The sequence below is a fragment of the Apostichopus japonicus genome, chromosome 9 (assembly GCF_037975245.1).
Source record: "Apostichopus japonicus isolate 1M-3 chromosome 9, ASM3797524v1, whole genome shotgun sequence".
Taxonomy (NCBI): domain Eukaryota; kingdom Metazoa; phylum Echinodermata; class Holothuroidea; order Aspidochirotida; family Stichopodidae; genus Apostichopus; species Apostichopus japonicus.
The window spans coordinates 22013552-22270828 of record NC_092569.1 but is presented as its reverse complement, the minus strand read 5'-3'; the positions used below and the strand labels follow the sequence as shown (position 1 = coordinate 22270828).

The 257277-nt window shown below is 36.5% G+C and overlaps 10 protein-coding genes and 4 long non-coding RNA genes across 23 annotated transcripts in view; 9 read left to right on the top strand and 5 right to left on the bottom strand.

Annotated features, from left to right (window-relative positions):
- Positions 1–14894: 14894 nt before the first annotated feature.
- LOC139974333 (proton-coupled zinc antiporter SLC30A1-like) lies at positions 14895–51858 on the top strand. 5 transcript variants are annotated; one of them, XM_071981381.1, is made up of 11 exons: positions 14895–15071; positions 16962–17226; positions 27553–27781; positions 28713–28940; positions 32107–32289; positions 33483–33562; positions 34117–34299; positions 35117–35281; positions 36859–36920; positions 37859–37904; positions 48564–51858. In XM_071981381.1, exons 2-9 carry the CDS (start codon positions 17044–17046, stop codon positions 36916–36918), a joined length of 1311 nt encoding a protein of 436 aa, XP_071837482.1. In that variant the 5' UTR covers positions 14895–15071; positions 16962–17043; the 3' UTR covers positions 36919–36920; positions 37859–37904; positions 48564–51858. The 5 variants fall into 5 exon arrangements, with proteins under 5 accessions (XP_071837482.1, XP_071837480.1, XP_071837483.1 ...); XM_071981379.1 differs by lacking the exons at positions 36859–36920; positions 37859–37904 and adding an exon at positions 41970–42047; XM_071981382.1 differs by lacking the exon at positions 36859–36920.
- On the bottom strand, positions 49349–69230 carry LOC139974334 (adenosine 3'-phospho 5'-phosphosulfate transporter 2-like). 3 transcript variants are annotated; one of them, XM_071981385.1, is made up of 11 exons: positions 68719–69227; positions 67043–67351; positions 66333–66475; positions 65649–65767; positions 62138–62292; positions 60531–60638; positions 58655–58752; positions 57672–57764; positions 56779–56890; positions 55429–55498; positions 49349–53943 (listed from the first exon to the last, which is right to left on the bottom strand). In XM_071981385.1, exons 2-11 carry the CDS (start codon positions 67158–67160, stop codon positions 53784–53786), a joined length of 1176 nt encoding a protein of 391 aa, XP_071837486.1. In that variant the 5' UTR covers positions 67161–67351; positions 68719–69227; the 3' UTR covers positions 49349–53783. The 3 variants fall into 3 exon arrangements, with proteins under 3 accessions (XP_071837486.1, XP_071837485.1, XP_071837487.1); XM_071981384.1 differs by having other exon boundaries at positions 68838–69227; XM_071981386.1 differs by lacking the exon at positions 57672–57764 and having other exon boundaries at positions 68838–69230.
- Positions 60645–61308, top strand: LOC139974336 (uncharacterized). Its single transcript, XR_011795452.1, has 2 exons — positions 60645–61029; positions 61074–61308. It is a non-coding gene; the product is annotated as an uncharacterized lncRNA (long non-coding RNA).
- Positions 69231–80025: 10795 nt separating the features above from the next.
- LOC139974332 (cytochrome P450 2J4-like) lies at positions 80026–90647 on the top strand. The gene is made up of 3 exons (XM_071981378.1): positions 80026–80833; positions 83841–84788; positions 87864–90647. The coding sequence occupies exons 1-3, from the start codon at positions 80482–80484 to the stop codon at positions 88052–88054; spliced, it is 1491 nt and encodes a 496-aa protein (XP_071837479.1). The 5' UTR covers positions 80026–80481; the 3' UTR covers positions 88055–90647.
- An 18365-nt stretch (positions 90648–109012) lies between these two features.
- LOC139973627 (uncharacterized) lies at positions 109013–114394 on the top strand. The gene is made up of 6 exons (XM_071980444.1): positions 109013–109405; positions 109818–109892; positions 110922–111169; positions 111910–112215; positions 112749–113010; positions 114152–114394. The coding sequence occupies exons 1-6, from the start codon at positions 109360–109362 to the stop codon at positions 114379–114381; spliced, it is 1167 nt and encodes a 388-aa protein (XP_071836545.1). The 5' UTR covers positions 109013–109359; the 3' UTR covers positions 114382–114394.
- Positions 114395–118112: 3718 nt separating this feature from the next.
- Positions 118113–131823, bottom strand: LOC139973633 (uncharacterized). Its single transcript, XR_011795276.1, has 3 exons — positions 130175–131823; positions 123312–123482; positions 118113–118248 (listed from the first exon to the last, which is right to left on the bottom strand). It is a non-coding gene; the product is annotated as an uncharacterized lncRNA (long non-coding RNA).
- LOC139973621 (scavenger receptor cysteine-rich domain-containing protein DMBT1-like) lies at positions 128199–198567 on the top strand. 2 transcript variants are annotated; one of them, XM_071980431.1, is made up of 13 exons: positions 128199–128939; positions 129992–130028; positions 131832–132137; positions 133486–133791; positions 134190–134495; positions 135005–135310; positions 135723–136028; positions 136536–136841; positions 137246–137551; positions 195549–195854; positions 196470–196775; positions 197164–197469; positions 198124–198567. In XM_071980431.1, the coding sequence occupies exons 1-13, from the start codon at positions 128790–128792 to the stop codon at positions 198423–198425; spliced, it is 3549 nt and encodes a 1182-aa protein (XP_071836532.1). In that variant the 5' UTR covers positions 128199–128789; the 3' UTR covers positions 198426–198567. The 2 variants fall into 2 exon arrangements, with proteins under 2 accessions (XP_071836532.1, XP_071836533.1); XM_071980432.1 differs by lacking the exons at positions 195549–195854; positions 196470–196775; positions 197164–197469; positions 198124–198567 and adding exons at positions 138062–138370; positions 138984–140073 and having other exon boundaries at positions 128721–128939.
- Positions 141776–144247, bottom strand: LOC139973631 (uncharacterized). Its single transcript, XR_011795274.1, has 2 exons — positions 144038–144247; positions 141776–142114 (listed from the first exon to the last, which is right to left on the bottom strand). It is a non-coding gene; the product is annotated as an uncharacterized lncRNA (long non-coding RNA).
- LOC139973629 (serine/threonine-protein kinase Nek2-like) lies at positions 154524–173922 on the top strand. 2 transcript variants are annotated; one of them, XM_071980447.1, is made up of 8 exons: positions 154524–157961; positions 164637–164790; positions 164941–165155; positions 165719–165832; positions 169444–169924; positions 170479–170636; positions 172394–172471; positions 173537–173922. In XM_071980447.1, the coding sequence occupies exons 4-7, from the start codon at positions 165791–165793 to the stop codon at positions 172415–172417; spliced, it is 705 nt and encodes a 234-aa protein (XP_071836548.1). In that variant the 5' UTR covers positions 154524–157961; positions 164637–164790; positions 164941–165155; positions 165719–165790; the 3' UTR covers positions 172418–172471; positions 173537–173922. The 2 variants fall into 2 exon arrangements, with proteins under 2 accessions (XP_071836548.1, XP_071836547.1); XM_071980446.1 differs by lacking the exons at positions 172394–172471; positions 173537–173922 and having other exon boundaries at positions 154525–156615; positions 157852–157961; positions 170479–172296.
- Positions 174149–177770, top strand: LOC139973628 (uncharacterized). Its single transcript, XM_071980445.1, has 4 exons — positions 174149–174651; positions 175496–175583; positions 175982–176056; positions 177162–177770. Exons 1-4 carry the CDS (start codon positions 174169–174171, stop codon positions 177326–177328), a joined length of 813 nt encoding a protein of 270 aa, XP_071836546.1. The 5' UTR covers positions 174149–174168; the 3' UTR covers positions 177329–177770.
- Positions 177904–184370, bottom strand: LOC139973635 (uncharacterized). Its single transcript, XR_011795279.1, has 2 exons — positions 179597–184370; positions 177904–179120 (listed from the first exon to the last, which is right to left on the bottom strand). It is a non-coding gene; the product is annotated as an uncharacterized lncRNA (long non-coding RNA).
- A 5464-nt stretch (positions 198568–204031) lies between the features above and the next one.
- Positions 204032–209062, bottom strand: LOC139973630 (uncharacterized). Of its 2 annotated transcripts, XM_071980449.1 has the most exons (4): positions 208619–209031; positions 207436–207580; positions 206382–206518; positions 204032–205903 (listed from the first exon to the last, which is right to left on the bottom strand). In XM_071980449.1, the coding sequence occupies exons 2-4, from the start codon at positions 207461–207463 to the stop codon at positions 205562–205564; spliced, it is 507 nt and encodes a 168-aa protein (XP_071836550.1). In that variant the 5' UTR covers positions 207464–207580; positions 208619–209031; the 3' UTR covers positions 204032–205561. The 2 variants fall into 2 exon arrangements, with proteins under 2 accessions (XP_071836550.1, XP_071836549.1); XM_071980448.1 differs by lacking the exon at positions 207436–207580 and having other exon boundaries at positions 208619–209062.
- Positions 209063–212115: 3053 nt separating this feature from the next.
- On the top strand, positions 212116–229658 carry LOC139973942 (scavenger receptor cysteine-rich domain-containing protein DMBT1-like). The gene is made up of 13 exons (XM_071980833.1): positions 212116–212212; positions 213878–214053; positions 214317–214581; positions 215137–215442; positions 216868–217173; positions 217803–218108; positions 218527–218832; positions 219846–220151; positions 221103–221408; positions 222524–222829; positions 223924–224229; positions 224859–225164; positions 225654–229658. Exons 1-13 carry the CDS (start codon positions 212116–212118, stop codon positions 225953–225955), a joined length of 3594 nt encoding a protein of 1197 aa, XP_071836934.1. The 3' UTR covers positions 225956–229658.
- A 4989-nt stretch (positions 229659–234647) lies between these two features.
- Positions 234648–257277, top strand: part of LOC139973940 (uncharacterized) — a 120935-nt gene continuing 98305 nt past the window's right edge. Inside the window, exons 1-20 of the mRNA XM_071980832.1 lie at positions 234648–234668; positions 235650–235686; positions 236420–236595; positions 236911–237175; positions 237726–238031; positions 239282–239587; positions 240062–240367; positions 240772–241077; positions 241467–241772; positions 242255–242560; positions 243075–243380; positions 243803–244108; positions 244524–244829; positions 245323–245628; positions 246024–246329; positions 246856–247161; positions 247578–247883; positions 248296–248601; positions 249419–249724; positions 251849–252145. Coding sequence (XP_071836933.1) covers positions 234651–234668; positions 235650–235686; positions 236420–236595; positions 236911–237175; positions 237726–238031; positions 239282–239587; positions 240062–240367; positions 240772–241077; positions 241467–241772; positions 242255–242560; positions 243075–243380; positions 243803–244108; positions 244524–244829; positions 245323–245628; positions 246024–246329; positions 246856–247161; positions 247578–247883; positions 248296–248601; positions 249419–249724; positions 251849–252145 — 5383 coding nt within the window. The 5' untranslated portion in view covers positions 234648–234650. The remainder of the gene's footprint in view (positions 234669–235649; positions 235687–236419; positions 236596–236910; positions 237176–237725; positions 238032–239281; positions 239588–240061; positions 240368–240771; positions 241078–241466; positions 241773–242254; positions 242561–243074; positions 243381–243802; positions 244109–244523; positions 244830–245322; positions 245629–246023; positions 246330–246855; positions 247162–247577; positions 247884–248295; positions 248602–249418; positions 249725–251848; positions 252146–257277) is intronic.

Sequence of the window (257277 nt, the reverse complement as noted above, 5' to 3'; positions counted from 1 at the left end):
CACGCCTGTCCCGGTTAAACGACGCACCAATCTTATAAACAAACAGTCCACCGGTTCCTCCGTCCGTCCCCTCGATTAATCTTTTATCTCAGATGAATTTCTTTATACAATAGATCGGAAAACTCTGAACTAAACTCCTCATCACCGAAAATATCTCTTCTTATATAGCCGGGTTTAATCTCCCGAAAATTCTCTTCCAGGAATCCTGACGGAAAAACATCGAGAATCATCCATGTCTCGAAGATACGACTGATAGTGCATCGTTCATTGGTCGACGATATCCGGTCACCTGCTAAAAATTACTTCCCGTATGTTCTGGAAATTTGCACTCGCTAATACCGAATAGCGCCATCATTTCTCGTAGCTTCCAGAAAAAAAAACGCACAAGTTGTCAGTCACGACGAGTGACCTACTTATCACCCTGACCAGCATATACTGAATACACGTACAATGAATAAAGTCGTTCGTGACACTCATACAAGAATAAATATGTGGCAGGCGTTGCAGACTAATTGGTAAAAAGATATCAATTTACGAACAAGGCGCGATTACGTTATCTCAAGAAACTTTTCCATGGTAGCGACCCTATTAGAAAGAAAGTTATGCCGAATATTAATCCTACTATGTGACTTTTGGAGTTTTAGACAATGACCTCTGGTACAACTCCTGTTAGCAAACATGAAAAAGTCGGCAAAGGATAAATTGTCGAAACCATACATGCAATCTTGAAAACCTGGATCAAGTCCCCACGTAACCTCCTAAGCTCCAGTGTGGTGAGATTCAACAGTTGTAACCGCCTATCATAAGGAACACTCTTCAAGGAACTAATCATCCTAGTAGCCCTCCTCTGGACCTTTTCAAGTACTTCCTTATCCTTAGCAAAATAAGGGTTCCAAGCCTGCACAGCATACTCCAAATGAGGCCTAACCAACTGCTTATAAAGCCTAACTATACGATGCCCTCTTTCAGAAAACTGAAGTTCCTCTTGATCATACCTAAAACCCTATTACCTCTTTTAGCAGCTTCAAGACAATGTTTAGAGGGTTGCAGAGATGAGTCAATGTAGATACCTAGGTCTCTTTCAAAAGAGACCTCCTGTAACTCAACACCATTAAGATTGTAAGTAAACTATATGTTACTACTACCAATGTGCATTACCTTGCATTTATCAATATTGTTACGAGAAAACAACCTAATTTTCTCGTGTGTACGTATTTTCTATTTTCCGTTATAAAATGTTTCTTACGTAATGTTTCAGCTAGGAGGTCTCTAGTTTGTGTAACTTGAGTATCAGTTTATTGCTGGCTGCGGAAGTTGGTTCTTGCTGCCGGGGCTTTATGTAAACAGTCCGGTGGACAAGGCCTCCTTTGTTCTTAGTATACGGTTAATTATTAGGGGTGCATAGACAGTGGGGCGGGGTTAGTTCATATTCGTATAGTATTGTAGAGACCGTTGACCGGCTGTCATTGGGCTATGGCGCTTGTCAATCTCACTGGCTTTTTCATAATTGGTTAATTAAATCGTGTGTAGGGTTCTACACAGTTACGGGGGTATTTATAATGTCGTGCAAGGAGCGTTTTTAGACAATAAGTTGCGATATATTTAGTGAAATTTGCTAGGCAGAATCTATGCCGAATTTGTATGCTGTTTTAGGGACTTAGATTATTTTTGGCTTGTGCAGAGGGTCAAGTTATGCACCCAGCAGTTGCGCTGCGTAACTGCTTGTGCCTGCATGCATTCTGCAGCTGCGCTGCGTAACTGCTTGTGCCTGCGCAAGGTCGTCGCAGCGTAGGGTTCGCGGGCTGACGAATATCATCGTTAGCTGCGCTGCGTTGTCCTTACGCTGCGTCGCCCTTGACGCAGTACCTATAGTTTAGCCTGCGTTGTGCCTGCGTTGTCTTTGACGCAGCGCCTATAGTTAGCTGCGCTGCTAGGCAGCTTACATATTAGGGCTAGTTCCTGTATGACGCCCTGGTTATTGTGTTTAGGTTTTATTGTTCTACTTTCTGTATATATTATTTGTTTATTATGCTTTACGAAAGATGTACGGCAGGTACATTGTTTGTCTAATTATACTTTTTAAACTCTTAATGCACTGTTTGTGTACTTCTTTTCAACGGTGTCCTCGAGTCTCTTTCTACAACCCCCTTCCTCAATTGCCAACTGGGTACTTCACCATACCACCGAAGCGGAAAGCGTTACATTGGTGGCAGCGATGGGATGACTTGGTGCCTTTCCGGTCGTATGGTGAGTAGACAACGATGTCTGGTACCAACCCTTTTGATGGCAGTTCAGTCTGCAGTGATCAGGTGGCGTGGACTCTCCCTGAGAGATCATCTGGTGTCGGGGATCTAATCCAGCTACTGGACGAGGGACAACGGAGATTCTCGGAGGGCGGTCACAGACAGGAGGGGCGCAGACTGGATGCTGCTGGGGGTACTGATGGCAGACCGGACCTTGCAGATCGAGGGGCGTCAGAGACGAGGACAAGTGAGGGATATGGTGTTTCCTCTAACTTGGAGGCGAGGAACACCTTTACTATGCAGACTGGGGATCCCCCGAGGGCTGAACAGGAACTGAGGCTGGAGCCATCTGGACGTGGAGACTGGGACGAGAGACGGGAAGGTGATCTCGGGTTCGGTGCTCCTGGGTACAGGCAGATGGATGACACTTACAACCGGCGGGTTTCTGGGAATCCATTTAAGGGTCCTGAGAGGGTCAGGGACACTGTTGGCTTTAATCCAGGTGTGGGCTTACAAACCCCAGTATGGGACTGGGCAGATGTACATGAAAGGAATGAAATGATGAACCGACCTTCGGGATGGCCGGAGGAGGGCGTGAAGGGGAGATCTCACAGGCAGGAGGGTCACTGGTGTAGTACCAGGGGTAACAATAGTCCTAGCGGGACAGGGGGAGGGATGTTACGTAACGGGCTGGAGAGATGGGGGTTGTCATGCCACCCTGGTGAGGGAGTGCCTGGTAGACCTGGATACGTTGGGTATCCACCTGGTAGTACGACGGGTAACAAGGTTCCTCTAGAGACTAAATTTGCAGAGAAGCCCCCAGATAAAGTGGTGACCTATGCGCCACCATTTCCCGAATATAGGCCTCAAGTGAACAGAGTAACGGCCCCCACATACGACGGTTCTACCCCGTGGGAAGACTACGTGGTACAGTTTGAACTGATATCAGAACTGAATGGTTGGGCTGAGCAAACGAAGGCGCTACAATTAGCGGCAAGCCTACGAGGGCCGGCTCAGGCGGTGTTATGTGACCTCGAGAGCGCAAAACGTCGTGTATTTCATTGTGTTGTTGGGGCCCTTGAACAGAGATTTGGTCAGGCGAACCAGACAGAGCTGTTCCGGACACTCCTAAGGAATAGGAGTAGGCAACCCGGTGAGACGGTATCTGAGCTTGCGCACGACACTCAGCGCCTCCTATCTAGAGCGTACCCTCACGCATCAGTTGAGATGAAGGAAACTCTTGCAAGAGAATTCTTCATTGACGCTGTAGGCGATAGTGACTTCAGGTGGAAAATTTACCAGGCGCGCCCGAAAACCTTTAACGAGGCGGTTAGCATCGCTGTTGAGCTCGAGGCTTTTGCGTTGTCGGAACAGAAGAGAGGGAACATGAAGAGAGTGAGGGCGGTAGGCGAAAGAACGGGAAGTGTGAAAGAGGACGAAAGTCTCAAGGGGATGAGTGAAGTCCTAAGCAATGCTGTGTCGAAGGGTTTCGCCGAGTTGACGGAAAACCTCACGAAATTACTGCGGAAAGACACAAGGAATAACTTATATGAGGGAAAAAGGAAGAATAAGACCATAACGTGTTGGAACTGTGGGGAAGTGGGCCACGTTAGCAGAGATTGCACGAACTCTAGAAAAGAAGAAGCATCGAAGGGAACTGAACTTCAGAAGGAAAACTGCTAGGAGTTGACCTTGCGGGGCGAAGGTCAACTTGTTTCCAAAATGAGCCCATAGAGTTAGCACTTTCGCGGAAGCGATTGTGGTCAGTTGGATCCAACAGTTTGTATGTAACTGGGAAGCTGGAAGGTGTTAGGGTGAATTTCCTGGTAGACACTGGTGCTGAAGTTACTGTAATACAGACGGGAGTGTTTAGGAGGCTGACCACGGGGAAAGCTTTGCGACTGGATGAAGTTCCTTTAGATTTGGCTGCTGCTGACGGTAGGCCGCTGACATTTCTTGGAAGAGGAAATCTCCTTCTGAAAGTGGGTGAACTTGAAGTGGAGCACGAAGTTTTGGTGGCCGATATCGATGCTGATGCGCTTCTGGGCTATGACTTTTTGAAGTTGTATAACTGCACAATTGACGCTGGAGCAGGAAAGTTAACAATAGGGAAGAGGCAACTGGAGCAACTGGGTACAGATGTGGATAAATCTGTTGGAACTCGGGTTGTTGTTGCTAACACTGTAGTTGTTCCTGCTAGCAGCGAGAAAGTTGTCATGGCGAGAACGTCTGCGCAGATGGAGATGTCGGCATGTGCAATTGTGGAGTGCAGCGAAAGCTTCTTGAGACGTCGACAGTTGATGGTGGCTAGGGCACTCGTGGACCCGTCTAAGGGAGTGATTCCTTTAAGACTGATGAATGTGACAGACCGACCAGTTACCCTTTATGAAGGAACTTCTGTCGGGCAATGCCAGCCCGTCGAACTAGTCGACAGTATCGCTTCTGAGCGGGCGAAATGCCGGACGGTGACTAAAGGGGAGAGGTCAGGTGCTAAAGGGATAATTGCGTTGGGGGAACACCTCGAAATTCTGGCCGAAAAGAGTTGCGTCGACCTTTCGAAGGAAGAGGCGGATAGGGTAAGGCAGCTTCTTGCGGATAACGCAAATGTTTTCGCTCGATCGAAAGAAGACCTTGGTCGTACAGACTTGGTTAAACACGAGATCGATACTGGTACTGCGAAACCCATCCGCCAGGCGCCTAGACGGCTAACTATTCATAAGAAGGCGGAAGCCGACAAAGAACTCGACAAAATGCTAAGACAGGGAGTCATCGAACCCTCAAATAGTGCATGGTCCTCCCCGGTGGTGCTTGTGAAGAAGAAAGACGGTTCGCTTCGATATTGTATAGATTACAGGAAACTGAACAATGTGACGGAGAAGGACTCTTACCCCCTCCCCCGGATCGATGATTCCCTCGACACGCTGGCGGGTTCGAAGTGGTTCTCTACTCTGGACCTAGCAAGCGGGTATTGGCAGGTCGAAGTAGCCGAACAGGATCGTCCTAAGACGGCGTTTGTAACTAACAGGGGTTTGTTTCAATTCAAGGTTCTTCCTTTCGGTCTGTGCAATGCCCCCGCAACTTTCGAACGGTTAATGGAGAGGGTTCTAAGAGGACTTCAGTGGCAGACCTGTTTACTCTATCTTGACGATGTGATCGTCTACGGAACGTCGTTTGATCAGGCTTTGAGCAGACTTACTGAAGTTTTCCAACGGCTTCGGGAAGCTAAGTTGAAGCTGAACCCATCGAAGTGTTGCTTGTTTCAGCGAGAAGTCAGTTACCTAGGGCACATTGTCTCCAGTAAAGGTATTGCGCCGAATCCTGAGAAAATTACAGCTGTTGTCGACTGGCCGACACCTTGTTCTGTGACGGAAGTTCGTAGCTTTGTCGGACTTTGCTCGTACTACCGACGGTTCATTCAGGGATTTTCCAGAGTGTGTGCGCCTTTGTTCCGATTGACAGAGAAGGAAACAAAGTTTGTCTGGTGCGATGAATGCGATCTAGCTTTTAAGAAGCTAAAACATGCTTTGACCACCAGTCCCATACTAGCCTACCCAGAAGAAAAAGGGACTTTCATTTTGGACACCGACGCCAGCAACCTAGCCTACGGATCAGTCCTCTCCCAGCGCAAGGAAGGAAACACACAAGATTGTGTAATAGCTTATTTTAGTAAGGCAATGTCGAAAGCAGAAAGGAATTACTGCGTCACAAGAAAGGAACTTTTGGCGATAGTGGCGTCGGTGAAACATTTTCACCATTATCTATATGGTGCGAAGTTTCTTATCCGTACTGATCATGGGGCTCTTCGTTGGCTGACAAACTTTAAAAACCCAGAAGGTCAACTTGCGAGATGGCTGGAAACCCTTTCCATATATCATTATGAAATTCAGCACCGCCCGGGTAGACTACATGGTAACGCCGACGCAATGTCCAGGAGGCCTTGTACTGATTGTCGGTTTTGCACCAACTCCGAGGGAAAGGAAGAAGTAGCAAAAACAGAGACGGGAAATATCTTTGCAATCACTAATGCGCCCGCAACACTCTCAGACTCAGATGCTACTGGTTCACAGTCGGAGGTGGTCAATCAGAACGAAGTGTCGCCCTGGTACCACAAACACACTCAAGCTGAATTAAGAGAGATGCAATTGAACGACAATGACATCGGACCGATCCTACTATGGAAGGACGTACAGGACTCGAGGCCTAACTGGGCGCAGGTATCACCTGGCAGTCCTGCACTTAAAAACTATTGGGGCCAATGGGACAGACTGAAACGTAAAGAGGGCGTGCTTTATCGGGAGCTTGAATCCGACTCTGGTAACTCTGTACTGCTGCAGCTGATTGTACCGAAGAAATTGCAGCAGGAAATATTGACGCAGGCGCACAACCACAGGCTTTCGGGTCACCTGATGGCGAAGAAAACGCTGGGCCGAATAAGAGATAAGTTCTACTGGAGTGGTTACCGGCGAAGTGTAGAGAACTGGTGTAGGGGTTGTGATCAGTGTGCATCGAGGAAGGGACCGAGCAAGAAATTTAACGCAGAACTTAAACAGTACGGATCAGGTCACACAATGCAACGATGTGCTATGGACATCATGGGACCGCTGCCGAAGTCGACTCGTGGAAACCGCTACGTTCTCGTGATTGCCGACTATTTTACTAAATGGACAGAGGCGTATCCGATGGCTGATATGGAGGCCGAAACGGTTGCCCGACTGTTAGTAGAACAGTTTATCTGTAGGTACGGAGTGCCTGATGAATTACACACCGACCAGGGCAGGCAATTCGAGTCGGAGCTATTTCAACACATGTGTCGGTTGCTCGACATCAACAAAACAAGAACGACACCATTCCATCCTCAATCTGATGGGATGGTTGAAAGGTTTAATCGAACGTTAGCAGAGATGTTATCGGCTGTTGTCGCCAAAGACCAACTTGATTGGGATTCTTGGATTCCCTACGTGCTAATGGCCTACCGTTCGGCAGAACATGAAAGCACTGGGTTCTCCCCGGCTGAACTGATGCTTGGGCGCAAACTGGGACTCCCACTCAGCACCACAGTCCCCCCACCACCGGACGACGTCGGAACCACTTCTACAGCCATTCCGAAATTTGTAACAGAACTAGAGGGAACTCTGTACGAAGTGCATGAACTTGCGAGAAAACGGTTGAAACTCTCTAGTGAGAAGCAGAAAAAGTTCCATGACAAGGCCGTACATACCCATACATACAAAGCAGGAGACATAATTTGGCTCCTGAACACCAAGAGGAAAAAAGGTGTGTCTCCCAAGTTACAGAAACGATGGGACGGTCCGGGACGGGTGATCAAGAAACTAACGGATGTTGTATATCGAGTACAGATGGGACCTAAGAAGAAACCAACCGTTGTACACCATAACCGCCTAAAACCGTATGTAGGAGACGATCCGCCATTGTGGTTACTCAAACCACTGAAAAGTCAGTCTTTAACGCCCCTGGTTGTACCCACTATAGAGGAACTGCGAAAGCACTAAAACAGAGACGAAACTATCACCTCTACCACCTCTTGTCCAAAAGTTATCCCCCGGGAAAACATAAACAAAAGAGGGAAGTCCTAACCACCGGACGATATCCCGCTGGGGAAGATACCCACGTAGCGCCCAACCATCGAAGGCCGTTGTTTATAAATTTCACTCATATCAACACCTCCGGAGCTATCAACACTGCAAGACCATTTGCTGACACTGTGTTTAATTGTTTTTTTTACGATGTCTTCCCTGTACGACGCTGAATACAAGTATGGTGTGTAAGAGGCGCTACCCCTCTCTTACCGAACTGAAGAGACACTATAGTGAGAAGCACGGGGATGTGAAGAAAATGTTTAAGTGTGACGTATGCGACTACTCGTCGGAGAGGAAAGCGGACGTAACTCGCCATGCGAGTAACCGCCATTCAACTACAAATGCATTGGCAGGGCCTTCCACTAGTGCCGGTGAAGCGACTTCTACCGTTCCCCACCTCAAATCCCCACCGAGGCCCCAGCGGAGAACTGACGGACCAGGGTGGCCGAAGTTGTCCGAACTACTTGGGACACCGCATTCGGAACATGGACTGCCACGAACGGACGACCCACAACAGAGGGATGTTTCCCCCACCCCACAGGTGTCACCTGCGAAGCGGCCTTCGACAGTCGATGGTGAGGAAACCGCACTGCGTGTTATTAAACGAGCTAAAGAAGCAGCCGACCTAAACATCGCCGAAGAAAACCTCAGCCTGCGAAATAATAACTTGAGCGAGCGAATCTCCACTGTAGTCTTGCCGAACGGACAAATTTACGTAACGGTCGACAAATTTGAACACAAAGCTTAAAATGTAACTCACACTTTGAGAGGTGAAGCGGATAAAGCAACAAGACTACGCAAACACTTTCTCTGCCTGAAAATCGCGGTTTTATCTTACATTACTTTCGAAATTTCAGCGATACCAATACCACACAAACCACTTCTGCTCGTTTCTGTTTTAATTAGTAACCACCTAGTTTGATTGTCTGTGGACCGCGGTAACTTATATTTTACGTGTTTTACTGTGGACGCTCTGCTACGGCATTTCCTTTTCACGAAGTTGAATGTTTCCTAGTTGTTCATGGACAGTTGGACACTCAAAGATTTATTGTTTTTATACTTTAACATGGACGATTTTATTACTTGTTTATGAATATTTTCCATTCATGTGTTCTGTTTGGATCGTATGCAGGTCAGTACTGTATTCATATTGCTAATTAGCTTTTGTAGATTGTAACTTGAATTTTGATTTTTGCTTTGTTTTGCCGTTAAATGCGAGGACGCATTTGGTTCTTTGGCGGGAAGGGGTATTTAAATCAAAATAATGTTTTATCTTTCATCTTGCTGTATTTAAGCGTTGCATGGGTGACACTCAAATTGTTGTGTTGCTGTTATTCTATATCGTTGTTTTGTTGTCTGTCAGGTGTGGCGGAGTGGGTTAGCAGAAGTTTCTGCACAAGATTGCGTCATAGTCAGACACTATTGCGAAATGTATATTACCGTGCGACATTTAAGTTTTTATCATTGATTTTTCTTCTATTGAGTTTGTTTCCAACAATCAAGTTTTACTATTTTACAAATTCTTTGTTTATGTTTACTTTTATACCTTTCATTTTTATTCATGTACATGCTATTTTACTTTGTTTATGTTTGTTTACCTCGTTAAGTAACATTTGAATGTTAAGTTTGTTCTTGAATACGTGAACGTTTACTTTGCGGGTTATGCACTTGATAGGTATTCCGTTGTTTCGATTTACGAGGTATTCCATTTTGATTTAGGTTACACATTTAGTTCATGTTTTAGATGGTAAGAAATGCGGGGACGCATTTGTATCTTGGGTGGGAAGAGTGTTACGAGAAAACAACCTAATTTTCTCGTGTGTACGTATTTTCTATTTTCCGTTATAAAATGTTTCTTACGTAATGTTTCAGCTAGGAGGTCTCTAGTTTGTGTAACTTGAGTATCAGTTTATTGCTGGCTGCGGAAGTTGGTTCTTGCTGCCGGGGCTTTATGTAAACAGTCCGGTGGACAAGGCCTCCTTTGTTCTTAGTATACGGTTAATTATTAGGGGTGCATAGACAGTGGGGCGGGGTTAGTTCATATTCGTATAGTATTGTAGAGACCGTTGACCGGCTGTCATTGGGCTATGGCGCTTGTCAATCTCACTGGCTTTTTCATAATTGGTTAATTAAATCGTGTATAGGGTTCTACACAGTTACGGGGGTATTTATAATGTCGTGCAAGGAGCGTTTTTAGACATTAAGTTGCGATATATTTAGTGAAATTTGCTAGGCAGAATCTATGCCGAATTTGTATGCTGTTTTAGGGACTTAGATTATTTTTGGCTTGTGCAGAGGGTCAAGTTATGCACCCAGCAGTTGCGCTGCGTAACTGCTTGTGCCTGCATGCATTCTGCAGCTGCGCTGCGTAACTGCTTGTGCCTGCGCAAGGTCGTCGCAGCGTAGGGTTCGCGGGCTGACGAATATCATCGTTAGCTGCGCTGCGTTGTCCTTACGCTGCGTCGCCCTTGACGCAGTACCTATAGTTTAGCCTGCGTTGTGCCTGCGTTGTCTTTGACGCAGCGCCTATAGTTAGCTGCGCTGCTAGGCAGCTTACATATTAGGGCTAGTTCCTGTATGACGCCCTGGTTATTGTGTTTAGGTTTTATTGTTCTACTTTCTGTATATATTATTTGTTTATTATGCTTTACGAAAGATGTACGGCAGGTACATTGTTTGTCTAATTATACTTTTTAAACTCTTAATGCACTGTTTGTGTACTTCTTTTCAACGGTGTCCTCGAGTCTCTTTCTACAACCCCCTTCCTCAATTGCCAACTGGGTACTTCACCATACCACCGAAGCGGAAAGCGTTACAATATTAAAAAGCATTTGCCACCCCTGAGACCAGGAAAAAATCTTATCCTAATCCGCTTGAAACTTCTCAGAATCGCTTTTGGAAGAGACCTCAGAATACAATTTGGTGTCATCAGCAAACTTCTTAGCTGTACACAAATTATCACCGTCGATGTCATTTATATAGGCAACAAACAACAAGTGACCCAATACAGACCCTTGTGGAACCCCGGACTAGTAACGTTCTGCCAAGAAGAAGCACAGCCTTTAATTACCACCCTCTGTTCCCTATTACCAAGCCAATTCCCGATCCAAGACAGTAAATTCCCATTGACACCCATGCTCTCCAGCCTAAGTAAAAGACGCTGGTGGGGAACTTTATCAAAGGCCTTCTGGAAATCCAGAAACACAACATCTACAGACTTCTGCCTATTTAGTGAGCGTGTTACATCTTCCATAAACTCAAGGTTATTAGTGAGACAAGACCTTTTTTGACAAAAGCCATGTTGAGACTCTCTGATCAAAGACTGACTGTTGAAGTGACAGGCCATAGACTTTTTAACAATAGACTCCATGACCTTACAAACAACACTAGTGAGACTAACCGGCCTATAATTACAGGGCTTAGACTTATCACCCTTCTTGAAAATTGGGGTAATATTAGCACATCTCCAGTCCTTGTGAACATAACCTAGCTTCAACCATAAATTTACTAAAAAACAATGAGAGTGGAATGCAGAAATGGTGTGCAAAAGTTTTCAACAAATACGGATGGATTGCATCTGGTCCAGAAGCTTTAGAAACATTTAGACGAAGCAGCTCCTTTAAGACAACCTCATCCGAAAATAAGACCGTATTCAGTTTAGGCCTATCACTACCCCCCTGAAGATCTGGCAGGCGCGTAGCCAAGGGGAGGGGGGCGAAGGGAGCAGCCGCCCCCCTCGAGCAAATTTAATGTTTTTATGATATCGCTAGTATTTTCAAAAGAGAAAATGCTAAAATGCAACTTACAAGGCCTGGGAAGTGCCATTTCCAGCGATCTGGGAGGCATTTTCAGCCAATGGTGGCGCGCTACGCTTAGAAAGTTTGCAATGCCGAATCTACAGTTTCGCCCCTCCCTTGGCAAATTCCTGGCTACGCGCCTGAGATCTGAAATACTACTCATATCTTCCCTTGTGAAAACCGACACAAAATAGTTGTTCTACAGATCTGCAAGATCCTGACTATCAGTAACTATATTATCAGCCTGTGGTGCCCTAAGAGAAACAATTGCATCTTTAACTTTCTGCTTTGACCTGACATAAGAAACGAAGGCCTTGGGGTTATCCTTATTTAGGGCATATGCTATTTTCAAAATTCAATTTTGCATCAGAGACTTAAGCATTCTACCTTCAGCTGATGAATTTTAAACTTGGCCAAAAGAGTTTCAGATTTAGTCCTTCTAAACAACTTCCACATTCTACGTTTTTGCCTAATTGCACATCTAACTTTCTTATTCATCCAGTGAGGCATACTGCTTTTACGACGACGATTCTTCCACGGAACATGATTTTCCATAATGACCTTTATTTTATCAGCAAAACAAATCCAAGACTGAGAAGCACTCATATCTCTAAACAACTTAATCCAATCTGTACCCTTTAGTAAAGTTTCAATTGCCTCTGTATCCGATCTCGAAAACTCAGGGACTTTTTCCTTGCTAACAGAATTTACAACTTTGCAAACAACATCAAAAGCTATAGTATATCATGATCACTAGTTCCAAGTTTTCCTAGATCCGTCAAATCAACAACATTAATTGCTTGGATTAGAACTCAAAACAAGATCAAGGATGTTACCCCCCCCCTAGTAGGGAAAGTAACATGTTGATGTAAAAAGCAATCTTGCACAACATCTAGAAAATTAGTACCCTTCCTACTACTGGAACCATCTATCCAATTAATGTCAGGAAAATTAAAGTCCCCCATTATAACAACATCACCTTTAGCAGCCTTCCTAATTGAATCAAACAGCACGACATCATTATCATCGCCGCTGTTAGGGGAACGGTAAACAACACCCACATTGATAACATCACTGGACCTCTTGGAGTTGTTTGTGGACAACTCGCACCAGACATAATTAACAAAAGCCCCTTGCAACTGAGATTTCTCAACACTTACAATGTCATCCCTAACAAACAGTAAAAATCCCCACCAACCCCATTATGAGTATTTTTTCTGTCCTGACGATACACAACATACCGGGGCAGGCGCGGCGGAACGGAAAAATTATTGGGGGGGGGGGGGGCTAATGTGTGGAGACTATCTAAGCGGAGCGCCACCATCGGTTGGCGCGGAGCGTACAATAAAATTTTAAGTTATTTCAAACCCCCAGATGGCCGGAAACGGCACTTCCCGTGTGTTTTATGCTGCGAATACCTAGCCCTAAAATATGGGTCTCAAGTCTGCAATTTCTCAGATTGCACGTAAAAGTCTGAAAAAACATTGTAATTTGTATATTCGATGGTGTTTTAAGAGAGTAGCTATTACACTCGTAGTGTACTCGCAAAGACGTTTTTGAGTGTAGTAAGGGCAGTGGCGGAGCTAGGGGTATTGGTCGGGGGGGGGGCAAGAATGGTCTGTAGGGGCGCTTTCGACACTATCTCAGCGGAGCGCCACCACATGTAGGCGCGTAGCGTACAGAAAAATTTTGAGTAAAGATACTCCCTAGATTGCAGGAAAAGACCCTTTCCGGGCCTTGCTAATTTGCAGATAAACGGAGAATAAATAGGTGTCGTCGCCATTTTGAGAGCGCAATAAAATAGTCAATAATAGCGAATAAGTAAAAAGTATAGTGAAAAGCTGAAAAGGGCTCCAGCAGTCCATTTGAGTCTTTCAGGGGGGGGGGCATCCGCCCCCTGACTGTATGTATGGACGCTCCGCCACTAAGTAAGGGGATGTTGGAGAACTGGCTGAAATGAGGCAAGTCATTGGCCTAAGACGAAGTTGTGTTACGCTTACTGGTACTCACACTCACTGCTTCCACTTTTCACGGGGCGTGAAGACGCGGTTGGGGTGACAATGTGGTCTATAGCCAGGGGACGGGCCGAGGGTCCCCCAGCAATTACTAAAATTATTACACCTATATAGTATACATGTGCATCGGACAGATCGACAAGTATGCATTGAAAAATGGGCAGATGCACGTTTCGGAGCCTTGGTAAATATTGGGGGGGGGGGGCTTATCATGCATTTGCCCCCTCAACTTTTTCATTGGGGGGCTGAGCCCCCCCAAGCCCCCCCCCCCGGTTCCGCCGCCACTGACCCCGGGTGAGAAACCTCAGCACTATCAATGTCCTCCCTTAACCAAGATTCGGTGATACCAAACACATCCGGTTTCAGATCCTCAAGAAGCACAGTAAATTCAGCAAAATTTTTACGAATACTTCTAGCATTGGTAAAGACAATCTTCAGCTTATCCCTGAAACTATGTACCTTAGCATGCCTCCTAAAGTTAGAACTATGACTATCATTATTCTTGCTTTCAAAACGCCTATAATCGCCTCCACTAGGAACATAATCCTTATCCAAAATCATTCCTGACCTCATCGCCCCCAATTTAGTTTAAACATAGCTGTTCAATGAAAAAGACAAACAGAAATCGGAGTGCCAATCGTCCACATCTTGTCTCGGGCTCAATACTAATGGACAAAAGGGTTTCGTCATACATACGTTATTTTTTTCGCCTCCAAATTACAACAATCCTCATCAACCCAGCGAATGATTTGCATACAAACAGTCTAGTACAGAACAACCTTCGAAGGTAGACCTATCACAACTGTGCACTCATTTTGGGTGCTGTCGAAATATCCCTCGAAACCAGCTGGGTGCAATATTTGGTTTGATGTTAGGACAACTCGAACTCTAAATATTTCCGCGCGGATGTACTAATACAAACCCGTTATATGACAAACGTTTGCAGTAACTCGAAGTTACGGCACAAAAGCAAATCACAAGCGCACTACCCACCATTCTTTAAATGGTGTCGCTTCATTGAGGGTGCCACTGGGGGAAAAATTACCACAGCTTTGGCCTTTGGGAAAGTGGTTACTGGCATTTCTTCGCCTCAATTTGGCCTGCTCTGTAACGCCGAGTTAGTCTAGAAGTAATTTACTCTCTACAACATACTTCATGGACGAGATGTCCAATATTTTGAGTTGCAACCAGCGTTTGTTTGCGCACGTAACGCTTCCCGTATCGAAGGCAAAGCTCAAAAATTACGAAATCACTCCAGTGACCTCGACCGGCGTCCATGAATCGAAAGTCCGTATCATTGTGTTGCAAGAAGTCACCCGTTTCCACGCAATGGCTACTGATCGGTAAGACCTTTCTTCAAAATTGGACTAGACAGGGATGACTGGACCCGGTCTGCAGATGTATGTTTAAATTTGATTGGTAAGTTATATAAAACAAAGGTAGATGTTGTGTACCAAAAGCAGAGTTAACATGTGTCTGTTCGTGCACTCCAACTTTTAGGCCTAATTATATTCGTACCGTCTGTATGGGCTGTGTGCATAGAATGAGCAATCCACACGACACAATCCTGCCGTAGGCCTAAACCAAAGTTCCGCGTTCTGCTTATAATACACTTATATTCTCCGGAAATGTTACTTAGATTATCGGAATTACAGACTAAATGTGTTGATCTGTGAGCAGAATACGACAACATAAGGAATTTCCCTGGTTTCTGGCAACTGACTGAAACGTGTCACAAAAGATCTCAACACTTACTACTTACTGTAGGCCGTAATATAGGCCTTGCCTGAAATTTGTAAGTGTTACACCATTTTTGCTGCCCATAGCCTAACCTTAAATCGCACTACGAGCTGGTCAAAGGCCTAGTCTGGCTTGGCATTTTGTGGTTGCTGCATGATGGGGTGTAATATGGAACAGTTCAGATTTGGAACAGACATGTTTAATCAATGTCCAATGAATACCTTTTTTTTTAGGCCGTGGCTATTCTTACAGCTAGTCGTAACAATTATTTATAAAGTATTCTTACAACAAAGGCGAATTCAAGCGCAGTAAAGTAAATAAAGCAACTGCGCATGTAGTAGGGGTAACCCTAACCCTAAACATAACCCTAAACCTCAATCCTAACCCTAACTCTAACCCTAACCGGAAATTATTGTTACTCCTCGTTGTAAAAATAGTACGCCTGGTCATAAAAATAGCAACTGCGCATGCGTAGTCGGAAATTATTCTTGCGACTAATCGTAAGAATAGCCACTTTGTTTTTTTTTACATATTTCGATACAAAATTGATGAAACTAAGGGCAATTTCTATAGAAGCATTTCTGCCAATATTTTAATTCTGAAATGGTGTTCTTTTGTTATGTACTACTATTGCTCATTCTCTGCATCTGAAGTGCATGTTTTCATTTATTTCGTTTTTCTTTACAAACTGATAACACTTGAACTAATGAATAAATCTTTATTGATGGCAGGTACTCTTCATAATTAAGTCAATTTGGCATTATGCATTCCTTTATAAATACAACTTGCCTGATAGACGTTTTATCTTGACAGTCGAGGGAACCAAAATTGGAAATGATCTCCATGATTACTAACGGCCGGGTCTCAAATAAAAATATTGATTTAACTTACAAATGTGCGGTGGAGGCCAAAGGTAGCAAGGAAGCAGACAAGTTAACTTTTAAAATAATTAATTTGGTTACATGTCGGATCTTGTTTTACGGTCTTACATGTTGTAACATTCCCTATTTCTCTGTTGAAGATGAAGATCTCTTCCTTTCCTACAGACAGGTAACAGTTAAGTCGATCAGAGAGGAAATGTGTAAACTTTTGTAATATATGTGCATATACAGTATGACGTCCATCTGCCCAGTGTGTTAAATTGACAATTTACAATCGATGAATTTTGTAATGATTCTAGCCCGTGCCAAACAAATATTTTATATAATAAATACCGTATCTTAAAGTGCTGTTATCATGAAATTAAACATGCTCAAGAGCACTGTACAAAAGATCCAATACCTGGAATATAAATTTACCAAACTTAAGAAAACCTAAAAGTAATAACAACAGCAATAAAAGTTAAAAAAAAAAACAAAAAAAAACAACGATTGTACGGCTCACATGACAAAGCAGTAACGGACCGTTAATTTATAGGAGTGATGTTAATAATATATTATAAATGAAGTACAGGTACAGTATATGTACAGTGATCTCTCCACATCATGTTCCATCGTCAAAGGAATTCTGATACAGTATGACTTGGATATAGATGTACAGTATTAATACTTTGTCTTTGTTTCCTTACAGACCTGAATTGGGCATTTGTAGCCTCTGAAGCTACTGACATACATATTCCTTTCTCAAATTCATTACTCCATTACCAAAGAAGATGAAGAACGGATGGTGGAAGTCAAAGAGCTGTCGCCTCATCTCTATGATGGTGCTGACGTCATCTTTCTTCTTGGTTGAACTTATCGTTGGGAACATAACTAACTCTATAGCTCTGGTAGCAGATTCATTCCACATGCTGTCTGACATAATTGCCCTTATGGTTGGCCTCGCAGCAGTATTAGTAAGTATCATTAATTAATTCATATTTCATCATATGTGGTAGAACTACAAGAAGATAGTTTCACATTAATTAATAGAAAAAAAGAAGATAGTTTCACATTACTTAATAGAAAATACTGTGTTAAATTCACATGTACAGACTTAGTGATGGGACCGGTTTAAAATTTGCTGCCCGGTACCCGCTTGCTAATTTTGGTCGGTCCCCTGCGAACCTGTTTATTATGCATGCAACCTAAAACCCAACTTAGCCTATACTTAAGGGTCATACAGTACATAAGCCTAGATAATGTAACTACGTATAGAGGCTAATGCTATACAGGCCTTCAGTCACAATATGGTAAGACTGTAAACAACCCTCGAACTGATTTATACAGCCAGGCTGCATAAAATTTACTAGTGTTCAACCGATTAACCTAATCGGAATCGGTACGAATATTGCATAATCGGAACATAATCGGAATCGGTAAAAATTACGTGGAATACCAGTTATGTGATACCGATTATTCAAAAACATATGGAAGGTGAAAATATCATTATTCAAAAGCATATGGGAGTTGAAAATATCAACTGATGTATTAGGTTTGTTCTTTTACTACGAAATATTAAAATAAGACATCCATACGTCTTTCACAGTGTATACTTTCATCAAATTAGGCTGCCAGGGTCGCCGATTTTGCTTCCCTCGTGGTTAGTGACTTCATATTTCTTGGCACAGTAAACATAGCAGCAATACCAATTTCGCGAATTAAAGAATGTGCTGGACAGGGTCGGAAATAAGCGGGGGCGATGGGCGATTCGCCCTCGCAAGTGCTAAAAAGACCTCCTAAAGCACAAATTTTACGAGTGCGAAAAAGAAAAAAGAAATATAAGAAAATCGCCCTCGTTATATCAGGTGTCTGTGTAAAATTAATTGTGACATGCGTTTGCTTTAGCTAGGAATTGTAGTTGAAGCGCAAATCGCGCAAACAGTTTTCACATCCCGCATCAAATTTGAAGCAGTGCGAGAGGGTCGCGCACAATCACCGGCAATTTCCCGTGGCAAATTACGGCCTGCACGAAGCAATTTCAGTACCAGCGAAAATAACCTAAAATCCTCACAAATCTCCGACCACATGGTAGCCTTACTTCACACTAAGTCAACTGCATGGAAATCTAACCTTGCCATCTGTTTATTCGCTCCAGTTGTGTCGCAAATAAAAAATAAAAATATCCAAGGAAACTGCAATCTTCGACCACATGTTAGCCTAACAACCACACTAAGTCAATGGGAAATGTAGCCTAACCATCGGTTTGCAAAAAAAAAAAAAAAAATGCGTAGCTTAGTTTACAACTTTCAATTTGCTGGAAATCGGCATTTGTTTGGAAGGTACTGGGCCAAAGCCAAAATTACCGTAATTGTGGTGGGACGGAATTTGATAGACCTTTTGAATAATACCACTTTATATGTAGCATATATGAAGGAATCAGGATATCCACACAAACAGGTCAGTCACAGACTGCAACCAGACACAAAAAAAACAGACACAAATTTGAAGATGTTGCCATGGTAACACAAATATATTGACGTGGTGGGACGGAATGATAAATCTCATGAAATCATGTACATGTAACCTTTATGTAATTATTATCAAAAGTAGTACAATATAATAGTAATTATTAACACTGAAATGGAGGTGAACTATTCTTCTACCATTAGGGAAACAATGGCAGAAATTATACTTCACGCATAAGAATTGTGTTAATTTTACCGAAAGTGTGTCAATGTGGTGGGACGGAATGTGGTGGGACGGAATTTTTTTCCAATGTAAAGGCTGTTGATTAGGTACGAAAACAATAAACAATTATGTTTTCTCTAACAAGAAATTCATAAGCAACAATGAAATTTATGCTGTCCAGAGTGAAATATTAAATATGCTCGATGAAATCTTGTACTTATTCAGTCGGAAAGTTATTTCGAACATATGTAATGGATGGTTTGTACGCTGCTCGATTATTTGCTTTCTGGTTGGCCCTTTGCCTTTTCTTCTATACTCCACTCCCATTCTTGAAATACGTCAGTCAGCACCCCATTCTCTCCTTCTTTTTCTTCCTATAACGTATGTATCTGCTAGCAGACACATTTTGAGGCTCAGGATTTTCCATATTGATCTGTTTTTTGCAAAGAGAGATAAAAGGACATTCTTACCAGCGGGATGCATGAAAAGGGGACTGGGGGTGGGGGGTATAGCCACACACATTTCTGGCTTAATTATTAAGAAGTTGGGGGGGACCAGGAAGCAATAGTGGTCTTCCCCCATATACCAACATGTGAATAGAAAAAAAGAATAAGTTGGCTTCACTATCATGTGAATTGTGTATTACATATGCAATTTGACATGAGAGTTGGCCTCATAATGTGCAGTTATGAACAGGCTGAATAATTGCTAGGCATAGACAGTATACACTTCCTGCACAATACATTTCAACTAGCCTACATTGTGTTTTGGTTCACTTTTTTTGCATCATAGGCTACAAGTTTCAAAATCCAACTTAGTATGGTAGATAGCAACAGCTTAGGCAGCATACCATATTCTGTTAGGCAACAGCTTAGGCTAAAACATTAATTTGCTAGGCTAGACAACTCAAAATATGTAATATTTCATCTAACAGGTTTGCTTCCTAGCATAAGTACTGTAGGCTACACATTTCTACCTCTCATTATATTATAAGTTTTGTTTTAACCTTTCCAATATGTATAACATAGTCTGTTAGGCAACAGCTTAGGCTAAATCATAATTATCACTATCAAATTGTCTGAATTGCCTATAACCATGAACTGGAGGTTAATTAATATATTACTACTGAGAAGCAATGAATTCTTACCTTTATTCTTGCAATCTAGCTCTTCTATCTTGTATGCTTCAGTATGTGAGTACCATAACAACTTGACTTTAAAGTCAATTTCTTGTGCACGTGGATCATTGTTCATCAGCAGATGATATCAATTCAAAAGCACATGTTCTACAATGGATAGTTTAGGAAAGCCAAAAGGGCCAAGAAAGAAACCTAGGGTGAACAACTAGGACTATTTCAATAGTGATTGGATTTATTTATGCATGATAAAAAACCCATTCTCAATTACCCCAAAATGTGTTGTTTCGACACATGAGGTTCAAAACTGATGTGATGTGTACAGTATGTATGGAATCTCCAGATACATAAAATTTTGAAGTATCATCATCAATTAATCACATTGTTTTAAGGTTGGGTGTTCAAGGAGTCTGAATAAGTTTGTAATCTTAAGTGACAGAGGTAAATTTTGGACCAGACATGCTGTTTGAAGCTGGCTTCCATTTAAAATTCCGTCCCACCACACCTTGTTTCCGTCCCACCACGAAAATGTTGGACTATCCCCCTGTCTATCCAGGATAAAATATTTATTATTTCTCCACTCAGAGGTGTCAGTTACATACATAGTTGATAGTTTGGAGAGTTTAAAAAAAATTATCATTTTTTTCCCCCTTGGAAATTAAAAAAATATGTTCAAAAATGTGGTGGGACGGAATTGAACACTTTCGTTTTATTTTTTTCTTCATTCAAGAACTACTATTGATACATTTTATAGTGCATAAAGTATCCTCATTAAAGGCCATTTATACTGCCAAAAACGGAAAAATTCAACTTTGTTCCCATATGTAATTACCTCATTTTTCTGAAATTCCGTCCCACCACATCAGGAGTGTGCTACCTGCATTTTGGAATGACCGCATTCCATTGTTATGCGAGTTATCGTAATTTTTTTTTACGATTACAGAACTTTGGTTAGTTGTTCTCATAACCATTGGTGAAATGAGCCTAAGTGGCAATGTTCAAATTCCAGGTAAAGTGATGACCATTAATGGCTTTGGCCCTACTGTAAGTTATATGTCTTAAAGAGGGAATGTTATATTTTATATTGGAGTAGTTTCTAGTTGTTATTATTTCTTTACATCAATCTGGTATTACATTTTAGAGTAATTTTAAACAAGATACGATGATAAAATTTGCTTCTCAGTTTGATTGGCCTAAGCTTACATTTTCTAATTGAACCTGAATGGAGTTAAATAGGTAACGAATAGGTTTGTTTAACTTCAAATTCGTAAAATTTCTATACAACGGTATAATACTGAAAATAAGTACAAAATAATGTCGGAATGAAGGCAATATGTCATTAAAATTTACACTTTGGTAAAGATTGAAGATGGATGGTTTGTCTGAGATACTTTTTGAGATGGATATTTTGAGTAACTATTCTTAACCCATTTGAAGCCATTAACAGGTGACATTCCCGTCGAGGTAGTTAGGCCATTCCCTTAGCACAGTGCTGACTAGGTAGGATGTCATATTTCCGTATTTTGGAAATTTAAAAAATAAATAAACTTTTTTTTTTCTTTCTGAGAAACTCCAGAGGTAATTTGGTTCATACAAAATGATACCTTAGAGCATTGTATAACAACGAAGCAAAAGGAAACAGGGGAAAATCAAAACAATAATTGTTTCTGTCAAACTTTATTGCTGATTTCGTATAGACGGGATATTTTCTCATTTTCAAATAGTCGGAATCGGAATCGGTACGATTATGAAAAAAATAATCGGTAATCGGTATTTTCTGTTATGCATAATCGGTTGAACACTAAAATTTACCATACAGTATATACTTAAATTAATTTTTGTACTCAACATTATGTTTTGCTTCAATTATGTTTTTAGTGATCTCTAAAAAAGTTCTGTAACTTGTAAGTGTTTGACCTTACAGCCTTTCAAGCCTAACAGTACAATTCCCATTGAAGAATTACTTGTGAAAATGTGGTTTGTATGGAATGAGCATCATATGATACTGTTTAAAGGTAAATTTATGGTTTAACAGGTCAGTAGATGCACTTAAGCTGAAGAACTTTACTTACTGTTTATGAGGTAACCAGCCAAGATATAAGTGATTTTGTATAGAATGACCCAAAGTTTAATTTATTTCCCATGGTTTGTTGTAAAAATAGACTACCCTAGGATGATAACAGATATATCAAGATTCTGTACGACTGCAATACACCTTCTGTACATACTGTACAATAGTGATGGGAATGGGTTCCCGGGAACCCTGGGGTGGTGGGGGGTACCCCAAAACTCACTACTCATTCCAAGCCTTTACTACCCTGGTACTGTCAAGTAGGGTATATTTGTGCACCCTTTTTACTGTATTTGCCATTCTGTACCTCAGCCTTTTTTTTGACTAAATATACATATTGAGTCATATCCAGTAGCCAGACTGTGTGTAGTTATGCACTATGGTTTACTTTACAACCCTGGTATTCAAATTTGTTTGCTTGGTGACCCCAGTGTTCACCTTCCAAAGGTCATCACCTTTAAGACCCTACAGTTGCCAATGTTGTAGCCTGAGGAAGGGGTATACAGGTAGGAGACCAGTGGCGGAGCTAGGGGTATTGGTCAGGCGGGGCGAGAATGGTCTGTAGGGACGCTTTCAACACTATCTAAGTGGAGTGCCACCACAGGTTGGTGCGTAGCGGACAGAAATTTGTTTGAGTAAAGATACTCCCTAGATCGCCGGAAATGACCCTTTCCGGGCCAGGCTAATTTGCAGATAAACGAAGAATAAATAGGTGTCATCGCCAAATTACACCAACAAAATGTGACAAATGTCAATATGTACAGTAGATGAGAGCGCAATAAAAAAGTCAATAATCGCGAATAAGTAAAAAGTGGTAAAGAGCTGAAGAGGGCGCCAGCAGTCCATTTGAGTCCGTCAGGGGGGGCATTCGCCCCCCCTGACTGTATGGATGCTCCGCCACTGTAGGAGACCTGATGCCCCTCCCCTTTGACAACATTTTGTAAGATTGCCGGTGCTCTTTTGCAATTAATTTATTTGCAACAATTGTTGTACACTTATTTTTTAAATAATTTCCCCATTTTGCTCAACAAATATTGGCAACTTCTTGTCTTTGGATTACTGTAGTTTGTAGCGACCCTGAAAAGTTTTATGGGTGACCCCTTCAATACTTTTTTTGGGCAAACTTAAAAGATTGTCATGACCTCAATATTGAATCCCATGGGCTAGCTCAACTTTCCATAGCATTGACTTGTAATAGAATGGTGCTTAGGATGCATGCATAAAGATAGCATATATACTGTAAGACTCAAAACTATATATATGTATACTGTGCACATTATGCACTACAGGTATACTGTACAGAGAGTTAATAACACTATAATATAGCACTATAATAACATATCATTTGTCAAAGGTACAGTATGAAGAGCACTGTTCAATTTGAACTTTTATAATATGGGTTATGAATTGTGTTGCTACCAAATTAACCTACATTAAGTTGGGGTCAAATTGTCAGTTGTTGTCTGTGTACACAAAGCAGGCCCAGTATTTAGTTACACAATCAAAGGTACAGTCCAGCATAGGTTCATTTGTAAAAGTCAACAGGACGATATCACACTGTTCAAAGGTCTCCCACATGTAGAATAAGTTATATACAGTAATACTGATCTTTTAGTTATATATGTAAAGATCTGTCTGTGTACAGTATGTGATTTAGTTATTTCACAGCTGTTGTAAATTTATTATTTAGTATAAATTCTGTATCTTTTGGTATTGTTCTGGTGTTTAGTGTTCAAGTAAATTTTATAACATCGACAGAGATGTGTCAGGCTCTGTATATCAGCTGTGAAGTCTGACAAGATATTGGGAAGTTACAGTTACATTGTGCCCAGAAATTGTACAGTGCGTTAAAGTAAGAGGGCCTGATGTTTCGATCCTTGCAGGATCTTCCTCAGAGGCTGAATGACAAGTTACAGTAAATTAACAGAAGGGACAAATATATTGTATATACTGTAGATTGTAATGGGTTGTACCATAGGTTGTATTGAGTGTAGAGTGTAATGGGTTACATTACCAGTACTTTTACTTATGTCGAGATCCATAGTCTTGACATAAGTAAAAGTACTGGTCTCGATGGTATCCCAGGGCGTTTTATTAAAGATGCTGCTGAGGTTATTACAGGCCCCATCACACATATTATTAATGCTTCTTTAAGATGTGGTGTTGTTCCTAATGACATGGAAATCGCAAAAGTCATTCCTCTTCATAAAAAGAAGAGTAAGCTTGAAGCTGGAAACTACATATACCAGTGAGCATCCTCTCTGTTGTGTCAAAATTCTTAGAGAAAGCTGTTTTCCATCAACTGAACGATTATCTGGTTAACAATAATCTCACTTACCAATTCCAATCTGGTTTTAGAGGATCATATTCAACCGACACTTGCCTTATTCATCTGCAAGATCATATCAGGAAACAAACTGCCACTGGTAATTATACCGGCATGATCTAATTGGATATCCAGAAGGCGTTCGACAGTGTAGACCATCAAATTTTGTGTAATAAGCTGTCCGCAATGGGTGTCCACAGTACATCAACTGACTGGTTCCAATCTTATCTTTCTGGTAGACGGCAAGTTGTTAGCATAAATAGAGTTGAATCTGATCCTCTGACCATCACTTGCGGGGTGCCTCAAGGCAGTATATTGGGCCCCATTTTATTTCTTTGCTATGTAAATGATATGCCAAACTCCATCAATTGCTTGCTTTTACAATATGCCGATGACAGTGCTTTAATTTACTCTGACAAAGATCCTAACAATATTGGCAAAAATCTTTCATCTGACCTGGAGAGTGGCAATAAATGGCTCATTGAAAACGAACTGTCGTTACACATGGGTAAGACCGAGTTGATTTTGTTTGGGACGAAATGAAAACTTGGTCAGTATACTGACTTCTCAATTGTTTGTGATGGTCAACTGATTAAGGCCAAACATTCTGTTGTTTACCTCGGTCTGGAGTTAAACCAATACCTTGATGGCGAACAAATTGTTCTTGGCATTATTAGTAAAACAAATTCTCGACTCAAATTCCTCTACAGGCAAGCTAATTATTTTAATCAAAATGTGAAAAAGACCATCTGTACAGCCCTTGTTCTTTGTCTGTTCGATTATTCCATCTCATCTTGGTATGGAGGTATATCTAAGAACCACGCTCTTAGATTACAATTCGCCCAGAACAAAGTTATCAGATTCATTCTGGGTAAAGATTTTTATTATCACATTAACCATGCTGACTTTAAAACTCTTGGTATTTTGAACATCAACACAAGGGCTGAACAGCTTCGTCTTAATCATGTTTTTAATGTTTTCCATGGTACCTCTTCAGTTTATATGAGGGAGAGTTTTATTAGAGTAAATAGTGTTCATAGCCATAACATAAGAGGTAGTAGTTTTAATTTTCAACTTCCCAAAATTAAAACGCACAGTGCTGGGTCTTTTTATTACAATGCAATTAAAAACTGGAACAGGCTACCTGAAAACATAAAATCCATCTTGCTGAAATACAATTTTAAAAAAGATGCCAAAGCCTACCTTTTAAATCATATGAATGTCTAGCTTGTAAATATCTTTCTTTCTTACAGTGTTTGTATGCATGTTTTAGATGTTTTAATAGTTTATTTCTTATCTTTTGTATTTTTATGGTTATAAGGACCCCTTTGGAAATAAGCTTTTAGCTTAAAGGGTTATCCTTGGCATGTTATTTTCTTTTTGATGCATTTAAGTATATTCCCATCTTGTATATATTTTAAATGTTTATCTTTATGTGCAATTTTTGTTTGTATGTAGATGAAGAATGATATCTTGCCGAATAAAATCAAATCAAATCAAATACTGTGGGTTGTACAATGGGTTGTACAGTGGGTTGCAGTGGGTTGTACTGTGGGTAGTACAGTTTGTTGTACTCTACTGTAGGTTGTACTGTAGGTAGTATGTTAAAGCTGAACTGTTTGCCTTGCATAAAGTTTTGCTCAAACTGTTATTCATGCTTGATAAAGAACTGTTCTATAATTCTAACTCTTCACCTTCAAAAAGACATTTGGGCCATTCTCGGTCACGTGTGTGACGGAAAAATGGGGAGATTTGCACTTTACCAGTAAGTAACTACTTTTAGGTAAAGAAAGTTAGGTTGATTGTAGTACTTAAGTATGCACTAGGGGACTCTTTCACAAAACCATATAGCTTAGCCAAATTCAGAACATTCATGTGCTGGCAGAGGTCATATAAAGGTCGGTCACGGGTGTGACGTGAAATGAAACTGGCTTTTTTGCACAAAAAAACATTGGCAAATTCCTCAGTTTCTAACAGGGCTGGATAACCCTAATTTCTCATGTTTCTACCTTAATGTGTTTCCATTCTTACAAGACATTTCACCTAAATATTTCACTTCTTAAAATTAGCATAATACTACATAAGCTAAAAAAATCCGGTCACGTGTGTGACATTGTTGGGTCACGTGTGTGACATTCTGAATTTTCAGTCCATACTATGCAATTTTTGCAGTGCCAATGTGACTCTAATGACCAAAGAACAGCACTGATGTTGATATTCCATAGGAATTACTTTAAAACAGTTTTACTGCCATTATTTAGAGGGTCACGTGTGTGACATTTTTTGGTCACGTGTGTGACATTCTGCATTTCAGTGGATAAATGTCACACACGTGACCATCAGTCACGTGTGTGACGACTAATAAGAGGCTATTAATTAATCGTAGGAATAATTATTTGACTGGATATTTTGCAGAACTAACAGTCTGTACCAAGAACGGTTGCATATCAAGTGTGGACATCATAAGGCACGTCAGTTACTTTTTACGAAAACTTTTTTGTTATTTTGGTCACGTGTGTGACATCAAAATTATGCTAATTAGCACCCATTATTAACGAAGAATTTAAGATCAGGAACCTCTGCTTTAGGAATGAAATAAATGAACCCATGTATAACTGCCTCCATGTGATAGTTGATAACTGAAATATTATTTCTAGATACTCATGTAGAAAAAGCAAATATACAGTTATAAACTACAAATTTTGGCTAAAACTTACAATAATGCAAATTTATGCAAATTAGTATGTTATGGTTGTAATTTTAATGAAAAAAATATGAAACAGAAAACTTGAGGAATCCCTCTAAAACAAAAAGTATAGCATTTGGTCCTGCTGAACACTTTAATTTTTTCATGCCAGTTTCATTTTCCAGAGAATGGCCCATTCGTTAAATTGCTTAATACTGAAGGTGACCTGCACACCTCAATATAATTCATGCTTTATGAATTTATGTCTAAAAAATAATGTTCTCACACAAAATATTTAAATGTGGTAGCCTATGAAATGAATTGCATTTTGCATTTCTCCAAGTTGCATTCTCTATAATTTAATTTTATTAAATATTAATTTTTATCTGTACAGATTGCGGAAAAGAATACTCCAAAGAACACATTTGGATGGCAGAGAGCAGAAGTCTTGGGGGCTCTGGTGAATTCTGTATTCTTGATTTCTCTTTGCTTCACCATTGTAGTAGATTCATTGAAGAGATTCCTGCAGACAGAACCAGTCTCAAATCCATCTATAGTCCTCATTGTTGGAAGTATAGGATTTCTAATAAATGTCGTCGGTTTGGGTTTACTAAGTACTCATGGTAAGCTTTTCACCTTCCCCTTTTATGTCGAGACAGAACTACTGCATTTTGTTGGAGACACGATATGTTTTTCAGAATTCATATCTACAGTTCGGTGACTTCACTGTTAAGGTGGAAAAATGGAATATTAATTGGAATGTATGATGTTGCATTGCTTCATGATTTTTAGCTGGTTGGAAATTCCAGTTTGCACTCACGTAAGTTTTTAGAGAATCTTTCAGTCTGTGAAAAGACAGATGACAACAAATGACTGACAACAAATTAGACAGACATTCCATAATTGAGGTCTCTGAGTTGACTTACTTTGAGCTACAGTACAGATGCCTGGGATGGGGGATGAAGTTAGACCTAAACAATCAAAAGCAGTTTCAAGGGATAAGAACCATCCTGTACATGCGGCTGACAGTAGTTCTCCAAACTTGCGTGGCTGCAGTAATCAATTCTCTGATAAAACCATATATGTTTTAAGTAGTTAAATCCTGTGCTCTATGCACAAACAATATTTTATTACTGACTGTGGGCTGATTGTCAAATTGATTGATTCGATATATTACAATCTCTCAGCAAAGGTCTCTAGGAGTCTTTTTATCACCCACACAGATGTTTCTTTCAATGATTAGAAGATAACCTGGGTGTCAAAGGAGGCTTTGAAAGGTCTTAATCTCTCTAGAATAGCAATATGATCAATAGTTAATCTCCCTAGAAAAGCAACTACTGTATGATAGTTAATCTCCCTAGAATAGCAAATTTGATAGTTAAACTTCCTTAGAATAGCAAATTTTGTATCATGAAAGTCAATGCTACCAATGGTTCTTTTCTGACCTGTACATCTTAAGAGATAGATGTATTTGTCTGTCGAAGCAGTCTAAATGTTGTGCTGATTGTTCAGTTCAAGTAATATTACCCTAAAACTGTTTACTTCCTCCTTCAGGAGTGGGACATGGTCACAGTCACGGGGGCCACGGCCATAAACCAAAGACAAGGAGTGTCTCCAGGTCTCCAATTATAAATTCTTCCAGTGAAGATAACACTCCATCTGACAGCAGCATTCCACCACCTGTAACTGCCAATGGAACTGCAGCTGCAACTTCACCGGAAGATGTTGGTGTCAGTATGATCACAGAGGGTGTGGATGAGGAGGATGTGTTTGTTGCTAATGGTAAAGAACCTTTTCACACTCACCAGAGAGAGGGCATTGATAACTGGGCAGTTGGTGTGGTGTGTGTGGGTTTACTATGTACAGTGTAGGGATGGTGGTGTGGTGTGTGTTGGTACAGTGTAGGGATGGTGGTGTGGTGTGTGTTGGTTTACCATGTACAGTGTAGTTATTGTGGGCACTAAATGGATCCTGCAGGAGAGAGGGCAGTGATAACTGGGCAGGTGGTGTGGTGTGTGTGGGTTTACTATGTACAGTGTAGGGATGGTGGTGTGGTGTGTGTTGGTTTACCATGTACAGTGTAGGGATTGTGGGCACTAAATGGATCCTGCAGGAGAGAGGGCATTGATAACTGGGCAGGTGGTGTGGTGTGTGTGGGTTTACTATGTACAGTGTAGGGATGGTGGTGTGGTGTGTGTTGGTTTACCATGTACAGTGTAGGGATTGTGGGCACTAAATGGATCCTGCAGGAGAGAGGGCAGTGATAACTGGGCAGGTGGTGTGGTGTGTGTGGGTTTACTATGTACAGTGTAGGGATGGTGGTGTGGTGTGTGTTGGTTTACCATGTACAGTGTAGGGATCGTGGGCACTAAATGGATCCTGCAGGAGAGAGGGCAGTGATAACTGGGCAGGTGGTGTGGTGTGTGTGGGTTTACTATGTACAGTGTAGGGATGGTGGTGTGGTGTGTGTTGGTTTACCATGTCCAGTGTAGGGATCGTGGGCACTAAATGGATTCTGCAGGAGGGTGGGCAGTGATAACTGGGCAGGTGGTGTGGTGTGTGGGTTTACTATGTACAGTGTAGGGATGGTGGTGTGGTGTATGTTGGTTTACTATGTACAGTGTAGGGATGGTGGTGTGTGTGGGTTTACTATGTACAGTGTAGGGATGGTGGTGTGGTGTGTGTGGGTTTACCATGTACAGTGTAGGGATGGTGGTGTGGTGTGTGTTGTTTTACCATGTACAGTGTAGGGATAGTGGGCACTAAATTTATCCTGCAGGAGAGGGCATTGATAACTGGGCAGGTGGTGTGGTGTGTGTGGGTTTACTATGTACAGTGCAGGGATTTGTGGGCACTAAATGGATCCTGCAGGACCACAGTGAATATTTATGGGCCACAATCCTCAGAACTGTACCTCTGTGATGTTGAAACAACCTACTATCACAAGTAGGTCCTAGGCTTTTATCTTGAAGTCCTCAGGAGTATACAATCTTTAAATTACTTTCTTTGTCAACATTTTCTGCAGGCTTCATGAAAACACTTTTGCAAAAACTTCTCGCTAAAAACAGACAATTTGCCCATCCGTGGTGCACTGCATATAGGGAGAACCTGTTAGGGTTTCTTGACTGTTATGTTTCCATAATTAGTATTTCAACTTTCTTTGCATGAACAGCAAAACATAAAAAAAACAAAATCTTGAGTGCGTCAAGTTTGTTGACACAATGCAAGTCAAGAGTGATATTAAGCAGCGTTGTTTACTATTTGGGTTATATACTGACATATTTATTGTGGATAGTTCGGGGAAATTTTACACAAATGCACAGTTAATGGCTCTATGTTTAAATCTTTATGGGGGCACCTTTGTTTCCCTCAATATGGTACAGGTAAGAGATGTCAATCTTGAACTGAATTTCATTCACATTCAATGATTCTATCTTGTTTTCTTCTCCTCTTTACTGACCCTTGTCACTTCTAAATAGTTCCATGTCTAGACAGATAACTGTGTGTATTGATCATGTGCAACAGTTTGCAGCCAACTGAGCCATGACTTTAGTTTAAGAATCTGAAGGAAAGAAGATATTCTACCCTGGTAGAGATTAAAACTACTTTGATGAGTTAAGCCATTGTGAAGCTCTGTGTGTTTGTACAAATGGTTTCTCTAGCCACAAAAATACACGAGCAAGCATTGTACTACTCCTTACTCATTGCATTGACAGCTGCACTCTGTGTAGGTCTTAACTTTGTGTCAATTCACCTTGCCATGTTGGGTAACACTAAACCACAATTGTTTGCCAGGATTCATCTGGCTTATTTCGATACTCCTAGTTATCAAGCCATATCTAAGCCAATGTGAAACATTTTACATCACACAGATAAACTGTACAGGTGTTGTTCCATTAAAAAAAAACCTTGTCTGAAACATTTCATCATTCCTGATCGGAGTCTGTAGGACCACAGTCTTAAACAGATACTGTACACATGTGTGCATTTATTAGTAATATCATACCATAAAACTGTGGAACTATGGAAATGCAACAAAACATGCATCCTGATTGTAATCAAATGTCAGTTCACTACAAACATCAGGGAATATGAATCAAGTATTTAGCTGTGGGCCTTTGCCTACAAGCGTAGTGTTCAAGTGCTGTTTGTACATAGTACTGTAGATAAGTACTCTATATACTTACTATAGTGTCAATAGTGTACCTTGGTATGAACCTCACAATCACCTAACTCTAAAATTCCAAGAGTTTTATCGTTTTTTATTGCAAGGGGTAAGCATAATTATATATATTTATATGGCACTTTACATAAAAGAATATCTCAAAGCACTTTTACATTGGACTATATTATATAGTAAAATCTTAAGAAATACAAATATAAGATACATACAGAGAAATAAATGGAAGAGAATAGTCAAGCTAAATCAGCAAATAAGTAAATAAATGGATGAATGGTTAGACAATTAAATCAATCAAGAAAATTAATGACACTTATGTAAACAAGGTTAAGGCAAATGAAAACAAGATGAGTCATTAAAGTACCTGATTTAAGATAAGTTGGATGTTGGCACTTGAAACAATCAACAGTGGGCAAAATGACAAAGTACATGATATATAGATGAGTTTGATGTTGGCACTTGAAACAATCAACAGTGGGCAAAATGACGAAGTACGTGATATATAGATGAGTTTTATTTTGGCAGTTGAAACAATCAACAGTGGGCAAAATAACAAAGCATATCCATTGTTTTTTTATTAACAGATAGACTAAAAAAAATACAAATGGAAATTGTTAAACTGTCCTTGGGGGAAATGTTTATCCCAGGATTTTTTATGTCTGTTGTGTACTACTGTATATATGAAGTAATCGTACCTCATAATTAACAGTTAAATGTCACACGCTAAGGGCATTCTGTTTTCATATCTATGTTGTAATTGTCTTGCAGGAAGTGCTCATCTGAACATGCGAGGCGTATTTCTTCATGTTCTTGGAGATGCGCTTGGTTCAGTCGTTGTGATGATAAGCGCCACCATCATCTGGAAGGTCGATGCAAATTGGACGATCTACGTAGACCCCGCCCTCAGTTTGTTCATAGTCATTATCATCAGCAGTTCAACAATTCCTTTATGTAAGTAGAAAAATATTTTATGCGAAATTCCGGTGCCCCAAGGTTTGATATGTTTTAGGGGGAAAAAAAAGCTGGTGAATTTCTACATCTGTAAAGGTCAAAACCATATGCTACAGTATCGGTTTTTGAGACACAGCTAAAGATAAGGAATTGATGTCATCATGGCAATTAAGCTGAACATTGTTTTGTTTTTTCTATGTAATATTTAACTGGATTATTATTCACAGAGGAAAATAATATTTTCTACAGAAAATATTGCAGTAATATTGATGTAATTCTAAATACAGAGAAAAGTTGTCCGGTTAGGAAACATTCCAATCTATCAGGTTTGAGGAAGAAATGGACAGGAAGGCTTTATTAGGAAAGTGAAGCTTGCAAAAACATGTACCATTATGACATCATAGAGCACCTAAGAAATGTGATGATCCACTTACTGTTATATAAGATGTATCCAACCAGTCAAAATGGCTTACATTCAAATCAATCTTATCTTGACTTCTGAAAATTTATGTCCAAGTAGTACAGTTTGTAATACTGAGTGTACACCAAGAGTGTTCTTAACAAATTTGATCGGTCAGTTGCAGAATAATGCAGAATTATTTGTCTACCGCTGGTTAGACTCTGTACGGTTATAGAAGTTAGATTCATTTATGTGTGGATCAACCAGAATTTCTCTGGTTTGTGGTGAGCCAGTTTTAGGCTGATGTATCTAGTAGCTGCAGTACACTTACATATATCCCTCGGCCACTGTTAAGATCTCCTTTCACATCACTGCTAGAATGGCGGAGTTATACCGACAATTTGCAAAGACTATCAATCGTTGGAGGTTAAAGAAGCCTAGATAATGAATTTACTAAGGGTGACTTATAGATCTCCTATTTCCTACAGAATAAACAATTTTTATATCATTCACATTTTCAAATGCCAGAGATTGAAAGTGATGTTTCGGTAATTCCATGTAGAATGAGAAGGGCATTTGACCGGTGGGGTCTGGCCTGAGAGGGCGCACAGTATTAAAAGGTAGTCAGTTCATTCTAGACACGGTTGAAAGCGAGTGCTAAGGTTTTGGGGAGACAGGTAAGCTCGTCACTTGCAAATGTCCAAACCGGAAAGTTTTTGAATAGTCCTTTATGACCATTTCATGCATTCTTTCTCACACCTTTGTTCTTCTTGCTCTTCTCTCTCATGAACAGTGTGGCAGTCCAGTCAAATCTTATTATTATCCATTCCTCAAGATTTAAATATGAACCAAATAAGGGTAGAGATTTTGGCAGTGAGTACACCCACCAATCTTTCTCTTCATTTTGGTCATTACTAATAGTTCATTGCTACAATTTTTTCCCTCAGTGATACCAGATGTATAAATCTTAACACCTATGGTTTGGTTTCTATGACATTTAACATCTTTATACCATTCATTGCATTAGGCCTTACCATAAGAGAAAGAAAGTACACGAGCAAAAACATTTAAGAATATTTATTACACATATATCCTTGTGAGATGATTTATAATTGTGCTCCCTTCGGATTTCTTCACAAGACCATAAAATAAGTACTTGGTAGTGACAGATTTCCAGATCGGGCTGTTTGATAACGACCCTACAGAAATTTGATATAATGGTGACTTATTATGTATATGTGTATAAAGATGTATAAGATTTTTATAAAGAATTTTATGTATATGTGTACAAAGATTTTAATGTATATGTGTATACATGGAAGTGCATTTTACTTTTATCATTAACGGCTGTCAAGGTAATCGATCGCTGACGCTCTTCAGGTTTTTAATTTCTTTTTACAAATATTTGACATTGAATTGATTTACAGCTTCCATATGTCAAAACAATCCACGATCTCCACCTGTGGCAATTATCAGGGGACAAGAATATTTTTACGGCCCATGTGTGTTTCAACTCTCAAGATGACTATACGCAAGGGGAGAGGAGCATCAAGGACATCCTTCACAAGCAAGGAATACACTCCTCAACGATCCAGCCGGAATTTGAAACTGTGAGTAATATCTGCTTGTTATGGAACTGTGATAATACAGACACGAAGACAGCTCAATCTTTGACTTGATGGCCTTCTTTTTGCAGAGTTCTATGTAAAAGACATTTTGAAATATATTGGGGTGGGGGAGTGGGGAGGAGAGAGAGGGAGTGGGTAACCGGTGTGAATGTTAGCTCCTCATTGAGTGATAGCAACAAGTGATATGCAGTTAAACATGTAGCCCAATGAGGATAACACCTAATCCTTCAAAAATACTTGTTTCAAGAAAGAAATGTTTCATGCACAAGGGGAGGGGGAGGGGGAGGAGATAATGAAATAACGAAGCAAGACAAGTTTAAATTCAAGTTATTTGAATGAGCAGTTTTGTCCTCCTTTCTATAGGTAATTTAAATTTGTTGTAGCAGTATTTCCAATTGTTTAGTATCAAGGGAACATTAAAATAACCTATTTGAGACTTTTTTTTGCTGAATATTATGGCCGATTGTTTCAATTCACACTTAAAGAGTGCTTGACAAATTCTTTGAAGTTAACTGTATCCTGTCACAAAACTGGGTCAGGGAGAAAGTGAGGGGAATAGGCGAATGAGCTTTTACCTTGAATTTGCGGAATATCTGTGATTTCTTTTCAAGCTTGGGGACAAAAACTATTATCCTAAAACACTGTAGCATACACAAACTGGAGCCTATACCGCAATTTTTGCAAAGTTCCGTGATTATATTTTTTTACCCCAGGCTCATCCCTGGGGGAAAGAGTTGGTTGGTATATTACTTTTTCTTTAACATTCTTACATTTGTATTCTGTCTGCCTTATTGTACAGTCTGAGAGGCATTCCAGTGTAGGCTCAATGGATGAAGAGAGCTGCCTCCTTATGTGTAATTCTCAAAAGTGTGAAGCCCAAACCTGTTGCGCCAGTCGTAAGCCGTCCATAAAACAACTACCTCCATCGCCACCTGAAGAGGACTCCCCAACGAGGAGTCATGGGGTACGAACATAGTTTATATTTTTCATTCATGCTCTCCAAGTAGTCGAAAGCTTGTGCCAGCGGTTTGTAGAACATCCCACCCCTCCCCTTTCCCCCTCCCAGAGGGAAAGTATGATCCATAGGATTAATTCTCTATCATATTTTAAGAAACTGGGGGATGATTCTAAGGCTGTATTTTCCAGTGAGTTGGTCACATTACGATGATCTCTCGCAGGTCCGAAAGGTTGTCACAGAGTTTCTAAAATGCTGACTTGAGATGTGTGATCAAGAGTGACTCATCTCCCTTCATTTAATTATAGATAAGGATCATCAAAATGGATGCACCAATTTGAATTTCAGGTAAAATTGATCCAAAATCGATGTGACAGATTGTCGCATGGTTTCTAGAACACTTCTCAGGAGAAGTGTGATCAAGTGTAGAAATCCATTCTATCCAATACAATAAGAGGTGGCAATCATGGTTTGGATTGTACGATGATAATTTCACCTGAACAAGACCTCAGACTGAACCACAATACCTGTAACTGGGTTCTAGTGTTGTTCCAGGAAGTGTGACAAACATCGGTCCATTCTATCGTAACAAAGGAATGTGTAAGAATCGTCCCTTACATGACCCATGGGGCTATTACTCAAATGTTGATCTTAGAATGCATGAATTCCAACCGTACATAGGCCTTGCACATGGAATAGGGCAATCTTGTTGGTATTCTATAATGTGCAAAATTACACTGAGTCAGTGAAGCTACATATATGGAATAAGTCAGGCACTCCATTGTAAAAATTGATTTTAGGAAAAGTCCATTGTTACTCAGACTTGTCTTATTGTAGGGACCTGCTCTCTGGAACCTGTAATTTCAAAGTTTGTTAACAGATAATTGGCTTATTGTTTAGGTGCTCTTAGCTTCACTGTAACATGCTGATATGCAAGACTTAATTCCATTGTTTTCTTAATTTTAGAAGTAGCTGCTTGCAAGGGAAGCCTGGGTTAATTAAGAATCAGTGAAAACGGCTGCATGTGAGAATGAATTGACTATTGGTTGGAAGTGTGCTGGGAATTGTGGAGTTAAGTTCATGTGATGCTTTTTCTGCACATCAAGGTAACCTTATGAGATAAAAACTTGGCTACAGGACAAGTAGGTTGTATGTATATGACACGTGTGAACTCTGGATTGTGGTATTAAATAACTTGAGGAAGTAGTAAAAACAAGAGTTGATGCTTTTCCAAGAAAAGGTCTCCTTCCATTAATCTTATACCCCCTGTCAATCTCCAAAGAAAGGAAAAAAGACAAAGGAAAGCGAAACAAAAATAAAAGAACAAAAGAGAAAACAATAAGAAAAGAACAAAAAGAAAAGAATCAAGAGAAAACAAAAACAAAAATGAGAAGAAAAAAAAAAGGAAAATGGGAAATTAAACTAAGAGAATAATGTATGATAATTCTTTCCGGTGTACCGTTTGTTAACTTTTTGGGAAAGCTTTCCCAAAGTAATCATGGCTCCACAGCCACCATTGATAGCCTGAATATACTTAGTTGAGATCGATGTCAGCCCTTTATTTCTGCATGTGCTCTCTTTTCCAGTTTTTAAGAAGTTTCATATCAGATAAACTGAGAAAAGCCATGATCTACAAGCCAGTCTGACAGTGAGTGAAATGTTTTTTTTAGAAGATCATTTCACACCAATTTCTATCCGTCGTTGTCACAAAAATGTCCTCACCACGTGTCCTCATCAAATTATAGGGAATCTGTTTGTCTTGTGAGAGAGTATAATATAGATAGTTGTTGGTGGCTCGTTAAAGAAAGAATCAACTGGTTTGAAATTTATATTTTAGTCGTCACTTTCCTGCAAATACTTGTAGTAAAGACTGGGAGTAAATGCTGGTAGTAAAATAAAGGCAGGATAGATGAAACCCACTGGAGGAATTTTTGGATGGATACTTGTGGAGAGAGACATCATTTGCAGTGCTATCAGTCTTGCTCTGAAAAGAATGTAACTTTCATCCACTTAATACCCAAAGTTTGCCTTCTTTGAAATTCTGAAAATCTGGAATTTTAATTGTGGCGGTGTACATGTTTTGGTGTTTGTGGGTTTATGTAGTGACCTGTCTCATCAAGGGTTTAAATTCAGTGGGAAGAATTGTACATTACAGCAGAAGAGATATACAAGTTGTGGTCACATGGTCCCTACATATATTATCCCTAAAATGAAGAGACAACTGACTCCAATAGGTTGAGATCTAATGAGTTAATTGCAAAGGATATCATAATGAACCAATTAATGTCTGAGATATTAATACAAGTTTAGAAACAAACATGTCATTGTTATTTAAGCTCAGAGGATGCCCTTTTCCCCTCAAATAAAGACAAGATAGATGAAACCCACTTGAGTTATTATGGGATGGATACTTGTGGAGAGAGACATATTTTGCATTTGCTATCAGTCTTGCTGTAAAAGAATGAAACTTTCATCCACTTAATATGACATACTGTACAGTGTGCCTTAACACATTACATTTCAAAATTGATTTATTTTTGCTTATTGAAATGTTGACTGACATATTTTCCTCCAAACATTGTTCAGCTCTTTAAGTGGTCGATGTTCAAATTCAGTCGTTTCAAAGACAGTGGTGAGTAATACAAGCAAGGAAGATTCCGATATATGTTGTTTGCATACAGTACAAATCAGCACAGAGACAGGAGAACTTGTAGATCAAAATGAGGTCATTGTCCATGATATCAAGTTGAGAATTGGCTTGTTAATCCCTCCCTATATATTTGGATCAGTCAGTTTTGCCTTTGTTAATATCGAGTGAAAAATCACTGAAAATCATGTTTAAGATTGTAACCAGTAGTACAGTTAGTAAATAACACTGTTTATGTTTAAATGGCTTGTTGAAAATTCTGCCAAGCAAAAAGTCTTAACGTAATATCCAATTGACATTCAATTCAGGTATTAAAATTTGTGCGCTTTGCTTAGTTGAGACATTGAACTTGTAACAGCAATGACTTCGGAAATTCATCTTGAGGTAATAATTGATTAGTCTAAAATGAACGAAATCACCGTTTTGAATGAGAATAACTGTTCAAGAGACCTGAGAGATGATGATGATGATTATGATTGTTTCTTTAATCATTTTCTCTGTACTGTATGCAAACAACGTTTTCATTCCAACTGGGATCCTCTCTGTGACGAACACAACTTTTGCAGTTCATTCATCTTCTTTTCCATTCTCAAAGTCAAAATTGAAAAAGAAAACACGATTTTCATCTATCTCAGTTACGATCAAATAGTTGTTTAGTTCATCTCACAGACATAACACTTACACAAGCCTGCCTGGTGAGACTCTGGCAGTGTCTTTCCAAACTCTGTCATTCTCATTTCAAAATATGTCAACTTTTGAGCTTTGATGTGAATCTGGTAAGATATGCGCTACCTTTATTGGTCTTGTTAATTCACAAATTGGAACCCATCATTCAGCTTGCTAGCAATTGCTAAAGGTTAGGACCTTAGTATCCATTACCTGTAGCATACATACCATTGGCGCATCGATTACATATAAGACAGATTGAAGGTGACTTCGAGACATGATTATATATATTATCTAGCGGGTCTTCTCACATACATGGCTAAAGGTTAGGACCTTAGTATCCATTACCTGTAGCATACAACATACCATTGGCGCATCGATTACATATAAGACAGATTGAAGGTGACTTCGAGACATGATTATATATATATTATCTAGCGGGTCTTCTCACATACATGGCTAAAGGTTAGGACCTTAGTATCCATTACCTGTAGCATACATACCATTGGCGCATCGATTACATATAAGACAGATTGAAGGTGACTTCGAGACATGATTATATATATTATCTAGCGGGTCTTCTCACATACATGGCTAAAGGTTAGGACCTTAGTATCCATTACCTGTAGCATACATACCATTGGCGCATCGATTACATATAAGACAGATTGAAGGTGACATAGAGACATGATTATATATATTATCTAGCGGGTCTTCTCACATACATGAAGAACAGTATCATACAATACCCAGGCTTAGAATGTCACAATTCTAGCCATTTGCTAGAAGATGTCAGTGCCTGAAGGCTCTACTGGCTAACAAATATGTCCTACTGGCATTTTCCCGAATTTACTGTACATCACACATATATCAGGCAACTATGCCTATTGGAGAAACTCAATGTTATTGTCTAATACTAAGTATCAAACCAGGGCTTATGCTACAGTACAGTAGGCACAGTATACATCCATTTACGTTGTGCAAGTGAATGTTACTTAAAAATCATTTGTTTATGTATGACATATAACTACTGGCAGGAGAATGCAAGTGCCCTTTTTTTATGCCTACTGGCAAACCATTGTATTGGCATTAAGCCATTAGACAACCTGAACCTGATGAGGTGTGAATACCGCAAGACATGCAACAGAGTAATTAAAAGTTGAAACGAGCAGGAAAATTATCTCTGTACCTCACACAGATTAGACCCTTGATTACCAATTGTATTCCCATACAGGCTTATAGTTAGGAAACAGACATGTATAGCAAATTATCTACTGTTTGCAGAATCTGAAACTCTATTTTCCTTGTTTGCTTTCAAACTTGTTTATCTCTTAAAGCAGTTATTGAAGAGAACGTTCATATTTTGTCACGCCCTTCACAAACAAGGACATTTGTTATGTATATTTGTGAGCGAAGGTGTTGATTTATCTGTGTGCATTGTAGAGTAATCATTTCATGCTTGCAATATTAGAAAATTACATAAAAATTCATCACAGCTGGTGGCTTTTAGTCACAGGGATGGTTCAATTCAGCTCTCAATTATGCTCACTGTGGGCTTTTGTAGAAATCATCCCAACAACTTAGCTGTGATTTTTATACAACAGTATCTACAGTAGGCTAAATTTATTTTCATGCAACTAAAACTCCTTTGAAATGTTAGGAACTCCTAGAGAAGAAGATAATATTAATAATAAGTAATATTTATATAGCTCATAATCAGCAAAGCCGCTCAAAGCGCTTTACAAATGTAAAACCTAAAAAAAAAAATTAGTAACAAAAACCTAAATATTAAATAAATAGAACCAATAAGGCATAAAATGTAAAAGCCTAAAGCAACAATTTAAAAAAAACATTCATAGCAAACGATAATAAAAAATATTAAAATATGAAAAAAGAAGAAAATAATTGTCTGAGTGATTGTGTCTTTATCCGTAGCTTTCATAGTAGAAGGACTTTCCTATAATTGCGATAGATACAGTACAGTATGAATTTGGATACTAGCAATGCAATAAATGAAATGACACACTAACCCCAACATCTCCTGGAATATTCTGTACTACCATTTTGGATGGATTTGAAGTAGTGTATATCTTTCTCTCGTCTATACTAATGTACTGAGAGTGCATATTAATATTTAATTTTGATGATCATATTACTGATGACACTTTGACCACCGCCATTGTCACCAGATCAGATGCTGCTGCCGTAACTAGTAACGGCACTGAACCAAAATCATGAAGGCAAAAGAAAAGCAAAATATAGTCGCCTCTCGTGTCATTTACAGGTTGGTAACATACTCTTGTAAGCAAATGACGTCCTTGGAGCACGTTGAGAGTTACAAAACTACAGTATTGTTTTACAGCTTTAGATTGCAAAGCATTGCTTGTGTTATCTGAAGAAGACAATGTCATCCATTGAGTTATAAACAAATATCACTTTTCGAAGGAAACTTCGGGTGCAAATAAAGCTGACTTTCTATTTAACAGTCAATCTTAAGTGAAGTTATAGTTACTAAATTTCTGTGTGTTTGACGTTACATGTTGTGGTGTTGTGCATCTCAGTAGCACATAAGTGCTCCCTCCATCCTCCCCATATTTCCTACTCCCCTGCAATTACTCACCAAGGGAGACATGTCAGTTGTTATAATAGCATCTGGCTATATTTGTCCCATTTGCTGGCAATCTGACATATATCCTATTTAAGTGCTATTCATGAAGTTTATAATTTAACAACAACTACTGGATGATATACAGATAATTCAATTCATTTGCAGACCTAAAAGTATATAAAAAGTCAAGTTTCTTAATTCCTGGAGCAATTCCAGAAAACTATTTAAAAGTATAGAGTTTGTTGTTTACTTATTTAATTTTATTTATCAGTCATAGTGTATTTTTATATGGTTTCAGGAGTATAGCAACTTCCACACAAAGTTCTCCTTTTCAGCAGAATGTTAAGGTTGTAATGACTATGGCCTGCACATGTTCTAACACTGTAGACTTCAGATGCTCTGCCAGTCGGCTGGTAGAGATATATTTTATGCCTTTCTTACAAAACCAATCTTTTTTTCGAAGAGAAGAGAGAGCATTTTGATGTGATACCCATCTTCCTTTCAGTGAATCTCTTTGAACTGTGGAGTACGGCTCGGCTAGCAACATCCAAGTACTGGTACCTCTGTTACTAAATATAACCTCCAGTATACACAGGGATCTTGTGTTGAAATGACATACTGTACCTGATGTACTGTAATACAAGCAATTAAAATGATACAGGTTGGAGCTTCAAAGGAATAACATATTCCCTCTGTGTTATTTTACTGTGCTTTTGTCTGTCTTTTCCCAGTAACCATGGTAACAATTCTTGTTATTATTCTCATCCCTATTTTAGGCCAGTTGGAATAATTATCTTTCAGGAGTCATGTATAGCTCTTTGGAAGAATCTCATCCATTGAGCTGGTACCAAACTGTTAAGTATTTTATTTTTTAAACTTTTTTTTTATTCTATGTTTCTACAGTGCATGTCAATTTAATCCTTCTTGTTTCTAAAAATAATACCTGTTCTGCTTTTTGCCCTGCTTTTTTTTTTAAAATACCTTGTATACAAAACAACCCCCTTTTTCCCCTCCCTAAATCCTTTGAATTAGGTTTTTATCTCATTGTTTGTAAATGCTGAAGTAGCATATTCCAACTTGGTTAAAAGTAAATAATGTATAAAGAGACAATATTAATGAATATTGAACCTGTTGTGAAATTAATATCATATTGGTAACGATATGATAAAAAAAAAAAAAAAAATTGCAAGGTTATGTTTACTTGACAAATGTGTAATAAACTTCAGCTACTAGTGATATCATTTCAAAATCAATTAGAAATCTTTGAATAAAATTATCCATGTTACACTTTAAAATTGTTAAATCATAAAACTAAAATTAATCTTCTACTTGATCGATTTTGTTTGCATATTGTACATGTGTAGTATATGAAAATGAAATTGGTGTTCCCCTCTGCTCCCTTCTCTCTGTGTGTTGCGATATATATATTTGAGAATACAAAAAAATGTAATTTGTTATTTGTGCTGTTAGCATGAAGGAACTATAAAATTTGAAGGAGAACTACATGCATCACTTAATTCATGATACTGCAGTTTGATTAAATGACTCTTTTAGCAAAATTTGAAGACACCAAGGATAGTCACAGTATAAACACAAAACTTGTCATAAACATCATCAGTTACTTACAGCATGCAAATAGATATTTTCTGTCAAACATATACGTCTGTTTTAAGTTTTTGTGGCAATTTTGATCCTCTTTAGCAATTTTTATGGTCACTAGATATGCAATGTAGGGGGACTTATAAAAGCATGCATGTGAAAAGAACCGTTCATGTGTTGCCATGATATTAGCAAATGCAACATGTATCCCAGATATTGTGAAATCAATTTTTAAAAGACAATTTTAAAACAAAAAATAAACTTGTTGAATTTCGTGAAACTATTTTGAATCCACCTATTTACTTTTTTGTTAAGCTTCTTTCTTTTTCTTTTTTTTGGGGCTCTATGCATTTGGTGTTTGGGATTAACATGTAACATAATGCTAATATAAATATACTCTCCAGCTAATTGACTAGGCATAACTTGTAAAGAATGAAAACAAAAGAGAAAAACAATAGGGTAACCATTGTTTGTTGGACAATACCAGGAAGAACAAACAAACAAATGGAAGGGTGTAATGCAATGGAGTATCTGTAAACATGAAATGTAAATAAAACATGGATTTAGATTGAGGAATGCAGAATTTTATTTTTGGTCTAATATCTGCAAACCGGATTGATTGACCAAAGTACAAAGAAAACAACCATCGCAGTGTTTTAACTTTGTGTTTGCAATGCTTTGTATCAATGCTGTAGTTAAAGAACTATGTAGTTGTACATTTAAACACATACCTGATTAACACAAATTAGCAATATGTGGCCGGGATATTTTGAAATCAATTTTTAAAAAACAATTTTACAACAAAAAATAAACTTGTTGAATTTTGTGAAACTATTTTTAATCGACCTATTTACTTTTTGTATCTAGCTTTTTTAATTTTGTTGTAATCTTTTGGGGCTCTATGCAATTGGTGTTTGGGTTTAACATGTTATATAATCCAAGATGGCCTCACTTACAACAACCAAGACATCAAACGTGTTTTGATATGGTATTTTGAAGATATATTAACCATAATAATGTTTGACATTTACATTTACACACATACCTGATTAACACAAATGCAACATGTAGCCCGGATTTTTGGTAATTTATTTTCAACAAACAATTTAAAAACAAAATAGAAACTTTGCTTAGCTTTCTGATCTTTGTTTTATTCTTTTGGGCTCTATGCTTTTGGGTTTAACATGAAATATAATCCAAGATGGCCTCACCAACAACAACCAAGACATCAAACGTGTTTTGATATGGTATTTTGAAGATATATATTAACCATAATACTGTCTAACATTGAAGCTTTTTGTATTATACCTTGCAAAGAATAATCTTAGTGAAGGGTTTGTAATGTCATTTGCTTATTATGTCGATTGTTTTTTTTTGTTTTTTTTTTTTTCCTTCTGAAATGTTTTATGTTTGTATACCTTTATTACACGAAATGTAAATTATTTCAAGGAAAAGTTTACAGTACTTCTGGCAAATAAAAAAAAAAACAACACAAAAAAACAACAATTGTCGAATGAAATATACACTCCAGCACATTGACTGTGCATAACTTGTTAAGAATGGAAAAAAAAGCAGAAAAACAATTGTTTAACCATTGTTTGTTGGACAATACCAGGAAGAACAAACAAATAAATGGAAGGGTGTCAAGCCATGGGAGTATCTGTTAACATGAAATGTAAATAAAAAAAGGATTTTGATTGAGGAATGCAGAATTTTATTTTTGTTCGTCAACATACATTTACTATGTAGACACTTAAGCTCCACTGTAGAGGCCTTGTTACAGTGTATAACTTCTCTACTGCTATATGTACCTCAGACACTTTCCTTTCAAAGATTTAAATTGCATGAACTAAATTAATCAAGTAAGCATGGGAATGCTTTTCTTTGCATTTTATGTTCTCAGCTCAAGGGTTTTGCAGTCGACAGTTGTAAGCAAGAAAAAAACAAATACTTAAGATTATGAAGTATTTGTTTCTCTTTAAAGGCATTGAAGACTCGCCCCAAACCACGTGCTGCGCTCTGAAAAAAGTTAACTTTCCTTTGCTTGCAAGTGAAATCTTCTTCTTTTCGCTACAAAATGCAGACAGTAAATTAAACGTGATACCTTGTTTTCTTTTATCTAGACCTGAGATGTCCATCGCTGCTATGTATGTCTGTTTTGTAGGTATTGACCGTAGCTGTATGTATTGACTGTACACTAGTGTATAATTACTGATGGTAACAAGCTCTGTGTGTATTTTCTGGGATCGATGATGGTGTCTAACACTTCTGTTACACCTCATTCGAAACTAGGTCAGATTACCAGCATGAGACATTTCTTTGTGTTCGAGTCTTCACACCCTTTAAATTTGTGAAGCTGACCCAGGTAACTACTGTACTGTACTTTATATGGTCTGAACAGTGCCTGTTGCCAGGGACATAACAAGGTTTACACACAGTAACAATTGAATGGGAAAAGTTTGTAATACTGTATGGTTTGCTTCACAATAGGCTACTGTATGTTTGTAACATACTTTTTACTATACTACATATTTGGCTGAAATGTATCTTGATTGGGGTATAAATGTAACAAACTTGATTACATCACCTATCTTCAACATGACCTACATTTCTTCCCCCTCTCCCTCCACCTCCCTCCCTCCCACCCTCCACTCCTTTTCATCTTAACTGTAATTGGTTAGAATTTTGTCATGAACTATTGAAACTCGCATACTAATGAATCATAAAGGCTCCATTGTTGTAAATCATAAATTGGCGAGCAGGTTTATTCCTATCATTAAATCACTATTACAATCTCTTGCCTACTGTATATACCCCACACCCAAGCTTTGATCATCTGTTTCCAACCTCAAGTATCCTTTGCTATATTATTGACAGCTCCAAGTAAAAACTGTGTGTGTGTGTGTGTCTTGCAATGCCCCAGCATCAGGCATACCATATTAATGGAAATATGACACGGTACGAAATAACCCACTTCAGTATCACATACAGTAAACCTGTCAATTCAGTTATACTGATGAAAATTGGTTTTTCATTTAAAACCTTTGTTTTCGAACTGACATTTTCATCCTTTGGTGATATTTGATCAGCTTAATAATAATAATATTCCACTTTTATGTAGCGCTTTATGCCAGCAATAGGTCTCAAAGCGCTTTACAGACGATATGTTACTGTACCCCTGGTCAGTGATAACCTGTCCCAGAGACAATCCCTCCAAGCGGCTGCAGTTACATACTGCGCCCAATGACAAGTTACCTCACAGGTACCCATTTAACCCCTGGGTTGAGAGAGGCAATTGAGATAAAGCATCTTGCCCAAGGAAACAACGTAGTGAACTAGGCAGGAATCGAACCAGCAATCCTTGGATCACGAGTCCGACGCCTTAGTCAATCGTCCACCACGCTCGCTATGATTAAATAGTCTTGTTCCTTACTTTCAAGTTGTATTGGATGGATGCAGATTGTAATTTAGTCTTTAGAATATCAGTGTTTTATTTAATATATATATATATATTATATGGACAGCATCTTGATGAGGGTGGGGAAAACACAGGGAATCCGCTGCCTGATGCCCTGAAGTACACAGACACTTAAGGGGAAAGAAGTTGTGTGGTTCTGTTCAGCAATTGAAAAAGCAGAGATTGCTTTTATATCTAGTTTTAGTAGTTTGTGCGCTTTAACACTTCATTATATATGTAGAACATTTTCAGTTTGCATAGTCAGTGAAAAACTAACAAATTATGATTTTCTTTATAAAACTACTTATCTTTTAATTTAAAGAGGTTGCTACCGTCACAGGATTAATATACCTGGAGGTCACCAATATTAAGAAAGTACATAGTTACATAAACAGTATTCAACATAAGTACAGTATACGAACTGTAAATGTTATTGCTCAACACTTCAGTTTTGCTATAGATAAGAATTGAGGTCTCATTTACAAGTATTGTTATGAAGTTTCTTTTCCAGACAGTGTTGTCTTAAGGAGTTGAGATTGAAGTCACCCCTCCTATAAACTGAGTATTTACTGAGGAATAAGGTTTTCATGTGCTTTTGTATGGGGAACCTCCCGTTAGTGTCAGCACCACTGCACATTGAAGGTTGTAGTTTCTTGTAACCTCTCTCTAGCCTAGCAGTCTATGTTGTATTGCTTTACCCTGTGCTTTTATTTTTGAAAAACAAAAATTTTTTTTTTTTATACAGCAGAGGCTTGGCAAGCATAGTGTTTGGAATGCTTAACATACTGTAGATAATGAACCATGGGTTGATACACCTCAGAAACAACGCAAACATCAGTAGAAAATCACTAAAATATTAATATGGCCTTGCAAATATGTCCAGTACAATGGGTATTGGATGTCACCCATGAGTACCCAGTTGTTTGTTTGAAAGCAAAAGATGGGTTATAATTTGAATTTTTATGTGAAATTTTAGACCTGGACACAAATCAACATCACTTTGGCAATAAAGGAGCATGGCAGACATTTTAGCATAATTTTAAGGGCGGATATTTGGAAAAGAGGAATAACTAGATTGAAACACTCCATTCTGTTCAAACATTCCATTCTCTAATGCTATAGTTACGACATATTCTCGCTGATATGTTTGCAGTTGAGAAGAGACAATGAAGTGATGCACATGCTATTTACTGTAACACTACTGTCCCAAGGATCTTGTCCGCCGAGTGAAGATAAATGTGTTTAAAAATGATATGTGCTGTAGTATATATCCATAATGTCCTTTATCTCCAAGCACCTGCTGCATTCCTATTATAGTGTGTATTGAAACAAGAACGGGAAGGCAGATGGAACTTATTTGCATATTCATGCATATTCATGATTGATGATCACATGATTATTTTTATTTTCTCATCTCTCTGTTTTGGTTTATGCTGCTTCTTCTTCATCTTCGTCATGCTCCATTTCATCTTTGCTCACCCGAGATCTTCCTGTTTCTTAAATTGTATCTCTATCAGTTAATATCCAGTAACATTCTGAACTTTGGTGATTTTCTATAATTTCTGCTCATTAATGGGAAACCAGACATTTCTTACACTGTCTGACCAAATTTGGTTTTGAAAAGTACAGTAGCTTCAGTGCTATGTTAAGTTGGTAATGATAAGGTAATGACATGTACCTGAATTGACCAGATCTGTCGTGACCAACGCATGGACGAGATACAGAAATACTCTGAAGAACGAGGTTTACTATGTTGTATGTACAGTAGATTAGTATACAGTAGTTGCTGTATATTACTGTTGTATTGCCTTCCAACATATATGAATGTAATGTGCTTTTAGAAATGTGAAATTCACAGTGTTGGAATAATCTCTACAGTCCCTCAGTTGATGTCAATTTTTTCTGCGTTTATCATAAGTACTACAGCTGGATCAAATAACCTATATGTAGATTTGTATTCCATATCTTGTCAGTGTTATTTATTGAGAGGAGTTTAGAAACACCTACGGTCGTACCTAGCACAAGTTTTCAAAATATTGTATGAAAATGCCAGCTTGAAAACTGCATGTGTTGTTACGAACTCTATCAGTAGTTGTAAAATGATTGAAATTTAGGCACTTGTGATCATAAAGTAAAGTAAATGTCAAAGGAATTTTAAGGTGACATTTTGAAACCTGTCTTTGGGTAATGATATCCTTGAAGTTGTCTGTAACATTAATTTGGTCCATGAAGGCTAATTGTATTTACTACTGTATAAACTTCAAAATTTCCTCTTTTCTGTGAATTGAATAATTTTGTTGTTTTTCTCTGACAGACCAATGAGGTGAGGTGAAGATTTGAGAGGCCAAACCAAAGACACTGCAACAACTGAGATACCTCAAGAGCCAGCTGACATGTACGTTTCACCTCCAGAGAGGAACTCAACCCAACCCGTTCATCTTCGTGGTGTGAAACTTCTGTAAACTGTTTTAATTTCTGTGTAACACATGTGAAGGTATCTTGTTTGTGAGTTTTTTTGATTGCAAAATAGTACAGTAAATGTATCTTGAATTGATCCATTTTGACACCAAAGAAGCCTCATTAACTAGTTATGTAGAAACACGTTTTAGTATACCTCACTGTAACAAGTGCTCACCACGTATTGTTTTGATGGGTTTCGTCATTCGGCTCAGGAGAAGATCTTTGGCTTGCTGTTATCATCTTTTCCAAATTCATGTACTGTACTTCACACGATCTACTCAACTGTTCACAAAGTATGCTAGAATAATGAACAACAAAATGAATGTTATAAATGGGAAGATAAGTTTCTTGTTACAAGTCCAAAGTTGATCTTAGTCTCTTTTATTGTTTATTCCTGAGCACTAGATGTGTTCATTGACACCTATAGTGCACTGGACGTCTTCTGCAGCTTTAATGTGTTTTTATGCCATTGGGATACTAATGTAAGTTCCAATAGCAAAATGTGATAGATTAGTAAAAGTTTCTGATCAAACTATGGAAGGATATGTCCAAAAGTTTTTAAAAATTTCCCAATTTTGTGATTAATAGGAAGTTCAGTTCCAAATCCAAATTTATCTTAGTATTTGTACATCAGATTGGATTCCTGAGCACTAGATGTGTTCATTGACACCTATAGTGCACTGGACGTCTTCTGCAGCTTTAATGTGTTTTTATGCCATTGGGATACTAATGTAAGTTCCAATAGCAAAATGTGATAGATTAGTAAAAGTTTCTGATCAAACTATGGAAGGATATGTCCAAAAGTTTTTAAAAATTTCCCAATTTTGTGATTAATAGGAAGTTCAGTTCCAAATCCAAATTTATCTTAGTATTTGTACATCAGATTGGATTCCTGAGCACTAGATGTGTTCATTGACACCTATAGTGCACTGGATGTCTTCTGCAGCTTTTATGGTTTTATGTCATTGGAATACTCCCAATAGGAAATTGTGTCTTTAGATTGATTAGTCAAAGTTTCTTATCAAATTAGGGAAGAATGTGTCCAAAAATGTTTTTAAAAATTCCCAATTTTGTTATTAAAATGTTTGAAAGTACTTAAGTGCTATAAAGTGCTATAAAAGCATCCAGGTATTAAGTTTACCATTGAGAATTGTCAATTAATATAATGCTTGCCTGTGATAGTTTCTCCCTGCTTTCTTCAAAACTACTGGGCATCACACACATTTGATAACATTTTAACTTGCCATGTAGACTGTTTCATTTAATTCAGTATGTCCATGCTTATGGGATATTAGATTAAGTGTATTGCTTCCATTTATGTACAAAAACACAAACAAAGGTGCCCCTTTTGCTTCCAAATTTAGATCTATAGACATTGTTTACCTCCCTGCGATGAAAAACTGAATTGACCGTTAGTTTGTATTCTACAGAAACAAAACATGTGAAGATTTATAATGTTCTGGAAAGCTTTCATAATGTGGTTATTCTGAAGTGATAGAATTTGAAGGCTTTGTCTGGTATTAAACAAGTAACATTTACTGTCAACCCTTAATATTTGCATTGTTATATTGTCACTTGTATAAACACAACAGCAAAAAGCACTCTGTGAGATATGAATTGCTTTCAAGGTCCCAAAGTCTTATGAATTTTATCATCACAGTTGTCTATGTTATACTGTACCTAGTATTCAGGTTATCTTAGTTTCACTGTATATAAAGTTTCAATTGATACAAAGCTTGTAATTGTGTGTGAGATATTAAGTTTTAATACATATATAGCATGAGTGATAGTGATTAATACAGGCCTGTATTAACTAGAGTAGGGAGTGGCGTTGGATGGAGGTTAGTAGTAACCAAGAGCTTTAACATATCTATCAATTATAAAAGTGGATGAAAGTTTTGTATTAATCAGAGTCACCTTGGGACGCTTTTAGCAAATATGATTTGGAGATGATTTCAACGTCCAGTTGCAAAAAAAAAAAAAAAAAAAAAAAAAAAAAAAACGATATTAGAACGAAAGGTTTGTATTCAGGTGACTCAACAATTACGTGTGTTGGATATTTACTGATCTTGTGAATGAAGGACCAAACCTGCCTTGTGGGACCATCAGTTATTTAGAATGGTAATGAATTTGAATATTGTTGAATCATGGATGATCAAAAAATTAGTGCAAATATTTGATTGAAAGACGTTGTGTATATTGTATCGTATATGAGGATTCCTGTTTTGAACATTCTTGGTATTATTAAAGGATGACTATAGGCACATTTATTATTGATATTTTGTAGACTGTTAAAAACCACTGCTATTTAGACTAGGCTATATTGCTATGCGTTTTTAACTTTTTGAACAAGGACCCAAAGTTAAACAGCTGGGTTACATCTGTGAAATGAAAATATATGATTGAAAGACGTTGTGTATGTTGTCCCATCAATTAAAGTGACTGGACTAGAAAGTCTAACATAGATGATTCAGTCAGTTCCTCAGATGCAAAACAAAAACTGTTTTTGACAGCTTCAAATGGCATGATTATAATGAGCTACAAAGTTTGATCAAAGGACAAATGGTGTTCAATGTCACCCAAGGATATACTGCTGTCTAATATGAACTTCAAGTTTATAAAAGATAGTGTTTTGGTTACGTTATTAAAATTGATAAAACAATGGATTGATGACAACCAGGAGGCCTGGACTGCAGAGCCGAGCTGACATGAAAGATCATGCTTTATTTTCATGATATTTCAAAAGATTTAACAGCTGTAGAAACATTTAATTTTTTTCCCCTCAAAACGTCAAAGTCTAAAACATATCAAGTCTAACATTCTGCATAAAGTCACCCTTAAGTATACACTTTGATTGTATTGATGAACATTAATCTTCTATGTAAGTTTATATGCTGGCTGCGTTACTGTTTTTGAATTGTAATTACTCCTTTTATGCAATGAAAAGTTTCATTTGTATTAATATACACAAACTATCAAATGGTTCAACTGCTCTTTTTCATTTTCTTTTAATTTTTTTGGGCTGTGACGTCGTATATTATTTATGTTTAATATTTATGACTTGGCGATGACAAATGACATGGAATTATTTGAAAGGTAAGCACATTTTCTACGGCATTAATAAAAATTAGCACAAAAATGCACAAGAATTAGAGTTTGTATTTCTTGCTTTACATGTTTTTCGAACATAATTTGGCTGGTTTCAGGTAACCAAGATCATATTGACAGTTTTGTGTTTATAATCCTTCACATAAAGAAGATTTAGAAGAATTTTTGAAGAGTTATATAATTCCCAAGTTGCAGTTCCCTGATATAACATTCTGCAAGATATATATATAGAATATATACCAAAATGAATAAAACAATTTGAAAGCTTGTTCCTAAAGATGATTTAGAAGAAATTTTGAAGAGTTAATTCCCAAGATGAAGTTCCCTGATATAACATTCTGCAAGATATATATATAGAATATATACCAAAATGAATAAAAAAATTGAAAGCTTGTTCCTAAAGATGATTTAGGAGAATTTTTGAAGAGTTATATAATTCCCAAGTTGCAGTTCCCTGATATAACATTCTGCAAGATATATATAGAAAAGATACCAAAATGAATAAAACAATTTGAAAGCTTGTTCCTAAAAGTTATTTAGAAGAAATTTTAATTTAATTGTTAATTCCCAAGATGCAGTTCCCTTATATAACATTCTGCAAGATATATATATAGAATATATACCAAAATAAATAATACTATATGAAAGCTTGTTTTGCATATACTGTCAAGGCAAGTAACCACTGGGAGTGTTTTCCACTCTGGTTTTATTCTTTCCATTACTCAAAATATCAAACAGCATGACATGTAGCATAAGATTTGTGGAGGGGACTCAAATTTCCCATTCCGCCTACTCAAGTTGTAACCAATGTGGCTACCATGATGTGTCACTGCTTGAATATCAAATTAAGGAGAAAATTATCCTTACCATTCCCATTCTTAACAAATAACTTGATGGTTTTGTGAAGAACATATTTCATGCTCCACAGATTTTAGACTGGGCAAAAAGCAACATGACTCTATTCAGGTAAGAAAGAAAGAAACAACACTCTTAAAATATAGTTCAGAGCATTTGAATATATTAAAACATGAACAGGTCAAAATTAAATTAGAAAATACTTTGATAGGAATCCACATGTCACTTAATAACCTTATTAAATTATGGCATTATCTGAATTGCCAGCAAATATTAAATGAGAATACCTAAAAGTCTACAAGGACTTTTCCTGAGCTACAAGTTTCTCTGAATTATTCGATGAGAGATGCATTGATTTTATTTCTCTCCTCCATGAAAGAAGTGACGTTAACAGCTATACCAGAAGTGACCCGTATAGGTCACAGCCAGTGACATGCCTATCATAGAGGTAAAAAAAATTGAATGCTTAAGTTTATTAACTTTGAATACTGTTACAGTTATCAGAGTTGTATGATCTAGAGCAGACGTCATAACATACTGTAGGAAGTACATTCCCACCTTAATAAGTATTACTGTAACACCAATCAAAATGACACTAAGGTTCCACCCTTTCTGAGTTTTGTTGATATACGTATTGCTTGAGTTTAATAACATCTCCAACAACAGGCCAAACCATGTTTACTCAACACTGAAATTCTGCTTTAGGATGTATGTGTATGACATAAATAAAACAGCCGAATTTGTGAATATATCTTTGGTATTCAGTGAACACTATTTGTAGGTGTGACAACAAATTAGTTCCAATAGGAAGCCAATTGGTTGCCAGTACACAGCCAATGGTATAATATGATATATGGCCACGTTTTGTATACGGTACCAGTCACTCAGAACCAGCTCACTTAAATAATATTAGATATTAATAATAAATATTTTAACATGGTACAAGAGAAAAAGAAGAAGCAGTCTATGGGCTGGTATATAAATGTAAACGGTAAAATGTAAAAAGTATAACAAAATTCAACAAAACATGCACTGAACAACCTATAAATCATTAATTTCGTGCCTGTGGTAAGGTTTCCCTTGTAAGAATTGAAACATGTTGATTTCTGCTTTAAACTTCTGATGGGATACTTGAATATCTAGGTCTTCCCTGCAATCTAATAACGATTCGCCTGGCGCATTCAGCAAACTGTTCGTTCATCTTAGTTCGGTTCTTGCTGTAGAGGTTTAAATATATACCGAGTAGAACGATCATGCCGGACCACGCATACCTGCAAACGGGAAAAGAAAAACATAAAAAATTAACGAATTTAACCATATTCCTGAGACATACATCAGGGTTGTACAGGTAGTATATACATAATAAATTTTAGTAGAAGTAAAATCAATACCCAGGGACCAAGTATGAGTAAGAAGACTTAAAGTGCGGGTACTCAATCTTGTAAATGAAAAATCTATACTATTTTTCCAAAAATGATTAAACCTAAATAAGAGTAAAACTCAATCAATGGAAGTAAGTACAGTATACAAGCAACTATTCTAAAACAGACCTACCACACCCCCCTTCCCCTGCCCTCCCCCTCCATCCCTATCCTCCACCCTCGAGCAGGTTGTGTAAACGGGGACATGTCCAAAGAAACCCTTGGAATTTGCTGCCCTAGACCTGGAAATTTAATAGCGGTCATCGTTTTAACAGTCCAACAACTAGTTTGTTCGTTATTTACATTCACTGGAAGCTTTCTGTGAGTTATTATACCAAAAGTCTACATTGCATGTTACAAGCCTGCTTTTTTTACTTTTGTTTGACAGGTGTAAGATTTCGCAGGTGAGATTTGGAGATTGAGCCGAGAGATGATACATTTAAAGGGTGTGAAGACTCGCGCACAAAGAAACGTCTCATGCCGGTAATCTGACCTAGTTTCGATGAGGTGTAACAGAAGTGTTAGACACCACCATCGATCCCAGAAAATACACACACAGCTTGCTACCGTCGGTTATTAGACACTAGTGTACAGTCAATACATACAGCTACGGTCAATACCCACAACACAGTGTAAATAGCAGCAATGGACATCTCAGGTCTAGATAAAAGATAAGAAGGTATCACGTTTCATTACTGTCTGCATTTTGTAGCGACAAGAAGAAAACTTGACTTGCAAGCAACGGAAAGTTAACTTTTTCAGAGCACGGCACGAGGTTTGGGGCGAGTCTTCAATGCCTTTAATAATCATGAGTCTCATGGTAACACTGTGAAAGTTGACAGGTATGATACTGTAGAAAATAAGTACAGATCAAAATACTACAAGTCTGTTATCATCATATGGATATCAAAAGCAAAACGTGCCACAGCGAAAGATGCATTAAACTGGAAACAAACGATGTTATATCTTCGGATATCGGATGTCACTGAACACAACTCATACAATCTTCAAATTTGATGAAGTTAAGGAAGAATATTGTAATAATATATAAAGAATATACTGTAGCAGCTATGTATTGGATTGTATTACAAGTGTACATTGTGAATGATAATGGACTCACATATAGGAAAAAATGTTTGTCCGATTTTAAGTAGTTTGAGTAGCTGTATTACCTGTAGTCAGTCTACATTGTGTTTTCTTGATATATTAATTCAGTGGCTATACATTCAGGAATTCCAGATTCTCTAAACATGGTACTACCAAAAGTTAATAGATCGATTGATTGTTAAACTTAAATTTAGGTGAAACTACTGCAAAAGCTTGATATTAACTTACTGAGGTGTAAATGGTTTTTCAAAGGACAGAAACGATACAAAGATGCTGACAGCCTTTCTACCTGTGGTAACTGAAAAGAAAATCAACAGATCTTAAGTTACAAAATACCAGTATTTGTAAAACAAATTTTAAGTTGCAAAACCCAGTTCTGCAGAAATGCTCTTTTTCTGTCATAATTGCATTAAACAAATAAGAAAAACATGAAATATCATGGAAGGAATCCAAATGAAAGGTTACAGACACATAAGCCATGGCCAAGGTCAAATGATTAAAGTCTGTCACATACTTATTCCATTACTAATATTGATCTATGATTCATTCTTACCAATAGAAATGGACACGTCAGCAGTTGCAGTCAGATCAGGTCAATTTCTTAATGCTAATACCACTCTATACTCTCCTCTCATATCATGCTTCAAAGCACTCATACTGGCAGCATGAACAGTTCCCACCCCTTTATATGATTCTAATACCAATCTATACTATCTTCTCATATCATGCTGCAAAGCACATGTACTGACAGTATATAATTATTATATATAATGGTGGCTAAATGTGTTCCATGTGTCCTTGGCTATTAAGTGAACGAGAATATCAAAAGTGACAATATGGATCATCTAATATCTGACAATCATTTAACAACTAACTTTGTCAACAGGCCCTTACTCTTACTGGAAGCAAATAATATCAAATAATGGAGCTATCTATCAAGTACTTGGGGCCATCTGTATCACATCTAGATTTATACCAGTTCTGTCTATTTCTGCGAGTTCTCCTTGGTTATTTCTGTGTTGTACCATGATACTAACAGCATGCTACTATGAGTCAAGAAGCTTGGAATTACTTTCCCAAGCTGGTTAAGTTCTCTCTGTTCAAAAATAATTCCCTGACTTTAAGTAGGTCAGTTTTTTTTTCAAGGATTCATCTCAGTGAGGCGATGAAAAGGAAAATGCATTGAATGTAATAATAATATTTGATTTTTATATAGCGCTTTATACCAGCAATAGGTATCAAAGCACTTTACAGGCGTCATATTACCCCTGCAATGATATCCTGTCCCAGAGACAATTCCTCCAGTCGGCAGCAGTTATATACTGCGCCCAATGACAAGTTACCTCGCAGGTACCCATTTAACCCCTGGGTGGAGAGAGGCAATCGAGATAAGGCATCTTACCCAAGGACACAACGTAATGAACTAGGCAGAAATCGAACCAGCAATCCTTGGATCACGAGTTCGACACCTTAGCCAATTGGCCACCACGCTCTGAATGTGGTAGTGAAAGATGTGTACAAGTTTACTTGCAGCAGCCGATTGTGTTCCTTCAAACAAACCTCCAATGAATGACTCACCTGTCACTGTAACTAATGCACCAAACAATCTTATCAGCTGAAGAACAAATGATATACCGATATAGCCGGTCAAGGAGAATATAATCGCGTAACCGTAGGTCTCTTTAGGATACTGCAGGGAAGAAGAATGTTAACCACTGGAATTGTTGCACATAGTCAAAAAACATGGGTCTGCATGGATTTCTTAAAAGAATGATGGTAGTCAAAAAACATGGTAAAACTCTGAGAAATTTAAAAAAAAAATTGTTAAAACATGATACGCTTCAAATTATGTTAATGTTTTTAAGCAGGCTCCTGGGTTTCAAGTTTGTCTGAAAGATGCTGGGACACACATTTCTATAGTGGTCCTGGAGGGACAGACAAATTGTAGACTTATTGTCTTAGTATACATTGTCAATCGACCGACATGCAATGCACCAAGCTCAACTAGTTAATTTGAAAATTTTAGCCAAGATGTTACATAAGCATATTTGCTTTGCCAACTGTGGACGAATTAATATATTTGGAAGTGTCGTCAAGTTAAATGCGACAAGGCCATTATCAAGATCTAATGTTAGCGTAAACTTTGATCATGATATAATCAATTCAAACACTTATGCTGTGTTTTAGAGTAATCTTTAATTAGTGGTTATGTGAAGCAGAGGCTAACACAAAATCAGCAAAACATTAAAACTATATTTAGTCTTTATCAAGGCAGTTTAAATTAATTAATTTGAAGCATCAAATTGTTGGCTCAGATCAGTCCGTGTGATAATGATGATTGTTAAGACGTTTGGTTGTCACCATTCCAACGGCAAAATTGTCGTGACGGTCTCGACGGAACGTGGGATATATAACGCAACACACCCTGGCCTGAACTTTCAACAAATGTCATGTTACAAGATCATACTTACATCCTGACAGAAAAGAAATGCTGGCATAAGCTGCCCTGATAATATAAGTCCTGTTAAAATATACCAAAACCCAATTCCATATGAATATAAAACCTGCCAAAATCAGAAGGATAAAGAAAAAGAGAAGTGAGCAACAACTTAAAAAGCAAGCAAAATTTATATATATTAGTTAGATTGCTGCAATCATGTTACAATATGTTATATCTATCAAATTTATTATATTTATTAATAAGGGGTTAATCAACGGTCTAGCGTGCGTTACTCACAGGATTAATGCACGATCGGGGGATATAGCAAGCGATGCACGAGGGCGGAGCCCGAGTGCATCCAGCGATAGCATTAACACCCGGAGTGCATTAATCATGTGAGTAACGCACGCTAGACCGTTTCATACACTACAATTTGTGTGGGGGAAAATTCATAAAACAAAACATTTGGTTACATATAACCAAAGAATTATTAAAGTGATGCCCCATAATTTTACCGTGCGTTACTCACAGGATTAACCACGGTCAACTGACCTGAATGGACCAATAGGATTTAGGAATCTTTACTAGGTATGAATGAACTGTTGATCATGGTAACTAAATAAAGCTTGCTAGTGTTAAACACAAATATCACACATCCTGTAGCCAACTTCTGGCCTCAGCTGCAAAATTTGCAACTTGCACTGCTCTGGTGAAAACATGCATTTGTAGGAAATATTGCACTCAAAACAGGAGTGTACTATTTAGTATAAAAGTGAAAATCAAAATAAAATAAAACTGTTAGCAAGATGCTTATCCACTGGAGAGCCTGTGTAATAGAATGTGTAAAAGTAAGTTGGCCTGACGTTCGATCCTAGCAAGATCTTCTTCAATGGCTAGACGACAAGTAACAGTAACAGAAGGGACAAAAACACGAACAAAAAAGTATAAAAGTGAGATATTTCAATGCCATGTAGGTTTTAGTCTATAACTGTAACTAACTGGTTTATTACTTACTACTTCTGTGTTTGATGCTTGATGTGCTTTGATGGCTTTTTCCTGGACGTTCCCAATGACAGCATCAGCACAGAGTGCTAAGGAGATCATTAATACTCCTGTGATATAGAAGTATCAAAAGTTCAAATATCCTCAGGTAGGTCAAAAACTTTCAAAAGTGTTTGTCAAGTAAATAGAAATTTACATGGAGTTAATGTAACACTGTTGCATATCTTGCACTCTTTCTGTTAGACTGGTAAAAAGAAAACTGGAAAAGCCAGGATGGGCTCAAAGAAAATTATGTCACAATGGCAACCTTTTTAAAGTCTGCACTTTTTCTTCATGCCTATATCATGAAACTGAGAATAATTCAATCTCATATTTTCATGGGCCATATAATTGACCCCAGTACCCCTCAGGTGTATCCCCTGACCCTTCTCACCTAACCCCTCCTATCCTTCTCACCAGGTGTCTGCAGGTAAGAAATTATATACTGATAACCTAATTTGTTATGGAATAAAGGAATTTTGTGGGGATTGATAACTTTCCATTTATTAATGTGTCTGCCAATGCCACAGTGAAGGACAGCATTTCGGCAGACGAGATGCAAAAGGAAAAACAAAAAAGGTTCTCTCCAAATGGTATGTATATCTTATCCAGCACCTTGATCCTCCCATCGCAACACAAATAAAATATTCATATATTAAAGTCTGGAACTTTGTAGTAAATACTACAGAAATATTCCAAATGAATATCAGTAACAGACAATGCAAGGTATGAGAAATATACCCATTTTTTCAATAAACTTGCATAAGAACAGCAAAATCTTCAGTCTCTGTACACCTTCCCCATCCCTGCCCCTTGCCTCCCCTCCCTTCTTTTATTGTCAGTGTTAACCTCTTCGTGCAGCTGGCATTTCAACAGTTTCTGAAGACTAAACATAAGTCAGTGACCTATTTACAATAAATGCTATCCGATTTCTCTTCCGATTTTTATCGTTTTTCGATGTGACGTCACTTTCAGAATGTAGTCCGTTCCAGAACCCCTCAGATTTGGAGTACAGTAGGTATTCGAATATTCCACTGCATTCATTACATTCACTACTACAAACCTCACTCTTCGGCCTAAAACCGGATAAATCGGACCGTATTCCGATAAAATATCGCTGTAGTGTGACCGTGCCTTAAAGCAGCATTTTGCGTCCTTTTCTATGATTTTTCTCAACCTCACTGACTCCACTATGCCATAACGATAAACATAACTAGCTTATCTATTTAAATCTTATTTCAAATGGTGGCATAAAAGTCGAAAAATTTGCAACTTTCAACTTTGTTTTTCTCCAAGATATTTTCCGTTGGGATCCCAATAAACCTCGCCCATAAAATGAATATTTAAACACCACGAACGTCATTGACCAGTACGTAATACAACACCATCCTTGAAATGTGTACAGTCTATATGGAAGTTGTACCAGGGAGTTCCATAACAACTCCCTGGTTGTACCATGGAGCTATCTGTTTATAGCTCCATGGTTGTACCAACGCAAAGTCTTGAATCTATTTTAAGCAACGGCTCATAACTAAACCTGCACCTCTGATTGGTTGAATTCAAACTAGTGGGTTTGGGGGAAGTGTATGCGATTAATTTTATATGTGGAATTTGTCGTGGACACTTTTCTCATTATCTGCAAATACCATTAATTACTCGCCAATTAACGTTGATGGCAGGGAAAAACTTGGCTAATATCTTAGTTTCCTGTTTTGTGATTGATATATGTAAAAAACTCGATGGACATGTCAAAAAAGTAGAAAACGGCGACCAAACGCAAAATGCTGCTTTAAGACTATATGACAAAGAAATTTAGACAACTTCAAAATTTACTCTTTTTTTTTTTTACCTGTTCTTTCAAACTTGGGAGACAAAGTGCTGTCAGCTAATGTGAAGAAGATTAGACCAAGGCTCATACACAGGGCAGCAAGAACATCTATAGGACCGTATCTTTTGCCTGTAGAATATAGAAAAAATTGAAAAGAGAGTTGCAGTGGATGGTTGCCTGAATTTCAGTCACTTTTGTCCTTGAATAACTTAACTCACTCACTGCATGGCAATCAACTTGAGGAGGCTAGGGGAGTTTCTTCTTGTTTAAATCTTTCAGTCCCCTTGGAAGTTAGTCCATTAGTAGAGGAAATAGGAATTGCCTGTCGTGAGAAATTAATCTTTTGCTCTGAAGGAAGGGATGTGTGGAACTTGTGGAAAGGGATGAGGGAGCAGGTTGGGCAATGGGTAGGGGAAGGTGGTGAGGGATGAGGTTGTGCAATGGGTAGCAGAAGGTTGTGAGGGATGCAGGAGCAGGTAAGGCCTTGGGTAGTGGAAGGTGGTGAGGGATGAGGGAGGAGGTTGGGAAATGGGTAGTGGAAGGTGGTGAGGGATGAGGGAGGAGGTTGGCAAATGGGTAGCGGAAGGATGTGGCTGTGAGGGTAGAGGAGTTTAATACAGTCTTTGTTTTAATTCCTTTTAAATCATATAATATATTTCTAGCTTTGTGGATATTGCTTTTGAAACTTGATTTCAATTTTTTCTACAGTAAAAGTTTTTGCTACAGTAGATGCACAAAGTTTTATAGAATAGGAGAGATATTTTGAAGATATGTGTCATCATTAGATCTCGCATGTAAACTACAGGCATAACATAATATAACAATAATGTCATACTGGGCCTGATTTCAGTAAAGTAAGTTTATCCACTACAGTATATTCCCCTGTTAACAAAACTGCTCGTTGAGTTGAGTTTGCTACAACCTGTTGTTTCATAAACTCAACAGTAACAGGATACATTACAGATTCCTAATAACACATCATATATTGGCGCTGTTCAGTGGCTACTACTGTCCCACAGTTTTCTTTGTTTTTCTTGTCTCCATTTCTATTTTGAGTTTCATAACGAGTAGGTTCCGTAATTCATTCTCTATTCTGAGTTTTATAACGAGTAGGTTTCGTAATTCATTCTCTATTCTGAGTTTAAGAACGAGTAGGGTTCCACAATTCATTCCTACCTGAGGCAATGTTCAACTTGCTTGCCAAGAGTTCTGGTCACAGTGCATGATTTGTCTGCTATTACAATCTTGCCTTTACTTTTAGTCTACTAAGTAGTTGTGTACTGTTATATTTGTTTTAATTTTGCTGTTGTTTTGTTCTCTGTACTGTCAGTGGGATATAATTTTCCGTTTCATCAAATGGACAATACAGTGAATATGTATCTATCGTCTAACACAACCTGCTACAGTAGTTAAGTCTACCAATTTCAAATTAGGAATGATGAAATTACACATAATGAAACTGTCTAAGGAAACATTATATTTCTGATACAAATTTTTTCTTCTGAATTCAAGTAAGCAGTGAATTTTCCACAGCCTCACTCATTTTCTTTTTTTATTGACTTTCTCAGTTTTCCCAGCATGCATAGGGAAAGCTCCATGGACTGTCATCTGACTTTCAATAAGTTTACCTTGAATTAGTATGCCTCCGATCATAACTGGAATCAGCTTGCAGCATTTAAAGACAACTTGAGTAGGATAATTTAAATAGCCAACGGAAGAATTTGAAAGTCCCATGGTTGCCACGGTGAGGAACGCTAGGAGTCCATAGGTTGACAAAGGTATTCTTTGAAAAAAAAAAAAAAAAACAACAAATTTGTGATGAGACAGAACACATAAATAATTACTACACTGCATTTTACTAGAGTAGATTGTTTTAGAATCAGACGGTAGTAACCAGACTTGTATTATAAGTACAACAGCAAAATTACAAGTAGCTTCCTTCTTATTGTCCCCATTCTAAGTCTGCTTAAAATTAAATTAACCTGCAGCTTGAATCTGGCTTGTTTACATCCCTTCACCCCCCCCCCCCCTCCTACCCTTCCTTTCCTTAGCAGTACAGTACCATTACAATGAGTAAGAACATAATAAAGTGGACTTAACATGAGTACAAGACTGTACTATTTTCTACACTAGATTTCTAGCATGCCTTGAGCGTGGGTATACAAACCCGATACGTTCAGCATGACTGCAGACAGTTGTACTAGAATACTGTAAGAATACAGACTAGCTAGAATTATGGTAGATACAAAGAGCAGGTCACCTGTGATGTAAATTGTTTCAGGAACTTTGGAAAAGAAAGACACATCACCTTGATGTACATAATATTACAGATCAAAAACCAACGTTCAGCATGACTACACACAGCTGTACTAGAATACTGTAAGAATACAGACTAGCTAGAATTATGGTAGATACAAAGAGCAGGTCACCTGTGATGTCAATTGTTTCAGGAACTTTGGAAAAGAAAGACACATCACCTTGATGTACATAATATTACAGATCAAAAACCAACGTTCAGCATGACTACACACAGCTGTACTAGAATACTGTAAGAATACAGACTAGCTAGAATTATGGTAGATACAAAGAGCAGGTCACCTGTGATGTCAATAGTTTCAGGAACTTTGGAAAAGAAAGACACACATCACCTTGATGTACATAATAATACAGATCAAAAACCAACGTTCAGCATGACTGCACACAGCTGTACTAGAATACTGTAAGAATACAGACTAGCTAGAATTATGGTAGATACAAAGAGCAGGTCACCTGTGATGTCAATAGTTTCAGGAACTTTGGGAAAGAAAGACACATCACCTTGATGTACATAATAATACAGATCAAAAACCAACGTTCACCATGACTGCACACAGCTGTACTAGAATACTGTAAGAATACAGACTAGCTAGAATTATGGTAGATACAAAGAGCAGGTCACCTGTGATGTCAATAGTTTCAGGAACTTCGGAAAAGAAAGACACACATCATCTTGATGTACATAATAATACAGATCAAAAACCAACGTACAGCATGACTGCAAACAGCTGTACTAGAATACTGTAAGAATACAGACTAGCTAGAATTATGGTAGATACAAAGAGCAGGTCACCTGTGATGTCAATAGTTTCAGGAACTTTGGGAAAGAAAGACACATCACCTTGATGTACATAATAATACAGATCAAAAACCAACGTTCAGCATGACTGCAAACAGCTGTACTAGAATACTGTAAGAATACAGACTAGCTAGAATTATGGTAGATACAAAGAGCAGGTCACCTGTGATGTCAATAGTTTCAGGAACTTCGGAAAAGAAAGACACACATCATCTTGATGTACATAATAATACAGATCAAAAACCAACGTACAGCATGACTGCAAACAGCTGTACTAGAATACTGTAAGAATACAGACTAGCTAGAATTATGGTAGATACAAAGAACAGGTCACCTGTGATGTCAATAGTTTCAGGAACTTTGGGAAAGAAAGACACATCACCTTGATGTACATAATAATACAGATCAAAAACCAACGTTCACCATGACTGCACACAGCTGTACTAGAATACTGTGAGAATACAGACTAGCTAGAATTATGGTAGATACAAAGAGCAGGTCACCTGTGATGTCAATAGTTTTAGGAACTTCGGAAAAGAAAGACACACATCATCTTGATGTACATAATAATACAGATCAAAAACCAACGTACAGCATGACTGCAAACAGCTGTACTAGAATACTGTAAGAATACAGACTAGCTAGAATTATGGTAGATACAAAGAGCAGGTCACCTGTGATGTCAATAGTTTTAGGAACTTCGGAAAAGAAAGACACACATCATCTTGATGTACATAATAATACAGATCAAAAACCAACGTACAGCATGACTGCAAACAGCTGTACTAGAATACTGTAAGAATACAGACTAGCTAGAATTATGGTAGATACAAAGAACAGGTCACCTGTGATGTAAATTATTTCAGGAACTTTGGAAAAGAAAAAACATCATCTTGATGTTCATAATAATACAGATCAAAAACCAACGTACAGCATGACTGCAAACAGCTGTACTAGAATACTGTAAGAATACAGACTAGCTAGAATTATGGTAGATACAAAGAGTAGGTCACCTGTGATGTAAATTATTTCAGGAACTTTGGAAAAGAAAAAACATCATCTTGATGTTCATAATAATACAGATCAAAAAACCACAGAATGAAGCATTTGACAACTTAACAAACAGAAAGGGACTTGATAGTTTATTTGTCAGGCTTGACATCAATCCCACCCTTAGTGCTTATTTGTAGATTCTAGGTTAAGAAAAGGGTACAACAATAGTTAGTTCCATTGTTTGTTTGTTTTCTTTTTCCATTCCAGCATTCTGTAATGTACGGTATCACAGATATGCCCATGCACCCTTGTCATATTCTAAGAGGGTAAACATTATGCATAAGGTGTAGACACTTTAATGGCATTGAAGACTCGCCCCAAACCGCGTGCGGCCATCTGGAAAAGTTAACTTTCCGTTGCTTGCAAGTGACGTTTTGTTTGTGTCGCTACAAAATGCAGACAGTACAGTAATGAAACGTGATACGTTGTTATCTTTAGCTGGACCTGAGATGTCCATCGCTGTATTGTTGGTACACTGTGCTGTGGGTATTGACAGCAGCTGTATGTACTGACTGTACACTAGTGTCTAATTACCGATGGTAGCAAGCTGTGTGTGTATTTTCTGGGATCCATGGTGGTGTCTAACACTTATGTTACACCTCATTTTGCGCGACTCTTCACACCCTTTAAGGGTCCCACCACTGTTCTGAAATCTGATAATTATGGTGTATATATAATTATTTGCCTAGAATTTCACAATTTTATCCACTTGCTAAAACTGCCAGGGCATAAAAAGTCTACTGGCAAAAATCAAAATCCCACTTTTCTTGAATCATATACTACTGTATATGCAACCAAAATTTGCACTGGCGAAGAAAGTATTGATGCCTTTTGTTTTTTACTACCGGCAAATGGCAAAATCCACTGACCTTTAAGCCATTAAATAGCCTGAATTGTGAGGCCTGCATATACATGTATGCTCTGTGAATACATGTATGTCACACATTTTCTGAATTAATCTCTTAACTCACTTTCTGGTGTCCTTCCTGAACCATGACTCCAATAAACCAAATACTGTATAACAGGCAAACTGTATTAGAGTGAGATACCAACCAAACGTTCTAAAACCGTCCAAACGGAAGATGAGTTCCTGTCAAAATAGAAAAGTAAAGGTATTTGAAATTCAAAGGCAAAACAACTGCTCAGTAGACTCAAATTAGATGTTTCGACAACATAAACTTTTACTGTAAGAGTCCTTGAGTATTTAGATAACAGCCATAACTATCTTGAGGTGAGCAGCTTCAAAGAGAAATCAATAACTTGTTTGACATCTGAATGTCAATGAACGTAAATTTCATAGTCTGCTTCAGTGAAACATTAAATTATCCCTGTATATTAAACAAATCTCTGAAATTAAACTTGAAATTGCTGTGTTTTACCACTGGTTTTTGTTTGTCTGATATTTTGGCCATCTTTGAATGTATTGTCTGCAGATTTCCAGATGCTAATTATGGCATCTACAACATGAGTTGACCCAATTTGGGAAGCACATTCCACCAACTGTAAACTACATACACAGTACTGTAAACCCAATCAGATAGAACATTAAAAATCCTTCACTGGTCAAGAAAATGTCAAAAGCTACTGCAGTATATTAATTAATTTAAATAATGTATGAAATTTCACAGAATTAAAATAAAGATAATTCACTGTACCTGCATGTATCCATATATTAAATAAAAAAAGAAAATTCCTCCAACACAAAAGAAGAACTGAACAGAGGGGCTCCATCTTTGGACTGCGAATCCAAACAACTTTGGTTCATTGGATTTCACAGCTGGCATCTGCACTGCATGATCTGGGGAGATAAAAGTTTATTTATTTATTTTTTTAGTATTTTTTAAACACTTTATATTTTGTATGATAAATACTACTAGCACTCAGTTGGTGGTGATTCCTATATATCAATTATTTGTGTAGGGTGGGGTGGAGTGGGGGGGACAGCTTTGTATACTGTCTAACCAGGTTTCAATCAGGTCCCAGTTTCATTAGTTGCAAACCAAAAATCTGCATGGATGAGATTTCAAAAGAAATCTTAGGCATTTTAAATTATACGCCTTGAGCATTATTATCGGTGGATACTGTATGTCTGCTCTTTATATGTCCTCAATATTGCTATTTTTAAGCATAAGCATAATGAGCAACATTGGAAAACTGAGTGAAATAGCTGCTTTATTAAAAAAATACATGCAACTTTGGATAAGTAGAGTACGGTAAACTTGGAATACGTCTCAAACACAGTGCTCACAAGAGCCCTAGATGTTTGAAAACTCAAGTTTAAAATGTTAAATGTTGGTCCTCCACATAATATGCACAGTACTAGTCTACTGATCTTTACTATAGATGTAAATTGACGCCAACTCACCACTATTTTTGACATTTCTTCCGAGAAATTTATCAGTCTGAGAAGAGTTCATGAGGTAAGCTGCAGCGTCCATGTACTTTGGATCCACTGTAGGCTCCATCTTCTGATACTGTGCCATCTTGTACACAGGTCTTACCGTCTATAGTACTAAGGGAATTATATGTGTGTGTCCTGGCAGTACAACTGGTGCTTTGAAACGTGACTATGTGCACACCAATGTATGCATGCTGGTTTATTAACCTACTGCACTGTACATACAGTATACTGTATATTCATAAGACCAGAAAAACTCTCCAAATGCCAATTAATCTGCAAAGAAAGATATCACCGATAAAAAAATATGTCATGAAAAAGTTGCACTGAGCTCCCCTCCCCACTCCTCCCACACCCTACCACATATTTTTCACAGTTTCATAAGCAATATGTACATTAAATGGACAAGCTGGGATGTAGCCAGGATGAGTTGATTGTGGTTGCTATGTTTGTAATGATCTGGCTAATTTATTTATTAATATTTGTCTAAAATTCTAACTGGCATTCAAATATGACTACAGAAGTTGTGGAATTTGCAAGTGCTCATTGGAAGACCTTTACTACTGTACTTTGATTGAAGCTGGTTGGTATTAATAGTGAGAACATCTTTGTGTCAACTGTCCACACTGCTTTGATTTGATTTATTTGTTTTATCACATGAATATATACCAGTGAAGCTACTTCCCTGCAATTTGTTTCTTTAATGCAAGCAATTTCCATAGGGGTACCTTTGCTAATTGGCCCCACTTGGAGAACTTTTACAGTTATGGTGCAGTGTACTTGAAACTGACTTGCACGACTTTAAGTGACTTAAAAATGCTACTGTACCCTTTGTTTTAACTTGAATATAAATAGTACAACAAGAGCTCTGTCTGTACAAATAATCTACTGTATGGCTATACTTGTCTTGTTCTGTTCAGTGAGCACAAACATGTCACAGTTGAGATGACAGAGGAAGGTTAACATAGAATGTTTCTCAAATGTTGATGAGTTAGACCTAGCCCTATTGTATATCATTGTTTGACTTCTGTGTAAAACATACAGTATTGACAGCCATGTCTCTGTACGATACCTTGAGCTGGATTACTTCTGTTTTAATGGTAAAAATCATGAAATTTCCAAAATGAGTCAGTAAAATAGGTACCGAACCATCATACGTCACTTGACGCATGTAATGTGAAAGTTTGCTGAAATTACTGCACTTCACTACCAGTGAATTGCATCATGTCCTTATCATCCATGTATAGAAGTCCACTAGTAACGGTGATAGGATGTAATCTGGGACTCACTAAGGATGGATCACAGGAGCATAGCAGAAGGGGTGGAAGGAACGTTTACATTTCCGCATGACAATATCTTTGACCATCCATACTCGGCAATTGTTAATCTGTATCACCGCCTGGATTGGTCATCACTTTTAATAACAAGATTTCATTTCCCAACAACTGTGAGAGATTTCCTAACAAACGACATAATATTCACAACTGCAAGGTTTTCCCTAATAACGTTTACTCTGACTCAACATCATGCCCTCCCCAATCCCCCCCCCCCCCATCCTTAAATGTGTAGTCGGGTGAATAGACGCCACGAACACAGTCTGGCCTAGGTTAGCCTTACATGCTACAGTACATTCGTATACGTACATGTTCAATATCGTAAAATCGTATTTACTATTGACGATAGGACTAGTTTCGCGAATGTTAGGAAATTAACTAAAATCAAGTAGGCTAATAGAAGTCGTGTAAAATATCGTGTATCGTACCAAAAACTAATGAAAGTTTTCTTTTTCTTGAGCACGTTCTAAATGACAAATCCACAGAAACGTCGAAATCGCGGAAAAGACGAACATATTTTGAGGGTGGAGAACTGAGATTTAGTCTTTTGATTTGCGTTGGCGTACACAATTCGGGTGGCATACTCCTATTAGAGTCTATATCCACCCGCCCGATTGTTCTCTTTCAGGATAAGTGCCAATAAGCAGCAGGAGAACATCTTTATTGACCTGTTATCAATCATAATCTACTTTTTTTGTGGCTTGCATGTTGAATAACATGAATCGAAGTACATGTGGTGCCACAATCGTGTCAATTGAGGCAATTTTAGACCCCTTTAGGCCTCCCAGGAGCAGCGTTCGAAAATAGACACAATCGGCGACCGGCGTCACGTGACCTATAGTGGGTATACAATGTAAACAAACCAAGTGCGGTGTATGGCAACAACATGTATTCCCTCATGAAAAATCCTCCTCATGGGTATTACGATCAGGTCCAAGGACAATTAGCAATCTCAGGGTTATCATGGTGTGACTTTGAAGTATATTTAAGTGATTCACATGAGATGGCAGTAATAAGGATACTGTTTGATGAAGAATATTGGAATAGTTTGTTAAGTAAATAGAACAATTTTTATGTTAAGTCTCTTCCATTTATCAGATCTATGTCAACATAAAGAAAGTGGAAAACAATCTGATTTCTGTGTTTAATCCATTCCATTATCAGATCTATGTGAAAATGTGCTTAAAAAAAAAGAAAGCTGTATATATGTCTACTAAAGTTGTATTTATTTGACAAAATAAATAAATGAAAACCAGGTTGACACCGAACAAACAGTATTATTGTAAGTTTAATTCATGTATTCAACACAATAACTATCATGTACTGAATAGAGTATACATCTACAGTATGTCATCTACAAAAACAAATTCTTTTCAACACTACCTTGAGTTGATAGATTAATGAATGATGCCTGGCAAGAGGAAAATTATTGCAGTTACATGAAAACATCCTATAATTTGACTAAATAATACATGTAAAAATGTTGGCCTAGCCGGCTGAATTTCTTCATGTGTATTCTGGGGGGGGGGGGGGGGGAGGGGGCTGCTCTGACAAAGACAAATAAAAAAGATGACAATATGCAGGAGTTATTATCTGTGATGGTAAACTTTATGAGTGTACGCATGACCACCCCCCCCCCCAAAAAAAATCCTTGATCTGCCCCTGGTAATAAATACAACATGGAAAAATAATCATTTAACTTTTAAGGCAATGAATGGCAGTAAATTAACATTAACAACAATCTTTATAATATATTGGTTTGAGGTAACACCATGATCTCTCAATGAGTTGGGGTGGTTTTAGCAACTCAATTAACGTTTCGATTAGTAAGCTCTGATCGTCTTCAATACCATTGTTTGTTCAGAACCACCCCAACTCATTGGGAGATCATTATGGTTTCACCGCAAAAATTACTGGATAGTATTTCCACCATGCAAAGTTCAAAATCCTACTTTACAATCCTACTCCTAGTCCACAATACTTTGGTTCATATAGCACCTGCATTTCACTACTGATATTAAAAAAAAAACAACAAAAAAACTGCATTTTAAGGTACAGCCAATAATAACTACACTTGAGAAAGCAAGATTTGAGCCGGACAGATCATCAACATAAACAAAATGTAAAATCACTCGTCTCCTCCATCAGAAATAACAGGGTTCTGGAAGTTTAAAATCAAACAAGCTACTGTCCAAATTTGGTTTATAGTTCCAAACATGGATACAGGGATCAATGACTGGAAAATTCTGAACCTTTTGACTTTTCCTATGGCTCTTTCTACATGGATTCGATGTTGTGCCACAGTCTGAGCTCGTATGATGTCTTTTTCACTGAAGTAACCATTTTCCCTCAGGAAGGGGGGAATATTTAGTTTTAAGGCAAATTCTTGAAGGTCTTCTCCAATATTAAAACCCCGATCTGCCATGATACCGTCCCCCAGTGGCGTAGGAAGGTACTTTTGAGTGGGGGGCTGAAGACTGATGGCCAGCCTGGGGGAGGGGTCTAAGGGGAGGGGGTGTCCCCCTCCCCTTTGGATTTTTTTGCATTTCCAGGTGGCCTCAGATGCAATTTGGTGCAATATAGCACACTTCAACACCCACTCCATTTTGTAAACTTAATTTTGTATTTTCACCTGGCCTTAGATGCAATTTGGTGCTCCAAATGAGATTTTTTTTCTCATTTGGAAATGAAAAAGGGGTTTTCTGACTTGCGAACCGGGGGGGGGGGCGGAATGATACTTCCGCCCCTCCACATTTTTCACTGGGGGGGCTGGCGCCCCCAGCCCCCCGGTTCCTACGCCCTTGCCGTCCCTGGCAGGATTTCTCCACATTCAAGTTTCATTTTTAAAACAGTGAGAAACCCACTTCGCTTTACTATTTCTTTATCGCTTATTGACCCTTCGAAAAGTTGCGAAACAAACATCACGCCACCCATTGGGTCTACCCAATCAATGACTTTAGCGTAGTGTGGTGCTTATAGCTGCTGTAGCACTCACTCTGTTTCTGCAGTGAACTTGGCACTTGGACAGTTAGTTCAGTGGCATCTATGATTATGACCGTGTCTTTATATTTTTCTTGAAATTCCTTAGGTGACTTTTGGATGATTATTACTCTGGTGTGGCCAAATGTTCAGTGTTCCCAGTGCTACGTACAGTAGATTTATCCATGTTATTATTTTGTTTGACACTGTACTGTTAGAAATGTTGAAGCGTTCTGCAAGGCGAGTGCGGCTCTTATTTCAAGGCCCAGTTTCGGCCCAATAAGTGCATTGGCAAACAGATTTGTGTTGTTGAATTCACTTGATAAACATGCAATCAGGGTTGCTTGCAAGCGTTTATTTTAGCAAATTCAGCTGGAGAAAAACAAAGAATTGAAATCAGCAGCAGGAAAAAAGAAAAGAAAAAAAGGATTAGTCACTGACGGAACCAGCCTAGTTTTTGGGAACGATCGAATGTAATGAACCATATAACATAACGCGGTGTTGTTCCATATAACACCATTGAACAATGTTCTTATAGTCAAATGCCTTCTCTCATAGATAAACAAGTTCAAAACTGCAGATAACAATCGTAGTCAGGGTTAATGAAGCAACAGTGACTTTGTTCTAACCTCCGATTGTTGTTGTTTGTTGTAAGAAAATAAACAAATTGAGCATTTCTACAAACAATGCTTTGATTTTTGACTTCCTGGGTGGTGATGTGGACTTATTAATGTCAAGCGCTATAATAGGCCTACGTACAAGTAAATACGTACACAAACAGAAATGTTATTGTTTTCACTGGAAAAAGAAGAAAATAAACTCGACTATAGCCTACCTGCACAAATGTAGGCTACTATAGGCTATAGGGGCATATGCATTATCATGAAGAGTAGGGCAATGAAAAACAACTGTGCAAAAAATAAATAAATGAATGATAAGTATAACGTGTATCAGTCCTCGCCCTGCTGGCATACTGATAAAGCATTAAAATTCAATTGGTCCCTATGGCACTGCAGAAGTTTTCACTTGGTAAACCCGACTCCTCACTGGATAGCTGTCATGCAACTTTCAAGTTTCCGTATCACGACCATCAGCAGCTTACCTAGAATAGTTGTCACACTTGCAGAGGAAGCCGTCCTATCTAGGGGAGGGGTCTAAGGGGAGGGGTACAACGAGAGGGAGTGTTTGTTTATGTAGGTCAGCTTAGATGCAAATTGGTGCTATCTTTAGCAAAGCTTTGAACTGATGATGTGATCAATGTGTGGTATGGCATGCCCCTGCGCCCTGACTGGTAGCCGGGACGGACTGTCCGCTTAGTACGCCACTGGGGACCATGTGGATTAATTTATAGATATGAGGGTCAGGAGAAAACAATGTCCATGGTACGCTTCGCTTGGAAGGCCCAAAGTGATCTAAAACTGCCTCAATTGACCCAATTTTTGCACCGCATGTGCTTCCATTTGTAAACTCTGACTTCCAAGCACTAACCAAGAAATAGAAAACGATAACATGTTTGATTTACATCGAAAAGGTTTTTCCCGTTGCTTTTCGTAGCTTTTCTTGAGAACACTATTCCCGATGGGATTGATATCGACTCTAACTGGAGTAAACCACTCTAGGCTATCTGACGTCATGAGGTACATATCCAGTGCGCGTTCCCGTGACGATGAATGGTAACTAAGGAGTATGATATACTCGACGTATAACGGATTATGGTTTGGCGATTGAAAGTGTTCTCACTTAGTCTATATGCATGACAACCCACTCGGGGACACATTACACATAGAAAAGTTGGGACAAACTAAAACGAATGACAGCAAATGACCGAATGACAATTGACTTTGTACAGGGTTAATTATCATTTGCGAATGACAGCGAATGACAGCAAATGACAACGAATGACAACGAAGGACGGTGTTGAGTGGAGATAGAATGATTAACGGAGTGGAGTAAATGCGGTTATTGGTTTTCTGCGCAAAATGATTTGAGGAAAATAGCATGTTACGTGGTTGCAGGGTTTTGGTGTAATTTACGGATAGAAACCACAGGGAAAGTTTTTGTGTGAGAATGCGCTTGAGTGCTGTGCTTTTTACCTCTGTAGATTTATATAGAAAGATAACTGAAGCCGTTTCAAGATTATAGTATTGTTAGTTTCTAACAATTAATATCGGAAAAATGACGTTAAATTTACTTTTTAAAATCAAACTTACAATTTCGCTTACTATAAAGTGCGTTTTTATCTTGTCCGTACTAGATACCCACGAAGTCTGAACTGTGATATCCGGTTGAAGCAAATGTCTGTGCTGTCATTCACTGTCATTCGCTTTAGTCAACGCAATTTTTCAGTGTGTACAACATATTGTCATTCGTTATGTGTAACGCAATTGTCATTCGTTTTAGTAACGCCCGAAAAGTAGTCCTATACCCCCTCCCATCGAACAAAATCATCAAATTAAATAGCCTAACGAGCGTTGCGACAATTTCTGGAGGGATACCTAATTATGTTATAATGTGCTTGTAGCAGGGATTGGAAGGAGGCATTGATATCCCCATCGTTACTGCGTCATATAATGAAAAAGGTTTTATGGGAACAGTATTTACTCTCGTTTCGTCTCTTACTGGGCACCGTGTGCGCCAAAGAATTGCATTCGTTAACTAATTGAGCAAGAAAGAAGGGGGAAAGGTAAGCTGAAGAATATGTTTCCAGCTATTCAATTAGTGAAGACTATGTCCAGCCGAAGTTATTACACAAGTTATTATACACATTGGATTATAAATATATTTTGACAATGGCCAGCTCTTCTGGCTAAACATCTCTGCAATAACCCGGAATTTAAGAATAATAACACTTTTTATTACTTTCAAACAAGAACTTACATCATCAATAAGGAGAGAATGTGCGGTGTATCGGTTAGAAAACCCGCCGCACAACCTTTAGAGTAGATTCATGGCTCAAAACTCTCTCTTAACCAGCTAAAACGTACTGTTATTCCCACTGGACTATCCTTTCAACTTGGTAATCCGAAGATAATATACAGTTCCTTCGTTCGTTAGGAAATAGCGCTGGATTCCAGTCTCAAAGCCATAGTTGCCCTTCTTTCGGGTAAAAGGTCAATAGTAATCCCTGACAGCAACTGCCAACATACGTTAAATGTACTTGAACTGTCTATGAACTCAGAGAAAAAAGTTACCGAATGTATTATTCACTAACTTGGTAACGGTTTCCAAATGTATACAATCATTGCCAAGAGGATTCGTAGAATCAACAATACAGTCACAAATATATATATATATATATATATATATATATATATATATATATATATATATATATATATATATAAAGCACATCTATGGTTCAAAAGTTAAATCCGGTTTCATTGTCAAGTCGGGACCGAGATGTCTCGCAACTTCTTTCTAAGCAATTGGTCACGAAATCGGTAACGCGACTTAACTAATAGAAATCGTGGTGGGAAAGTAACTTGCGACTTTAAAGAAATCGTGGTGGGAAAGTAACTTAGTCAAGAAATACAGGTAACAGCATTCTGTGAAGGCATGCTTACGCTTAATCACAAGTCATTTCTACGTAGCAGGCTATGAGTAATATGTATTGACCCTAAAACGTGAAATATTCTGTAAATTTTGAGCAAAATGAACAACGAAGAGAAGCCTGACGGTATACTTCACGGAAACAGTTGCGTATTAGTTATTTGAATATAACGATTGGCGGAGTGCCGGCGGGCATAGGGCCCCTTCCCCAGTACCCTGTACTGTTTTGTATGTAGACTACTACAGTGGCCCAGCAAGGGCATTTTGAATAATATTTTTGTAAATTATATTGATAGACTTTTTTTTTTTAATCTGAAAAGTTTCGTTTATTATGATATTTCAAATTCTAATCGACCTTAATATGGTATCTCCCAATGAGATATAGGCCCAAATGCTCAACATTCTAGCATGCCATGGTCACATCAATTAAGTAAGCTTTCTAATTAGCAAACAATTTCTCGTGACGGGTCCAAGATAATGCGCACATTCTCACGTCGAGAAGAGTCGTTCTCAACCCACCACTACTCGTAGTTCACAACCTCTTATGAATTAATTGTAGGAACATGAATGGGATTACGCCAGCCATGACTAAATATCTTAATTTATGTGAGTGTAAGCTCGACATAATGAGAACATTGCGTCATGATTAAACCCATTCGAAAATTAATTTCATTTTCCAATTGAAATGTTCTTTTTTTGCTGTATCCTCGAAGAACTGTTTCCTTTTTTTGTAATCTATAGCTATTGGCATAGTATTAATGCTATTCAGCCAGGATATGAGTTGTCATTATTTAGGTACCAATCCATGCAAGGTTATAAATCTTGCAAGTTACAAACGTTTAGACTCAGGAACCTTTACTTGTTGTTATTTTGTTGGTCTGTTTGCTGCAACTGGCCTTGAATCTTGAACGAATGAGATTGCGTTTGTTTACAAGTGTCTTGATTGACTTATTTGCCATTGTTTGTTCCTTCTCAGACCTACAAGGTTAATTAAGATATGCTTTAATCTTTATCAAGGTCCATCCGTAATGGCTGATTAATCTAGAGTATACATCGAACCGTGCAAATACAATAATTGACAGGTGCGAGTGACGGGAGGTTTGCCGGACGTGGGGGTGGGGAGGGGGTTCGACTAATGCCCGAGACTCGTGGTTATGTAAAAGGTTTAGGACACATGATTAATATTGGATAAAAGATGAATTTATTCTTATTTCATATTTTAGTTCAGGAAAACTAAAGACTTCAGTAAGAGAGAGAGAGAGAGGGGGGGGGGGGGGTGGCGGTGACATAAAATCTTGTGGGTGCCTGACCTGATTCTAGATGAGGTTGGGCTCCTAACGGGGATCAACTGTCCGATATTTCGTTCAGATCTTCATATGCATTGCTAAAATGTGTAATCTACAAAATATGATACGAACACCTCCACACACCCATCATGTGGAGTCGCGCCTGTGAATTACGGTCTTATCAAATTGAAATTTTGGCATTTGTTTCGTCACTGTTTGCGTTTAATTCAGACCGATAATAAATCAATCAGTCAATAGAAGGATGTATATGATCAAAGTAGAAGTCACCCCTTTCTTTAGTTTCGACTCTATAACTTTTGTCTCCCAGACACTATATTTTGTAATATGATTAAGTACATGCAAAACGCATCAAAGAAATTCACAGTTTGGAGCCTCTTCTTTATTACGTGGCATGAAACACGAGCAGTCAAGCTAATGAAATTACTTGTGATGACATTTTAGTATCGACAATTTATGAGAATAGTAAAAAACACGAAAAAACCTAAAATAACGCTTTTAAACTGGACGGAAATTTCACTACAGGTGAGATAGGCCTATCTTCACAATGTGTCATTCCATCTCCCAGCCCGTCCCTCCCCAGTCTTTATACCCCGGACAATCCTCGACTCGCATATTATCGGTAAGAATCGGGAAATCAGCGAAATTCCTAGTAAATAACATATTTGACCTGATGCAAGTTCATTCGGTAATCACCGTTACCATAGGTCACACTAAGTACCCTGCGTTGTTAGTGGTCTGCGGTGATTACAATAAAAGCGGCCCATGAATCGATTTCTGTCTAGTAGTAAAAATAGGAGAATTTGGAGCCAATTTTCACCAAATCCGACGTCTCTTGATCACCAGCTTATCCAGGAAATGTTGATCAGAGAAAAATAAGGAAGGATTTAAAGAAACCAAGCAAAGAAAAGGATTAGTTTGTTCTTTTCTGCAGTGTGAACTTTGTACACAGATAAGAACTGTTCTTTTCTGCAGTGTGAACTTTGTACACAGATAAGAACTGGGGCTCAAGTCCATTGTACTAGACTGTAGGAGGTTCGAGGTCAGTAAACCACCAAGGTTAGAAGGACGACAAACAACGATCTACGGTAACCGTGAATACAACTAAAACCATAAATGTCTAAATGAATACAACAACTGATTGCATAACAAGTGACCAATTTTGAAAACATTTAAGCTGTTGTAAATATATATATATATTTTCCGTTTTTTTTTTGTCTGAAATGGACAATAAAGTTATCTATCTATCTATAAACCTTCCAGCAGTTGTTAATAATGGGAGAAGTGATTGAGTTCATTGTTTTGGCTCTAAGGAATGTAATAAAAACTGGCAATGCACTAACAATTACTTTCCTCTTTTTTTCATTACCGGTTTCCTTTATCAACTCTGATAAATCCATATCGGGCCACTTATACCATTGTATTGAATTGGGTTTACAGCAATGCACAGTGGCGGAGAAACAGGGGGGGTTGGGGGGTTTTAACCCCCCCACTTTTTGAAGAGGGGGGTTGGCCCACACAATCAACCCCCCCTAGTTTTTGCCAGTAATGTTCTGTTATAGCCTATGTTATGTGCTCCAAATGGCATAATAAATCAAATTATTAAATTTGAAATTGTTAAAGTCATTTTTACCTTTTACCTGGTAGGCTACATCAACAATTAACGACCGAAAACTGAGTTAGAATTGACCCACACATTATTTCTATCCCCTTTCCCCCACCTTGCGCCTTGGAACTTGTAGCTCATAGCGCTAACTTCACCTCACAACAGACATACACAAAATAACGTTTTGTTGATGTTGAATAGCTTTGGAACTGTATACACTTGCCAACTTCAACTAGGTGAAGGAAGGAAAAGAAAAAGAAGAAAGAGAGAAAAGGAGAAAAGGATGGAGTAGAAAATACGGCAAGAAAACGGGAAGAGAAAGAGGAGTGCCAAATCATTCGAATTTGTAAAGCAAACAGCAGGTATCACATCATATCAGTGAGCATGAAAATGGCGTTCCACGATAAACAGCCTCCAAACCATGGGCGCAGATCCTGGTGAGGACAGCGGGACCGTCCCCACCAACTTTTTCTGTAGTGGGGACATGATATACCGTGTCCCCACCAATTTGTCTTGACCAATAGCTGCATTTCAAGTTCCCCTGTATTGAACTTTGACGCAGTTTTATCCAGCATTGTGCAAATGACATGCAGCAGTTCTCATTTTATTGTATTTTATCCACAATTGTTAAATATAGGACGGAAATCGCATTTGCGGCAGTCTATATTTGTTTTCTGGGAGAGGACCCCAGACCCATCGTATATACAAAAGTCTACTTGGATTATTTGTCCCCTGATTTTCTTTCTGCAGACGCCCATGTATTTCTCCAAACTAAATTTCTAAGCCGTGAGATCTAAAACTTAAGGAGGTTTAGAAGCATTATTAGGTCTAGGAAGTGTTATTTCCGGCGATCTGGGAGGTATATTTGCCCCAAAAAATCGTACGCTACGCGCGAACCCATGGTCGCGCTCCGCTTAGATAGTGTCATACAACAGACACGCGTCCCCACCATTATCCAAGACTGATCTGCGCCCATGCTCAAAACTGTCGATGTGTGTAGTGTTCGGTTTCGGAAATATCTGGTATATTTTTATTTCCTTCACGAATTTTTTGGGTAGCCGTCTGAATTTTCGAAAATTCCTTAACCAACATTCTCCATCATAATTCATCATACTCGTGCAATTTTGACCCGTCTGTTATGGTTTGAAGGAGGTTTCCATATCGGTTGTCCATAGATGATATTTTGTGCAACATTATGGGTATGTTTTGAAGTGAATTTATTCACGAGAATTGTGAATTTTCAAATTCTGAACAGTGGGGCTGACGGATATTGTGGGCCGCGATGGAGAATCACCTACAAAAGCAATGATCCACAGGATATGTGATGAAGTCGAACATGATGTGTGACTGGTGACAATCTTCAAAAAGGTTATAGATGAGAAAAAAGTATTTGGAAAAAACTTGGTTCTCAGGCAAAAGTGTACATATGGTTGTTCAGTTTCAAGCCCGAGAAGTGCCATTTCCGGTGATCTGGGGGTACCAAAACCAGAAATTTGCTTGTACGCTGCGCGCCAACCAATGGTGGCGCTCCGCTTAGATAGTAATACGCGCCCCCGGGTTAGAAAATCCTGCATACGCCCTTGGTTAAATGCAGCTTTTCAAGGCCTGGGCAGTGCCGTTTACTGCAATCTGGGAGGCAATATTTGCCAAAAAATTCTTGTGCACTTCGCGCCAACTTATGGTGGCGCTCCACTTCGATAGTGAGCCAGCAGTTATGACTTTTTATTTCATCAATGGCCTGCAACCCCCCCACTTCTGGCAAGAAATCTCCGCCACTGGCAATGCATGTTACTCCATACGTTCATTTTTTTTGGGATGTTTTCGTCTTCCATCTCAATCAAAATATGGAAAGTGAATTTAAACTATTCCCAAAGCCGGCTGGATGGAAGAGTGGGGTAAGATGAGGGGTGAGGTGGGAAATGTCCCACTGGTTATGGAACTATCATGACAATGTTCAATCTATATGTACTTTGATACACAGAGTAGGCTATATATGCCTTCTGTATAACATTTTCAGGGAAAGTGAAGGGCCATTGAACCATTACGTGGAGTTTCATGGCCATTGCCAGTGGTTGAAATCGGAATAGGCTTATCGATGTCCCTTAAAATGTTCCCAACATAACGTAGGAAGTTTTCATATTGTATATTAAAAACAAAAAATGCAATAACAAAATCGTTTATCAAAACTTGACACCGTGAATGGCTTTTCTCCACTTCCGTAGCTGACCTTCTTCGTTAAACGTGAACTATTATTGACCTCTAAATTCACTTGGAATACTGAGAGCTCATGAATATTGAACTGCAAATGTAATGAGCCGACAAATACCTTTCCAGTTCATTACTTACCAATCAATTTAATCCTTCTAAACAAGCAAAGTTGAAGGATTGCTTTTCTTACTTGAACAAACTATCGTTGGCTTACATTTTCAGTATAAAAATGTCGATCGCCCAAATAAGTCTTCAGTATATCAAACCCGCTTGAAAATCTCAATCATTAATTAGATCAATTTTACCGACGGAACCTGAAACGACTTTGTTCATATTTTTCGTTAAATTTTGAGTCTTCTCTTTTCATCGAGAAATAGTTTACAGTTACAAGTGACTCAACTATATTGTTTTTTGTTTTTTATCATTATGGCATCTGTTGATATAATCTGTATGCTTGGTTTATTTTTCATCTCCTATCTTTGCATCCATATTTTCTGCCGTTCTAAGAAGGGCCATGATTTGTCGAAACCAGTTCCGGGTCCATTCAGTCTACCAATCATAGGAAACCTTCTGGAGATATTCCAAGCAGGTTATAGAACCGAAGAACTAATGTTGAAGTGGGCTAAAGCGTATGGAAGGATATTCCAATTTAAAATGGGGCCGAAGACTGTTTACGTTTTGAATGATTACGAATTGATTAACGAGGCCTGGCACCATCCCGAAATGCAGGGCAGACCGACGTCAAATCTGACAGTCAAAATATTGGGAGCAGGAAGTGGTAAGTTTTTTTTAACTATTATATTTTCATTTTCCGGTAGCTTACTTAATTGTCACTACTCTACCGTGCGTTATCGCAAATTCATATCATACCTACTTTTTTTTTGATAAAGAAGAGAATCGATGTCACTTGTTATTTTGTCCTTTTTAAGCTTTGTAAATCATTTGGAAACAATGGCCAATCTAACTAGTCTATTCAGTGGCGTAGCTAGGATTTTTTGAGTGGGGGGGCCATGGGGGGGCTGTTCTTTCTAGTGGGGGGGCCGGAGGTTACTATCTAAGCGGAGCGCCACCATGTTGGCGCGGAGCGTACAGAGAAAATTTGAGATTTTCAGCACCCCCAGATCGCAGGAGATGGCACCTGTGAGGCAAAATAGCAACCAAAAAAGATGTGCAACTTTGGTGACAGAAATGCAAAAAAAGTTTTTTCTCTTTCATGCTGACTGGCCTTGCCAACTCAACCAGACTTTTAACTTGAGGGAAGTTGGCATCATTTGCAGGAATTTCAGAATTCCCAATATTTTATATCTCTACCAGTAGTGGAAAATCCTGTTTCGACAGTTTCGTGGCCATAAAAAAGTTGTTTTGTGGAATATTCAATGACATATATTCATTTGACTCGAGGCAATATATGAATACCTGCATGGGCGGCGATCTGTTTCAAATATTAAGGGGGGGGGGACATCTGCTTGGATGCAGGCGAATTACTGTCAAAGCGGAGCGCCACCATTGGTTGGCGCGCAGCGTACAACAAAATTTCTGGTTTTGATAGCCCCCCAGATGACCGGAAATGGCACTTCTCGGGCTTGAAAATGACCAACCAGATGTACACTTTTGCCTGAGAACCAAGTTTTTCCTATTAGTTTTTTTTTTTTCATTCATAACCTTTTGTCAAGATTGTCACCAGTCACACATCATGTTCGACCTCATTGCATTTGTAGGTAATTCTACGTAACGCCCCACAATACCCGTCAGCCCCACTTTTCAAGGTTTTAAGCCCATTATTTGTTCAGAATTTGAATAATAAATTCACTTCAAAACATACCCATAATGTTGCACTAAATTTCATCTATGGAAAACCAATATAGAAAACCCCCCTCAACCACTAACAGACCGGTCAAAATTGTACGAGTATAGAGGGAAGTATACTATGATGAAGAATGTTGGTCAAGGAATTTTCGAAATTTCAGACACAGTTAAATTATTGGTGTACAAATATTAAAACCTCTTATAACGGCTACTATAAAACTTCGATATCATAGAAAATACCAAAAAAATATGCTCGAGGGGGAGGGCGGTCTCCACCCCTTCACCCCCCCCCTCTCTTGGCTACGCACCTGCGGTTAGAAATCTTGTAGGAAACAGGCCAAATGGAAACCCAGTGAACCCATATCGATGTGGATCCTATGTATGATTGTACGTACTTACACTCATACACAAGATGCAAACCAAATTTCATTACGGATGCGGTCCGTCTAGCTATTCATTTCGAGAAAAAAAAGTAAAAACCACTTTCGGTCATATATAGATACAAATTGTGACACGGTTAGACAGGCGCTTTGCGAGGAATTTGCCAAGGGAGGGGCAAAGCTTGTACCCAGACTTTCTAAGCGTAGCGCCACCATGTGTTGGCGCGAAGCGCAAAAGAAAATTTTGGCCGAAAATGCCTCCCAGATCGCTGGAAATGGCACTTCCCAGGCCTTGTAAGTTGTATCTAAGCATTTTCTATTTTGAAATTACTAGCGATATCATAAAAAAATACAAAACATATGCTTAAAAAAAACTATGCCACCAAATATTGGGGGGGATATTAGATACTATATCCCCCACCTGAAATATTGGGGGGACATGTCCCCCCGTCCCCCCCCCCCCAATGATCGCCACCCATGAATACCTGATACCTCGGCTCAGAACAAACGGAGCCAATCTTTTGATAGATTGTTGCGCTAGGTGGAAGCACTGAACATATTTTCAGCAGATATCGCTATCACGCAGCACAACAAGGTTCGTGGTGTATGGTCGCAATCGTCGCATCGACCATTGCCATGCCATGCTGTGTGACCATTCTCATGATTACTACAGATATTGTATTATTCTTATTCTGCCAGATGCAGACGAGAAAATTGTGTAACTCTATTTCCCAAATTATTGAACAAAAAATATAAGCGAATCGCACTGATGAGTGTTTTTTTTTTACCCCATTCCCAGTGGGGGGGCCAGTGGGGGGGGGGGCCAGTGGGGGGGCCAGCCGATTTCATGGGGGGGCCTCGGCCCCCCCAGGCCCCCCCGTAGCTACGCCACTGAGTCTATTTGGCAAGTAAAAAAGATGGAAATCGACCTCAACTTAAGTCACATTGACGATATGGTTTTATACGTGTACCCTTTCCGTAACAGTTAACATGTTAACGAGGGTTAACATATTAAAAAACGTTTATAATTGATATTATATAGATTACAGTGTGTGTTCTAACTGAAACAGGGAATAAGATAGTATCTTGAGAGTATGCTTATTATGCTAAACATATTTAGTATAATTAAAACCAAATATCTGACTGGAACGATGAAAATAAATAATTAAAACGAAATATAAACATATAACAAATAAATTGAAGGAGCAATTTTTAAATAACATTAAATAGTTTACTTTATCTTTCGAATCGCAGTAATTATTCTTTTGGCTATGATTTTATGTTATACTTGTGAACATGATACACCGGTGCGGTACACAGCATGGTCAGATTAATGTACGTCCTATTTACTCTTTAAGTAGAAATAATTATACAACATTGGAATTAAATCAATCGTGAAACACTATGTTATTTGATGTTCGTAAGGTTAATTTCATATACTTGAATTTACGAGTGATATCACTTTTGGTCCAAATCGCATCCGCATGTGTGAAAACCTGTGGCTCAGTCTGCTGTCATGAACAACAGAAATGATAAGTTTTCATTAAATAGAATAAACTCCAGCCCAGCACTTAATATTACTTTCTCTCTACCCATCAGGTGTCGTTAATGCAAGTGGCGAAACATGGAAGGAACACAGAAGATTCGTATTAAACAGCTTTCGTAAATTTGGTCTCGGAAAATCTACATTTGAAGACCGCATTTGCGAGGAAGCCAATAGACTTACAGAATCCATAGCAAAACATAACGGTAAACCAATGGACGTTTCATATACGTTTTCCTTGGGGAGTTGCAATATTATCTCATCCCTGGTCTTTGGTAGACAATTGGACCACGATCATCCAACGCTGGTGAATGAAGTTTCGGCCGTGTTGGACAGTTTCGCAACGGCTGGTCCAGCTGGCTTGAATACCACTATACCTCAACTGGCGTATATTAAAACAGGACAGATGTTCATTCAGGCGAACAAGAAGTTGGAACAAAGTTGGAGTTCTTCTCTACAACAACATTTCGATAGTAGGAACTGTAACATCGAAACGCAAGACCTTGTTCAGGGTTACCTTGAACGATTGCAGGAGGGTCTTGGTGCAGACACTACATTTTCAAGACAGAATCTCAATTGGTTCGTGAGGGACCTTTTTCTAGCTGGTACAGAAACAGTTGCATCGACTCTTCGCTGGGCAACACTTTTACTGATGACCCACCCAGAGGTACAAGAAAGATGTCGCCAAGAGTTGGATGAAGTAGTCGGACGCGAAAGGTATCCAACAACATCTGATAAATGTAACTTGCCTTACCTTAACGCAACTCTGTTAGAAGTATTTCGAGTAGGAAATATTGCACCTCTTGGCGTGACGCACAAGACAACGGGAGACGCCTACGTGGATGGACATCATATCCCCGCAGGTACCATGGTCATATCCAACGTTCATGCTGTCATGAACGATCCTTCTCTTTGGACCCAACCAGGGAAGTTTATGCCGAAGAGATTCCTCAATGACGATGGTAAATTTATCAAACCTAAAGAGATGATTCCGTTTGGAATAGGTAAGTTACTAATTCTAACCTATACGTTTATATACTAAACACGAATACAACATTAAAGTACATGTTTATAATCTGTTCAATAATACTAAGTTGTGATTATGAACTATCTATATATATATATATATATATATAAATATATATATATATATATATATATATATATATATATATGTATATATATATATATATATATATATATATATATATATATATATATATATATATTTATATATATATATATATATATATATATATATATATATATATATATATAATTGAAATTGTGGTGGGTTGGAAATCCAGAGCAGTGAAAAACTGAAAAGTGAAAAAAAAATCTTTCAGCATTAAACAGATGTTATTAATGAAACCTTATTGTAATGTTGGATTCATAATTGTTAATCAAACTTCACTTTGTGCTGGTAGATCAATGGTTTTTAATAACAAGATGGCAGTGTTGGGAATTTCTTTCATTCAAGTGTCATAGAAAGAGATGATACAGCCAAACCAACAACAACAAAGGGGGATTTTATTTGGCATCGTGAATGTTTGCTAACAGATGCCCGTTTATTTCATAACAAATAATGTTTCTTAACAATAAACAGTTAATTATCCTTCAATGTTCCATCTTTGTCTTTTACTTTAAATTAGCTTCATCATTTGTATGCGGGAGATTTTTTGCCCAGATCGACTTAAACGGGAAAATCTCTTATTGCTTTTTTTTATAATTATTTAATTACTGAAATATTTTAACATTGGTTTTATTATATTTTGTCTTTTGGTGCTTGTCTTGTCTGCACAGTAACTTTAACGTTTCGTATAGTCCCCGACCAGCCAAACACTCATACACATTACCAAATTTGTAAAAAAAAACGAATGTTTCTTCTAAAATCAATTATTTCATCTCTAATTTGTCGTCTGCTTTCATTCAATTAAATAATCATAATTTTTATATTTTTCTTCTAAAATTTGATTTTTCATATTGTTTTGTTATAATTGATTAGCCTATGCATCACATATATAAATATGTATATATATATATATATATATATATATATATATATATATATATGTGTGTGTATATATATATATATATATACATATTTATATATATATATATATATATAAATATATATATATTATATATATATATATAAATATATAATATATATTATATATATATATATTATATATATATAAATATATATATATATATATATATATATATATCTATATATATATATATATATATATATTTATATAGATATATATGAAATACATATGACGAGGGTTACACACATACCGTAGCAGTCTTGAAGTGTTCGAGACATAACGTTATCTGCACCTATTCCAACAAGTTTTGGACTTTGACGCTAACATTTTTTTTTCTAATTTTTTGCTTCTTTCTGCCCTGAACCGTATTTTATTATTTAAACATTTCATATTTGCGTTCTGTGATAAAAATGCAGCTATTTTGAAAGTTATTGTATCGCTGTAAGATTTATCGTGTCTTAATTTGACATAACTCTTTGACATCTGTGAAATCAATTAAGATCTTTGAACTATTGAATCTTATTTTTTGTTTAAGAAACAATTTTAAATGATGAATTTGGAGAATTTAACTCGCTAATTAACAAAACGAGTTGAAGCAATCATCCTTTGGAGTAATACAAAAAAGGGAGGAGAAGTAGGGGAAATCCAATCAGTAAAATAATGGGTTTGAAAAGACTTAAAAAATCCAGTTCGACTTACAGAATTATTCGTGATAATGATTCTTCGCTTTTACTAATTACAAACTAATGTTACGAATTCAGTTCCCCATGACCCAAACATGTAAACATATGTCTTACTTTTCGGAAAACTGTATCCCACTGTAACGTCTTATTGTACTCTTTTTTTTCCACATACCTCAGATATCAGTTGGGCATATGACTTTGATCTAAGGTGCACGGCAAACCACATTATTCACCTCCAAGCTTTTCGAGACAAAATAAATGTCCGCTGCATCAGTTGTCTTAAAAATTCTTTACAACTCCTTTAATTACACAAGATAAGAATAACATGCACTTTTTTCACTAACAGAAAAGTTTCTCTTCTACTTTGTGAAATGGGACGCTTTTGAGGTTTTAGACTGGGAGGGGGCGGCACGGACCCCCTGTATTCCCCTACCCCACCCATCGTCTTCTACTACCTATACCACGGTGCATATTGTGACATTTCTATATCTACGTACTATTCGTGACCTGATAAAATTAATCCAATAATTGGACGATAGTTAATATCAACATCAACTTAGTAATTGTCACAAGTCTTCGTGCTTCATACATTCAAGCGCTCAACAGATTGTCAAATGTAGCCATTTGTGCCCTGTCATCAGTTCGTAATAAAGATATCTAAATGTTGTCAGACTCCAGTGTGAATAACAATGTTTTGTTCTGGACGTGCTGGTAACATCATACAAAACATATCACAAAGATGAAATGAATAGCTCATTATGGCAGTAGATAACGTACAACTGAAAAGGGACTACGATTCAATAGAACGGTACCGTTGCAATCAGAAAAGGGAAAATAAATTATGAAACCTTGAATTCTATTCACTAAACGGTCTTTAGAAAAATGGGCAGCTAAATTTTTATCGTAAATCAATATTCGGATATAAAAAATTAACAAAATATTGCGAATGTGATCAAGAATGACATTTTGGTTTAAAATTGGAAAACTAGTATTGAAACATGATCCATTTTGAATTAAAGAGTCCCTGTAAAGACTGCCTGTATTCATAAAGGCCTAGAGGCATAGAGGCATAGATTGATAAATAGATATATATCCATTGATTTGTAAAATTATTATAGCTAACGCCACACAATGTCCCAAAGCGCAAGGCTACACAAAGCAGGGTTAAACCACATTTCAAAACAATGCAATATTATCAAGCATAATTTTACGTTTAAATCGGTTTTCCGTTTTCTGACTAGACTTGTCTAGACTTTCCATAAACACAACCTATTTTACCTACCAAGAAGTCTCATTTGAGTAAATTCTGGTATTTTATCGCCACAATTTGTTCTTTCTACAGGAAAGAGAGTTTGTCTAGGTGAACAACTCGCCAAAGTTGAACTTTTCATCTGGTTGTCCCGACTGCTTCATCAATTTCGGTTTGAGTTACCAGAAGACGGATCTCCAATTCCAAGCATCAATGAGGCACGGACTGGTTTAGCGAGAATACCACTGCCTTACCGTGTCAGATTTATTGCGCGAGAAGACTGAACACAGCATTTGTATTAACCCTTACTTAACGACGGCTTCTGTTTCATTGCCCCAAACAAACGTACTGACACCATGTGCACCTTTGATTTAGTTAACACTCGATATGTAAGTTATATATAGCCCTTTACATAGGACGGAATAATAACAGATGATTTCCTGAAACAGGTGTGGGGTTCTGAGTACGTCACTAGAGGTACGAACGTGAAAGTCTACCGGAGATGAGGGTAGTCTTTCAGAACTTAAATCGTGTACCCATCTAAAAACGTAGACCTGGAGTCATTACAATACTCTGATCTTAGTTTGGAGGCTTTTAGACCCTATAAGTAATGACTGAAAATCGGCATTTTAGTTAAACCGAGACTGGATTTAGTCAAGAAACGTTAACTTCATCAACTTATTAATCTAGTACTTGGCTACTCATTGACAATGTCAAAGGCTATTTATACATCCATTAATCTTGAAGACAAATGAATATGAGATACTTAAATCATAAACATTACTTACCATCATCATCTTATGATTATCATTTGAAACTTACCAAATATCCTGCCACAAGGTGATGGGATCAAACTTTAGAAATACCTTTTTCCTTTGTATTGTTTTGTCTTTGGAGAGGGGGTGGGGGGAGGTGGTTGTGGTTGGATGTGGGAGGAGGTGGACCTTCAGTGTTCATTAAACCAGCGGTTAACGGCGACAGAGTTTACCTAAGGACTCAGCCACAACCCTCCAGAAACATACTCATCAGAGTAAAATACTTGTATAGAGAACATATCCTGGACTTTGGACTCTAAGCCACTCTAAACTGAGGCAAATTATGGATTAAGAGCAAAACGTTTCTATCTGGGTGTTTGGACTTTACGCATATCCCCATACATATAACTCAGATATGGACTGTATCATATGCCTATCTAGATATATCTTACTTAAAGATAGTTATATGACAGTTATTGTTTATCTGTGATGATGATATATAACAAATACTGCTAATAAAGTACAGATTGAAACTTACACTCAATGAAAGTGGGAATATGTCTACTATTTTTTTTTTTTTAGCCTTATGAGATTTTGTATATAGTGCACAGGTACTGGTTTATTGTCTTCCATACTAAATAATCTTTGAAGACTTTTTCCTTGTTCGCATGATGGTAAAAATATGTCTTGGTGTTTTAATGTATAAATATTTGTCTGCCTTTCACAACCCTAGACAATGATACCTATTCATCATTATATTAATTTGTATATTTTCTTAGATATGTTCAGAAAAATAAATGAAAGGCAAATCATATCAGCTGTAATATTAGTATTTACTTGTAGAGTATACCACTTCGTGCAAACGTAGACGTTAAATGTTAAATAGATCACATGTTACATAGCAGCCCTTGCAATAGTATGTGTGGAGAAGATATATATTCCTTCAAACTTTGGTGATATTTTGACATCTGTAAATTGAATGACGTTATCACGGCAATTCAGCTAAAAAAAACCTTTTCTTTGTCTAATATCTAACTCATTTATTACACTGAGCAAAACATATAATATCTACAAAAATATTGCATGTTTGATATAATATTTTAAGTCAAAAGAACTTTGGAAGCTAGGCACACATTCTCAATGTATCAGGTTTGTATGACAAATCACCAAGACCAGGGGCGGATGGGTCATAAAACCGGCCCGGGCATTTTCCACCTAGACCGGCCCATTATTCATTGATATGCTACTTACATAGTGATCGCCGTCCTGGAGGAGGGGTCTAAGGGTATGGGGTGTCCCTTCCCCATTGAGATTATTTGAGTTAAGAAAATGGTGCTATATTTCTCAATTTTGTAGGTTGCAATAAACCTTTAAAAATGACCCCAAAGTAATTTTCCAGAAGCAACACTTGATTGAACTGAGGAAAGTTAAAAACGTAATCAAAAATAGACAAAAATATATGTTTTAGAATGGACTTTATTTAGTTTTTCAAGCATTGTGTGACAACATGCTTGAAAAGAGAAGAAAAAAACACCTAAATAAAATCCATTAGCACTGACGGTTGCCAATAGCAACAATAGCGTTCTTTTGTTACGAACTAACAGACTAACTAACATGGTGATTTTATGAGCTGATTCCCACAGTTAAAAATATATTTCTACACAGCGCGTCTGTATTCTATTAACTACTGTGAAAATGGGCTGTAATTTTACCAGGCTCCCCAGCCCACCGGCCCACCGGGTATTGCCCAAATGCCCATGTGACCAGTCCACCACTGACCAAGACCTAAAGATGCATACATTTACCAGTTATTTTTTATAAGCAACCACCTTCAGTCATGGGAATATTTCTTTAATGCTATCGGGTCGAAAGAGGTCATCTTACCGTATTCAATTCATTATCCGTATATTGCATGTTATTTCCTTTACAATTAATTCTAGTAGTAATTATGATCGAATTTATAATTCATAACTAACAATGACTGTCTATATCACAAATATGAATTTCAAAGGCACAATTGAAAAAAAATGCATTTGCGGACCCACTACATGTATTACGAATAAATAATACAAAGAAAATAATAAAATATTAAAATTGTGTACTCTGCAAAGATTCAAATGCATTATATTGCGTCTAAAATGTCAGTTCTTTTTGTTTGGGGGAGGGTAGGAGGGAAGAAGACCCCAGGACTTCAACTCCTCTTTCATAAAATCCAGCATCCTATTCTGTTTCTTTCCTATCAAATCAAACCTTATAAGTATCCTGCTAACATCTACATTTGAGTAATTGCTGACTAATTGATTAATAAAGCCATTCTAAAAGGTAAACCAAACCCAGCCATCTTTAGCTTACTATATGACAAAGAGCTTTGTGGGAAACATTACTCAAAACAGCGATTACATATCTTATTCCGTTTTGGAGATATCCTTAGTTTAGAAATATAGTGTCTGGAGCTGTCAGTTTTGTAAACCTATGTTTACAAAATGATCAAAAGATGATGAAACCTGTCAATTTTCCCCCCTCCTTCCTTTACAATATTTCAAGGTTACAATTTTTGATTCTTGATTAACTTGCTGTCCCGGATGTGCAACTTAACCCTGGTCATTGGTAACTTGTCACACCTACAGTACAGTACATACCAAAGTGTGCACAATTCAAACAATCTCTCCTGGGGAACCACAGTGCACCACAGCCACGTGTCCCCATTGGGACTTCCCATAGGGTGCAGCCACAAACCGGCGCACGCAACTATATTTACAAGTCACCTCGCAAGTCCCCATTTATACACCTGGGTGAAGAGAGGCAATGGAGATAAAGTGCCTTGCCCAAGGACACAACGCATTGATCTGGCCAGGGCTCGAACCTGTAATCCTTAGATAACAAGTCCACAAGTCCACCAAAATGGGAAGGGTCGGAACCAAAACCAATGCCATCACTAGGTCATATATAATAAGATGTTAAATATTGTAGATTCAGCATTTTCAAAACCCCCATCTCCATTACAGAAAATAAACATTGTAATAACCAGAGATAAACATAAAGAATTGAAACACGTGTGGCTAGATAATGTCATATTTAGACCTAATGAAGTCTTTAGCATTATGTGTGAGGAAACATTAACTCTATGATATCTCCCAAATGGAATTAAAGATTTCTTTTAAAACTGTTCAGGGAAGTTGTTTATGGCAGTTATCTCAATCTCACAGATCATTGCTGATATTTGGGTTTGTGTCTCCATTTGATAGCGACGAATATAGCGAGACATTTATCGACAAAAATTAACTGATGGAAAGCAAAATTATGGTCATTCTCAGCCAATGTACACAGAGATTACAGTAACTACTGTGCATCTTAAAGTTGTGCACCACAGTAAATACTGGATCTTGCTTACAAATCTGATAAATCGGTAGCATGTGCTATTAAGTTTAGAGTAAGAGCTGAAGATATTTGTAATTCCAGCAAATCCCAAACAACTGGATTTGTTGGAATAAGACATATCCTCAGTTCTTACTGTAATCCTAATAGCATATGCTACCGAATTATAGCACGATCCAGTTTTTACTGTGGTACAAAACTGTAAGATTTACCGAAGTAACTGTGTTCTCTATGTGTATCGGGTGAATAAAATGCAAATTTATGGTCATTCTGTCATAAAATGAATATGTGTCATAAACATAAACTGAAGAGAACAAGCCACTTAATAAGCCACTTAATAACGCGCCACTTAATAACGCGCTTAATAACGCCACTTAATAACGAACAAGCCACTTAATAACGCGCTAGGAAAAATGAAAAGCTCTCACATTGAGTGAGTTTAACACAAAAAATATTCCTTTTTTTTTTAATATTAAGCAGAATGGACTAGATTTTCATTATTAACCTTTATATGGTGTTATATGTGAACGCACTGTCATGTCGAGGTAATCAAGACGATTCGTTCATATTTTATGGTGTTTACAAATCATTTTCATTATTGGGGGTCATTGTCAGGAGATGTACTGATTATCACATAAACATATGTGTTCTCGTTTAGGTTGTAAGCTTAAATTGGCCGTTGTGTAAAAAGTTTTGGTATCTGGATACGTCGTTGCTATTTCTTTTGCAGTTTTATATGTTATTAATTCTTTTAATGCTATAACGAAATTACACATTTTTTCATATATAGAAAGTCATTAAAACTCAGAGAGGAGTCAAGAAACCTGGGAAAATTTAGTCACCGGGTACCTTTTGATTAGCTTTAGTCTTCCTTGGTAATATTATGAAAGGGGTATGGCATACGTTATCCAATACTTTACCGGGCAGCGTACTTGACTCCTGGGAAAGAGGTAAAGGGGGGGGGGGGGGGTTGTAGCCCTGGCCACTTCTTCCTTTATCATGCCTTTATCATGCCATGCGCTGACATATGCGACACTGCGAAACGTTACAAAGTGCCATATGGATTATTGAGTGAGCACCATTTCATTTTCCTTTCATGTTCGATCGCGCCAACAAATTGGTGATAATTATTTTCATTGTTATAGTTCTGTTCAGATATGTTTCCCAAACTGAAAGGGAATTATCCATTATTCGAAGTATGACTATATAATTTTGAATCGATTGCTCTATTGTACAATTTCTGTGTTTTTAGTTTATTGTTTTGCTTGCATGCATGTGTAACTTTTGTGTGGTAAAATCTGGTAGCTATCTTGGTTGTCGATAATGTGACAGATAACGATGAATATGTTGTCCGTTTGATTAAGTTTCAGGCTTAACCTTACAATTGTACAGTTGCTATAGTCCATGTCAATGGAGACATTATAGTTTCTCTAAAAGGACTGCCCTGTTTTTCTTGCAGTTTTTTGTTCAGTTTAACTCAGATGATGCTTAATTGTTTTGCAGCTGATGAATAGTTACACTCTAAAAACCAAAGTGCTGAAAACAGCACATAGAGTGCTATTTTACAGCACTTTCCAAGAGCCCTGAGAGGGACAGCACCCTAAGTGCTATAAATAACACTCTCAATGGTGCTAACTATACCAGCACCTGAAAAGTGCTGCAACAGTCCCGCACTTTAAGTGCTACCACCAGCACTGGAAAGAGCAAAGTAGGCACCTGTAAGTGCAAGTCCTTAGGTCAGTATTAGGGTGTACAGAGCACCACTAACTGTAGACTCAGAATCTGTATCACTTGCAAAATATGGAATGTAAAGGGTAGGTCAAAACACAGCATCTCCTGCTGAAACAAAAGGGAACACATTTCTTTTCTTTCTTTCTTTTATTGCTTCCTGTACTTGAGAAATAAAAAATCATGAGTTAGCCTTAAACCATATTGTGTAGACAGATTAACTTAAGTATGTCAGCTAAGCCCTTTGTTTACTATAAAAATTTAAGGCTGTTGACCAGAAGTGCTAGAGTATATCCATGCATAGTGTTCTAGCCTAACTTTATGTTTACATTTAGCCATGGATGTTACTAAGTTAAAACATGATATTAATTTACTGTATTAGTACTGAGTGATATTGACAGTAGATGGGACTATGCACCCCTAAAATCCAGTAAAATCCAGATTCCAACTGGATAAGATCTCAGATTGGACAAAAATTAAATAAATAAACAAACCATTTTTTACTACCCAATGAGGTTGAGTTTCCATGGTCTCATATTTGAACAACATCTTCAAACTTATTCACTCCACTCTTTTCATGAAGTCAAATGAAAATAACACCAACTTGATCCCCAAATGGGTCAAAAATAAACTGAAACACTGAATATCCTCTAACAGTCTGAATGAATGTTTTAAAACAAGATAAAAGTAACAGTGACAACACCCAATCAAGACTAAGTTAGATAAACCTACGCTCCCAAGGGCGAGCAAGTGCCTGACATATTGTGAGTCATTAATTATTAATGAGTAATTCATATGAGTGGCTGTGGCTGAGATCTGGTGCAAGCAGTATCCCTCCCATGTTTATAAGCAACTTAAATTATCAACTGTACAACCTGAATAACTGGTCAAAACTTGATTTATCCATCACAACCAGGTTCATCTGGAGATGATTTTAGAGATATATGTGGGTCTAAGTTGTGTAGTGGTCAGTTTTGTATTTGTTTACCCTGTGTTGTAGGCCTTATAATTCTGTTAATGTCAAAAATCCAACTACACTTTATATAATAGCTACATACTAAGCTCTAAAGGATTACAAGAATTGAAACACTGATCCCAAAGATAAAACATACGGCATGTTTTTCTACTACAAAATGGCCATTGCAACTTACTTAAGAAACGTTATGAGAAATCATGAAAGAGATTAATGCTTGTAATTAAAACGAATAAATTTTCAGACATGCTTTCAAAAAACTTTCCTTTATGCTTTTTTTTATAATTATTTAATTACTGAAATATTTTAACATTGGTTTTATTATATTTTGTCTTTTGGTGCTTGTCTTGTCTGCACAGTAACTTTAACGTTTCGTATAGTCCCCGACCAGCCAAACACTCATACACATTACCAAATTTGTAAAAAAAAACGAATGTTTCTTCTAAAATCAATTATTTCATCTCTAATTTGTCGTCTGCTTTCATTCAATTAAATAATCATAATTTTTATATTTTTCTTCTAAAATTTGATTTTTCATATTGTTTTGTTATAATTGATTAGCCTATGCATCACATATATAAATATGTATATATATATATATATATATATATATATATATATATATATATGTGTGTGTATATATATATATATATATACATATTTATATATATATATATATATATAAATATATATATATTATATATATATATATAAATATATAATATATATTATATATATATATATTATATATATATAAATATATATATATATATATATATATATATATCTATATATATATATATATATATATATTTATATAGATATATATGAAATACATATGACGAGGGTTACACACATACCGTAGCAGTCTTGAAGTGTTCGAGACATAACGTTATCTGCACCTATTCCAACAAGTTTTGGACTTTGACGCTAACATTTTTTTTTCTAATTTTTTGCTTCTTTCTGCCCTGAACCGTATTTTATTATTTAAACATTTCATATTTGCGTTCTGTGATAAAAATGCAGCTATTTTGAAAGTTATTGTATCGCTGTAAGATTTATCGTGTCTTAATTTGACATAACTCTTTGACATCTGTGAAATCAATTAAGATCTTTGAACTATTGAATCTTATTTTTTGTTTAAGAAACAATTTTAAATGATGAATTTGGAGAATTTAACTCGCTAATTAACAAAACGAGTTGAAGCAATCATCCTTTGGAGTAATACAAAAAAGGGAGGAGAAGTAGGGGAAATCCAATCAGTAAAATAATGGGTTTGAAAAGACTTAAAAAATCCAGTTCGACTTACAGAATTATTCGTGATAATGATTCTTCGCTTTTACTAATTACAAACTAATGTTACGAATTCAGTTCCCCATGACCCAAACATGTAAACATATGTCTTACTTTTCGGAAAACTGTATCCCACTGTAACGTCTTATTGTACTCTTTTTTTTCCACATACCTCAGATATCAGTTGGGCATATGACTTTGATCTAAGGTGCACGGCAAACCACATTATTCACCTCCAAGCTTTTCGAGACAAAATAAATGTCCGCTGCATCAGTTGTCTTAAAAATTCTTTACAACTCCTTTAATTACACAAGATAAGAATAACATGCACTTTTTTCACTAACAGAAAAGTTTCTCTTCTACTTTGTGAAATGGGACGCTTTTGAGGTTTTAGACTGGGAGGGGGCGGCACGGACCCCCTGTATTCCCCTACCCCACCCATCGTCTTCTACTACCTATACCACGGTGCATATTGTGACATTTCTATATCTACGTACTATTCGTGACCTGATAAAATTAATCCAATAATTGGACGATAGTTAATATCAACATCAACTTAGTAATTGTCACAAGTCTTCGTGCTTCATACATTCAAGCGCTCAACAGATTGTCAAATGTAGCCATTTGTGCCCTGTCATCAGTTCGTAATAAAGATATCTAAATGTTGTCAGACTCCAGTGTGAATAACAATGTTTTGTTCTGGACGTGCTGGTAACATCATACAAAACATATCACAAAGATGAAATGAATAGCTCATTATGGCAGTAGATAACGTACAACTGAAAAGGGACTACGATTCAATAGAACGGTACCGTTGCAATCAGAAAAGGGAAAATAAATTATGAAACCTTGAATTCTATTCACTAAACGGTCTTTAGAAAAATGGGCAGCTAAATTTTTATCGTAAATCAATATTCGGATATAAAAAATTAACAAAATATTGCGAATGTGATCAAGAATGACATTTTGGTTTAAAATTGGAAAACTAGTATTGAAACATGATCCATTTTGAATTAAAGAGTCCCTGTAAAGACTGCCTGTATTCATAAAGGCCTAGAGGCATAGAGGCATAGATTGATAAATAGATATATATCCATTGATTTGTAAAATTATTATAGCTAACGCCACACAATGTCCCAAAGCGCAAGGCTACACAAAGCAGGGTTAAACCACATTTCAAAACAATGCAATATTATCAAGCATAATTTTACGTTTAAATCGGTTTTCCGTTTTCTGACTAGACTTGTCTAGACTTTCCATAAACACAACCTATTTTACCTACCAAGAAGTCTCATTTGAGTAAATTCTGGTATTTTATCGCCACAATTTGTTCTTTCTACAGGAAAGAGAGTTTGTCTAGGTGAACAACTCGCCAAAGTTGAACTTTTCATCTGGTTGTCCCGACTGCTTCATCAATTTCGGTTTGAGTTACCAGAAGACGGATCTCCAATTCCAAGCATCAATGAGGCACGGACTGGTTTAGCGAGAATACCACTGCCTTACCGTGTCAGATTTATTGCGCGAGAAGACTGAACACAGCATTTGTATTAACCCTTACTTAACGACGGCTTCTGTTTCATTGCCCCAAACAAACGTACTGACACCATGTGCACCTTTGATTTAGTTAACACTCGATATGTAAGTTATATATAGCCCTTTACATAGGACGGAATAATAACAGATGATTTCCTGAAACAGGTGTGGGGTTCTGAGTACGTCACTAGAGGTACGAACGTGAAAGTCTACCGGAGATGAGGGTAGTCTTTCAGAACTTAAATCGTGTACCCATCTAAAAACGTAGACCTGGAGTCATTACAATACTCTGATCTTAGTTTGGAGGCTTTTAGACCCTATAAGTAATGACTGAAAATCGGCATTTTAGTTAAACCGAGACTGGATTTAGTCAAGAAACGTTAACTTCATCAACTTATTAATCTAGTACTTGGCTACTCATTGACAATGTCAAAGGCTATTTATACATCCATTAATCTTGAAGACAAATGAATATGAGATACTTAAATCATAAACATTACTTACCATCATCATCTTATGATTATCATTTGAAACTTACCAAATATCCTGCCACAAGGTGATGGGATCAAACTTTAGAAATACCTTTTTCCTTTGTATTGTTTTGTCTTTGGAGAGGGGGTGGGGGGAGGTGGTTGTGGTTGGATGTGGGAGGAGGTGGACCTTCAGTGTTCATTAAACCAGCGGTTAACGGCGACAGAGTTTACCTAAGGACTCAGCCACAACCCTCCAGAAACATACTCATCAGAGTAAAATACTTGTATAGAGAACATATCCTGGACTTTGGACTCTAAGCCACTCTAAACTGAGGCAAATTATGGATTAAGAGCAAAACGTTTCTATCTGGGTGTTTGGACTTTACGCATATCCCCATACATATAACTCAGATATGGACTGTATCATATGCCTATCTAGATATATCTTACTTAAAGATAGTTATATGACAGTTATTGTTTATCTGTGATGATGATATATAACAAATACTGCTAATAAAGTACAGATTGAAACTTACACTCAATGAAAGTGGGAATATGTCTACTATTTTTTTTTTTTTAGCCTTATGAGATTTTGTATATAGTGCACAGGTACTGGTTTATTGTCTTCCATACTAAATAATCTTTGAAGACTTTTTCCTTGTTCGCATGATGGTAAAAATATGTCTTGGTGTTTTAATGTATAAATATTTGTCTGCCTTTCACAACCCTAGACAATGATACCTATTCATCATTATATTAATTTGTATATTTTCTTAGATATGTTCAGAAAAATAAATGAAAGGCAAATCATATCAGCTGTAATATTAGTATTTACTTGTAGAGTATACCACTTCGTGCAAACGTAGACGTTAAATGTTAAATAGATCACATGTTACATAGCAGCCCTTGCAATAGTATGTGTGGAGAAGATATATATTCCTTCAAACTTTGGTGATATTTTGACATCTGTAAATTGAATGACGTTATCACGGCAATTCAGCTAAAAAAAACCTTTTCTTTGTCTAATATCTAACTCATTTATTACACTGAGCAAAACATATAATATCTACAAAAATATTGCATGTTTGATATAATATTTTAAGTCAAAAGAACTTTGGAAGCTAGGCACACATTCTCAATGTATCAGGTTTGTATGACAAATCACCAAGACCAGGGGCGGATGGGTCATAAAACCGGCCCGGGCATTTTCCACCTAGACCGGCCCATTATTCATTGATATGCTACTTACATAGTGATCGCCGTCCTGGAGGAGGGGTCTAAGGGTATGGGGTGTCCCTTCCCCATTGAGATTATTTGAGTTAAGAAAATGGTGCTATATTTCTCAATTTTGTAGGTTGCAATAAACCTTTAAAAATGACCCCAAAGTAATTTTCCAGAAGCAACACTTGATTGAACTGAGGAAAGTTAAAAACGTAATCAAAAATAGACAAAAATATATGTTTTAGAATGGACTTTATTTAGTTTTTCAAGCATTGTGTGACAACATGCTTGAAAAGAGAAGAAAAAAACACCTAAATAAAATCCATTAGCACTGACGGTTGCCAATAGCAACAATAGCGTTCTTTTGTTACGAACTAACAGACTAACTAACATGGTGATTTTATGAGCTGATTCCCACAGTTAAAAATATATTTCTACACAGCGCGTCTGTATTCTATTAACTACTGTGAAAATGGGCTGTAATTTTACCAGGCTCCCCAGCCCACCGGCCCACCGGGTATTGCCCAAATGCCCATGTGACCAGTCCACCACTGACCAAGACCTAAAGATGCATACATTTACCAGTTATTTTTTATAAGCAACCACCTTCAGTCATGGGAATATTTCTTTAATGCTATCGGGTCGAAAGAGGTCATCTTACCGTATTCAATTCATTATCCGTATATTGCATGTTATTTCCTTTACAATTAATTCTAGTAGTAATTATGATCGAATTTATAATTCATAACTAACAATGACTGTCTATATCACAAATATGAATTTCAAAGGCACAATTGAAAAAAAATGCATTTGCGGACCCACTACATGTATTACGAATAAATAATACAAAGAAAATAATAAAATATTAAAATTGTGTACTCTGCAAAGATTCAAATGCATTATATTGCGTCTAAAATGTCAGTTCTTTTTGTTTGGGGGAGGGTAGGAGGGAAGAAGACCCCAGGACTTCAACTCCTCTTTCATAAAATCCAGCATCCTATTCTGTTTCTTTCCTATCAAATCAAACCTTATAAGTATCCTGCTAACATCTACATTTGAGTAATTGCTGACTAATTGATTAATAAAGCCATTCTAAAAGGTAAACCAAACCCAGCCATCTTTAGCTTACTATATGACAAAGAGCTTTGTGGGAAACATTACTCAAAACAGCGATTACATATCTTATTCCGTTTTGGAGATATCCTTAGTTTAGAAATATAGTGTCTGGAGCTGTCAGTTTTGTAAACCTATGTTTACAAAATGATCAAAAGATGATGAAACCTGTCAATTTTCCCCCCTCCTTCCTTTACAATATTTCAAGGTTACAATTTTTGATTCTTGATTAACTTGCTGTCCCGGATGTGCAACTTAACCCTGGTCATTGGTAACTTGTCACACCTACAGTACAGTACATACCAAAGTGTGCACAATTCAAACAATCTCTCCTGGGGAACCACAGTGCACCACAGCCACGTGTCCCCATTGGGACTTCCCATAGGGTGCAGCCACAAACCGGCGCACGCAACTATATTTACAAGTCACCTCGCAAGTCCCCATTTATACACCTGGGTGAAGAGAGGCAATGGAGATAAAGTGCCTTGCCCAAGGACACAACGCATTGATCTGGCCAGGGCTCGAACCTGTAATCCTTAGATAACAAGTCCACAAGTCCACCAAAATGGGAAGGGTCGGAACCAAAACCAATGCCATCACTAGGTCATATATAATAAGATGTTAAATATTGTAGATTCAGCATTTTCAAAACCCCCATCTCCATTACAGAAAATAAACATTGTAATAACCAGAGATAAACATAAAGAATTGAAACACGTGTGGCTAGATAATGTCATATTTAGACCTAATGAAGTCTTTAGCATTATGTGTGAGGAAACATTAACTCTATGATATCTCCCAAATGGAATTAAAGATTTCTTTTAAAACTGTTCAGGGAAGTTGTTTATGGCAGTTATCTCAATCTCACAGATCATTGCTGATATTTGGGTTTGTGTCTCCATTTGATAGCGACGAATATAGCGAGACATTTATCGACAAAAATTAACTGATGGAAAGCAAAATTATGGTCATTCTCAGCCAATGTACACAGAGATTACAGTAACTACTGTGCATCTTAAAGTTGTGCACCACAGTAAATACTGGATCTTGCTTACAAATCTGATAAATCGGTAGCATGTGCTATTAAGTTTAGAGTAAGAGCTGAAGATATTTGTAATTCCAGCAAATCCCAAACAACTGGATTTGTTGGAATAAGACATATCCTCAGTTCTTACTGTAATCCTAATAGCATATGCTACCGAATTATAGCACGATCCAGTTTTTACTGTGGTACAAAACTGTAAGATTTACCGAAGTAACTGTGTTCTCTATGTGTATCGGGTGAATAAAATGCAAATTTATGGTCATTCTGTCATAAAATGAATATGTGTCATAAACATAAACTGAAGAGAACAAGCCACTTAATAAGCCACTTAATAACGCGCCACTTAATAACGCGCTTAATAACGCCACTTAATAACGAACAAGCCACTTAATAACGCGCTAGGAAAAATGAAAAGCTCTCACATTGAGTGAGTTTAACACAAAAAATATTCCTTTTTTTTTTAATATTAAGCAGAATGGACTAGATTTTCATTATTAACCTTTATATGGTGTTATATGTGAACGCACTGTCATGTCGAGGTAATCAAGACGATTCGTTCATATTTTATGGTGTTTACAAATCATTTTCATTATTGGGGGTCATTGTCAGGAGATGTACTGATTATCACATAAACATATGTGTTCTCGTTTAGGTTGTAAGCTTAAATTGGCCGTTGTGTAAAAAGTTTTGGTATCTGGATACGTCGTTGCTATTTCTTTTGCAGTTTTATATGTTATTAATTCTTTTAATGCTATAACGAAATTACACATTTTTTCATATATAGAAAGTCATTAAAACTCAGAGAGGAGTCAAGAAACCTGGGAAAATTTAGTCACCGGGTACCTTTTGATTAGCTTTAGTCTTCCTTGGTAATATTATGAAAGGGGTATGGCATACGTTATCCAATACTTTACCGGGCAGCGTACTTGACTCCTGGGAAAGAGGTAAAGGGGGGGGGGGGGGGTTGTAGCCCTGGCCACTTCTTCCTTTATCATGCCTTTATCATGCCATGCGCTGACATATGCGACACTGCGAAACGTTACAAAGTGCCATATGGATTATTGAGTGAGCACCATTTCATTTTCCTTTCATGTTCGATCGCGCCAACAAATTGGTGATAATTATTTTCATTGTTATAGTTCTGTTCAGATATGTTTCCCAAACTGAAAGGGAATTATCCATTATTCGAAGTATGACTATATAATTTTGAATCGATTGCTCTATTGTACAATTTCTGTGTTTTTAGTTTATTGTTTTGCTTGCATGCATGTGTAACTTTTGTGTGGTAAAATCTGGTAGCTATCTTGGTTGTCGATAATGTGACAGATAACGATGAATATGTTGTCCGTTTGATTAAGTTTCAGGCTTAACCTTACAATTGTACAGTTGCTATAGTCCATGTCAATGGAGACATTATAGTTTCTCTAAAAGGACTGCCCTGTTTTTCTTGCAGTTTTTTGTTCAGTTTAACTCAGATGATGCTTAATTGTTTTGCAGCTGATGAATAGTTACACTCTAAAAACCAAAGTGCTGAAAACAGCACATAGAGTGCTATTTTACAGCACTTTCCAAGAGCCCTGAGAGGGACAGCACCCTAAGTGCTATAAATAACACTCTCAATGGTGCTAACTATACCAGCACCTGAAAAGTGCTGCAACAGTCCCGCACTTTAAGTGCTACCACCAGCACTGGAAAGAGCAAAGTAGGCACCTGTAAGTGCAAGTCCTTAGGTCAGTATTAGGGTGTACAGAGCACCACTAACTGTAGACTCAGAATCTGTATCACTTGCAAAATATGGAATGTAAAGGGTAGGTCAAAACACAGCATCTCCTGCTGAAACAAAAGGGAACACATTTCTTTTCTTTCTTTCTTTTATTGCTTCCTGTACTTGAGAAATAAAAAATCATGAGTTAGCCTTAAACCATATTGTGTAGACAGATTAACTTAAGTATGTCAGCTAAGCCCTTTGTTTACTATAAAAATTTAAGGCTGTTGACCAGAAGTGCTAGAGTATATCCATGCATAGTGTTCTAGCCTAACTTTATGTTTACATTTAGCCATGGATGTTACTAAGTTAAAACATGATATTAATTTACTGTATTAGTACTGAGTGATATTGACAGTAGATGGGACTATGCACCCCTAAAATCCAGTAAAATCCAGATTCCAACTGGATAAGATCTCAGATTGGACAAAAATTAAATAAATAAACAAACCATTTTTTACTACCCAATGAGGTTGAGTTTCCATGGTCTCATATTTGAACAACATCTTCAAACTTATTCACTCCACTCTTTTCATGAAGTCAAATGAAAATAACACCAACTTGATCCCCAAATGGGTCAAAAATAAACTGAAACACTGAATATCCTCTAACAGTCTGAATGAATGTTTTAAAACAAGATAAAAGTAACAGTGACAACACCCAATCAAGACTAAGTTAGATAAACCTACGCTCCCAAGGGCGAGCAAGTGCCTGACATATTGTGAGTCATTAATTATTAATGAGTAATTCATATGAGTGGCTGTGGCTGAGATCTGGTGCAAGCAGTATCCCTCCCATGTTTATAAGCAACTTAAATTATCAACTGTACAACCTGAATAACTGGTCAAAACTTGATTTATCCATCACAACCAGGTTCATCTGGAGATGATTTTAGAGATATATGTGGGTCTAAGTTGTGTAGTGGTCAGTTTTGTATTTGTTTACCCTGTGTTGTAGGCCTTATAATTCTGTTAATGTCAAAAATCCAACTACACTTTATATAATAGCTACATACTAAGCTCTAAAGGATTACAAGAATTGAAACACTGATCCCAAAGATAAAACATACGGCATGTTTTTCTACTACAAAATGGCCATTGCAACTTACTTAAGAAACGTTATGAGAAATCATGAAAGAGATTAATGCTTGTAATTAAAACGAATAAATTTTCAGACATGCTTTCAAAAAACTTTCCTTTATGCTTTTAAACTAAACTGTGAACAGTCTCTACTCCACATTTTGCAAAGCAATCCTTATCTCCTTAACACGATTACTTATCTTTTGACCTGATGGAGGTATGCCATACACCACAGTTTGGATAAAGGTGTAGAAATCTGTGAGCTGCACCGCATATGCTACAATAAAAACATAATGAACTTTCATTAGAATATCTGTAGCTGCTACAATTCCACATGCTTGCCTGGAAACAGGTAGGGCAACTCCATCCAGAACTACAAAAAACTGCTGCAAGTCAGTCACATTGCTTCCAATGGCCAAGAGGTGTGGCTGTTTTCGGCTGAGTTGGCTTTTCTTTGCATATTCTTCCACATTTGTTCCGATCTAAGAAGAAAGGAAATTAATTCATGCATTAATTTCCAAAATAGTGCCGATTTCTCTAGTAACCTCTGAAAACTTCAACTAGTCCAGCTGACAATTACTTCACATCCTGCTTGCATCACTAACCGTACTATTATGTATCTTGCTTGAACTGCTGCCTGGCTTGTGCCATATTTTAACCAAATATAAAATCCATATTAATAACTAACCAGCTACAAAAATATGCAAATATAACTTGATATATAATACAGGATTATCTGGCTCAGGTACAGAATAGTCTACATTAACCCACATCTGGATCAGATAGTTTTATGTGGTTGACTCTTATCTCCTGAAGGAAAGACACATTTAATAAGAGCACCTACCTGGACCGCCCAGCACAGATTGAGCCAAGGGGCTGAGGCCTAGAGGACAGAATGTCAGTACCAATATCCCCTAGGCTCAAATGGTTAAAGATTGATCACTCTGCATGAATTTTGGCAGATCTTTCCCACTCAACACACAAAACAACTTACTGGTTGCCAGGCGATGAAGTAACGGACATTGTCATCTCGACTGCATTTTCTACTTTTCCTTGTGTTGAAAGATGGCAATAGGTGAACCAATGCAAAGAGACCGTACCTGGATGCATGTTCTAAAGAAGAAAATGAAAAGTTTCTTAATAATGAAAAACATAAAAACAGATTACATATCTCAACAAAACAGATGTATATGTCAACAAAATAGTGTGACGTGTCAGTTAGTAATTGTTTGTTCCTACTACTTGCTCTAGAAATTGCAATATACAAATTACACATAGGCACTGCATGCCAAAAAAAAAAAAAAAAACATTCTGATATACTTTTATGTCCACTGAACCCAATTACATAGGCCTATGTCAATTTCACAGTCATAGGTCTTTTCAAAGTCACTAAAATAAATATGGTGGAAGACTGAAGGATTTCTGGGATTCTTCTATAATTGAAATTGGTTAGGCCAGGAAATTAATACTTTTGCTTATTGAATACACTGTTGGATGGAGGAAACTAAGGCATCAAGTGGTACAGTAACTCGTATCAATGAATGAACCAAGCAAGTGGCTATACAGGTACAACCCTACACCACCAGACTTACAACATTGGTTCTAGAATGTTTCTAGAATAATAACACACCCCTCCACCCACAGCGCTTTAACAGTACGTGGCTCAAGAAACAAATTTCCTTCAGTTTACCCTTACTCCACAGCTGGAATTAAAGCAAAAGTGAACAGGATTGCCAGCTTAATCAATTTTAGTGAATGGGCCTAAGAACTGGCTACAAATTTAGACCCAATAGTTATAACCTTTGATCTGAAATCTGGATACAAGTTTTAATCCACTGATTTCAACAATTTGCGAGCAATCTGATAATGATCTGGCTATTTTTGATTCACACGCTGCAGCCTGAATTGACACTTAAATGATCTTTGACCTCAATTTTTGGATACATTCGTGATGGGTCCCCTCCCATGGATCAGTTTAGCCAAGTTAGCTCCAGTACTTGAAAATTCACATAAGACTGCAGGAGATAATACCACTTAATGAACTATTGTTAGACAGGTAGATGCCCACCAATCACATAAGCACCCACCAGCTTCTATGGTGTCAGAACTTAAGTCTTCTTCAAAATCTAGATTGGAATGTAATTCAGTTTTAGTTTAATCACTTTCATTCATTTCTTCCATGTATGTTTAAAGAAAGTTGGGTACCAGACAAACTGTTAACAGCATTGCCACTTTTCTGTACATGATTTCACCTATAGCAGTCTTTTAAAGAGCTAACACACCAAATATTCACTACAGAAAACTTGACTGAACTTGCACAATGAGAGTCACATGACTACAAAATGTTAGCACTTTTTTGAAACATACCCTCAGACTTTTCTGTTTCTTCAAATTCAAACCGAAGGTCCCGCAGAGCTGAGTTGGTGAGTACATACTATGTACTTCCAAATGAAGCGGGAATGTACCCTCTCATTTCATCAAAAAGTTATTGGCGACCTGATCTCCATACATCTGCTCAAAGTCTTGCAAAATCTACAAGTAAAAGAATAGAACAAGAAAACATGCAATGAATCCCAAAACATGTCAGGTTTCTTTCATTTTTCTGCAAAAGCTTGAGTCTATAAACAGTATAAAAAAAAGCATGTTTAAAGTTTCACCTAAATTTGTTTCAAATTAATTGGAAAATTAAGCCTACCTATAGTCTTTCACTTTCCATGACAGAACATCTTAAGTGAAGCATATTTACATTGGGAGTCATCATTTCAAAAGAAAAGATACTTATAGTAGGCCTTCCTTGTTAGGTGCAAACAATTGGGGTACACAACATTAAGCGATGCATGAAATATGGGAAACACTATGAAGGTCAAATAAGAATAGGATGTATACAATTACTCTGATCATTATTTTATTTTTACATTTACTTTAATTTTTCTTTAAACCTGAATAATGTATGACTGTGAAGTATGGTTTGTACTTGTACTTTGTAGGCTACTTCATTTTGTAGTCGGCAATCACACACAGACCTTACACTGCAAAGTAACATTAACAACACAACGTTAGCCCTGTTACCACAATAATGTTAGACCTAGGCTAGGCTACCACAAATTCAAAGCGTAATATGGAGTGACAGGCCGTCCAAAACGTTCTCTTGTGGTCGTCTAGCGGCCATCGGCTCATATTCTTTAGGCATTGGCATATAAACCAATACCAATACTTATTGCATTGGGCCTGCCTCTCTTATACGTTAAGACTCTGTGATGGCCACTTGTGCAAACGCAGTAGACTGTAGTACCAGTAGTACACCTCAATCGAATCGCCATTTGCGGCCATAAAGTTAGGCCTTATAAATGTTACAATAAGGAGGTCGGCTAGGCCTATATACGCCCAATCATAAACTTGGCATAGCCTAATGTTATATCAGAGCGCATTTGGCATTTACATACGTGAATAGACCTATGAAATAAGTGGTAGGCTACCATCACTAAGACGTCGACAGAGGTATTATTTGAAGGAAATTCCCGACGTCATCAGCAAAGCTAGGTTATTGAAAACATGAATGATCACTCAAATTTCATGAAAGGTCGCCATATCAGCTTTCAAATATTCCTTACTCTGGAGAATATTCACAGATTTCAATTCAGAAACTTACGTCTGCCGGTGGAACGTTCGTCACTTGTCACGTCTAGCGATGCGATATGCAACTATTTGGTTATAACCAATAGCGTTGTTGCATGTTACTGACGTCACCGCCTTCAGCCAATCAAAAGTTAATACGAAACTTTCAGCACTTAACAAGTGCAGTGCGACACAACTGCGGCGATAGCACTTTGGTATGGTGCAAGTTATTTAACACTTGAAGGTTGAGATACTAGCTCTTAAAGTGCTAATTGATGACTAGCACCGTGTTGGAGCTACTAAATTAGCACTTCAGTTTTTAGAGTGTACGGAGAAAGAACCGTAGCCATTAAACTGGGAGTTCAAGACTTTTAGTTTCATCTACTTGGTCCTTGAAATTGGAAAAGAATATATATAGCATATGAAGATAATTTCTTTCGCTATGTAAAATTTATTGGTTGCCTCTATTAACTTCTGACACTTTTAGCAACGTTACGCATAATTTGTCTCCATGGCCGCTTAACGCTATAATATTAAAAAACCATTACTGCCAGCATTGCTAAATAAAGTTACGTTGCACCCAACGTTAGTATACTTTAGGCTGAAAGTTTGCTTCCTCATAACTTTTGGGTATTAATTTGCCAAAGGGTGTTTACACCGAAGGGATCCCTGTCATAACATACTCGATGTGCTTTGAATTAGTATATGATCGGGATTAAGCTTGGCATGCCGAGATTTTTTTTCAAAATGATTTTGCGTGATTTAGGTTAATATAGATATAGGTTAAGGTCAGCTGACCTTGGACAACGGGCCAATCAGATTCGACAATTCTTAATAAGTATGAATGAATAGAGTATATTCATTTTATTTGGAAAATATTCTCCTTGTATTCTCCGTGTCCTGCTTCACTGAGTGCGAATATAAAAGAAATTAATAATCTACGACGGAACTATTGACAAGCTAGTAATAATGCCTAAAATCTAAAGTACATATGTGATATCATAATATTACAACTCATATAGGTATTGAGGGAATTGTGTCTGTCGCTGCATTGTCATTGTGCTTTGGCTGCAGACAATATAGAATATCGAACTGCCTCGGAAAATATTTATTAAAAATATTACCTGTGTAAGGAGGATTCCGAAGTTGCGTATGTTCTTTTAGGGAAAAGCTGTGAAAAACAGCCACCGCTCGGCAGATCGTTAGTATAAAGGGTACGCTTGCAATTGGCTGAACTCTATGATTATTTCGTAGTGATGTTTGACGGTACCATTTTACCTCGCATGTTCCATGATATTCACGTACTGTGTTTTACAAATGTAGCGGCATATTACAGATTCAGACTTCAGTTTCAGTGTTCAAATGTCAATTTTTTAGTACTTTCCCGAACGTAGTTTCATTTCCATCTAATAAAAACGGCTAACTTTAATACAGTACAATTATAATTTAGTACAGCAGTTTACATTTGGAACACTGTTGGAGTTCATTTCCCCTAAAGTGACCGGATTTCAACAGTGAACTGTTCATCCCGCCAGAGAAGAAATAACGATACTGATTACATCAAGATGTTACCACGCCCTCGAGCGATAAAATAGTAACGACATCAATAGCCGTCAATATCATGAAGTATATGTTTGTGATATTTCTCCTATATATTACTTTGCAATGTAAGTATTTTATTTTATTTTTTTATTATTTGTTATTTCTGCCACAGTGATATACAATTTTTAATATATAGTTAATACATAGAAGTAAGAACGTTTCGAGTCTGGTCCCTTATAAAGTAAAACCAGAAAATAAAACATCCCGACAACACATAGAAAATATATAGTATTAAGTGACTTTTATGGCAGGCTGTTACCACTACAAAATAGAACCACTTGTAAGTAGCCGAGTAATATAGTTCTCTATGCACCATCACAAAATATTACCTTGGTTATGGTGAATATAGACATTTCCTAAATTTAAAACTAATTCTTATTGAAACAGCCAACTCTGACCAATTTTTTTCCGTTTGGAAACGAATTCATTTTGACTTGAACCCAGTTGAAATTTGATTTTTTTCTTCGACATTTGCAGATATATTTGGAAGTACGGATTTTAAGGGCTATTTTAAATGCACTCAGAGCGATCAATCAACGTCTCCCGAAGAAGGTAAAATAAATTATCTGTAAATGCTTGAATATATCATTAGTTATATTGATAATTAGAAAATGTTTAGGCGTAATGGTAAGTTCCTTTTACAAAATACTTTGTTGGACAATCCTTCACAACTAAACGTTATTGAAAATTAGAATATTTGTGTTCGTTATTTCGACTAGAGTTACTCTAATGACTTGCGTATAGGATGCTTTAGTACACAACTACTTATTTTTCTGATTGGTTTCATGTTACAATTCTTTCACAACTATACATTATTGAAAATTAGAATATTTGTGTTCGTTATTTCGACTAGAGTTACTCTAATGACTTGTGTATAGGATGCTTTAGTACACAACTACTTATTTTTCTGATTGGTTTCATGTTACAATTCTTTCACAACTATACATTATTGAAAATTAGAATATTTGTGTTCGTTATTTCGACTAGAGTTACTCTAATGACTTGCGTATAGGATGCTTTAGTACACAACTACTTATTTTTCTGATTGGTTTCATGTTACAATTCTTTCACAACTATACATTATTGAAAATTAGAATATTTGTGTTCGTTATTTCGACTAGAGTTACTCTAATGACTTGCGTATAGGATGCTTTAGTACACAACTACTTATTTTTCTGATTGGTTTCATGTTATACCTGTGTGATAAGTGTTCAAAATCGATAAAAAGGAGTCGACAACGAATGCTGGTTTTACTTGATACAACTGATGAGGGTTGGATCAGGATATTTCAGCCACAGATACTTAATAATGCTCGGTTGCTTCCAAAAATATGTGCATACTAGAAGGGGCGAGGTTTTTAAAACTTGTTTTTTTTAATGGTGTTCGAATTTATTCGAAACTGAAATTATGTTCATAAGACATTTATAATTGTTTAGAATGGTGTAGTATGGAATGTATAAGTAGTATTAAATATTAGGAAAATTCCTTTTCTGTGTTATTATACGATGCCTTATAAAGACTCTACACCGAATATCAAGTTGATACAGCTATGATATGGCATCTCCTATCGATCTGTTTAAGATGGCTACACAAATGACCTTGATACCGCCACTGAGTTGGTAACATCTACTCCCAGTTGTCCAACCAATATGGTGTACAGTCTTTGCGCCTGTCAGCACACATGTGATGAGCCGGAAACTTGTATTTGGACCTGTTGTCGAGAGATGAATGCCTGTATCTGTCCCCATAGCCTTTTTCTGAATTCTAATGAATGTGTAACAAAGCGAGAATGTGGATGTTTCTTATCATCTCAAGATATCATCATTCCGGTGAGTATTTGTTAGCCCAAAGTTCTGATATCAAATGTTAAAGTTCTTATATCAAATGTTAAAATGTTCTCAGCAAGGCTGTAATGCTGCCAACGAGAGCTTAAACCAGCGGCTTTAAACCTAACTGGGGGCTCCGGGCCAAGTATTAGATGGGGTCCGAAAGTCAAGTGAATGAACAATTACGACACCGCCATGAAATTCGGTTCCAAATGCTCCTTGATGATATTGGACCTGTCAAATTTGAACGCAATGTGCATTGTGCACCGTCCTTTTATAGGATCGGCGCTTCTAAGCCTTCTGGACACTGGGCATCTCCCATTCAAACGCTGGACTTATGCCACTGGTTCTATTTGGGAGGGCAGTGGGCCAAACCTTTCAGATAGTTTATAAGGAAAGTCATAAACATTGACTTGACCAAACGTTATCCCTAACGCGGACTGCATATACTCATAAATGTGCTGCATTGTGTTAAGTGACTCCTGATTGGTATTTTGATGACGAGAAGGCGTAAATATGAGAGGCAGAATATCTTATTTTGTCTCGATGCGTAGATGATCTCCTGTTACAAATACGTTGAAGTGGTTAATGAAGGTTACCTTAGGCTAATGTCATGTAGTATCATACTAGTACCATATTTTATACTGTCGTACTTAATTTAAGGATGATAATTTGAAATGTTTCCACAAGAAACGATATAGGCCTATTTAAAATCTTGATTGTTAAAATTTTGTAATCAATAGGTTAACAAGACTCACGCTACACCAACTTGTGATTCGGTATGCCATTGTAAAAATGGAAAACTACTTTCCTGCGATGTAATTTACTGCGATGCTTACTCACAATGTGTCCAACGATCAGCTTTCGTAGATAATAATGGCAAGGAGATATTCGAAGGAAAGTGTGTTCGTATTCAAGATTGCCAAAGCATTTTAGATGCAGAGCTGTGGTTTGGAGAAGATTCATACAAAGTATATCCATACGGCTTACCAGATGTAGCACTGGAAGTGTACTGCAAAATAACAAGTCCCAATGGCACAGTCTCAACGGTAGGAATTCCAAATATTGGTTGGATTAATTATAGCACGTTAATTAACATAAAACATTCTGTAGATATGTACAAGCCTGACCTATTTAGCAGGGAAAATATAAAATTAGAACGCCGAAAATCTGTAAATTGCAAAACTATATTAGAAGCTATCGAATTGCCATTTATCATACAGCTTATAGATCAATCTTTCTTGGAATCTACAATGAAACATGTTTTACTAGTAAATCATTCCTTTAATGGGGCCAAACGTTGTGCCTTCCACCGCAATAATGGCTGTTTATGACAGTCCCGCTTGTTGTTATTAGCATTTAGTGATACAGTTTTGTTGAGAATATCTTTTTCAACGTCAGGAAGAAGACAAGTTCTTATCAAATAAAAACCAAAACAATTAAATGCTACTTAATTTTCCTTACTTCTTTATTGTTTTTAATCGCAAAAGAAAAAACCACAAATGGAATATCATGACTGTTACACTACAGTACTGACAAGTACAGCTATGAACGTTTGTCCTGATATTTCTTCTACGAACAGATGATACAGAGAAAGCTGGCAGCATCACCAACCTTCCACTTGGGTTGGCTTTTATTTAAAGATGGCTTTGGATCTCCCACTGACGAATTTTGGATTGGCAATGATAATCTACATTATCTCACAGCTCAAAGTCATTATCGTCTTCGGATTAACATGGAAACAGACGTTGGTAAACTTTACTACGCAACATACGACAACTTTGTCGTAGATGATGAACTCAACGGTTACGAAGTTACTCTCGGTAACTTCAATGGCACGGTTGGTTAGTATTTGCGTATGTTTCATTTTGTTCTAAAATTTAATATATATGAGCAATAAATTAAGGTTAAGTATTTCCTGGCTATCTATTCCTCACATGTGAATTCCAAAATGGGTTTTGGTTATGAAATTTGGCATCATATGGTCAGAGATGGAGCCATAGTTTAGGCAGAAGATGTGGAAAGGAATTGGTCCCAGTGTGAGAGCGTCCTCCCGAAGAAAATGAAAATACTGAATCGTCCGATGGTGCAATTTGATGCATGCATATTAAAAGAAAGTTTGTATAAAGTCGTTCAAAACAAACTTTAACATAATTGTAAACATTATATTAATTTCTATTTATTAGTTATTAAACCAAATATGTATTAAACATGTGCAATGAGCAATAAACGCAGGATTGTGCACATTACTAGTTGTGAAAGTTACTGGGAGTGAAAATCCCAATGGATCCCCGCATTATGATAACACTCTAGTGATAATGATGGGATGCGTCCATTTTTGCTGGAGGCATTTTTAACTTGCCTAGTATAAATGAGAAGCGGTTCTGAGACAGGATTTGAATGCAAAATAATATACACCAGCATCATTATATTCCGATCACTTATATAAAGTGGTTATGGAAAGAAAATGGTCGATTTAATCCGATAATAGCTATCAGTTAAACAAATATCCTGTTGGCTGAAGTTGACAAATTGCTTTTTCATTCGTCAGTTTTTCTGCTTTTGAAGGTGACACCTACATCGCGGTGACGACAAGACATTTTCAAATTGAGTGATATCTTGTAAATGCATAATTGAGCTGTAAATACTTTTGTTTTTTAGTAAAATAAAAACAAAAAAATATTCACATTCATTTTTGATGAAATTCTAAATATTTTTTATTCATACGCAAGCATCCAAATGCATCATATTTCAAGGATAATTCAACAAGAACTTTGCAAGAGACCAAATGCTTTGCAATATATCTTGGAATAAGATAGGTATTAGCTGGTAAAACAACTGTGGAGATGAAGTTTTCAGTAAACAGTGTGGAGTAGTTTTGTTTTCTTAAAGACAACTGATGTTACTAAAACTCTTTGAGAGTTCATTAATTTGAAAATCTTATTCGGTATTATTGAAGTATTGTTCTTTCATTCCATACCGTAGATTGCAATGCAATGGACACTCATAATCACCAGAAGTTTAGCACGCTTGATAGAGACAATGACAATCATGTGCATCAGAACTGTGCGATGAAAAATCGTGCGGGATGGTGGTACGATGCATGTGACAAAGCGAATTTGAACGGAGAGGTCATAGAGTGGTCGTGCTTCCCGAAAGACGAATCCATTGCATTAAGCGAAATGTTTATTGACCGTGATAGTCCTTCAATTTGAAGTTTCTTTGAAATCAATGGAAATATGATATCTCGAATTATGACAGAAAAATACGAACATCCTCTCTGTTTTGAAAAAGTTTGTATTCGAAATATAATTCATCAGGCGAAATGTAGCATATTAACAATGCAAACGAATAATTACAAAAGAAAGGAACAGAAAGTGGAAGAGGAGAAGAAGGGAAAGTAAACAGAAAACATTGTTATATGGAACCTATTGGAACACGAAACGATTGATTACATTTTTTGTATGATTGTCTTACAATTGAAGCAACTAAATTGAAATATTTCACAACTCATATAGGATTAACATAACGGAAAACAAGTGACATTAATCCTCATATTCTAATTACCTGAAACAAGCCATCACATCACATTGTTTTCTATAGTGGTTTAATAATGTTATAATGTTTATATAGAGCCTTACATAAAATATGATTTCAAATCACTTCATAATTAAGCATAAAATTGATCCGGCGATAAAACAAAATAGTACGACAGCAATAAGACACTCAACATTGAACAAGTGACACAGAAAACGAAGAAACCAACACTAAGTAAAGGTTTAGTAAGCAGAGTAGATAATATATCTTCTCTCAATGTAAATTGTTGTCACGTAAATGGACAACAAACTCTCTTATCTTAATGTTTCTTTTCGATGATTACATTGTGGAATTATTTAATGAAAAGAATGCTTAATCTAATTTAATGACTGAGAGCAGCAACTGGGACCAAGCTGATTGAGTTGGATTATTTTGCGGGTACGTTTGTCTACACAGCGGTATCATACTGGAAGATATAGAACGCAGGTTCGAGGTGTTGTAGAGTTTGGAAAAACACGTTGAATGAAAATATTATTGATTACACTCCAATGCAACATTTTAAACATTGACATATTATTGTTATTATCGTAAGTTGATGTAGTGTTTGAAAATTTTATGGATATGTGTGTAAATATATTGATTAGTTAATGTTCGTACTATATTTGAACTTAAGAAATACGGTTGTATTGAGGTATATATAGATCATGAAAAGCTGTATATACTGTCTCACAATACTTCCGCACTGGATCAACACATTCAACGCACATATGACTGTTTGGAAGCCAATGAAACAGTTTTGTTGTAGTTCCTTTACTTAAATTACAACAGCCCCATTTTGGTAATATATAAATAGCCCTTTTACATAAATGTGAACAAGAAGTGCTAAAAATCATTGAACTACTGGAATATATTTTACCAAATGTACAGATGATCCATCTTTTTCTTCAAAAGAGTAAGTGGTAATGTTGTGGCTTGCCTCTGAAATCAAAATCACATGTCGCACTTTCCTTTTAAACTTTATAAGATTTCTCCAAAGGTTTAAGGAAAATGTCAAGGTCGTCATACGTGTAGGCGCGATGAAAGTCTTTTATTAACTCTAGCAGCTTGAAGAGTCTAATCCAATACTTGGAACTCTCAGTCTCTCAACTATGGATACCAATTGGCTACACAAAGAAATACAACTATCTGGCTACTACACAGATATATATGTCAATAGCACATCGAGAGCAAAACGCTGCCGTAGCTCAGCTAAGATTCTATTTCGTAAGATTGTTTTATTGGCAATATTTTTGAGCAGTTAATCCATTTGCTTGTGCAAAAAATAGAAGACAAAAACGAGATAACGGTGTCATTTCATTTCCTCCCATCTCCTTATTTTCCTTGCCTCATGCTCCTTCTTAGCAGACATCGTTTGTTACAATTTTAGAAAGTTGTAAACATTTGTTTTTTAAAAAAAGTACTTAAAGGTAATGTATCTTTGCTATTGAAATAAACTCTGATAAACGTATGAAATAAATTTGACAAGTCAAAAGGCTTTGTTCTTTAATACTTAATATGCAGAGCTGCCTTTGATGTGTCTTTAAACTAGAATTCAAAACTGTATTGAGGTATGATGGGTGACTTCATCGGAACAGGGTATGAGCCAATGTAATCCTTATAATTGTCTTGAACAAGTTTTGGTGATATGGAATCTGCAGACACTGTTGACCCTTCATAAATTTTGAGCTCACAAATTTATACTCAAAAGGACACCTTCTCATGGAAGTAGGAGAATTGTCATTATTACAATTCTTTAGCTATGTGATAACAAAGATTTCACATTTGAGCCAAGTGACTTCAAATGTCTTTTGCTTTAACTAAGATCAAGAGGTTTGTCCAACTCAAAATGGGTAACCGACAAAATTCCCGATATTATCGTACTCCGGAAAATTTCCTTCAAAGTGGAAACACTGTCACGAACTAATTTCGTCCAATAGATATTTGTAATTATTTATAGGAATTAAGCTTTGACTCATTGCAAAAGCAAAGAACCAACAGTATATGCTTCATAGTTTTCATCATGAAATAATAGTACAAAAAAGAAACGTACAAAAAGTATTCCCCTACTAAATCTGCTAAAAATACAAATACAATAATTGTATAATAGCAATCACAACGCAATCAGCATTACACAATTTGAGTCAGTTAATAAACCCTAAACACATAATCAACTTGGGTAAACAGTGATTTCCCGTCATACAGAACAAAATTTTAAATACACAATTAAAACTGGCAGTGTTCAAAATACCACTAGTCCTTCAACACATTACTAGAAAACATACAATGTGTGTGCCACAGTCCACTAGCTCTGGACACTAAAAGAAACGAGGACCAATTATATAACTTTCTTGTTAATATAGCATAAAACCAAAACAATTTAACACTCCTCTCTGAACATCAACTCTAAACCTCGACTAAGTAAACGCTAAAATCATGTTTAATAATCAAGTAACAAAGTGATAGTTAACACAATTTCAAATCAATACCAAACTTTTGCTCAAACCTTTCCAAACCTGGAGGTTACAATTATGTGATTAAACCTGTTCTTAGTTGGTAAATATTTGACTTACGTGTAATATACAATAACTTTAATAGAACAGTCACACAACTCATGTATATCCTAAATAGTCCCCCACAATAAGTGAAAGCCTAGCCAAACCTTGGAGATATAACAGTATAAAATATGATCATATCCGACGTTAAAAACTATATGCTAATTCAACATTTATTACAGGTGAAGTATTCTTTAAGTTAAAATGTTACTCAATTATTCTTTCTCACGGAACGGATCACATCATCGCTCGCGGAATAAAAGTACAAGCATTGTTCATGGCGCGATAGCGGACATCTCGCAAGACCTAACCAGTAAAACCCTGAGACATCCATGCTTCCGAGCGCACCTCATCCCGTCACAATTGAGTATAGATGATACTGCTACCATCTGAGCGATTCACAACTCAAAAGTTACAAATAAAAGATAGACAATAAGGGGATTACGAGTATAGACCCGGAGCCTCCTGCAACAAGAACCTGGTCTGGTAAACAGCTGAGAACTGCAAAGGCCACGCCATCCTTTCAGGTAGCATACACCCATTAAAAACCCTTTGACATACACACTAAAACACAAAAGTATTGTGGTATCTAAATTAAGCTAGATGTTTTCACTAGCTAAACGCTACCTATCACTGCATAGCTGATAAGTTGACCTTTCATTGCACTATCAAGTTTTTGTACCATGACCGTGAAGATTTTTTTGCTATCAGATCCGGACGTTGTTGTCACTTGTATACAAACCTCTCCACTCAGTAGTGAACAATTTTCGTACGCTGTTTTTTGGGATGGCTAACGGGTTCTAAAATTGCCTAAATTGACCCAAAATCTGCAGCAGATGTACTTCCAGTCATGCTGTTTAACATGCAAGGTACAAAAAAAGAAAAAAGAAAAAAAAGATCCTGACTGATAACAGGTCAAGAAAGATGCTCTCCTGCTGCTTGTTGGCACTTTTCCTGGAGGAGAACAATTGGGCGGATGGTTAATGACTCTATTAGGAGTATGCCACCTAAACAATGGGAATCTTTGTTCATAATCACTGGACTTGTCAAAGTCGTAAAAACGCTTTGCGGGTGCATTTTACAATTACGCACCCAATTTCCACTTAAAGTTTTTCTACATATAATACTGTGAGCCGGACGGACACGTCAAACTCGTTATAGAGTAAACGTCACTCTTGTTGGACACACGGCTTCCGCGTGGATTATAACAAAAAAACAATGTAAATTAGGGATTACACATACCTCAGTCGGTATCTCTAAACGCATATTTTATTGAACAAGATATACCCGTCATTTTAAACAGGCAGAGGGTGATGCATCAACTTTGTGAGTGCCACACATTTGGCAAAATTGATGTAAAAGAAATTATGTTCATCTAATAGTAAAAACGACCACAGGACAAGTACAATCATTAACAAAGTTAAATGTAACAAAGCAAACGTCTTAATTGACCCCCCCTCCCCTTAAATGAATGTCTGAAGCACTATCAGATAGATACCCTTTCAAGTCATTGAACAAAACACTGGTTGTCTACACTGTTATATTCAGTGTCGAATGGGTTCGATTCCAAAAGGTCTTTACTACTTGATCGAATATTGAAACAAATGTGGTCGAAACATCCCAGTGCGCATAATCCAATCAACTTCAAGTGGGTTTCATACAGTATTGCAATCAATGTGTGTTCTCATTACTACATAGGCAGCGTCTGAGAAACAAACTTGGACCTATACCAAAATAAACCTCAATAAAAATCTGCAATAGCTATATGTCGCGAACGTGAGTAAACACTATACGATTGAAATTACACCATATAGACTCCCAAACAAAAACGTGATAATTCAGCACATTGTCAATGAAATTCTTCTTCTTCTTAACATAACATGACAGTAGAAGGCTACACATGCTATACGCTTGAGAAAGGACTATAGTTACGAGCCAATGTTTCGATTTACGCTGTCTTTTTTCAAATTAGTCTATGATTTGTTCCAAACACATCAGATTTTGAAACGAAACGCAAATGTTCCAGAGGTCCATATGATATATACATGTATCAGTTATAAACTTGTAGACCGACTAAACATTAACAGTGGAAATAATGTTATTCATGCAGTTGTGTGTCTAGTGACCGCTTCACAAGTAATGTATGTTAATCCCCTTAATACCAATATTCATAGTTTACCAGACAGACTCCAAAACTAGGCTTACAAGCCTTCTTTGCATTGTTGCATTTCAAAACTCTATGAAGCCACCAAAAAAAAAAAAAAAACTCATGTCGCAAAGGTTGAAGCCAAATCCGTGTGACATCTTTTCCGTAAGTTACCTTATTAGCATGCCAACGTTTTTTTGTAAATTCAATTTGCACCGAGGTACTTTCTAATCAAACCATCTTAAAGTTTTGATATGACATAATTTCAAGTCGTCATGATTATGTTTTAGTGTATGTGAATAACCTTTTAACGTAAAAATAATTGTACTGATTACTTTTATTACTCGATCTGCAAATCCTTTTGTTCAGATTTTAAAGCTACTGGAATATATTGCCGTTGCTTTACAAATGCTTGTCTTAGTACCTTATAAGACTATGAATGAACCCTTAACAAACCACTCCTTTAAAAATCGTGTAAAGTATAACCTTATGTGCATATCTATTACTAGTTCATTGGTGGTGTTTGCGGCCTCACTTTGTGATACGTTCCTCTATATTTACTCTTCTTTTCTGTAATTTTCCCATAGTAAATATGCTCTCGTTTTTATCTCGGTCGTAATCCATTGAATGTAAGTAGTGTTTACCCATGAAATCATGCTTTTCTCTCGTTAAAACGAGATGAATTTGGTTGACGGTGTCACTTTTCAATTGTGTTCTTTGTTTTATCTCATTATTCGATCTCTTACTTCTTTGTGATTGATTTGGTATGACTGAAGGGCCTAGTCCTGTAGAGAGTCATATACTACCCCAGAACCAACACATCTTATTAAAGGTACAATTTACGATTGTTTCTTAACTGAAAGATCTAAAAACTGCAATCTAAATCGCCCCTTCAGTTAGTGTTCTACTTAAAATGGCCATGACACGGAAATGTCAAAGTCCTATATTTTTGGGATCTATCAAATAATGTTCTCTAGAACATGTTTCAACCATTCTGCCAGTTAAAAACTTGATTTTTCAAGTCGAAAATTGAGAATGAATTTACCCTCTTCGGCGTTTGAAACTTTGTTTGCTCGAAAATTTTCCGATTCGCATGACGTCATGTGACGTCATGTTAGGAACACGATTTTTTGTCGCTGTTTCCGATCCTCCGAACATACTGTGCACGTACACATTAGACAAGTACACATACCGCTAGTAGTTACTACACAAAACACTGATCACAAGTGCGATATCAAATCAAAATATCCTGTGAAATGGCGGATCCACAACCAATTACGACAAGTTTTCTAAGAATATCACGACTGATTTGAATTATTGTTTGAAAACAAAGTTTAGTGAGTTGAAAAAAAATTGTAAATTTTGTGGGAAGCTGATACTGAAAGAATTTTTCATCTCACAGTATGTTTCTCTCTGCATTGAGAGTTGCCAAATAACATGTGCATTCAATAGGACGGTGATTTCGTTGCAAAGTTTTTCGCGGTCCCTTTGACCACGGGCTTCAGTAATTTTTCCTTTTTTTGTGCCAAGTTTTACATCGTCAAAAGGAGCCATTCAAGCTTGAGTTTCTGTATCGACATTGTGTCAAAAGTTATGTACATACTGTAATGGGAAAATGGGTCGGATCTGGCCGGGGTTGGGCCGACTTGCCTATAGTGGTAGGGGAAAGGAAACTTCATTTAACTTTAATAAAGTTCTATTGGGTAACTATTCATGGTAACTTATGATTCAGTTTCATGAACAAGCAAGTACTAGGCCTTTTAAGGACGTTCTTGTACTAATAAGCAACATTTCTACACAATTTAAGGGGCTCAATAAGTCAAACAATGAATCTTATACTATAGGCTGAGCATACAAAATACTGATACATTATATAGCCTACCAACAATACAACAACTTACTGCGTACACAAAGAATTTATCATAAAGTACAACTATATCAAGCCCTCTTCATTTCTTAATTGAGTAATGCTATATTTCCAATCACTGCTTCCAAAGTGTTAGCCAAACATTATTGCACTTGTGAACTTCACGAAACTGTACCAGTACAGTAACTTAGGTATATGCTAGCCCTTGCCTATTGTTATTGTCGTAGTGGTAGGTACTGTATAGCTAGCCTTGGCTACCTTTTTAAAGAAAAACAAAACATGGCCTGCACAATTATAATAACAACATGACAGGTAAAAAATTACCTCTTTCCTTTGTCTTTTTTACGAGAAAACTCTTCGTCTTTTGCGATTCAGTGCAGGCCTAACGCTAGTACTAGTAGTAAAAGACCTAGTACTAGTGCTCGGTACCGCTTCCTCCAAAGGATCGCCACTTAATAATCCACTGGAGGTTTCCTGTTCCCCCGATCTGATCTTAGGAGTTTTCAATGTGGGGTACTTGTCAGGAAGAACTCGTTTATGTCGACCCTTTAGGCCCATTTCTTCTTTCAGTAGGAAGGAGGGATCGTAGACTGCTTCCGTGAAGTGTTCGCTACATACGGAGCTGTACTGGCTTGGCCCAGTGAAATCGAACCTGGTGTTCTGCACAAACTTGGTCCATAATCGCCGTGTTTTGTCGTTCTTCGGCCACCGATGAAGGCTAATTGCTTTGGTTATGACATTACTGCATCCCTCAACAACACAACGGACCGGAATTTTCGTAAGATATTGTACAAGATTGTAAAAAAACTTGAAAGTTGTAGCGATGTAGCGTATTCCGTGGGTTTTCACCGAGTGTAATTGTGTGTGTAGGTGATGGCACGATCGTCGTGCTTCGTGTATGTGGTTAGCACTTGTGTTCCTAACATGGCGTCATCGTTGTGTTGTTAGGAAATCACGTTTTTCAGAGGTCTGCTTCCGGGTGAGAATTTTAATCTTTAATTACTGCTTGGGGTTCTAAGGGTGATGAGAACAGTTTTCAACATAGATTTTATCATAGATCTTGAGGGAATTACTCTCGATTCGTTCGATTTTTCGTGTCATGGCCTCTTTAACTATTGTGAATGCATCGCATTATTGCGAAAGAAGGCAATGGCAACCGTCAACAGTTTCTTCAATACATTTAATGTTTAACTTTAGTAAACAAATATTTGGAAATGATCATTTCTATCCTGCATTAACGAAATGGTTCTTTAATATCTGCATAGGGAGAACCAACGTCGTTTTCTATCGAGCACAGCCTTGAACCGATACAGCCTAAAGGAAGCTAACTTCCTAGCAGTGACGTTCATTTGAAAACATCATTTCCTAAAAGAAACTGAAGCAGACGAGAAACAATCAGTCATGCTTAAATTTACATTACAGCCATTCCAGTGCGTCACACCACTTTACGCTATGGACAAGGCAAATATTGTCTAAGTATTAGATGGCAAAAGGGGCCAGTTTGATCTCAACTATTATTTGAAAAGACCTTTTGTCGTTTTCCATGTTTTTGTCCTCAACTGTCCAAATCCTAAGCGCATATGATCACTGTGTTGGAAAAAGCATTGGAATGCTGCATACAATTGGTTTATCTTTAGTGTGTAATATTAAACGAGTTTAGCTGTATTCTGCAAAGGTATTTTCAAACGAGTATATTTACAAATGCATTATCAATTAAGGAATTTCACTTATACATTTTTTATTTATTTTTTATTTAAACATTTGTAATTGCATTGCTAATAACCATAGTAAAGGACAGTTATCTCTTTTAATAATGGTATGTTAAGGACGGTGTTCCCTATGCTATACTGCAGCATGAGACGTAGGACGCATTGTGATTTAACATTGTAACGTATACGCTTCTCACCGTAAGCTACCTTGATACACTGGTGTTCAAATGTCTAAAAAAAGTCGCAAATCCCAAAGCAACGGTGAGCGTTTTTGCGGATTTGCCTATCGGCTTACCATATTACAGCGTTGCAACAGTTGCGCCTCTGGGCCAGAGGCGACAAAGAAACAGTAGTTTCTTTCCATGCGCAATAACGTCCCAATGTCTGCGGCTGTATCACTATGAGACGGTCATTTATGCAAAAATCCGCCTCTGAATTGGTTCTGGAGCATCCTGCATGTAGTAAACTATCATAAATTGAAAAGAATAATAATTTCAGTGTACTTGTGTATCTATTTATTCATCGTGCTACTACCGTTCAGCTATATAGAACTGATAAACCAATGACAGATAAATCAGAGTAAAATCAAGAAAACCTGTTGGTACACAAACATGACTTCGTGTAGATGGAGGAGACAGAGCTGCAGTCGTGCTTCACAAATGCTACCACTTGCTCTTCGTGCTATGAGATATGATAACTCGTGATATCATCCATAAAAATCCAACAGCATGTTTGAAGTCTATCACACATAGCAAACTCAAACTGAGCATTATAAAAAGCGTCCATCTGTCAATATCAACATTAACTTTTAGTGAAAATGTTTGCATCCACAAAGCAGCATCACTGCATTTATCTTTTACCTGTACGACTACAAATTTGTCTGGTCAATGGGGCATCTCCCCGTCAGAAAGGGTGGGTTGTGGATTGCCCATAATAGTAATGGGTAGTTGATATAGATATGTGATGATGGATGTAATGAATTTTGGCGCTATGGGATATTGCGGTGGTTGAAGTTTATTGTTTAACAAAATCGCAGGGAATATTATGCAGCTTTAGGTCAATAATTAGTCTGTTGAGCTACACGGGTTTGCGGGCTTCGGCATATCATCATACAACGAGAAGCCAAATGGATTTTTTTTAAACAAACACAATCAAAATAATAATTTCCGATACAAAAACGAACTGTCTACTATAAATTTGATTTTAAAAGATTTTCTATATATCACCTAAACGATCAAGTACCTTATCGTAATTTACATTAAGATTTTGATAAAGATGGATGCTTCACAATTTTTCAGTCAGATTATATCCATTCATATACAAGAAAGCATATATACAATATCAGCAAGCTAAGACGTGCGTCATCCTCATTTTCGAGTAACCATAGCATCTCAAGCTTCTTACATATATCAAAGGGGTGACATGTTTACAAGAATTGGCTTAACATTATGTATCATACTCTATGAAAAATTCTCGTTACCGCACGGCACGGTGCTTAATTTAGACGAACGAACGATGCAGGAATTTGTATTATTACTTTTACATGTGTATTATAGTTAATGATAAAACTATAGCAGGATTAAAAAAAATATCATTTACAAAACCATAAGAAAGTCCAAACCAAGCTGCCATCATTTCACACTATTGTTGCCAATAGATAATTAATATAACACTTGGTAAACGGGGAACGTCCTTTTAATACGTATTATAAAGTTATGAAGTACTGAAGAAAAATCATTATATTCGTCAAGGGCATCCAAGGAAGCAGAGTAACATTTATTTTCTGTAATGAATTGTTGAGTTTAAATTTGACATTGTAAAGTAGTAAAATTACCAAATTTAAATTATGACTTAGAAACGAGTGCACCTAAGCACACGTTAAGTCGAACATTTATTTCGAGTCAAGCAGAAATAATTTCTCAAAATATGGCACGAATTGAACCAACAAGCTTGGAAAGCTTGTTGGTTTAATTCGTGCAATATTTTGAGAGATAATTTCTGCTTGAATTGTACAAACTTGAACATGTAAGTCTTTCATGTACCCATTCGAAATTATATTAAAGATACAATTGAGTAAATCTGTCGTAATTTTCAAAAATCAATATTAATAGATTATCTGCACTAAATTAATGTAATAATGTAATTATAATTGCAATAATCACATGCATGGCTTTTTTTAGCTGTATATTTGAAAATTGAGGGAGACAACTATTCTTGTGTTATTTATCTGGTACTGGCACTTGTTCTCTCTGCAGTTTGCTAATTCATATTATACAACACCATATTATATTCCGGCCATTTGATTGGTCAATTGTTCGTCGATTGCATGCAAAATCCGCTCTATTGCACTCTATGAAATTGAACCATGTGTTATACTTTTTTGATAGCACTTTTTTTTTCAATGGTAAGAGAGCAGAGAAACCTGTCTGTTCAAAACAATCTGTTGCATGAGTGCATTTTACATCCAATTGTATCCAAATTTGAAGGTGTTGCTGCGCCTCGTTGAATGGAACATTCCATCTTTCAACTCATGAAATATATGCACTATTGCACTCATAACCATTTATTATTTATATAATAACACCACTCTCCCTGTGCCGTGCATTATACAGTAGGCCTATTTGACCACCAAGCAATCGATACCAGTATGGTTAGCTACTCGGCAACATACGTGACTACGTACGGAAGTGTAGAAGGTTCATTGCGGAGAAAAATCACCCACAATATTGAACCAGCAATTTTCATATTTTTTTTTTAGATTTAGTCATTTAAACAAAAAACGATTCGTGCTTTCACAATAATCGAGTTCACCATATGTTTAGGACGTTTATGTGCTGCCCTTTCTACGCCTTTCTTGGATAGCGTTCTCGGATCTTCGTACATTAGGTTGTTGGCAGAGGCATTTCCCAAGTTCTACTTGTATGAGAACATGTCTGTTGAAGCACAAGTTACTGCACCGCTAGCCTGGTCCTCCTTTAAGTGATATATATATTTGGAATGTTTCTTATAAAAATGTTTTAGATGTTCCGAAGAAGATTACAACATTTCAGCTCCTTTGTCATGATGGTGTTCTTCACTCTGTTATTTCCATATGCAGTATCAAATTTCACAATTTTTGTCATGTCTTCAGGTCTTCGCCATACAAACTCCCGCTAGACTTATTACCCTCAATAAACCATTGATATCGTATTAGATATATTCATATAAATGGGCACAGTTTTAACACTATCAAAACATAACAACGGCCCTTTGCTTAGTACATTAGTATAGTCACAACGGTGCCATGTTTTCTTGATATTAAACTAATTTGATAGTTTGATCTTACATACTGAATACACGCTAACAAACCGATTCGCATGGACAAGGTGGTTGTGAGTTGTTTACACTTTGTTTCACAGGAGAAAGCTACTATACAAGACTACAAATATCGTTTTGTTCCCTTCCTTTTGTGATGAATATAATATTTATACATATTATTTGATCTATATTGTTCCAAATGACGCTGTGAACGCTGTTATGAAACAAATATTTAAAAAATATTGTAACGTTCACTTTCTATTTCCGATCTTTCAAAACTATCCATCACTAGGCCTACAATAAATTTCCATTACACTGTATATTTAGTGAGTTTACTTTATACAGCACTATAATGTTAGTGTATCGCGTAGCGTAATGTTTGGATACCTGGCACAGGCTCACTTTACTTAGTTAATCGATACCTACTTATTATTTCAAAAGAGGCCGTCTTTTAAAAACAAAACGCTAGCAAAGTTGATCAGCTTTCAACAACTTCCCGTGTATACGAGGAAGAATGATATTCAATATGATATATATGATATGGTATGATATTCAACCCTATTTAAACTTTCTATGACCGTTACTTTTATAACAAATAAGTTACATGAGCATCCTGTTCAGACTTGCATGAACATCCTGTTAAGCCATTCCCATGCCAACACTATGTAATGGGGAGTCAAATTTCCGATATAACATGATGTTTCACTTGTTATTCCATACTGCAAAGACAAAGACAAACAGATATTGTGACAACACTATAGTCATCCAATAACATCTGGGTTCAAGGTCCTTCCGTGAATAGTAAATACTGAAAGTAAAACATTTATATAGCGCTGTACAACTCTGGCAGAGCAACGATCTACAGCACTTTACAGAAACAGTAACAAATACATTATTACATATTAAGAAATAACTAAAATTAAAAAGAAACATCTTTAATTTGGATAATTTTGGATAGAGAGAGAGTTCCAATGAACAGGACTGAGTATCCAGGGACAACGATATCCTTTGGATCGTATAGTCGAGTATTTGAAATGACCAAAAACATAATGTTTGACTACGGAGACGTGTCGATGGTTGATGCAAGAGCTCCTTTATATAAGAAGAAGAGCCCTCAGTGAATGCGCATTAAATAGTAAGAAGTGCCTCAAAAAAAAACTCTTTTCTCTATGGGCAGCCAGTGAAGTTGGTAAAGAATGGGGCTTATGTTTACATGTTTAGCTGTCCTATTATAAGTCTAACAGCTGAATTCTTAATAAGCTGTAGCTTCATTAATACGGTTGTAGTAACCGACAAAGCAAGGAATTACTTTGTCAATGTTACTTGTAATGAATGCATGAACAAGCAGTTCTACACCCATGTTATTCAGATATATTCGGATATCACCTGTTACGAAGGTCAAAATATGCAGACTTGCACTTAGAGTTGACATAGTGCTCCATAAAAAAGGTGGGTTCAAACAGCACCCCAAGATTCCTCGCAGAGGTTACAAAAGGCAATGTCTCTTAATATCCCAAGATAATTGGAGATATAATTGAAGGAACCTTTGCATAGTTAGATTGCATCAACATTACGATGGTTTTGTCATTATTTATTTTTAAATTGTTGATAATACGTTAGTCACTCTCACTACACGTGACAGCATTTTCTTTTTCTGAAAGATTAAAACTATGTATCAATTGCATATCATCGACATTTCGATGCATACTGATACAATGCGTCTTAACCGTTTCACCTAAACCATATTTTTACATATTAAAGGGGGTCGGTCTTAAGACCGATCCTTAGGGCACGCCAGTGCATAGTGGTATGAGACAGACTGATCACTTTTAATGTGAAACTTTTGAGTGCAACCTGCTATGTAGTGACGAAACCAGCCCCCAAAAACATATGATATGTTGTAGGCCCGTATAAGCTTTTCGATAAGAATGCTTTGATCACTAGTGATAAAAGCTGCCGATACGTCAAGAAGAACTAAAAAGAAAGTTTATTATCATCAATGGCAGATATGATGTCATTCTGTACCCTAATTAGAGCAGACTCAGTACTAAGATATGTTTTATATCCCAACTGAAAATCTTAAAAAGACTTTGTTCTAGATAATCTTGAGGGAGGAGGTCGGAAATTAACAACCTTCCCAATGACTTTTGCAATGAAATGGCAGATTTGAGATGGTTCTGTCATTCTACAAGCAATCTGGGTCGGCATTTTCCCAGGACTGGTGTTACCACAGCTTGTTTGTAAGACAGAAGGAAATTCACAACTGGACAGAAAAATGTCAACAGCAGATATAAAGATTAGTGCAGGTACGTCAATACATTTCTTAAGCATCCAAGTTGGATTATACTTATGTTATTGCTATAAGGAAGTCAGTTGATGCTTGTATACGGAAGTCAGTTATTGCTGTTTAAGGAAGTCAGTTATTGCTTGTATAAGGAAGTCAGTTTATATATATATATATCATGCTTTATATCTGATGTTGATATTTATATCAGATGTTGACATATCATTATACAATATATGTTCTGTTCTCAAAAGAGGAAACATGGAACTTTTAAAGTTAATTAAACGGTTATATTGGGTACTGTTCATTACTTTCGATCCAGGTAGAAAGGGGCAGACTCTGGTAAGTTGTTTTTGCTATTAGATGACTTAAAAAACATTGTTTTTACATAGGTGTGTTGCAAAATGTAATATCTCATAATGCAAGTCTTATTAACTAACATGTGTAGATGCAGGAGCGGGATTTAAAGTGTACATTCCTAATACTTTCGACCCCAACACAACTAAACATATTTATTAGCACAACTAAGGCATAGACCTAATTATAAAGTGACCAAATTTATAGTATAATTTTCACCAACGATGCACTATTTATACGTATAAAATTGGATTGCTTACTAACCCTTCACTCTCCTAAAAATCCTAGACCCGTCAATGTTTTAGACATATATATGTACTGTTTATTGGAAAGGTCATATATGCTACTCTAGACTAGTGTTGTTTATTGAAAAATTTGTAGAATTGCGACAAAAAATGATTCAATTATTGCTCGGATAAACTTAACTTTACACTGTAGTTTAAATGTACACGACAAGGCACCCTGGCTTGGTGCAATATTCGTCTAATCTCATCTGCTTAGTACTGCAAGTGACTTTTGATTGCTTTAGAAACAATGTAAACACTTTAAACTCTTGTGGAAGAACACACCATAAATGATATGGACTAGCGTATTTCTAGATTTACACAATATGCCTTATTTCATTTCAATGATAGCTGTACTTGGCTTATGGTTGTTTATGCACATAACAAAATACGTTTAAGACAACAGCGACAGACCTGCCTGACAGTAGTTTAATTCTGTAAAGTCTATGATAAAGTACACTTTTATATATTGCAATGTTACGCAATTATTCAAATGAAACAAGCTTATACATAGTGACCGCCCAAAAGTCCATATCGCTATAAGTTTGAAAGACATGCAACATTTTGTAAAATAAATTCAATAATTAACATATGCCGTTATTTGCTTATTTTTCTTTCAATATAGTAGTTAATTAAAATCTACTGAAATGAACCATAAGTACATGTTACTATAAATAATGAAACACTCGTATTCCTCATAATGCAACTGTGAATGTATAACACGTTTTCCTTATTTTTTTTTATTAATGGAAGATTTCCGCAACCAGTCACGAAACTGCAAATTCATTGGGTGAGTTCTACTCGGTCACTTCCGCAAAGCTTTATACCCTAATTTGTTACAATCAACTCAGCTCGTTTCTATTTAGAAAATAATGTTACGGACTGGCAACAGAAAAATCAAGGATTCGCCTGTTTGCCTGCATGGAAATAACTTACCCGGGTAAAATGGAAAAATGGCCTCGTTTAATGTTTCGATCAAATATAATTCTCGTTCAAATCATTTCCTTCACCAATCTGTACAATTCTAGTTTTTAGGGTCAAATGAATGTCTATGATAACTTAACTTAAGCTTAGATACTACATTGCTAAGTACCAGTGACGGATTTGGTCTATAGCCCAACACGTACGTCAACGGCAATGAAGCTTATATTACAGTAGGCTTTATATAAGGCTTATGAACGCAATGAGAGTAACGTGACGGTGTTATGTGTGGCATGTTAATTTCCTGGTCGCTTTCGTGTAAGATGCAAGCATTAATACCGGTTCACTTTTGTTCCGGATGTTTCTTGCATACTCTCCTTTAACGATTTATACAAATAAAGTCACCGTGGGCCGCGAGAAGTTTCCAGCATCTTCGTAGAAGTTTTTCACTACTCCCTAATATTACATCTTAACTGTATTATGACTTCTTCACGATCACAGGCGAATGGTGAAGATACACACTCTCAAGTTTGCAGTTACATATCTCAAATGAAAGTAAGCGTATATTGCATGTTTGTTGATGCCGTCTAGCGATACTGATACTGATACGATACTGATAATAATAATAAAACTGTAATAACTATGGGAAAACAAAGGGACTAAATGGCTGAATTGGTGAGGAAGATGCATATGAACAATTATGATTATGATGGGGATTCGATTGAATTTGTAGATATATTCATACATTTGTAATGCTGATGAAGAGCATGATTGTTGTAGGAACTTTGCTCTTCTTGTGACATTTGCTTAATGACAATTTTACATGCATAATTCAATGTTAGAAAATTTACGGAAGTAACCCATAAAGTCGGCGGAAAAATTTATATTTCAGTCACCATTTGAGTACCATGCAAATCTTTACAATGTATTCTTTAACCAAATACGACAACATGGAGCGCTCAATCACCTTCATGTATAGTCACTCTGTGGTTTGACTTACTGCAGTAAACAAAAACATAAACTGCGACTAACCTGTACCCCGAAGAAAACGTAAGATATGAGGTTACTTCATTAAAAACACATATTTATAATGGCTGATATCTTCGAATTGAATATATATAAAAAAGGATAATGGTCCACTTACAGTAAGTTACTCGAAAACTAAACACTTGGGCGGATTAAAAACACTCTAGTGTCATTAATACCTCATATTGATCCTGATGATTTTTGTTTTTGTTTAACCATTTCACAAGTTTTAACAGTTTGAATTGTTAATAGCACGACTGACATGGAAGGGCGTGTATAGATTTACCAAAAAGGTCAATGAGTCACTGTTTGTGGTAAGACTTGGGATGACAATGACGCGTCGGTGGCTTGTCGTCAACTTGGTTATAGTGATACTGGGATAGCAACAGGTAACGCTACCTATCGTGAAAGGGACAGGCCCAAGATAGCTGGAAATCAGCTTGTATCGGAGGGGAGGGCAGTATTAGTAATTGTGGTAACGCCGGATGGTGACAACAAAATTGTAATGTCCTCTTTTATGAATATTTGTAATACTATTTAAATTCAAGCAAGCATAACGTTGCCGAAGAAGAATACAAACGTGTTTAAAGAAAATAGGAATGTTGTGAGTTCTAGTACATTTATAATTGCTCTTCATTTATTGCAGTGCGCCTGGTTGGTGGTTTTTCTCTGCAAGAAGGTCGGGTAGAGGTTTATCACGATGGTCAGTGGGGAACAATATGTGATGACGCATGGGATGACAACGATGCATCGGTTATATGTCGTCAACTTGGTTATGGAAGCATTGGATTTGGATGGCAAAGTGCAAAATTTGGTCAAGGATCAGACCCAATTTGGTTGGATAATGTTGCTTGCTCTGGATCAGAACAACATATTGCAGAATGCGGGAGCACTGATTGGGGAGACCACAATTGTGGACATCATGAAGATGCTTCTGTTTCTTGTGGTACAGGTAAGAATAGAGAAGTAATTATTAGCAACAGATTAAAACTATTTCATCCTGTAAGAAAGGTTCATTGTTTTCCATAAAAATACCTGATCTTCTAATATATAATACCTTAATGGTTTACAGTGGCGTAGGAAGGTACTTTTGAGTGGGGGGGCTGAAGATCGATGGCCGGCCTGGGGGAGGGGTCTAAGGGGAGGGGGTCACCCCCTCCCCTTTGGAATTTTTTGCATTTCCAGGTGGCCTCAGATGCAATTTGGTGCAATATAGCACACTTCAACACCCACTCCGTTTTGTAAACTTAATGTTGTATTTTCACCTGGCCTAAGATGCAATTTGGTGCTCCAAATGAGATTTTTTTTCTCATTTGGAAATGAAAAAGGGGTTTTCTGACTTGCGAAGCGGGGGGGGCGGAATGATACTTCCGCCCCTCCACATTTTTCACTGGGGGGGCTGGCGCCCCCCCCAGCCCCCCCGGTTCCTACGCCCTTGATGGTTTATACCTCCGTTATCTAAACAATCATGGTAATAGCGCTACAATCTGTGTCAATTACATTTCCGTTGTGATTAACTAAATCAAGTCATAAATAAACACATGCCTACTAATCTTCATACATAAAGTACTCCTGAATGTGTGTTTTGTTGATATACGATTTGAAATTATGAATGAACACCTTAAGAATAAAACTTTGAATATGTTATCTAGGCACATGAACATTTGTAAACTCCACCAAGAAAGTCGTAATGGGGATTAAATAAGTGTAAAAAGTATAAATTCCTTAAAAAGTTTGAATTGAACAACTATAAAGTGCGGCAGGTTGGTAAGAATATTCCAAAGGAATATGTATACAGAAGTCAATATTAGCAACAGAATAAAACTATTTCATCCTGTAAGGAAAGATTAATTGTTTTCAATAAAAATACCTGATCTTCTAATATATAATACCTTTATTGTTTATACCTCCGTTATCTAAACAATCATGGTAAAAGCGTTACAATTTGTGTCAATTACATGTCCGTTGTGATTAACTTAATCTAGTTATAAATGAATACATGCCCACTAATCTTCATACATAAAGTACTCATGAATGTGTTTTTATGTTGAAATACGATTGAAATTGTGTATGCACACCGAAAGATTAGCAACTTTATTATTTAACAAGGCACATGAAAATTTGGAAACGCCACCAAGAAAGTCGTAATGGGGATTAAATAAGTGTAAAAAGTATAAATTCCTTAATAAGTTTGAATTGAACAACTATAAAGTGCGGCAGGTTGGTAAGAATATTCCAAAGGACGACAAGGACGAGTAGAAGTTAATCAAGATGGACCTTATCATTTTAATTGATTGCAGTGCGTCTGGTTGGTGGTTTTTCTACGCAAGAAGGTCGGGTTGAGGTGTACCACGATGAACAGTGGGGAACAATATGTGATGACGGATGGGATGACAACGATGCATCAGTTATATGTCGTCAACTTGGTTATGAAGGCATCGCGGTTGGATGGCAAAGTGCCAAATTTGGTCAAGGATCTGACCCAATTTGGTTGGATGATGTTGCTTGCTCTGGATCAGAACAACATATTGAAGAATGCGGGAGCACTGATTGGGGAACGCACAATTGTGGACATAGTGAAGATGCTTCCGTTACTTGTAGGACAGGTACGGTTAGATTAATATAACAAGAACGACAGATTTGATTTAGAAAAGTTTAAGTAATTTTGACTGAAGAAAAAACGGTGATTGTATTGCAGGATATTAGATACGGTTGAAACATGTATTATTTAAACTTTAATAACACGTCTTGTCTAATTAAAGACAATGGAATGGTAACTGATATCTGTGTACCTGTTAGCAGGTACTCTCTTAACGTCTTATCTTAGTTTGGTTTGCATGTTCCAACATTTCTTTCTCTTGCATGTCTTCCTCTAAGAATATTATTTCAAAAAATTATGATCAAGCACGAGAAATTGATCTGAAGAATTATGCAAATATCTTTAAAGAATATAGCAATGTTGAGACGTTTGGTTCTTTCATCCTATCCTTTCCTTTTAATGCAGTGCGCCTGGTTGGTGGTGTTTCTCTGCAAGAAGGCCGGGTAGAAGTCTACCACGATGGTCAGTGGGGAACAATATGTGATGACGAATGGGATGACAACGATGCATCAGTTATATGTCGTCAACTTGGTTATGAAGGCATCGGAGTTGGATGGCAAAGTGCAAAATTTGGTCAAGGATCGGGCTCAATTTGGTTGGACAATGTTGCTTGCTCTGGATCAGAACAACATATTGCAGAATGCGGGAGCAATGACTGGGGAGCGCACAATTGTGGACATGGTGAAGATGCTTCTGTTTCTTGTGGTACAGGTAAGATTTAAGAAGTCAATATTAGCAACGGGTTAAAACTATTTCATCCTGTAAGGAAAGGTTCATTGTTTGTAAAAAAAAAATACCTTATCTTCTTATATAAAATACCTTAATGGTTTATACCTCCGTTATCTAAACAATCATGGTAATAGCGCTACAATTTGTGTCAATTACATTTCCGTTGTGATTAACTATATCAAGTCATAAATAAATACATTTTTACTAACCTTCATATATGAAGTACTCATGAATGTGTTTTTTGTTGAAATACGATTGAAAAATGTATATGAACACCGTAAGATTAGTAACTTTATACCGTTAATTAGGCCCAGGAACATTTGGAAACGCCACCAAGAAAGTCGTGATGAGGAATAAATAAGTGTAAAAGTATAAATTCCTTAAAAAGCTTGATTTGAACAGCTATAGTGCGGCAAGTCTGTAGGAATATTCCAAAGGAATGGTCATTAGAAGTTTTCCAAGATGGTTTTGATCATTTTAATTGATTGCAGTGCGTCTGGTTGGTGGTTTTTCTACGCAAGAAGGTCGGGTTGAGGTGTACCACGATGGACAGTGGGGAACAATATGTGATGACGGATGGGATGACAACGATGCATCAGTTATATGTCGTCAACTTGGTTATGAAGGCATCGCAGTTGGATGGCAAAGTGCCAAATTTGGTCAAGGATCTGACCCAATATGGTTGGATGATGTTGATTGCTCTGGATCAGAACAACATATTGAGGATTGTGGGAGCAACGATTGGGGAGAAGAAAATTGTGGACATCATGAAGATGCTTCTGTTTCTTGTAGAACAGGTACAGTTGGATAAATATAACAAGAACAACAGATTTTATTGAGACAATTTGAGTAGTTTTGTTTCAGCTAAGAACGGTGATTGTATTGCGGGATATTAGATACGGTTGAAACATGTATTATTTAAACTTTAATAACACGTCTTGTCTAATTAAAGACAATGGAATAGTAACTGATATCTGTGTACCTGTTAGCAGGTACTCTCTAAACGATTATCTTAGTTTCGCTTGCATGGTCCAAAATGTCTTCCTCTTGCATGTCTTCCTCTTGCATGTCTTCCTCTAAGAATATTATTTCAAACAAATTATGATTACGCACGAGAAATTGATCTGAAGATTTATGCAACAATCTTTAAAGAATATTGCAATGTTGAGAATTTCGGTTTCTTCATCCTATCCTTTCCTTCCACTGCAGTGCGCCTGGTTGGTGGTGTTTCTCTGCAAGAAGGCCGGGTAGAAGTCTACCACGATGGTCAGTGGGGAACAATATGTGATGACGAATGGGATGACAACGATGCATCGGTTATATGTCGTCAACTTGGTTATGAAGGCATCGGAGTTGGATGGCAAAGTGCAAAATTTGGTCAAGGATCGGGCTCAATTTGGTTGGACAATGTTGCTTGCTCTGGATCAGAACAACATATTGCAGAATGCGGGAGCAATGATTGGGGAGCGCACAATTGTGGACACGGTGAAGATGCTTCTGTTTCTTGTGGTACAGGTAAGGTTAAAGAAGTCGATATTAGCCACAGATTAAAACTATTTCATCCTGTAAGGAAAGGTTCATTGTTTGTAATAAATCTACCTTATCTTCTTATATATAATACACAAATGGTTTATACCTCCGTTATCTAAACAATCATGGTAATAGCGCTACAATTTGTGTCCATTACATTTCCGTTGTGATTAACTAAATCAAGTCATAAATAAATACATTTTTACTAACCTTCATACATAAAGTACTCATGAATGTGTATTTTGTTGAAATACGATTGAAAAATGTATATGAACACCGTAAGATTAGTAACTTTATAACGTTAACTAGGCACATGAACATTTGGAAACGCCACCAAGAAAGTGGTGATGAGGATTAAATAAGTGTTGAAGTATAAATTCCTTAAAAAGTTTGATTTGAACAGCTATAGTGCGGCAGGTCTGTAGGAATATTCCAAAGGAATGGTCATTAGAAGTTTTCCAAGATGGTTTTCTTCATTTTAATTGATTGCAGTGCGTCTGGTTGGTGGTGTTTCTACGCAAGAAGGTCGGGTAGAAGTCTACCACGATGGTCAGTGGGGAACAATATGTGATGACGGATGGGATGACAACGATGCATCAGTTATATGTCGTCAACTTGGTTATGAAGGCATCGCAGTTGGATGGCAAAGTGCTAAATTTGGTCAAGGATCTGACCCAATATGGTTGGATGATGTTGCTTGCTCTGGATCAGAACAACATATTGAGGATTGTGGGAGCACTGATTGGGGAACGCACAATTGTGGACATAGTGAAGATGCTTCCGTTACTTGTAGGACAGGTACGGTTAGATTAATATAACAAGAACGACAGATTTGGTTTAGAAAATTTTAAGTAATTTTGATTGAGCTTAAAACGGTGATTGTATTGCAGTATATTAGATACGGTGAAACATGTATTGTTTAAACTTTAATGATACGTCCCGTCTAATTTAAGACAATGGAATGGTTACTAATATCTGTGTACTAGTTAGCAGGTCTTCCCTAGACGACTTATCTTAGTTTGGCTTGCATGTTCCAACATTTCATTCTCTTGCATGTCTTCATCTAAGAATATTATTTCAAAAAAAAATATGATCAAGCACGAGAATTTGCACCCAAGAATTATGCAAATATCTTTCAAGAATATTGCAAATGCTGATAATTTTGTTTTTTAACCCTATCCTATCCTTTCCTTTTACTGCAGTGCGCCTGGTTGGTGGTGTTTCTCTGCAAGAAGGCCGGGTAGAAGTCTACCACGATGGTCAGTGGGGAACAATATGTGATGACGAATGGGATGACAACGATGCATCGGTTATATGTCGTCAACTTGGTTATGAAGGCATCGGAGTTGGATGGCAAAGTGCAAAATTTGGTCAAGGGACGGGCTCAATTTGGTTAGACAATGTTGCTTGCTCTGGATCAGAACAACATATTGCAGAATGCGGGAGCAATGATTGGGGAGCACACAATTGTGCACATGGTGAAGATGCTTCTGTTTCTTGTGGTACAGGTAAGATTAAAGAAGCCAATATTAACAACAGATTAACATTTTTTTCATCCTGTAAGGAAAGGTTCATTGTTTGCCATAAAACTACCTTATCATCTAGTATATAACAACTTAATAGTTTATACCGTCGCTATCTAAATAATTATTGTAATAGCAAACAGTTGTTGTCATTTACATTACCTTTGTAATTAACTGAATCAAGTATTAAATAAATACATTCCTTACTAACCTTTACACATAAAGTTCTCATGAATATGCATTTTGTTGAAAAAAAGATTAAAAATTGTGTATGAACACCGTAAGATGAACAACTTCATTCTGAAAACGACGCACATGGAAACTTGGAAACGCCACCAAGCAAGCCGTAATGAGGAAAATATAAGTGTAAAAAGTATAAATTTCTTAAACAGTTTAGTTCGAACGACTACCTTATACCTGGTTGGTAGTAATAGTCCACGACAAGGACGAGTAGAAGTTAATCAAGATGGACCTTATCATTTTAACTGATTGCAGTGCGCCTGGTTGGTGGTGATTCTATGACAGAAGGTCGGGTAGAGGTGTACCACGATGGTCAGTGGGGAACAATATGTGATGACTATTGGGATGACAACGATGCATCAGTTATATGTCGTCAACTTGGTTATGGAGGCATCGCAGTTGGATGGCAAAGTGCTAAATTTGGTCAAGGCTCAGACCCAATTTGGTTGGATGATGTTGATTGCTCTGGATCTGAACAACATATTGAGGATTGTGGGAGCAACGATTGGGGAGAAGAAAATTGTGGACATCATGAAGATGCTTCTGTTACTTGTGGGACAAGAGGTACGGTTGGTTGAGTATAATCAGCAAAGATCGATTTAATTTAGAAAATATTGAGCTATTTTCTTTGAGCTAAAAACGGTAAGTTTGTTTCAGTATATCACATAAGGAATATATGATTTAAATTGTAATGTTACGTCTCGTCTGATTAACGACAATGGAATGGCAAAAGATATAAGTGTACTTGTTAGCAGGTCCCTTCTAGACGTCTTCCGGCTATCTCTACCATGGTCCTAGCGTCGCTTGGAAGTTTGGTTACCTATGTACAAAATTAATGCCTCCCTCTACAATTTTATTAATTTTTTTAATGATCAAGCACGCGAAATTGTTCCGAAGAATTATGCAAGCTTAGCTTTCTATGTACAAAAGTGATGTCTGTCTCTGAAAATATTATTGAAATGATTCTGAATAATCTGAATATATAATATATCATATATATATATATATATATATATATATATATATATATATATATATATATATATAGATAGATATATATATATATATAAATACACACACACATATATATATATATTTATATATATATATATATATTCTGAAATATAATATATATTTATAAATATGTAAATGCAACACACCGTAATTCTTTTAACAGTGCGTCTGGTTGGCGGTCAAACCTTGAATGAAGGGCGAATTGAAGTTTACCATGACGGCCAATGGGGAACGATCTGCGATGATTACTGGGATGATAATGATGCCTCAGTAATATGTCGTCAACTTGGCTTTGGAAGCAGTGGAACCGCCATTGGTAGTGCAAACTTTGGTGAAGGATCTGGAGAAATTTGGATTGATGATGTTGCCTGCTTAGGACATGAGGCAAATATTGATGAATGTGAGAGCGAAGGCTGGGGCATTCATAATTGTGGACATGGGGAGGATGCTGGTGTAATCTGTTGAATAATTTCAACAGCGACTCGAGTTGATCCATCGATTTATTTTTAATTTACACTTACATTGACATTCTTTACGTTGCCATTCTCAATGGAGCAGTGAATTTCCTTCTTATTGCAGAAGTAGATTAAAAATAGCAAGTACTTAATGCTTCTTTTGTTCATTTGCATGCCTTAAATTTTGAAGTAATACCAAAAACAAGCATTTCCATAACATTTTTTTCTGAATTCCAAAGTGAAAGGTAGTTTCATTCAATGCTTTACTTCCTGGCAATGATTAAATCTTGGCTTAGTACTGCTATCATGAGAGCAGATGTAAATTTTAGGGTTCAGGAAAGAAATATATTTTATAATGCGCGTAAATGCAGTGTCGAATCGTTCCTTTAATTGGATTTATGTACCAATACTTCTAGATGTGATGAAAAATAAATAACAGCTAACTATCATGCATATTAACAGACGTATTGCATAATATATATTATTGTTCAATTTCACAGGTATCGATCTTATATTTTTTTGTTAATTTATGTCAACCTTTTAACAACGCTTTACTACAGTATATATCAAAACTTCAATTCAATTATTGAAACAATACCATTTCTAAAAGTAAAGGAACAGGAAAAAGACAAATTGGTGAGCGAAATAGGTGATTAATCTGACAATAGGTCTTAAATTAAAAGAAATTTGTTTTCACATAATATAACGTCATTAATAACGCGATAAAAAGTAGTACAGCTGTGTGCTGTATTTCTCAAGGAGATCGTTTGCATAATAAAAATGTGCCTGGCAAGAAAATGACCCTTTTGTTTCATTTACTGCATTATTTGTCAAACTTTCCATGTTTCTACTCACAATGTCGACAAATAGAAGACATTTTAATACACTAAATGTTTACTATTTTAGGATATTTGCGATGAGCTATGCAGCTCTGTAGATTGCTCATCAGTATTTCGTTTCTCTCACCCACACATAAGCGAAGATTTTTAGAAACTGTGATACTTACAACATTCAAATTAACATTTGTAATTCTTTTCTTAAAAATACTTAGTTTATTTTCCCATCGTTAACAGAAAGGTCAACACAAAATATTTACTTGTCAAAAATAAAAAAGATAAACAGAGTGCTAAACGAGTGATAGCAAAATCGAAGAGATCAAGGATAGCTAATTGTTTGTAGTGCACTATGCTTAATACCCTACAAAGAAATAAAGGAGGTTGATACCATAGGCGTGAACAGAATTTGAAAGTGAGGCGGAGGGGTAGTGTATAAACTTCCCCAGACTTACTTAAGTAGGAAAATAACCTAAACAAATATGTAGAGTACAACTGTTGCATGCTGAGTCTCATTTGGACTCAAAATTAGGTCAATAAATTAGGTCCATAATTGGGCCTGAAAGGAATGTTGTGTGTGATGCTGAAAGAGATGTGGGAGGGTTACACCGGGACGAGTGGTCTAAGTTTGCCCTTCTGATTGTAAACAACTTCCCCGACCGAATCTATAGAATCTCCCCCTCGGTGTTTCAAGTAAGTCCATTTTGAAAGTGAAAGATCCGTCTATGACTATTTTACCTGGTGGGAGGGGCTGGACCAAGTGTGTTAACTATTACAGAATCTTCTATAAAGTAAAAAATCTCTAAAAAGCCTTTTTGAAGCGGAAAAACACAAAGTTACTTAACATATTCCGACAAAAAGGATCCGTCCTACATTCGGAATCATTAATTTTAGTACTGAATGTTATTTCTACATATGGGTTGTATTTACATTTTCTTTAAAGTTGGAAAAAAGGGACACTTTTTAATTAAATGTTATAAAGCTTCAAGAACGGGACCCTCTTGTAGATAACTAAAATGAAAAAAGGTATTTCTTTCCAAACGGGTTACTTTTTATATATGAAAGGTGGCACTGAGAGGTGTTGAAAAGATGGAGGGCAGTAGCCTTTCTCTACGATGGCGAGGAACAGGCCCCACATGCGATCCTCAGTCGATGAAGAGGTTAGTTCACATTATAAGGTTTGACAATCATGCAGTGACTCAAGATTCGGATGGAAAGCGCCTACTGAAGTGCTTGACTACACTGAAAACTTAAATTGGTTCACTGACTAACAAAACGTTAGTCCATCTGGTGCCTCTCCCGACTAACATAGCCTTAGTCAGTTGCTATACCGACTAATTTATTCCTTAGTCAGTTGGATTTCTTAGTCGGTCATCTTAGTCCGTCAGCTTAGTCGATTAACAATTTCTTAGTTGGTAAATGTATATTAGTCAGTTACATTAGTTGGTGACATTAGTAGGTCTTTACCGACTAATTTATATGAGCCACCGACTAGTTTATAGCAGGTTTTACATTAGTCAGGATGGTGCCTCTCCCGACTAACCTTTCTTAGTCGGTATCGACTGACTAGTTGCACTGACTAGATTCACTGAAAGAATGAAACCCGACTAGTTTCACTGACTAGTATCACTGAAAGAAAAGAGAGCAGAAGAAACACAAATAATGTGTACGTTGGCAGTATTTATTTCTGATAAAACTTCTGATGTCTACAAAAGGCTGACTTTCGACAGATAGAGAAGAAATCACTGTAAATAAAATCTGAAAATCTGATTTTTTTTTTTCCAACAAAGTTAAGACAAGTTAATGGATCAAACATGAATCGCAAAAGTATAGCACTGCACAATAATGCAAAGTTGAATCTTGGGCAAGGGTTCCTCATGACTTTCGTTTTAAAGTGGTACCCCAAATCGACACCAGTTAAGTCTTCACGAACAAAGAGTGTTTCTCTTAACTACAAATGGCCTCCCACTTGTCTTCAGGAAGCCAAAATCTGCACCATTATTGACCTGTGAACAGAAAATATGATATACGTGTAAGCACAGATACAGATATAGCACATGATAACTCACATTATCATAAACATACATTTACATTAAAATTTTATAACATATTGGGAGGTATACATTTAAATCTAGGTCCCTCAAATTATAAGCCAGGAATAGCAGCTTTACCAAATTATTATTAGCTTTACACAGCATAACACCAAGTTATTTCTCAAAGCTTAATAATTATGTTAATCATGTTATTAATGATCCCAATAGACCGGGATCCCAGAGGGTTTGGTTAGCTGGGAAGGTAACCAATTGCCTGGTACATCACAATGTTCACAATGCATTCCTGTATATGAAACCAGACGACTGGCAAACCGACTGTGGTGGGTGTGGCTGGGAGAGCAATTTTAAAGTCACCTGATAGCTAACCTAGATCAGTTTTCATGGTAACACATCAAAGTAAGTACAATATGTCAGGTATGGCCCCAAGAGCAACAAATGGCCATTGCCAGTAATTATTGGTGGTGGGGTACCCCTGCCAGTGATCTATAATTGACCCCTCAAGGCTGACCTAGGTCAGCTCATGAGGTAACCACTTGAAACCTACGGGAAAATGTTGGTTAGGGCTTCAGATACAACTGATGGGCATTGCCAGTAATTTTTATTGGTGGGGTACCCCTGCCAGTAGACCCCCAAAATGCCCACCCCCCATTGACCTAGATGAGCTCATGATGTAACCAGTTGAAAACTACTGGAAAATGGTATCACTTCATATGTAAGGGATGGGAATTTCCAGTAATTTATATTGGGGGGGAGGTACCCCTGCCAGTAGACCCCCAAAATGCCCATTCCCTCATTGACTTAGGTCAGCTCATGAGATAACCAGTTGAAAAATTACTGGAAAATGATAGGTATCACTTCATATGTAAGGGATGGGCATTTCCAGTCATTTACATTGGTGGGGTAACCCTGTCAGTAGACCCCCAAAATGCCCATCCCCCATTGACCTAGATTAGCTCATGAGGTAACCAGTTGAAAACTACTGTAAAATGATTGGCAGGACTCTATATATATGTAAGGGATGGGCATTTCCAGTAATTTATATTAGTGGGGTACCCCTGCCAGTAGACCCCCAAAAAGCCCCCCCCCCCCTCATTGATCTAGGTCAGCTCATGATTTAACCAGTTGAAAACTACTGGAAAATTATTGACAGGATTCTATATGTAAGGGATGGGCGGACTCTGGCAGTGGTGGCCCACCAATATAAAATACTGGAAATGCCCATCCTTACATATGAAGTGATACCTATCATTTTCCTGTAGGTTTCAACTGGTCAAATCATGAGCTCACCTAGGTCAATGAGGGGATGGGCATATTGGGGGTCTACTAGCAGGGGTACCCCACCAATAAAAATTACTGGCAATGCCCATCCCTTGTATCTGAAGTCCTAACCAACATTTTCCAGTAGGTTTCAAGTGGTTACCTCATGAGCTGACCTAGGTCAGCCGTGAGGGGTCAATTATAGATCACTGCCAGGGGTACCCCACCACCAATAATTACTGGCAATGGCCATTTGTTGCTCTTGGGGCCATACCTGACACATTGTTCTTACTTTGATGTGGTTACCATGAAAGCTGCTCTAGGTTAGCTATTAGGTGACTTTAAAATTGCTCTCCCAGCCACATCCACCACAGTCGGTTTGCCAGTCATCAGGTTTCATATACAGGAATGCATTGTGAACATTGTGATGTACCAGGCAATTGGTTACCTTCCCAGCTAACCAAACCCTCTGGACTCCCGCTCTACAGATCAGTGAAAATTTGACCAAACTTATGAAGCTTGCACGTAAATGATATACTAGACTGGGTTTTTTTTTAAAACAGGTTATGAAAAGTATCTTAAATATCATTAAACAGTGGGTACAATAGTTAAACTGACTCTTCCATCTTTTTTCTCTATGGTAATTGTTCCTTTGCTTTTAGGACTCTTGGATAAACTCTTTTGTTCTGCGAAGGGTACCAATATATCATCTTAAAACATGTCTTTAAGCCATATATAACACAGTTCTCCTCTTCTGTTGTTGCCTCCACACTGGTGTCGTACATCACAGGAAAGCTCACCCTTGACTTAGATATTTGGCTTTTTCAATTCCTGCTGGAAGAAAGAAACAGCAAAGTATTCATCATTTGAAAAAATATAAAATAAAGTTGTCACCACACAGTTATGTGAGATTTGCTTCCACTATAGTCTCTAAAAACAATCCCAAAGTTTGAAGCAGACTGTATAAAGCTGAAAATTTGAACGAGAGTGTCATCACCAATATTGCAACCAGAATCAAATGCCCAGAATACAGAGATAATAAAACATGGGCTAAATCTTTGTTTGTTTTTATGATCTTTAAAAATATAAAATTTTAGAAACAGAAATGCACTGAGCCAACTTATTTATAGGCCTAATCGTTTCTAGTTGTTATTTTGCTTGCTCACATAACAAGCCTGTTTAGACCTAGGCTAGAGGAGAATCAGTACTTTGTTACACTAAGTTTGTCTTCGGTCGTTTTGATATAGTCTTACTAGTAGTACTAAAGTATATAATGGACCGGCGAAGACTAGAGAATACCCAGAGTTTTAGCAACTGCGTTAGACTGTATCATCTGATCTATTATTTACGCCAATGAGTTTCATTCAATCTAGGATCAAAAAGAGAAAACTAATTAATCTTAACCTTTAAACTTTGCTACTAAACAGATATGCTTGAATTACAAATAAATGTCAAAAAAACATCATAATCTAAGAATCGATGCATGCATTGCATATACATATACATAAACAGAATAATTTGAATTCGCGCAAGTGAACCCTGCACTACATTGGACAGAAAAAAAACGTGCAATTAGACCAAACTAAACATACTAAATTTTCCGTTACTTCTACATAAAATATCAATACAAATACAACAACTTACTCTTTTGGCAGTATACTAAAAGCACATGTTATAATAACTTCAGACTATCAAGCTTTCCTGAGAAAAAACGGTTAATACTTCTTACAGTAAGCAAGTCGACCGTGAAGGAATGTCGCAATTGTTTCCTGGGCGTGACCGGAAATTAAATACTAAAAAATGATATATGAAAAGGTTAAATAGAACTGAAGCGTGCATCCTGACTGCTCGCAACATATAATACCGTTGACTAGCCAACATAATTTTTTCAGCCTACTGTGACTGTACGTTTGAAGGTCTAGCCTTGCTTATTCAATATCACAAAGCCTACCCGTTTAGATTCACATGGGAAATTACAGGAAATCTTTACCAAATGAGTGTAGTCTTCAAATAAACTATTGAGCCTTATAGTTCCAGCATTTGTTTGGGAATAAATAAGAAGATTATGTGCCACTGTTCAATCTAGCCCAATACACACATAACACATTGTTAATTGGTGTTTAGGATGCACACTTTAGTGTTGAGAATGCACTGCAGTACCCAATAGAAGCCTATAGGCTTCTCACTGTCATTGCACTTGTGTATTGCGAAACGCCAACGTGACAACGGTAGCGTTACACTAACCAAAATACAGTACTAGTGCCAGTGGCCTAACAATTAACTTTAATTTTACCTTCAAGTTAAAGGAATAACAGGTAGGCCGATGATGCAGTTAATACCTCCATTCTTCTAAAGACCTTCTTGGGTGATTTACGGTTGAAAGTTGCTTAGAGTGATCGTATGAAACTATGCCAAGCCCAGCAAGCTGCCGTTGCCTCTCGGTTTCCAAATTGAAGTGAATCGAATTGGGTTAAAATACATGAGTCCGTCGACACCGACTAAGCTACGATTATGGCGTAAATCGGGTGTCCGTATCGTTCTTAGTCCATGGGTTAAAATACCTTAGTCCGTCGCCACCGACTAAGCTGCGATTATATTTTCCTTAGTCAGTGTAAACTAACTAAGAAGCAGCGATGAAACGAAGATTTTTGCTAGTCCGTGTGCATTGACTAACGTTACAGACTAATTTAACGTTAGTCCGTGGCAATATTGACTAGTTTATTTTTTCAGTGTATAGGCTGTGTTTCTTCATTCACAAACATCAACATACTACAACCATAGTACTGTGAACCGTCAAAACTGTCCTTGGACACGCATTTTCAGACTTCGCAAAATAACTTCTTGGTTCTAGTGGTACTGGAAGTTACGTGTTTCTCGTTTAATATTTCGTTCACATTCAAAGTAAATGCATAGTTTCCATGGATACAAGGACATAAACGATCATAACAGGATGTTTTCAGGGGTATTACGTATCATTGAAGTGTATATTTTGTTTGCAAAGTTGACTGCTATCATTCGACGTCGACGTTGATCGTTAATGAATTTCAATAACAATGTACTTCCATAGCTGGGTCTGTCAAATCTCATTGGTAAAAATAAGGTTAAATTGGAAAGGAAAGTTACTAAGTTGAAGAATGAACTATCGTTTCCAAAAAAAAAAGTCTTAGCTTGAACAGTGGAAATAATAGGAGGAGTTTCTAGGGTGTAACAGAAATGATGTACCTCTTTTTCATTCAACCATTCAGTCAACGAATGAAGGGTAAGTGCAATGTTACTTTTCTCCAACAACAAGATGTAGATGCATATTTACGTAGAGGCGAACAAAATGTGACTGGGAAGGGAATTACCATTGGGTAGAATGTAAACGTTGAGTACTCTCAATATAGGAAATCTGAAGCATGATGGAAGTTCGAAGTCGATGGTTTAACAAAGTGTTAGGTTGGGTCAGGTATGCACTTCATTTACTCAGTTTTCTATCCCAGTATATGTGGTGCTATCTAAATTCTGTAAATCGCCTGTTTCCGAAGCTTCATATGAACTTTTAAGTCACCTTAAGTAATGATCTCATCCTAAAATATTTACATATAATGACAGATTAAAAGATCATTTCCTTGTAAACATTTTTAACTATAGCTTATTTGCGAGTGACTTTCTTTTCATAGCGATAGAAGTCATGAAAGCTGATTTTTATTTGTATGATGTTCAGCAGTATGGTGTTTGATAATTGCATAATTTATAACATTAAAAATCGATTAAAACTATTACTTGAAAAGGACCCACTATATAGGCCATATTAGTGTCTTTAAAAAAAAACGGTGTAATCTTATACATTGGATGATAATGTGCAAATAGAGACATACGTGCGTTTCAAAATTCGGTGGGACGATGGTTGTGACAGTGCAGCTTAAAATATTCAATCTATTCCTTTCCAAAGAAATACAAAAGGACAGAAAGAGCCGCATTCGCTGAGAAATTTGAAACCAGTAATATACAAACAAGATGTCGATTTTCTCTCTAACCATTTGCTAAATCACCGTGAAATTACATCTTCATTTGTTTATAATTACATGAAAAGGCAGTTTCATGAAACTTATCCTATGTAACGATCACAACAGTCTTATGGGAACAGCTGCTTCCGTTCGCCTCTCTACTTTTTGTAACCCCCCACCCCGCATCTTATTCTCATTTGCTAAATGAATTGTATCAATTCGACTAATATCAGAGTATCGAAAGAAATCGAAAAGAGAAGATCCTTTAGAAAGTCTCAAAACAAATACAGCCTCCACAATTTTTGTTTCATTTACCTGACAAAAATCTCATCTGTTTCCAAAAGAGGTGCATTCAACTTATCGTTTCTTCTCATTTAGTGATAACCGTTTGTATGTTGCTATGTTAATACATAAGTTTTAATGTAATTCCATGGATCGGACTAAATTTGGTTAGATGATGTCCACTGGTCCGGAGGAGAGGAGAACATTGAGAACTGTGGCATCCTCGACTGGGGAAATCATAATTGTAGACATCACGAAGATGCTGGAGTGTTGTGTAGTAAAGGTTAGATGGCACGAATAAATTGTCAAGATGGATGTCACACCGTTGAACTCTTCGATAACACATTACAATTAGTAAAGACCCTAGTGCGTAGACGCTATCAATTTGACCACATAGTGCTACTCTTGATAAATATGTAATGCATTATTATAAAATTCAATATACACATACTTTAAACGTATCAAAGAAAAATATAACAATTACAACATTATACTTTACTGATGAATATAATTGCTTATTTCTCTTGTTGTAACGTGCGCATATAGTGTCTCATCAAATTTCTAGACGCAGTGTGATTACTCCTGATATATGTGATGATTATTGGGATGACTTTGATGCCACAGTAGCATGCCGTCAAAAAGGCTACGGAAACATATATAGGAATCGTTAGTTGTTGCGGGAAGTTTGGCCAGTGATAGGGTTAGATTTGCTTAGAGGATGTTCAATGTTCTGGATTAGACACGCACATTGAAGACTGTGATTGGGAACATTACATAGATAGTGGGGTATATTGCGGATTGAGGTAGATGCTGAAAACTTTTAGCGTCTTTCTTACTTGATGTACAACTACTGAATTTGACCTTCACCGCCACCTATTGTTACAGTCGAAGTTAGATACAGCGCCTTTGTTTCTATCTCTATAAGGACAATATGATATGTAAACGAAAACTGCTGGTTAATGTTAAATATTTATCAGCGTCATTTAAGAATTTTACTAAAGAGTAGCCAGTTTGCGTTGCCAGATATAATTACTTTATCTCCATGGCAATACAAATGTTCTTTCTTTAATAAATTGACGAGCAAAGCGTTCCATAATTTGAAATTACTCAAGACAAAAGTTATTTGTCAAAAGTGAAAGGTCACATAAAAGCAAAATATCTTGTAAGAGCAAAAAGGGTTCATTGTCATGTGCTATTCACATCTAATTTAAGAAGGTTGATGGAATATTACCGTTTCCTCATCCTGAGCTACAACGGGAAGATTTTTTTTAAACAAAAACAATCAAAGGAATAATTTCTGATAAAAAACGAACAGTCTACTATGAATGTGATTTTAAAGGTTTTCTACTTTTCACTTAAAAGATCAAGTACCGTATTGTAATTTACATGAAGATTTTGAAAAAAATGATGGATGCTTCACAATATTTCAGTCAGATTATATCCATTCCCATACATGAAGCATATTTGCCATTCAGTCTGGTGATAGACGCTTAGGTTAATTTAGTTTATAATACACGCAACACTTAAACGAGCTTGAGAGCAATACTCATCTATCATTTTATTTCAATTATATTACAACAGAAGTTCAATACCAGAGACAACCAACTTAGGTTAATGATGTATTTGTGGTAAAGGAGTAAAAAATAGTGACTATATGTATGTATGTATGTATGTATGTATGTATGCACCATACCTTGAATGTCAGGACATGAAAAAAAAAACACACCTATAAGGTCAGGACATTTTGAAAAGTCAGGACAAAATTTGACGTCCCGACTTTTTTAACGGTGGAGGATGTCCAAAGTGGGGTCCTTGTAGCTCCCAAGGCGTTTTCAGCCGTGTCCCGGGATTGAGGGTAATTTTCCAAATATGTGTTTCTGTGTCTTTTTCCCCATATATGTGTGTCTTTCAAAATTTCACTAAATTGATAACAGCGCCCTCATTTTGAAAGCGCCCTCATTTTAACAGCGCCCTCATTTTAATGGCTTATAGCCATTACTTTTGCTCATTATGGTGAAAAATTGAATTTCTAAGAGCAATGACATCACAACTGATGGGTAAAAAGTATTCTTTGACAAGGGAATCAGGAATAGGGGTGGTCGAATTGGTAATGTCATTGTGAATAACTTCATTTCCAAACTTTACTGGTTGGACTTAGTGAAGGGAAAAATTCAATCATGATGACAAGGTATACTAGAATGCAGTGACAGGATGGGCTGGACCACTGTGAGTCCCGGGAGAAACATTTAAGTGCTGTTTGGTCTTTCTTCCAAGTTGAAGCGTAAAAAATATAACCTAGATTTTTTCATGCAGTGATGCTCTGCTCTCTTCGGGAAGTGGTTGATTATTAAATCATTTGTTACGACCAACCAATTGAACTAATACTTAAACCTTTTTCAATTCGTCAGATTTAACGCTTATAGACCCAGAAACCGCATATACTGCATGATATTAAGAGTTTTATCATATGTCATTAAACTGGCTGATTATTCTGAAGCAAAATGGTACATGTCCTGTATTTGCATGTGTATAAACACTTTCAGTACATGTCCCGTGTCTGTAGGTGAAATTACCAAAATTGTCTTTGGTTTGCAGGTATGTTTCCTCCTAGTGAGTGTTTCTAGTTTTCCCCTTATGGTCTTAAAGTCAAGAAATCAAACAGAATAAGTTCTCTTCTTCATTGGAGGGGTATTGGGTAATTTAATTATTTCATAAAAAATGACCAGATCAAGCTGGAACTAGATCGCGATCCGTGTCACCATAAGCGTAAGACAGTTCAGAGTCTGAGCCTTGAACAGTCATCAACCTGAAAACATATATCACATGTAAATAGGTTTGCCTCAAAGACGTTCAACTGGAATACTGTAAAATGAAAATATTCTCTTTGGTCTCGCTCGCAGTTTATTATCATTCATATTGTGACAGACTTCATTACAAATTGCAACAGCTCAAGTTGTTACAAATTGGGACAAGGCATATTCCAATCGCGACAAGAATTGTAACACATTTCGATAGTATCTACTTTTGAAGACAGGCTACTTAATGTTGAAACTGAAAATGCAGCAGGTTGGAGGTACAGCCAACTTTCAACTCTTGAGATATTGTATTTACAAGCTGTTTATGCCTTCACATTCAACTACGCAAGCAGATACCGATTGCGGACCCACAGGGTGCCGAACGGTCCGATCGAGTGCGTTTATTTTGTGCAGAGTTAAAAAAAATACAGCTAAATTATACTGATTATTGAAAAATAATAGGTCATCATATCGCCATTGAAGAGTGGGTTTTAAAACCTTTACTGAATGTGTTTCAGTACATGTCCCGTGTCTGTAGGTCAAATTAATACCAAAATTGTCTTTGGTTTGCAGGTATGTTTCCTCCTAGTGAGTGTTTCTAGTTTTCCCCTCATGGTCTTAAAGTCAAGAAATCAAACAGAATAAGTTCTCTACTTCATTGGAGGTGTATTGGGTACTTTAAATATTTCAAAAAATATTTCCGGAGGGGGGGGGGGGTGGGGCTATTTATCACTCAAATGAAAAAAAATCAATCGTTCACTTCATTTCAACTGAGCATTTGGAATGAAGTGAACAATTAAACATTTTGCAGAAAAATCTTGAGTTGACGAGACAAGATAAATTGTCGATTAACATTTTGCAGAAAATGTTTCAATTGCTCAGACGGAATGAAGGTAACAATTGAACATATTGCAGAAAAATGTACAATTGACGAGATATGATAAGTTGTCAATTAAACATTTTGCAGAAAATTGTTCAATTGCTCAGTTAAAGCAACTGAGCAATCCAACATTTTTCTGATATTTGATAAGATTTTATCTTGTTATCTAAACATTTTACTGGAAAATGTCACCTTATAGGGCAAAGTTTTTCTTATGTTGATGGCACTTTTATGCTTCCGTAGATTAGCATTGCGCGTTTTACTTGTATACTATAAAATATTAAACGTATATCCTGAACTTACTTGAAGCTAACGAACATGGTCAACCCATCCAATAGTAAAATTAATGCATAAATTATCCAAATTGAAGCTGGCAAACGTTGTACAGTAGTTCTATTAGGCATTATTATTTTTCAAAATCATACGAAGTTTTGTATGGTGGAGTATAAGGATCGCGATAAACAATTTCTCAATGTGACAAGGAAAACGTGGTAAATATGACTGATTATAGGTCAATTTTGACCGAAAGTTTTAGGTCATTCACAAATTACAAGAATTTATGTAAATTAGAGTGCACCAGTCGGAAACTAAGAATGCGACAGTCGAAAATTTCGACTGTTGAACTAAAATTTTCCACATGTCCCGTGTCTGTAGGTCAAATTAATACCAAAATTGTCTTTGGTTTGCAGGTATGTTTCCTCCTATTTAGTGTTTCTAGTTTTCCCCTTATGGTCTTAAAGTCAAGAAATCAAACAGAATAAGTTCTCTTCTTCATTGGAGGGGTATTGGGTAATTTAATTATTTCAAAAAATGACCAGTTCAAGCTGGAACTAGATCGCGATCCGTGTCACCATAAGCGTAAGACGGTTCAGAGTCTGAGCCTTGAACAGTCATCAACCTGAAAACATATATCACATGTAAATAGGTTTGCCTCAAAGACGTTCAACTGGAATACTGTTAAATGAAAATATTCTCTTTGGTATCGCTCGTAGTTTATTATAATTCATATTGTGAAAGACTTCATTACAAATGGCAACAACTCAAGTTGTTACAAATTGGGTTAAGTATATTTCAATTGCGACAAGAATTGTAACACATTTCGATGGTATCTAATTTTGAAGACAGGCTTCTTCATGTTGATACTGAAAATTCAGCAGGTTGGAGGTACAGCCAACTTTCAACTCTTGAGATATTGTATTTACAAGCTGTTAATGTTTTCACATTCAACTACGCAAGCAGATACCAATTGCGGACACACGGGGTGCCGAGCGGTCCGATCGAGTGCATATATTTTGTGCAGAGTTTAAAAAAAAATACAGCTAAATTATACTGATTATCGAAAATAATATTTAGGTCATCGAATCGCCATTGAAGAGTGGATTTTAACCTTTATTGAATGTGTTTTAGTACATGTCCCGTGTCTGTAGGTGAAATTACCAAAATTGTCTTTGGTTTGCAGGTGTGTTTCCTCCTAGTGAGTGTTTCTAGTTTTCCCCTTATGGTCTTAAAGTCAAGAAATCAAACAGAATAAGTTCTCTACTTCATTGGAGGTGTATTGGGTACTTTAAATATTTCAAAAAATATTTCCGGAGGGGGGGGGGGGGGTGGGGCTATTTATCACTCAAATGAAAAAAAAAATCAATCGTTCACTTCATTTCAACTGAGCATTTGGAATGAAGTGAACAATTAAACATTTTGCAGAAAAATCTTGAGTTGACGAGACAAGATAAATTGTCGATTAACATTTTACAGAAAATGTTTCAATTGCTCAGACGGAATGAAGGTAACAATTGAACATATTGCAGCAAAATGTACAATTGACGAGATATGATAAGTTGTCAATTAAACATTTTGCAGAAAATTGTTCAATTGCTCAGTTAAAGCAACTGAGCAATCCAACATTTTTCTGATTTTTGATAAGATTTTATCTTGTTATCTAAACAATTTACTGATAAATGTCACCTTATAGGGCAAAGTTTTTCTTATTTTGATGGCACTTTTATGCATCCGTAGATTAGCATTGCACGTTTTAATTGTATACTATTAAATATTAAACGTATATCCTGAACTTACTTGAAGCTAACGAACATGGTCAACCCATCCAATAGTAAAATTAATGCATAAACTATCCAAATTGAAGCTGGCAAACATTGTGCAGTAGTTCTATTAGGCATTATTATTATTTTTTTTAAACTCTCTTGGAATAACCATATTTCGTCAGTATGTAACACTGTAGCTAAAAATACTGGTATATTATCTAAACTGAAATATTTCCTCCCACAGCATGTCCTTAGAATGCTTTATCAAACACTAGTTCTGCCACACTTATCCTATTGTACAACTATTTGGTCTGGTACATACAATGTTAACATTGACCGCCTAAATATTCTCCAAAAGAGGGCTATACGTCACATTGCTAATGCCCCACCACTTGAACATACAGTACTAGTGGAATATTCAAGTCCCTAAATTTATAAAAACTCGTTGATATTATAACAGTCAAGGTTGCTGCCTTTGCTTACAAAGCATGGAATGGATTACTGCCAGTCACTTTTAATGACTTTATTTGTAGTAACAGAGTCTTACATAACCATCACACAAGACAAGCCAACAACGCTCATTGCAATTTTTACCATAGTAACATGGTGAAATTCGGTCTTTGTAACAGAGCAATACAAATCTGGAATGATCTATCAAAAAAATTGAAGTTCATAACTTCAAAACCCACATTCACCAGACATTTGAAAAAGGAATTTATTAACTCGTACTAGTAATATTTTATTAGGCCTACTATATTACTGTATAATATTATTACTGTATATTTAATCCTTACGTATATTCTGTATTATCAATATTTGTTCATATTTCTTTTCTTTTCTCCCAGGGAGTCTCCTACCTTGTTAAGCCTTTTATGACTTTTTAGGAGACTTCCTTTCCCTTTGTACACAATTGGTGATAAATAAATGAATGAATACGAAGTTTTGTATGATGGAGTATAAGGATCTCGAGAAACAATTTCTCAATGTGACAAGGAAAACGTGGTAAATATGACTGGACCGAAAATTTTAGGTCATTCACAAATTACAAGAATATATGTAAAGTGAATATATATGTATGAGTAATGAATGAAGAATATATGTATGAGTGCGTCAGTCGAAAATTTTGACTTTTGCACTAAAATTTTCCAAATATCGTCAGTTTTACCAGGATTGGGGGAGTGTGACCCCACACCGCCCCTCTAGCGACGTCCCTGGTAGTACGGCGTGCACTGTGCATATGTCATGATGCACTCAGTTTAATATACACAGGGTTTGACCATAGGCGTACGGGACCATTTCGGTTTGTGGGGGAGCAGTGTTCCCTGTTAATAATTTTGGGCGATAGTGCAAAAAGCGTGGTAGCCCAGATGAGCTGCGCTTACGAGAAAATATTCGGGCATCATGATGCTAAATAAAGAAAATCATTAGGCTTATAAAGTTATATTAATATTAATGTCACAAAACAAATAACACAGAACGCTCTCCACGGCATTTTCGGGCAAAAATATGAAAAGATTCGGGCAAGCTACTACATATTTATATTTTTTTTTCTCCTCTTAGGCTGCCCGAATTTTTCAGGACTTTTGCCCGAATTTCTTGTCCTCTGGAAATTGGGGGGGCAGTCTGCCCCCCCCCCCCGCCTCGTACGCCTATGGGCGTGACTTGTTCCTATACACGGCGCGGTGTACCATATGTGTGCAGTTTGCATGTAGGTTATTTGTTTATACTGTATATATATTTGTATATAAAAGTTAAGTTTTATGCCGGCAAACACTTTACCTACCATCTCTTCGCTGTTGGTGAATATCACGTCTTAAACTACGATTTAAGAAACGGCTGGTTCAAACATCTCACTAATTCTTTCGGCGACTTTAATTCATATTCATTTAGCACAATAGCATTTCCTTGGTATAAACTCGTACAGGGATTATACGACGTGTCTACGCGGCGTCTACGCGGCAATTTGTTTGTCAACGAGTTTATACGCGGTTGTACTTTTTAATACGACTTTTTATACGATCATGTGCGCGTACACATATCCAGTAATTTACGCGAGCGGGACTGTAGACTATTTTTTTAGGAGTATTTATATAATTTCATTTCATTTATATTATTTATATCATATCATGAAGCTGCATGGTGATCGGCTGAAAATGAATGCCGTTATTAAATAGAATCCGAAACCGGTAAATAAGTTTAATTCGTATGGACATTAAATCAGCAATTATTTCCAGTATGGCCTATACCATAGTCAGATGTGGCTGAATTGTTGTCGGAAGTAAAAATATGCAGAAATATATTCCCGCAATACAATTGGTCAAATATTTGTCAGCAATAAATCGAATATATGTATATATGTCAGCATTAAATTAAATATATGCTGACTATAAATCGACTATATGCTGACATTAAATCGAAAATATGCCAACATAAAATCAATTACAGGCTATGCCCTCTTAAAATTGATTCTATGCCAGCATTATAATTTGAATATATGCCAGCATTTATTTGAATATATGCCAGCATTAATTCGAATTCATGTCTACATGAAATCAAAGTTATGTAGATATAAAAATGTATTTGATTCAGAATTAATGTCAGTATTAAACCGAATTTATGTGAGCATTAAATCGAATATATGTCGGCATAAATTTCCTAATTTTGTCCACTGTGGCCAACCATATACGGTCTCTATGATCTGCTTCAAGTTATTAACAAATCCAGAAATCTCACTGTATCAAGGAACACACTTAATTAACAGCGCATGAATTTAAGTTAAGGGAGGAATGTCCAAATACAACCTTGAGCTGTTGTCAGCCTAGTGTTTATATCAGGGGCAAGCCCGGGACGCTCTAAAGTGTGTTAATTTATTAATAGATCGACATTCAGGTTAACTTGTACAGTACGAACAATGATTACAAAGTTTCAAGCTGGATCTCTCCAAAGGCGGGAAAAAAGCTGGATCTGTTCAAAGTAGTGGTTATTGCCATATACTGAGTCACTACTCACTGGGTTATGACGTTGACTGTCTGTGATTTCTTCATCATATCTGATTGTATGATCCGTGAGACAACCGCAAAGGCCTCTTTACTGAAAGTTTTCGGACCGGCCGATAACCAAATGAGGCAAAGTCTGGACGTTCGCAATCTGAAGCCAAATTATATTCGTATCTAACCGTTTTTCGATTTAATATTAAATTGTTGATCAAGAGGTAAGTTCCATTTGCCTTTTTTACTTTACCCCTTATGTGTAGCTACTCATTAGCTTAAGAAATAAATATATATACATATTATAAGCGTTGGTAAATATATCACCTAGGTCTAGGACGTCTAAGACTAAAAGACCTTTATACCTACGATCGACCGTTTCTTCATCATCATCCTAAAACTTACATAGCCTATTGTATTTAAAGCAACCAATCAATCTGATGTTAGCAAGTCTATAGTAAATTAAAGTATGTTCTCGACCACCACATGTGTTTAAAATGAAGAAATTCTAAATATCAAAATTTCCAAAATATTTCAGAAAAGATATCTTTACACACTGTGTTGTATTTGCCAGTGGCCTAACCACATCGGCTGTTACGGATTTCCAAGGTATAATTAGAAGACAACTAATTGTAATTGTTTGTTTCATGTTTTCTTAAGAAGCATTTGAGTATCATTTAAGTCTTTTTTAATCATTTTTGGTGCTTTAAATGTGGATTTTAAGGCTTAAGTTTGGCAATGACTAGCCATGGCGTGGCCAAGGGGGTCTTGACTCTTGTTAGCTAAATACTAGTAGTAGTAGTAGTACTAATTACTATGTAGCTTTAAGTTAACTAAGGCTACGTGGGTACAGTTAGGGCATTACACGCCTAATCTTGCAGTCTCAAGGTTGATTTAGCAATGTGGTCACAGGGAAAGGCTGTGAATTACATACATGTATGATCTAGATGGAAGGAGGACCTCATGTTAGGGGGATAACTGACTATTGTAATAGAAGACCAGATAGCTGCACACTTATTGAAGAACACTATAGTCTATAAGTCAAATCAGGGCACAGTGGCTGGAATGAATTCATCTGAAATTGCAACAATAGTCAAGTAGCTAGGCTACACTTTATTTCTTGTGACTGCTGTGAGCTGATAACAACCTTGAGCTTGTAAAATTAGATAGGATTGGATCTACAGCAGGTATTCAAAGTTAATGTAGTTCTTGCAATAGACCAGCCTCTTTCCAGTGAGACTTTGCCTCATTAACATAACAATGCATATCACATGAAATCACTCTATGTGTACTTAAATGAGTTTCCTCATTGTTGTATTAAAATTCAAAGACTATAGTAATATAACATTGGGTATATTGTTATATGAATATTTAACATAATGAATCTTGAAAATGGGTTAAGCCTTTTTGTAATATGATTGATATGTTATGCTAAATATGAATTATGCATTGCTTTTCAGTCCTAATTATGAGAAGAAAGAGAGAAAAGCCGGAGGAAGTGGCACGGTCATATGTAAAAAAAAAAAAAAAGACAGAGATGGCTTTCTCGTACAGCAAGTTCCCCTTAAAGGTAATGTCCTGCAATTATTTTTTGATATACTATTTATGTACATGACTGATTCAACTTAACTTGCAATTTGCCTCTTTTGCACTGCTATATTAATCCCACCTGCCCTAACCGTGATGTGGGCCTTAAGTGTTAATTAATGTGGAAGGTACAGTTCACACGGTTGATGAATTGTTGTGACACATTTCCTGCTCCAATTTGTTAAACAAGGAAAGAGAAGGAGTCTTTAAACAAAGCCTATCTCTGAGATTGGATTAAGTTCTAATTCTAATGCAATTTACTGCAGCTAGAAAATTGACCCTGACACATCCTGAAAAAAAATTAAGAATATTTTTATTAATAATAATTCTAAGAAAAAGCCAAAGGCATAATTAGAGGATCTTTATGAAAATAGTCAAGCTTATAATCTACATGGTTCATTATCTTGGTAGGGGTGGGGGTGGGTTGGTCACACTATTAACCTGAAATTTGTGAAATTATTGGTGCTTGTACAGGTTCTCTGGAACCTTACCGACTGATAATTATCTATATCCAGAAGTGCTACCAGCTTGCTCCAGTCCTTTTTTTCACAATTTCTTCTTTAGCTGATTCATGATCCTCAAGCACAAAGCTCTAGCATACTATATTTGACACTGATTGCACAAAAGATTTAGAAAAAAACATTAATAAAACCTTTTAATTTAATTATGTCTAAGTCCATTGGTATACCATAGAGTGACCTGAATCCAGCTAGGTCAACAAAATGTAATCTGTACTATCTACAACTTAACAAGCAATGGAGCCTCAAGCTATTTGTAGGTTCAGGTAACCATACCCTGCTATGGATTTACCTCCATGTATAAACCAACCCATTTAAAGGGAATTGTTAAGAGGCATACAGTTACCTAAAATTACCTTGATGTTTCAAAACACAGATATTTGATGTTTGTAGCTTTAAACAAGGGATCAATTTGTAAGAATTAAGGAAATTAAATACAATTAATTTTAACTGTAAATCATATAACTAAAAGAACATGCATGAAGTAGCAAAGAGTGTATTTGAAGGTCCTTTAAATATAATCTCCAACTGGCCTTTACAGACAATAGATACAGTTACATTCAAAAGTAAAAAATCAGGAGCACCATTCAATTAGTCAATTTTCATTCATGCACACTAAGGATACTTGATCCTAAGCTGAGATGATCAGCTATTTACCATATCCCTCTTACACCCTCATCTGCCCTGATCTGAAGTTTCCCTGCATCGTCATGAATTATGGATATGTTCAACCAAATCCATTGCCATTTCAGGGAAGGTAAACCTTTGGAAACATTGACATTTTTGTTATAAAATGACCCAAACTGATCCTTGAATTTAACTTTCACTAGCCTGGTCAGTAACTTTTTGACCATAAACATAACTGCTTGAATTTGAGATTCAGCATATCAAATTGTCAAAGAAAACTGGAAATTTCCAATGCCATGGTTATTAGTCTGTTGCACAGATGACATAAATAGCAATGGCACAGTTTGCAACTTGGCTTACAGTACAATTATCATGTTGTCAGTATGGGTTAACAAACCATTTCAGGCAATTTAATCTAGTAATATAATTCTAATTGGTCTGGGTTGAAAGCGTGTTACACTCCCTTGAATCCCTTGATTATTTCAGGGTGTGGATAAGAATTTTTTTTTTTTTTTTAGGTTACTTGGTTTAAGTGTCACTAATAGGTGACGTGTATTCACATAAATTGCATACCAGCAGTTACCACATACTAAGTACTATTACATTGCAAACATTGGAAACCTGTTTTAGATATAATGCAATCTTGATTTCATTGACATTGGTTGTTGAAAATTCTTCAATTAAATTTTAATTTGCTGTCATTAACTAAACTTTTTAACAAGGATTAAATAAAGTAACATGTTAAAGCTTGGTGATCATGTGTACAGCAGAGCCACAGCTAAACTGTGCAAGCAACCTCCGAAGCCAAATGTGCTTGTTGCTTATGACATACTAAGTGTCCACTAATATTTGACAGTGAAATACTACAGTTCCTAATACACTTAAGATTGGAATCCATCACCATCCCGAGCCAATGGAATTGAATGAACCACACAATAGTTTCACTACTGCCAATTCTTCACAGATAAAGAAGAATACACATCTTTTATCACTAAATTTTCAATCATCTTACTAGTGTTTCAAATGTAATGTAGCAGAGTGTGATTTACTCTACATATGCCTGCACTCCAAAACCTACAATCTACTTCACCATGTAGCATGTAGACTCCAGCCCTTCATACATTCTTAGCTAAATTGCAGTCAAGGCCAAAGTACTCTGAGTATGGAATAACCTGAATGCTATGTCCCAGTACAGTATCTTGGTACAGTATTGAGGTTCAGCTAATGTTATACAACTCTCCTTGAGCACGCTACTGCTTAGTTACATACAGAGAAAAATGTGAATTTTAATACCGACATCCCTTCCCTCTCCCTTTCTCCTCCAATATTATTAATATTGATTAAATGGTGTGTTGTGAAGCACATGTTATGTCACAAACAATTTTAAGTTTGCCTAATTTGGTTGAGAATGGTGGCATTCACTGATTTGCTGATGCCACATGTCCAACCATGCACCCCCATGCTCCTGGACACATTCAGATTTAAACAAGGCAACATTTACAATGAACACTCTGTATGTGCATGGATACAATGTCACATATGTGACCAAACAATGCCGGACAAGTGACTGGTTTAAGTTAAAGGCAGTCTGTATCTATATGACTATATGTCCCAAATTATAGCATGATATAAATATAGGAGTTTTAAAATAAAAATACGTTCCTGGGGTGTTTACTCTCTAAATTGTTCTCTGACATCCTAAGTGAATGTACATGATGGGTGTATGTCTCATTGAGGTAATTAATTCCCTCCAGCCTCCAGGGTGTTAATAAAAATATTTTAAGAATTGTTACCAAAGGTAACCATATTTGAAAATCTGACATATTTGGGGCCAATACAGCATATCATTATATGCAACATGCAACTAGCAGATTTTAAGAGGAGCGGTGAACTTTTTACATGGAATGTGCTTTTTGAAAGATACATATTAGGTTATTAGGTTTCTTCAATCCTGTGAGTTACTGAGATATAATGCAATTGTTTTTATTACAAAATGCCATGATCAGCTTTATTTCAAGTAACACAAGTGACTGACCTTTGTGTGACCTAAGTAAGCATCTTAATGTTCTAATGACAGCTCAAGTATACTATTTCAAAGGGCCTTCAAGAGTGTATGTTAGTACTAACAGCTATCTACGGTTTTCTATCGAAGCTAAATGTAGCTATTAAGTGATGGGTCATTCCATATCAAATCACCAAATTTTGGGGTATGTTGTAGTTTGACATCTGAAAAATTCCCAAACTTTTTGTATGATTGGACCACCATGAAACAAGCATATTCTGAACATTTCAGTTGCATTTCTTTACAATTGGCCGATTTATCACACTTTGAAATTCCGCAATTTGTCGCCACCATGGCATTTTGACATTTTCTTGACTTTTGAGGTCTCATTTCTCAGCAATTAAACATTCTACTACCTTTCTATTACAGAAGCCTATAGAGTCTATCCCATAGAACAGGAAAATAAAAAATTAGGCTACAAAAATAGTCTTGTTGAGTTAGGTCAACTTAAAAGTGTCAAAATATTCGATTTTTGTACTTTTCACTAAAAAATGTGCCATTTTTAGTGATGAATTGCTCCTAAACCATTGCTTCAGGGTACTTAATTTTTTCAGATGTTATTATTTCTAGTATAAACATTACAAAATAATGATTACAATGCTTTCCTATAATATGTTTGCAAGTTGTGCAACTCTTAAGTTGCTATTTCATGATGCGATTCAGCATGAGGTAGGGGTTTTGATGCTAATTTTTTACCAAAGTAACCATGTTAGAGCTGTCAGGGTTTTATACTTGAATTATTAGTATAAAGTTCTTACACCTCACCTTAACAAATTTCAGGGTTCTAGCTGTTCTCAATATTAATTTATGAAGTTGTTAAGTTGCTCAGATGTACAAAAGAGGTCGTCTTTGACGGCCAATAACTCAAAACGTGTCAAATTCAAAAAAATCTGATAATTTTTTCTCGAAGAGATATATAGTACCACCCTGTTTGTACAAAAAATTTCAGGAGGGTGTTTTGCCTTATTTTGAAATGAAAAATCCTCAAAGTTTGGGATTTCAACCAGTACATATATATGTATGTACAATGTGTACAGTACATACACTGTACTGGATGTATATGTACGGAGTGCCATGAGTGCCAGAAGACTATGTTTAAACCTAACACTAATATACACACTGTACATATACACCCAGTACAGTGTATGTACAGTACACACTGTACATAGATGTATGTACTAGCTGAAATTCATTTAATAGTAAAGTCTTCTAATTTAACCATTTGAATATGTACAGTGTGTATATTAGTGTTAGGTTTAAACATAGTCTTCTGGAAGTCATGGCACTCCGTACATATACACCCAGTGCAGTGTAAGTACTGTACACACTACACTGTACATACATGTAATATACTGGTTGAAATTCATTTTTTAAGTCTTCTAATTAAATGAATTCAACCAGGAGCAGACAAGTACATTGCAAATAGTATTTTTTTAATATGAAATTAAAAACTGCACAGTATTGAATTGAATAACCTTGAAATACAGTACAATACCCAGGCTCAAAACACATGGAACATCAAAACAGGCAAAAACGTTTTTTTGTAAAAATCCCAAACTTTGAGGATTTTTCATTTGACTACTGCATTCAGAGTGTGTCATTATAACAGATTCATTGTTCTTAACTACTTCTACTAACATGCATCATATATATGTCATATACAAACATTCCTGAGAGTGACCACAGCCCCATGCTTCTTAAGGTAGGTTGGTGGTTACAACAGGACATATTGTGGTTGCTAAAGGGAGGTGTAAAGTAAAATACTGTAGAATGAGTACAACATGTTATATCTCCCCTTTTCAGTTAAAATAAATTTAAGGACTCGGATGAGAAAAAATATACTTTTACCTAACACTGCATAACCATAAAATCAATTTCTAGCAAAGATTTGACAACTGGTTCTAGGTTACCAAATGACTATCGCTTCACTATCAGAAATAATTAAATTCCTTTGGTCACATTTCATAGTCACTGTGCCAACGTGGTTTTGTCTAAATTTGCTCTAATACTTCTTCATAAATCAGTGTTCGTGGTTTGGTCCTCTGAAGAGGTTTGTTCATTGTCAGAATTAACTATATCATTGTCGTCATAACTAAATGTTTCACCAGTTTGAAGTAAATGTTTGCGGTTGCGTCTATACTGTACACCTTCACCTGTCTCTACAATGTATGATTTGGGCTGTTCAGCATTAGATACAATAGTGACTGGTTTCCAACTTTTGTCAGTCTGTATATGTGAACATTATCTCCTGGTTGCAGTTCTGGTAATATATTTGTCTGTCTGTCAAAATAGGGTTTTTTTTGTGTTTGTTTCTTCTCTACTAGTCTTTTGTGTAATGTCTCTGGCTTCAGTATTTTTGGCTCGAGTAAATGTTCAGTTGTTGGAAGTAGGGTCTTTGTCCTTCGTCCAAACAGTCGTTGTACAGGTGATTTGAGAATATTATCTCTTGGTGTATTCCTGTAGTCTAATAGCTAGGTATGGATCTTGTCCACTTTACTTTGCCTTCATTAGCAAAGCCTTTGCAATCTGCATCCCTTTTCTCTGCCATGCCATTTCTCCAAGTTCTCAAAAGGAAGTGGTAAGATATCAATACAGTGCCATGGTCATTGGACTGTTGTACAGGTGGGGTACAACCCTCAGTCCGACAAGTTTTCAGTCCGACAAGTTTTCAGTCCGAAAATGAAATACACGTTTTCAGTCCGAAAATAAAATACACGTTTTCAGTCCGAAAATAAAATACACGTTTTCAGTCCGAAAATGAAATACACATTTTCAGTTGAGGAATGAAAGGAGTTTTATTGCCATAATATCACCAATAAACTGTGAAAGCCTGAACTGATAGTAAAGAAATCGATTGAATCTTTCGTATAAAGTCTGACATCACCGGCCTCAGCAAAGACTTAGGACCCCTTAACAACTATCAGTTCTACAAACATATGTAATCCGTTCTTTGCTCCTTAATCCGCTTCCTGTATAGTCATGGTTTATTTGGTTCAAATTCCATTAATGCCATTTACACTTACCTAGCGTCATACTTTCATTGTGTTACACTTTGTACTTTTCATTCGACTGCCAAGTGTGTAGACGAAAGTCCCAGGGGGGCCGAAGATTCCAATATATTTTCTAAATATAATAAATATATATATATATATATATATATATATATATATTTATATATATATATATACATATTTATATATATTTATATATATATATTTATTTATATATATATATATATATATATATATATATATATATATGTATATATATAAATATAAATATATATAAATATAATATATATATAAATATATATATATTTATATATATATATTTATATATATATATATATATATATATATATATTAATTTATTTATATTTATATTTATATTTATTTATATTTACACTTTCAATGAAAACTTGTAAATATTTGCACTTTGCTTTGCGGTTTAGGAAGAGGCGTATTTGCAAGTCAAAAGTTTGAAAAGGGAGACTTTCTGCTCGAGTACTGTGGGAAACTGCTCACAGGGGAAGAAGGAGATATACTAGAGCAAAACATTTCTACTGGATTCCGATTTTTCTTCAAATCCAAAGGACAGGAATTCTGGTGAGTAAAACAGTTATTGATTCCTGTAAATATATTGGTAGCTTGTTCAGTAGCAAAGTGGTGGCAGGTTATACTGCTGCCTTTTTTCTGTTATTTTTTCTGGTAAGAATTTTTTTATGTTGGCTTAATATGCTTTCGTCATTTTCACAGTATTGAATGCTTCAGAAGAACCAAGTATTGGACCAACATTTGGGCGCTTGGTGAACCATGGCTAAAAAGATGAATTGAACGTTAAGCTAACTGTAGTTGACATTGAAGGCACTCCTGCATTGTGTTTATTTGCACTTTGTGATATTCAAGAAGCGGAAGAGCTGCTATACAACTATGGAGTCAAACACCTACCATGGCTGCAGCAACAGTCTAAGGTGCGTAGTACCCACTCCTTCAATGTCATATACTGTACCAAGCAAAACTACAGTTTGAGTAGTTTTCTTAAATGAAAAGAGTTCAGTCTTGGGCAAAGTTATGGATGGATGTGAAAATTCTTATTTACACTTATCTGTTAAAGTTGGATGTATACAAACATGTTCAAGTTGTTATCTAGCTGTAATAAACATATTTAATGGTAGTTTGTGTTGTTTTAATGTTGCACATAGAGTATATGTGCACAGCAAAGGTGCATCATCTGTATTTAAACAAACTTCCAAACAAGGAACTAATATCTATAGTCCCTCGAAGTGTGACATGATTATCTTAAACATTGCACTGAATGGCCCAATACCCTAACCATGAAATGTTTATGACAAGGGGGTTCTTCTCTTATTCGTAATTGCTGACATGTATTAATTTTGGGGTTGCAAAAGATTGCTTTCTTTTAGCCTAGTACACAAAATCCTTGCCTTTTTCTTGATTGACTGTCCCAATCATGATGCCATGCGGCTCTTGGTCTCAATCATGTCGCTTAATGGTGTTAATTACTTTAATTAAGGTTTCCATCAATGCAGCCAAGAATAGAAAAGAAACAGAGAGTGGCAAAGAATCAGGGAATGGAGATGAAACAATGGATGAAAGAGATCATGCAGATAATATTAAACCATTTCAGGTGAGTAACAAATGTTTTTCTACTGGAAATAGCAATCTTCAAAATACTGCTAAGTTAGCAGTATTTTGAAGATTGCTATTTCCAGCAGTGCTAACATAACATTGTAGTAAAAGCTTCGTAGAGACAATTCATGCAAGGATCTGTAAATAGAAGTGTTAAGACTATCTTACAAGTGTACATACTTCTGCCTGTGTTTGTCTAGCAAACTTTATTTGGATGAAGACATTGTTGAGCATAGATTCCAATGTGTTGAAGTTTATTCATTAGCCTCCTATATTTTCAAGTATACACCTTCAATATGGTCCTTGGTTTGTAGACTGTGGACTTAAATATGACTGATTAATTCAGGATATCTGTGGTAGTTAGAAAACAAAAACCTTTAATGATGGTCTAGTGTTTGAGAGTGGATTCTAACCTCGCTGTTACATTGACTTTGTCAAATCATATCCACCTAAACGTACAGTGTTTACCTAATGACCCTTACTATGGTCCTGTGTTTGAGGGTGGATTCTAACCTGTCTGTTACAGTTACTTTTTCATGGCTACTGAATGTATAGTGTAAACCTAATGACCCTTACTATGGTCCTGTGTTTGAGGGTGGATTCTAACTTGTCTGTTACAGTTACTTTTATATGACTACCTGAATGTACAGTGTATACCTAATGACCCTTACTATGGTCCTGTGTTTGAGGGTGGATTCTAACCTGTCTGTTACAGTTACTTTTATATGACCACCTGAATGTACAGTGTATACCTAATGACCCTTACTATGGTCCTGTGTTTGAGGGTGGATTCTAACCTGTCTGTTACAGTTACTTTTATATGGCTACTGAATGTACAGTGTATACCTAATGGCCCTTACTATGGTCCTGTGTTTGAGGGTGGATTCTAACCTGTCTGTTACAGTTACTTTTATATGGCTACTGAATGTACAGTGTATACCTAATGACCCTTACCATGGTCCTGTGTTTGAGGGTGGATTCTAACCTGTCTGTTACAGTTACTTTTTCATGGCTACTGAATGTATAGTGTAAACCTAATGACCCTTACTATGGTCCTGTGTTTGAGGGTGGATTCTAACTTGTCTGTTACAGTTACTTTTATATGACTACCTGAATGTACAGTGTATACCTAATGACCCTTACTATGGTCCTGTGTTTGAGGGTGGATTCTAACCTGTCTGTTACAGTTACTTTTATATGACCACCTGAATGTACAGTGTATACCTAATGACCCTTACTATGGTCCTGTGTTTGAGGGTGGATTCTAACCTGTCTGTTACAGTTACTTTTATATGGCTACTGAATGTACAGTGTATACCTAATGGCCCTTACTATGGTCCTGTGTTTGAGGGTGGATTCTAACCTGTCTGTTACAGTTACTTTTATATGGCTACTGAATGTACAGTGTATACCTAATGACCCTTACCATGGTCCTGTGTTTGAGGGTGGATTCTAACCTGTCTGTTACAGTTACTTTTTCATGGCTACTGAATGTATAGTGTAAACCTAATGACCCTTACTATGGTCCTGTGTTTGAGGGTGGATTCTAACTTGTCTGTTACAGTTACTTTTATATGACTACCTGAATGTACAGTGTATACCTAATGACCCTTACTATGGTCCTGTGTTTGAGGGTGGATTCTAACCTGTCTGTTACAGTTACTTTTTCATGGCTACTGAATGTACAGTGTAAACCTAATGACCCTTACTATGGTCCTGTGTTTGAGGGTGGATTCTAACCTGTCTGTTACAGTTACTTTTATATGACCACCTGAATGTACAGTGTATACCTAATGACCCTTACTATGGTCCTGTGTTTGAGGGTGGATTCTAACCTGTCTGTTACAGTTACTTTTATATGACCACCTGAATGTACAGTGTATACCTAATGACCCTTACCATGGTCCTGTGTTTGAGGGTGGATTCTAACCTGTCTGTTACAGTTACTTTTATATGGCTACTGAATGTACAGTGTATACCTAATGACCCTTACTATGGTCCTGTGTTTGAGGGTGGATTCTAACCTGTCTGTTACAGTTACTTTTATATGACCACCTGAATGTACAGTGTATACCTAATGACCCTTACCATGGTCCTGTGTTTGAGGGTGGATTCTAACCTGTCTGTTATAGTTACTTTTTCATTGCTACTGAATGAACAGTGTATACCTAATGACCCTTACTATGGTCCTGTGTTTGAGGGTGGATTCTAACCTGTCTGTTACAGAACTTTACTTTTTCATGGCTACTGAATGTATAGTGTAAACCTAATGACCCTTACTATGGTCCTGTGTTTGAGGGTGGATTCTAACTTGTCTGTTACAGTTACTTTTTCATGGCTACTGAATGTACAGTGTATACCTAATGACTATGGTCCTGTGTTTGAGGGTGGATTCTAACCTGTCTGTTACAGAACTTTACTTTTTCATGGCTACTGAATGTATAGTGTAAACCTAATGACCCTTACTATGGTCCTGTGTTTGAGGGTGGATTCTAACTTGTCTGTTACAGTTACTTTTTCATGGCTACTGAATGTACAGTGTATACCTAATGACTATGGTCCTGTGTTTGAGGGTGGATTCTAACCTGTCTGTTACAGTTACTTTCATATGACCACCTGAATGTACAGTGTATACCTAATGACCCTTACCATGGTCCTGTGTTTAAGGGTGGATTCTAACCTGTCTGTTACAGTTACTTTTTCATGGCTACTGAATGAACAGTGTATACCTAATGACCCTTACCATGGTCCTGTGTTTGAGGGTGGATTCTAACCTGTCTGTTACAGTTACTTTTATATGGCTACTGAATGTACAGTGTATACCTAATGACCCTTACTATGGTCCTGTGTTTGAGGGTGGATTCTAACCTGTCTGTTACAGTTACTTTTATATGACCACCTGAATGTACAGTGTATACCTAATGACCCTTACCATGGTCCTGTGTTTGAGGGTGGATTCTAACCTGTCTGTTACAGTTACTTTTTCATGGCTACTGAATGTACAGTGTATACCTTATGACCCTTACTATGGTCCTGTGTTTGAGGGTGGATTCTAACCTGTCTGTTACAGAACTTTACTTTTTCATGGCTACTGAATGTATAGTGTAAACCTAATGACCCTTACTATGGTCCTGTGTTTGAGGGTGGATTCTAACTCGTCTGTTACAGTTACTTTTTCATGGCTACTGAATGTACAGTGTATACCTAATGACTATGGTCATGTGTTTGAGGGTGGATTCTAACCTGTCTGTTACAGTTACTTTCATATGACCACCTGAATGTACAGTGTATACCTAATGACCCTTACCATGGTCCTGTGTTTAGGGTGGATTCTAACCTGTCTGTTACAGTTACTTTTTCATGGCTACTGAATGAACAGTGTATACCTAATGACCCTTACTATGGTCCTGTGTTTGAGGGTGGATTCTAACCTGTCTGTTACATTTACGTTTTAAAATCATGGCCACCTGAGTGTAAAGTGTTTACCTAATTAGCATATACAGGTCTCTTGGATGAAGTTATGTTAAAATAACTGTTGGATGTTCTTTCCCTCAAGTCAGTGTTTTGTTAGAAATTGATTTAATGCAATTGATTTTTGTTCTTTATTAGAACCAACAGCGATGGGCTCATCAGTTAGAGCAGCTCCTAAACAAAGACTCTGGAGTTTGTTTCAAGTCAATTGGGCGACTTTCTTTCAGCAGGCAGTACAAAATTGCTGATGGTAGCAATGGCGCACAAATTTTCATTGGACTGGTAGATGAGCAATGGCCTGTAGCAATCAAAAGACTGAACCAGGGCACCCACTCTATGGAACAAACTGTGAATAAAGTGCTTAATGAGGGCATGCAAGGATCAAAGCATTTGTTAAGAAACACACTTTCGGAAGAAGATGATGACTTTCTCTATTTAGCTTCACCCCTTTGTGAATATAACTTAGAGGAAATAATTGAAAACAAGGGGAACCCATTAAGACCTCAGCTCACAGCAAACAAAAGAGCATCTCTAACTTATCAACTTATGCTCGGCATTGCAGAATTGCATCAACTGAACATTCTCCACCGGGACTTGAAACCAAGTAATGTTCTCTTAGGTAAGCAGTCACAGGGCTTGTTTGAGAGTCATTTCAGAATGTTGTATTGAGTATTAGAGATTTCCATTCCATGGTGCTGGTCATTAACTTGTTTGTATCAAATTCAACACAACTTTTGCACAGCATTACAAAAACCAACAGCAGCAGAAGAGCCATGCATGATTGTAATTTTGGTCACAGGTCAATGAGAATTGCCCTCAATTTTAAGCATGCTAAAACTGTTAGTCCCAGTTTGCCTTCAAGTTATCACTCTCAGTATTGATTTATATTTTACAGTCAAATCTTTTGAATGATGTTATTCATTCCAAATTTTCCAAATTAAATTTGTAAATGTCCACAAACATTGTAGTGGTATTAAAATCATGTAGAAGAAACTTTTAATTTAATAGCTTTACAGCTTCAATTAAAACAGAAAATCATATATAAAGGTATAATTTTATTTTATTAGTAATGTAAAAGTAACAATAGTCACCATTCTGTGCAGAAATCAAATTGTCTTTTATGGATTTATTGTCTATACTAATTGCACATTAATTGCTTTTGTTTGTTCATAGATCACAATGAAAAGATACTTCTGGGAGATTTTGGTATTTCTAGACAATTTACCCATGGCACTACCCTTCTTACAAAAGCAATGGGAACTCTCTGCTCGACAAGTCCTGAAAACACCAGCAACAATCGTTGCCGATACAAGAAGTCATCTGATATCCAGGTGAGACATAACAACTATTTGCTTTGATTAACAGGATTGCTGCTGTATTTGAGCCACTGTCAAGCTACTTAAATATATCTTGGCAGCCAAAAAATTACTCACAAATTGATTTAAACTGTCTGTTTCAGCCAGCGTTTGTTTAACGAGGGAATAGTGAAGTATATACCACTTTATCCAGTCTGTTCTTTATGTCATTATGTTGGTTGCACTTACATACCACTTCCTTGAGATTAGACATGTTAATTACATTATAAGTATATATATTTCATTTTCAAGATATCAAAATAAAATGTGATAGCTTTTGCAATGATCCTGCTATTGCTTTCATACAATTACTGTTAGGTCAATAATATATGAACAGTGAAGCCCTCTTTGAAGAGTTGACTATTATATATTTTGTCACAAAAAAATCAATAGAATGGACAAGCTCTTGATTTTGGGACAGTAGGATTTTCCCGTAGAGACAGAAAGTTTTCCTGGTAAAGAAAGATGACGAGAGAAAACAATACAAGTTCTTGTTTTACACTAAAGGACTTACAGTACATTTGTACAATGATTATAAGTCACAATTGAAAATTGGAAATGAGACAACTGTGGGTGATTTCACATTGTTTTGCCATGTACTCCATAAGTCATGGGATAACTTCATTTGCCATGACAGTAATACTTTTTGCGATGGAAGGTTTATTTAGCCCTGTTAGCTTATTTGCAAATTAAGAAGGGTCACTGTTCGGTGGACGGTCACCTCTGGTAATGTGATTGTGGAATCTATTATTCATATGCCTCAATCTTGAATATTGTTAACTCCATGTTATTTTCAAGACTACTTCTGATCAGTGATAAAGCATGGAATTGGGTAAGGAGTATAACGCTTCTCCACTTTACTCCTACTTAGTGTTACATAGATTACAAATAATCAATCTTAATAACTGTTATGAAAACACCTTGTCCAATCTACATAGATCTAACTACTCATCCATGCAACAACCTCTCTTTTCTTCTTAGATTATAAACACCATGTTATCAAATGACTCTTTTATGCTAAAATAAATTATTTGTATAATAAAACACTTCCCAAACAAATTTTCAATTGAAAATGTAATTGTGTTGCATTGTATTACCTCGACATGTGCTTGCCTTGCATTCTAATTACTATCTGATACACAGAGAATTTGGCCCAACATCCCAAAATATCATGATTGCACAGACTGTATAATGTACACTTAAAACTTTAACAGGTTTCTGTCCTTCAAAACCAATTGCATAACTATCCATGCGATCATAACCATAACATTTTGTAAAAGTTGAGTGCATGATACCTAAAACAACTGGTTTGCAGTGATTTTTCCCCATAAGCAATGCAAAATATGTTAGTCACTGGATGGTGGAAATCTTTAAAATTGACTTCACTTCTCACTAACCTGTCTCCACACAACTACTGCACCACTATCTATTTAGTTATTTCTGTGAAGACAAATGCCACAAGCACCTCTACTGTACAGGAAACTGGCAGCAATCTGACAACATTATTATACAATATTTTTACTTTTTTTATGCCATAAATCATTAAACAGTCAATTTTCAAAATGATTTTCAGCGGTACGTTAGTTATGGATCCACTACTAAGGAGACGGTCTTGAAAAAAAAAGGAAATCTTCAATCTCACTTTTTGAAATTGATTAACATACAATTTAAACATTACATTTGAAAGTTATGATCAATTTTAATTATTTTGTAAGTATTTTTCCTTCTTTCAGATGTTGGTATGTATTACATTTTGAGTGATGGACATGTCCCATTCGAAACCACAGTGCCTTACACTGATCAGCCAGAAGGTCTGGTGACAAACATGAAAAAGGGTCAATATAGCCTTAAACATCTTGGAACACATGACACTTTTCAGCCACTATTGGAAAACATGCTTAACAGAGATGAAAAACTGAGGCCCACTATTGAGGATTGCATAGCATTTTATGAGGGTAAGTTATTAGGCTAAAACTTCTATGCCTCACCATTGACTGAGTAAAACCTTCAACACTGCTTGATTTAGGGTTGGTTAGGTGAAAGCAGATTAAGAAGCAATTCTTAAAAACTGGTATGTTTAAAGTATGAAAGTACGGTATAAATATGAATTCAAAACTGTCAAAGGTACGTATACCTCTCAGAAAGTGCTTTTCAGAGTTTTCATGTATTGTTTGTTTTGAATGTAAATATTGTTTTGGAGCTCACCTACATTTCTTGTTTCACAAGCTTTTAGTTCTTACAGAGCATATAGTAAGGCCACAAAAGTTGTGTCATTAAATAGATTGTTGGAACCAACCCACAAATATAGCATATATACTTACAAATATGTACCAAGAGCACAGTCAAAGACAAGTAACAGTGCAGTAATGCTGGAGCAGTGCCATACAATTAAAACTGCACAATTCCCAATTGTTCTCAGCTTGGGATATTTGTAAATGCTTGTTATTACATTTCTATATCAAGTAATTTGAAAGTCTTTATGAATTTTGCAAGTGACTATGCAGCTGGATTGTAGGATTCTACTGTCTTTGGAATTCATCAGTTGAATACTAATTAAGTTGAATGATCAAGAGGCATATAAATATATATAAATATATATATATATATATATATATATATATATATATATATATATATATATATATATATATATATATATATATATATTGCAATTCAAGGACGAGTTTGATTAAAAGTTGATTTTACAAAATGTTTGCATATAAGCAGGCATGTATCTGTTTAATTGTTCACTGTTTTGGGGCATCAAATCTGCCAATATATGGCCTGTTTATATGAACCATTGGCCACTTCGGCTATGTCGAAAATCACTCTGATCTTTGTGTTGTTATCATATTCAATTATTTTTTCTTTTTTAGAAAATCATCTCAATCCTGATAGTTGCACCATACAATATTGTGCAGACACCAAAAATCAAAGTGATCCTTTGCCAGAGCAAATGGATGCAGAGACTGTCCCTAGTGGATCTGCAGACACCAAAAATCAAAGTGATCCTTTGCCAGACCAGATGGATGCAGAGACTGTCCCTAGTGGATCTGCAGACACCAAAAATCAAAGTGATCCTTTGCCAGACCAGGTTGATGCAGAGACTGTCTTTAGTGGATCTGCAGACACCAAAAATCAAAGTGATCCTTTGCCAGACCAGATGGATTCAGAGACTGTCCCTAGTGGATCTGCGTGCACCAAAAATCAAAGTGATCCTTTGCCAGACCAAATGGATGCAGAGACTGTCTTTAGTGGATCTGCAGACACCAAAAATCAAAGCGATCCTTTGCCAGACCAGATGGATGCAGAGACTGTCTTTAGTGGATCTGCAGACACCAAAAATCAAAGTGATCCTTTGCCAGACCAGATGGATGCAGAGACTGTCCCTAGTGGATCTGCAGACACCAAAAATCAAAGTGATCCTTTGCCAGACCAGATGGATTCAGAGACTGTCCCTAGTGGATCTGCATGCACCAAAAATCAAAGTGATCCTTTGCCAGACCAGATGGATGCAGAGACTGTCCCTAGTGGATCTGCAGACACCAAAAATCAAAGTGATCCTTTGCCAGACCAGATGGATGCAGAGACTGTCCCTAGTGGATCTGCAGACACCAAAAATCAAAGTGATCCTTTGCCAGACCAGATGGATGCAGAGACTGTCCCTAGTGGATCTGCAGACACCAAAAATCAAAGTGATCCTTTGCCAGACCAAATGGATGCAGAGACTGTCCCTAGTGGATCTGCAGACACCAAAAATCAAAGTGATCCTTTGCCAGACCAGATGGATGCAGAGACTGTCCCTAGTGGATCTGCAGACACCAAAAATCAAAGTGATCCTTTGCCAGACCAAATGGATGCAGAGACTGTCCCTAGTGGATCTGCAGACACAAAAAATCTAAGTGATCCTTTGCCAGACCAGATGGATGCAGAGACTGTCCTAAGTGCATTCTCATTTGTGTCAAGTGGCTTAAAGCATCGGTTCCAGCAGGTGAGTGGTATTCTGTCCATGGACATGTGTGTTAACTTAAGAAACTTTCTGTTATCAAGAGCAGATGTCAGGACACACTCACACAGCTGATAGCTATTTTTATGAAAAGGGAGATAAATATATCCTTCCTATTGCTGTACAGTTTTTTGTTTATGCGTGTGTTGGGGAATATTTTGTCAGAGTTTGGGTTATCAACAGCCATTTTTGACAACAACAGGCAGATTTAGGGATCTTTTCAAAACTTGAAGGCAAGTGAAAACAACATACTGTAAACATTTTTGCTCTCCATACCAAACTTAACTTTGCTAATGCAATATGCATATAGGTTAGGCCTATTCATTCATTGCAGTGTGAGTTGTATTATTCGGTGCAGGCTGTCCATTATTGTGCCCTTATCATTAATCTTAAGGACTTTTTGGTCAAAGACTTGTGATTATCCAGAATACTAATAGCTTTGGTTGAAATTCAGCTCACGCTGTGACAAAGGGTTTTTAATTGGACTCTTATTAGCTGCTCTAATTCATACTGTCATTATGGTATGAGTTACTGTACCATTGGTGCTCTTGTGAACTCCTTTAAGAGGTTATTTGACATTTATGTGAACATTCTCTTTTGTGCATGCATGGATATGAATATTACTGACTTGTAAAGAAAGTTATTCACTATCTGTTATTTCTAGTGTTAGAATTTACATGATTGTGCTTCAGACTTTGAAAATTGATCAAAAGTAAGATCCTAAATATACTCTTCAATTAAGAGCATAAATGTGGTTTATATTCACATTTATAAGTGACAAATTATACTCACTTCAATTTTTTTTAACCTATCTGATTTTGCTATACAGAATCATATACAGAAGCTGGCAGACCTCCATGGTTGTAGATATACTGCAATGATAGAGAGTACCACAACCCATGTTATTCTCATTGCTGGTGAGTATTGTTGTAACTCTATTTTAATGTCTTCTCATTCTTTTATCAGTTAGTTAACTCGCTTCATGTTATTGGAAACTTCAAAATCTTTTAAGTAATCATTAACCAACAGCACATGTGAATAAAATGTGTAAACTCATGGATTTCAGTATTCTTACATATATCTTCATGTTTGAGTTTAATTGCTGGGTGTGATAAGGAGTTCTTTAATACCCTTAGAAGTGTGCACTTGTTGACATTGTCAAAATTCTGACCTCAGGCTGACCTTCTTGAATGTCATTCATAAACTTTATTAACTAGTGCAGGTTGTGTACATACATTTTATCAAGGACTGATTAGGTAATTTCACAAACAATAAAGGAAGCAAAATCACTTTGTGTTTTAAATCTTTTTTGCAGAAAAGGGGAAATGTCCCAGAACTATGAAGTATATTACAGGCATTGCTGCTGGATTGTGGATAGTGAGCTACTCATGTAAGTTTAAATGAATTTGTCTGTCCATGTGACTATATATGTTTATAATATGTTCTTATCACCTGCACATATGCTTGATCAGTCCTTTTACCTGCAGTGTTGTACAAAGATTCTGTTTCTGATTTAGGACTATGCCCTATATAGTAGGACAAAAGTCATTCAGTATGTAGATGTTGGTCACTCAGTAAGGCAGTGTCAGGGCAGAAAAGGATAAAGAAGTCAAAACTGTAGAACATCAAACGGTGACGATAGATTAAAGTTCAAGAGTGGCTTTGGCCTTTGGACAAAATGTTAACCAAAATAAGCAACACCCATCAGTTGCTTCAGTGATAGCAGAACTCATATAGAACTATCTTTAAAAAACTTTTTCAGTTACAACATTTAAATATGGAATTGTTTCCAATTATATGTCTCTCTGCTAAGCACTTATAATCATCCTTGTTTGAAACAGGTCATTTTGTAAATGGAAGTTATATATGGTACAACACAGTAACTTGACATATTGAGAGTGATTAGACAGTTAAATGGAAGTTGCATTGGGCATACAGTTTCAAAACATTTGTGTGTTATTGGAATTTGAAATATACTGACTATATGTGTAGGTTTCACTCCTTTATGCTTGGAGCATGTGTGGTATGGCAGCAGCTAATGATGATATGTTAATGCGTGCAAATTAAGAAACAATTTTGTTCTGTCCACCTGTTTGCATTAGGGGTGCTTCTTTGCATGCCACTCATTTGAATGAGTTTTTGAAATTTTGCTGAGCCATGTTGGTTCCTGAACTTCTTGTATTTTGAACAGGGGAAGTTTAAAGTGATAATGATCATAAATAGACAAATGTATTTCAGCTCAGCAAATGTGCATATATTGAGAATGATCTCTTGCTATTACTTCATTGAATATATGTTGAAAGCAGTTGCTAATGGTAGATATTAAGCTTCCAATTTTATTTCTTTGCTGATGGTAGTTTTGGAAATTTCTATAATAATTAAGAGGTACAGCACTTGAGATTTTAAGAAGTTCTGAAAATCAGCCATTAAAAATGTAATGTACTGTAGATAATGGTTCTTCATGTTTTGTCTATTCTCATACCTTTGTAATATAGGGGTACAATCTTCCCTCAAAGCTGGCAGGCTTCTTGCAGAAGCAGACTTCGAAATCATTGGTGACTCTTTGGGTGTCCATTATGGCCCTATGAGGGCAAGGAGCAGAAGAGAAGGAAAAGCCTCTCTTATCCAAATACTCCATCTCCCTGCTTGGGGAATCAAGTAGCGGTCCTGAAGGTGATTTACATGAGAGTTGTTCATTTCTCATTACAAATTCTGTTTTGGGGGAAACCAATTTACTTTTACTTTTTGTATCATTGGGAAATCATTTTGTTAGTACATTGTAGGGAAAGAGGGCCAATTGTGAAGTTTAAAATGTCTAAGCATGTGAAATCATGTGGTGATGATACTAGTAACATTTATATTTCTATCACATGTCTTTAGACCACTACAAAGGCGTCTGATGCAAATGACCATAATATATTTCTTACAAAAATATGCATATGGTTTCTGTGGCAAATTGGTTACACTGGATCAGAAACCCTTAAGACAATTACAAAAAGAAAATTCACATGTTTTAAATAGGCAGTTCTGATCCATTAGACCTCATTTGTGGTGACCCCTGGTCTATCTTTGGGTCTCTGCTTTTCAAAAGTTATGTTATTGATGTACTTATTTCTGAAAATTTCTCATTGGTTATGTTGAAGATGACACAAATTTATTTTTCACTGACAGTGATCTATGGCAGCAACCATGGTTAACAGAAAATATAATATATATATATATATATATATATATATATATATATATATATATATATATATATATATATATATATATATATATATATATATATATATATATATATATATAATTAAATAAAATTGTCCTGTGCTTGAGATTGGATACAAATATTTCCTGACTTTTTTAATATTCTCCTATTCTATAGTCATTGACTCCCATACATAGAGGATTTATGAATGTAATTTTGTCCTGTGTTTGAGGATGGTTAACTAATTTTATGACCTTTGATTTTTTATTTCTATTTTCCTATTTTATCATGGAAATACCTTTGAACCTAGGCCTACGATTTAGGATAACCTTCAATTTTTCTGATGAAATTTGTTTTGTTAATGTCATTGGCTCCCATAGAGGCCCTGTGCCTGTTACATTGTTCTGTTTTTGAGGATAGATTTAAATATTTCCTGACCTTTTCTGATATAATTGTTCTTCTATGTCATCAAGAACATACCAATTAACAAGTGCCTGTGATTTAGGATGGCTTTCAATCATCTTGCTCGGTGAAGTTAACTGTAGTATAATCCTGGACTCTAATATAGGCCCTATGCCAGATAAAATTGTCCTGTGCTTGAGATTGGGTACAAATATTTCCTTTTTAGTGTTCTCCTATTCTATAGTCATTCACTCCCATACATAGAGGATTTATGAATGTAATTTTGTCCTGTGTTTGAGGATGGTTAACTAATTTTATGACCTTTGATTTTTTATTTCTATTTTCCTATTTTATCATGGATATACCTTTGAACCTAGGCCTATGATTTAGGATAGCCTTCAATTTTTCTGATGAAGTTTGTTTTGTTAAAGTCATTGACTCCCATAGAGGCCCTCTGCCTGTTACATTGTTCTGTTTTTGAGGATAGATTTAAATATTTCCTGACCTTTCCTGTTATTATTGTTCTTCAATGTCATCAAGAACATACCAATCAACAAGTGCCTGTGATTTAGGACGGCTTTTAGTCATCTTGCATTGTGAAGTTAACTGTAGTATTATCCTAGACCCTAATATAGGCCCTATGCCAGATAAAATTGTCCTGTGCTTGAGATTGGGTACAAATATTTCCTTTTTTTTAATGTTCTCCTATTCTATAGTCATTGACTCCCATACATAGAGAATTATGAATGTAATTTTGTCCTGTGTTTGGGGATGGTTAACTAATTTTATGACCTTTGATTTTTTATTTCTATTTTCCTATTTTATCATGGAAATACCTTTGAACCTAGGCCTATGATTTAGGATAACCTTCAAGTTTTCTGATGAATTTGTTTTGTTAAAGTCATTGACAGCTCCCATAGAGGCCCTGTGCCTGTTACATTGTTCTGTTTTTGAGGATAGATTTAAATATTTCCTGACCTTTTCTGATATAGATGTTCTTCTATGTCATCAAGAACATACCAATTAACAAGTGCCTGTGATTTAGGATGGCTTTCAATCATCTTGCTCGGTGAAGTTAACTGTAGTATAATCCTGGACTCTAATATAGGCCCTATGCCAGATAAAATTGTCCTGTGCTTGAGATTGGATACAAATATTTCCTGACTTTTTGAATATTCTCCTATTCTATAGTCATTGACTCCCATACATAGAGGATTTATGCATGTAATTTTGTCCTGTGTTTGGGGATGGTTTGCTAATTTTATGACTGTTGATTTTTTATTTCTATTTTCCTATTTTACCATGGAAATACCTTTGAACCTAGGCCTATGATTTAGGATAGCCTTCAATTTTTCTGATGAAGTTTGTTTTGTTAAAGTCATTGACTCCCATAGAGGCCCTCTGCCTGTTACATTGTTCTGTTTTTGAGGATAGCTTTAACTAATTCCTAACCTTTTTTCTGATATTATTGTTCTTCTATCATAGGCGTAGGGGACCATTTAAGTTTGGGGGGGGGGCAGAAATTGTTGTGCTCGAAAGTTCCCGTGACACTATCTAAGCGGAGCGCCACCATCGGTTGGCGCATAGCGTACAAGAAAATTTTGGGCGAAAGGTGCCTCTCAGATTGCCGGAAACGGCACTTCTGAGGCCTTGCAAGTTGCATCTAAACATTCTTTATTTTATAACCTCACAGTTTAGAAATTTACACTTCCCTAAAATATCGGTAAATTACAAGTTGAAAAATTGTAACATCATTTTGAAGGGGAAAAATAGGACAGTATATTTCTTAAGCTCCTATTTAGTTACCATATTTATTATTTTAACGCAGTACTCAGCTACCTCCAGAAAAACATACATTGTTCAATGACACGTAGGCGGGATATTGTCCATGTGTCGGGTAAGACTGCAATTTGTCTCACAGAAAAAATAAAATATAACAAAGAATATGATAAACCTGTACTTTTAGGCTTGTAGGCATCCCCCCCCCGCCCCCATCTATGAAAAAAAATGTGTCTGATATACACTCATGTCGGGAATGTCCAGGTATACAGTTGACTAGTTGAAAAATTTGATCGTGCAAAAAGCTAGTAGCCCAGATGAGCTGCGCTTGCGGTGGTGTTACACAGAAATATTTGGGCATCATGATGCTAAATAAAGAAAATCATGGCATTGTCGGGCATATATTTGAAAAAGATTCGGGCAAGCTATTGCAATATATATATATATATATATATATATATATATATATATATATATATATATTATATATATATATTTACTTAGACTGTCCGAATTTTTCAGGACTTTTGCCAGAATTTGTCCTCTGTAAATTTGGGGGGGGCAGTCTGTCCCCCCCCCTGCCTTGTATGCCTGTGATCTAGTGCCTGTGATCTAGGATGGCTTTCTGTCATCTTGTATCGTGAAGTTTACTGTAGTATTATCCTGGACTCTAATATAGGCCCTATCCCAGATAAATTTCCTTCTATTTTTTAATGTTCTCCTGTTCTATCAGAACATTTGTACCTTTCAACAAAGGCCTGTGATTTTGGCAGCTTTCATACATTTTGGTGAAGTTTTTGTGTTATAGTCATTGACTCCCATACGTAGAGGATTTATGCATGTAACTTTATCCTGTGTTTGGGGATGACTTAAGTAATGTTATGACATTTGATTTTTTATTTATGTTCTCCTATTTTATCATGGAATCACCAATTAACAAGTGCCTGTGATTTAGGATGGCTTTCAATCATCTTGCATGGTGAAGTTTACTGTAGTATTATCCTGGACTCTTATATAGGCCCTATGTTAGATACAATTGTCCTGTGTGTAGGATGGATCTAAATATTTCCTGACTGTTTTAATGTTCTAGCTATTCTATCAAACACAGTTGTACCTTTCAATAGGGGCCTGTGATTTTGGATAGCTTTCAATCTTCATGATGAAATGTCTTGTGTTAAAGTCATTGACTTTTGTAAAGGCCCTATCGCTATTAACATGTTTCATGGATTTCCATATTTCCTGACATTTTCTCCATTTATGTTCTTCTAACTCTTTCATCAAGAGCATACCTTTCAACAAGGGCTTATGCTTAAAGTTGTCATTCAATCATTCTGTTGAAATCACCTGTAAAATCGTCATTGACTCCCATATTGGCTATATGCCTGTTACATTGTCCTGCATTTGAGAATGGATTACCATACTTTTTTTTACAACAACCTAGTTTAACAAGAATTCACTTTTGATTAAAGTATTTTGGGTATGGTTGCTTTCTATCTTCCTGGTGAAGTTTGCTGTAGTACTATCACAGACATTTATATAGGCCATATGCCTGTTACAGTGTCCTTTTTGTTGTTTATATACGTAAGTTATGCCTAATGAAGTTATCTTTAGTTAATGGCCATGGTCTCCTACTATATTAAATATAGTCCAAATGGTTATATGAGCTTAAGTATAGATTCAAATTGTCCTGCTGGAGTTTATAGTTCAGCCATGCATTAAATATTTATATTATACCCAACTTTATCAAGTATGCATGGACATGTGTGTGAGGATGGATATCTGTATTACCTTAATTTTTAGCAATGTCCTCCGACTTTATCAGGGATATACCTTTTAATAGCCCTGGGCTAGAGTATTTGTAATGGCATTACCTTCAGGCAAACAGGAACAATGAACCATATGGCCTCTATTCTTCAAGTATATATTCCATTTAAAATATAAATGGTTTTTATGTGAGGATTTAGCCCATTATGTTGCAAAAGAAGATGTTGTAAGTCCTTATATGTTTGAGAGTAAATCTTACAACATTTTCTTCTGCATGTATGAGAGTTAGCGTCAACTGACATATTGGTAAAACAAAACAAATCAGCCCTCAAAAGAGTAAAATAAAGTGATATGAATTCATGTGCTCATGTTGCAGACAAGATGTAGTACTCGCCCCTAATTATTTTCTTACATGGTCTGAGGGTTAACATAAAAAAGCAGTAGAGGCAATTGTGGCGTGGCTATTATTATTATGTCGTTGCGAGAGTGATGACGTACTCTGTACGGACCAGGTGTACTGTGTTCCTGCCAGAATTTAGTAAAAGGTATACAGTGTGTTCCTGCCTACTTTTCCGTATTTAAAGTAGTGGTAATGAGTGTTCCCTCATGTGTCCACAGGGTAACTTGATGTTCCGAAAAATGTGTTATAGCCCAGGGTAACTTTGTGTTCTCACACGTTTCGCTGCCAACTGCAGAACCAGGAGTTATTTAAACAATGGTAGCATAAGTTATTGTATACTTATTGTCATAACATTTACTTCATAATCCAATTGATTTAATACCATATTTCTTGTTGAAAGAGTTGCTTAATTTATTTTAAGTGGACTCTGATGAAATTCTCGCACATATAGGAATGAGGGAATATTAAGTTAACATACTGTATGAATGTAACACTATGTCAGTCGGATATGTTATAATAGCAAAATTTGTGTACACGCTAATATATCAGAACATTCTAACATTTTCTTAACTCTATTATTCCTCTTGCAGGGTGTTGCTTTATTTTATAAATAAATTAGAAAATCTACCACTGAGCCTTGTTGTCGTCATTTCCTGCCTTACATGACCTGTGTTTGAGAGTGGATTCTCATTACTGTTGAAGTTATTGTTTCCTAATGCATAATTGTTAAGCATGAACATCACACCCGGCATAAAAAAATGATCTAAGCCCTGGCTGCATTATTTAAATCTTGCTTGCATTAAAAAAAAATTCTGAGAAATACTTTATTTGACTGAACTTATCATGTGTCAGGGTTCTCGCCAGTTTTTTAGTCAAACCGGGTGGGCCCAAGTGCCAACGATTAAATTGTATGTTGTAGGTACCTGGTGTGGTGTCAAGTGACCCGCGTTATTGGAGGGTCCAGGGAAAGAAGCCCCCTGAAATTTAAGCGCATTTTTTTCAGACTAGCCATTTCCTTCATTTATTTACATGTTTTGTAGTATTTTAATAAGTCAAACAGCAAGTTTTGCCCTAACCTGGATATATGCATGCACATTATTTGAGTTATTTTTTATGTCTTGGGTTTATTGGTACGTTCACTCTATGTCCTGGCATTGCACGTGGTGCCTAATCATGTCCTGTGTTTTGGGGGATTGTGTCATTTTTTTCAGACTAGCCATTTCCTTCATTTATTTACATGTTTTGCAGTATTTTAGTAAGTCAAACAGCAAGTTTTGCCCTAACCTGGGTAAATGCATGCACATTATTTGAGTTATTTTTGATGTCTTGGGTTTATTGGTACATTCACTCTATGTCGGCGATTCCCCGCCGACAGCAATGTGTGTCGTCTGGCAAGGGTGTTGTTCAATAACAACTTCCCGACATGGACGTTAAATGGATGTGTGCCGAGAGATTGGCTACGGTCAGCTTGCGAGTCTATAAGCCTCCATGGCTTCTTTCGCGAGTTCCTGCTTGCGGGAAGATCACTATACATACATACATACATGTCCTGGCATTGCACGTGGTGCTTAATAATGTCCTGTGTTTTGGGGGATTGTGTCATTTTTTTCAGACTAGCCATTTCCTTCATTTATTTACATGTTTTGCAGTATTTTAGTAAGTCAAACAGCAAGTTTTGCCCTAACCTGGGTAAATGCATGCACATTATTTGAGTTATTTTTGATGTCTTGGGTTTATTGGTACATGCACACTATGTCCTGACATTGCACGTGGTGCCTAATCATGTCCTGTGTTTTGGGGGATTGTGCATTTACAAACTAGCCATTTCTTTCATTTCTTTACATCTTTTATAGTATTTTATTTAGCTCAAAGGGTTATTTTGCCCTTAAATGGTAAATAGTATATTTTACAGACATGTCCCCACCCTACACACAAGTTTCCTACAGGTCCCGGGTTATGTGGAGAAAATGGGATGAAAAAGCATGTCCCGACTTTACTCATTGGGTGCGTATGTATGTATGTATGTATGTATGTATGTATGTATGTATGTATGTATGTATGTATGTATGTATGTATGTATGTATGTATGTATGTATGTATGTATGTATGTATGTATGTATGTATGTATGTATGTATGTATGTATGTATGTATGTATGTATGTATGTATGTATGTATGTATGTATGTATGTATGTATGTATGTATGTATGTATGTATGTATGTATGTATGTATGTATGTATGTATGTATGTATGTATGTATGTATGTATGTATGTATGTATGTATGTATGTATGTATGTATGTATGTATGTATGTATGTATGTATGTATGTATGTATGTATGTATGTATGTATGTATGTATGTATGTATGTATGTATGTATGTATGTATGTATGTATGTATGTATGTATGTATGTATGTATGTATGTATGTATGTATGTATGTATGTATGTATGTATGTATGTATGTATGTATGTATGTATGTATGTATGTATGTATGTATGTATGTATGATCTTCCCGCAAGCAGGAACTCGCGAAAGAAGCCATGGAGGCTTGTAGACTCGCAAGCTGACCGAAGCCAATCTCTCGGCACACATCCATTTAACGTCCATGTCAGGAAGTTGTTATTGAACAACACCCTTGCCAGACGACACACATTGCTGTCGGCGGGGAATCGAACCGGGGATCTCATGACTGGGAGACGCCGGCGTTAACCACTAGCCTATACACTCCGCCTATATTTATGTTTATTTCACTGTGAATAATGTGTCAAGATTTTTACCAATTTCCTTTGTAAAGTTCTGAGTTTAAAAGAAAAGTGCATCAAATTCTGTAAATACTTGTTTTGACACCCAAGCCGAAAAGGTGTGAGCTTATATTTGTTCTTAACGTGTAGCATATTATGCATTTATATGCCAGGGTGTTATGACATACTAACACGTGTTATGTTTTGGGAGCATGCGAGAGCTAGATATGTTAAAGATACAATACAGAATATCGTAGTGGTATTATAGATTAGTAATGGTTGGACGACTGGTAAACGAAGACTACTCGCGCGTGGGATTTTGTTTTCCAGCTCGTTTCTATCGGTAAACGCTGTACTGTGTACGAAGGTAATCACTGAAACTAGGCCTGTGTAGACTCCAATGGACAGTCGTTATCATCACATGCATCTTGCTTACGTATTTTTTTTATATTTTTTTTAACGCAGGCCGCAATAAAATGTGTCTCTAGCATTACACGTGTTATCATGATATAACACAGATGCATATAAATGCGCAATATATTCAAGTCGAAAACGCTATTATAAGCAAAGCTGTACAATTCGGTTTGGCTGGTTTTGAACTATGAAAACAGTCTTATGAGACTGCTGTCCGTGGATTCATTGAATAAAATAAAATTATATTCACTTTATCGTTGTTCACTTCTCTTAGCTTTCTTATTCAAAATGAAATAGTACTCACTTGTTCTCATCTCAAAGAATCGTACAATTTCGAAGGGTAAAGGATGTCGAGATAACAATTTAAGCTCTCCAAAATAATACAAATTAACAAACATATTATCATGGAATTAGTACACAGGCATGTACTGAAATTAAAGATGCTGGAAACTCTGAGTGGTATTCAGTAACATTTGTGAAGCGGTTCAGTACTGACCTTGGCTTTCAACTTTTTTTTTTACAATATCTGGTAGCTCAGACATACGGCACCATCATTTTCGAGTAACCATAGCATTTTAGCCTCTTACATATATAAAAGTTATGACATTTATCAATGACGTCATGAAAGTTAAATAACGGAGTTACTGCTCGTGAACCTATATATCGTCGTGTGTCGTAACCAAAATGAGTGCAATTAAATAAATTTACAAAAAAATCTGTCGTTTACATTTTCAGTTTTGTTCGAGCAAATACATAAATCTTTAAATTTAAGGCAGCCTCAGAAAGTTAACATATCGCTCAACTACGGCTAATTTAAAATATTTGTTATAGTTCAGCCCAAAAACATTAAGAAAATTCTCATTTAGAATTAACTAAATCCATATGATTCCATCCAAACTTATCGTTTTTTTCTGCATTATATGATATGTAATGGACAAAGCTTAAGGTTTGCGAATGTAACAGAGCACGATTGGCAATGCCGTTCAGCTGAATGGTTGCCATGCGCCTCTGCAATAGAGAACGAAAGCTTGGTTTAATTCGTGCAATATTGTGAGAGTTATTTTCTGCTTGACTTGTACAAACATGAACATGTAAGTCTTTCATGTACACATTCAAAATAATATTTAGTTACGATTGATCAAATCTGTCATAACCGTCACGTATCCTACCTGACATTAATAGATTATCGTGCACTAGAATAAATGCATTATCTTGTTAATTCTAATTGAAATAATGGCTTTTCATAGCTGTATATTTCAAAATTCAGTGAATAAATTCACTTCGTGTTATTTCTCTGGCACTAGGACTTGTTCTCTCTGCAGTTTGCTAACTCATAATAACTCGCTTCCTGCACCGTGCACTACACAGTAAGCCTATTTGACCAACAAGCAATTGATAATAGTATGGTTGGCGACTCAGCAATATACGTGACTACGTACGGAAGTGTAGAAAGTCTTGACCATTTCACTACAAGTGTATGGCGTTTATGGGATCCCTTCCTACGCATCTTCACGATAGCGTTCTTGAATCTTCATATATTAGATCACTGGTAGAGGCATTTACTAAGCTCTGATATATGAGAAACATGTCTGCTGAGTCACAAATAACTGCACTGCTATAGCAAAAAGTACAAGTTTATTATCATCAATGACAGACAGGATTTCATTCAGTTCTCGAATTACGCAGTCTTAGTACTATGATACGTTTATATCTCGACCGTCGGCAGTAAACAACCTTCTCATTGACTTTTGCAATGAATGGTTGATTTGAGAGAAGTTTCTGTAATTCTTCAAGCAATCTGGGTCGACATTAGCCGTTTTCAGGTACGGTGATACCATAGCTTGTTTTAAAGCAGAAGGGAACTTACCACTGGACAAAGAAAAGTTAACAATATATATAAATTATGTTGCAAGTACGTAAATACATGGGGATTAGGAATAATGTCAAAACGGGTAAGCTGGAATTACGGATAAGCTAGAGTTTGGACAATGGTACTGCTGGTTGAAGAGTGAAGGCTAATCGTTGGACCAAGCTTATTCTAGCTCCGACAGGAAGTCAACAAATGTATCTCATTGTAACGGTGCATACAAACTTTTGGGAAGGGTTTGTTACATTATCTTTACACCCTTAAATCCCCCTGACTGTCTTGAACAGAAACTTCTGGTTTGGTGAGTTGTTACAAATGAGATCATCCTTGTGTTTACGTTTAGCCAGTCTTATGGCATTCACGACAAGACTTTCATTGCGACATAGCCAAACTAAACCCCCTCTTCTAATTTGAAGTGACTAATGGTGAAATTTGTAACCCGGTGGTCTTATTTCAGCAATGGTGGCCTGATCGATGTCTGTCCCTAGCCAGGTTTCTGTGATGGCAAAAAAGTCAAAATGCTTCTCTCAAAAGATATCATGTGTACCAAGAGCTTGTGCTTCACGGAAAGTGGATTGAGTAAGGCTAACTTGGACGTCAGCACTTGATGATCTAGAAAACCGGTGATAAAGTAAATACAACATTGTTTACATTTTGTTGATGTGTATTGCCTTTGGTCCAGCTCTGCGACGATTGGCGGGTTAAGCTAACTGTCGGCGTAAATTTGTCTATCATCTGTGCCGATGAAACTTGAATATAATAAGATCTTTCAGTAGATAAATGGTGTTGTGATCTAGTTAATTATTATTATTCCATTTGGATGTATGATTGACATGCATTTGACATTCGTTGGATTTACCTGTGTGAATGGAGAGCTGGTAGCTTAGGTGGAAGATCATTTGCAGACCAGTCCTGTTTGGTTCAAATATCACTGAGATTATAGGCGTAGGAGCCTAATATGATTTTTTTTTTGGGGGGGGGGGGGCTTGTAACGACTTGCCCGAAAAATATAACTAAAATATTTCCCCTTCTCCCCGCGCGTTCAACATGTTAATGTGCATATCATACAGGTATTCATCGGGTATTACATCACATGCCAATAACATACAGTCATTTTCCGTGTTATTACCCTTCCATATTGGTTAGAATTATTGGGGGAGTCGTTACAACAATCATGATGATAAAAATATAAGTTTAACCATTGAAAAGCACCTTGCAAATTATTCTTCTTTCACTAGGTGCCCGAAAAATTCTCAGCATATTGCCCAAACTTTCACAAAAAAAATAAAATAAAAAACACCCTGAAAATTATTCTTCTTTCAGTAGGTGCCCGAAAAATTCTCAGCATATTGCCGAATTTTCACAAAAAAAAATTGAAAAACACATTGCAAATTATTCTTCTTTCACTAGGTACCCGAAAAATTCTCAGCATACTGCCCGAATTTTCACAGCAAATGTTGGTTGGGGGAGACTGCAGTCCCCCCCCAGCCCCCTCCCCGCCTCCTACGCCTATGACTGAGATCCATGGATGCGAATCTTAATATATATCTATGAATCAAGGCAAAACAAAGATGATAAAACAACGAAATAATTCGCAAATCAAAGAAAAACACGACAGTGATGAGTGTTGTGACAGCAGCATACTCAGCGCCTTGTATCATCCTATTATATAGTCACATCCTTAGCAATAACCACATTCTGTTTAGTTAAAACTTGTATCTCTCTTCGAAGCTGACTTATATTCTAAACTCTTTATAACTGTTCTATTGGTGACACAAAGCTCGCTAAACTGGAAGATTAGTTTTAATGAATACCCAGACGAGCAACTGATTTCATTATAGAAGCAATAACTGACTTCCTTATAGCAGCAGCAATATATATATATATATATATATATATATATATATATATATATATATATATATATATAATAGAAGGGAGGAGGGCATTAGTAAAAGGGTTAAAGCAACATCTGTAGAGGTTTCCTCTTAAATGGCAACGATGCATAACAAGACTGCATCCTTAGCTGTCAGTATCCCGTTTGAAAATGTTTGCCGCTATTTCCGTTAGGGAGATAAAACTAGTAATTTTACTAAAGATTGTATTACACAGTTTGTGTTCAATATATGACCTGTTCTCAAGAGAGGAAACATGGAACTTTTAAAGCTAATTCAACGGTTATATTGGGTACTGTTCATTGCTTTCGTTCATAGGAATACTACGGTAAGTTGGATGTAGGGGGGAATACAGGGGAGGAATGTTATGTGTGCAGCAGTACCAGTTCTCCTTATCAACTCCAACGAGAATAAACATAGTATTTAGCACAACTTACGTATAGATCTAAGAAGAGAGTGACTAAATTTATACCCTAACTATGCCCAACAATTCAAGAGAAATTGCTTAAACGATCCCAGGGCCACCCTTAACATGCACTACATATTGGAAAGGTAAAAACTCATGAACCTAAAATTCTTCTCAAGAAAAGTTGAAAAATTGCAATTGTTTTTTTATTGTAAGTTTAGGGATTTGCGACAAAAGTGATTAAATTATCGCTTTGATTTACATTATTTTGTTTCATCCTCGACGTATCTTTACTTAACTTTGCATTTTAGTTTAAAGTTACACGAGAAAGCACTGTGACATGGTGCAATACTCGTCTACTCTCAGCTGCTTAATACTGTAACTGATAGTTTAGCTCTTTAGAAAACAATGTAAAAACTCTTATGGAAGAGTGCATCACGTGATATAGACTAGCTAGGATTAATACAACATGAATGCTTTATTTCGTATGCAGTATTTGCAGTATTTGGCTTATGGTTGTTTGTGCTCATAACAACAATACGCCTAACTGCGATACAAATAGCAACTGGGACAGACCTGCCTCAAAATACTTTTGTGTTTAGTCTAGAAAACACTACACTTTTATCCATTGAAAAGTAAGACATTTCTATAAATGAAACATGTTTATATGACCGGGCGAAAGTCCAGTCGCTAGATATTTGATAGACATGCAGCAGTTTGTAATATAGTGCAAAAATTGGTAATATAGCACTAATATAGTGCAATTAATATATTTCGTTATTTGCTTAATTTTCTTTTAATATGGTGGTTAATTGAAAACTAATGAAATCAACTAAGGGTGCATGTAACACACAAACTACTTATATTCCTCATAATGCAACTGTGCATGGATAAAACGTTTCCCTTTATTCCTTTTTTTTAATGGAAGATTACCGCAACTAGGGACGTAACTGCACTTTCATTGGGTGAGTTCTATGTTGTCACTTCTGCAAACCTTTAGCACCTCATGTTGTTACAATCAATTCAGCACGTTTATCCTTTCATGTTTCTATTAAAGTAATGTTATTAATGGAATGGCATCAGATAATGCATGCAAATAACTTACGTAAACCGGGAAGACGATTAATGGAAAAATAAAGCATCGTTCAATGTTTCGTTCAAATAGAATTCTCGTTCACACACCTTCTTCCAAACCAATCAGTACAGTATTATTGGTTAGGGTGAAATCAATTACTGTAGTTACTTACTTTGACACTTAACTTAAGCTTATATACAGTATGCGATACTCAAAAGTATCTTACTAAGTACCAGTGAACGGTTTGGTCTATAGACCATTATTTGCAGTAATATTGTGAAAATGGAGCTAGTTTTACATTAGGCTACATAGAGCTTCTGAACACAGAGAGAATAACGTGGCGGTCGCATGGGGATGCTGTTAAGTTACTTGATGTTTGCGTGCAAGCTGTGTTCTGGAAGTTTCTTGTATACTCTCGTTGCATGATTTCTAAGCATAGAAGCAATGCCTGCTTCGAGAAGTTTCCATCATCTTCGTAGGAGTCATTCACTAATATACAGTGTAGTAAAAATTATGGTAGTAGTTACTACCTAAAAACGTTCTGTGTCATTCCGGGATATCCTTGGACGAAAGGGCGAAAATAGTACACATTGAAATGTATCCTAACAATAACCAATACTATAATTTCACATGACATTACGATTCCCTTTTCTGAGCAGACAAAAACATATTTGACCTCCTTCAACAACCTCTGTATCCGAGTGATTGTAATGAAGCCTTCACCATGTTCTCTACATATAATACGGGCGCTGGTGTCTACCAGATCAAGCCCGATGGGAGTGCAGAACCATTCGATGTGTACTGCGAAACTGATTTAGAAAATGTGGTTTGGACGGTGCGTATAAGATTCTATTAGACATATATAAATATAAACATATAAGTAAGAAAAAAACAACCGTTACGGGAAAAAGAAGTATACAACAATATCATTATATACCTTTTTCGGCCTATTTAATATGTGTTTTAACAAACCAGATAAACAATATCTTATTGAAAGCAACGATGTTTTCATAACGTGGTGTCGATGAAATTGACATCGCAGAAAAACAATCTATGCATTTAATAAAACGTTTCTCTTTGACGGTTCCAGGTCTTAGAAAGGCGCTTGGACGGATCTGTTGGTTTTAATCGCACCTGGTATGACTACAAAAATGGTTTCGGTTTCTCTGGTAGTGAATTTTGGCTCGGACTTGAAAAAATAGCGTACTTAACAAACCAAAGAGACTACCAACTTCGTGTGGACATTTTCACCGAGTTAAATATTACATATGGGCTGCACTATGACTACTTTAGGATCACAGACGAATGGGGAAGATACACACTCTCCAGTCTGCAGTTACATATCTCAAATCATAGTAAGCGTAATTAATAATCAATTTGCATGTTTGCTGATGCCCTCTAACGATACTGAAAAGAATAATAGAACTATTATTAGTGAAGGAAAAAAGAGCGATTAAAATGGCTAAACTTGGTGAGGAAGATGTATTTAAACAATTTTAGCAATTTTAAATATATTCGAAATCAAACGTAATTCATAAAGTCTGCGGATTATATCATATTTCAGTCACTTATTGAGTACAATGCAAAACGTTTAGTTGTGGGTGCTTTAATGAATGTTTTAAATACAACATGACGCTCTCAATCACATTCACCTTCAGATATAGTCACTCCACACAATAATAAACTGTGACTAACCTGTACTCCGAAGAATGCCTATAGGATGGAGTAACTTCATTCAAAAGTTACAATTAGTATGGCTTTTATCTTCCGATCATATTTTAACGAAATAACATTAACAAACGGATAATGGTCTACTTGCAGTATTTTCCTCAAAACCAAACACTTTTTGAGTTTTTAGAATACTCCCTGATATTGATCATGTTTTATTTTGTCTTTACAAATGCACATCTTCTAACAGTTCGACTTGTTAATGGCACCACTAACTTAGAAGGACGTGTCGAGATTTACCATAATGTCCAATGGGGTACTGTTTGTGGTAAATATTGGGATGACAATGACGCGTCGGTGGCTTGCCGTCAACTTGGTTATAGTGATACTGGGATAGCAACAGGTAACGCTAGCTATGGTGAAGGGACAGGCCCAATATGGCTGGAAAATATTGCTTGTTCCGGAGAAGAGGGCAGCATTGATCACTGCGGTAACGCTGGATGGGGACAAACACATTGTAGTCATAACGAGGATGCTGGATTACGTTGTATCACAGGTTAGCCTATACTAACATATATAATCGATTGTAAGTACGTTTAAACGCCCATAAAATTCAATGAGTTTGATTAATTTATATATAAAAAAAATACTTTGTTCTTTTCTCTAACGAATTGAACAGATTCTAGGTTCCAAATCACCAATAGACGAATCCGTTCTTATTCAAGTATGATCAAATTTTGCTTTGGTTACAAATGTTTATTCAGTGGGATAATTCATAATTCCAGCATGAATGACTTCAAAATGATCATCAAAATGTCATGTTGTAACTCCTGATTTCCTCGTATCCAAACAAGTACAACACATTGAATCCCTCTTTGCATTTTAGATATAACATGAAAGTGAATAGAACCAAACTTCATAATACCTCCCAGCCTGGTAGCCCTTCGTTGGTGACATCATCTGGGAAGAGGTGTCACACTGAACGTACTGTGTAAATACAACGTATTATGAATGTATGCTCAAAAATTCTTTAATTTAACAAAAGTTCCAAACTTGTTCCTTGGATAGCCTATACTACTAGGATATCTGCATTAGTTTGTTTGATAAGGGCGCCAATTCATGATTAGCAAAATTCACGTTACGGTTACGTGTATTTCGCTTTGTAACTTAAGTAGTCTAATATGTATGTTTGGTGAAGTCATGATGGGGTTACAATGTTTTATAACAAGTGGAAATGACACAGTTACATCAGAACTTTGCCTTCTACTTGGTTATGGGATCGCATAGACTGCTGTAAACATTACATTGTTTGGCGCAGGTCCATTTTGATAGGGCAATATATCTTTCGAGGATATGCCAGGGGTATTTAATTATGTATATATATATGTATATTCCTTGTCACAGGTGTAAGTTGCATATACAAGACATTTAACGTAGATATATTCATATGTGTAAGGACAACGTACGATTTTAGGAACAGTCCTGTTGGAGAAATAAATGGTTTTATTAAAATGTGTTGATAAGTAGCTAGGACAGTTTCTATTAGTAACGGCATGTAAATCGAACAGTCCGTTTACCAAATGATTAACAATAGTGATAATATTTAAACAAACAGCTTCACAATATATTAAAGCAGTCATATTTTTTCCATAATTCACCTGGTGGGTGGGATTAGTGACGGAGAAAACATTAAGGTGTAAAGAGTTGTAAAGTAAGCATAAACCTTTCGAGGTTATAACAAACTTACTGCGAAAATGATACTTTTTCTCTTTTTAATTACTACAGTACGCCTGGTTGATGGAAATGTTCCAAGGGAAGGTCGGGTTGAAGTTTACCACCATGGTCAGTGGGGGACAATATGTGATGACGGATGGGATGACAACGATGCATCAGTTATATGTCGTCAACTTGGTTATGGAGGCATCGGAATTGGATGGCAAAGTGCAAAATTTGGTCAAGGATCAGACCGAATTTGGTTGAATGATGTTACTTGCTCTGGATCAGAACACCATATCGAAGAATGCGGGAGTAATGATTGGGGAGTGCACGATTGTGGACATAGTAAAGATGCTTCTGTTTCTTGTGGTCCAGGTAAGATTACAGAAGTAAAATATCAGTAACAGATGAATTTATTTTGATACTGTCAGAAAAAACGAAATGTTTGCAATAACCTATACCTTATCTTATAATTAATAATACATTTTAGTTTATACTGCTGTTATCTAAATAATAATAATACTAGTGCTAAATTATTTGTCATTTACATTACCGATATTAGTAATTAAATAAATTCATCAGTTTAAAAAAGTCTACTAACTTTAATACACCTTATACCCATTAATATGCGTTTTGTTTGAAATACGATTACAGGTTGTGTCTGAACACCTCAAGATGACGTTCTACATTCTGTAAATTAGGCACATGGAACTTTGGAAACGCCAACAATTCAATTCGTAACAATTATAAATTGCAAGTACGTCTGGTTGGCAGGACTAGTCAACGAGAAAGTCGAGTAGAAGTTTACCACGATTATATTTATTCTCTTCATTTATTGCAGTGCGTCTGGTTGGTAGTGTTTCTTTGCACGAAGGTCGGGTAGAAGTGTACCACGATGGTCAGTGGGGTACAATATGTGATGACGAATGGGATGACAACGATGCATCAGTTATATGTCGTCAACTTGGTTATGAAGGCATCGCAGTTGGATGGCAAAGTGCTAAATTTGGTCAAGGATCTGACCCAATATGGTTGGATAATGTTGCCTGCTCTGGATCAGAACAACATATTGAAGAATGCGAGAGCACTGGTTGGGGAGTGCACAACTGTGGACATAGTGAAGATGCTTCTGTTTCTTGTAGGACAGGTACGGTAAGATGAATAGGACAAGAACAAAATATTTTACTTCAAAAACTTAAGTAATTTGGTTTCAGCTAAAAACGGTGATTGCATTGCAGTATATTATATACGGTGAAACATGTATAATTTAAACGTTAATATTACGTCCCGTCTAATTAAAGACAATGGAATGGTAACTGATATCTGTGTAATTGTAAGCAGGTCCTCTCTAAACGACTTATCCCAGTTTGGCTTGCGTGTTGCAACATGTCTTCCACCTGCATGACTTCCTCTTATCATATTATTAAAATTGTTTTTATGATCAAGCACGCGAAATTGTTCCGAAGAATTATACAAATATCTTTAAGAATATAGCAAAATTGAGAATTATGGTTCCTTCATCCTATCCTCTTCATTTACTGAAGTGCGCCTGGTTGGTGGTTTTTCTCTGCAAGAAGGTCGGGTAGAGGTGTATCACGATGGTCAGTGGGGAACAATATGTGATGACGGATGGGATGACAACGATGCATCAGTTATATGTCGTCAACTTGGTTATGAGGGCATCGGAGTTGGATGGCAAAGTGCAAAATTTGGTCAAGGATCCAACCCAATTTGGTTGGATGATGTTGCTTGTTCTGGATCAGAACAACTTATTGAAGAATGCGGGAGCAATGATTGGGGAGCGCACAATTGTGGACATCATGAAGATGCGTCTGTTTCTTGTGGGCCAGGTAATACTACAGAAGTAAATGTTAGGAACAGATTTAAAATATTTCCATCCTGTAGGGAGTGAAGACATTTTCCCCCAAGACTACCGTAAATTTTAATATACAATACCTTAATGGTTTATAACCCCGGTATATAAACAATCATCGTTATAGTGTTACAATTTTTGTCAATTACATTTCCAGTGTTATTAACTAAATTAAATCATATATAAATACAGGCCTACTAAACTTCATACATCCGGTACCCATGACTATGTTTTTTATGATATAAGACTGGAAATTAGGAATGAACACTGCAAGAATAACAACTTTATTATAATAATTTTAATGTTACCTCCCGTCTGATTAAAGGCAATGTAATGGCAAATGATTTTGGTGTACTTGTTAGCAGGTCCCCTCTAGACGTCATCCGACTATCTCTTCCTTGGTCCCAGCATCGCTTGGAAGTATAGTTTCCTATGTACAAAATCAATGGATTCCTCTATGAATATTTTAAAATTATTTTTTGATCAAGCACGCGAAATTGTTCCGAAGAATTATGCAAGTATCTTGAAAGTTTAAGCAATGTTGATAAATAAAATGTTTGTTCCTTTATAATTTTCTCTTCATTTACTGCAGTGCGCCTGGTTGGTGGTGTTTCTTTACAGGAAGGTCGGGTAGAAGTGTACCACGATGGTCAGTGGGGAACAATATGTGATGACTATTGGGATGACAACGATGCATCAGTTATATGTCGTCAACTTGGTTATGAAGGCATCGGAGTTGGATGGCAAAGTGCAAAATTTGGTCAAGGATCAGACCCAATTTGGTTGGATGATGTTGCTTGCTCTGGGTCAGAACAACATATTCAAGAATGCGGGAGCAATGATTGGGGAGTGCACAATTGTGGACATAGTGAAGATGCTTCTGTTTCTTGTAGGACAGGTACGGGTAGATGAATATAACAAGAACAAAATATTTCATTGAAAGTAATTTGTTTTAGCTTAAAACGGTGATTGTATTGCAGTATATTATAAACGGTAAAACATGTATTATTTAAACTTTAATAAAATGTCCCGTCTAATTAAAGGCAATGGAATGGTAACTGATATCTGTGTACTAGTTAGCAGGTCCTCTCTAAACGACTTATCTCAGTTAGGCTTGCATGTTCCAACATGTCTTCCACCTGCATGACTTCCTCTTATCATGTTATTAAGATTGTTTTTATGATCAAGCACGCGAAATTGTTCCGAAGAATTATGCAAGTATCTTGAAAGTTTAAGCAATGTTGATAATGTTTGTTCCTTTATAATTTTCTCTTCATTTACTGCAGTGCGCCTGGTTGGTGGTGTTTCTTTACAGGAAGGTCGGGTAGAAGTGTACCACGATGGTCAGTGGGGAACAATATGTGATGACGGATGGGATGACAACGATGCATCAGTTATATGTCGTCAACTTGGTTATGAAGGCATCGGAGTTGGATGGCAAAGTGCAAAATTTGGTCAAGGATCAGACCCAATTTGGCTGGATGATGTTGCTTGCTCTGGATCAGAACAACATATTCAAGAATGCGATAGCACTCACTGGGGAGAGCACAATTGTGGACATCATGAAGATGCTTCTGTTTCTTGTGGGCCAGGTAAAACTACAGATGTACATATTAGCAACACATTTAAAAAAAATTCAGCCTGTAAGGAAAAAGGAAGTGTTTCCATCAAAATACCTTATTTTCTAGTTTATACTACCTTAATATTTTATAACACCGCTTTTAGGATTAGAATTGTATCAGCAACGATTTGGGAGGAGGAGGAAATTGTGGGCAAGTGCATATACTTCTGTTTATTGTGGGAGATGCACTGTTGTATTAGTATATTAAGGACAACAGATTACATTTGGAAAAATTGCGTTATTTTATTTCAGTTAAATACGTTATTGGGTTGCAAGATATTATATAAAGCTAATACAACTTGAAATTGAATAAAACGTCCCATGCAATGGGATGACAAATGATATTTGTTTAATTTTTAGCAGGGTTCCTTCTAGACAACTTTGTGGACTGTCGCTTGCATGCTCATGGCATCGATTACAAGCTTAGCTTTCTATGTACAAAAGTAATGTCTGTCTCTGAAAATATTATTGAAATTATTCTGAATAATCTGAATATATAATATAATATAATATATTATATTTTATATATATATATATATATATATATATATATATATATATATATATATATATATATATATATATATATATATGTATATGCAAAACACCGTAATTGTTCTAACAGTGCGCCTGGTTGGCGGTCAAACCTCGAATGAAGGGCGAATTGAAGTTTACCATGACGGCCAGTGGGGAACGATCTGCGATGATTACTGGGATGATACTGATGCCTCAGTAATATGTCGTCAACTTGGCTTTGGAAGCAGTGGAACCGCCATTGGTAGTGCAAACTTTGGTGAAGGATCTGGCGAAATTTGGATTGATGATGTTGCCTGCTTAGGACATGAGGCAAATATTGATGAATGCGGAAGCAGAGGCTGGGGTATACATAATTGTGGACATAGTGAGGATGCTGGTGTATTCTGTTGAATAAATTTAACAGCGACTCGCGTTGATCCATCGATTTATTTTTAAACTTACACTAACATTGAAATTCTTTACGTTGTCATTCTCAATGGAGCAGTTGATTTCCTTCTTATTGCAGAAGAAGATTAGAAATAGCAAAGTACAAAATGGGTCTTTTATTCATTTTCATGTCTTAAAGTTTGAAATAATACCGAAAACAAGCATTCACATAACAATTATTTCTTAATTCCAAAGTGAAAGGTAGTTGAATTCAATGCTTTACTTTCTGGCAATGATTAAATCTTGGCTTAGTACTACTATGATGACAGCAGTATGTAAATTTTAGGGTTCAAGAAAGAATAATTGAATTGAACTTTATTGCAACAATAACAAATATTGCAACAAGACCATTTCTAAAAGTAAAGGAACAGGAAAAAAAACGGGTAAAATCCAAGATAAATTACAAAGTGGTGAGCGAAATAGGTGATTAATTTTATGGAACTTTATTGCAACAATACCATTTATTGCAACAATACCAATTATTGCATTAATACTTATTATTGCAACAATACCATTTCTAAAAGTAAAGGAACAGGAACAACAAAAAAACGGGTAAAATCCAAGATAAAGCACAAAGTGGTGAGCGAAATTGGTGATTAATCTGACAAGATAAGTAAGTAAGTAAGTAAAACTGTATTAATCCTAAAGGGAAATCCAGGCACAGGCTCATAAAACAATGAAAATGTTACAAAAATAGATGTGTATATTGTACAATAAGACAGTAAGAATAATAAGAAAAAGTCAATATATGAGAGTCAATGCAACAAAACCTCATTGAAAAGCCTAATTGCACGGGGTATGAAAAAATCTCTGTATTTATTGGTTTTGAGACACGTAAGTCTAACCTGCCTCTTTCTCTGGACATCTGACTACTATGAAGTAGCTCATAGAGGGGGTGGGTATGGTCCTTCCATACCGCGTCCAGATTGGACTCGAGAAGGCTGTGGTAAACCGAGTCAATGGAAGGCAATGGTTCCCCGACTACTCTCTCCGCTTTCTTAATGATGCTGTTAATACGATCTTTTTCATGTTTGTTGACATTCCCTCCCCAGCAAATCAAGCAATGATGCCAAACCCCGCTAATGGTACAATTATAAAACATTTCAAGGATGTCATGACGAACATCAAAATTCGACATCTTACGGAGGCAGTTCAATCTAGAAGTCAACTTTTAACCAATATATCAATATGATCTCCCCTTGCCAAGTGATCATTCAGCACTACCCCAAGACACTTATATGACGTAACACGATCAACTACACTTCCTTTGACAACAACAGGGAGTGGAGGATAGGTCTTAAATTAAAAGAAATTAAGACAATATGTCTTAAATTAATATAAATTTGTTTTCACATAATATAACGTCATTAATAACGCGATAAAAATTAGTACAGCTGTGTGCTGTATTTCTCAAAGAGATCGTTTGCATAATACAAATGTGCCTGGCAAGAAAATGACACTTTTGTCTCATTTACTGCATAATTTATCAAACTTTTGATGTTCCTCCTCAAAATGTCAACATATAGAAGACATTTCAACACACTTACTTCTTACGATATTGGAGTATTTGCGATGAGATATGCAGCTCTGTTGATTGCCCATCAGTATTTCGTTGCTCTCAAACACACGTCAGTGATGATTTTTAGAAATTGTGATACTTACAATATTCAAATTAACGTTTATAATTATTTTCTTAAAAGTACTTACAGTTTGTTTTGCCATGGTTACCAAAAAGGTCAATACAAAATACTTACTTATCAACAATGAGCAAACTAAAATCAGAAAAGATAAACAGAGTGTCAAGCGAGTGATAGCAAAATCGAAGAGACCAATGATAGCTAACTGTTTATAAGAAATTAGGGAGGTTTATACCATAGGTGTGAACAGAATTTGAAAGTGAGGCGGAGGGGTAGTGTATAAAATTCCCCAGACTGAATTAAGTAGGGAATTAACCTGTACAAATATTTAAATTGCAAATTGTGTCTTCTGAGTCACATTTAGACTTATACATTAGGTTAATAAATTAGGTCCATAATAAGCCTGAAAAGGAATGTTGTGTGTGATGCTGAAATAGATGTGGGAGGGTAACACCGGGACGAGTGGTGTAAGTTTGCTCTTTTGATTGCAAACAACTTCCCCGACTGAACTAGGCCACCTCACTGGGCACACCACTAATCTATAAAATCTCCCCTTCGGTGTTTCAAGTGAGTCCATTTTGAAAGTGAAAGATCCTTTTTTGAGTATTTTACCCGATGGGAGGGGCTAAAGGGCGTGTGTTAACTATTACAAAATCTTCTCTAAAGTATAAAATCTCTCAAATTCTTTTTGAAGGGGAATAGCACAAAGTTACTTAAACATTTCCCGACAAATTGATCTGCAATACATTCGGAACCAATAATTCTAGTATTTGAATGTTATTTCTACATATGGGCACGGTTGTGTTTACATTTTCCTTTAAATTGGAAACGACAGGACACTTTTTAATTGAATGTTATAAAGCTTCAAGAACGGAACCCTCTTGTAGATAACTAGAATGAAAAAGGGTACTTCTTTCCAAACGGGTTACTTTTTATATATGAAAGGTGGCACTGGGAGGTGTTGAAAAGTTGGAGGGCAGTGGCATTTCCCTACGGTGGCGAGGAACAGGCCCCACATGCAATCTGTAGTCGATGAAAAATGGTAGAGCCGGGGATTGTTTTGCATTGTCTTGATAGAGAGGTTAGTTCACATTATAAGGTTTGACAATCACGCAGTGACTCAAGATTCGGATTGAAAGCGCCTACGGAAGGGTCTGACCATAGGCTGTTTTTTTCATTCACAAACATTAACATACTAAAACCATAGTACTGCGAACCGTCAAAACTGTCCTTCGACACGCCATGACATTGCAATAATAACCTAAATTGCCTAATTTTAATAATTAATAAATAATTGCCTAAATTATTTACATACACTGACAGATTAATTTTTTTTTCTGTAAACAGTTGTAACTATAGCTTATATGCGAGTGATTTTCTTTTCATAGCGATAGAAGTTATGAAAGCTGATTTTTATTTGTATGACGTTCAGCAGTATGATGTTTGATAATTGCATAATTTATAACATAAAACATCGATTAAAACTATTACTTGAAAAGGACCCACTATATAGGCCATATTAGTGTCTTTAAAAAAAACGGTGTAATCACATACATTGCTCATGGGTTATGATAATGTGCAAATAGAGACATACGTGCGTTTCAACATTCGTTGGGACGATGGTTATACAAAAGGACAGAAAGAGCCACATTCGCTGAGAAATTTGAAACCAATAAAATACAAACAGCATGTCGATTTTCTCTCTAGCCAATTGCTAAATCATCCGTGAAATTACATCTTAATTTGTTTCTAATTACATGAAGAGATGAGGTTAATGGAACTTATTCTATGTAACGATCACATCAGTCTCATGGGCACAGCTGCTTATGTTCGCCTCTCTACTTTTTGTAACCCCCCACCCCGCATCTTATTCTCATTTGCTAAATGAATTGTATCAATTCGACTAATATCAGAGTATCGAAAGAAATCGAAAAGAGAAGATCCTTTACAAAACCTCAAAACAATTCGGCCTCCACAATTTATTTTCATTTTCCTGTCAAAAATCTCATCTGTTTCCAAAAGAGGTGCATTCAACTTATCGTTTCTTCTAATTTAGTGATAACCGTTTGTATGTTGCTATGTTAATACATAATTTTTAATGTAACTCCATGGATCGGATTAAATTTGGTTAGATGATGTCCACTGGTCCGGAGGAGAGGAGAACATTGAGAACTGTGACATCTTCGACTGGGGAAAACATCATTGTAGACATCACGAAGATGCTGGAGTGTTGTGTAGTAAAGGTTAGATGGCACGAATAAATTGTCAAGATGGATGTCACACCGTTGAACTCTTCGATAACACATTACAATTAGTAAAGAATCGTAGTAATGTGTCTTCACAACATATAAAAATATGACACACCCTAGTGCGTAGACGCTATCAATTTGACCACATAGTGCTACTCTTGATAAATATGTAATGCATTATTATAAAATTCAATATACACATACTTTAAACGTACCAAAGCAAAATATAACAATTACAACATTATACTTTACTGATGAATATAATTGCTTATTTCTCTTGTTGTAACGTGCGCATATAGTGTCTCATCAAATTTCTAGACGCAGGGGGTTACTCCTGAAATATGTGATGATTATTGGGATGACTTTGATGCCACAGTAGCATGCCGTCAAAAAGGCTACGGAAACATATATAGGAATCGTTAGTTGTTGCGGGAAGTTTGGCCAGTGATAGGGTTAGATTTGCTTAGAGGATGTTCAATGTTCTGGATTAGACACGCACATTGAAGACTGTGATTGGGAACATTACATAGATGCTGGGTATATTGCGGATTGAGGTAGATGCTGAAAACTTTTAGCGTCTTTCTTACTTGATGTACAACTACTGGTTTTGACTTTCACCGCCACCTGTTGTTACAGTCGAAGTTAGATACAGCGCCTTTGTTTCTATCTCTATAAGGACAATATGATATGTAAACGAAAACTGCTGGTCAATGTTAAATATTTATCAGCGTCATTTAATAATTTTACTAAAGAGTAGCCAGTTTGCGTTGCCAGATATAATTACTTTCTCTCCATAGCAATACAAATGTTCTTTCTTTAATAAATTGACGAGCAAAGCGTTCCATAATTTGAAATTACTCAAGACAAAAGTTATTTGTCAAAAGTGAAAGGTCACATCAAAGCAAAATATCTTGTAAGAGCAAAAAGGGTTCATTGTCATGTGCTATTCACATCTAATTTAAGAAGGTTGATGGAATATTACCGTTTCCTCATCCTGAGCTACAACGGGAAGATTTTTTTAAACAAAAACAATCAAAGGAATAATTTCTGATAAAAAACGAACAGTCTACTATGAATGTGATTTTAAAGGTTTTCTACTTTTCACTTAAAAGATCAAGTACCGTATTGTAATTTACATGAAGATTTTGAAAAAAAAATGATGGATGCTTCACAATATTTCAGTCAGATTATATCCATTCCCATACAAGAAGCATATTTGCCATTCAGTCTGGTGATAGACGCTTAGGTTAATTTAGTTTATAATACACGCAACACTTAAACGAGCTTGAGAGCAATATTCATCTATCATTTTATTTCAATTATATTACAACAGAAGTTCAATACCAGAGACAACCAACTTAGGTTAATGATGTATTTGTGCTAAAGGAGTAAAAAATAGTGACTATATTTATGTTTATTTCACTGTGAATAATGTGTCAAGATTTTTACCAATTTCCTTTGTAAAGTTCTGAGTTTAAAAGAAAAGTGCATCAAATTCTGTAAATACTTGTTTTGACACCCAAGCCGAAAAGGTGTGAGCTTATATTTGTTCTTAACGTGTAGCATATTATGCATTTATATGCCAGGGTGTTATGACATACTAACACGTGTTATGTTTTGGGAGCAGGCGAGAGCTAGATATGTTAAAGATACAATACAGAATATCGTAGTGGTATTATAGATTAGTACACTGCAAAAACAAATTGGTTGAATGCAACCAAAAAAATGGTTAATTTCAACCAATTTGATCACTTGTTGTGAGTCCCACCAATAAATTGGCTACCATAACCAACATCAATTGGTTAAGTCATTAAACAATGAAAATTGGTTACATTAACCAATAAAATTGGTTAAGTCCACCAATTATGCAACCAATTTATGTGGTTGACATAACCAATCCTGTTCCTTAACCAATTAATTGGTTATTGGTTGTTGACTTCAGTCAGCTCTCCCTCATCTGTTCCAGCGTCCAGCACTGCAGCTCTCCAGTGTAGGCCAAAAATGAATCGAACAACATTTTTTTATGGTATTATAGCTTTAACACAATCATGTATTGCTCTTGGAACTCTACAACAGCATGCAATTTACATAAAATGATATGGCAAGGATGATATGAGGTATACAGTCAAGGTTAGTTCATTTGCAAAGAAACAATATCGATGCAACAATGCATATAGGATTTTACAATTTTCTGTGCCGACTGTGCGTGTGCAAATAAAGAAAAACAACAGGAAATGGAGCTTTTATTAAATAAAGGGCAGGCAAGCACTATGGACGGAATCTGCATTGTTAAAACATTTGCCATTCCAACCTTTCTGAAGAAAGTAAACAGCAATATTGTGCATAGTTTTATAATGAGCACAATAGCCTATCAGAAAAGGGAAACTGCTGTCAAGACAATTTTAATGGTAGAATTCATAATACTGATCAGAGAAACCACTTGGTAAAATGGCTTTAGTTTTATAGCACACTTAGTTGAATGTTTACACTTGAAATCATAAAAACAGTATCATAAAAGTTGCAATAAGGACGGATAGATAAAACATTCCCCAAAAATTCATGTTGCTAAATATAAGGAAAACTATAGCTGTTCAATTTGAAGAAAAGCTTCAAAAACAAACATTCCCAAGCTTTAATATTCAGAAAACTTCATCAGTTTGAGTAACAACATAACCAAAATTAGTGGACGGACAAATGAATGAAAGAATTTAACCCTTACTCCACTGAAACCTTATCATATAACTCAGGTGGATGTTTAGTATCTTCAAGTAATAAAATAAATGATACTTAAGGAGTGCAAACATGGTTATAATAAACAGATATCAAGGGTCAGAAATTCATACTCTAAAACTGCATGCCACAAAAAGTTGGTGACATACTTTCACGGTATGCATTACATCAGACTTAAATTTAGTCACATTGTAACATGTTAACTTTGCCTGTTTTTTTATTCCATAAAAATTTACAAAATTTACAAAAAGGGACATGTAACCCCCTCCCTGGTATTGCAAGTATTAATCTTATGCAACCCGTCCACAAAAACACCAATTTCCAACATTTTCAGTAACTACAGGAAGTGATACATGAATAAGGAGGCTAATTACAAATATTGTCATGCAATGATCTCTTTTCAGACTTGTCAAAAAATAATCAATATCAACTCAGTAAGCCCATTTAATGGCCAAGCAGAAGCCTTGCACATGTCCACCAAAGTTTAGTCAGAGTCCGGTCTCAGGATCGACAGCAGTTCTCTTACCCGTGGTGTTACAGAATCATACTGTGTTTCAATATTATAAATGCCTCTCTGCAGAAAGGTCCACGGAGACTTACACTCCAATGGATATTCAATATTGAAGACCTGAAAAGTTTTAAAGCAGACATCTATGCCTTTAACAACCGAGGGCACGGAATATACAATGTTGTTCAAAAATACGAAGACTTGCTGAACATCCAGAACAGAAGTGCCAATTACTACGACCTGCGGCTGCCAGGTAACAGAATGGTTTCGGCATTCTGTGTGTCTTTCTTCCTTGAATTTCTCCAAGTCCGCTCCAACCTGCAATGTAAATGAGTAAATGTGTTACTGAAATGAGCTGTTCACAATTGGGAACAAGATATGTAAGAAACAAACCATCATAATCAAAATGGTACTGGAACTGAAAGGCATTTAAAAGAAATAAGAAAGTAAGGTATAGTTAAATGGGTTACAACTACACCAGCCTCCCTGCATGTCCTATTCCTTAGCATTTGTGATGCTGTGTTTTGACCAGGTAGTTAAAACACATTTAGGCTGCTTAATTATCACTTTAACCAAACCATTCTATCAGTCTTTTTACAACTTTCATTTCTAGCACAAAGTTCCAAACAATTTTTTTAACTTACAACCAATTATTTACAAAATGTTTTGAAACAAAGTTTCTTCGTGTATATATACCATGAAATAACAGTTTCTTTAAAATGCTGAAGCAGTAAACTCTGCACTCATGACTGCTACCGTCCACAACATGCAATAATACTCTAAGCAAAATACTAACTGGTAGCACTGCAATGAAAGCCCTCATGCTCTCCGATATGGTTGGCTTCCATCTCTTCTGGCTTCCCTTCTTGATGGCAACACTGCCAGGTGTAAACAGACTTGGCATCAAATACAAGGAAGCAGCCCCATAGGTATCTATAAGAAAGGAACAGAAACTTGAACTAGAAATTGGAAAATATGTGAAGCTGTGATAATATCTGAACAAGAGAAGTATTTTTTTTTTTTTGGGGGGGGGGGTAATCTGAATGGAGGATTGTGCCTACAAGTGCTTTGAAAATGTGGGGGTTGGGGGAGATGTGTAACCATTTAGCCTCTCCAAAGCATGATACTCTGAAAGCTGCCAGTACAAACAGCAGTTTTGAATTACTACTGATATGTTTCCCCTGTATAAATTTGGGGAATAACCTCTGGGGGTTCTGCAGTGTCGCCAGATGGGAGTGCCCTTAGTTAAGCTGTTTAGAAAATTTTGGGTGTGTTTGACTCAGTACAAGATATGGGATGAAAACACATGTAGCCTACAAATGACAGCTGATGTTAGACAGGACCTTGAAGCTTTATGAAATCACCTCCTTAATACTACCAGAAGTTCTTTGTTTTGTACAGCCTTAGTTTTTTACCCTGAATTATGACCTAGAACTGTACACTGAAGAGGATGTTATAAAGTATTATACATAATTAAAATTAAGAGCTATGGGTTCTTTTTGGAATATATGATAGTGTCATTGAGGATATTGAAGATGATGTCACACCTATTTGCTACAGTTCACTACATGGGACAAAGCTGAAAATTTTTAAAGAATAGGAACTTTCAATCCACGCACCTACAGTACATTTACTCAAATTTTCACCAAATCACTTAGAATGCATTCCTCTTAAACATATTGCAAGTGATTTTATGTGTGAACTTTTCTTGGTGTTTGTCATCTGACCAGTATTATATTTAGCAACCAACACAGTTCTTATTAACATAGCAACTCAGAGAACATTACAATAATGAGCCAGGGGAATTCTCCAACACAACTTCTACACTGAATACCGAAGACACACTCTACCTTGGGGTAATTCTGGTTCCTTATCCATAAGTGCTAAAGTCCGTTTTATGGCAGGATCCTTCACGTCTAGAGCAACACGGCTGACTACTTGTCTTGAAAAACCTCTTTGGGACCCTTCATGCAATTTCTGGAAATCTTCTTCAATCTTAAATATGAAAAGTAAACAGAATGGGGGTACTTGGGGGCAGCGATAATTTTTAGGGGGACATGTGACATGCCACTAAACCCACCCTCACCGAGCAAACAGCCCTTTAAGAACTGTCTCATCTATTCCTTTCTAAAATTGTGTGATATACTCCACTCTTGAAACATGATTTAGCATGCTACTTAATCTCTGAGTCTTGTTAATGCAAAATAACTAAAATAAAACACAGTTGATGGTGTGACTGATAAGGCACAGTAGTTTTCTGGAAAATTGAAGAGTGCTAGCCTACTGCAGTACTTGCAACACAATGAGTGCTTGGGTTACGTGCATCTAGTATAGGCTACAATGAGTGACTAGGCTAGTATATAGGCTAGTACGTGGTGCAATGTACTACCATACAGCCCATATGCGAAGGATTGAAGTGGTTGACGGCCCTAAGTATACTTTTCTTCATTATTCGATCCCTCTTCTTGAGCAAGTAGCCCAGGCCTAACATTATAAAAACGTGTTAATGAAAAAAATTCAGCATTCCTAATTCCGTCCTTACACTCAGTTTTCAAATTCCTCTCACATTTCCTAGCTGCTGGGACATTTTTGTACCCAATACTGGCAATAGGCCATTACAATACCATGTACATTTTGGTAAAAAGCGGGGACATTTTGGTTGCTAAAAATGCAGGGATGTTTTGGTCTGGGGACATTTTGACTGGATAGCTACCCTCCAAGTTCCAGAGAAACAAAATTAAAAAAAAAGTAGCCTGGGACCTAGGTCTAGCACTAAGCAAGTATAACACTAGTCCAGTGCTAGCTTAGGACAGACCTCAGCCTGCAGGTACAGTAGTGTACGCAGCACTGTAGGAGGCCTAGGCCTACAGCGCTATTATATCATAATGTTAGGCTTAACATTTAGTGGTAACACTAGGCGAACGTCGCTTGTCATGTCACTAAAGTTGTATTGGTAGGCTAGGCCGTATAACCTTAGCCTACAGTAATGCCAATACATTGATTATTACTGCACAATTTACATAATCTTCTTACCTTCAAAGACTTCGTGAAGCATTTCTAGGTTCCATTCTGTTAGAATGTTCTTCACGTAATGGTCCATGTCGATTAAAATGAGCGGAATTAGCTTAGTTTACCTGGTACACCTTGCCGTTGTGCCTGGAGTGCACTCATCAGTGTTGTGTACGTACGTAACTGGGTGGTTAACACAATAAATTGCAGTGCAGTGCTAGTGGTGGACGCACACAATTAAACGGAGAGCGGTTTCCCGCGCGTATGGAAAGCCGTTTTAACATTTAATAACGAATTTCAGATATCTCGAAATAATTTCAGATATCTCAAATTAAATTACAGATATCTCCAATTTATTTAAGATATCTACAAATATTTGCAGATATCTTAAAATCAATTTCAGATATCTCGAAATACCAGGGAATTTCAGATATATGAGATTGAATTCGAGATATCTCGAATTCAATTTCAGATATCTCGAATTCAATTTCAGATATCTCGAATTCAATTTCAGATATCTGAAATAGAATTTTGGATATCTCGAATTCAATTTCAGATATCTTGAATTCAATTCAGATATCTGAAATAAAATTTCAGATATCTCGAATTCATTTTCAGATATCTCGAATTCAATTTCAGATATCTCGAATTCAATTTCAGATATCTGAAATAGAATTTTAGATATCTCGAATTCAATTTCAGATATCTCGAATTCAATTAGAGATATATGAAAATTACCGATTAAATGTTAAAATGGCTTTCCATACGTGCCATTTTAACATTTAATCGGGAATTTATGCATATGCATTTCAGATATCTCGAATTCAATTGCAGATATCTCGAATTCAATTTCAGATATCTCGAATTAGAATTGTAGATATCTTGAATTTTATTTCAGATATCTCGAATTCAATTTCAGATATCTCGAATTAAATGTAAGATATCTGAAATAGAATTTCAGATATCTCGAATTCAATTTCGGATATCTCGAATTCAATTTCAGATATCTCGATTTCAATTTCAGATATCTGAATTAGAATTTCAGATATCTCGAAATCTATTTTAGATATCTCGAATTCAATTTCAGATATCTCGAATTCAATTTCAGATATCTGAATTAGAATTTCAGATATCTCGAAATCTGTTTTAGATATCTCGAATTCAATTTCAGATATCTGAAATAAGAAACAATTTCAGATATCTAAAATTCCCGATTAAATGTTAAAATGGCTTTCCATACGCGCGTGGCGAGCCAAAGCATGCAGAGAACAAAGTCACGGATATGACTCATATAATGACGTACTTAGAACCAATTATTGTTGGTGTAGTTAACCTATTGCTAATGTTCAGGACTACCTACTAAATTGGTGTACGTTGGTTACAAGTAAACAATATAATGGTTGGCTTGACCAATTACATTCCAAACAATGGAATTGGTTATGAAATTAACCAATTTGTTTTTGCAGTGTAATGGTTGGACGACTGGTAAACGAAGACTACTCGCGCGTGGGATTTTGTTTTCCAGCTCGTTTCTATCAGTAAACGCTGTACTGTGTACGAAGGTAATCACTGAAACTAGGCCTGTGTAGACTCCAATGGACAGTCGTTATCATCACATGCATCTTGCTTACGTGATTAGTTTTTTTTTTAACGCAGGCCGCAATAAAATGTGTCTCTAGCATTACACGTGTTATCATGATATAACACAGATGTATATAAATGCGCAATATATTCAAGTCGAAAACGCTATTATAAGCAACTGTACAATTCGGTTTGGCTGGTTTTGAACTATGAAAACAGTCTTATGAGACTGCTGTCCGTGAATTCATTGAATAAAATAAAATTATATTCACTTTATCGTTGTTCACTTCTCTTAGCTTTCTTATTCAAAATGAAATAGTACTCACTTGTTCTCATCTCAAAGAATCGTACAATTTCGAAGGTGAAAGGATGCCGAGATAACAATTTAAGCTCTCCAAAATAATACAAATTAACAAACATATGATCATGGAATTAGTACACAGGCATGTACTGAAATTAAAGATGCTGGAAACTCTGAGTGGTATTCAGTAACATTTGTGAAGCGGTTCAGTACTGACCTTGGCTTTCAACTTTTTTTTTTACAATATCTGCAAGCTCAGACATACGGCACCATCATTTTCGAGTAACCATAGCATTTTAGCCTTTTACATATATCAAAGTTATGACATTTATCAATGACGTCATGAAAGTTAAATAACGGAGTTACTGCTCGTTAACCTATATATCGTCGTGTGTCGTAACCAAAAAGAGTGCATTTAAATAAATTTACAAAAAAATCTGTCGTTTACATTTTCAGTTTTGTTCGAGCAAATACATCAATCTTTAAATTTAAGGCAGCCTCAGAAAGTTAACATATCGCTCAACTACGGCTAATTTAATATATTTGTTATAGTTCAGCCCAGAAACATTAAGAAAATTCTCATTTAGAATTAACTAAATCCACATGAGTCCATCCAAAGTTATCGTTTTTTCTGCTTTATATGATATGTAATGGACACAGCTTAAGATTTGCGAATGTCACAGAGCACGATTGGCAATGCCGTTCAGCTGAAAGCTTCATGCGCCTCTGCAATAGAGAACGAAAGCTTGTTGGTTTAATTCGTGCAATATTGTGAGAGTTATTTTCTGCTTGACTTGTACAAACATGAACATGTAAGTCTTTCATGTACACATTCAAAATAATATTTAGTTACGATTGATCAAATCTCTCATAACTGTCACGTATCCTATCTGACATTAATAGATTATCGTGCACTAGAATAAATGCATTATCTTGGTAATTCTAATTGAAATAATGGCTTTTCATAGCTGTATATTTCAAAATTCAGTGAATAAATTCACTTCGTGATATTTCTCTGGCACTAGGACTTGTTCTCTCTGCAGTTTGCTAACTCATAATAACATTACGCTTCCTGTACCGTGCACTATACAGTAAGCCTATTTGACCAACAAGCAATTGATAATAGCATGGTTGGCTACTCAGCAATATACGTGACTACGTACGGAAGTGTAGAAAGTCTTGACCATTTCACTATAAGTGTATGGCGTTTATGGAATCCCCTTCCTACGCATCTTCACGATAGCGTTCTCGGATCTTCATATATTAGATCACTGGTAGAGGCATTTACTAAGCTCTGTTATATGAGAAACATGTCTGCCATGATAATAATAAAAATATCATTTAACATTACATGGCTGCTTTGCCCATCTAATACCAAATATGATCTAATAGCAAACGTTGAGTTCTTTCCAAGAAAAAGGTGAAACAAGTTTTCATGAAATCTAAGGTTGGACGGAAGGGCATCAGTTAAGAAATCAAAATATGAAGATGTAAGTTTCCTCTTAAATGGCAACGATGCATAACAAGACTGTATCCTTAACTGTCAGTATCCCGTTTCAAATGTTTGTCGCTATTTCCGTTAAGGAAATAAAGCTAGTGATCCTACTGAAGATTGTATTACACACTTTGTGTTCAATATATGACCTGTTCTCAAGAGAGGAAACATGGAACTTATAAAGTTAATTCAACGGTTATATTGGGTATTGTTCATTGCTTTGGTTCAGAGGAAGAGTACGGTAAGTTGGATGCAGGTGAATGCAGGGGTGGGATGCTATATAAAAAGTAGTACTATTTCTCCTTATCAACCCTAAAAAGAATAAAAATAGTAATTATTTTTCTCTAAAAAATTGAAAAGGATGCAAGTGTTTTATATTGGAAAGTTTGGGGATTTGCGAAAAAAGTGATTAAATTATCGCTTTGATTGACATTATTATGTTTCATCCTAGACGTATCTTTACTTAACTTTGCATTGTAGTTTAAAGTTACACGAGAAAGCACCGTGAAATTGTGCAATACTCGTGTACTCGCAGCTGCTTAAAACTTTAACTGATAGTTTATCTCTTAATAAAACAATGTAAAACCCTTACGGAAGAGCATATCACGTGATATAGAGTTGCCAGGATTAATACAGTATGAATGTATTTTTTCTTTCCAGTATTAGCTGTACTTAGATTATGGTTGTCTGTGCACGTAACAATAATACGTGTAACTGCGATACAAAGGGCAACAGAGACAACCTGTCTAACAATAATTTATTTGTGTTTCATCTTGAAAACACAACACTTTTATCCATTGAAAAGTAGGACAATTCTACAAATGAAACATGCTTATATGTAGTGACCGGGCAAAAGTCCATATCCATAGATATGTGAAAGACATGCAGCATTTTGTAATATAGTGCAACATTGGTAATATAGCACTAATATAGTTATTTACTTAATTTTCTTCAATATGGTGGTTAATTAAAATCTAATGAAATGAGCTATGAGCTATGAGTACATGAAACACACAAACCACTTATATTCCTCATTATGCAACTGTGCATGGAAAACACCTTTCCCTTTTTCCATTTTCTTTTAATAAAAGATTACCGCAACAAGGGACGGAACTGCACTTTCATTGGGTGAGTTCTATGTTGCCACTTCTGCAAAGCTTTAGTTTCCCATGCTGTTACAATCAACTCATCACGTTTTTCTTTTCTTATTTCTTTTAAAGTAATGTTACGGAATGGCAACAGAAAATGCATGCATATAACTCACGTAACCGGGAAGACGATACATGGAAATATAAAGCGTCGTTCAATGTTACGGTCAAATATAATTCTCGTTCAATCACCTTCAATTCAAAGCAATCTGTACAGTACTAATAGTTAGGGTGAAATCAATTACTGTATTTACTTACTTTGACACTTAACTTAAGCTTAGATACAGTATGTGACCATCAAAGTATCTTACTAAGTACCACTGAAGGGTTTGTTCTGTAGAACAACATTGGCAGTAATATTGTAACGATTTTACATAGGCATTTTTACATAGCATATTACATTGGCTACATAGAGCTTCTGAACACAGGGAGAGTAACGTGAAGGTCTTATGGGGATGCTGTAAATTTCCTTGTCGCTTGCGCGCAAGATGTGTTCTGGAAGTTTTTTGTATACTCTCGTTGCATTATTTCTAAGCATAGAAGAAATGTGTGCTTCGAGAAGTGTCTTTCATCTTCGTAGTAGTCATTCACTAATATACAGTGTAGTGAAAATTAGTAGTAATGACCTAAAACGGTCTGTGTCATTCCGGGATGTCCTTGGAATGTCAAAAGGGCGAAATAATACACATTTACCTGTATCCTTACAATAACCAATACTATAATTTCACATTACATTACAATTCCCCTTTTCTGAGCAGACAAACAAATATTTGACCTCCTTCAACAACCTCTGTATCCGAGGGATTGCAATGAAGCCTTAACTAAGTTATATACATACAATACGGGTGCTGGTGTCTACCACATCAAGCCCGATGGGTATGCAGACCCATTTGATGTGTACTGCGAAACTGATTTAGAAAATGTGGTTTGGACGGTGCGTATGAGATTCTTTCATATTTTGTAAGACATATATAAAAATAATCTTATAAGTAGTAAAATAAACAACCGTTACGGAAAAAGAAGTATACAACAATTTCATTAGATAGTTTTTCGGCCTATTAAAAATTGTTTTTACAAACCAGATAAACAATTTCACATTGTAAGCAACGATGTTCTCATAACGTGGATTCGATGAAATTGACATCGTAGAAAAACAATCTATGCATTTAATAACACGTTTCTCTTTGACGGTTCCAGGTCTTAGAAAGGCGCTTGGACGGATCTGTTGGTTTTCATCGAACCTGGTATGACTACAAAAACGGTTTCGGTTTCTCTGGTAGTGAATTTTGGCTCGGACTAGAAAAAATAGCGTATTTAACAAACCAAGGAAACTACCAGCTTCGTGTGGACATTTTCACCGAGTTAAATATTACATATAACCTGCACTATGACTACTTTAGGATCACAGACGAATGGGGAAGATACACACTCTCCAGTCTGCAGTTACATATCTCAAATCATAGTAAGCGTAATTTATAATAAATTTCATATTTGCTGATGCTGTCTAACGATACTGATAAGATTAATAGAACTATTATTAGTAGAGGAAAACAAAGCGATTGAAATGGCTAAATTTGGTGAGGAAGGTGTTTTTAAACAATTTTAGCAATTTGAACAACGATATCAAATGTAACTTATAAAGTTTGCGGATTATATCATATTTCAGTCACCTATAGAGTACCATGCAAATCGCTTTGTTATGGGTGCGTTCATGGATGTTTTAAATACAACATGACGCTTTCAATCCCATTCAACTTCAGATATAGTCATTCCACACAATACAAAACTGTGACTATCCTGTAATCCGAAGAATACCCATAGGATGAAGTTACCTCATTCAAAAGTTACAATCAGAGTGGCTTTATCTTCTCATCATATTTCAACGAGATAACATCAACAAACGGATGATGATCCACTTATAGTATGTTCCTCGAAACCAAACACTTGCGCATATTTAGAGAACTCCCTGATATCTATCACGTTTTATTTTTCTTTACCAATTCAAATCTTCTAACAGTTCGACTTGTTAATGGCACCACTCACGTGGAAGGACGTGTCGAGATTTACCATAATGGTCAATGGGGTACTGTTTGTGGTAAGAATTGGGATGACAACGACGCGTCGGTGGCTTGTCGTCAACTTGGTTATAGTGATACAGGGATAGTAACAGGTAACGCTAGCTATGGTGAAGGGACAGGCCCAATATGGCTGGAAAATATTGCTTGTTCCGGAGGAGAGGGCAGCATTGAACACTGTGGTAACACTGGATGGGGACAACAAAATTGTGGACATAACGAGGATGCTGGATTACGTTGTATCACAGGTTAGCCTGTTCTTACATTTACATTATCGGTTGTCAGCACGTTTAAACGCTCATAAAATTAAATGAGTTTATTTAATTTATATACAAAAAATACTTTTTTCTTAATCTCTCACGAATTGAACAGAGTCTAGGTTTCAAATTACTATTAGATGAATCTGTTCTCATTCAAGTCTTATCGATAATTTGCTTTGGTTACGTGTGTTTAATTCAGTGGGATAATTCATAATTTCAGCATGAATGACTTCAAAATGATCATAAAAATGTCCTATTGTAACTCCTGATTTACTCGTATCCAAGCTACGCAAATATAACCTGAGTACAGCAAACTACAATTTTTTAGATCCCCCTTTGCATTTAAGATATAACATGAAAGTGAAAAGAACCAAACTTCATAATATCTCCCCAGCCTGGTAGCCTTTCGTTGGTGACATCATCTGGGAAGAGGTGTCACACTGAACGTACTGTGTAAATACAACGTATTATGAACGTATGCTCTTAATTTAACAAAAATTTGAAACTTGTTCCTTAGATACCCTATACTACTAAAATATCTGCATTAGCTTTTTAGATTAGGGCGCCAATCATGTTTAGCAAAATTCACGTTACCTTAACGTCTATTTCGTTTCATAAGTTAAGTTGTAGTCTCATATGTATACGTAGCGATGTTTATCACGATGGGTTATCATTTTTATAACGAACGGAAATGACACAGTTACATCCGAACTTTGCCTTCAATTTGAGATGGGATAACGACTCATCCGTGATATGTCGTCAACTTGGTTATAATGGTATCGGAATTGGATGGCATAGTGCTAAATTTGGTGATGGATCTTACCAAATTTGGTTGGATTATGTTGCTTGCTCTGGATCAGAATAGTATATTGAAGAATGCGATAGCAATGATTGGGGAGCTCACGATAGTGGGCATAGTAAAGATGCATCTGTTTCTTGTGGGACAGGTTAGATTACGGAAGTACAATATTAGCAACATTTGTAATTTATTTTGTTACTGTCAGACAAAAACGAAATGTTTGCAATAGCCTACCTTATCTTATAATTTATAATAAATTTATAGTTTATACCGCAGTAATCTAAATAATCATTATACTAGCGCTTGATTAGTTGTCATTAACATCATCGATGTTATTAAGTTAATCAATTCATCAATTTAAAATGGTCCTCCAACTGTAATATACATAATACCAAATGATATGCGTTTTGTTTGAAATACGATTGAAGGTTGTGTCTAAACACCGCATGGTGACGTCTACGTTCTGAAAACTAGGCACATGGAACTTAAGAAATGCCAATACATCAAGTCGTAATAATTATATAATTGCAAGTACGCCTGGTTCGTAGAACTAGTCAACGAGAAAGTCGAGTAGAAGTTTCCACGATGATATTTACTCTTTTCATTTATTGCAGTTCGTCTGGTTGGTGGTGTTTCTCTGCAAGAAGGTCGGGTAGAGGTGTATCACGATGGTCAGTGGGGAACAATATGTGATGACGGATGGGATGACAAAGATGCATCGGTTATATGTCGTCAACTTGGTTATGGAGACATCGGAGTTGGATGGCAAAGTGCAAAATTTGGTGAAGGATCACACCCAATTTGGTTGGAGGATGTTGATTGCTCTGGATCAGAACAACTTATTGAAGAATGTGGGAGCAACAATTGGGGAGTGCACAGTTGTGGACATGGTGAAGATGCTTCTGTTTCTTGTGGGACAGGTAAACTTACAAAAGTAAAATATTAGCAACAAAAGACAATTATTCTTACCACGACGAAATCATTCTAATAAGCTACCTTATCTTGTAATGTATACTACCTTCATAGTTTATACCGCAGCTGTCTAATCAATCATAATAATAGCGCTGCAATAGCAGTGTTTTACATTATCCGTTTGATTATTTAAATCAGGCCATAAATTTATGTAGGCATACTTTCATCATATACTTAGGTCCCACACATATGCCATATTTTGAGATACTACTGAAAATTGTGTCAGAACACCTCAAGATTAACATCTTCATTCTGTATTCTAGGCAAATGAAAATTTGCAAATGCAACGAAACAAGTGTTAAGATATATATATATATATATATATATATATATATATATATATATATATAAATATATATATATATATATATATATATATATATATATATATATATATATATATATATATATATATATATATATATATATATATATATACACAAACACACACACAGTTTGATTTAATTTATACAGTTTGATTTAAGTGACTGTAGTACGCCTGTTTTGGAGGTAAGTCCTCAAAAAAGTCCAATAAAAGTTATCACGATGGTCTCTTAATCCTTTTAATGTATTGCAGTGCGCCTGGTTGGTAGTGTTTCTCTGCAAGAAGGTCGGGTAGAAGTGTACCACGATGGTCAGTGGGGAACAATATGTGATGACGGATGGGATGACAACGATGCATCAGTTATATGTCGTCAACTTGGTTATGGAGGCATCGGAGTTCAATGGCAAAGTGCAAAAATTGGTCAAGGCTCACACACAACTTGGTTGAACAATGTTACTTGCTCTGGTTCAGAACAACATATTGAAGAATGCGGGAGCAATGATTGGGGAACGCACGATTGTGGACATGGTGAAGATGCTTCTGTTTCTTGTAGAACAGGTACGATTGGATGAGTAAAGTCGAACAAGATATTTCATTCCGAAAAATTTATTTCTTTTCTTTGAGCAAAAAAAAAACATGGTAAATGAATTGTAGGTATACAACATAAAGTATATATGATTTTAACATTAAAGTAACGTTCCGTCTGATTCAAGGCAATGGAATGGTAAATGACATATATTTACTTGTAAGCGGGTTCCATCCAGATGACTTAACTGACTGTCAATGGTATATTGGTTGCTTAGCTTGGTTTAGCTTTCTATGTGCAAAAGTCTTGTCTTCCTCTTATAAAGTTAGTAAAGTTCTTTCAAGATCAAAACACGCGTAATGCTTCCAAAGAGTATTATAACCATCTCCATAGAAAATGGGAAAAGTGTTAATTTGAGTCCCTTATTCATTTCTTTTTAATTTACTGCAGTGCGCCTGGTTGGTGGTTTTTCTCTGGAAGAAGGTCGAGTAGAAGTGTATCACGATGGTCAGTGGGGAACAATATGTGATGACGGATGGAATGACAATGATGCATCGGTTATATGTCGTCAACTTGGTTATGGAGGCGTAGGAGTTGGATGGCAAAGTGCAAAATTTGGTGAAGGCTCGGACCCAATCTGGTTGGAAAATGTGGCTTGCTTTGGATCAGAACAGCATATTGAAGAATGCGGGAGCAATAATTGGGGAGCGCACGATTGTCGACATGGTGAAGATGCTTCTGTTTCCTGTAGAACAGGTACGTTTGGATGAGTGAAGTCACAACAACGTTTTTCATCCCGAAAATTGTATTTCTTTCCTTTGAGCAAGAAACAAAGTGCCAGATAAAGCATTAATGAAAATTACGTTCCGTCTGATTAAAGGCAATGGAATGGCAAATGCCATTTGTTCACTTGTTAGCAGGTCCTTTCCAGTCGATTTATCGCTTACATGTTTCCAACATCGCTTGCAAGTTTAGCATTTCATGAACGCAAGTAATGTTTTCCTCTTTTTATGATCACAACACGCGTAATGTTCCCGAAGAAGTATACGCCCATTTTCAATGAAAATATGAATAGTGAGAATTTTGGTCACTTAATCAATTCTGGTCGAGGATCAGGCCCAATTATTTTGGATGAAGTTGCTTGCTCTGGATCAAACACCATATCGAAGACAGCGGGACAATGAAAGGGGGTGCACAATTGAGAACATCATGAAGATGCTTCAGTTTCGTGTTGGTCAGGTGTAATCTTATGATTAAAATGGTCGCACGCATTTCTACACTTTTGCATAAATAAATTACACAATACGGTGAAAGTGTGTTTATAGTAACATACATGAGTATGCATTATATGATATCGTTGTACGTTTAGGTTTTGATATTTAGACTGCTGGTATTGGAGAAAATCCTCGCATGGCCACTTTTGCAAACATTTCCAGATGAACTGAATAAAGAAATTAAAACTTATTCCCAGTTCATTTCACTAGATAGATTCGATTGACAATTATTAAACAATTAAATATCTCAAGGTGATCAGGTTCGTGGAGAACAGAAATAAAAGCTCATTGCAATTAACCACAGACAAACAATTTTAAGTTTAATTTTGTAACCTAGCAGATATTCCTCATTCGATCCTGTCAAACTTACTCGAGGAAAGTTGCACACGTTTGAAAACATATACTATGAACAATATTGCCAGTATACTACTACCGTAACGTCCATCAAGCTATTCGGAAATTCATATACTAGTTCCTGGTATTTATTTACTACAGTACGACTGGTTGGCGGAGTAAATCCCCGAGAAGGCCGAGTTGAAGTCTATCACGATGGTCAGTGGGGAACAATATGTGATGACGGATGGGATGACAACGATGCATTAGTTATTTGTCGTCAACTTGGTTATGGAGACGTTGGAACTGGATGGCAAAGTGCCAAATATGGCAGAGGTTCAGATCCAATATGGCTGGATGATATCGCTTGCTCTGGATCAGAAATGCAAATTGAAGATTGTGGGAGCATTGCATGGGGGGAGCATAATTGTGGACATAGTCAAGATGCATCTGTTCACTGTGGTACAGGTATGTTTGCATGATGAAACATAATGTCAACGTGTTAGAGGTTCATGTATTAATTCCTTAAAGGAAAGAGGGTGCACTAGTCAACTTACTACTTTATGTGTAGACGTATTTGGGCTCTTACCTAGAAAAGTAATGCCTTTAAGGATCATATTCAAAATAGCGGGGTTATGAAGCTTGTAATGTCGCCCAATTGGAGTTTAGTCATGAATGTGTAGACTGTTAGTATGTGGCAATGGACACGTTTCTTGTAAGTAGTTTTGGATTCGCCTATATACTGGATATATTACAGAATCTACAAAGAATGAGATCAATGATATTACAGGTCGCTTTGAATTGCTTGGTTAACTCTCCTTTTCATGTGTCCTCTCACAATGAGTACTGTGAATGATGAATAATATTAAATTTATTAGAGCAAAAGCAAAGACGAAGAGCTGGACGTTCAGTTCTCCTTCCTAGTCCATTTCCCTTCCTTTTCATCTCCATCACTACTTCCTTCCCATATTTACACCCATCAGAGTTTATCTACACATCCGTTAATCCTCTAGCTGATCTTTCATTTCTTTTACCGTTCCTTTGTTGTGCTTAACTTTGCTGACAGTTCTTATTTCTGTCTTTGATAATACTTCTGTATTATAAAAACACATATGACATCATGATTGTTTCATTTCCCTGATGCGTAAAGTGTGAAGTATCAATATATATGAATGTTACGGCTTGTCAGTTTTATATAATTACGACAAAAATATCCATATATTACCGTAAACGGGCATTATACAGTCAGTAAAACGTTAACTGGAGACTTTGTTTATTTCATCGGTGTATATCAGTTGTTAACATTGTCGGGGATTGTGATGAGGTTTAAAAGTTTCCAGCAGTTTTTAAAATTGCCAATGGTAGCATCAACACAGATAACTAGAAGTTGATCCTCTTCATATGTTATTACCATTGCAGTACGTTTAGTCGGAGGCGCTTTTCCTCAAGAAGGACGCATAGAAGTCTACCACGATGATCAATGGGGGACAATATGTGATCATGAATGGGATGGCAAGGACACTTCAGTTATATGTCGCCAACTTGGTTATAGTGATATAGGTATTTCCAGAGGCAATGCTACTTTCGGGGAAGGTTCTGGACAGATCTGGTTAGATGAAATGCCTTGTTCAGGTCTGGAATATCATATTCAACACTGTGACAGGTTAGAATGGGGAATACACAACTGTGGACACGATGAAGACGCCGGTGTCAGTTGTAACACATGTGCGTACGGGAATATGAATATATATATATATATATATATATATATATATATATATATATATGTATATATATGAATATAAATATATATATATATATATATATATATATATATAATATATATATATATATATAATATATATATATATATATATATGTATACATACATATATATATATATATATATGCATACTATCACAAAGTATGTTCAGGAGATATATATATATATATATATATGCATACTATCACAACGTATGTTCAGGAGAAACTGTAATTCCAACACGTTAGTTTTTAATAATCAGTTCATAAACCATGTAATTTTCAAAATATTACACATTTGGACGGTAAGTGTTTTCTCGGACAAAACGGTAACCTGGTTCTTTGTTTAAACCGGTTTACTGTTTTCATAGTAGTATACATTCTACATATATGTACTATGCAAGTAACTCCTTTGACGAGCAACAACTTCAATATTATGGATTGATGTATATGTGTATATCATAGTACTGTTTACTATACATAGTCTATGACATATGCATTGTGTGTTCATTCGTTATTATCAAGACACCACAGACTCCAATGTCATTGTCAGTTCTTGATTCCAATAACACATAATTTATTTAGCCGAGGGACGATGTCAGCAATGCTATGTGGTATTAAAAGACAACAACTATGTGAAGTCACGCAATCAGCATTTAACACGTATAGGACACAACAATTGCCATACGTTATGACTAGTTAGTATGATGGCATGGGTGTGCCACATGCAACCTTCTCAGTGATATTTGATTATTCTAAGAAAATAAAACAGTGGGAATATGGTCCACTGTTTCGGAATTATATACTTTCCTTCCAGCGTATCGTGTGAAAAACTGTCAATGATTTAATTGATTGACTAATAATTCCATAAAGGGTATCAATATGTTAGATTTAATATTTTTCTTTATTTCATAGCAGTGCGCCTGGTTGGGGGGGGGGTCTAATGGAGAAGGAAATTATAATCAAACCATTGATCTTAACGCGTGGCACATGTCCTTTAGTCACGGCCACCATATCACAATACTTTCATAAATATAAAGAGAGAGTCAAAGTTATATTGTTTGCTGAATTTTGTACAGTGCGTCTGGTTGGTGGTACCAGTCCCCGAGAAGGCCGGGTAGAAGTGTACCACGATGGTCTGTGGGGGACAATATGTGATCACGGATGGGATGACAACGGCACATCCGTAATATGTCGTCAACTTGGTTATGGAGGCATCGGAACTGCATTGCAAAATTCAAAATTTGGAGTAGGCTCAGGCCCAATTTGGCTGGATGATGTTGCATGTTCTGGATCTGAAAGTCATATTGAAAACTGTAGGAGCAGTGGATGGGATATACACAATTGTGGACATCATGAAGATTTTGCAGTTCATTGTGGTACAGGTATGATAAGAGGACCTAACGCATTGTAACATCATTCACCAAAGATGCAATTCATTCCTCTAAGGAACGACGATGAAGTTGTTTCAATGTCTTCTATCAGCACAAAATGGCATTTTGTTCATTCTATGTCACTCAGACTTAAATGAAACTATGTTCATTAACCCTTCATGTATTAAGTATTAACCAATTATTATGCTTTCATCCACGTAGTTATTTACAACTTGTTATAAGAGAGATATATTTAAACACCCGAACTACTTGTTATAAATGGTAATGTATAACATACTAGTTAACGTAGTAATATGAATACAAAATGGTTAAAATTGTTTTAGGAATATGAAAGCACTCCTTTGAACTCCAATTTAAATATATCAAGAACAAACAAACGACTGTCGATATGTTCTTTTACGCTTTTGATAGAAAAGCAGACAATGGCATTATTAAAAGAGATAATTGCTCTGTATTCAAATATTGGATAATTGGTGATGGCTTATAGATATCTCTTTCGTTTTTTCTCCTTTTTTTCAATTCTTTATTTTTTCTTACCTGGTCAGGCCAAAATGTACATTAAATGCCACGTATTAAAATATACTACGCGGGTAGATTTCTTATTGTCGTCTTATAAGATGTTGTAAGGACTCAGATGCTTTTAAATGCTATAGAAAAGTATGACACTCTAAAGAATGGACGTTTAAGTTCCCTGTTCTGGTAATTCTGAATAGCTCTTGGGAATGTAAAGCGACCCATCAAAAAGGAATGCCACCTGTGCCAAATAAGTAATCCTTCAATATAATGCTGTTTCATTGGACCTGTCAAAGTTGAAAATGATGATATCCGCAGAAGAGATATCGACAGTTGTGTAAAAATAATAAAAAGCGAAATGGGCGTTAAACCAGTATAAAATGGTAAAGTAATTATTGAAAGTTTAGCAGTATTTCCGATTAGTTAACATGTTTGGTCTTCTATTTCTTATTTCTCATGATCAATTCATTCATCTCAAGGCGCCGCACATGTCCTTTATCCATGCCCACCATATCACAATACTTTCTTAAATATAAAGAGGCATAAATATATTGTTTCTGATTTTTGTACAGTGCGACTGGTCGGTGGGATTAGTCCACGAGAAGGCCTTGTAAAAGTATACCACGATGGTCAGTGGGGTACAATATGTGATGAAGAATGGGATGACAATAATGCATCGCTAGTCTGTCGTCAACTTGGTTATGGAGAATTCGGAATAGGCTGGCAAAGTGCACAATTTGGTGAAGCTTCAGACCAAAATCTGTTGGACGAAGTTTCTTACTCTGGATCGAGACAAAATATTGAAAACATTGGGAGTAGGGGGTGGGGAGAATACAACTGTGATCATAGTGAATATGCTGGAGTTTCTTGTGATACCGGTAAGATTAAAATAACAGTAGAAGATACCTCGTGTGCCTTTCATGAGATGCATTTTGCAGACGGTGAATTTGTGGTGCAACTACGTCATATTTGACTAGATCGATCAAAACATTTTAAACTGATTAATCTAAGAGATAAGTGCATGTCTTCCAATAGAGAGTTACTGCTATATGCATTCTTTTTACGACCCAAAATAATAAATCAAGAAGAATGTCAGGTGTGACACGTACACTGGAATAAAACAATGCATAAGTTAACTTATTTGGGTTAATTCAATGACATTTTCTTGGTGAAAAGAAGAAACTTAAATTTAATCCGATCATTTAATGACAACAAGATAGCGGACAACTATAGATGATGATGATGATGATGATGATGATGATGATGATGATGATGATGATGATGATGATGATGATGATGATGATGATGATGATGATGATGATGATGATGATGATGAAGATGATGATGATGATGATGATGATGATGATGATGATGATGATGATGATGATGATGATGATGATGATGATGATGATGATGATGGTGATGATGATGATGGTGGTGATGATGATGATGATGATGATGATGATGATGATGGTGATTATTATGATTATTGTTTTTATTATTGCAGTTCGCTTAGTTGAAGGCAACTTTTCTCTTGAAGGACGAGTAGAAATCTACCATGATGGAGAGTGGGGTACAATATGCGATGATGGATGGGATGACAACCATGCATCCGTTATATGTCGTCAACTTGGCTATAGTAATATTGGAAGAGCTACGGGTAGAACGACCTTTGGTGAAGGGTCTGGGCCGATTTGGTTAAATGAAATGTCTTGCTCCGGTATGGAAAGTAATATTTACCACTGTGGCAGGTTAGAATGGGGAAACCACGACTGTGGGCATCACAAAGACGCTGGAGTCAGATGTGAAACAGGTAAGGTTAAGAATTTATACATCACATTGCATCAAATTACATCACATGCCTTCCCGCTCACTAACACACATCCAGTTGAGCGTGTCTTGGATAATAAAGATACAAGTTACAAGAACAGCAAGCAATTAAGAAAAACGGATAAATTCATGCCAATTGTAACATTTACAGAAGAAAATTATACTTCACGCAAACCGCCTTTCTTCAGTTGCATTAATGAATTGAAAAATACTTAGAGATATATATATATATATATATATATACATATATAATATATATATATATATATGTATATATATATATGTATATATATATATATATATATATATATATATATATATATATATGTATATGTATATATATATATATATATATATATATATATATGTATATATATATATATATATATATATATATATATATATATATATATATATATATATATATATATATATATATATATATATATATTTATATAATGTCTTCTAACAGTGCGTCTGGTTTACGGTCAAACCTCGAATGAAGGGCGAATTGAAGTTTACCATGACGGCCAGTGGGGAACGATCTGCGATGATAACTGGGATGATAACGATGCCTCAGTAATATGTCGTCAACTTGGCTTTGGAAGTAATGGAACCGCCATAGGTAGGGCACACTTTGGTGAAGGATCTGGCGAAATTTGGATAGATGATGCTGCTTGCTCAGGACACGAGGCAAATATTGAAGAATGCGGAAGCACAGGCTGGGGTATTCATGATTGTGGACACGGGGAGGACGCCGGTGTTTACTGTTGAATAAATACAATAGCGACTCGCGTTGCTCCATCGATTGTATTTTAATTTACACTTACATTGACATTATTTATGCCGTAATTCTCAATAGAGCAGTGAATTTCCTTCTAACTGTAGAAGAAGATTAGAAATAGCATGTATAAAATGGGTCTTTTCTTCATTTTCATGCCTTTAAGTTTGAAACATTACCGAAAACAAGCATTCACATAACATTTTTCTTAATTCCAACGCGAGAAGGTTCAATTGAATTCAATGCTTTATTTGCAGACAATGATTACATATTGGCTTAGTACTGCTATCATGACAGCAGTAAGTAAATTTTAGGGTTCAAGAAAGAAAAATAGTTTGTCGAATCGTTCCTTTAATTGGATTTATGTATTTATACTTCTAGATGTGATGAAAGTTAAATAAGAAGTCACTTTTACGCATATTAACAGACGTATGACATAAGATACATCATTGTTTTAATTTTACAGGTATCGATTTAATCATTTGTTATATATTATGTCAACTTTTAACCATGCTTTTATACAGTAATATCAATAGTTCAATTTAACTACTGCAACAAAACGATTTTCAAAAGTAAAAGAAACAGGAATAAAAAAGCGGGAAAAATTAAAGATAAAGCACAGAGTGGTAAAGGAAATATTTGGTTAATCTGACATTAGGTTTTAAATTAATAGAAATTTGTTTTCACAATACATAACGTCATTAATAACGTGATAAAAGTTGTACATCGGTGTGTTGTATTTCTCAAAGAGATCCTTCTCGTAATACAAATGTTCCTAGCAAGAACATGACCATTTGTGTTTCATTTACTGCATAATTTGACAAACTTTCGATGTTTTCCTCAAAATGTCGACAAATAAAATATTTTTCAACACATTAACATGATACTACATTGGGGTATTTGCGAAGAGATATTAAGCTCTGTAGATTGGCCTTCAGCTTTTCGTTGTTCTTTCACACACACATAAGTGATGATGTTTAGAAATTGTGATACTTACAACATTCAAATTAACATTTGTAATTATTTTCTTAAAAGTATTTACAGTTTATTTTGCCATCATTACCAGAAAGGTCAACACAAAATACTTATTTGTCAAAAATTAGCAAACTAACATCAGAAAAGATAAACAGAGTGTTAAAATAGTGATAGCGAAATCGGAGAAATTAAGGGTAGCTTATTGTTTTTAGTGCATTATCCTCAATACCCTACAAAGAAGTTAGGGTGGTTTATACAATAAGCCTAAACTTAATTTCAACGTGAGGCGGAGAGTTGGTGTGTAAACTTCCCCATACTGACTTAAGTAGGGTATCAACTTGAAACAAATATTTAGATGGCAAATGGTGCATTCTGAGTCACTTTTAGACTTTAAATTAGGTTCATAAATTAGGTTCATGATTAGGCCTTAAAGGAATGTTTTGTTTGTAACTACTCTTTAAATTGTGTGTGAAGCTGAGAGAGATGGGTGAGTGGTACACCTAAAGAAGTGGTTTATGTTTGCTCCGCTGATTGTAAAAGGAATCCCCGATTGCATCGAGTCATCCTCCCCATCCAATTGTGCACACCACTAGTCTATAGAACCGCGCCTTCGGTACTTTAAGTGAATCCATTTTTAAAGTGAATGATCCTCCTATGAGTATTAAACCTGGAAGGAGGGGCTGGAGGGGATCTCAACTATCACCAAGTCTTCTCTAAAGTCTAAACCCTAAATTACCTTCAACAGTCTTTCTTAAAGAGATCAACGCACAAAGTGACTTCAACATTTCCCGACAAAATGAATACGCAGTGCATTCCTAACCATACATTCCACTATTTGAATGTTATTTCTACATATGGACACTGGTATCACATTTTTCTTTAAGTTGGTAACAACGGGACACTTTTAAATTAAATTTTATATAGCTTCAAGAAAGGGTCTTTCAGTACAAAACTGGAATGAAATAGGTAAATCTTTCCAAAGGGGTACTTGTTATATATCAAATGTGTCACAGAGAGATGTTTAAAATCATGGTGGCGATTAACAGGCCCTATTTGCGATTGTCGGTCGACAGAATATGGTACACTCTGGAAATTGATTTAGCAGCGGAAGAGTTGTACAAATACTACAGGTTTACCTCACCCAACTATTTTCCAACCTCACTCAAATTATTTACAAGCAATGCATGTATGGTTCATTTATAGATTACATATGGCTCAGAAATGCAGAATCTCTGAGAGGCCCCAACACCTGTCCTTCCTCTTGTTAAGAACTGGCTTTAATGACCCAATCAGAGCAACCATTCCCTAATAACATTCCTAGTTAACTTCTTGCCCTCCCATAACAGTTCATGCCCTTACCTAAATCAATAGTAGAAATTGTGAATTTGTCCTTCCCAACCACCTTTGAAATCATGTAAACCCCACGGGGAGCGGGCGGGGGCGCGGGGAGTGGCGAATCCTATTGAGTTAATATTTTGTACATATTTAGTTCATTCGTATTCTACGGAACCCAAAGTGTATATCAAACGTAGAATCGAAAAGTTGCCTGCGTGATTTCATTGCATCTGAATGTTGTATCTCTCCAATAGCAGCTTTCAAGGTTCCTTAACGTCGTGACAGTGGTTCTGTTGCTCTTTTGTCAAACTTCTCCGTCTTGATAAAGAGGTTAGTTTACATGACAAGGTTTGACAAATCATACAGTCATTCAAGATATGGATAGAAAATGCGTCTACGGAACGGGAGGACTATATACTCTTTTTTCAGTTTCAAACAACCTAATACTAATTCCATACCAGAAACTGTCCTTGGACACAGCATGACTTTTTAAGAATTACACTGGGGTTAAAATGCTCGGGAGGGGCAGGGGGGTTTTACACTGTTACACCGACATGGTATTGCAGAAGAATTACTCTTTCAGCTTCGTAAAAGAAAATCGTCAATGAATTGTCAGACTTCTGAAATTAGCTTCTTGTTCTGCTTTGGTTCTAATGGTCCTGGAAGTTACGTAAGTCAAGTTTAACATTCCGTATACACTTCCAAGAATATGCATAGCTTCCATGGATCATGCCAGGAAGTTGTCAGGATTACTACCAGGATAATACCAGAAACAAACAACTAAGCTCAACAATGTGCTTGTGCTAAAGGAGTTAAAACTAGTGACTATTGTTATGTTTATTTCACTGTGTGTAATGTTTTCATATTTTTACTAATTTTCTTTGTAAATATATCAAGTAAGTTTAAAAGAAAAGTGCATTACATTATGTTAATATTTGTTGTGAACGATGTGACAATTCTGATGAGACTACTGACACAAAACTATATTCACTGTATCTTCGTTCACTTCTCTTGGCTTTCTTATTCAAAATGAAATAGTACTCACTTGTTCTCATCCCAAATAATCGTACAATTTCGAAGGGGAAGGGATGTCAAGATAATATTCGTAGCTCTACAAAAAGATGCAAATTAACAAACATATGATCATGGAATTATTACACAGGCATGTACTGAAATTAAAGATGCTGGAAACTCTCAGTGTATTCAGTAACACTTGTTTAGCGGTTCAGTACTGACATTGGCATTCATCTTCTTTTTTTTTACAATAGCAGCAAGCTAAGACATGCGTCATCATTATTTTCGAGTAACCATAGTATTTTAAGCCTCTTACATATATAAAAGTGGTTACATTTATCAATGACGTCATGAAGGCTTAATATAGGAGTTTCAGCTCGTTAATCTATCTATCGTCGTGTATCGTAATGAAATTGAGTGCAATTAAATCAATATATATAAAAAAATCTTTCGTTTAAATTTTCAGTTTTGTTCGAGCAAATATATCAATCTTACTTAATATTTAAAGCAGCTTCAAAAAGTTAACATATCGCTAAACTACAGCTAATTTATATATTCGTTATAGTTCAGCCCAACAAACTAAGAATCTTCTCATTAACACTAAACTAAATCCACATGTGTCCAACTAAACTTTTTTTGCTTTATATGATATGTAATGGACAAACTTAAAATTTGCGAATGTCACAGAGCACGATTGGCAATGCTGTTCAGCTGAATGTTTCATGCGCCTCTGGAATAGAGAACGAAAGCTTGTTGGTTTATTTCGTGCAGTATTTTGAGAGTTATTTTCTGCTTGACTTGTACAAACATGAACATGTAAGTCTTTCATGTACACATTTAAAATAATATTTAGTTACGACTGATCAAATCTATCATAACTGTCACGTATCCTACCTGACATCAATAGATTATCGTGCACTAGAATAAATACAATATCTTGGTAATTCTAATTGAAATAATGGCTTTTCATAACTGTATATTTCAAAATTCAGTGAAAAAAATTCCCTTCGCGTTATTACTCTGGCACTGGCACTTGTTCTCTCTGCAGTTTGCTAATTCATAATAACATTACGCTTCCTGTATCATGCACTATACAGTAAGCATATTTGACCAACTAGCAATTGATAATAGTATGGCTGGCTACTCAGCAATATACGTGACTACGTACGGAAATGTAGAAAATACAGAACGGAGAATACTAACACAAAATAACCTCGAAATAATCGGAAATTTAAAATGTCTTGACCGATTCACTATATATAAGTGTATGGCGTTTATGGGATCCCCTTTCTACGCATTCTTACGATATCGTTCTCGGATATTCATATATTAGATCACTGGTAGAGGCATTAACTAAGCTCTGTTGTATGTGAATCATGTCTGCTGAGGCACAATTTACTGCACTGCTATAGCCAAAAGAACAAGAATTATCATCAATGACAGACAGGATTTCATTCAGTTCTCGAATTACGCAGTTTTAGTACTATGATACGTTTATATCTCGACCGTCGGCAGTTAACAACCTTCTCATTGACTTTTGCAATGAATGGCTGATTTGAGAGATGTTTCTGTAATTCTTCAAGCAATCTGGGTCGACATTAGCCGTTTTCAGGTATAGTGATACAACAGCTTGTTTTAAAACAGAAGGGAACTTACCACTGGACAAAGAAAAGTTAACAATATATATAAATTATGTTGCAAGTACCTAAATACATGGGGATTAGGAATAATGTCAATGAGTTCATGTATTGTAACAGGTTTCAATACGGATAAGCTGGAATTACGGATAAGCTGGAATTTGGACAATGGTTCTGCTGGTTGAAGAGTGGAGGTTCGTTGTTTGGGATGGACAAAGCTTGTTCTAGCTCGGACAGGAAGTTAACAAATGTATCTTATTGTAACAGTGCATATTGATTTTTTGGGAAGAGTTTGTACATTATATTTACACCCCAAAGGCTCACTGACTTTCTTGAACAGTAATGGCTGGTTTGGTGAGTTGTTAACAATGAGACCATTCTAGTGTTTTCGTTTGGCCAGTCTCATGGCATTCCTGACAAAATCATTGCGACATAGGCATAGACCGATGGTGAAATTTGTAACCCGGTGGTCTAATTTCAGTAATGGAGGCTTGATCGGTGTCTGTCTCTAGCCAGGTTTCTGTGATCGCAAACGATATCATGTATATCTAGAGCCATTAGCTTAACGGAAAGTGCATTGAGTAATGCTAACTTGAACATCAGCACCCGATGATCTAGAAGGTAGCATATGCCAATTACAAGCCCCATTGACTTACACACTAAATTACCAAAGTAATGTGGTCTCTTAGTCTAGACAGAAGTTCTCACTAGCTAAAAGCTACACATCACCGGATAGCTGACAAGTTGGCCTTTCATGGTACTATCAATTTGTGGTATCATGATCATGCAGATTTTTTTGCTATACGAGCCGGAAGTTTTCGCCACTTATAAACAAACCTATTCACTCAGTATTAAGTTTTCGTACACTGTTCCTGTGAGCCTAAAGGGGCCTAACATCAATTGACCCATTTCTTTCACCACATGCACTTTAATTCATGCTCTTTAACATGGAAAGAGATGGCACCTTTCGTAAAGGAGAACATCCGGGCGGATTGATATAGACTATAATAAGAAGCCACCTTAATTGACATATCAATTGTTTTTTTAATTCCAAAGTGATACTTGTTGTAGTCTTTACAATATAAACCATAACAAAAGTCTATGCAATTATCATTTTAGGTCCCTGAAGATGTATTTTCAGAGTTTTCAGTATGCAAAATTCACAGGGTGATAGCATACCAAACAAAATGTTCTCCTACTGCAGTTTGGCACCTTTTTTCTGAAGGAGAACATTGAGGTGGATTGATATAGACTCTAATAGAAATACCGGTGGTAAAGAAAGAACAACATTGCTTACGTTTCGTTGATGTCTATAACCTTTGGTCCAGTTCTGCGAAAATTGGCGGGTAAATCTAATTGTTGCATATTGGTCGATCAGTTTTGTAGGTCGCCTTAATTTAGTCCATCGTCTGTGCCTACGTAACTTAATAATAATAAGATCTTTCAGAAGAGAAATGGTGGTATCGTCGAGTCTACTATTATTATTCGATCTTTTTAGATGATGGTGGGTGTATGATTGACATGCACTAGACATTAGCTGGTCTTGCCTGTGTTAATGGAATGCTGGTAGCTTAGGCGGAAAATCATTTGCAGTCCAGTCCTTGGTTGAAATATCACAGAAGTCCTTAGGTGTGAATTCTTTATATATATATATATCCATATAGCAAGGCAAAAACAAATTGATAAAGCAACGAAATAATTCGCAAATCAAAGAAAACACGACAGAGATGTGTGTTGTGGCAGCAGCTTACTCATCGCCTTACATCATCCTTTTACATAGTCACATCCTTTTAAATAGCCACATTCTGTTTAATTGAGCAAAGTACCTCTGTACCAGGCAGACTTCTATCCTGAACTCTACATAACTGTAGTATTGGTGACACGAAACTCGCTACACGGGAAGATTAGTCTTTAAGGAAGACCCAGACGAGCAACTGCTTTCCTTATAGAAGCAATAACCGACTTCCTTATAGAAGCAACAACATAAGTATTATTTACTTAATACTTATGGTATTGCTTATATAAGGAACTCAGTTATTGCTTCTATAAGGACGTCAGGTTTATATATATATGTATATATATATATATATATATATATATATATATATATATATATATATATATTACGTCCACTTCATTAGCATAAAGTCTGTTCAATGTATCTCTTTCTGGATCCGGCTTTAGGAATCAAAAATGATTCCGAGTTGGTTAGCATCATGTTTGATATCTAGAGTACGGCAAAATATGTCACCAAAACAGAACTAGTATTGTTCGATACGGGAGACAGGGGCCTAGAGTGGAATTGCGACCTTCCTTGCCGGTTTCGGCCCTCTGGACATGCAATCCGCATCCATAGCCTAGTATTTAGGGTGTCCGCATGTGAAGAGGGAGGGCCGGGTTCGAACCCCGGTGGAGGCGGGAAGTTTTTTAACTTTTCTTGATTTTCCAACGAATAACGATTTTCATTCATTTTGACCAGCTTAATAAATATATCGACCTGATCGCTGTGCGTAAACGACAAATGGAATACGATTCTCTTTCATTAGGCTGGTCGAAAATGAATGGAACACGTTGAACTTGGGAGACGATATGGGTGACATTTTTATTAACCCTATTGTAGTTGCTACGTGACAACCTCCCAGGCTACGCAACATTGTTAGGAGCCGTTTAGCCCGGTTGTAAACCCCGGTGTAAGGTATATCATCATATAATCACGGACCCGGACATTCATGTCTCTCCTTCAGAGGTGTGTTTACATCCAGGCCCATACAACTGTGACAGTCCCATTGTGATATGTATTATCACTTGTGTTCTCTGTCTTGCTTTACAACAATTGGGCAAACCTCCACTCCTATTCATCTCCGGTTTAGTACTCACAAAAGTTCAATCAGACTCAACAAAACCAGTTTTTCAGTGGCTGAACATTTTAATCTTCCAAAACACAATATCGACAGTCTTAAGTTTACCATAATCCTGAGTATTCTGTCTGACCCTAATAAAAGAAACTTGAAGGAAGTCGAATTGATCCTTAAAGTTCGTCCACACTGTCATGGTTTCAATAGGGATATGGCTTTTCTTTCCGGGTTCAAGCACTTTGAGCAGTCTAGGTGCTTACAATTGACTAACGGGATTTCAATCACTCTTTTTTTCATCTGACGAAGGGCCATATATTATTATGTTGGATTTAAATGCATTACATGTTATCCTTATCTTTTCTTCTATTATTTCAATGCAACACGTGGAACATGATATATATATATATATATATATATATATATATATATATATATATATATATATATATATATATATATATATATATATATATATATATATATATACTTAACATTACATGGTTGCTCTGCCCATCTAGTGCCAAATATGATCTAATAGCAAACGTTGAGTTCTTTCCAAGAAAAAGGTGAAACAAGTTTACATTAAATCTAAGGTTGGATGGAAAGGCATCAGTTAAGAAATCCAAGATGTAAGTTTCCTCTTAAATGGCAACGATGCATAACAAGACTGCATCCTTAACTGTCAGTATCCCATTCCAAATGTTTGCCGCTATTTCCGTTAAGGAGATAAAGCTAGTGATTCTACTAAAGATTGTATTATACACTTTGTGTTCAATATATGACCTGTTCTCAAGAGAGGAAACATGGAACTTATAAAGTTAATTCAACGGTTATATTGGGTATTGTTCATTGCTTTCGTTCAGAAGAAGACTATGGTAAGTTGGATGCAGGTGAATGCAGGGGTGGGATGTTTTGTAAACAGTAGTACTATTTCTCCTTATCAACCCTAAAAAGAATAAAAATAGTAATTAACACAACTTCCGTATAGATCTAATTAGAGAATGACCAAATTTATAGCCTAACTATGCCCAAGTATGCACTCTTTTTACGTAAAAACTGTATATTGGAAAGTTAAAACCTATGAACTTAATATTTTTCTCTAGAAAATTTGAAAAGGATGCAAGTGTTTTATATTTGAAATTTGGGGATTATAGACAAAAGTGATTAAATAATCGCTGTGATTTACATTATTATGTTTCATCCTCGACGTATCTTTACTTAACTTTGCACTGTAGTGTAAAGTTACACGAGAAGGCACCGTGACATGGTGCAGTACTCGTCTACTCTAAGCCTAAAACTCTAACTGATAGTTTATCTCTTTAGAAAACAATGTACAGTATAAACTCTTATGGAAGAGCATATCACGTGATATAGACTAGCTAGGATTATTACAACATGAATACATTATTTCATTCCAGTATTAGCTGTATTTGGATTATAGTTGTTTGTGCTCATAACAACAATACGTGTAACTGCGATACAAAGGGCAAACAGAGACAGACCTGCCTTAAAATACTTTAATTGTGTTTATTCTAGAAAACACTACACTTTTATCTATTGAGAAGTACGACGACATTTCTACAAATGAAACATGCTTATATGCAGTGACCGCGCAAAAATCTATATCCATAGATATGTGCAAGACATGCAGCATTTTGTAATATAGTGCAAAATTGTTAATATAGCATTATTATAGTATAGTGTAATTAACATGTGTCGTTATTTGCTTAAATTTTCTTTCAATATGATGGTTAAGTTAAATCTAATAAAATGAACTAAGAGTGCATGTAACATACAAACTACTTATATTCCTCATAATGCAACTGTGCATGGATAACATGTTGATCTTTATTCTTTTTTGTTAATGGAAGATTACCGCAACTAGGGACGGAACTGCACTTTCATTGGGTGAGTTCTATGTTGCCACTTCTGCAAAGCTTTAGTTTCCCATGCTGTTACAATCAACTCATCACGTTTTTCTTTTCTTGTTTCTTTTAAAGTAATGTTACGGAATGGCAACAGAAAATGCATGCAAATAACTCACGTAACCGGGAAGACGATAAATGGAAATATAAAGCATCGTTCAATGTTACGGTCAAATATAATTCTCTTTCAATCACCTTCAATTCAAACCAACCTGTACAGTACTAATAGTTAGGGTGAAATAAATTACTGTATTTACTTACTTTGACACTTAACTAAAGCTTAGATACAGTATGCGATAATCAAAGGTATCTTACTAAGTACCCAATGAAGGGTTTGGACTCTAAACCAACATTTGCAGTAATATTGTGACAATTTTACAGTAGGCTACATACAGCTTATGAACACAGGGAGAGTAACGTGACGGTCTTATTGGGATGCTGTGAATTTCCATGTCGCTTGCGCGCAAGATGTGTTCTGGAAGGTTTTTGTATACTCTCGTTGCATTATTTCTAAGCGAAGAAGCAATGTGTGCTTGGAGAAGTGTCTATCATCTTCGTAGGAGTCATTCACTAATATACAGTGTAGTGAAAATAAATAGTCCTGGGTCATTCCGGGAAGTCCTTGGATTGCCAAAAGGGCTAAAATAAAACACATTTATTTGTATCCTAATAATAACTAATACTATAATTTCACATTACATTACAATTCTGAGCAGACAGAAAGATATTTGACCTCCTCCAACAACCACTGTATCCGAGGGATTGTAATGAAGCCTTAACCAAGTTCTCTACATACAGTACGGTCGTTGGTGTCTACCAGATCAAGCCCGATGGATATGCAGAACCATTTAATGTGTACTGCGAAACTGATTTAGAAAGTGTGGTTTGGACGGTGCGTATGAGATTCTATTATATTTTGAAAGACAAGTTTATATTTATATATATATATATATATATATATATATATATATATATATATATATAAAAATATAAACTTATTAGTAAAGAAATAAACAACTGTTACAGAAAAAAGAAGTATACAACAGTTTTATTAGATATTTTTTCGGCCTACTTAAAATGGTCATATAAACCCGATAATCAATTTCACATTGTAAGCAACGATGGTTTCAACGTGATTTCGATGAAATTGACATCGTAGAAAAACAATCAATGCATTTAATAAAACCATTCTCTTTGACGGTTCCAGGTCTTAGAAAGGCGCTTGGACGGATCTGTTGGTTTTAATCGAACCTGGTATGACTACAAAAATGGTTTCGGTTTCTCTGGTAGTGAATTTTGGCTTGGACTTAAAAAAATCGCTTATTTGATAAATCAAAGAAACTACCATCTTCGTGTGGACATTTTCACCGAGTTAAATATTACTTATGAGCTGCACTATGACTACTTTAGGATCAAAGACGAATGGGGAAGGTACACACTCTCCAGTCTGCAGTTACATATCTCAAATCATAGTAAGCGTAATTAATAATATACTTAAATGTTTGCTGATGCCGTCTAACGATGCTGATCATAATAATAGAACTATAATTAATAAAGGAAAAGTAAGTGATTAAAAAGGCCGAACTTGCATTTAAACAAGTTTAGCAATTTTAACCATGTTTGAAATCATACATTATTCATTAAGTCTGCAGATTATATAATATTTCAGTCACTTATTGAGTACAATGCAAATCGTTTAGGTATGGGTGCTTTCATGGATGTTTTATATGCAACATGACGCTCTCAATCACATTCACCTTCAGATATAGTCACTCCACACAATACTAAACTGTGACTAACCTGTACTGCGAAGAATGCCTATATGATAAAGTTACTTCATTTAAAAGTTACAATCAGTATGGCTTTTATCTTCCCATCAAATTTTAATGAAATAACACCAACAAACGGAAAATGATCCACTTGCAGTATGTTCATCGAAATCAAACACTTACGCGTTTTTAGAATACTCCCTGATATTGATCCTGTTTTATGTTGTCTTTACCAATGCACATCTTCTAACAGTTCGACTTGTTAATGGCACAACTAACTTGGAAGGACGTGTCGAGATATACCATAATGATCAATGGGGTACTGTTTGTGGTAAATATTGGGATGACAATGATGCGTCGGTGGCTTGCCGTCAACTTGGTTATAGTGATACTGGGATAGCATCAGGTAACGCTAGCTATGGTGAAGGGACAGGCCCAATATGGCTGGAAAACATTGTTTGTTCCGGAGGAGAGGGCAGCATTGATCACTGTGGTAACGCTGGATGGGGACAAACACATTGTAGTCATAACGAGGATGCTGGATTACGTTGTATCACAGGTTAGCCTTTACTAACATATATAATCGTTTATAAGTACGTTTAAACGCCAATAAAATTGAATGAGTTTGTTTAATTTATAAAAAAAAAAAACCTTTTTCTTAATCTCTCACGAATTGAACAGAGTCTAGGTTCCAAATCACTATTAGATGAATCTGTTCTCATTCAAGTCTTATCGATAATTTGCTTTGGTTACGTGTGTTTAATTCAGTGGGATAATTCATAATTTCAGCATGAATGACTTCAAAATGATCATAAAAATGTCCTGTTGTAACTCCTGATTTCCTCGTATCCAAACGACTCAAATATAACCTGAGTCCAAACAAAATACAATTTTTTAGATCCCTCCTTTGCATTTAAGATATAACATGAAAGTGAATAGAACCAAACTTCATAATATCTCCCCAGCCTGGTAGCCTTTCGTTGGTGACATCATCTGGGAAGAGGTGTCAAACTGAACGTACTGTGTTAATACAACGTATTATGAACGTATGGTCAAAAATTCTGAATTTCACAAAAATTCTAAACTTGTTCCTTAGATACCCTATACCTAAAGGATATCTGCATTAGTTTTATCGATTAGGGCGCCCAATACATGATTAGCAAAATTATCGTTACCTTAACGTGTGTTTCGCTTTGTAACTTAAGTAGTCTAATATATACGTGTAGTGAAGTTCTCACGATGGGGTTACAATGTTTCATAACATGTGGAAATTACACAGTTACCACCGAACTTTGCCTTCAACTTGGTTATGGGATCGTATGGACTGCTGTAAACATTACATTGTGGCGCATGTCCAATTTGATAGGGCATTGTATCTTTCGAGAATATACAAGGGGTATTTAATTATGTACACTTCTATTCCTTGTGACAGATATACATTGCTTCTACAAGACCTTTAACGTAGATATATTTATATGTGTAAGGGCAACGTTTGATTTGTGGAACAGTCCTGTTGGAGAACAACTGTTTTTATTAAAATGTGTTGATAAGTAGCTTAGACAGTTTCTATACGTACTGCCATGTAAATATAATCGTCCGTTTACCCAACTATTAACAGAAGTGATATATATTTAAACAAACAGCTTCACAATATACAAAAGCAGCCATATTCTTTCAATAATTCACCTGGGGTGGAATTGGTGAGGGAGAAAACACAAACGTATTTTGAGTTGTTAAGTAAGCACAAACCTTTAGAGAATATAATAAACTTACTGCGAAATGATGCTTTTCTCTTTTGAATTACTACAGTACGTCTGGTTGATGGAAATGTTCCAAGAGAAGGTCGAGTAGAAATTTATCACGACGGTCGGTGGGGGACAATATGTGATGACGGATGGGATAACAACGACGCGTCCGTGGTATGTCGTCAACTTGGTTATGAAGGCATCGGAGTTGGATGGCAAAGTGCAAAATTTGGTGAAGGATCAGACCAAATTTGGTTGGATGATGTTGCTTGCTCTGGATCAGAACAGTATATCGAAGAATGCGGGAGCAATATTTGGGGAGCGCACGATTGTGGACATAGTAAAGATGCTTCTGTTTCTTGTGGGACAGGTAAGGTTTCAGAAGTAAACTATTAGCAAAAGATAAAAATTATGTTGATTCTGTAAGGAATTAAGATTTTTTTCGGTAAACTACCTTAACTTATAATGTATAATACCTTAATAGTTATGCTGCCGTTATCTAAACAATCACGATAATAGCGCTAAAAATATTGCCATTAATAGTTCCAATGTTATTAACTATATTCAAGTCATACATTACATATAGGCCTACTATCTTTCATAATCCTTAATCCTAGTACCCATGGATATGCAATTTGTTTAAAAAGGATTGGAGATTGTGTCTGAACACCGCAAAATGAACATCTTGATTCTGTAAAATAGGCACATGAAACTTTGGAAACGCCAAAAACTTCAAGTCGTAACAATAATTTAATTGCAAATACGATTGGTTGCCTTGACTAGTCAATGAGAAATTCAAATTGAAATTTACCACGATGATAAATATTCTTTTAATTTCTTTCAGTTCGTCTGGTTGGTGGTGTTTCTCTGCACGAAGGTCGGGTAGAAGTGTACCACGATGGTAAGTGGGGAACAATATGTGATGACGAATGGGATGATAACGATGCATCGGTTATATGTCGTCAACTTGGTTATGAAGGCATCGGAGTTGGATGGCAAAGTGCAAAATTTGGTGAAGGATCAGACCCAATTTGGTTGGATGATGTTGCTTGCTCTGGATCAGAACAGCATATTGAAGAATGCGGGAGCATTGATTGGGGAGCGCATAATTGTGGACATGATGAAGATGCTTCTGTTTCTTGTAGAAGAGGTACGTTTGGATGAGTAAAATCAGAACAACCAATTTCATGAAGAAAACTTGAGTTAAATTATTTGAGCAAAAACATGGGGATCGTATTGCAGTAAAGTACATAACGTATATATGATTTGAACATTAACCTCCCCTCTGATTAAAGGCAATGGAATGGCAAATGTTATTTGGTTAATTCTTAGCAGTTCCTATCCAGAAAACTTTGACTATCACTTCCATGTTTAAAGCATCACTTACACACTTAGCTTTGCATGCACAATGTAATGTCTTCCTGTAAGAATATTGTAAAAATGTTTGAAGTCTTGCCTGCGAAATGTTTCCCCATGAAGTTTACAGCCAACTTCAAAGGAATAGAAATGTTGAGCATGTCGGTCCCTAAATAATTTCCCATTCATTCATTGCAGTGCGACTGGTTGGTGGTGTTTCTCTGCAAGAGGGTCGGGTAGAAGTGTATCACGATGGTCAGTGGGGAACAATATGTGATGACGGATGGGATGACAACGATGCATCGGTTATATGTCGTCAACTTAGTTATGAAGGCATTGGAGTTGGATGGCAAAGTGCAAAATTTGGTGAAGGAACAGACCCAATCTGGTTGGATGATGTTGCTTGCTCTGGATCAGAACATAATATTGAAGAATGCAGGAGCAATGATTGGGGAGCGCACAATTGTGGACATGGTGACGATGCTTCTGTTTCATGTGGAACAGGTAAGATAACAGAGGTAAAATATGAGCAACGGATAAAAATGATTTTATACGATTAGGAAAGGCTGTGATGAAATTAATCAAGTCATAAATAAATACATATCTACTAACTTGCAAACATCTTTCTACCCATGATCATACGTTTTCTTAAAATACGATTCAAAATTGTTTCTGAACTTTGCAAGATGAACATCTTCATTCTGTAAACTAGGAACATGGACAATTGGAAACAACACGAAACAAGTCGTTAGAATTGTATAATTTCATAGAACATAAAATTTCTTAAACGGGGTGATTTGAATGACTACAGTACGCCTGTTTTGTAGGCTTAGTCCAGAACGTCGGGTGAAAGTTTAACACGATGGTCCCTTTATCTTTTCAATTTATTGCAGTGCGCCTAGTTGGGGGTGTTTCTCTGCACGAAGGTCGGGTAGAAGTGTACCACGATGGTCAGTGGGGAACAATATGTGATGACGGATGGGACGATAACGATGCATCAGTTATATGTCGTCAACTTGGTTATGGAGGCATCGGAGTTGGATGGCAAAGTGCAAACTTTGGTCAAGGCTCAAATCTTAGTTGGTTGGATAATGTTACCTGCTTTGGATCAGAACAACGTATTGAAGAATGCGAGAGCAATGATTGGGAAGCGCACATTTGCGAACATAGTGAAGATGCTTCTGTTTCTTGTATAACAGGTACTCTTTGATGAGTAAAATCAGAAAAACAAATTCATTCTTGGAAAAATTGAGCTATTTTCTTTTAGCAGAAAAATGGTGATTTGGTTGCAGTATGTTACATAAAGAATATATGATTTAAACTTTAAAGTTACGTTCCGTCTGAATAAAGGTTATAAATCGGAAATTATATTTGTTTACTTGTAAGCAGGTCCCATCCAAAAGAATTTATTGACTATCAATTGCGATTCACAGATTCACAGAATCGATTCATAGAATCGATTCACAAAGCGATCACAAAGCGATCTCAAAGCGATTCACAGAATCACTTGCTTGGAACTTTAGTTTTCTATATACAAAAGTTATGACTTCCTTTAAGAAAATTAGTAACTTCGTTTAAGATCAATCACGCAAACTTTGCACGAAAAGTCTACAACCACCTTAGTAGAAAATATTAGTTGTGAGAATTTGGTCAGCTAATAATTTTCTTTAATATATTGTAGTGCGGCTGGTTGGTGGTGTTTCTCTGCATGAAGGTCGGTTAGAAGTCTACCACGATGGTCAGTGGGGAACAATATGTGATAACGGATGGGATGACAACGATGCATCCGTTATATGTCGTCAACTTGGATATGGAGACGTCGGAGTTGGATGGCAAAATGCAAAATTTGGTGAAGGATCAGACCAAATTTGGTTGGATGATGTTGCTTGCTCTGGATCAGAACAGTATATCGAAGAATGCGGGAGCACTGATTGGGGAGTGCACAATTGTGGACATGGTGAAGATGCTTCTGTTTCTTGTGGGACAGGTAAGATTACAGAAGTAAAAATATTAGTAACAGATGAACATTATTTTGATACTATCAGAAATAAATGAAATATTGCAATATACTACCTTTTCATATAATTTAAAATAACTTTATAGTTAATACCGCCGTTATCTAAACAACCTTGATACTAGTGCTAAAATTGATGTCATTTACATTATCGATGTAACTAATTTAGAACAATTTATCAATTAATAAATGTCTACTAATTTTAATACAACTAATGAGGCTAATATGTGTTTTGTGTGAAATACTATTGGATATTGTGTCTGAACATGGCATGACGACGTCCTCATTCTGTAAACTTGGCACATGGAAAATTGTAAATGCCACAAAACAAGTCGTAAGTATTATATAATTGCAAAAAAACCCCCCATAAGTTTCTTAATCTATATGCTTTACATAACTACAGTACGCCTCTCTTCAACCCTACTCTTCTAGAAGGCTGATTGATGGCTTACCACGATGGTCTATTAATCCTATTAATTTATTATAGTGCGCCTGGTTGGTGGTGTTTCTCTGCAAGAAGGTCGGGTAGAAGTGTATCACGATGGTCAGTGGGGAACAATATGTGATGACGGATGGGATGACGACGATGCATCAGTTATATGTCATCAACTTGGTTATGGAGGCATTGCAGTTGGATGGCAAAGTGCAAAATTTGGTGAAGGCTCCGACCCAATTTGGTTGGATGATGTTGCTTGCTCTGGATCAGAGCAACATATTCAAGAATGCGATATCAATGATTGGGGAGCGCACGATTGTGGACATGGTAAAGATGCTTCTGTTTCGTGTAGAACAGGTACGGTTGGATGAGTAAAACCAGAACAACAGATTCCATTTCGAAAACTTAGGGTTTTTTTTTCTTCGAGCAAAGATATAGTAATTGTATTGCAGTATATTACATAAATCATAAATAATTCATAGTGTAACGTTTCTTTCCGTCTGATCAAAGGCAATTCAATGGAAAATGATGTTTGTTTACTTGTTAACTGGTCCCATCCAGGCGACTAAATTGACTATCAGTTGCATATGCACAGCATAGCCTGGAAGTTGAGCGTTTCTTTGTACACCATTAATGTCTTCCTCTAAGAATATGTGTCATTTCTTTTACGATCGAGCAAGCAAGTTTTGCCGAAGATGTAAACAACCACTAACAAAGAAATGGGAATAGATTGTAGAATTTTGGTCTCTTAACCCTTTCCTTTTAATCATTTATTGCAGTGAGGCTGGTTGATGGGGTTTCTTCTAAGGAAGGTCGGGTAGAAGTGTACCACGATGGTCAGTGGGGAACAATATGTGATGACGGATGGGATGATAACGATGCATCAGTTATTTGTCGTCAACTAGGTTATGGAGGCATCGGAGTTGGATGGCAAAGTGCAAAATTTGGTGAAGGCCCAGACCCAATTTGGTTGGATGATGTTACTTGCTCTGGTTCAGAACAACATATTGAAGAATGCGAGAGCAGTGATTGGGGATCGCACAATTGTGGACATGGTGAAGATGCCTCTGTTTCTTGTAGAACAGGTACGGTTGGATGAGTAAAGTCAGAAAGAAATATTTCATTCCGAAAAATTGATTTCTTTGCTTTGAGCAAAACATGGTGATTGTATTGCAGTATGTTACAAAAATAATATATTGTTTAACATTAACGTTACGTTCCGTTTGAAAAAAAGGCAATTAAATGTCAAATTATATTTGTTTATTTCTGAACAGGTCCCACCCAGATGACTTAATTGAATACCACTTGAATATTTACAGCATCGCTGGAAAGTCTAGCTTTCTATATATAATCATTATGTGTTTCCTCTCAGAATATAAGGGACATTGTTTTAAGATCAAGCAGGTGTTATATTGCCGAAGAAGTGTACAACCATCTTCAAAGAAAATAGTGATGTTGAGAATTTTGGTCAGCTAATAATTTCTTTTTCATTTACGAAAGTGCGCCTGGTTGGTGGTGTTTCTCTGCAAGAAGGTCGGGTAGAAGTGTATCACAATGGTCAGTGGGGAACAATATGTGATGACGAATGGGATGACAACGATGCATCAGTTATATGTAGACAGCTTGGTTATGAAGGTATCGGTATTGGATGGCAAAGTGCAAAATTTGGTGAAGGATCAGACATAATTTGGTTGGATAATATAGCTTGCTCTGGATCAGAACAGTATATCGAAGATTGCGGGAGCAATGATTGGGGAGCGCACTATTGTGGACATGGTGAAGATGCTTCTGTTTCTTGTGGAACAGGTAAGATTACAGACATAAAATATTAGCAAGATGAAAATCATTGGACCCTGTAAGGAAAGTTTCCAATAAACTACTTTATGTAATAAATTATATGAATTTAATAGTTAATACCTCCGTTATCTTAAAAATCATGATAATAACGCTACAATTACTGTCATTTAAATTTCCGTTGTGACTTACTTATTCAAGTCATACATAAATACAGTCCTAATCACGTTAATACACCTGATACCAAAGAATATGCGTTTTGTTTGAAATTCAATGAAATTTGTGTCTGAAACCGCATATGAACATCTTCATTCTGTAAATTAGGCACATGAAAACTGTAATGCCACAAAACAAGTCGTTAGTATAATATCATTGCAAAGAATATAAATGCCTTCAACTTTTTTATTTGAATTAACACAGTCGGCTTGGTTTGCTGGGTTAGTCCTCGCGCAGTAAGAAAAAAGGTTTAACACGATGGTCCGTTATTCCTGTTAATTTTTTTCAGTGCGCCTGGTTGGTGGTGTTTCTCTGCAAGAAGGCCGGGTAGAAGTGTATCACGATGGTCAGTGGGGAACAATATGTGATGACGAATGGGATGACAACGATGCATCGGTTATATGTCGTCAACTTGGTTATGGAGGCATCGGAGTTGGATGGCAAAGTGCAAAATTTGGTAAAGGCTCAGACCCAATTTGGTTGGGAAATGTTTCTTGCTCTGGATCAGAACAGTATATTGAAGAATGCGGGAGCAATGATTGGGAAACGCACGATTGTGGACATGGTGAAGATGCTTTTGTTTCTTGTATAACAGGTACGGTTGGATTAGTAAGGTCAGAACGAAATATTTCATTCCGAAAAAATGATTTCTTTGCTTTGAGCAAAAAGATGGTGATTGTATTGCAGTATACGACAAAAAGCATATATGATTTAAACATTAAAGTTACGTCCCGTCGGATTGAAGGCAATAGAATGACACATTTTATTGTTAACTTGTTAGCAGGCCACATCCAGACGACTTAATTGAATGTCAATTGTATATTTACAAAATCGATTGCAAGTTTAGCTTTCTATGTACGAAAGTAATCTCTGCCTCATTTGTAAGATCAGAACACGTGTAATTTTCCAGAAGAAGTATACGACGATTTACAATGAAAATATGAATAGTGAGAACTTCGGTCACTTAATCATTTCTTTTAATTACTGCAGTGCGTCTGGTTGGTGGTGTTTCACTGCAAGAAGGTCGAGTAGAAGTCTACCACGATGGTCAGTGGGGAACAGTGTGTGATGACGAATGGGATGACAACGATGCATCAGTTATATGTCGTCAACTTGGTTATGGAGACATCGGAGTTGGATGGCAAAGTGCAAAATTTGGTGAAGGGTCCGACCCAATTTGGTTGGATGGTGTTGCTTGCTCTGGATCAGAGCAGCATATCGAAGCATGCGGGAGCAATGATTGGGGAACGCACAGTTGTGGACATGGTGATGATGTTTCTGTTTCTTGTGGGACAGGTATACTTACTGAAGTAAAATATTAACAACGAATGACAACTATTCTAACCATGTTAGGAAAGACGAAATCATTCTCATAAGCTACTTTAATTTTGTAATTTAAAATACTTTCGTAGTTTATAATGCAGTTGCCTAAACAATCATAATAATGTCGCGCTACATTTGTTGTCTTTTACATTATTTGTTATGATTATTGAAATCAGGTTATAAATTAATGTAGGTCTACTTTCATCATATACGTTTTACCCATGAATATGCCATTTTTATGAAATACGATAAAAAATTGTGTCAGTACACCGCAAGATTAACATCTTTATATTGTAATCTGGGTAAATTAAAATTTTGAAACGCAACAATACAAGTCTTCAGTGATATACATATAAATATATATTTAAATAAAGGGAAGATTAATTCCTTGAACGGTTTGATTTAAATGACTGAACTACGCCTGTTTAAGAGTCTTATTCCTCGAAAAAATTCAAAAAAGTTACCACGATACTACCTTAATCCTTTTAATTAATTGCAGTGCGCTTAGTTGGTGGTGTTTTTCCGCAAGAAGGTCGGGTAGAAGTGTACCACGATGGTCAGTGGGGATCAATATGTGATGACGGATGGGATGACAACGATGCTTCAGTTATATGTCGTCAACTTGGTTATGGAGACATAGGAGTTCGATGGCAAAGTGCAAAATTTGGTCAAGGCTCATACTCAACTTGGTTGGACAATGTTACTTGCTCTGGATCAGAACAACATATTGAAGATTGCGGGATCACTGGTTGGGGAGCGCACGATTGTGGACATGGTGAAGATGCTTCTGTTTCTTGTAGAACAGGTACGGTTGGATTAGTAAAGTCAGAACAAGATAATTCATTCCGGAAAATTGAGTTATTATCTTTGAGCAAAAGAAACATGGTGATTGGATTGCAGTATACGACATAAAAGATATTTGATTTAAAAATTTAATTTACGTTCCGTCTGATTAAAGGCAATGGAATGGCAAATTACAATTATGTACTTGTAAGCAGGTCCCATCCAGAAGACTTAACTGACTGTCATTTGTATATTTTCAACATCGCTTGCAAGTTTAGCTTTCTATGCAAAAAGTCATGTCTTTCTCTAAGAAAGTTAGTAAAATTCTTTTAAGACCAAACACCCGCAATGTTTCCGAAGAGTTATTCAACCATCTTTAAATAAAATAGGAAAGAATGAATTTTAGTCCCTTATTTATTTCCTTTTCATTCATTACAGTGCGCCTGGTTGGTGGTGTTTTTTCGGAAGAAGGTCGAGTAGAGGTGTTACACGATGGTCAGTGGGGAACAATATGTGATGACGGATGGGATGATAACGATGCAACAGTTATATGTCGTCAACTTGGTTATGAAGGTATCGGTGTTGGATGGCAAAGTGCAAAGTTTGGTCAAGGCTCAAACCCAATTTGGTTGGATGATGTTGCTTGCTCTGGATCAGAACATTACATTGAAGAATGCGGGAGCAATAATTGGGGAGAGCACAATTGTGCACATAGTGAAGATGCTTCTGTTTCTTGTAGAACAGGTACGGTTGGATGAGTAAAGTCAGAACAACATATTTAATTCCACATTTTTTAAAATATTTGTTTTAGAAAAATAATGTAACTGTATTGCAGTATGTTACATAAGTTTACATGATTTAAACTTTAACTTTATTTAAAATGTAATTGAAATGCAATTTAACGGCAAATTATATATGTTAAGTTAAGAACAGGTTCCATCCAGACGACTTAATTGGGTATCGCTTGCATATTTACAGCATCGCTTGCATGTTTAACTTTCTATGTACAAACATAATGTCTCCCTTTTAGAATATTGTATTCTTTTAAGATCAAATCACTCGTAACGTCTTCGAAGAAGTACACAACCACTTTTAAAGAAAAACAAGAAAAGAGAGGATTTTTGCCCCTTAATAATTTCCTTTTTGTTTACTGAAGTTCGCCTGGTTGGTGGTGTTTCTCTGCAAGAAGGTCGGGTAGAAGTGTATCACGATGGTCAGTGGGGAACAATATGTGATGACGGATGGAATGACAATGATGCATTGGTTATATGTCGTCAACTTGGTTATGAAGGTATCGGAGTTGGATGGCAAAGTGCAAAATTTGGTGAAGGATCAGATATAATTTGGTTGGATAATGTTTCTTGCTCTGGATCAGAACAGTATATCGAAGATTGTGGGAGCAATGATTGGGGAGTGCACAGTTGTAAACATAATGAAGATGCTTCTGTCTCTTGTGGGACAGGTAAGATTACAAATTTAAAATGTTAGCAACAGATGAAAATTATTTTGATCCTGTTATTAAAGATGTAATGCATACAATGAACTACCTTTCTTTATAATGTATATTATAAACCATCATGATAGAAGCGCTGCAAAAGTTGTCAATAAAAGTTCCGTTGTTATTGACTAAATCAAGTCATCATGTATTGTAGGCATACCTTCTTCATACACATATTACCCATGAATATGCGTTTTGTTGAAATATGATTTAAAATTGTGCGTGAACATTGCATGATGAACATTTTCATTCTGTAAACTAGGAACATGGACCTTTGGAAACGCTACAAAACATGTTGTTAGTATTATATAATTTCAAAAAAACATCATTTCTTAGACGGTATGATTTGAATACCTACAGTACGCCTGTTTTGTAGGCTTATACCAGGACGTCGAGCAAAAGTTTAATGCGATGGTCCCTTAGTCTTTTCGATTTATTGCAGTGCGCCTGGTTGGTGGTGTTTCTATGACAGAAGGTCATTCAAGGTGAAACGTTTCTTTCCGTCTGATCAAAGGCAATTCAATGGAAAATGATGTTTGTTTACTTGTTGGTTTGTTTACTTGGCGACTAAATTGACTATCAGTTGCATATGCACAGCATAGCCTGGAAGTTGAGCTTTTCTTTGTACACCATTAATGTCTTCCTCTAAGAATATGTGTCATTTCTTTTACGATCGAGCAAGCAAGTTTTGCCGAAGATGTAAACAACCACTAACAAAGAAATGGGAATAGATTGTAGAATTTTGGTCTCTTAACCCTTTCCTTTTAATCATTTATTGCAGTGAGGCTGGTTGATGGGGTTTCTTCTAAGGAAGGTCGGGTAGAAGTGTACCACGATGGTCAGTGGGGAACAATATGTGATGACGGATGGGATGATAACGCTGCATCGGTTATTTGTCGTCAACTTGGTTATGAAGGCATCGGAGTTGGATGGCAAAGTGCAAACTTTGGTGAAGGCTCCGATCTAATTTGGTTGGATAATGTTACTTGTTCTGGATCAGAACAACATATTGAAGAATGCGATCTCAGTCATTGGGGAGCGCACAATTGTGGACATGGTGAAGATGCTTCTGTTTCTTGTAGAACAGGTACGGTCGGATTAGAAAAGCCAGAACAACAGATATCATTAAGAAATATTGAGAAATATTGCAGTATGTATTATTACAACTGTAATGGTACGTCGTGTCTGATTAAAGGAAATGAAATGGCAATCTATATTTGGTTACTTGTTAGCAGGTCCATTCAATAGACTTATTTGACAATCGCTTGCATTTTTAGAGCGTCGCTTAGAAGTTTAGCTTTCTACACACAAGAGTAATATTTCCTCTAAGTACAAGATTGAAATGATTCTGAATATATATAAATATATATATGTATAATTATTTTTTTATTTATATATATATATATATATATATATATATATATATATATATATATATATATATATATATATATGTATAATTGAAATCGTAGTGAGTCGGAAAATCCAGAACATTGAATAAACTTGCAATCACCACCGGGATTCGAGCCCGGGCCTCCCGCTTTATATGCGGACACCCTAGACACTAGGTTATGGACGCTGATTGTTTGACCCTTACTAAATAATTTACCTGTAGATCTGCAGAAAGCCGCCCCCTACGGGGAAATGTTTAACCAGCCCAATAGTATTTAAAGCCCATGTCACATCGGACACATAATCTAAGTCGTGCATCGGCATTTCAGAGGACCGTTAAGCAGCGGTTCAACAACCACACAAAATCTCTCAGGCATGAACAGTACCAAAAAGAAACGAACTGTCGAAGTACGTATGGAACATGATAAGACGGGGGGAATTAGCCACAATATAAACTGGGAGAAAGTATAGGAATAGAACACAGACAAACGTGAATCAGGCGAGTGCAACCTCTGTGTAGAAAAAAGTAGGTGTCAATCTTACGTACCAAAGACAGTAAAAAAAAACTCATCTAAAAGTGTCGCCATATCAACTATGGCGGGCCATCAGTCTCAAATCGTGGGGAATCGACATATACCGATTTAAATCGACATATACCAATCTCATTTGACTTATACCAGTTTATAGCAGCTTAAATTGACTTCTACCGCTTTAAAACGACATATACCAGTTTAATTCTCCATATCATCGATTTAAATCGACATATACCAGTTTAATTTGACATACCATCGATTTAAATCGACACATACCAATTTAAATCGATGATACGTAAACTAAATCGGTAAATGTCAATTTAAATCGACATATACCAGTTTAATCGATGATATGTCGAATTAAATCGGTATATGTCAATATAAATTTACATGTACCAATTTAATTCGACTTATACCAGTTTAATTCGACATTTACCTATTTATATCGATATATCATCGATTTAACTCCTTCACATATTTCAAAGCCCGATTTCGGTGATGATTGACATGTAAAGATACATCACGTGCAGTCACCTGACAAGGTGGGCGAATAATTAAATAGTTCCAATATTACCAATCTAGCAAGCTAGCAAGGGTGTTCACTATGATTTTGCCAATGGTAATTATGGACAATTACTTGCAAAAAGATTTCGTTGGAATAATAAGGCTGAAAAAACTGATATGTCAACGACGTGCAACTATCTCAATGCAAACTGGGCTTGTCTCTACTCAAACACGTGGAGCTATAGTATAGGAATACACATGCAACTGCATAGGCCTACAGAACGTACATAGATGCAATTACCTACTCTAGTTACACCATAAACAAAGATGATATTGTTCTGCAGTTAGGCCTACTGTAAGGTTACGTCATACTGTAGCTAAATATATACCCAGGGGGGTTAACAATTACAGTATTCAAGCTCAAATCATGCATTCCACTTTTATTGTTTGTGTGTGTTTATTTTCAATTATTCGCTCGCCTTGTCATGTGACTACATGCTTTGTATCTCCACATGTCACTCATCACCGAAATCGGGATTTGGAATATGCTAATGAACTAAATCGATGATATGTCGATTTAAATAGGTATATGCCAATTTGAGTTGCTAGAAAGTGGTATAAGTCCACGGAAATTGACTTCTACCGATTTAATTCGACATATCATCGACTTAAACTGGTAGATGTTGATTTAAATTGACATATACCGATTTAGTTTACATATCATCGATTTAAATTGGCATATGTCTTGTTATATATACATATATATTTCTAATTTCTAACAGTGCGTCTGGTTGGCGGTAATACCTCGAATGAAGGGCGAATTGAAGTTTACTATGACGGCCAGTGGGGAACGATCTGCGATGATGACTGGGATGATAATGATGCCTCAGTAATATGTCGTCAACTTGGCTTTGGAAGCAATGGAACCGCCATAGGTAGGGCACACTTTGGTGAAGGATCTGGCGAAATTTGGATTGATGATGTTTCCTGTTCAGGACATGAGGCAAATATTGAAGAATGCGGGAGCAGAGGCTGGGGTATTCATAATTGTGGGCACGGGGAGGACGCCGGTGTTTACTGTTGAATAGATACAACAGCGACTTGCCTTGATTCATCGATTGATTTGTAGTTTGTACTTACATTGACATTCTTTACGTTGCCATTCTCAATGGAGCAGTGAATTTCCTTCTTATAGCAGAAGTAGATTATATATAGCAAAGTACTAAATGAGTCTTCTCTTCAATTTTAATGCCTGAAAGTTAGAAACATTAGCGAAAACAAGCAATTAAAATACACTTGTTTCTTAATTCCAAAGTGAGAAGGTGTAATTGAATTCAATGCTTTACTTCCTGACAATGATTATATTTTGGTTTATAACTGGTATCATAAAATCAGTAAGTAAAATGAAGTGTTCAATAAAGATATATCGTTTTTAACGTCCGTAGATGTGGTGTCGAGCTGCTCCTTTGGTTGGAATTATGTATTAATACTTCTATATAGATGTGATGAAACCTTAAAGAAGAGGTAACTTTCACGCATATTGACAGACGTATGACATGTATATATCATTGTTTTATTTTTTGAAAGTATCGATGTCATCTGTGTTAATTTATGCGAACCTTTTCTAGAGTAAAATCAAAAGTTCAATTCAAATATTGCAACAATACCATTTCTAAAAGTAAATGGAACAGGAATAGAAAGGGGGGAAATCAAAGATAAAGGACAAAGTGGTGAGCGAAATATTTGATTAATCTGAAATTAGGTGTTAAATTAATAGGAATTTGTTTTCACGTTACACAACGTCATTAATAACGTTATACAAGTAGCACAGGGTGCTGTTGAGATTCTTTGCGTAATAAAAATGTGCCTAGAAAGCAAATTACCCTTTTGTATTTCATTTACTGCATAATTTGTCAAACTTTGGATGTTCTTCCTCAAAATGTCGACAAATAGAAGATTTTTCAACACATTGACCTGTTACTATTTGGGGGTATTTACGATGAGATATTCAGCCTGTAGTTTGCCCTTCAGTTTTTCGTTGTTCTTTCAGACACCACATAAGTGATGATTTTTAGATATTGTGATACATACAACATTCAAATTAACATTTATAATTGTTTTCTTAAAAGTACTTACAGTTTATTTTGCCAACGTTACCAGAAACGTCAACACAAAATACTTACTTACTTAGCAAACTAACATCAGAAAAGATAAACCGAGTGTGAAACGAGTGATAGCAAAATCGAAGAGATCAAGGATAGCTTATTGTTTGTAGTGTACTATGCTCATTACCCTACAAAGAAATGAGGGATTTTTATACCATAGGCGTGAACAGAGGAGGAGGGGTAGTTTATAATTTCCTCCAGACTGACTTAAGTAGGGTGTCAACTCGAAGCAAATATGTAGATGGCAAATGGTGCATTGCGAGTCACATTTAGACTATAAATTAGGTTAATAAATTAGGTCCATAATTAGGCCTGAAAGGAATGTTGTGTGTGATACTGAAAGAGATCATGGAGGGCTACACCGAGTCGTGTGGTCTAAGTTTGCCCTTCTGATTGTAAAAAAAAAACATCCCGACTGAACAAGGCCACCTCACTGTGCACACCACTAATCTATAGTATCTCCCTTTCGGTGTTTCAAGTGAGTCCATTTTGAAAGTGAAGATCCTTCTTTGAGTATTTTACCTGATGGGAGGGGCTGGAGGGGTGTCTTAACTATTACAGAATCTTCCCTTAAGTCTAAAACCTAAATCTCTCAAAAGTTTTACAGCTCCTTACTATACCATAAGCGTGAACTAAATTTTGAAAATGAGGCGGAGGGTTAGTGTACACACTTCCAAATACTGACTTAAGTAGGGTATCAACTTGATACAAATATTTATATGGCAACTGCTGCATTCTGCGTAAAACTTAAACTTTAAATTGTTAATAAATTAGGTCTATAATTATGCCTGAAAGGAATGTTGTGTGTTTAACTACTCTTGAAATTGTGTGTGAAGCTGAGAGAGATGGGTGAGTGGTACACCTAGAAAAGTGGTTTAAGTTTGCTCCGCTGATTGTAAAAGGAATCCCTGATTGCACAGAGTCACCCTCCTCATCAATTATGCACACCACTTGTCTATAGAACCAACCTTTGGTGTTTTAAGTGAATCCTTTGACAGTGAATGATACTCCTGCTTTTTTTCAGTTCAAACATCCGAAAACTCATACCATGCTAGAAACTGTCCTAAGACACTCCATGACTTCGCAAGAATTACACTAGGGTTAAAATGCTCGGGAGGGACGAGGGGGACTCTACACTGTTACACCGGCATGGTATTGCCGACAAATTATTCTTTCAGCTTCGTAAAAGAAAATCGTCAATGAATTGTCAGACTACTTAAATTTGCTTCTTGTTCGGCTTTGGTTCTAATGGTCCTGGAAGTTGCGTAAGTCAAGTTTAATTTTCCGTAAAATTAACTCTTCAAAGAATATGCATAGTTTCCATGGATGCATGCGAAGATGCTGTCAGTAGGTAGTACTTGGCCTTGGCATTATTGGTAATAATTAAGTTAAATCGAAAGAAAAGTTTCCAATTTGAAAAAAAAACTATCGTTTCTAAAAAAAAACAAAAAAAAAAAACTGATGAGTTTGACCTTCAGTCAACGTATAGGGAAGGAAATGCAGAATTACTTGTCTCCAACAACATGTATCTATCTATGTATGTATCTATGTATGTATCTATGTATGTATCTATGTATGTATCTATGTATGTATCTATGTATGTATCTATGTATGTATCTATCTATGTATCTATCTATGTATCTATGTATCTATCTATCTATCTATCTATCTATCTATCTATCTATCTATCTATCTATCTATCTATCTATCTATCTATCTATCTATCTATCTATCTATCTATCTATCTATCTATCTATCTATCTATCTATCTATCTATCTATCTATCTATCTATCTATCTATCTATCTATCTATCTATCTATCTATCTATCTATCTATCTATCTATCTATCTATCTATCTATCTATCTATCTATCTATCTATCTATCTATCTATCTATCTATCTATCTATCTATCTATCTATCTATCTATCTATCTATCTATCTATCTATCTATCTATCTATCTATCTATCTATCTATCTATCTATCTATCTATCTATCTATCTATCTATCTATCTATCTATCTATCTATCTATCTATCTATCTATCTATCTATCTATCTATCTATCTATCTATCTATCTACCTACCTATCTACCTATCTATCTATCTATCTACCTATCTACCTATCTATCTATCTATCTATCTATCTATCTATCTATCTATCTATCTATCTATCTATCTATCTATCTATCTATCTATCTATCTATCTATCTATCTATCTATCTATCTATCTATCTATCTATCTATCTATCTATCTATCTATCTATCTATCTATCTATCTATCTATCTATCTATCTATCTATCTATCTATCTATCTATCTATCTATCTATCTATCTATCTATCTATCTATCTATCTATCTATCTATCTATCTATCTATCTATCTATCTATCTATCTATCTATCTATCTATCTATCTATCTATCTATCTATCTATCTATCTATCTATCTATCTATCTATCTATCTATCTATCTATCTATCTATCTATCTATCTATCTATCTATCTATCTATCTATCTATCTATCTATCTATCTATCTATCTATCTATCTATCTATCTATCTATCTATCTATCTATCTATCTATCTATCTATCTATCTATCTATCTATCTATCTATCTATCTATCTATCTATCTATCTATCTATCTATCTATCTATCTATCTATCTATCTATCTATCTATCTATCTATCTATCTATCTATCTATCTATCTATCTATCTATCTATCTATCTATCTATCTATCTATCTATCTATCTATCTATCTATCTATCTATCTATCTATCTATCTATCTATCTATCTATCTATCTATCTATCTATCTATCTATCTATCTATCTATCTATCTATCTATCTATCTATCTATCTATCTATCTATCTATCTATCTATCTATCTATCTATCTATCTATCTATCTATCTATCTATCTATCTATCTATCTATCTATCTATCTATCTATCTATCTATCTATCTATCTATCTATCTATCTATCTATCTATCTATCTATCTATCTATCTATCTATCTATCTATCTATCTATCTATCTATCTATCTATCTATCTATCTATCTATCTATCTATCTATCTATCTATCTATCTATCTATCTATCTATCTATCTATCTATCTATCTATCTATCTATCTATCTATCTATCTATCTATCTATCTATCTATCTATCTATCTATCTATCTATCTATCTATCTATCTATCTATCTATCTATCTATCTATCTATCTATCTATCTATCTATCTATCTATCTATCTATCTATCATCCCTGAAATTGCATCTTCATTTGTTTATAATTACATGAAATTACAGTCTAATGTGAACTGATTCCATTCGTCTCCTTACTTTCTTTATAAATCGCCTCTCCTCCCCCCCCCCCCCGCCCCCTTCCTTGTCCCTTTCTTATTATCATTTGCTAAGTGTATTAATATCAGAGTTTCAAAGGGAATCAAAGGGGAAAAGAGTATCATTACAAATATTAAAACAAATTCGGGTCTCACAATTTTGTTTCATTTTCCTGTCAAGAAAATTCATCTGCTTTACAAAAGAGGTGAGTACAACTAATCAATCCTTCTGACTTACTGATAACCGTTGCAGTGGCGGAGCCAGAGGTATTGGTCAGGAGGGGCAAGAATGGTCTGTAGGGGCGCTTTCGACACTATCTAAGCGGAGCGCCACCACAGGTTGGCGCGTAGCGTACAGACATTTTTTGAGTAAAGACATTCCCTAGATCGCCGGAAATGACCCTTTCCGGGCGTGGCTAATTTGCAGATAAACGAAGAATAAATAGGTGTCATCGCCAAATTACATTAACAAAATGTGACAAATGTCAATAGGTAAATGAGAGCGCAATAAAAAAGTCAATAATCGCGAATAAGTAAAAAGTGGTAAAGAGCTGAAAAGGGCGCCAACAGTCCATTTGAGTCCGTCAGGGGGGGGGGGCATCCGCCCCCCTGACTGTATGGACGCTCCGCCACTGAACCGTTGGTATATTGCTATGTTAACATATAAATGTTAACGTAACTTCCAGGGATCGGACTAAATTTGAATAG

Coding starts and splice junctions, on each gene's coding strand:
- LOC139973629 (XM_071980446.1), top strand. CDS start 165,791: ATGGATGAAAGAGATCATGCAGATAATATTAAACCATTTCAG. Junction 165,833..169,443: donor ATAATATTAAACCATTTCAG/GTGAGTAACAAA, acceptor GTTCTTTATTAG/AACCAACAGCGATGGGCTCA. Junction 169,925..170,478: donor ACCAAGTAATGTTCTCTTAG/GTAAGCAGTCAC, acceptor GTTTGTTCATAG/ATCACAATGAAAAGATACTT.
- LOC139974332 (XM_071981378.1), top strand. CDS start 80,482: ATGGCATCTGTTGATATAATCTGTATGCTTGGTTTATTTTTCATCTCC. Junction 80,834..83,840: donor AATATTGGGAGCAGGAAGTG/GTAAGTTTTTTT, acceptor TCTACCCATCAG/GTGTCGTTAATGCAAGTGGC. Junction 84,789..87,863: donor GATGATTCCGTTTGGAATAG/GTAAGTTACTAA, acceptor TTCTTTCTACAG/GAAAGAGAGTTTGTCTAGGT.
- LOC139973628 (XM_071980445.1), top strand. CDS start 174,169: ATGGATGCAGAGACTGTCCCTAGTGGATCTGCAGACACCAAAAATCAA. Junction 174,652..175,495: donor TAAAGCATCGGTTCCAGCAG/GTGAGTGGTATT, acceptor TTTGCTATACAG/AATCATATACAGAAGCTGGC. Junction 175,584..175,981: donor CCATGTTATTCTCATTGCTG/GTGAGTATTGTT, acceptor TCTTTTTTGCAG/AAAAGGGGAAATGTCCCAGA.
- LOC139973621 (XM_071980431.1), top strand. CDS start 128,790: ATGTTGATATTTATATCAGATGTTGACATATCATTATACAATATATGT. Junction 136,842..137,245: donor TTCCGTTACTTGTAGGACAG/GTACGGTTAGAT, acceptor CTTTTACTGCAG/TGCGCCTGGTTGGTGGTGTT. Junction 137,552..195,548: donor TTCTGTTTCTTGTGGTACAG/GTAAGATTAAAG, acceptor CATTTACTGAAG/TGCGCCTGGTTGGTGGTTTT.
- LOC139973630 (XM_071980448.1), bottom strand. CDS start 208,685: ATGGACCATTACGTGAAGAACATTCTAACAGAATGGAACCTAGAAATG. Junction 206,519..208,618: donor GCTTCACGAAGTCTTTGAAG/GTAAGAAGATTA, acceptor CCTTTCTTATAG/ATACCTATGGGGCTGCTTCC. Junction 205,904..206,381: donor CTTTCATTGCAGTGCTACCA/GTTAGTATTTTG, acceptor TTTACATTGCAG/GTTGGAGCGGACTTGGAGAA.
- LOC139974334 (XM_071981385.1), bottom strand. CDS start 67,160: ATGGCACAGTATCAGAAGATGGAGCCTACAGTGGATCCAAAGTACATG. Junction 58,753..60,530: donor TCCCAAGTTTGAAAGAACAG/GTAAAAAAAAAA, acceptor TCTATATCACAG/GAGTATTAATGATCTCCTTA. Junction 56,891..57,671: donor CATTTCTTTTCTGTCAGGAT/GTAAGTATGATC, acceptor TCTTCCCTGCAG/TATCCTAAAGAGACCTACGG.
- LOC139974333 (XM_071981379.1), top strand. CDS start 17,044: ATGAAGAACGGATGGTGGAAGTCAAAGAGCTGTCGCCTCATCTCTATG. Junction 32,290..33,482: donor CAGTTCAACAATTCCTTTAT/GTAAGTAGAAAA, acceptor TCTCATGAACAG/TGTGGCAGTCCAGTCAAATC. Junction 34,300..35,116: donor TCCAGCCGGAATTTGAAACT/GTGAGTAATATC, acceptor CTTATTGTACAG/TCTGAGAGGCATTCCAGTGT.
- LOC139973627 (XM_071980444.1), top strand. CDS start 109,360: ATGAAGTATATGTTTGTGATATTTCTCCTATATATTACTTTGCAAT. Junction 109,893..110,921: donor ATCAACGTCTCCCGAAGAAG/GTAAAATAAATT, acceptor GATCTGTTTAAG/ATGGCTACACAAATGACCTT. Junction 111,170..111,909: donor CTCAAGATATCATCATTCCG/GTGAGTATTTGT, acceptor TGTAATCAATAG/GTTAACAAGACTCACGCTAC.
- LOC139973942 (XM_071980833.1), top strand. CDS start 212,116: ATGACCTGTTCTCAAGAGAGGAAACATGGAACTTATAAAGTTAATTCA. Junction 218,109..218,526: donor TTCTGTTTCTTGTAGAACAG/GTACGATTGGAT, acceptor AATTTACTGCAG/TGCGCCTGGTTGGTGGTTTT. Junction 222,830..223,923: donor TGCAGTTCATTGTGGTACAG/GTATGATAAGAG, acceptor ATTTTTGTACAG/TGCGACTGGTCGGTGGGATT.